Raw genomic sequence first — 288,358 nt, forward strand, 5'->3', positions numbered from 1 at the left:
GGTAGAGAAGAGTGACAATTACAAGGGTTTTCACTACTGTTTCTATAACCCTAAGATTCATCATCGTAAGCAAGAAAAATCAAAACAGAAGGAGCATGAAGATTATTTTTTGAACATCTGACTAGGTTATGAGTGGGTAGCTATTTTATTTTGAATATGCACATACTAAGTTTACTTTCTGCCAAGAAGCACTTTTAACTCCTATCTGAAGTTCAAGGAAATCAAAATTCACACACACATAGACACACACACAACCATCTCAGCATACTTTCAGCAAAGATAATGAACAGAGCAGACAAATCAATCTGACAGGTAATTTACCACTGCAGTTTGATTTCATCAGTCTAGCCACAGTGCATTATGAACCAGGAAAATTAGACGAGTCAAGAGAATGATACGATCAGTGTTTAATGTTTATTTTCCATTACCTGGCAGCACAATTATTCTCAATAAAATATATCCATTCTCTTAGAGAAAAGCTTTAAGCAGTGGAGCTAATAAAAATAGTACTATTAAAGTTTAAAGCAGACTCAGCAACTTGGAGAAAGCGACCGTGTGTCTTTTATTGATGATTGCTGTGACAACCAGAACTCTCGGCAGATTTTTCACGAGATTCATGTGAATTGAAGGGAAACAGGCATTCTCTGGACAAACAACTTCTATATTCACTAAATGAAAGATGTTTTTCTCCTTCCCTTGAGAATGTCATGCAAAGTATAGTCATTTTAAACTGAGTTGACAGTTCTGTATTGGTGATTCCAACCCAAAACAACGTAGGACACAGTCACTAAAAATCTCATGTCAATACGGGATGTGTCAATCAATGTTACACATAAGCTGATGCCCGAAACCCAGGTATATGTTCATCCAAAGGTGACTGGGACAAGAGTTTTAATAGATCCTATTGCCTGTTGAACTTTTCAGAAATGGAGTTTTTGAACATAGGCAAGTTGTTTGAGATAGGTCTCAAATACAAATATTTATTTCATATGGGGAAAATTTCTTCTCAATGATCTGTTCTAGAAGAATAGGGCAATACAACCCTGAAAAAAATGTTAGATTTCTTATTCTTCAAATGTGATTTAAATGTTTCTACTTTTACCACTGTCTCCCCTGTAACCAGCTACCAAAGAAATCAGCTTCATGGTTTTGGGGGATGGGGAGTGAAGGTTTCTTAGTCTGTTTGTTTGTTTTGTTTTGTTTTTGAGACAGCGTCTTGCTCTGTCGCCCAGGCTGGAGTGTGGTGGTGCAATCTCGGCTCACTGCAGCCTCGAACTCCTGGGCTCCCGAATAGCTGGGACTCCAGGTGTGTGACACCACACCTAGCTTATTTTTTATTTTTTATAGAGACAGGGTCATGCTGTATCACCCAGGATGGCCTTGAACTCCTGGGCTCAAGAGATCCTCACGCATCTGCTTCCCAAAGTGCTGGGATTACAGGTGTGAACCACTGAGTCCAGTTGCTTCAGTTTTATGATGGTGTTTCCTTAGAAGCGAAAAGATAATAATTAAAACAACATCAATGCCAGAAGTGGCTCAAATGCATTTTCTAAGGCCTTATAAGTTTAATCCTAGCTCATTCCACCACAGAGAAAAATCAATAATAATAATAGGAGTATCAATAATAATAAAGCTGTAGTGAGGGATACAGTCTACAGAAAACAAAGCACTTGCTGAATTTTTCTATCTTTTCATTCTGTACTACTGTCAATAACACTCACTAAACAACATTTCATTTCTCATCACACTCAGAGTCAGGGAAACAATTTAGCTGAACCTAACACCTAACTATTCCAAGTTCCCAAAAAGTATAACTATGCATTTATATATCATATTCATCCCTGGGGCATCTCAGAGACAAAGTATCTCTCAGATCTGAGAGCAGCTGTCTGATGGTCAGACCATCAGTCAAGTCAGAGAACATGGAACCGTGTCAAGAAGTAGCTTCCCTGGGGACTAGAAGAGGAGGGCGGGAAGAAGGAGGGGCGGGAAGAAGGAGGAGCGAAAAGGTGGTAAAACTATCAAGTACCATGCTCACTACCTGAGTGATGGGATCATCCATACCCCAAACCTGAGCATTACACAATATACCCAGCTAACAAACCTGCACGTGTACACCCTGAATCTAAAATAAAAGTTGAAATTGATAAGTAGTTCCATTGCTGTGAATTCAGGCTTGTGGAATTTTTACATTTAGTTGCATTGAGTTCAGATAATAATCAATGCTGTATTCCACTCATTTGACCCTCTGCTGCCGAATATAAACAAATCAAACACAAGCAGATTGTTCACTGTCCTGCGTCTCATAGCACTTGGGCAGGAGCCAACAGGGCATGTCCCCATATATGCCACAGCTTCCTGTAGCCCTGAGCATAAATAACAAGCCTTATTTATTGGTTGTATTGCCAGCAGCAAAGCCTGGGCTAAGGCACCAATGACCCTGGATGAGAACAAAACCTGTAGGATAAACTGATCTGTAGGAGATCCAAAATTCACATGAAAAAATGAGCAAATAAATCAAGAAAGTTATTAAAAGGATAAGTAATGGAGGAGGGAGAAAGACAAGTTCTACAAGCTAGTAAAATATTCCATGAAGTCTCAATAAATGGTATAACATGAGCATACGAATTATAGACCAATAGTATAAACAGGAAGTTCTAAGATGAACCAACATATGGAAATTCAATATGTGATAAAGGTGTCATCACAAGCCGGTGGGGTAAAGATGACTTTTAAGTTGGGATAACTGGGTAGGACAGATATTTTATATATTTAGAAACATAGAAAGTGAAAAATGGAATCATAAGAAAACACAGGTAAATTCCTTTTTATCCATGGAGTAAGGGAAGATCTAACCACAGATCAAGATCCAGACACTTTTTTTAAAGAAAAGAATAATAAATTCAACTATATAAAAATAAAAAATGACTGTATGACAAAAAGAAAAAGTTGAGAGACAAATGACAAACTGGCAAAAAAAAATCAACAACTTACATCATGGACCAATAGTACTCAAACTTTTGGGTCTCAGGAACACTTTGCACTCTTAAAAATTATTAAGGGTTTCAAAAGTTGTGTTTATGCAGATTTTATCTATTGCTATTTACCATATTAGAAATTAAAATGGAAAAACTTTAAAAATATGTATTAATTAAAAATAAGCCTATTTCACACTAATATAAATATTTTATGAAAACTAGCTTTTTTAAAACAAAATATAGCTATTATTTTGTGCACTTTGTGAATTTCTTTAATATCTGCATTAATAGAAGACACAAGATTCTCGTAGCTGTTTCCACATTCAAGCTGTTGCTTTGATTGAAGAATACAGGGGAAAATCCAGCTTCACACATATATGTAACTGGAAAAGGGAGGAGTATTTTAATAACCTTTTTAGATAATTATAGATATTTTTCATAACAATAAAATGTGACAAGTGGAATCTGAAACCATATCAATGAACTTTTCATGCTGTATTAAATTATAACCCACTCTTCTATCTTGCAATTTGAATGGCTTTTTTATCCTCATGTTTTTACAATATCACACACGCATTGCTCTCCTTTAATATGAATTGGTTCACTGCATTGTGTTGACATATCTCATTATACAACATTTTAAAAATCAGATTTGTTAATATTTCCACTAATCTCATCCCAACCAGCCTTGAATACTGAGAAGCTGTTCAGCTCATTGTGGTGAATACAAGTTTTTAAAATTCTAGTTTTCTCTTGAAAACCTGAATTTTGCCAGTAACAACAAATACTCCTGGTCCTTTCCCTTAAGGTGAGAGGATCACTTCATTTGTTTTTGGGAAAGCATCTGCCAAATATCGGAGTCTGAGTAACCAGAGATCGTCAGTAATTCTTTCAAATAAAAAATGATCCTCCATGAAAAAGTAGCTAGTTCAGTTTGTGACTCAAAAAGTGACTTCTGGCCGGGTACAGTGGCTCACACCTGTAATCCCAGCACTTTGGGAGGCCGAGGCGGGAGCGATGGCTTGAGCTTAGGAGTTCGACACCTGTCTGAGCAACATGGCCAAGCCCCGTCTCTACAAAAAATACAAAAATTAGCTGAGCATGGTGGCACACTCCTGTAGTCCCAGCTATTCAGGAGGCTGAGGCAGGAGGATCGTGTGAGCCAGGGAGACAGAGGCTGCAGTGAGCCGAGATCACACCACTGCATTCCAGCCTGGGTGACAGAGCAAGATTCCCTCTCAAAAAAAAGTAACTTCTTTGAGATAATCATCATACTACGGTAAAAATGTTTTATGTGGCCAGGCATGGTGGCTCATGCCTGTAATCCCAGCACTTTGGGAGGCTAAGGTGGGTGGATCACGAGGTCAGGAGTTCGAGACCAGCCTGACCAATATCGTGAAACCCCTTGTCTACTAAAAACACAAAAATCAGCCAGGCATGGTGGCACGCACCTGTAATTCCAGCTACTCGGGAGGCTGAGGCAGGAAAATCGCTTGAACCTGGGAAGCAAAGGTTATGGTGAGCCGAGATTGTGCCACTGCACTCCATCCAGTCTGGGCGACAGAGCAAGACTCTGTCTCAAAAAAAAAAAAGAAAAGAAAAGAAAAGAAATGTTTTATGTGCACTTCATATTTCAACACACAAGTAAAAATTTGAGAAAACTAAAAATGTATTGCTTCATTATTGACATTTTTAAATGAAATTGCCTTTCTTTTTCTTCAAGTACGTGAAGAATACAATGGTATTAGTTTGATGCCATTTCCTTGATTCATGAGGTTAACATCACTAATAAGGAAAAATCTCACATCATATGCCTTCTGATGTGCTAGGCTGAGAAGATACGACCTGCATTTCACCTGAATCTTATCAGATAGGCCTAAGTTGGGTTGCGGGATATTCTGCAAAAGAAATGATCTGAACTCTTCAAGAAAGTCAAGTCATGAAAGACCAAAAAGTGGGAAGAAAAAAGACTAAAGAAACTGTACATATTCAAAGAGACTGAAAAGACATGAAAATGCAATGCATGATCCTGAATTGGAGCCTTAAAAAAATTAAATTAGTAAAAGGGAAATTTTGGAAACATTTGGTTTGAATTAAGACTCTACATAGTAGTATTGTAGTGTATCAAGTTAAATTTTCTGATTTTGATCATTGTCTGCAGATAAGCAACTAAGTATGTTTTTGAAAGAAATACATTCTGAAACAAAACATGTAGCACATATAAGAGAGAAATGAGAGAATGACAAAGTAGTCACCTGGTACAGGGTGAAAGATATATGGGAGTTCTTTGCACTATTCTTGAAATTTTTCTATAAGTTTGAAATCAATTCAAAATAAAATTTTTTAAAGAAAAGAGGGGAATAAAATACCAGTTTGCTTATATTTGTATAAATACTGAAGTGATAACAAGAATAAAATGGTGACCTGGAGTGGGACATGGAGTGAATGAGGACAGGGTGGGAGTGAAATTTCTCATGTATTATATATCTTTTAATATCATTTTGACTTTTAAACCTAGTATAACTAAATTTCTTTTTCTTTTTTTTTTTTTTTTGAGACAGGGTCTCACTGTGTCATCCAGGCTGGAGTGCAGTGTTGCAATCACTGCAGCTGTGAGTTCCCGGGCTCAAACCATCCTTAAACCTCAACCTTAACCTCAGCCTCTTGTGTAGGTGGGACTGTCACAGGCACGGACCACTGCAATAGGGATCTTAATGTGTTGCCCAGGCTGGTCTTCAACTCCAGGTCTCAAGTGATTCTTCCACCTTGGCCTCCCAAAGAGCTAGGAATACAGGCATGAGCCACCACGTCCAGTCTAAACGAAATCTTAAAAGTTCATTATTATTATTTTTTAGAGACAGGGTCTCGCTCTGTCACCCAGGCTGGAGTCCCATGGTGTGATCATAGCTCACTGCAGTCTTGAACTCCTGGGCTCAAGCGATCCTCCCACCTCAGACTCTGGAATAGCTGGGATTACAGGCATGCACCACCACACCTGGCTAATTTTTGTATTTTCTGTAGAGATGGGGTCTCACTGTGTTGCCCATGCTTGTCTCAAGCTCCTGTCCTCAAGCGATCCTCCTGCCTCAACCTCCCAAAATGCCGGGATTACAGCCAATGAGCCACCCTAAAAGTTAAAAGTTTAATTTTTGAATAGATTCAAAAGTTTAATTTTTGAATATGTGTTTTTGCCCACTAGAATTGGCTCTGAATGTGTATCCACTTTTCCAGAAACCATTAAAACAATATGCCATCTAGCTACACAACTTTGGTTAATTTTGCTAGCGATAAGAAAGTGAACATTAAATAACCCCAAGAGGCAATTTTCAAGCCTGTTTATATAATTCCATCACAGATTTTGTTAAATAATAATAAGGAAGCACTAAAATATTTACATTTTGCATTGACCCAGACAAGTTGGCTAACAGTTTATCACTTCTATTTCGTTAATTTTTTCCTTGAAAGAGCCAGCTCTCCAGTCAACTTATTAGTTAGACCATTTTTCTGTGTTCTAATTAAGTTCAAATTTATGTTTACAAATTATTTTATTTTACTTGCCTTGGATTTATTTTTAATGTCCTTTTAGTATATTCTTAAGTTAGGTCATGTATTTATTAATAAATAAGGCTATACCTTTTCTTCTGAGCACCCATAAGTTCTGATAGAGTTTTCTTATCTTTTTTTTATATATTCAGTAATGTCAGCCAAGTTTTTCTTTTTTTTCTTTCTTTCTTTTTTTTTTTGAGAGAAGTTCTTGCTCTGTCACCCAGGCTGCAGTACAATGGTGTGATCATAGCTCACTGCAGCCTCAAATTCTTGGGCTCAAGTGATCCTCCTGCTTCAGCCTCTGGAGTAACTGGGACTACTGTAGTGCATGCCACCACTTCTCGCTAATTTTTAAATTTCTTGCAGAGATGAGGTCTCACCATGTTGCCCAGGCTGATCTTGAACTCCTGGGCTCTAGTGGTCCTCTCTCCTCACCTCCCAAAGTGCTAGGATTACAGGTGTGAGCCACTGTGCCTGACCAAATTTTCCTTTTTGACTCAAGAGTCGAGTTGAGAGGTTTTTAACATCGAAGCAGTAGAATTTTTGTTCCTGATCTGGTTTCTGCTTTGTACTTTAGTGTACTGTGATCAGAGAATGTCTATATTCACCACCATTGAGAATTCACTGAAGACTCCTTTGAGGCCTTATGGAAAAATTGTGTGAATATTTCATTGCCACTTAAAAAAGAATGAGTTGTTGTGTTCAGACATACACACACATATTTCTACCTTATCAATTACGATATTTAGGTATCTTTTTAGTCTTACTTAATTTTGGTCCTCTTGATGTTTAATGAACTAAAACACATGAATTAAATAATTAAGATGCCTTGTTTTCTATATTTTTTCTTGTTTCCCCTATAGCTCTTCTCTGTGAATGCTGATGCTCTGTTATCTGGTGCACAGTTATTCATAACTTTTTTTTTTTTGAGACAGACTCTCGCTGGAGGCACCCAGGCTGGAGTGCAGTGGCACAATCTCGGCTCACTGCAACCTCAGCCTCCCAGGTTCAAGCGATTCTCATACCTCAGCCTCTCTCTATATAGATAGTTATGTATCTATTCTATTATCAAGGTTTACAACTCCAACATCCAATTTTCAAATCATAATCCCTATATTAGTCTTGGCCTCCTATAGGTAATTTGATTCAATGCTTACTGCCATTTTTTATGTTTTTCTCATTAATCTCCTGGTTATCTGAGTTTATCTTCTAACAGTATTCAGAAGTAATCACTATGCTAACTTTTGACACTGCTCTTGATTGCTGTTTTTGAAATTTTGAAATGGAATGTATAACCTCTGCCTTGGGTCTTTTATTCAACATTGTTTGTGAGATTCATATAGGTAATACGTGTCAGTAGTTAACTGGTTTTCATTACTGAAAATCAGTAATATGTTTAGATAATTAGTAATATGTTTAGATGTTTCTCTAGTCTTTATTCTGTTCAATTGTTCTATCTATATCTTTATATTAATATTAAATTACTGTAGCTGTACAGCAGGGTGTCCAATCTTTTGGCTTCCCTGGGCTACATTGAAAGAACAATTGTCTTGGGCCACACATAAAATACACTAACACTAACAATAGCTGATGAGCTAAAAAATAATAATAATAAAAATCACAACAAAAAACCTCATAATGTTTTAAGAAAGTTTGCAAATTTCTGTTGGGCTGCATTCAAAGCCATCCTGGGCCACATGGAGCTGGTGGACTGTGGGTTGGACAAGCATTCTTTAGAGTAAGTTTTGATATCTGGTAATATAAGTTTTCAAACTTTGCTCTCCTTCAACATACTTTTGACTATTCTAAGTTCTTTTTGATGCCATATACATTTTAGGATCAGCCTTGACCATTTCCAGAAACGAATCTGCCAGGGTTTTTTTTGTTTTGTTTTGAGACAGAGTCTTGCTCTGTCACCTAGGCAGTGCAGTGGCGCTATCTCAGCTCACTTTAAGCTGCGCCTCCCAGGTTCACATCATTCTCCTGCCTCAACCTCCCGAGTAGCTGGGACTACAGGCCCCCGCCACCTTGCCCGACTAATTTTTTGTATTTTTAGTAGAGACGGGCTTTCACCGTGTTAGCCAAGATGGTGTCCATCCCCTGACCTCGTGATACCGCCCGCGTCGGCCTCCCAAAGTGCTGGGATTACAGGCGTGAGCCACCGTGCCCGGCCTCTACCAGGGTTTTAATTGGGATTGCATTGAATTTATAAATCAATGTTGTGGAGAACGGAGACTTCTAATATATGAGCAAGGTATACCTTTCCATTTCTTTAGGTTTTCTTTAACTTCTCCCTAGAATGTTTTGTAGTTTGCTGTGTAAGGCCTTGCACATCTTCGTTATATTTACTTCTACATATGTGATGTTTTTTGATGCTACAGTTAATAGATCACTTTTAAGTCTTATTTTCTAACAGTTTATTGCTGACATAAAAAGCACAATTGATTTTTATATTGCTTTTGTACTCACTTGACCTTACTAAATTCATTAATTCTATTAGTTTATTATTTTTTTTTTGTAAAAAAAAAATGACAGTTTCATATCTTGGTTTTGGATCATTACACCTTTAATTTTATTCTTGCATGTTGCACTGTCTAGGACTTTTGGTAAAGTGTTGAGTTGTCATGGTGACTGACAGACATCCTTGTCTCATTCTCAATCTTAGGAGCAGCTTTCAACATTTAAACATTAAGTATGATGTTTCCTGTAAATTTTTTAAATATTCTATATCAGATTAGGAAGTTCCATTCTGTTAGGCTGCTAAGAGTTTTTATTATGTATAGTGTTTAATTATATTAACTGTTATTTTTGTATCTACTAAGATGATCTTATGATTTTTCTCTTTAGTTATGTTAATGTGGTAAGTTACATTGATTGGTTTTCAACTATTAAACCAAAACATATTTCTGAAATAAGTCTAGCTTGGTAATGGTGCACTGTGCTTCTTATAAATAATAAGATTTGATTTGCTAATATTTTGTTTAGAATTGCACCAATGTTTATGAGAGAGATTAGACTATAATTTTCCTTTCTTGTCATGTTCTTGTTAGGTATGAGGTTTTGCTGGCCTCAAAAAATGAGCAAGGGCTGTCCCTTCTTTTTTAATTCTCTGCAAAAATATGTATATAATTGTTACTTCTTCTCTAAATGTTTGGAAAAATTCACCAGTGAAGCCACCTGGGTCTGGACTTTTCTTTGCAGAAAGTTGTTTAATTATGAAGCTGATTTTTGTGATAGATATCATTCAGATTTTCTATTTCCTTTGTCAATCTTAGTATTTTTTCCTGGAATTTTTTCATTTTATTTAAATTTTCATATTTATTGGCATAACTATTTCCATAAAGTCCTCTTAGTATCTTTTAGATGTCTCTAGAGTTTGTAATGATGTTCACTCCTGTTTTTTATTCTTAATATTTGTTATTTGTTATCTCTGTCTCCATCTCTCTCTGGCCATGGATTTATCAATTTTTTTTTAAAATAATTATCTTTTGTCTGTAGCCATCCTTTATATTGTATATCTATTTTCTATTCAGTTGTTTTTCTTTTAACTTCATTATTTTCCTCCTACTTCTTTGTTTAATTTGCTGTTCTTCACTTATTTTCAGGAGGTAAACTGTCATATATTCAATATAAATCAGTTAAAGTATTTGCTAATTTCCATCACTATTTATTCTTAGACCCATGGGTTATTTAAAAGTATGTTGCCTAATTTCCAAGCCCATGTGACTTGTATAGTTATCTTTTTGATACCGATTTCTTGCTTAATTTCACCGTAGTCAGACAGCATACCACATTCACGGAAATGTGTTGAAACTTCATTATCCAACACACAATCAGTTTGGGTAAATGTCTCATATGCACTTTAAGTGAAGGTGCATTCTAATATTGTTGCATGCAGTGTTCTACACATCAATTAGGGCATACTAATTACTGGTGCTTTCAAATTTTTTATATCTTTGCTGATTTTTTTTGTCAGTGTGTTCTATCATTTATTGAGAATGATGTGTTAAAATTTCCTACCGTGATTGTGGATTTGTCTATTTTTTTTTTAGTTTTGTCAGTTTTAGCTTTCCATATTTTGAGGCTATGTAACTAGGTGCATACAAGTTAGAACTTTTGTATCTTCCTGGAAGACTGGCCCTTTTATCAATATAAAATGTCTCTCTTTATCTCTAGGGATGCTTTTTGCCTTGAAGCAACAGATTCCTTTTGTTAAAGTTTACATGACAGGCCGGGTGCGGCGGCTGATGCCTGTAATCCCAGCGCTTTGGGAGGCCAAAGTGATGGATCACCTGAGGTTAGGAGTTCGAGACCAGCCTGGCCAACATGATGTAACCTCGTCTCTACTAAAAATACAAAAATTAGCCAGGTGTGTTGGCACGTGCCTGTAGTCCCAGCTACTTGGGAGGCTGAGGCAGGGGAATCACCTGAACCTGGGAGGTGGAGTTTGCAGTGAGCTGAGATTGTGTCACTGCACTCCAGCCTGGGTGACACAGCAAGACTCCATCTAAAAACAAAACAAAAAAATCAAAAAACAAAAACAAAAAAAAAGTTTACATGATATTTCTTTTCCATTAAACCTTTCTGTATTTTAATATTTAGGGCATGACTCTTATAAGCAGTATATATGTAAGTTTTGTGTTCTGGCCAGTATCATAAACTTTTAAGTAAAGCATTTAGCTTATTTAAATTTCATGTACATATTTTTATGTTTGAACTTAGCATCTTACTATTTATTTTCCATTTTTCCTGCCTATCCTACATTATTCTTTCTCTCCCCCCTATTTATTTCATCTTCTTTCAAACTTGTGGCTTTTCAACGTTTCACTTTCCTTTACTATAGTTTCTTGGCTTTTATAATTACCCTAGAAATTACATGACTCTTGACTTAGTAAATCTAATATAAACTAGTATTTTCATTTTTTTCTTTTTTAAACTTTTAGATTCAGGGGTACCTGTGCAGGTTTGTTACACAGGTAAACTCCTGTCATGGGGGTTTGTTGTACAGATTATTTTTTTACCCAGGTACTAAGCCTAGCCCAGTAGTTATCGTTTCTGATCCTCTACCTCTTCCCACCCTCTACCCTCAGGCCCCAGTGTGTGTTGTTCCCCTCTTTTTGTCCATGAGTTCTCATCATTTAGCTCCCACTTGTAAGTAAGAACATGTGGTATTTGGTTTTCTGTTCCTGTGTTAGTTTGCTAAGGATAATGGCCCCCAGCTCCATCCATGTTCCTGCAAAAGAAATGATCTCATTCTTTTTATGGCTGCATAGTATTCCATGGTGTATATATACCACATTTTCTTTAGCCAATCTGTCATTGATGGGCATTTAGGTTAATTCCATATAAACATGACTTCCTAAACAATGCCAATACCCCAGAACATTTTGATTCTATTTACTTGTCTTTCATCACTTGTATTTTTGTAATGTATCATAGCCATATGAGAGTACACACACACACACACAAATGCCCCACAATTCATATATTGACCCTTTCATACTTTTCATTTTCTTCCCTTAATCTCCATGCTTCCACCTGGGATCATGTTTCTTTTGCCTAGGGAACTACATTTACTCTTTCATTTATCAAGAAACTTCTAACTGGCATTTAAATTGTATGCCAGGGAAAAAATTGCTAGTGGCAAATTCTCTCCATTTTTATTCTTCTGAAAATTATCTTTTTTATTCTTCCTCTGTGAAGGATATTACTGTTGAGTATAGATTCTAGATTGGCAGTTTAATTTCAGCATTCTATAGTTTGTTTAAAAGTCAGCTGTCAATCTTATTGTTGCTCATTTAAAAGTAATATGTCCTTTTTTCTTTTGGCTATATTTTCGGGGGGTTTCCCTATGATGTGCCTAAGATGTGGTTTTGTCTTTATCCTGCTTTGGTTTGTAGAACTTCCTCAATCTATGCTTAATAATTTTTAAATCTATTTTGGAAAATTCTCAGCCATTATCTCTTCAAATAGTGCTTTTCTCATATTCTCTCCCACCTTTCCTGGAACTACCACTGTATGTATGTTAATTTTTTTTTTTTTTTTTTGCCATGTCGCATATAACCCTTACGGTCATTTCTTTCTTTTTTTTTTTTTTTCTTAATCCTTTTTTCTCTTTGAGCTTCAGTCTGGCTATTTCTTTGACATATCTTCTGGTTTGCCTCTTTAGTTTTGTCTAATCTATCTGCAAACTCATCTATTAAATTCTTAATTTCAGTTACTCTATTTTTCAGTCTCAGAATTTCCATTTAAATCTTATTGTAATGTTTAGTTTCCTGCTGATATTCTTAATATTTTCATATAATTTCTTGAACATATTAATCATAGCTTTGGATTAAGTCCAATATTTGGATCTCATGTATAACTGTTTCTATTGTCTGCTTTTCCTCTTGATTTTGGTCAATTATTGCTTTATTGTATGCCTGCTCTTATTATTGAATGCCAAACACTGCATATGAAACATTGTCAGTTAGTTTAGGTATTCTGGATGATGTTATAGTCTTCCAGAGAAGGTAACTTTTTAAAATTTTCAATATATTTTCCCTTGTTTTAATTGTGGCCTAATTTTCATGCTGATAAACACACAGATCTGAAGTGTATAATTTGATGAGCTTCAACAAATGCATATCCCATATCCCTATCAAAATATGACACATCTTACCATTCTTGTGCCTCATTCCCAGTAAGTTTTCTCCCCTGACAACATAAATACCAATAGATGAATGTATACATAAATTGTAGTGTAGGCACACAATGTAATGCTACCAGCAGTAAAAAGGAAAAGATGTGATACACATGAATACCTGGATGAATCACAAAATGTTATCCTGAGTCAAAGAAGCTGAACAGAAGCAGTGTAAGCTGGCCTGGGAGCGGTGGCTCACGTCTGTAACCCCAACACTTTGGGAGGCTGAGCTGGGCGGATCGCTTGAGGCAAGGAGTTCGAGACCAGCCTGGGCAACATGGGGAAAACCCATCTCTACTAAAAATACAAAAATTAGCTGGGCGTGGTGGTGTGTGCCTGTCATCCCAGCTACCTGGGAGGCTGAGGCAGAAGAATCACTTGAACCCAGGAGGTGGAGGCTGCAGTGAGCCGAGATCATGCCATTGCACTCCAGCCTGGGTGACAGAGCAAGACTCTGTCTCTAAATAAACTAAAAATAAATAAATAAATAAATAAAATGTTATCAGCTTTTCTAGTTCTCAGTTGGAGGAATCACCTGATATCAGTTAATCCACCACTGTAAGAGCATAAGTCTATTAATATAATTTTGCATATTGATTGTGAGCCATATTGCTTAATCGTCCCAGTTCTGTCATCTGCAGATTTTTATGCTTTAAGTCATTAATAAAGTTTTAATACCATGGTATTAAGAAAAAGTCTTGGGCCACTCAATTATTCATGTAGTATACCACCAAGCCACTTATCAACACTCTCAATAGTTATTTGACACTGCTATATTTCTTTAAAAGTACCAGAAGCTGAAGTTTTTATCTCCTTATCCATAGGATGTTATGTGCAATTTTGCCACAGGCTTTGCTGAATCTAAGATTGTATATGTAGCATACTTTCCATTGAGCAAACCTTTTTTCTATACTGGAAAAAAAGTATTCACCTTGATGCTTCTGAATATTTCCTCTATTATTTACCAAACATCATTGACACATGCTCTGGGATTCCATCTGCAAGTTCTTCAAGAAGCAGAAACATACTAAAATGTAGTTGGCCTAGCCCTGGAGATAGATTCATTGAAAACTTTTCATTTCTTTCCATAGCTGTTCTTAGCTTTTTTATCCCATCTCTACATTATTTATTTTATCCTTCCCTGTTTTAAGATAATTCTGGCTGGGGACAGTGGCTCATGCCTGTAATCCCAGCACTTTGGGAGGCCAAGGTGGGTGAATAATTTGAGGCCAGGAGTTCGAGACCAGACTGGGCAACATGGTGAAACCTCGTCTCTACTAAAAATAGAAAATTTAGCCGGGTGTGATGGCTGGCTCCTATAATCCCAGCTACTTGGGAGGCTGAGGCAGGAGAATCACTTGAACCCGGGAGGCAGAGGTTGCAGTGAGCCAAGATCATGCCACTGCACTCCAGCCTGGGCAACAGAGGGAGACTCAGTCTTAAAAAATAAAATAAAATAAAATAAAATAATAAAATAAAATTCTGCTCATTGGAGATGTAGCATTTCTCATACTTCTGGATCTGAATATAATTTAATGGCATTCTTTGTTGACTAGCATTTTCTGAAAGTTCACTAGGAATTTTAACCTTCCTAATATTTTTATAAACTTGTACTCTTTTATGATCAGTTTATGTGCTCCACACAGTCAACTTTAGTTCATCCTTTGGAATCTGTGTTCACCAGAGGTCTTCCTATGCAAGCATACCAGTTATTTTAGTTTCTGTCTCTTCCCACTTGGTCTTTCATTATTTGTATACAGTTGTCCCTCAATATTTGTCAGAGCTTGGTTCCAGGACCCAATCTGCAGATGCCCAAATCCCTTATATAAAATAATGTATCTGCATATAACCTAGTCACATCCTCCATACATCTGTATGTTAAATCATCTCTAGATCACTTATAATACTTAATACAAGTAAATGTTATATAAATAGTTGTTATAGCATATTCTTATTTGTGTCATTTTTATGGTTGTATGGTTATTTTTGTTATTTAAAAAAATATTTCCATCCTTGGTTGGTTGAAACTGCCGATGTGTAATCTAAGGAGGGTCATCTGTACTTGAAATCTCACTTTTTCCAGAGAATTCATTTTAACCTCTTGAGCCATAAGAACTTTCACTGAGTTTGCTGCAATCAGACTCCATGCATGGTTGACTAAATCCAGTATTTCATTTCCTTGCCATTATGAACTGCAAGATACAGGAATCACTGTATCCCAGGCATCCTGTCGTTCCTAGACCACCAACTAGTTCTTTATTTATTAAAATAATGCACACAGCTACTCCCCCTCTGAAAACATAAACAAGGTGGGACTCAATTCCAGGACTCAACTTTTAGCAGATGTCCCTAAAGATGGTTGAAGGCCCTTAACCCTACAGGTCATTTCTGTGTATGTTGTTGCTATAATATAATCCGTACTAAGCAAACATCACCCAAATCTTTCCAAATAGGTGAGTGGTATCATATAATTATCCTAAGCGTCACGTATTTCCTTTTAGCAACACATACATGCTCATCATTCTCCCAATCCGTAGATTTATAGCTGTCTTTATAGATGAATGTCTTATTTAGGTATCACACAACTTGTCTTTCCCATTCAATCTATTTCATTTGGGCCTAATGGATCGATGGCCATTTTATGGTTATGAATTCTGCATGTTCGTTTTGTAACCTCTGCTGTGTCTATGGGATATTTAGTTTCTGACAAGACATGATGTTCATTCTATTTTTTCAGTGCTCTGCCTTTCATAGATACCTGGAAGTAAAATAGTGGGCCCAAACAGCCTTTATTGTAAAGATGACTTCTGTGTATTGCATAGTGCTTCTGTTACATAAGTCCTTTCAATTCAGTGATGGCCTTTCTTGGCATATATAATTTAACTCATCTTAAAATTTAAGTCATCTTGATCAGTTTACTTTCCTGCCAAACATTTGGTCTTTAGGAACATCATCCCTTCACAGGGACCAGCATCGTGTTATTGCCATACTAATAATAAAAACAACTAACATTTATTACACACCATGTTTCCAGGGGTGAGCTGGTAAATGTTTAACAACTGGCACAAAATCCACACACATACGTAAGTGTATAATAAATTTAACCAATATAAATAAAATAGATAATACTCCTTATTGCTGATTCCACATAACCAATTTATTCACAAAGAATCTTTTTATTTTTCCCAAATTCTTCTATCTCTAGCCATCCTGTGATTGCAATTGATTCACAAGTGTAATCTGGCATGAATGTTGGTTGATATTTTTATTTACATTAATAAATAAGACAAAAGAGAACAATCAACACATGTCAGAACTTCACTCATTTGTCCATGATATATCTGGCTTCTTTGCTGAATCAGATCATAGTTTTTGAACACTGGAAGAATATTTCCTCAATTTCTTGTGTTATTCACCATGTAAGAGCTACAGACACATTTTAAATTTTAATCTGCATTAACATTTTCCCCATCACCTTTTTAAGTCTAGACAAATTGACCAAACAGTAAACCATCTCTGATTTGGTCTAAAAACTACCACCATCAAACTGCCAATTTCAAACCACCTTGACGTCACTAACGTAGAACTGGGAAAAGGTGTAAAGTACACCATTGTATAGTATTTCCACCACACAGGTACCTTAATATCTGTGAAATAAACTTAAAAGCAGAGATAATAGTAAAATGGGATAAAATAATAAAGAATTAAGTTTTGACTATTTCATTGGTTTTAAATGATGCCCAAGTCTCAACTGAAATAAAATAATAGGCAAGTTTATGGAGCTCCTCTCCAATCCTTTCTTTTCCTTACAGTGTTATTTGTTGAAAAAGCCAGACCCTTTGACAAGTTGTTTCTCAGTCTGAGTCTTCTTGATTTCATAGGCAGGATGTAGCTCTCCATCCTTTATATTTTCCAGAAGCTAGATTCAAAGCCTGATTGAGATTTAAGGTTCAATTCCTTTGACAAGACGATAAGAGGTCTTGTTTTCTTCCATCAGGAAGCATGTAGTATCTAGTTATTTCTCTTTTGATGATGCTAGCAGCCATTGATGCTTAATACAGAGATTTATTCAATCAATGGGAAGTATAAAGTGAATGATAATCATTTCAATTATTAGCTGGAAACAATTTTTTTTTTTTTTGAGACGGAGTCTCGCTCTGTCGCCCAGACTGGAGTGCAGTGGCGCGATCTCGGCTCACTGCAAGCTCCGGCCTCCTGGGTTCACGCCATTCTCCTGCCTCAGCCTCCCGAGTAGCTGGGACTACAGGCGCCCACCACCAGGCCCAGCTAATTTTTTGTATTTTTAGTAGAGACAGGGTTTCACCGTGTTAGCCAAGATGGTCTCGATCTCCTGACCTTGTGATCCGACCGCCTCGGCCTCCCAAAGTGCTGGGATTACAGGCGTGAGCCACCGTGCCCGGCCGGAAACTTTCATATAGAGGTACTTTCCCTCATCTGCCATCTGGATACTTAGTGGTCAAGTGCATACAGGATAGGCCAAATAAATGTTTGATTCTTTCTCTTTATCATCAGTTTTCAAGAAGATATGAATTTATTCCCTCTCATCCTCCTAAAGTGATGAATTCTCTTTTGATATTATTAATTCATGGGTTTAAACATACCAGTGAGTTTCAATTCATTGCCAACTATTATTATTGAAGCTCCAACTGTTCCATTTTTGGCCAGTGGGATCTTCAAGTCGCCTCTAGAATTCTTTCGACAAGATCCTGCTAACATTTCACCACTTCCTTGCTATGACAAGTTCTTTCAGGATCATCTTGCATGTTTCCCGTTCCACACCTGGAATCAGCCATATCTCCAAAATGCCTTGGTTTCTTTTAATGAGAAATTCTATTTCAAGGTCAAAATCCAGGTGCTAAGGATGCTCCCCCAGTTGGTCATTCTTGTTACAACTTTTCAGTGATCAGTCACATACATGAACACATAGACACATAGATTAAATATCTCATGACATCATATTGATACTCCCATTTCAAATTAAAGACTACAAAGTTTTTACTTTAACTTACCACCTTGTTCCATTCTTAGAAACCTGATTGCCAAGGACTCGAGACGATAGAATTAAAATATCCAATATGTACTCATTTGTTTAATCATATGCTACATACACACCAGGCAGAATACCACCAATATGACTGTTGAAAACATTAAATTTTTGCCTGCGTTTTCCTCATTATTCCATTGTAAACGGTACTAAATCTTCATTTGTCAGTTTATAATCATTAAGGACTCTATTTTCTCCTTGCTGGCCCTCACTTCATCTTATTTCTGTAAGCAATTAAATATTTAATGCATAACATCAAGTCTCATGTTGCCATCTCTAAGACATTTTGGTAGTCTGAAACTCATTCTGCAGTAGATTCTTAAAGAAGGGCTCTCTTCCCAACCTCTTATTCAGTGGGAGATATTTCAGTACTACCCATTATTTAAAACAGCAATCTCACATTGTGTGATACTGCTTTCGTGGAACCTAATGCCAACTGAATATGCTACAGGCATTGGCAAGAGTGATAAGATCGACATGGAGGTCCAGTCACTGTTACTGGCAATGTTCAGGCAATCAATTTGGCTAATATTAACAGGTCAGGAGACAAAGGCATGACCAGAGAGAGCAGTCATTACATGTAGCTAGATGTCAGAAATGTCACATCAGATCTGGTTCCCTAACAAACAGGTTGAATTCAGGGTACCCCTGCAGTCAGAACTATGTCATCCAAGGATATTGGGGTTTCCCTTATGACAGAAAAGGTTGAGTTTCCTTTTCAACACAGTGGTGCTGTCTTCCCTAGAAGCCTTTGATTCCTCTTTAAGTCCATCTTCTCCAAGGAAACTGAACACTCTGGACACAGGGGCCTCAATAAGGCCTAGCACAGCTTCTGTGAGTAGCTGCTCAACTGATTGTCTAAGACACAGTTGCTGAGATGGTGGCTGAGAGAAAGGAAAGGAAGAAGAAAGGATACATAGAGAAGCATTTTCTGTTTCAACGTGCTTAATGAGAAGATGGGAGGAGTGTTTGGTGAGTCAGGTTTACTAGAGGGCAAAGCTTCTACACCCTACGATTTGCCTAAGTCTGAACTAAGTCATTCTGTCAATGGGTTGGATCAGTATGGGTAACTAACAACTTATTATACCCCCTACCTAGAAATTTTAAGGTGCTTATTAATAGAAGGCCTTTTATAACAGGATTGAAAATATATCAGTAGCAGCTTCTTCAACTAGAGCATTGTTCAACTAGAGCCAACTATGCATGAGTACCAGCTCTGGAAGAATGTGGCCTGGGACCCTTGAAATAAATCTGATAGTTATTTAAATAAAAACAAAAAATGCTGATTATCATCCATTCTATGAGACCTACATACCCAGCCATCTTCCATACTTTAGAATACCTCTGGCGAAATCACGTGCAGACCTACTGAGTTGCTTTGAGGCTACCAATAATTTCCTTGTATCCATGGTTAGATATCAGCTTCCATTTAAAAAGTTGTGTTATGTATGTTTTTCAAGTTTTTCACTACTTCATACAGGGTATTATTAAAAATCAGAAGTAAATATAATGTGAAGTAGCTTGGATCCCAAGGGAAAGTTCCAATTAGAACCATTTCTTTGTTTAGATAGTTTCTAAAATAAAATTTTAGAAAATCTTTCCCACCAATGTAAAAATTTCTAAAATTTAAATGTAAGACTATTGTGACACAAACTTCTGAAACATTAATTATCTCACAGTACAGCATTCCTAGATTTTCCAAAGAGAACAATGTCAACTGAGGCTTCTATTAAGCCATGGTCTCAGACCGCTTTTGCCCAAATTGCAATCATTTTGATGGTGTTGTATTGGAAGTTAAATCACATTTACCTCCCTTCCAGCCCCAATATGAGAGCATATAATGGGACAAATATTCAAGTTTAGCACACCTATAATAAAAATATATTTCTCTCCTTAATTTTAAACTTTCCTAGTGTCATGGACTTAAGAGACAAGCATGAGGGAGATGGATAAAATATTACATATTTTAATTTTTTTAATAATTTTGCAGAATGTGCATTTTGCAATTGCTTATTCCCCACCTCCCAACCTTCTAGAATAGCACCATCCAGTAGAAATTTCTTTTGAGGATGAAATTGTTCTATTTGCACTGTTCAGGATGGCAGCCATTAACTCCAACTCCCCACTGACCATTTGAAATGTAGCTATTGTGACAGAGTAACTAAATTTTTTTTTTTGAGACAGGAGTCTTGCTCTGTTGCCCAGGCTGGCGTGCAGTGGCGCCATCTTGGCTCACTGCAAGCTCCGCCTCCAGGGTTCACACCATTCTCCTGCCTCAGCCTCCCAAGTAGCTGGGACTACAGGCATCTGCCACCACGCCCGGCTAATTTTTTTTTGTATTTTTTTAGTAGAGACAGGGTTTCACCATGTTAGCGAGGATGGTCTCGATCTCCTGACCTCGTGATCCGCCCACCTCAGCCTCCCAAAGAGTAACTAAATTTTAAAGTACTATATAATTGTAAGTAAATTTAAACTCTCTTGGGTGTGTACCCAGAAGTGGAATGGCTGCATCGTGTGGTAAGTCTATTTTTAATTTTTTGAGGAATTGCCATACTGTTTTCCACAGTGGCTGTACCATTTTACATTCCCACCCATCAACAGAGGAAAAGGATTCCAATTTCTCAACATCCTTGCCAACACTTGTTTTCTGGTTTCTTGATAGCAGCCATCCTGCTGGGTGTAAGGTGATATCTCAGTTTTGATATGCATTTCTCTAATAATTAGTGATGCTGGGCATCTTTTCATGTCCTTGTGTATCTTCTTTGGAGAAATGTCTATTCAAGTCCTTTGCCCATTTTTGAATCAGGTTTCTCATTGTTGTTGAGTTTTAGGAGTTCTCTCTATATCAAGGATATCAATCCTTCATCATATATACAATTTGCAAGTATTTTCTCCTATTCTGCAGGTTGCCTGTTTATTATCAATAGGATAACGTTATCATCGATAGGATAATGTCTGTAGATGTACCAATTTTTAAAATTTTTATAAAGTCCAGTTTGTCTTTTTCTTGAGTTGCCTTGCCTTTAGTGTCATATCCAAAAAATTACTGCCAAATCCAGTGTGTCTCTAAGATATCTATACATCCATGTTCATAGCAGAATTATTCACAGTAGCTCAAACATGGAAGCAACACTGTCCATTGACAAATGAATGGATAAGCAAAATGTGGTGTATACACACAGTGGAATATTATTAAGCCTTAAAAATGAAATCCTGCAGTATGCTACTACATAAACGAATATTGACGACATTATGCTAAGTGCAATAAGCCAGTCACAAAAAGGCAAATACTGCATGATTCCACTTACATGAGGTAGTTAAAATCACAGACAGAGTAGAATGGTGGTTTTCTCAGGGGCTGGGGGAATGGGGATTGATTGTTTAGTGGATATAGAGTTTCAGTTTTGCAAGATGAAAAAAGTTCTAGAGATGGATGGTGATGATGATCGCACAATATAAATGTACTTCATACAACTGAACTGTACACTTAAAAATGGTTTCTACGGTAAATTGTATGTTATGCATATTTTGCCATAATTTTTTAAAATGCCACATATGGCTGGTGGCTACAGTAATTGGATAGCACCATTCTAGAACATTAAGTGAAAACAGAAATCCATATTAAAGAGATTAATACACACAATGGCCTATCCAGGAATGTCAGTGGGGAGAAATAGAATCGCTGAATTCTGATTATTTGCCAGGCAACAGAGAGGGATGCTAGTTTACTTCCTATGCAACCAGAACCAGAAGAGACCAGTAAAAGCAGTACCTACCCCCTGCCACTTCTATATTCATAACAGATGTACATAATAGAAGGAAAATACGTTTCAATATGCCACATAAATAACAACTAGCTTAGCGTGAAACAGAAAGCAAGTTACTTGTTTGTTCCTCAAATATTATTGAACATGCCAGAATATGCTTTAAATTGATCACAAACTTTAAATAGAAATAACATAGCTAATCAAAATATTACTTCTCTTCAGCCTTAGGCTTATCATACTGTCACTAAGCATATGACTTTAGGCATTCACATCAATCTGGGCCTCAGTTATTTCATCTATAAAACAATAAACAGTGAATGTGAGGGTTCCTACAGGTCCTTTCTTGCTTTATCAATCATTGAGAGTATTACTTTGGCATCCAAGATTCCCATTTTTCTTGCCTAAATACAGTCATGTACTGCATAATGATGTTCTAGTCAATGACATACTGCTTTATACAATGGTCATCCCATAAGATTATAGTACTGTATTTTTACTCTAACTTTTCTGTTTAGATATGTTTAGATACACAAATACTTACCAATGTGTTCCAATCACCTACAGTATACAGTAGTCACCTGCTGTACAAGTTTGCAGCCTAGGGGCAATAGTCTACACCATATAGCCTAAGTGTAGCATCTGGTATACATCTAGGTTTGTGTAAGTATAATCTATGATGTTTGCATATACCAATACATTTCTCAGAACATATCCTCATCACTAACAGTCACGTGACTGTATAAACAATTTCTCAAAATGACGAGGAGGAAAATGTGGCCTTGAAGTCTGTGCTGAATTTTCACTGGTTACTCCATCATGACTTGACAGTGGTTTTGATTTCTACCTCTGCAAATGTTCTGTTTATAAAGACCTCTACAGCATCATTTGTCACTCTCAAGTCACTAAGGATTTCATCAATATAAATTTATGACAGTATTACAAGTTTCTAAGCTACTTGCAGTATGAGCCACAACTATCAGAAGTACTTGAAAGATCTGGCTACCAGCATTAATAATTAAAAATCTTTACCAAAGACCGCTTTTCTGAAAACCTTAAGAGAGGAAATAAAATAAAGGGAGAAGAGGGTCGATGAGAAAAAACATGTATTGTAAATACGTATTGTAGTAATTTGTTAAACAGTTACCTTGTTGTACAAGTGCTCTGTTTATGAGAGCACTATAAAAGTGCTTTCTTTCTTTCATTTTTTCCACCCCCGTGGGAGAAGGGAAGCAATGAAGGAAATGAAAGAGTTCATTTAAGTGCTATATTCACATAAGGCTAATTTGTAAAAGCTCAATCCAGCTGAATATACTTGCAGCCACCACTGCACCACAAAACTTCAGTTGAGCAGACTAATTGAGATTCTTCAGGAGAACTCCCTTGTCTTTGGTAGTTACAGATGTCTCATTAGGCATTCTGTACCTCCCCCTTCTCTAGAATACTAAGTCTGACTCTGCCCGGCCTGAGGACACAGCCTGTGAATTCCCAACAGATTCTAATACACCATCATTGTAAGACAGTTGATTTTGTTTTGCACTCATTTGATTTTTGTTTTTGTTTGTCTCAAACTAAAGTTGCAATTAATAGTACTATGTTAGCTGCACTGGAATACTGTTTAAAAAAATAACAACAAAAACTATGCTCTGCCTCCAAGACTGTAACACGCAGGCTAAAGGCCCTATTAAACACTTTCTGTAGTCTTACACCAGAGAAGTGCTTTCTATAAAAGAAGATCATTAGAGCTCATGGCTGGAGTTCAGGGAGAATAGTAAACTCCATAAAATCTTATTTTCTACCCATTTTCAATTCTCTATAGAGATGCAATATTTGAACATTTGACTTTTATTAGACTAGTGAGAGCGTGGCGCCCACTTGACTATTTTTATTTTCTTCTTTACTAAAAAGATGTGTTGTGGACTCCTCTGTGTATTTCTTTAAAAATGCCTAAAGATCTTTGAGGAATTTGAGTCATGGGAAACTACATGTTTAAGTATTTAATTAGAAGGCTCTCCCATGAGCTGGAAAAAATCTCTTGGCACAATTATGGAATAACTATTTTCCCTTCACTGCTATCTTTTTTTGTTGTTGTTGAGACGGAGTCTCACAGTTGCCCAGGCTGCAGTGCAGTGGTGCGATCTCGGCTGACTGCAACCTCCGCCTCCTGGGTTCAAGTGATTCTCCTGCCTCAGCCTCCCAGTAGCTGGGATTATAGGCACCTGCCACCATGCTCAGCTAATTTTTTTTGAATTTTTAGTAAAGACAGGGTTTCACCATGTTGGCCAGGCTGGTCTCGAATCCCTGACCTCAAATGATTCGCCTGCCTTGGCCTCCCAAAGTGCTGGGATTACAGGCGTGAGCCACTGCGCCCGGCCCACTGCTATCTTAATGTTCAATATTGTGGGCTTGCAAAGAAGCGTAGAATGAAACTGAAATAGTAAAAAGGTCTCCATGTATCTGCATTAGTGGTGAGTTTTCACTTGTATGTAAGCAATGGCGTGCACACACACGTAGCACACACACACACATTTGTGTGTATATGTTATAAACACACATACAACCCATCTACCACTAAGTCCAAAGTTTCACGAAATTATTTCATTTGTGCTTTTCACATAAGGAAAAAAACAATTTATAGATTTGTCTCTATCTAAAATATAAACATCATTTTTTGGAGATTATTTAATAATTAACTTACTTTCTCCAGAGTAAAGGGTAAAATTTCTTATTTCTATAAAATTTAAATAAGTGTTTTTCTTCTAATTGGAATGTGACAATGTATTTAAATATACTTTCTTTTCTAAATCTGCAACTACCTTTTTCAATGACATTATGAAGGAAGACTTACTAACAAATAAAATTCCACTGATAATTTATTTCAGCTTTTAATATATTTTCTACTATAAAACCAAGCTATCAAGACAGGAAAATATTACTAGCTTTGTTATTACAAAAACAAGTGAGAATTTTTAATTCACAAAGGATGAAAACATAAGACATTTATCTCACTGTACACACAATATTACAATAAACTGATTAGCAGTAGACTAATAAAACATTTAAGACTACACACACACACACACACACACACACACACACACACACACACGTACGTACCTTGAAACAAGAAACACAGGACAATTTTAATCTTTGATATATGTTCATGAACACCAAGAGCAAGAACATCACTGATTTGAGTCTAATTGTTTTCCTGGTATACAATCACTATATAAGCAAGATCTAAAGCATATTGTGTTATTAAGGACATCTTTAGGCAAATATAAACATTCTGATTTAGGGCTTTTTCTCCCCACCCAAAACAATCTGCTTTAGCTATCAAGTAGTTTGGTTTGTTATCAATTTAACACGCTCACAACAACAAATACAGAATTTCTACCACAAAATTCAGGTGAGAGGTTTTTAGACAGCTCATACAAAAAAATACTTGTTCCCAAGGAAGGCAATCTGTAAATTATAAATGCAACCCTAAGAAAAAAAAATCCTGGTCACAAATCACTCGCTTTCAAATATTGATGGAGAAATAAAAAGTGTACGTTGTGGGTGGAGAAATGTTGGCATGGAAGAGAGGAGAAAAGGTATGAAATGAGGAAAGTGTTATTTGCCACAGGAAATATTGGATTCAGTTGATTTTTAAAAATGAGGTATAAGAGTATGCCAGTAAATGAAAAAACAAAAAAATTAGAAACCAAAATGCACATTTCCAATGGAAAAATCTCTAAACCTCTTATAGTTTTATTAGACATTTCATGTACAGAAGTTAATCTAGAAAAATACATTTTAAAAATCTTCAACAGACCATGCTCCCTGTAACAAAACCTTCCAAACCCTGTGTTTTATTATACAAAGCAATCTACATTAGTAGGTAAAAAGAAATTCTCCAATTTAGCAATGTCATTTTCCATCCAACATCCATCTAATTTACAGATGGGTTTCCACTATTCATACTGGAACTAGAATTCTGTAATAAATTTTTTCTACTGTTTTCTGTACATATTAAATAACCTAAAAGGTTCCTCTTGTAGTGCATATGCCATTTAGCAAGTCTATTCAGTATTTTTCCAGTACCATTCTCATTACAGTGATTTGCCTGTAAATGTAGTTAATATCTAAAAGTGCACACAGTTAACTTTCCCAAATAACGGACTATTTCTGGAGGAAACCTAATATTCACAGAAAAGATTACCAATAATATGATTAGAAATGTAGGGTTAGAATGTACTCTGAGACTATACAACACAATTATATACACAAGCTAAAGGACATTAAGTCTTTAGCCTATATTTACATAAAATAATGTGTGTTTCCACAGGGTCATACCAGTAACTCAGTATGGTACTAGATAGGATTGTTAGCTACAATTCAGTATAGCAAGACAGCCCTAAAATGCCCTGAACTGACTTAAGCTAACTAAAACTCCAGTATATCACAGTGTTTTAAGTAATATTAGTGTGCTGCCCAAATAAGCAACTAAGATATCCAGTAAGGATGCTGTGTAACACAGTAAAAGACAGCAAGCCTTCGTCAAGGGGTTATTTTGGGGTTATAATGAATTTTGGCACTTAAGACTGCCACTGCATGCAGAAACCCCGAAAAAGAAATATACAGGTTTCAAAATGGATATACTTCATTTTGTTTAAAATGCCCAAGAGCCTTTTCAACATAACTGATAGTAAGTATTGTTGTATCGGGTCATGAATCTTGAGAAGAAAGTACATTATCCAATTTCAGGGAAAAAAAATACAGTTTTCTTACCAAATTATCCAGTGTATATGACTGGTTAGAATCTTAAGTTTTGATTTTTACTGAAATTCAGAGTATGAAATGCAAACATTCAGGATAAAATGAATTCGTAATTACACGCAGTTATATCAACTTGCAACAAAGCAGCAAATATGAGGGCCTAACACACATCTTGACTCTCCCCTTCCCTTCTGATCCCTCAAAAAAAAAGTGCAAAATCAAAGAGTCACTGCTTGGTCCAAAAAATAAAATACATTGTGTATAAACATTTGAAATCTGATGGAATCCAGCTTCTATTCCACAGGTTGTCTTCAGTAAGAATCAACGTCCGAAGATGGAACTCAGTTCCAGAAGAATTAATTCTACAATCTGATTCTGGTACACAGTATGAACTGCTATATTACCAGTCTCTTTTTCTGGTTTTAATAGAGTGGGACCAAAAACAATTGCTATACTCTGATAGGTCATTCGATTTTTCTCTCCATTTTCTATAACTCTGAAGGGAAAAAAAGAAGTTGTTAAAAGAGAAAATAAGAGAGAGGGAAAATTCTTCAAATGGTATTATAAACCTAACAGTTTGCATTTTAAAAAGAGATGTAATACTTATTTTCCTAAGGTGATGCATAAACTATTTAACCAAGTAGAATTCTGTCTAAATGCCATGTGAAGCTTTCTTTTTGACAAACACAGCTGAAAGGTACAATTAAGCATACTCTAACAAACTTAAAATGTGTGATATTTTAGCTTAGTTTTTAAAATAGAACATTTAAGTATGAGTTACAATTCAGGTAACAATGACTGCTCCATTAAGTTGATGGGAAAAAAATCTCATTAGGGTGTGGAGATTAAACTTTCCATTTTACTCATTTTATGTTATTTCTTCAAAAAAAAACTCTCTCTAGCTGGGATTTTTTGTTTTAGTATTCTAGTGTACTTTCTATCAGATGAAAGAACTCGGTTATTAAAGTGGCTATGTAGTAACCTAGAACCATGACAGTAACTTAATACACTTCGATTAATATCCAATCTCATCTTCATATTAACCTTAGCAACAATTTCTGAACACCTACTATGTGCTAAGCATTACATAAATACTTCACATATAATACCTACTTTATTGTATTCTTCATAGCAAATCATTTACCCATGACAGACTGATACTAAAAGGAGCTGAGTAACTTTTTCAAGTTACAAAGACAGCAAATAGCATAGCTGGGATCCAAACTGGGTCTGAGTGACCCTGGCCCCACAGGCCTTCCTGCTTCCCCTTGTGCTATACCACATCCCATGACTGGGCAGTCCTCCTACCTTCTGAGATGTCGGAAAAGAATCTGCATTGTATCTTGGTTTGGCTTTGGCAACTGTCTGATTAGGTCCTTAACAGCAGCGACTCGCTGTCTTGGTTCTTGCTCTGAAAAAAGATAATAACCAGATATTTTACAGCAAATTCTTATGAAACTGAAAGCAATGTCACAGTTTGGAAGCTGATATTTGGTAATACACAGTGACATCTGGTGGTCACATTTAAAATGTTTGGAGTAAAACAATCTGTTGAAAATACTTGCTTAAAGTAAGATAAAAAAATTGGGTGGCTTAATCTGTGCAAAGAATTTTCAATATCTAGAAAAAACTGAGTAGAATTACATACTTACTAATTGCATTAACAAAATCATTAAAATGATTAAATGTAAAAAGAGGTTCTGGTAATTCTCGAAAAAACATTTTGAGGGCTCCAGTAATGACATGAATATCTTCCCATTTACTGTCATTCAAGTCCAATTTCTCATCTGAAAAACAGCAGGAATTGGACATTTTAAAAAATTACTTTAAGCCAGTTCAAAAAGTTATGAGTGATGCATCTGAATAACAACAGTAAATATAAGCTTACCGTGATTGACTGCAAACCTTAGTTTCTGGATCACTGCGAGGTTGCCACTTACTCTGTATATCCCATCAACGTCCAAACCTAAGAGACAATAATAATTTGTGTGTGTGTGTTTAAAGTACTTGTTTGCCTCTTCTGAACACGTTTGCATGTGTCAGAATTCTCACTCATTAGCATTAGCCTAAAATCAAATGGGCAAATATTCTTTTTCTCTAAATGGCTTCTGGTAGATGTTTGGCAGGGGAGAGAGATGGAGATTTGCTCTGAATTCTGTTTAATAAACAGCAGTAATTCTACTCTGCTCATCATATAGACTGTGAATCAGCTCAAGGAAATAGTTTCATTAATCTTAAAACACTAACAATTTCAAATTTCTGAAAACATCTGGGGATAATTCAAAATTAAAGGAAGTCAGCAGGTAAAATCAGCCCATGCATATTTTGCACATCATTTTATAATGTAAATGCACATATTGTAAAAACTTTATTGAAAGCATCTGTCATATTAAGTGTTTGTAATAAGTAAACTTAATATAACCACTAAATTAATGGTTCTATAAAAACAATACATAATTTGCTATAATTTATTATTTTCTTTTATATGTGAAACAGAATCATCTGAAATTCATACAATTAAGCCCCGAAATTTCAGGTATTCATTAAATGATAATAGTGTACAAATTTACTAAAGCACATTATCGAATGTACTATTCATTTAGCTTCAAATTAAGACAATAGTGTAGTATCCCTATTGCCATGTTGACAAGAAGAGTCAATGGGACAAGAGATCTGTAATTGGCAGAAATTACAAATTGAATTATGTGTTTTAATTGTACAAATTTTTTTTTCATGATATACAGAGATAAGTTAATGTGATTACAATATACTAATGTATATAAAACTAGTATAAATATTATAGCTATGTTTAAATTAACCACAATAGAAATTAGTTTGTCCTATTTTACAGAAAATGACATAAAAATTTTTATCTCATGAGACATTTGCGGTTGACTTAACCATTTAAAATGTCATCTGATTTTTAGAACAGAAGAAACTTAGTAAGTAAACAATCTCCTCAGATCTTATACACTGTCAAATTATTTCTTAAAAACAAGCTCAATTTCACAATCACTACCTTCTTCATTTTAAGCAAATGCTTAAATGAAATGGCTTCAAAGAATAGCATATACTTAATTAACTGTGAGTACCAAACATTCAGTAGATGCCTGGAGAGGTCTTAATTTGAAACAGGTGTAAACATGTAAGTGTTTTGTAAACAAAATTATTTTCTTAACATCTTAGGACTATAAGGAACTTTTGGTTGCATCACTCAAAATCATCAAAATTCTAGGAATTTTGATGGCAAAACAAGAAGCTGGTTTGCTTAATGTTAAAAAAAAAAAATCAAAATCCTTCTCTTACCATGTTCTTCAACATGTTCAATACATAACTTCACAAACTTTGGTACTGTGCCATTCTCTCTCTGACACAGATTAGCGAGATTGGATCCAAATACCTGATCTGAAAAAGATTTATTTTTAAAAAGTCAATCACCTTGCTGAAATTCAGTTCATGAAATGGCTAACCATTCAGAGTGCAACAGAAACATCCAATGTAACCAAATATTGTTTAACATGGCCCTATGCCTTATGCAATAGGCATCTTGCCTACTTCTTCATTTTCACTTCAAACAATTCGTTTCCAAACTCATACACACCCTTACTCACTCTTGCCTGAAAATTCTTTGTACTTTCTACTGCTTTTGCAGAAAGCAATTTTCCACCCAATTTGGCTCCTTCTTATCACTCCTGGTCTCAGCTAAAATGTCACCTACTTTAATAACCCCTCTGACCATCCTTACCTAAGAGAACCCAGTTCTAGACACATTCTATTTTATTACTGTGTTAGATTCACAGCATTTGTTACTATTTCACATTATCTTGTCTACTTCCCACTTGAGTATATGTTTCATGAGGGCGAGGACAAAGGACCATGTAGTTCCTGAACACCAACAGGTATTCATAGCACCTATGCTTGTGCCTAGCACTTAGTAAATACTTGATTATTTTTAAAACTATTAAAATAAGCATATGCCCGCCCATCACGTACCAACATTTGACTTCACAAAATACATTTCAAATACTCTTCGATTAATCTTTCAACCCAACAGTTTTGAAATTCCATATTAGTGGTAAACATTCAGGAAAACAAACAATTTGAAGTGATGAATAAGGACATAAAGTGACAACAGTTTATATTTCTCAGGGAAAAGGCCTGGTGAACAAATTAGCAACAGTTTCTATTCACTTATTTGCCAGGCTTTTTTTTTTTTTTAAGTTTTTAAAGACTCTAAACTCATCATACAAATTCATATGCTTTATTGGAGAGTACCTGTTATCCACAACTCTTAAAGTTGCTAATTTGAATTACTTAATTAGCTAGTCTCTTCCTAGAAGTCTTAAATACCTTTTTTTTTTCTTTTCTTCTTCTCAAGACAGTCTTTCTCTGTCACCCAGGCTGGAGGACAGTGGTGCAATCATAGCTGCACTGCAGCCTCTAATTCCTGTGTTCAAGCTATCCTCCCACTCAGCCTCCTAAGTAGCTAGGACTACAGGTGTGTGCCACCACACCCAACTAATTCTTTGTAGAGAGAGGGTCTCTCTATGTTACCCAATCTGGTCTTGAGGTCCTGGACTCAAGCAATCCTCCTGCCTCCCAAAGTGGGGGGTTTATAGATGTGAGCCACTGCACCTGGCCTTAAATACCTTCTTAATAAAATTTGCTTGCGTGTTTTAATGCAGATGCTTCACAAATAGACGGTCTCTGTTAGAAACTTCATAATAATCAGAGACAGAGATATACATTATAGACTATATTATCTTTACTTTTACTATTATTTACGAATAAATGCCATTGTTTTAAGTCAGGTATTAGAAAATTTTACCTTTGGAATTAAACACGCTCGTAAGAACTACATACACAAGTAATGTGATTTTTTTAAAGAATATTTTCCTATAAAAAAAGATTCTGTTAGTCCATTATAGTGCTTATAAATGAAATAACAAGCAAATAGTTAGAAAAAAACACCTTATGCTAATTTTTCAATTACTTTAAATGACAGCCAAAGGTAAAAACTATTTGTTCATTTTTCTTTCTTTCTATTGTTAGTGATATTCAAAATTTCTTATTTATTGTGATCTTTGCATCTCAAAACTAAACTTTTCATTGTCACAATTTCTAAAAGTCTGCCACCCATCACATCCATGTAGTTCCTCTGAAACAGGCTTTCTAAAAGTTTAGTTTGTTATTTATGTCTGTCCACTGCTTTAGTTAAAATAAACTTAAAAAAAAACTATTTTAATTACTTAATGTCTTTTAATCACTGTACTTGAATAAAGAATAATATTCTTACTGTTTGAAAATGTTTGTTTTTAATTTGAAACATTTTATTTATGATGTAGGCCAACATTCATTATTATCAACAATACTTCTCCTACCAACCTTTAATATAACCTTTTTCACGAACAGCTTGCAAAGTGGGGCGTCGTGTAAGAAACTTCTTTAAGTTTTTCTTGGTTTTTTTCTGTTCTGAAGAATCTATGCTAGATACTTTAAAGGCTTAAGACAAAAAGACAGGTAATAAGCATTTGTAAAAATGAAGTTTTTTTGATACAAGTTTTTCCAGCTAGCATGCAAAACATATTAACCTCATATCTCAAGATCACAGTACAATTCAGTTATTTTAACTTTAATGTGGTTTAAGGACAAGATGTGAAGAATTACATTAACACAGACCCCATTTCAAAGTTATAAACCAAACAAAACATTTCATTTTTATCACTAAAAACAGATGACAACTGTACCTTCTATGGTATATCTGCCAAGACATCCCTAATTTACTCTAACATATTCATTATTTCATAAATGATTAACTACTTATCTTTATTGATTCTCCATCAGTTTTAGAAGGTAAAATGACCACCAAAAAGTAAAAATAAATAAAATACACAACAAACAAAACAATCCCTATCTTCACTGAACAAGAAAACTGGAGATACACACAGATATATAGAGATATAAATATAGACATATAACCATCATAACTATTATACTTGTATTTTAAGCTAACTTTCATCATAATTATTTGTACTCTGAGCTACAAATGGGACTACAGGGAAAATGTCCTCCATTGCCTTTAGTCTTGATTTTTCTGTTATAGTAACAAAAATTCAAAAGGTATATTTCTTGAAAATAATTCTATTTGGGGAAAGTTGAGAGCACGAAGAATCTATAATATAGAATAAAAAATACTCACATTTTTATGTTAAATTGCTACCTGTTGACAATGTCATTAATAGGCCTAAAAGTTCATTAGAAATACAGAAAAGTAGTACTGATTTTCTAATCATTCAGTTAATATGAAGGCCAAAAAGTTCTCAGTTAAACATGTGGATTTGTTAAAATAGACTGAACAAAGTACCAAGTCACAAAGCTAACGGCCTATTTAAGCAATGTAATTCACAAGGGGCCAACATTAGAAAATGCTTTTCTTAAAGCTGCTGGCTTTTGCTATGCTCCTTTCTGTAGTAAGATCTGGAGATAGGAATGCATGCATTTGTTTACATGCACAGACACATCCTAGTCCAGAGACGGATGCCTGGTGTCCAGTAGGAAATTATGGTACATATTCCATGACTTTTGACTTCTTAAAAAGTATAAGATTCTATGTAGAATCTTAAACAGTAAGTACATATTTTTAAATCAATAAAGTTCAGCTTCCTAGAGGCCTCAACAGAAATGCACTATACCTCTTCTCTGAAAGTAGCGCAATACCTTAAAATTAATGTGATGCCATAGGATGCATACTACGAGGCTGAAAAACGACAATAATGAGTTAACAAGAAGAAAGAGCGCTGACACACTGAGACTGCACTTGGTTAACTGCACAGCCTTTTTGTAACATTGGACATTCCATTCAGCTTTTATATATGTATTTAAAACCTTCAAAAAGCTAAGAGAACAAGCACAAATCCTTAGCAAAATATGGAAAAGACAACTTACAACGAAGCTTTTTGGGATCCTTTTGTTCCTTTTCTTTATCATGCTTTTCTATTCCTGGTGAATCCGGTATCTCCTCTTCAATTCCTTCATCAGTTTCTACTGCCTATTGGTTAGATATTTCCCAAACACGTATTACACTTCTAGTATTACTATAGTTGGAATGGCATAATTCTCACAATGACTATGGTAAATGACTCTTCCAAACAATTTTAGGAAACCAATTAGTATACAGTATCTATGACTTAGATATTTGATACTTTTTTTCTCCCTAGATGGCATCAATTTTGATTTTTTTAAAAAAGAAATTATTGCTGAAAATTCACAGGATAATGGGTAAGTTTACACTGATGATGAGGCTATCTTGCCTCATTTTAATCAACTGTATATTAGTGACACTAACAGTTAAAAGGTTAAGGCTATAATCTATGGTGAAAAACACAATAGAGCTACATTCTCTGACAACAGTATAAGACTTCTACACATGGACCTGACAAGAGTATTACCTTGTAACAACAGGACAAGACTCATACTTCAGATTCATGGTTGTCAACTGAAAGAAATCCTAGAGCAGCCAGGGGTGGTGGCTCACACCTGTAATCCCAGCAAAGACTTTGGGAGGCCGAGGCAGGCGAATCACCTGAGGTTATGAGATTGAGACCAGCCTGGCCAACATCATGAAACCCCCCGCCTCTACTAAAAATACAAAAATTAGCCGGGCATGGTGGCACACGCCTGTAGTCCCAGCTACTTGGGAGGCTGAGGCAGGAGAATCGCGTGAACCTGGGAGGCAGAAGTTGCAGTGAGCCAAGACCACGCCATTGCAGTCTAGCCTGGGTAAGAGAGTTGAGACTCTGTCTCAAAAAAAAAAAAAAAAAGAAAGAAAGAAAAAAAAGAAAAGAAATCGTAGACCTCATCTATAACTAAGGTCGCTTGTACAGATTAAAGAATGACTGAGTTCTCAAAGCTAAAAACCTCTGCTCTGCCTTCACATGGAGATCTTTACTCCACCTGGAATTTATTTTTGTGGATGGTTTAAGGAAGGGTTTCAGTTTTTTCTTGGATTCCCAGCTGCACCGGCACCATCTGCTTCCTCTACAGTGCTCTATCTGGCATAGAGTGTCCACAGGTACGTGAGTCTGTTTCTAGGTTCTTTATTCTGTTTCACAGGTATGTATGCCTATCCCTGCACGGATACCACACTTTATTAATGAATATGGCTTTTTAAAGACTTGACATATGATAGTGCAAGTCTTTTTACTTTCTTCTTCAAGAGTGTCTTAGGTATTCTTAGCTTTTTGCATTTCTATATAAATTTTAGAATAAGCTTGTCAAGTTCTACCAGAAAAACTACTGGGATTTTAAATGAGATTCAAAAATCTCAAATCTATAAATCATTTGGAAGAAAATTATATCTTTACATTATTGAATCTTTAAACACATGAACAGAATATACTTCTCACTTAATTAGGTTTTCTTCAGTGTCTCTCAATAAAGAGTTGTAATTTTCCCTGCGAAGTTCTTGCACCTCTTGCTACATTTAGTCCTTGGTATCTTCTGACACTTTGGAAACAGTATGTATTTTAAAATTTCTTAATCAAAAATATAGGCCAGGTGCAGTGTCTCCACACCTGTAATCCCAGCACTTTGTGAGGCCAAGGCCGGCAGATCACTTGAGGTCAGGAATTCGAGACCAGCCGGGACAACATGGTGAAACCTCATCTCTACTAAAAATACAAAAACTTAGGCAGGTGTAGTGGTGGGTGCCTGTTATCCCAGCTACTTGGGAGGCTGAAACAGGAGAATCACTTGAACCCAGGAGACGGAGGTTGCTGTGAGCTGAGATCACGCCATTGCACTCCAGCCTGGGTGACAGAGCAAGACTGTCTCAAAAAAAGAAAGAAAGAAACGTGTGTGTGTGTAAATATATATATATATATATATATATATATATATATATATATATATATATATATATAAAAAACATCATCTCTCTTCACTTGGCTTATTCCCTGAGCCTGTAGGTCTCAATTAAAAAACAAAACAAAACAAAAATCCACTTTTTCTGCAAGGCCTTCCCTAACTAATACACTAGGTTTGCCCCTACTTAATCGGTGTTTTTATAGAATGCTGTACACCCCTACCATCATAACACTCATCACACTTCATTTTATTAACTGTTATCTGTCTTGAATAATCATCTGTCTGTGGCTATAATCTCAGCCTAGGAAAGTGCAGTATCTGACTGTGTGCTGCTATGTCCCCAGTGCATAAGGCATTCACATATTTGGTAAATGAATGCACGCATACTTGCCTTCAAGAGACAGTGAACAGACTACTGTGACTAGAGCTGAAAGTCCATATTGGGTAAAATAGAAAGTGCATTTTGAAAAGATAGATTGGGCCTACACCGTTGAATTTTAATGAATCACAGAAAGTTTCTGAGCAGTAGGGATTAGAAAATTGACATGAGGAAGTTTCATATGGCAATGGCATTAAGGATGAATCAGCGATAGGTGAGATTAAATAAGGAAAAAACTGTTTAGGAGGTTACTCTTATTTTGGTATTAAGATATAAAGGCCTGCCCTCATGGTTTCAGGAATAAACGGAAAAGAAAGGACAAGATTCAGAAACATCATGCAATATTACAAACTACAAACGAAGAATTTATATATAGCTTCATAACTAATTTGCTAGAAGAGGTGAAGTTCTCTTTTACTTTCCATCAGTAGTATCTTTCATTTCTGTCATTAATATAATATGATCCTCAATGAAGAGCCATGTCCCCATATGGTGAAAGGTGAAAAGGAGAATACAGAGTAAAAAAAGTACAAGCCAGGCACGGTGGTGCACACTCGTAGTCCCAGCTACTTGGCAGGCTGAATGGGAGGATCGCTGGAGCCCAGGAGTTCAAGGCTGCAGTGAGCTATGACTGTGCCACTACTCCAGCCTGGGTGATGGCGAGACCCTGTTTCAAAAAAAAAAAGTACAGCTCCCAGCTGCTTACTAACGTTCTTACTAACATACCTGCAGAATATGAACCCAGGATTCTTTTTGGTTGTTGTATATAAAGAAGAAGAAATATACTAGGAACACAAGGGTACTGAACAGCTTGGAGGGGGGTGGAAAAACTAGATTACTGTCACTAGAAAAGAAAAAGTGCTAATAAAGAGACTGCAGCTTCTTTCATTTCATAAGCTCGCCTCAGACTTCTTCCATCAAATAGTATTATTTCCAACTCATTCAGTTATTGAATAATACTATGTAGTAAGCACCATTTACCCCTTCTTTTTGAACTATTTCTTTTCAGCCAATGCCTGATGTGAACATTATTTCAAATCCACTGGTAGCAAACATCACATAAGTGAGAATGTTAAATCATTCACCAGCCCTGGGGAGCTGCTAAATTGACCATTGTTTTTTCCATCTCTGTCAAACATATAAAGTACCTTTTCACATATAGATTGCAATCTGGATATCGAATAAGCAATTAAAAAAAAAAGAAAAACAGCTCTGAAGTAAAAATTTTACCTAAGTCAAAGACATACCTGATTATTGATTGTACTACTAAGAACTTTAAACCAATCATTAATAACAGTGTCATTGTCAGACTGAATTAGCAGTTCTGTTCCTTGACGAGTTTTCAGCTTTAGAGAAAAGCAGGGAGAAAAAAAAAAAGTATGGTTGGTTTGTGCTTTCAGCAAAATACATGAATACCTTTAATTCAAAGTTAACAAAACCACCAAGAGTAGCTGCCATATATTATGTAAACGACGCAAGGTTAAAGTACTACACACCTATAGAATACCTTTTTGGTTTACAATAATATCAATTGAATAAAAAAACATAAAGTTGTTTCTCATAATAAATTTTCATAAAAATCTAATAATTTAGGATCCCAAACACCATCACACAAATGCCATAAAACCTGCTGAAACTAGTAGGTTTATCACTTAAAAATCCGTTCAAAGTGGTGCATTCTAAATTAGAATAAAGAAATAAAATCTATGACATTTTTACACAACCTGAGAAATTTTTTTCTCTCTGGCTAGAAAATACAGAAGAAAGAATACATAAAGACTTTCAATATTTCCTACTTTGCAGGTAAATATAATGGCTTAGTACAAAGAGCAGGCATAAATGTCACACCCCTTTTGGGCGGAAGTATTACTAAATTCAGTGTCAGATCATGAGCTGAAGCAAGAATACTATGTTTATTCTATATGAAGGCAATAACTAATTTATGTACAATCTCTGTTTTGCAAAGTTTCTTACACTTAAGTGAGGAAGAATTTTGATACGTTTGTGGAAAGCACTCCTCCCATTTTCCGATTAAAAACTGATTTTTTTTCCTGGAGGAAGATATGGCAATGCTTCCCAAACAACTTTCTGAAAGACATATTCCTCAAACATAGTTTCACAAATAATGTTTTAAAAAGGTACCCTCAAAAAATAAATTTTTGAAAAGGGTATATAATATTAACTTGGAAAATACTGGATTGAAGAAAACCTAACTAGATTCTCTCCTTCAAGATGTCGCAGGCTTTTGATATTCTAGAGTGCACTGTGATTTTCTAAGATAGAAATAAAATATACACTGCTTCCCAAAATTATTTGACCATGAAACCATTTTTATTCTTGATTTACCTTTTGAAGCTACAAGGCTAATTCAGGAAGTAGTGACTTCTTTCATGTACTTTTCTAGTGTTGGTCAAGCCAGTTTACCAATATTGAATGTGTACTGCACATAAGATACTCTGCTCTGTTATAGGTTCTTATTTAAAGGAAAAACACAGTCTCTCTACTTAAGGGAAAAAGAAAAAAAACTGTAATTATCTAATGAGAGAAATAATTGACAAATGATAACCCAAGTACACTAAAATAAATATTATTTTTAAATATTTATTTTTAAATAAATATTATTTTTAAATATTTATTTTTAAATAAATATTTATTGTTATAAATGAAGTAGCGTCATTGTTATGGTGATGCTTGTCATGAGTCTTGGAAGAAAGGGAGCATTTGGCACAGTGAGACTGGCATGGTTGGTGCTCGAGGCAGAACAATAAAGAGTAAAAATCAGACAAACCGGAAAACCTGGGCTCCACTTGGAAAACAGCAATTAAACCAATCTGTCTACACAACAAAACAGGAAAGGCCTGAGACATGAGACTACAAAAAGAGGCTGGGATCTGGAAGGCTGTCCACAAAATCAGTCTTGGATCTCTGTAACCACACCCTTCTGGAATGGGACAGATACTGTTGCTCTTCTGTCAATAGGCTGCCTCTCTTCCCACAACTCTGAATACTTGGCTAGCCCCCTGAACAGTCTTAACCAATGAATACTCTGAAAGTAATGTGTGACTTCCAAATCTAGGCCCTGAGAAGCCCTGCAGGTTCCACCCTCACCCTCTTGGAACCCTGAGGCCGTCACTTGATGCAGCCTGGGGTAGCTCCCTTGAGAATGAGAGATCTTGCAGACAAGGAGGCCTAGCCAACAGCTGGCACCAATACTAGCCATGAGGTCACTTTAGACCATCCAGTTCCAATCAAGCCACTAAACGACTGAAGCCTCATGAATAGTCCTAAGTGAGATTAGAAGAAAAACCACCCAGCTCAGCCCAGGCCAGGCTGAGCAAACAAAATGGTTCTTTTGTTAAACCACTAAGTTTTGAGGTGGTCTCTTATGCAGCAATAAGTAACTAATACAGATCATATATTACTGGGGAGGGTTTTAAAAGGTAAAATGGAAAGATTAAAAAAAAAAAAAAAGACTTTATTTTTCGGACCAGTTTTTGGTTCCAGCAAAATTGAGAAGATATAGAGATATCCCATACACCCCCTGCCCACCCCCACACACAGCCTCCCCATTATCAACATTCCCCTTAATTTACTTTTTAATATTAGATTTGGTAAGTAAAGGGAACCACATCCTTTTTATTATCGCTGGGAAAAGATAGGATTTGTGAAACAAAGGCTTGTAATATACAGTCTGAGTTCAAACAACTTATGCAAATAAAGCCGGTTTTTACACCAGTTTTTTCTTAAATTACAATACCATCTAACTTAATCACCAACTTTGCCTTAACTAGTCACAATGAAAGACTATTTCCCAAAATAGCTCAAAAAACAGAACTTCCAATTACTACAGTTTAGAATGTGTTATACTTAGAAAAAAATGTATTACCTCAAATACATTCTTTTTGCTGGATTTATCCTTTGAAGCCATCTCAATTGTTGCCCCCTTGAGGTCCACTGTGAACTCTGGTTTGGACTGATTACTGCCGAACTTCATTTTTGAAAAAGAAAAAAAACCTTCATGTGATACTCACATACATGTGTATTCAAAAATAATTAAGAACAATTTTATATTAACAATAAATCAAATAGATTTTCTCAAATTCTTCTTTTTCTCTATTATAAAGTAACAATTTCTACTTTAAAATTGAAAAATATCTAGAATATATGAATACACAATTCATAGAAAACAAAATAAAATGACTCAACTTCCATCATAATATAAAATATATATATATATAAAAAGCCAAACAAATATTTTTTTACCCATCAGAGTGGGAAAAATTTTTTTCAAAACTATGTTGGTGAGGCTATAGACTAAAAAGGCCTCACATGCAAGTGGGATATAAATTGGAACTACTCCTAGAAAAGAAAAACTGGTAATGCTATGTTTGCAAATTTACAAATGCATGTATACTTTGGCTTGGCAGTTCTGTATCTTGGAATTTATCCTACACTACACACGACTATGTAAAATGCTATGTACACAAAGGCAATACTCTTATATATGTAATAAACAGTATCAGGTAGATAACAAGTGCATTTTCCACCTAATAAACATTCTCTAAACCTGATTTTGTGCTTTCAAAAGTATTTCCTTATTGAGTAGTTACGCTGTTAACAACAACTTGTGGAAACAGAAAACACTAAGTCCCATGTTCTTTTATCTTTGTCAGAAACTAACTAGAGACAGATGCTATAAAGCTTCAGCAATTTAATGAAAGAATGGGAAGACAGTTATTACGGGTGGGTTCAGAAGTGCTTAGCTAGCTATTATATTTTGTTAACTAGATAAGGAAAAGATTAGCAAAAGTAGTAGAAAATTTATGTTAAATATACACTTACTCTGTACCTTGACATCTTTAAATTTGTTTAGTCTGTTAACTAAGAATAAAAAGTAACATTCCTATGGTATTGAAAAGTTTAAAGGTTTTAAAACCTCTAAAGTCTACTGAATTATAATCTAAAGATCATAAAAATCTGTTATAAATATTTCCTACAGAGAATTTCATTTGCTAAAATATTTTCAGCTCAAATTAACTTGTCATTAGAAATTATCTTACCCAACTTTGTGATAACTTATTCACTATTTGTAATCTCAGTAACTCTATTCGGGAGCTTCACATTTAAAATAGTTTGCCTCAACCTGTTCCCTTTTACATTTTTTTAGCTATCAGTGTGAACTTAAACAAAATTTAGGATTACATAAAATTTATTAGTGGAGTCAATGAAAATTTTGAGATATTACATGGAATTTATTTGTGGAATCATAATAAAAATCACAATAGAAATTGTAACTGTATTCTACAAAGTCTTTGCCTGAAGTACCATTGTCAATCAAAAGACAAATTAAACATAAAGCTATATGTTGGGCCTAACTTTCTGAGCAGAAATGATGTATTGCAAATGTTATCAAACTTGAACATACATTTAACAAAATGACAAAAATCAATTATTTAATTTATTGTCATTATACACGCTGTAGATGCGTAGCTCTAAGCTAAGATACAAATAAGCAACCAAATAAGATATAGCAATTAAATATAAATACAATGACATGACATGGAATGCTAAAAAAAAAAAACCAAAAAAAAGCAATCAGTACAGCTGGCAACATTTTGTTAGTTATTATTTTCCAAAATCTAGTCCCACTTTTCTCTACTGTAATCAACTTCCCCACCAATGTATTCATGGCAAAGAAAACAATTATTGTGGCAAAGGGCATGCAACAGGAACACATACAGTGACAGCTGAAACAGGATCAGACTTTACATATGCAACAGCAGGCCGACGACGGACAGAGTTTTTCCAAGAAGAAAGCAGCGAAAGCAAGAGCTCAGAGACTGAGCCTTGTTGGCAGAAGAACTTGATGGAAAAGGGAAGAAAATGATGATGTCATAACAATGCACAACAGCAAAATGACACACAAGAAAAAAGCATAATGGAACCAGACAAGACAAAGATACAATTCTATATGCAGACATACAACATAAGCAAAGCTCAACTTCCAAATAACTTTGCAAAGGTCCTAGAATTTATCCTGATGATTATTATATAAATTTATGTTTCATTTTTAAGATGAATGCTTTATAGAATTTATCTTAAACAGACTTGTGTTAGCCATTGGGAGGAATCATGTCAGGCCCTTCACGATCTTGATTAGACCCTGTCCAAAATCCCCTAGCTTCCTCCTCGTTACCTGTCGAGTAGTATCTTCTGGTGTCCCTTTCCAAGTCATCTGTTGGGAGTAGCCCTACCATCTAGCCTGCCTTTCCCTTCCTCTAGGACACTGATACTTCCTCTAGGAGACAGGGAATTTTGTCCTCTGGGGGACATCTGGTAACGTTTGGAAATATTTTTAGTTGTCACAACTAGAGGCGGGGTGCCAGTCATCTGCTAAACACCCTACCATGCACAGGACAGCCCCCACCGACAACAAATAATTATCTGGCCCAAAAGAGTGACTATTTTTAGAAATATGAAAGCATGTACAAACGAATGTTTGAATAACTACCAATATTTATGGGTTGATTTTTTAAATGCTCAAGGAATATGATGAATAATAACTGAAAAGAAGCACAACATATGTCATGTCACACTGAACCTGTTCACTTGTCAGTCTTCCCCACTACTACGTAAGCTTTGAAGCCAGGGACCATGTTATTTCTTTCTAAACCCAAAGCTTAACAATGCCCAGAACACAGCAGGCTTTTAGGTCTGTTGAACAAACAAACAAACATACAGACATACATTTCTGAGGTGAAATGAGGTGAGAAAAAAACAAATACAAGTTTATGTTACTGATATAGCAATCCAGTGGATAACTGTTTTCCAGAAAACCAGTGGAAGGTATCTGTCCTAGAGGAGAAGAAAAGGCTCACTAGATTTTTGGATGAGACAGCACCAATGTAAAATATTTCTTATAAAGTGGAATTGCATGAAGCCTACGTGCATTTCATTTACTCAATTTTAACCATCCACTCTCTGCCAAAAAAAAAAAAATCAATACGAACCATGAATAATTTTTTAAAAATAGAACTTTGAATAGCGTGGGTGACTGTGCTCAGCGTTCCATCAATGAGTACATGCCCTGGAGTGAGTACAAGATTTGAACCTGCTATTTCCTCAAGCGGCTCTCAAGTTTTTGTACTAAGTGTGAATCTAATTTTTAAAGAACTATATAGATTTCTCCTATAATGTGGCCCCTTAATATAAGCCATTCAAACTCAACTGAAGGAAAAGCTATTCCTTCTAACACCAAAGGAAATACGGGCTCTGCTAGAGATCAGCTTCTGTATAGCATCTTCCTAACGAATATTCAAGGAAAGTTTTCACTTGAGGTGACTGTTGGTTTTTTGGCTTACATTTTAGCCTTAGAATCTTATCCTCAGGTAAGATGTGATTCTGCTGTATAAAGAGAATATATTTTACCTATAACAGATCTAGTTGGTGATTCAACTAGAATTCAACAAAGCTAGAATTCTTTAACATTCCTTTCAATAATCTCAATTCCAGAGTTAAAGAGCATCTTGTATGTTTCTCTAAATTTTGATATTTATGATTATTGGGTCATAATACATTATACACACTTACATGATTTTTAAATAATCTTACTTCCTTTCACTTAGCCATTCAAATTAGTTCTCGTTCCCTTAAATATGTAGCAATGGGGAAAACAAAACAGTCTGAGGTTTTAAAATTAGCCATAAAATACAAATTAAGAATTGACTGTACAACCAAGCATTTTACTACATCTTTAATCGTTTAGTCTTTACTGAGACTATAAAATGGTGTGGTTATGTTTTTTAAAATTATACCTATCTGAAATGATTATATTAATACTATATCAATAGTAATAAGATGTCATTTGAAAGGTAAAAACTAAAATAGTGATACCCTGTAATTAAAAATTCATTGAGAATTCTAAAATTTCAAATTGGCTAGCTCAGTAAATTTTAAACTATGTTTCGGCTATTGCCACATGGTAACAAAGTAATACAACCTTGGCTGATAAACAGAAATACCTCACCTCCTTTGTCAGTATTAGTTTTAATCATGAGTACTGAATCGTGTAAGATCTTCTACAGTGAAAACTTTAAATAAAAAAAAAAAATGTAACCATCCTGTACTAATGATTATGTACTGGAAGGTACTCATTTAACATCTTTAAATTCAAAATAAGTTTTCATTTCATCTAAATCACATACAAACCTGCCGACCTACAGGATGCTCTGTCTACTGGCTTCATCTGTTCCTGCTACAACCTTCAATCTTTAAGTATCAGTAATTATCAAATAAGTGAACACTATCCAGCTTTCTTCAGATTCTTTTAAAAATGACTTATTAATCTCTTATTGCTTCTCCATTCCTTTTCTTTCATCCATTTTCTTCACTCAATTTGAAATAAAAGTTGAGCCGTAAATAGGAAGAAAGAAACAATTACACAGTCCTCTAGAAATGCATTAACATAAAAGAGCCCCACACGTTTCACCTTGAGCAAAAGGAGAAAGACGTAATTATCCATTTACTTTAAGATATATCAAACCAAAATTTCAACCCTTTCACAGGTCATTTCCACTGGAATGGCTAAACAGGGAGCCAATTAAAAGATAAGTAAAACAAAACAGAAGAAACGATCTAGAATGTTCACATCTGTGCTCAATTCATGTGGATTTTTAGGTTTTCTCATCAGAGAAGCTGAGGACTAATGTGTTCTGTGCCATTTGGGGTTCAGAACCATGTTGCATGGCTGCATTATAAATGTGGATGACTAAAATTTGCTTAAATTTTATAAATGGACTTTTCTTTCATCAAACATAAGATCCATAGGTTTTGTATTAATTTTAAAGAAACCCATTAATTGTAATAAAACATTGGTTACGGTAGAATATGAGGTAGACCAAATACATTTACAATAATTTCATTTTAAATTTTACTTGAGCATTAGCACTTCAAACTCAATTACCAAAAACTTTTAGAAATAGCCAGAGCATGGATTCTAGAGCCAAAAAGCCAAAGTTCTAAACCCATATCTGCCACTTGGTAGCTGTAAGACCTTGAACGAATTATTATATTTAACTGTTTTATACCTCATTTTCTCATCTATGATGGGGGAAGGGCGAAATCAGAGCAATAGCTATCCCAGCGTTAAGGAGACAATATATACACAATCCTCTGCACTGATAACATATGTGGGATACATAATGAGCATTCAAAAAATGTAGCTATTGTATGTCACAAATTATAATTTTTAATGTTTGCATTACAAATAACTGAAGAGTAGAGTAATGATAGTAAGCACTCAAATATATAAAAAGCTTCAAAATCCCACAAGTAATGGTGACATTTCTTTTTCTTTTGAAAGCTGGCTGACAATCCTGACACTGACACCTGAATCACTGATTTGTAACCAATGGTCAGATCACAATTCAAGATACAGCCTGCCATATTACTGCTTATTTTCTGACTAAATATCTGAAATAGCAGAGTCACAAACACAGCAAAGCTTTAACATCCTGAAAATGAATCAAGAAATGTATTTGCTCTATAATGCCCAAGTAATAAGCCCACTTTTCAGTTGAATGGATAAAACAGAATCTGTTGATTTTAATAACACCACTAATTAGACTGTCCTACTTAGTCCCCTTTTTCTCTCATAAGTTAAAATGAATCTTTAAGAAGATTTTATTTATTTTTATTTGCACACTAGCTGTAAATAAAAGGACTCTGGAAATTACCTCCTGAAATTCAGGTACAATACTATTCACATAATTTAAATGTATAAAATCTCCAAAGAGAAGAAATACTTACCCAACTTGTGCTACTTCCTTGAGTTTTGGTAAAAAGTAAAGATGAACCCTGCAACACCGCCCAAGAAGACAACCAGTTCTTTCTGTAATTATAAAGATGACCGATTAAAGCTCCAATCTCGAGTTCTTTCAGCCAAATTCAAAAAATTAAGACCTACTTAGCTCTTATCAATGTTATCTATGATTTACAGCCCTTGTTGACATTTTAATTGTTTTTATTGGGGATAGATAGATACTAATGAAATTTACAGTCATTTTATGGTTCAAACCTGATCATGAAGGCCCCAAAACAAATGAAGTTAATCAGAGAAGTTATCAGAAATAACTATGAATGAATGACGCATGTAATTATGTTCACGTGAAATTAATACAGCACTTTGTGATCAAAGACACTAATTTATTTTAAAGTCACACAAATGGAATATTGTATTTGTCAAGAATTCTTACTCACAAGTAAAAATTAGACAAAAATGCTTCCCTCACTCACCTAATTCTTTATACAGACTGTGTTACATTTCTTGGTGATCTGCCTTCCCCTAATTGGGCTGGAGTACTCAGGTAGTAGGTACTAGGTGCATTACAGGCATACAATGAATTGTACACTGATAGACCACATGACATTTAAAAACAAAATGTTTCCTACATTACAAAAGTAACACGTATACGGTACGCAAAAACTCTGAATACAAAAATGTGTAAAGGAAAGGGAATCCCATTTCTTCTTTAATCCATACTCTAGAGGTAACCAATGTTAAGACTTTGGTATAATATGGGGCTTTTAAAGAAACTGTCCACTTATCTACTATCCTATCTCCAGATACGGAGGTATGCCTCACATAGCATATGTATTATCAGTTCACCCATTTAGAACTTTAAAGCTTTTGAATATTACACCCCAGCCAGATTCCCCTCAACTTCTCCCTTATCATATTAGAGATTTTTATGTAAATGTTTCTCTCTCATAGGAATTGTAAATTATTTGAAAAAAGAAAACAGTTTTTATTTTTTTTTAAATCTACCTCAGGCCTAGCATAGTACTTTTCAAACAGCAGATATGAATCAGTGTTTACAAGTAGGAAAATAAATTAAAATTACCCTATATAAGGACATAGTTGCTAGGAAGATAAATGAATGTCAAATCTGTCTATTGCAGGGATTTATTAAAGCTATCCTTACAGCCAAACATATGGCCAATTTTATAAAAACCTCTAGGCCGGGTGTGGTGGCTCATGCCTGTAATCCCAGCACTTTGGGAGGCCGAGACGGGTGGATCATGAGGTCAGGAGATCGAGACCATCCTGGCTAACGTGGTGAAACCCCGTCTCTACTAAAAATACAAAAAATTAGCCAGGCGTGGTGGCAGGCACCTGCAGTCCCAGCTACTTGGGAGGCTGAGGCAAGAGAATGGCATGAACCCAGGAGGCGGAGCTTGCAGTGAGCCGAGATCGCGCCACTGCACTCCAGCCTGGGTGACAGAGTGAGACTCCGTCTCCCAGAAAAAAAAAAAAAAACCCTAAAGGAGGTTTATTTTCTGTTTTCAGAATGTAGAATTTAATATCTATCAATAAGACTTACCTTTTTTTAAATTACTTTTTATGTTTACTTGAACTTTATGGATTAAGAGAAGTGAAATAAAGTTAATTACTACTAGTGAAATAAAGTTAATTACTGCTAAGTTTCTATGTTTCCATTTATTTGCTGTATTTTTTTGGTTATGTTTGTTAATGCTACTTTATTTGGTAAATGTTGATTCCTAATAATTACATCTTCACTGTGGACTTCTCCACATGCTTTACCATTTTAAATACTACCTTCGTAATGCTTTATGCTCTCCCCCTAGGATGAACTTTGCTACTGATATCCCTAGTCTTGCTTTACTTTCTATACCTCTGACACAACTTATTGCTTTTTTTTTTTTCAACTTTTCTGAATCATCTTTAGGTGTTTCTTTTACATATAAAATTTAGTTAAGTTTTGCTTTTTTATGCTTCAGTCTGAGCACCTTTTTCTTTCAATAGATGAGTAGTCCATTTACATTTACTGACATTGATATTACAGATGGTGCTTTTTCTGTCATCATTATTTCATTTTCCGGATCTGAAGATATTTTGGAAGTATTTTAATTTTTTGTAAATTCATTTTATATTCTCAGTCTTCTATTTCTTTAGATATCATCTACTGACTCCCTACTATGAAAAATACTTAAATTAGCCTATTTCCACTTTAAGTAAGCTTTTTAAGTTCAATTTTCAAAATGAGAAAAACTGTAGAACTAGTAAATATATATCTGAGAACAAATATTGAATATATAAATAGTGAAATAATGATTATTGCCTCAAGGACTAAGCACTTGCGTGACTTAGTTGCAAGGTGAATTAGTCACATTTTTTTTTCCTGGAACCCCATTTTTTCTCCTGAAAGAACAACTGATGTACATACTATAGTTATTCAGATCTGGATATGTGGCAGGCAAACATTATCTTAAAAATAAATGAAGTTTTCAAAGAAAACAAATAATATTATTTATAGACAACAAAAAATTAAAACTTTCAACATGAGGCTGGGCACGGTAGCTCACGCCTGCAATCCTAGCACTCTGGGAGGCCGAGACGGGTGGATCACCTAAGGTCAGGAGTTCAAGACCAGCCTGGTCAAAATGGTGAAACCCCATCTCTACTAAAAATACAAAAATTAGCCGGACGTAGTGGCACATGCCTGTAATCCCAGCTACTTGGGAGGCTGAAGCAGGAGAATTGCTTGAACCTGGGAGGCGGAGGTTGCAGTGACCCAAGATCGCACCACTGCACTCCAGCCTGGGCGACAGAGCAAGACTCTGTCTCAAAAACAACAACAACAAAACTTTCAACATGAATGAACCTCAAGGACATCATGCCAAGCAAAATAAACCAGTCACAAAAATCATACATGTAACATATCATTCCACCAATACAAAATATCTAAGGTAGTCAAAATCACAGAAACAGCAGAAAGGTTACCAAGGGCTGGGGGATGGAGGAAGAGGGAATTAGTAGGTATAGAGTTTCAGCGTTATGAGATGAAAAAGTTTTAGAGATCTGTTGCACAACAATGTGAATATACTTAACACCACTGAGGTGTACACTTAAAAATGGTTAAGATAGCAAACTTACGTATTTTTTTTACCACCATAAAAAAAATTGAAGCTTTAAAACAGAAAGTAGAATTTTGGAACACCTGGCATCTGCTACAATGGATTTGACAACTTCCCAATACTTTTCTGACAGTACTGATGTGTGATTCTTTGATATTATAAAATAAAATGTGTAAACATTTGAGAAATGAGCAAAGTTAGTGAACTAGTATTTTACAAATGACCTACAAGATATTATAAAATTAAGCACGGGCAAAGATTCACTCAGGTGCAACAAAGACCAACGGCTTTTAATGTAAATCTGAGTATGAACCGTTCACTGGCAGTTTTTCAGAGTCTTCACTACAACTAACCCTCAACAAACTACCATTTGTAGAGTTTCGGAGCAGCAGGAAAATACACAATTATCTGAACATATCTTAAAACATTCCTCCATTTTCCACCTTCAGCTGTGAAAAGGATTTTTTTCACATACTTCAAACAAAATAATATGTCACAACAGACTGCAAGCAGAGATGAAAATTCATCTGTTTTCCACTAAGCCAAATACTAAAGATTTACAAAAAATGTAAAACAATGCCTCTCTTCTCATGGAAGTTTTTTGTCTTAGAAAACATAGTTTTTCTTCAAAAAAAATTTGTGTCAATTTGTAATAGGTATTTTAAAAAAAAATTATCCTTAAAATTTGTTTTAATTTCTCACAGTATCTGTAGATATAACCTATAAGGTTATAGATATAGACCAAGGCTCTTTAGAATATTCAGTAATTTTTAAGCATTTAAAGGAGTCTTCAGACCAAAAAGTTTAAGAACCACTAATACATAGGAAATTAAAGATTTTGCTCAACTCTATGTAAATAAATTTGAGGATGATGGAATAGATGACTTCCTTAGGCAAATATAAATTGAAAAAAGTATTCCAAAAGCAGAAAACCTAAAAGGCTACTATCATAGGAAAAACAACAAAAGCAAAGAAAGTAGCCCAAGAGCTATCTGCACTACATATTCCCAAAATGGAGAAAGAAAAATAAAGACTCAATTCACAACTGAATTCTACCAAAGAACAGTTTAAGGGATACATAATTGTAGTATTTATAAAGCTATTTCAGAGCACTTAAAAAAAAATCTAACTGCCAAAGTCTGACAAAAAATAGTTCCATGAAAGCAAACCCAAAAAACTCAATTACATGTAAATTTAAAACTCTTTAAATGCAACTTATACTGCACAGAGTTAATTTCCTTAAATCACTAGGAGGTACTACACATTAACCAAAAAATCCAACAATCCAATAGAAAAACAGACAAAGGGTATAAAGAGACAATTCAACAAAAAGGAAATACCAACAGTTTATGATACTGTAACCTATTAAAAGGGAATGCAAATAAAAATATCATTTTCTCTCTTCTCTCTCCTGGCAAAAAATCAAAGAATTTAACAACATACTAAACTGGCGAAAGGTATTCAGGAATGCACGGCTACTGGAGGCAGAAACGGATTCAATATCTTACAGTGCAATTTGGAAAACTGTCAAAATGACTTTGCAAGTGGCCCAGCAATTCCACTTTTTGTAAAATTTATTTTATGGGCAGATTTGCATACTTGCAAAATGAGTCATGCAAGATGCTAAATGTAATATTACATGTACTAGCAAAAATGATAAACTGACATGTCTACCAATAGACAAGTGTAGTTTAAAACTTGCAAATAAATAATGGGTAAATAAACTATACAGTACAGCCAAACAATATACAACGATGCAGTAGATTAAAAACAATGTGGCAGCTCTACAAGCAAGAAGTAAAACCATCTCCAAGATAAACTGTGAAAAGATTATGTTTAGAAAATTAATTTCTATACATACAAACATATACATATATATCCTATCTCTGGAGGAAAGCACTAGAATTCAGGAGACTTAACAATGGTTGCCTCTGGGGAGGGGAAGTAATGCTGGCTGGGGGATTGACTTTTCACTCAATACTTAGTCTACCTTTGTTTTTTTACCATGTGCATTTATTGCTTACTGAAAAAAAAATATTAAAGCAAATGAATCCTCAGAACCCTCTGCCTCATTACCTCTTAACTTAGTATTACTTAGGAAATATGTCAAGACAAAGGAACATTTTCATAAATCTCATGACAATCTTACATATATGATTACATAGAAAACAAATGGTGAGAGATTCTTCAGAACGTATTGTTTATACTAAAATAATTATATTGAGAATTTTTAATTTATTTCAATCAGATGAATCACGTAAGAACATTAATGACTTGTGTACTTACCGAACCTTTTTCCCATTTTCAGCAATTTTTGTTACATTTAATAATCCATATTTCTCTTGATCCTATGGAACAGAGTAATACTGTTTATACATCACTTACATAGATAATGAGGTCCAAGTTCTTACATATGACTGAACCAACATGGTCTCATTCTCTAAAAATTAGCTTAAAAGAAAAGATTAGTCAATGTGTAACATGCGTAGTTCTAGAATACATTAAGAATATAACTTTCCTAATACTTTTGTAGTTTTTTTCTTAATTTTATAATTAAACACTTCCTTTTCTCCTTAAGTCACAGCAGCTATTAGATACTTTGCTATCAAATTAGATTTCCATATGAACAAAGCAGCACTGAAAAATAATTTATGTCTTTCTATTCAAAGAAAGGAATACAATGCTATAAGGATAAATTCTACAAAAAAAGGAATGATTTACTTTGCTGTTATTTTACAACTATATAATCTGAAAATTATTCAATATACTAACTCACTTTGTCAAAATGTAAAAATAGGGAGACCAAATACAGTGTCTGTAACTGGTATCATGTATAGAACTTGCCTTAATGTAGCATAAAAAATTCAGCACGTGCTTCATTAAGCATATTATCAGATTGTGAGTTCCTCTCTAGAAAAACTAGATTTATTAGCCAGCTGATGTCAAAAACAGTGACACAAGCTTTATCATCGAACCCTATGAAGGCAAAAGCCATTGTACTAAAGTTAATGTTATCTTAAAATTCTTCCAGATGGAAATCAAGAAGCCCTTTCTCACTGCTTTAGTTTCCTAGAAGCAAATGAATTTAATTAAAATGAGCTGAGTCCATAGTAATCATTCAACATTACTAAGCATTATCTGTACATGAGACAATAGTCAATTTTAATTCACCTAAAGCACTCATACACACGCACTCTCTCTCTCACAAGGAAGAAATATCCCCAATTATATTTAACTGATTACTCTGCTATATTTTCTCAATGTACTTTAATCAGAAAATATACATTTTTCTGCATGAGAGATAAACATAATACTGAGTATTTTTTTTTACCAATGTCTGAAAGTTTCATCTGGTCTGGTAAAAACTGACATCTGTAGACAAAACTGACAAACTGTTATGTCAATTTACATTTCTGGTACACTGGAGACTTGGGAAAGAGCCCATATGAAGTTTTATTGTAATTTTTTCATAAAGCATAGCTTAAAGCTCCTTAGATACGCAAGTTTGATATTTTTCGTAAGAACTATGTTGCTCCTCAACAAAAACATTAATAACACAATTGTGAGTATGTGAGATTGTTTTTTTTTTCTTTTTCTCATAAACCCTCATGTTGAGAGCTGACTTTCAACAGATCACAGCAAGGCAGCTGCATAAGATGTTAAATAAGAACATTTTTAATTTGCTGCCTGCACCCCTCAAAAGCAAGGAGAAAACAAATTTTTCAATCATATGGGAACTAAGTAACAACATTAATCTGAGTGGATGGGCACTGATTACTTAAGCTAAGGAACTCAGCAATTGGAAAGGCAGAGAGGTGGGAATTAAGCCCATTTAAAAAATGCCACAGCTGAATTTGTGTTATTAAAAAAAAAAAAAAAAAAAAGCAGAGGCAGGAAGGAAACACAGGCATCAAAACAGGAAGAAAAATGGATGGCATAGCAGTAGTGACAGACAGCCTAAGCCTAAGGATGAGAGGGAGAGTCTAGATCAGGGATTCTCACCCAAATCAATGGATGGACTGAGCATGTATATATGCATCGCTCAAAGAAAAGGTCCAGTCCAGAACTTTCACCAAATGGTCACAGGGATCAAGACCCAAGTACTAATGCTCTAAGTATTAATCACTCTAACTTGAACATAAAGAACAAAATTTGCTACACCCAAAACGTACAAATACAAAGAACAATTCCCATACAATGTGATACGTGCTATGAGAAAGCTATGCCTAACTCAACCTGGGAGAGAAAGAAATCAGACAGCATCCTGGGGAACTTGACACTTGAACTAAGGAACAGGAGTCAGCTAGACTGAAAGAGCAGGAGCTAAAAACAACCAACAGTGAAAGGCACAGGGGCTAAAGACAGCATTTCATATTTGAAGGGCTTTAAATTCCCCCAAAGTATTGGGCGAGGTGGAGAAGTGGCAAGAAATGAGGTAGCAGAAAGAATGCACTAAGAAAGGGTAGCATGACCAGGAACCAACTAGAATACTATTTTAATCATTACTTTAAGAGAAGATAAAGACCTGAATGTGGTGGCAATGACAGAGAAGAGGGGCCCAATTTGACAGATTCAGAAGACAAAATTGACAGGGATTTTTGCTAGGGTGAGAGCAAAGATCTTGGGGAAACTGTGAAGCTTGAACAACTGGGTAGCTGGTAATATCTCCACTTCAATGTTACTTTAGGGCTTTTCCTGACCACTTTTAAGTCAACTTCCCACTATTTATGACTGCCTCAGTTTGTTTGCCTCATTGTACTTACTACAGACTAAATGTTTGTGTCCCCCAAAATTTGTATGTTGAAATCTAATCTCAAATGTAATGATACCTGGAGGTGGGGCCTTTGGGAGATGATCAGGTAATGAAGGCGAAGCCCACATGAATGTAATTAGTGCCCTTATAAAAGGGAACTCTTGTTATTTCTGCCATGTGAGGACACAGCAAAAAGGAACCATCTATGAATCAGGAAGGTGCCCTCACCAGACAGTGAATTTATCAATGCCTTGATCTTGGACTCCTCAGCCACCAGAACTGTGAGAAATAAATTTCTGTTGTTTATAAGCCACTCAGTTTATATTTTTGCTATACTTAGCCCCAATGGACTAAGACACCCTTAATGCAAAGTACAATTGTGTATTTTTTATTACTTTTATTACTTCATTATCCACTCCATTAGGCCGTAAGTTGGAACCACATCTGTTATGTTCATCAATAACCAGTGCCTAGTACTGTATCAAGCATGTAGTTGGTATTCAATACATATATGATGAAGTAATTTACCAATAAATTAACAGTACTATAACAAGAAAGAAATATGAGTGTCAATAACAGAGAAAATAAAGCTTTAACTTTTAAATATCTAAGTTTTTGAATTTTACATAAAAATAAATAGGCAGATGGGTAATATAGGTTTGGATACACAGGTAAGAGTTAAGAAAAACATTTAAGGCAGGGCACGGTGGCTCACACCTGTAATCTCAGCACTTTGGGAGGCCAACGCAGGTGGATCACGAGGTCAGGAGTTCAAGACTAGTCTGGCTAAGATGGTAAAACCCCATCTCTACTAAAAATACAAAAATTAGCTGGGCATGGTGGCAGATGCCTGTAATCCCAGCTACTTGGGAGGCTGAGACACAGAATTGCTTGAATGTGGGAGGCGGAGGTTGCAGTGAGCCGAGATAGCGCCACTGCACTCCAGCCTGGGCGACAGAGAGAGACTCCATCTCAAAAAAAAAAAAAAAAAGAAAAAAAAAAATTTAAACAGATTTTTATTTCATACTATTTAGTATACTTTCTCTACATAATATGTGTCAAAATCAACCAATGTTTTTGTGTTGCTAACTAAGAAAGCTTCATAAAATATATCTTAAGTCCCATAAAATATATACAAACTTATACATGAATATTTGTTGGTCTAAGTATTTGATACTCTAAAAGAAACTTTATATTAAAAATAAGCAGGAATGCTTTAATAAGGACTAGCAAATTATGGTTAAATTGAGTAACAATATTATGCTATCCTAATAGGCAAGAAAACAATAAACTTCAAATTCTACTAGGTAATCTGGGAAAAATTTCACAGGTTCATAATTACCTTGCGGGCTCCACAATTTCTAATCGATGTTGCATTCTTTTAGTAAAGTAGGTACTTCTCAATTTAGGCTAACAAGTGTGATATACCAAAATCAATACACCTGATCAAAATCCTTATCTTCAGTTAACTGTGTAATAATGAGATTTTTAAAATATAGAATAAGTAAACTTGCACAACTGTACCTACAGCATTGAAAAAACACCACTGTAATGAAACATCCAGAATGGGTAAATCCATACATAGAAACAGAATGCAGGCTAGTGGTTATCAAGGGCAGGGGACTGGGGAGGGTGAAATGGGGAGTGACTTTTAATCGGTATGGGTTTTATTTTGGGGTGATGAAATGTCCTATAACAGAGGTGATAGCTACACAGATTGTAAATATATTAAATGCTACTGAATTGTACCCTTTAAAATGGTTACTGGTTAATTTTATGTTACATAAGTTTTATCTCAATAAAAATAAATTTTAAAAGAGTCAATGGTTATAAAAAGAATTAAACATTCATGTTTTTTAAAAAGGCCTTAGAATAGTAATATTCAATGAAAAAAAAAGCAACTTGTCCATTAATACTCCAAATCATTAAATTTTAAAATGTCTTTTTCTCTAAACTGATTAATGCATATTAATACCATAAGTGGACATACAACATCAAAGCTCAAGTTTCTGAAATGCATATTCTAAAACTTTACTCAGTATTCAGTAATTGGGAATTTTAAAATGCATATTCTCATAGGTACATTGGGACATAAAATGAATAGCTTCTAAGATCAGCCCACAAAAACCTATTTAATCCATATTATAGTCAAATTGTAGAAAAATATATTATTAACTTTTAAAAAATGTATATACTGCCTATTTCAAGCAGATTTAAAGGGACTACAAAAAGTAACAATCATTTAAAAATTAGAAAAGAAGAAAAAGTTAACATGTTTAAAATTTATATTAAGGGATGAAATTTTAAATCTGGTTTGATTAAAGGAGATAGATGAGCAATCTGCAGGGATTTTTAAGGTGACATTAAGGAACTAAAAATGATGATGGTATCATTTCTACTTCTAAATTTGTAGCTTCCTTCTCTCTTATCACTAAGCCTTTATACCAATCAGATTTTAACTCGCAAAGAAAGAGGGAAATAGCTCCCTGTAGTAACTGGGTAAGAGTGAGAAAGAAAGGCAACACTACCAGAAGCCATGCAAGCACAGAGGAGGAACCAGAGGGCAGAGGGAGTGAAGAGATGTCACAGAGGGCAGAAACCTCCATGGGAGGGCACGACAGCATGGACAGAGCATTCAGGAAAAAAGGAATGCCACCTGGTGATGGAAAAACAGAACCACCTCTGGTAGAATTAACACGGCGGTTTGTTTTTTTCACCTAAAGGTAAAAAAAGATTGAAACAGAAGAAACATTGGTGAGGCAGTTCCCTGTGATGGCCATCAGAGGGTACTGTGAGTCTGGCATGGTCTAGCTGCTGTCAAACTTCAGAAAATGGATAAACGGGTGGTGAAATAATTTGAAAACAGTCCCTGTAACTGCATGTGGAACATTTAAAAATTCTTGTTTCTAGGATTACTTAGGAATTCTCTTTTAACAAAATGAAAATAATGTATAAAAGATCTTTGTGGGAACTGTGCATTACCTACATTTAAAATAGTTTTAAAGGGTATCCTACTTTTCTAGATGGACAGATTAAGAGTACTGTAGTAACAGTGCCTTAGATTCATATGGCAATTCTTGCCAAAACCACCAAAATCATGTTCACTTTTATCGTTATGTAATGTTTATGTACCCAGTACTGTGCAAATAATGCAAAAGATAAGTAGATGCATGTAGTCTCTATCTGTCCTGTATTTAAACTTCTTTTAGGAATTTAAAACCTGGTAGGGAGACTAGAGGTACATATAATAACTTGCACTTATTCAATGCAATTAGTGACTTGAGAGTTCAGACAAAGAAGAGAACATTATTCTGCTACGTTAGTCTGATAAAGCTTTCTGGAAGGGTCCATCTTGATGGAGGTATAGGATTTAACTATGTATAGAAAAAGCAAGGCCCACTCTAGGCAGGGGTACTGCCTAAGCCAACATCAGAACGAAATGTGTACAACCCCTGATTAGTGCCAAAAAGACCAGATTGCACTAGGGAATGGAGAGTTAGAAAAATGAAACAGTATCTGTGAAAATCTTTATCTCTAAGAAATCTGAAGTATCCTAATAAATAACAGTGTATCATAATTTCATAAACCAGAGAAGCCATAATAAAATTTTGTCTTTTAAAAAGCTTTAAGGTTTCATTTATTTATTCAACAAATATTTACTGAGCAGCTATTATATGGCACTGTGGAAGGTACTGGGGTAACTCTGTTCCTGCTCTAATGAAGATTTACCCTGTCTGGTAGGGAAGACAGACATTAATAGAGAGTTGGAGGTTCCTATAAGAAATAAATAATGACAAGTTATTTTATGTAATCGAATAATATATAGTCAAATACTATGAAGAGTATTATAGGAAAACTGCCTAACCTAGAGAATTAGAATAAAATTCTCTGAGGAAATAAAGTTCAAACTAAGCCCTGATGAATGAATAGAAGCTAACCAGGCAAAGATGTCGGGGAGAATGTTTCAGCATGCAGAGGAAATGACACACGCAAGGACCCTGAGCTGAAAGGCAGGCTCCTTTGAGGAACTGAGAGAAGGGTGGTGTGGTAGGACAACAAGCAAGAAGGGAAAAGGAAATATAAGATGAGGTGGTGGAGGCACTCAGGAGCCAGAGCATGCACAGCCTTGTCACGCTCATTAAGAATTTTAGGGCTTCATTCTACAAGAAAACAGGCTGGGTGTGGTAGCTCACATCTGTAATCCCAGCACTTTTGGAGGCCAAGGCAGGCCTATCACTTGAGGCCAGGAGTTCGAGACCAGCCTGGGCAACAAAGCAAGATCCCTTATCTCCATAAAAATTTTTAAAAAATTAGCCAAGCAGGCCAGGCACAGTGGCTCATGCCTGTAATCCCAGCACTTTGGGAGGCCGAGGTTGGTGGATCACTTGAGGGCAGGAGTTCGAGACCAGCCTGGTCAACATAGTGAAACCCTGTCTCTACTAAAAATACAAAAAATTAGCCAGATGTTGTGGCACATGCCTGTGATCCCAGCTACTCGGCAGGCTGAGACAGAAGAATCACTTGAACCCGGGAGGTGGAGGCTGCAGTGAGCCGAGATCATGCCATTGCACTCCAGCCTGGGCAACAGAATGAGGCTCCATCTCAAAAAAAAAAAAAATTGTAGCAGAGCATGCTGGTGCATGCCTGTGGTCCCAGCTACTAGGGAGGCTGAGACTGGAGAATTACCTAAGCCTGGTGGGGGAGGGGCAGGCGGTTGAGGCTGCAGTGAGCTATGATGGTTCTACTACACTCCAGGCTGGACAACAGAGCGCAACCATGTCTCTATTTAAAAAACAACGATAACAAAAAAAAAAACCCAGAAGCCATTGAAGGGGAATAGCATGATCAGCAACAGATAGAAAAGACTGGGAGTGAGTATAAATACAGAAATTAAGTAAAATTTCATCAGAGTTAAGACAGGTATCTTAACAGAAGTCACATGGAGGTTTTCCAGTTTAGGAGAACTTACAGTTAAGCTATATTATTTCCAATATTCATCTGGCACAGACTTGGCAATATATTTTACAGCATAGAAAATGAAGGTGTCTATGCCTATTAAGAAGGAGAGGATTGCTTCTTACCTTTGGACTGCTGGCCTGAGGGAAAAAAGAGTAAAGTATAATGTCATAGTATTGTCTGGGAATTTTATATTTATTTTTAAAAACAAATATAAGTTCATCACTTAAAAATATGGTATATAATTTAATCATGTAAGATACCATATTTTAAACAAAAGGGGGACTTTTAAATCAATAAAATCTGATTGTTAAACTTATTTTGATTGTGATTTTTTAGAAAAACCAATGAAATTTTAATAGAAGCCCATTTAAACATTACATTAAGAGTAAATTAACTTGCTAAAATTGATTGAAATAACTGGACTACATTATAAGATATGCTTCTATCATACTAACTGTATCTTGGTGCTTTGGTGAGGAGGGAGAAGACTCATTTTCAGGAAAGCAGGGTTTTGAGGCAGTTGGAGATTCCTACAAGAAATAAGTAATGAAAAAAGTTACTCTATTTTATATAATTATATTTCTGCCTCTACTCACAGCGGGAGAGCTTAGTAAGAGAGAATAACAAATTTTTTCCTCGTTATTTTCGTTCTATATTCAGCTCCAAGCTAATAAGGTAATGATTTTAAAACTACAAACGTTATTAAAAGTTTATAAAATATGGCGCTTTTTATAGCAATTATAGTTAAATTTAAATAATGCATATGGAATTACTCAAAAGAAATGACACATGCTGCCTTAAAATCATGATGTTATGTCAGTTTGAATTAACTATATTTAAAATAAGTAAAACCTAAACACTTCTGGATAAATATGTTATAATCATGATACTAACTTGCTCTTGGTATGGTAAGTATAAACACCCAGGATTAGGCAAGGTCACAGAAATAACTTGGCAAATGCCAGAATGAGAATTTAATTTTAGTCAAAAGCTACATAAGACATTAAATTGCTATTAGTATTCAAGGTAATTTATAGAAAACTTTCCAAAAATTAGAAATAAGATATTTTAAATTCAAGAAAGAAACCTAAGATTTAAATATTAATAACTCCCCAGAAAAAAAAAGTTTTAATGTCTAAGCCTACAAGAGTATCATAAGAGCAAACCAATAACGTGTTTTTTTTTAAGCAGTCTGCTTTGTCAATATTAAAACACAGAATATGATTTCTATTACAGATGTTGATAGGACTATTCATGGAGGGTAAGACTGAAAAACTTTTTTTTGGTAGCAATAGCCCACCTCCACTAAAATTTTCTCCATTTCCTTAGATGTTTTGAGTAATTTCAGAAAAAGAGAATTTTTTAAATCATACACCATTACCTATTATTAATTTTTTCTATCAAACCAAAAATTTCCTTTGAACATTAATCTCCACGTAGGTATCATTCTAGTTTTCTATGTCTATAAAGCTGGAGAAGGTGCTGTCAACCAACCTGGGAATTTGTTTTAAGTAACACTTGCAAAAAACCATTAACTCAACATTTATTCATTTGGAAAAATGTCTTTGGGTTTACATCCCACACAATTTGTAAATACAGAAACTAGTAGCAGTGAAAGTTTACATGGAAGCCCTTGAAGACACAAGTTTATAAATCAAACAAGGCACTATTAATGGAGAAAATATTAAAATCACATTGAATAAAAAACTTCAAAAAAATTTAACTTAAGATCAAAATCTCACTTATTTTTTTCTGACAACTTCAGATCAATTTTTGATTCCTAAGACTGTCTGATAGTAAAACAGTATGAGAAAGATGGAAGATCTGATGATCCATAAAGTAGAAAACAAGTAACTGAATAAAATGATAATTATATTTTTCATAGCACATTCAGTCCCACAGAAATAAAAACCACAAATAGAGTAATAATGTATGTACAATTATAACTATTATAAATAAGAAATAATTTTACATGTATACATTTATCTACACTTAGATATATGCATATAAATATACATCTTATGTATCTATGAATAGTTTTAGTAAAAATAGAATAAAAAGGCAGAAACAGATGCATTCACACATACACACACACACAGACATACATACACCTACCCTTCCAAGGTTATCTGTAAACTGAATTAGGACCTGTCATCACAACAACATTTGCTATACAATAATAGATGGTCCTTGACTTATGATTGTCCAACTTTAAGGTGATGGGAAAGTGATAGGCATTCACTAGAAAACATACTTGAAATTTTGATCTTTTCCTGGGCTAACAATATTCAATATGACACTCTCTCATGATGCTGCACAGAGGCATCTAGCCCCAGCTTCCAGTCAGCCACCTGATTACCAGGGTAAACAGATTACAAAGGTAAATAATTGATATTCTACAGTGTACCATGTTACTGAATGATTTTGCCCAACTGTAGGTTAATGTAAATGCTCAGAGCACATTTAAGGTAGGCTAGGCTAAGCCATGATGTACAGTGGGTTAGGTGTATTACATGCATTTCACCTTGTAGTATTTTCAACTTACGTGGGTTTACTGGGACATAACCTTACCCTAAGTTGCAGAGCATCTGTATTAGGTTGCTGTGATTACAATTCAGGTTATACACACTTCATCCCTTATCACATATTAGCTAGTTTGTTCTGGTAGTCAGTCTCTTTTTCAAAACCTAAAAAACTGCCTTATGTTAAGAGACTTATGCATCTGTTTGCAAAGGGTAAGGTAGGGGGTAAAAAAGACATTTCTACCAAAAATAAGTAAATCTCTAATCGCAAAAAAAATCATATTCTTGCAACTCTGGGACAATGAGATGAAAGCATGCAAGTTGTTTAAAGCAATAGATTGAAAATTAATTTTAAAAAACGAATTGAGAGATTAAAAAGAAGATTGACATTTTATGATGTCAAAAAAAGGAAAAAGGAGTAAGATATTTTAAGCATAAATTATCAAAATAATCATCCTATTTGTTCCAGTATGAAGAGGCGGTAGAGTTGGTTCAACAATGGTTCGCCTTAGAACAGTATATATGGTATTTGGGAGATTCCTATTTATGCTGAATTGTAATCTGGTTCTCGGTTGAGTGAATTTTTCCTATTAGAAATCTCTACGTATTTTTCTTACCTAGATTAATCTCAACACTAATATATTTCCACACATATCTTCAATAGCACAGACTCCAGAATGTCTTTCCTTTAATGTGGTCTCTATATTCAACACAAGATCCTTACAAAATAGAAACTAGAAACTGGTCTGTTACTTTCATTGTTTTCTATTAGTCCATCTTATACACATATATGAAGGCTGTTTCTAACACTCCACCTTTAAATTCAACAAAGACCAATTTTATAGTAACTTGTAGTACCAGAATATTATGCTTGTTTTGACCGATCAATTGAGATTATTTATAAAGGAATTTAGGACTGAAAGAATCCAAACATAATGAAATATGCCATAGGGATAGTTAATTCTGTTTTCACGAACACATCTAAAAATTACAGAAAAACTGTTAATCATGCTACAAGAAGCCTGATGATTTAAAAAACCTTTACATTTCAAAATCAATATACCTAATATTCTGCAAATTCATACTAAGTTCCCAACTTATCCCCAAAATGAGGCCACACTGTGAATAAGTAACCTCTAAAGAAGTGTTTAAAACATCCATTCTAATGTTTGCATTAAAATTCACCTGTTTTTGAAACAGAGAACATTACTTCTCAGATTGATAAAAAAAGTGCTTTCTGCAGAGAGCATTTAGAGAAACAAAGGGAACAGAGTTCCAATATTACCTGGGATGAGGAAAATTAATTAAATGTCTTCCCTATGAAACCTCCTAGAGACTGAAGACAAAGGATAATAGAATGTGACTTTAAAATAAGGTAAACAAGAAAAATCTGTCACCTACTAGGATCAAATGTATCAAGGTACACACATCAGTAAGCCACAGATAAGTCAGTCTATTGTGCAAAAACCAAAACCCTCAAAACCAAAACCTACTTCATGACAAACTGATGCTAAATACATAAAAATGTAGTCACTAAAGTATGCAATTTGGTAAAAGAAACAATAATGTAGTAACATTTCAACATACATGAAGATCAAAAGCTTAAATTAGTTCAAAAGAAATCAAATGTTTTAGCAAAGAATATTTACTAAATACATAAAATATTAGTACAAATAGTTACAATTCACTGTACAATATAATGCAAAGAACTTGCCAAAAATCTCAACAGTCCTACCTTATCATTAGTGTCCAATACAATGGTGCTGTGTCTCCACTTTGTTAATACTATTGGTTCTTGCAGCCGCCTGTCCAGGCTCCTACTTTTAATTATTTCTCTTTGCTGCTGGGATGAAGCATTATACTAAAACAAAACAAAGCAAAAAACACAAAAAAACACTTCATAAACAATAGAAACGAAAGTGGAATCTAAACATCTTGGCTCCAAATGACAAAGACTGTTAGGCAAAGTTCATTATATGACATCTCCATAAATTTTCTAGCCTCAGTTTTCTCATCTTTAACCAGAACTGTGGCACAATTAAGATCACAGACTCTGGTGTTACACAGACCAAGGTAGTGTTATCTTTGGTAAAATATTTAATCTCCCTCAGTCTAAGTTTTGTCAATTGTAAAGTGGATATAACAGAAATATCTCATTCACGGAGTTGCTATAAAGATCAAAGTATTAAAGAAGAAAGTATTAAAAGAGTAGTACATTATCAATAAATATTAACTATCATAATTTATAAAATAAAATCAGACAAATTAATTTTTCTACTTCTATCTCTTCTACTAAAATAAAAAATAAGCATTATTTTAAAAACCTAAACCAAAAATTAAATTCAAAATGAACTAGTAAGTTCTTTACATATTCTGGATTCTAAACCTTTCTAGGCTATGTGAGTTGAAGATATCTTTTCCTAGTTTGTAGCCCATCTTCTCCCCTTTGATTACATCTTCTACAAAGAGAAGGTGTTCTGTTTAATTTTAATGTAGTCACATCTGTCAATCTTTCCTTTTATAGTAGGCTTCTGAGTCTTGTTCAAGAAATCTTTCCTACCCTGCAGACAAAGATATTCTTTGATATATCTTTCCATAGTCCTTAAAGTTTTACTTGTTATATGTATATCTTTAATCTAACTGAAATTAATCATTGAGCATGAAGTGAGGTCAAGATCTACACTTATTTTCATTTTTATCATGTGAAAACCAATAATCTTAGTAACATTCTTACTTAGTCCATGCTTACCCCATTGATTTGTTTTCTTTTTAGTTGCTGTTACAGCATCTCAGATGACACAAACCAATGTCTGTTTGTTTGTGGAGACAGGGTCCCTCTCTGTCACCCAGGTTGGAGTGCAATGGCATGATCAGAGCTCACTGCAACCTTGAACTCTTGGGCTCAAGAGATGTTCCTGCTCCAGCCATTTGAGTAGCTGGGACTACAAGCACATGCCAGTACACTTGGCTTTTTTTTTTTTTTTTTTTGGTAGAGCCAAAGCCTCCCTAACCCCATTGATTTGTAATGCCACATTTGAGTTTTATACATGTGCCCTTACTATCCCAACTTAATTACCATAGCAGGAACTCTATCTCTCCTGTCCCCTACCCACCAACTACTCCCTATTCAGGAATATTTTGACTCTTTATGGATATCTGTTTGCAAATATAAATTTTAGGTTCCATTCCCAAAAAAAGTGAGGGAAGGGATATTAAATGGAAATGCATTGGACTTGTAGATTAATTTGGACACTGTTATAAAATTCAGCCTCCCAATCCAAGATCATGATAGTATGCTACACCATTTATTTGGGTCTTCCTTTATTCTGCTCTGGAATTTTCTTTATTAAAATCTTACAGACCTTTAATAAACATGTTCTTAGTTACAACTCTTGTTGCTACTGCTGCTAATGTAAATAGTATCTTCACTGCAATCACATTTTCAAACTCACTTTTTACTAGACAAATGGGTAGTGTCATGTTAATTTCATATCCAGCAACTTTGCTGAACTCTCATCAGTTTTAAGTTTATAGGTTCTCTTGGGATTTTCTAATAATAATAATAATTTAAAAAAAACAATTGCATCTCTTCCTTTTTAATTCCATTATTTCTTTCCTTTTCTTAATTGTTGAATAGAAGCGTGATAGAAATGTTCTAGTCTAGTCCCTAACTCTAATGGGAAAGCTTCTGTAATCTCACCGTGAAGTATGAGATTTACTGCAGATTATTTAATAGATAACCTTTAGCATAATGTGTCATTGTAAGAAAGTGATTTTCATCTGGGCTTGGTGGCTCACGCCTGTAATCCCAACACTTTGGGAGGCTGAGATGGGTGGATCACCTGAGGTCAGGAATTTGAGACCAGCCTGGCCAACATGGTAAAAGCCTGTCTCTACTAAAAATACAAAAATTAGCCAGGTTTGGTGGTGCATGCCTATAGGCCTAGCTACTCAAGAGGCTGAGGCACAAGAATAGCTTGAATCTGGGAGGCGGAAGCTGCAGCGAACCGAGAGTTCACCACTGCACTCCAGCTTGGGCAACAGAGTGATAGTCTGTCTCAAAAAAATAAAGAAAGAAAGAATAGTGATTTCCTTATAGAAGCATACTCTTGGATCACAGTGGTTTAATATCCATTTTGCAAATCTTTTAACAGGTGTGTTTAGAGCATTTACATTTAATGTGATTATTTATAATGTTAGGATTTAAGTCTGGCATTTTATCATTAATTGTCTGTTTCTCCTCTCCTACCTTCCTGTGGGCTACTTGAGCAATTTTTACTATTATATTTTAATATATCTACAGTTTCTTGAGCCTCTCGTTATACTTTTTTAGTGCTTGCTCTAAGGATTACAATATACATAATTTATCAGTCTACACTAGTATCAACAATTTACTACTTCAAGTGGAATACAGAAACCCTACCAAAAATTACATCCCTTTACTCACTCACTCTTTACGAAACAGTTGTCTTAAATATCACTACTGTATATCAGGACTACTTCAGAAATGTTATAATTTTTGTTTCAAATGTCAACGACAATTTTAAACACCCAGGACAAAAGTCTCCTCAGATATTCACCCTTTCTGTTGTTCTTTATTCATTCCTGATATTACAAGTTTTCTTATCACTTCCCTTTTGTTTGAAAGACTTCCTACAGCAACTCTTAGAAAGCAAGACTGCTGGGGATAAATCTCTTAGTTTAGTTTCATTCTGAAAATGTCCTTATATTACTTTCATTCCTGAAGGATATTTTTGCTGGGTGAAGAAGGGTTCACGGTTCTTTTCTTCTAGCATTTGAAAAATGTTATGCCACTTCTTTCTGGTTTCCATGGCTTTTGATAAGGCACTCACTTCATTCAAATTATTATCCTAAAGGTAAAGTGTTGTTTCACTGAAGGGCTTTCAAGACTTTGTCAGGGGGAGGGAGGGTCTTTAGTTTTCAGAAATTTTGATTACAATGAGCCTGGATATGGATTTCTTCGGGTTTACCTTATCTGGTGTTTATTCAGCTTCTTGAATCTGTTGGTTTGTCTTTTACCAAATTGGGGGCATTTTCAAACACTACTTCTTCAAAGTATCTTTCTGCCTCACACTCTTTCCTTTCTCCTTCTGGAACTTCAATGAAAGGAAGGTTAGCTCTTTTGTATTTTCCCACAGGTCTCTGAGGCACTGTTCATTTTTTTTTTTTTTTTTTTTTTTTTTTTTGGAAATCTATTGTCTCTCCATTGTTCAGACTAAATAATTTCTACTAACCTATCTTCAATTTCAAGATCATGGATTCTCTTCTCTTTTACCTCCATTCCATTATTAAGTCATCCAGTACTTGATTTTTGGCTCTAGGATTTCCCTTTGGTTTTTCTGTATATCTTCTATTTCTTTGCTGAGACTTCCAACCTCTTCACTTATCTCAAGTGTGTTTATAATTGCTTGCTGTAACACTTTTGACAGCTGACTTAAAATCCTATGGGATAATTCATTCATCCCTGTCATCTTGGTGTGTCACCAACCTACTGATTGTCTTTTCTCATTAAGTTCAGATTTTCCTGGTTCTTGCTATGACAAGTAATTCTAGGTTATATTTGGATGTTTTGAGTACTATAAGACTTTGGTTTCTATTTAAACATATTTTAGCAGGTTGTGAACCCCGGCCTGCTTTTATGGCCCGTAGTTCAAATGTCAATTTCATTTTAAAAATCTTTTCATTGCTGTTCTGATCTGCCCTGTTTGTGTGCTACCCAGAGGCCAGTCTGAAACCTGGGCAGTACTCCCCACCATGTTTCAGTTCTCAAAGATTTTGCTATGTTAATTCTGGTTGTTTTCATGCGTAGGCCACTGGGAGTAGTGTCTAGGACCTTATACACGGTTTAGAAATCCCTTTCTCTGGTTCCTCTCCATAATCCTCTTCCCACACTCTGCTTGGGATAGGGTGGGGTGCTGCCTTGTTGCCGTTGTCCATTTAGTGCATAGGGAGGATGACTCACAGGGTTCCTTGCATGCACTGTGGGTCTAGTCAACAGGGCTCCACCCCACAGTCTCCACAGTGCCCAGGCAGGGAGGGGGAGAGTGCTCTTTCAATAGTGCTGGTTAGGGATGGCTGACTGGGCTTCATAACACGTTCTGCACAGCACATCATGCAGAAGGATAGGCTTTTGTGGTGTTCACCTGGAACAGAGTAGGTATAATAAACAAAGACAGTGTGCTTTACTTGGCTTAAAATGTTGATCATGTATTACCACAGATTTCTGGGTTGGCTAAAAGCTGTCTGATCTAGAGGGGCTCATCTGTACCAGTCTGTCTCTTATCCCCCTCCTGAGACTGGGAGGCTAGCCTGGGCACATTCTTCTCGTGGCAATGGCAGAGGTGCAAGAGCAAGCCCTGACTACAAGCCCATTTCAATACTCTCCTTGTTCACATCCCAGTGAAAGCAAGCCACACAGCTGAACTCAGTTAATGACAGGACAATTCGGGAGGCCACCACAAAGGTACACAACAAAGAACCTAATACTAGAGTAAGAATGGATCCAGTGGTGCCATCTATTGCAGTAGGTGATCTGTCCTTTCCCCCTGTGACGGCTTTTAAGATTGTCTCCTGGGTTCTGCAGACCCAGCAAAATTTGTTGACGTGTTGATTTATTTTTATTTATCCTTGACAGTATTCAAAGCATATTTTCTAAAGACTCATGTCTTCCTTCAATTTTAGAAAATTCCTAGAAATTATATTTTCAAATATTGTTTCCACACCATTCCTCCATTCTCTTCTTTTGGAATTCCTGATATACGAATATAGAAAACTTTCAACTCATCTTCCATTTTTCTTAACTATGCTTTCATATTTGTTAGCTTTCTGTCCCTGTCTAAAGTTTATGCTACTGACTGCATTTTTTATTTGAATAACTATGTTTTTTCATCTTGAAGATTTCTAATTTATTCATCATATTTACCTATTCATGTATGTTTTTATTTTTCCTAATTTCTTGTTCTTTTTAAATGAAAGCCTTCATTTAATTCTGATCATCCACAGCATAATTTTAAGCCTTTATTAAATTATTAAGAACATTACTTTCGGCTGGGCGTGGTGGCTCACGCCTGTAATCCTAGCCCTCTGGGAGGCTGAGGTGGGCAGATTACAAGGTCAGGAGTTCGAGACTAGTCTGACCAACACGATGAAACCCCATCTCTACTAAAAATACAAAAATTAGCCAGGTATGGTGGTGCACGCCTATAATCCCAGGTACGCAGGAGAATCGCTTGAACCTGGGAGGCGGAGGTTGCAGTGAGCTGAGATCGCGCCACTGCACTCCAGCCTGGGCGACAGAGCGAGACTCCGTCTTTAAAAAAAAAAAAAAAAAAAGAACATTACTTTCATCTGGAGTGAATACCATGTTTTGATTCTTCTTATGTCTATGATAATAGCATTGGATTTCTTCACACATTTTATTTGAAATACTGAACAGCAAACTTCATTTTGAGTGGGGAATGTTTTGTTTTCTCTCTCTTCATTTACTCTCCTTTATTTCTTTCTCTTAATCCTCCTTCCTGTCTAATAGTTTTCTGGTTCCCTTCTCCTATGCCTAACCCAGAGTGTTTGTATTTATGTATACATTCTTTTTTACTCAGCTGTCATATGAACATGTTTCTTCTTTCCAAACTTACAACAAAAATTTTTAGGGTAAAGACCATATCCTATGTATCTGCATTTATCACAACATATTACATAATACTGAACACCAAAGATGTGTTCAGAAAATAGTAATTAAACTAAATTTTAATATCTGCATGGGGGGTTACAAGCTTGACAGATTTATCTCAGACTTACTAGTAAGTATTAAGTTGCTTAGAGTGCAGAATGTAACCTGAAGTTGTCTTTATCATGCAGTAACAATCTATGAAATAGTGACTCTACAGCATTTTTCCTTATATCCTCATTTCCACTGTATTTAATCAAAACCTCTTCTCCATATCCAATTTAATTGAGAGTTAAAGAAACTGTGAAGACCTTCTGACACTTTATGCTAAGCAGCAAATGGCAGCAGAAAATGAAATAGTATCACAAAACTGAGGATTCAACGCTGGTCACAATCAGTACCCATTTCCACTGCTGTAAAATACCCTTTGAGGTCTTGATATTATTCAGTCTCTTGCCTCTCCTCTTTTTTTCATTAAAGGCATCTCTGAAAGTAAATAGGTTTCCTAACGCAGCCTATGGTTCTTCTGACCAAGGAAATTATAGAATTGAGTTATAAAGAAACCCAATAGGAATATTTAGCTACCAGTTAAGGCTCCAAATTGTTCCTGATATTAGGCCATCCTGGGACTTTCTCCCTTCAAAGGACCCTGACCTGGGACAAATCACTCAAAAGCAGCCTTGTGACTGATGTCATTACTCCAGGGAATCAGAAACCACTATGAAGAAAGATACAGCAGATGATTCCTCCAAAAACTCAACTGGTATTTGAGGTACTGTTAAGAGCTACAATTCAAATCTGTCAAGTGGAACAAAAAAGTTAATATGTTTATTTAATTATTATATTAATAAAATACTAGTCTTCTATAACCTAAATCGTTTTCAGTGAACTAAACTTTGAGCAGATTTTTCTTCTCGTTCCTTCAAGTGGAAATCAGAGCTTGTATTTTATAAGCATAACCCTTATTAGAACAGCCTAACAGAACCAATCCCTGTTATATATAGTTTTCAATACTGAGTAATTACATCCCTCAAAACAATACTCTTTCCCCAACATGTAAGTTATTACATATTTTGGCCATCATGATCCATAAAATTATTCTTTCTAAATTAATCAGTAAATTTTTTTTATAAATGGTACCAATTTTGAAGAGTAGTATCTGAGGTATTCTATTACTTCTTCCCAGCACATTAGTAAAATAAATTGCTTATCTTATTATGTTTATCTCCTTTCCCCTAAAAGTTGGTAACAGTTGTACTAAGCTTGAGGTATCATTTTCCCACTTAAAAGTTTTATTGGAAGACAATGACATATTTGGAAAATAAAATGGTGGGTTATTTAACTTTTATAAAACTTAACTTTAAAAAACTGTTGCTAGAGTATCACAACTGCTAAGCTATGGTTCTTCAGAGTTCTGAGTGCTTGGCACAACTTCAAAGTTTCAAGGATAAATAAGGTTTTATCTTCAGAATCACATTCTAAAAGTATAAATTAATAATAATGAAAATGAAAAATATCCACAAATGTTTTATTGAATTGTGTTTCATAATTTTAAAGAGTAATGAGATAAAACATTCAACCCTGAAATATGTGATTTGTGGCACTTTTCAATAGACTTTTTATTTGGATCTTTTTCATTCATGGTATTTTATGACTGATGAAGTAAAAACACAATGTGATAATAGTAGTATCTTCTTAACTCTTTTTATACGGGAGCTCTTATAATTAAAATATAAAAATTATCTCCACTAATACTAATATGTTAAGCTGAAAATAGTATTTTTAAAAACAATCCTATTGTATAAATGTAAATTTTAATATGCCTCCTAATTTAGAAAGTGTAATTAAACAATAAAGTGGTTTAAAATATGGAATAGTTTTTCCTGCTGAGCTGAGCAAACAGAAAGTACCTATGTAAAACGTGCGATAAAGGATCAAAAAATGCTTTTCTGAAGATGTGACAAGTTTTTTAAACTACAAGAAAATTCTGAGGCTATACTTCATCAACAAATTAATCAAGGGTACCAGTATTTCCTTTATCTATCTCCTCATCCCCCACACCCATGAACTTTTCCATTATGGCCACCTACACACTGTTCCATGAGATTACAAAATTGTAAAAGCTGTCAGTTACAATGGAGCTCTCTTCTGCTACTTGGTCAACTCAGACTCACAAAGGTATTCTTAAAAATCAATTACAGGATATGTATTTCATTTTCATCCTACCCATATCAAGCCTTAGAATTTCATAAAATAATTAAAGGCCAGATAGCATTCACATAAAGAAGAAAGCGCTATTAACATTAGTTTACTAGATTAGCGTTTCCCAACTTGTAGTCAATGTAGTAACATGTAGTGATTTTTTCTATATCCATGTTTCATTTATACTATTAATATTCTTCTTTAAATTGACTTACTTTGGGGAAAAGACAAATTTTAAAAACTAAAGTATATGTAACAACTGACACCATATATTTGTCTGCTAATTACAGCTGTTTTCTAGAACATTAAAATAATGCACCAATTAAAATTCAAATGTTTGCTCATATATCACTTAAAATTATCTCAAGCACCAATAGTGATGTGCATATGACCACTTTGAAACCTACCACCTTAGATAAACTCAGCCCTGGTACACCTGTCTGGAAATGAGATGTCCAGCTAAATCCTAGGACATCTTGTCACTTGTTGCCTATATCTCAGCCAATGAGTGGCTCAATCATACACACCATTTACATAAGAGGATAAACTTGAATACTGAGTTATTTTTCTTTCTCTCAAAAAATGATTAAATATAAGACCAACTTTATGTAGAAAAATCAATATACGCAACACAACTAGATATAAGATGGCATTATTGGTATTGAAGAGAATTCTTATTTCCAAGAATAAGGAAAGGCCAATTTCAAGTTAACCCAAAAGATATTCTGAATAGCAACAATCAGTATCACATAGTGAAGACACCTGTACATCTTAGAAAACTTACACTACTCACAGTATTCACAGTGAATTCTGAAAAAATTATTCTACTTTGTAGAAGTAGCATAAAGATCTTAAATCTGCTGAAACCATCTCCAGATATTACTTCATCTACTATTTTTAAATAGAAATTCGGTGTCAAGGTTTATTACCTTTGGCAATTCCCATTCTGACCGAGATCCGTCTGCACTGTAGTAATATTGTCTACCTTGATCATCAACATGCTTGAGCCACTATAAAAACAGAACAGGCGTTTTTTATTAAATTTAAATAAAAGTGAGTTTAAGCTACTACTATCAGAGATACTAGATTTAATTCTTATGAATTTTATTCTACTTGATCAAGAACATTGCAACAAAAAATTCTTTTTTTTTTTGAGAGCCCAGGCTGGAGTGCAATGGCGCCATCTCGGCTCACCACAACCTCCACCTCCCAGGTTCAAGCAGTTCAAGCAATTCTCCCGCATCAGCCTCCCGAGTAGCTGGGATTACAGGCATGTGCCACCATGCCTGGCTAATTTTGTGTTTTTAGTAGAGATGGGGTTTCTCCATGTTGGTCAGGCTGGTATCGAAATCCTGACCTCAGGTGATCCGCCTGCCTCGGCCTCCCAAAGTGCTGGGATTATAGGCGTGAGCCACCATGCCCGGCCTGCAACAAAAATTTCTAACTAATTATACTAAAAGCCTTGCATTTTAAGTTTGGTAAGAATAAATATACTCATTATTAAACATGGCTTTATTTGCTCTCTCTGTCCTCCAATGTCTGGCTAGCTGCTCAAGCACCACTTAACAACAAGCAACGTATAACATAAAGACACATAGATGTACATATGCACTGGAACACAGGTACACTCACATTCTCAAAACAGGTTTGAGAAATTGACAAAAGAGAAATGTTTTTCAATTAAATGTACAACTAAACTATTTAAAGCCTCATTTCATGCAAACCTTTAGGAATTATTTCCTATGGCCAAACACAATAAAATTTAAATAACAGCAACAACAGAACATCATGCAATAAAACACAAGGAATATGAGGGAAAAAAAGACTACACATTGCTAATACAAACACATGATCTTGAGTATGAAATAAATGAAAAAACTGCTTCCGTATGTTCTAATGTCAAATAATTGAGGCAGGAAAGAGGGATAAAAGCCTAGCCCCACTTATTCCCAAGCATATCTTCTCTGAACATGTACAACCCACAGTTGCTTTCTCAAATGATACCAGATGCAATACACACACAAAATGTCAATATTCATTTCCAAACTAATAAAATACTAGATTGATGGTTTTTGTTTTACATAAATTTGATTGTAATAGAAAAAGGAGAATAGGCAGTGAGGCGATGTATGATAATGGCACAGAGAGAAAACCATTTCCAAAAAACTATTCCCTCAGAAAAATATAAAGAAATATGCCTATTGAAGAAATCTAAACAAATGACATTCAACAGGTGTACTCTTAAAAAGTCTTCCATGAGTATCAAGAGCATAAAAATTACTATCATCCTTAGCAGTTTAAAACAATCAGTAGTTACACTGAGTTTTCATATTGTCAACTGGCATGATTATAAAGTTACAATGAAGAATATTTTCATGAGTTTTTTTTTTTAAATACTAAAACTGCAGTACACAACCATTTTATGAGAGAATTCTGCCAAAAAAACACTAGATGAGAAAAAAATAATGTACCTTTTCATTAGTATAATCACTGGTATATAAGGTATGCCCACGTTCATCCAGCTCTTCTGACCAACCCCTTGGAGGAGAACCACACTGACTATCTGACTGGCTGTAAGAAGTGCTGTAGTAGTTTTCTTCGGATGAAAGAAGCTACAAATAGTCAGAAACATAAGGATTTTTCTTTTTTGAATATAAATATAAATTGGTTGAAAATCTAATAAATCAATTTTACTTGACTATAAGTACAAAGATATCTTAAATATATCTGAATATTTGATTTTGAATATAAATTGATAAGCCTTTAAATGGTACATTGTAAGAGGTGAGGTAAAATTAATAGTGGTTATTTTATCACATTAGTGCAGCCCTAGAAAAATTCACCACAATAAAACTGAAAACAATGTTTTCAGACTAAGGAGAGCTCGAATGTTACTTAATGCTGCTTTCATGCTGAAATCAAGTTTAAAAATGAGAGGAGTAGGTGTGTGTACACATATCTGTGTGTAAACAAGGGAGATGAGGGAACTTCATTAGGCTGAGCTCCTTCTCATGTACCACAAGCATATAGCCACATGCAAGGCAAACAACCCTGCTCAATAAATATATCTCGAACTATTTTTCTATAATTTGTGTTATAATTTATTGATAAATTTTCCTAACTCATTCAATCAAATGCTTGTTAAAGACTACTGGAAACTAAACTTCAAAACAAGAAAAAATAACATTGGGCAAATTCAAACACAATACAGAAAGACAAATAAAAAATTCTGTATGAAAATAATATAGGGGCCAGGAACGGTGGCTCACGTCTGTAATCCCAGCACTTTGGGAGGCCAAGACCAGAGGATCATTTGAGTACAGGAGTTCAAAACCAGCTTAGGCAACATAGTGAGACCTCATCTTCATTTTTATTCAAAAGAAGAAGAAGGAGGAGGAGGAGGAGGAAGAAGAGGAGGAGGAGGATGGGGAGGGGGAGAGGATAGAAGAGGGAAAGGCGAAGGGGGAGGAAGGGAGGGGGAGGAAAGGAGGGGGCGAAAAGGAGGGGAAGGGAGGGGGAGGAAGGGAGGGAGAGGAGGGGAGGGGAAGGGGAGGGGGAAGAGAAAATAAGGTAATACAGGCACACATGATATGATAAACTGCAGACACATGAGAGAAGCGAATTAGAAGACCGGGAAAATTTAGAAACTTTCGATGCCTACTGACAAGAGGCACCATAATATGACTAAATGGCAATTTGCTTTCTGCACTTAAAAGTCATTCATTTAAAAATCATTTATTAGGTTAGCACTCATGTGCAAATGACTCTTCCTATCACCTCTAGGTAAAATACTTTCGGCAAGTAAAACTTACTCATTCAGACTATATTTTCTATCAACATAATTTGGTCTGAAACACTAAGATAGGTAGATTCTCAAGATTGTAGTTAAAGGCACTAAGAGCCTAATATTTATATGTTCACAAAAACATAGCTTTACAGAAGCACTGCATAAAGTGAATTATATATGTTTTACAACAGAAACATTTTTTAAACATTGAAAACCTAATTCAAAAATCAGGAGTTTATTTTTATTTAATTGAGGCAACTTAAAATGCAAGCTCATAGACAAGAAGAGTGCGGTAAAATTTTTAGAAACAGAAAAAGGGAAACTGAATTAGTAAAATTAATTTAAGAAACAAAATCACAGAATCAATTTTTCAAAGATATGACTTTCTAGCTAACAAAATTCTCATCATAATTTTCCAAATTTTGCACAGTAAATATGATGTTCTCTTCTACCATGAAAAGTAACCTCCAATATCTTCATGTGTTTTATACTATACCTTCCACTGGAAAATAGTTGTTTAATGGCAGATAAGTAAAAGTTAAGATTATTTTTAGCAAGCATTCTATAGATGTTAACTATTCTATACCTAATAACTCCATTCAAAGGTGTAACGAATTCAGTAACTTTGGGATGATTCTGCAGCAAATGTATCCTAGTACAAACATGAGGGGGCTATGGTAGATGTTCCATTCATAGAAGAATGGCAGGTAGGTATCCCAATTCATCATCTGAACAGAAACAGTTGAAAATGTTACATAAATCTTTTTTTAAATAATCTATGAACAAAAGGTTAATTAAGAAATACTCAGAGGTCAAAAGCTAAGTGGAAACAAGAATCAAGAGAGTCAAGCAGAAGAAAAAAGACCAGCTTTCTTCTTGAAGACATTTGCCAGACCCCAAACTAAAATGTTAGTTTTCAAGACCACGCAGGAGTGTTAGAGAACTGAACTCAGGATTACCAAAAGCAGGAAGTCTAAAAGGCTATCCCACAATACAGAGCTGGGAACGCCAAAGAATTATACCCACAAATTATGGGTGAACCATTAACAAATTTTGCTCCTTTATTCCACACTAGGAACATCATAGAAATTTACCCCAATAATTGGGGAAAATAAGGGGACTTTCCAGCCACAAGAGTCTTCATGAAATCCAAATTACTATTAATACTACCTGGCTGGCTTGTAAAAACTAAAGCTAAAGATGTACTTTTAAATATTCATAGTTTCTCTAGGCAACCATCAGAAGAGACTCACCTCTGAAGGAACCCACCTTCAACCCCAGCATTAAAGACTTCCTACTTATGAATTTCCAAGAACTATAACCTCACATTAAAACAGATACACTCTCAAAACACCCTGAGTAAGAGTCAGCAGAAAAACAGTATAATCAGACTCTCTAAAACGTTATACATAGAAACTAACAAAAAATAGAAAACAAGACTAGAGATACAACAAATAAATGCAACATATAATCTTCACTGGATCCTTCATTGCAGGAAAAAAAACTATAAAGAATATTACTTGACAACTGAAAAACAATGAATATTAGCCATGTATGAAATAACATACTAATATTATATGTCTTGGGTATGATAAATGTATTGTGGTTTTGCCAGAACATGTCCTTATACTTAGGGAATAAAACATATTATCTGCTTCAAATCACTCATACGCACATGTGTGTATGTGTTTGGGCAGGTGAAGGGAGAGAAAGAAATAAAGCAAACGTGGCAAAATTTTAACCACTGGTAAATCTAGAGGAATGGTACATGGCATATAATGTTCACTGTACTGTTCTTTTAAATTTTTGAAGGTTTAAAACTTTTCAAAGTAGTGATATCGGGAAACTCCCCTAAACAAATAAAAAAAATACTTTTTTACAATTCAAGGACTGACTTAACATCAAATGAAGGTATACACAGAGAAAAATACCAAATAGAAGCTGGATCTTGAAATACTGAAAATGAGGCAGAGAGAGACATGGATGAACAGTGTGAGATTAAACATTCATCTAATCAAGGTTCTAGAATAAGAAGAAAGAGAATATGGGGGCGAGCCTATATTCAGATATAGCTAAGAATTTTCCAGAATTGATCAAAGACAGGACTCCTCAAATTCAGAAATCCCAATAAAGCCCTCGCAGAAAATAAAAATACCTTTACCCAGCTACATCACAGTAAAAATATAGACACATGATCTTTAAAGCTGCCAACAAAAAGAGACAAACTACGCTTGAAGAAAAGACAATCAGATTGACATCTGAATTTTCAGCATCAACAATGGAAGCTGGAAAATATGAGAATAAAATCTTCAATGAACAAGGAAAAAACAAACAAGTAAACAGTCAGCTTAGAACTATATACCCATGTTCTTCAAAGGTAAAAGTAAAAGTAAAATAAATTTTCAGACAAAAACTAAGATTCTATTACTAACAGACCCTCACGAAGGAATTTAAAAGCATGTACTTATGGCTGGGCACAGTGGCTCATGCCTGTAATCCCAGCACTTCAGGAGGCCAAGGTGGGAGGATCATTTGAGCCCAGGAGTTCAAGACCAGCCTGGTCAACACAGTGATACCCCATAGCTACAAAAAATTAAAAAATTAGCCAGGCATGGTGGTTCACGCTTGTAGTCCCAGCTACCTGGGAGTCTGAGGCAGGAGGATGGCTGAGTGCAGGAGTTTGAGACTACAGTGAGAGCTATGACCACAGCACTGTACTCCAGCCTCGACAACAGAGCAAAACCCTGTCTCCTGCCAAAAAAGGCTCATATTTATGACAGAAGAAGAAAATGTGAGAAAAGAAGGTGGTAAAAATCAGGATTAATTTTAAGAGTCATGTACAACAACAACAAAGGGGCTAAAAATTGAAATACAACATACGACAGCAACAGCACAACAGCACACATAGATCCTATATGGCTTCAAGGAACAAGATAGTGATTAACTTTAGACTATGCATAGACTAACTACGCATGCTAAAGCTGGGCATGGTGGCCCATACTTGTAGTACCAGCTACCGGGGAAGTTGAGGCAAAAGGGCTGCTTGAGCCCAGGAGTTTGAGCGTTGAGTCTATCCTGGGCAACATAACAAGATCCTGCCTCGGCGGCATCTCTGGCCTCTACCCACTAGAGGTCAGTAGCACGTCCCCCATTGTGACAACCAAAACAAGTCTTCGGACTTTACCAAATGTCCCTGAAAGGCGAAATCAGCCCTACTATGAATGATTGTTCTAGGGTAACAACTAAAATAATAAGCTTCTGTGTTAAGACAGAAGAGCCAACAGTTGCTCCCTCTCAAACCCCACTAAAATCACAACAGCGAAATGTGCTTAAAATGATGTAAATCCACAACAACAGGGAGAACAACAGTCAAGCAGATGAACAAAAAACCTGAATTACCTACACAGAAGAAAGTAGAATCTAAACCAGTATGGTGCAGACAAAGGAGAGTAGCGGAAAATAAACCCGACAAGCTTACGGAACAGAATCTGCAACTGGCTCAGCAACTGACAGTTATCAGGTACCTGTGAAACTGGGGAGTGAAAGCAGTGGTACTAAAATAAGGATTAAAAATGCCAGAATCTCCTTCTACATACCTGGCTGCTAGGTGTGCAGCCCATCCCTACCCCAGCAGACATATGGAGAGTTATTCCCTCTGAGAAGAGAAAAATACTAAGATTCTGAGTTGGGTGACAATAGACACAATAGGAACATGGGTACCAAGAGAAAGAAGGGAGACTAAGGGACCACGTGCAAAATGAATGCCAACACCAAGACACAGACAGCCCTTACTGTGTATAGGCAGGAGACCTAAAGACATCTGTGGACATTCTAATTAGGCCAAAAGGAAAGACCTAATGGGTCTAACACTGGAGAGTCCCCAAAGAGGGACTGACCCAGATACCCATTAAAGTTCAAATGCCTCACAATTGTGAGAGAAAATAATTTCCATCCTAGAATTCTATACCCAGGAATACTATCAATTAAATATGAGAGGAGAAGACAGATATTTTCATACACACATAGTTTCCATTTTACCTCCCATACACAACTTTTCTCAAGAAGTCACCGGAAGATGTGCTCCAGCCACTTTGGAAATATTAACCTTCATACAATCTGTATAGAGACCAGTAATGTAAATTGAGACCCTGTATACAAGTCACTCCCATCTATTTACTAAAATAGCTAAGAAACATGTTAAAAGTTCCTATGTATACTTTAAATTCTTTTAGTCTATAATTTAGTCTTTTTCCTAATTCTCCAAAATTGGAAAATTTTACTTTATTATTGATACACTGGATAGCTTATTTTCAAATCTTTCTAATGTACAATTCAAATAAAATTTTCCTTTTTTTTTTTTTTTTGAGATGGAATCTCACTCTGTTGCCCAGACTGGAGTGCAGTGGCGCAATCTCGGTTCACTGCAGTCTCTGCCTCCCAGGTTCAAGCGATTCTCCTGCCTCAGCCTTCCAAGTAGCTGGGATTACAGGTGCCCGACATCACGCCCGGCTAATTTAGAGACAGGGTTTCACCATGTTGTCCAGGCTGGTTTCGAACCCCTGACCTCAAGTGATCCGCCTCCCAAAGTGCTAGAATTACAGGCATGAGCCACCGTGCCCAGCCAAATTTTCCTTTCTTGTTATAGTTAAACACGAACAATTTTTCTATTTTTGCTCTCACTTGAACACTAAAAACACAAATTATTACCAAACTAAAGCTATAAATAAACCAACTGAAAAATGGGACAAGAAGGGAGTTATTAACTACAAAAAGCTTTTGGGAGTCTGCTAAATACAAGATGTGTTCCCTGATTTTTCTAGCTCCTATCTACCTGAAGCTTGCTTTTATTTGTATGAGCTAGCTGCTTTCTATAAGAGCAGGATGTCCTATGCAGGTGGAGGGACTCCAACCTACCAAATGGCAGGATTTCACTCTATTCTATCAGTCCTACCAAGTTACTCCTGTACGTTTAAATAATCCCAAGGCCTCTTGCCAGAATACTGAGATAAGTGTTTCTAAAACACAGCTGGCCAATTTACTGCACCATCCTGCAAGAGGTATGGAGGAAGGTGAAACCAGAAGGAGAAAAAGAGTACAGACACTTGTTAGAGAAAATAATGATTTTAAAGTGAGTTGTTAGACTTAACAGAATGATTCAATTGTAGCAAAGGAATTATAATTATTTCCCTCATATATAAGTAAAACAATGGTCTTGTACCGCTGACTGACAAAGAGAAAAAATGGGAAGTAGTCTGGTAGCCATACTAAGCCAATAGAGAAATACATTATTTCTATTTATTTTGCTGGGTCACATCACATATTTTCTATTTTTTTCTAAAAAAATGTCACTGGACAGCCAGGTGCAGTAGCTCACGCCTGTAATCCTAGCACTTTGGAAGGCTGAGACAGGGGGACTACTTGAAGTCAGGCGGCAAGACCCCATCTCTACAAAAAAAAATTTTTTAAATCAGCCAGTGGCATGTGCCTGCACTCCCAGCTACCAGTGAGGCTAAAGTGGGAGGATCGCTTAAGCCCAAGAGTTTGAGGCTACAGTGAGATATCATTGCACCAGTGCTCTCCAGCCTGGGCAACAGAGCTAGACTCCACCTCTTAAAAAACTGAATTAAATTTAACTTAAAATATCATTGGCTTGTGCAGTAACAACTGAAATAGTATCTTCTAAGACATAAGGGAGTGCACTGGCACTAGACAACTTAAACCCAGTTCTGGAACTAGGACGCACACTGTCAGGTTAGCAGCTGTGCATTAGTCAGAGATTAGAAAGTAGCTAGCATTAATATTAGTAAAGCTTGGAAAGAATTTTTAATGATCTTAGAGATTCACATGTTTTAACATGCTGACAGTAAGAAACAAAACTATTTACTTCTTTGCTTTCTGAATAATGAAAAGAGAAAATCTGGTAACTTGCAGTTGATTCCTTAATTACTCATACCTCTTGATCCCCTGGATTTTGGAAATCTCCTTTGCTGATGCTTGCATCCCTAGTCCAACGAGGAGGTTTCCAAGTTCTTTCCTGTGTTCCTCTGTTATAGTAATAGCAACGCCCTGAGCTGTCTTTATGAGTTTCCCATTCTCCATTAATCTGAATTGCCGGGCTCCCAGGAAGTGGGGGAAGAGCAGACTGGGATATTTTCAGTTCTTGAAGATTAGCATAGACAGGAGAATCTGGCCTTCCTTGATTTGGAGGTGTGGTTGCCTGTGAAATAAACATTTTTAAATTTCATGTTTAAACTGGTATAACATTTAAGTCAAAATTAAATGAAACAGGAGATTTATAAACATAATACTCTCATTTTAAAACATATATACAGGTGAATATATTCTAAGGAAATAATAACTTAACAGTTTTAAGATTCATAGTTTCATTGAAAAATAAATAAAAGCTTCAAACCGAATCCGAAGTATGCATAACACTTTCCTTTACCTGAAACAACGTGATGAACAGCCAAGAGCTGTGGGTTCTAATTCAAGATCTGGCACTAACAAGTTGTATGATATTGGGTAAGATCACTTTACTTCTCTGAAAGTGAAATTTTTTTTTTTATCTCAAGAAATGAGGGAATTGCACTAAACCACCAACGTTTTCTTTGGCTCTCAAATTCTATGATTTTAGGCAGTATTTTAAAATATAAAAAGTTTTACATATGAGTAGCACAGCTTTTATTATGAAAATTATCAAAAGAAAGATTTCATATTCTAAGCTCTAACATTAAATCAGGAACATAAGTGAAACATAAAAGAGGAATAATACTTAAGCTAAGAATTTACTACATTCTATTCCTTCTCAGGTATAATTTCTCAGAGGCTATAAACAAATCATTTAATCTCTTCCTAGCTTCCTTATTTGTGAATTTCCTAACAGTAGAAAAGTAAGAATTAGTAGTAACTCTGATTTACATGTTTAATGTTTAGCTACAGCTTTATTTTTTATTTTTAAATATCTCACTAGATGTCAGTCACGAGCAAGCTACTTCATACCCTTTGTATAAGGGCACTGTAAATTGCATTAGGTTACACAGAACTTCAGTTGCTGAAGAAAAAAAAAACACATCTGAGAACACCTGCTTATATTAGTATTTGTATTTCTCTATATATCTTCCTTTTACAGCAGAATTTCTTAACCCTAGCACCAGTGACATTTTGAGACACAAAGTTATTTGTTGTGAGGGCTATCCTCTGCACTGTGGGATGTTTATCAGCTTCCCTGACCTCTACCCACCAGATGACAGTGGCGCATGCACACACACAACACACACACACGCACACACACACAGACACACACTGACACACACACACACACGCCTCCGATGTGACAACTGAAAAGCCTCCAGACACTGATGAATGTCCCTTGGGGGCAAAACTGGCCCTAGTTGAGGAATCACTGCTTTTCCCTATAAATCCTAGAATTATATTCAGATGTTCAATTACTTCTGAAATGTAACTAGAGTTTCATGAATGCTTTAAAATACTGAATTTGAAAAGAAGAATGTGAATGGAAACACTGAATTAGTTTTATTGAAATTAAAGTGCTTTAACTTCTAAAAATATTTGTCTATAATGTTTGTGAGTTTAAATTACAGAATAAGCTCTAACTGTGAAAACAGTAAAAATAACCCAAACACAAATACATGTTTGTGAAATAGTCACTTTTGGTCTTCTTACACATGGTAGTTATACATGTACTATATTCAATGATGCAAATTCGACTATTTTCCTTAAAATGTTAGCTTCAAATTTATCACTAAACAACATCTTTCTATGAAGAAAATCTATCCATGGAGACAGATATCATTTCTCCTTCAGATTAATTCCATATCCTAGTGAATGTGTTTTCTCTGATGAAAATATATTGTTAATATAAAAATTCTATATGTTAAATCATGTGTCAGAAGGTAGAATATCTAGAGAATATTTATTCAACCAATATTAAAGAAGTTCTTACTTTGCTCCTGATACTTGACTAGAACTTGGGGAAATAAAGATGCTAAGAAACAGCCATTTTCTAAATGATGTTTATGAACAAACTCTACTAAATCTTCAACAAACAATTAATTCCTGTTGTTTAAACAGTTTAAATTTTTAAAGTTCTTCCAGCTAGAAAAACCGGAACTGGCCTTCGGCACAATCTATAAGGCTAGCATAATTCTGAAACAAGAGCAGAGAAGAATTAAATAGAAGAACACTGTAACATATCTCACTTATAAATATGGAAGAAAATATCCTAAATAAAACATTAGAAATCTAGCACTACATTAAATGAAACAAGCACAGATATTAAGAAAGTCTGTCTTTAGGAAATCTCATATTGTAATTCTTTAGATTCATAGATAAACACCATCATCTCTACAGACACCAAGAAAGCATCTGATAAAATTCAACACAGATTCAGGATATAACTCTTAGCAAGATAGGAACAGGTGACACTTCCTTAATTTGACTTTTAAAAATTATTAGTATTTAAAGTAAACATCACAATCGACAAGACAATAAGTTCTTTCATTAAAGATTAAAATTGAAGTATGTTATGGTCTATAAGGTTAACATAATTTTGAAAGAACAGGGAAGAATTAAGTAGAAGAACACTGTAAACATATCTCACTTATAACTAAGTGCCAAGTATAATTGCTCTACTCAACACTGTACTGGATTTGTGCTAAGATACAAAAAATGAATTAAACTCATAAAATACGTAAAAGAAAAAAGAAACTGTCATTTGTCACTGAAATAACCAACAGTTGAAAACCCAAATCCACAAAAACTACTAAAAGAGTTTCATGAATTGGCCAGATTTTTGATCATCTAGTCAGTTTCCCATACATAAGCAATGACAAATTAGAAAATATAACAACAAAAAAATCTCATTCATAATAGGAAAAAAACTAACACTTACAAATAAGCCTTAAAAGAAATGTACAAAATCAAGTAAGAATATTTGTAAAACCTTCCTCAGGTACCTAAAATTAAACTTCAATAGATAAACCCTTGTTCCTAAATGGAAAATAAAACCAACTTCATAAACATGCTAATTCTCCAAAAATTAACCTATAGATTCCATAAATACAATGCAATATTTGGCATGCAATATTCAGTACACTGCCCAGTACACAGGAGCACTTAATGTAATTTGTTGAATGAATAAACAAACTAATGACAAACAAGAACAAATGTAGGCAAACACATATCTCCTCCAAAAAAGGAAAATTAGGGACTTGGAACCAGTGAGATGTGATAAAGAGAGGAAACTAAGAAAACATCCATGCTTCTAGTTTTGAAAAAATGATGGACAGTTGTGTCCCTTTTTAAGATACAAACTATTGACAAATGAATTGAGCATCATGTACTCAAGCTAGGTGATTAGGCTACAAATTATGAATTTAAAATTTCCTTGCCTTCCAGAACCTCGTAACATGGTAAAGGAAAGTGAAACATGATAATAATAGACACAATGCTAGAGCTACACATGGGACACTGTGGGAGCAAAAAGGAAGAGACCTGGAAACAAGTGACTAAGCCTTAGAAATAAATAAACAGGAGTTAGCCCGGTAAAAGCTGGGGAAACAGCAGGGAGCAAGAACAAAAGCTAGGAAAAACAGCATGGTACTTTCAGGGAATGATGCTGACATACAGAGTATGTAAAAGGAGCAGCAAGTGAAAGGCCTAAGGAAAAGCAAGTGACAGCACAGAGAGTTTGAAGGTCATGTTGCAAAGCAAACATCCAGAAGCATTTAGGAAACTACTGAAGATTAAGCCAGGAAGTGCATTCTGATTTAAATTTTTAAAATACTACGGATTTTAGAGAGATGCAACTAGGAGGTTGGTACAGTAGTACAGACAGAAGGTGAAAAGAGCTGCAATAGGACAAGACAGTAGGAATGCAGAAGCAGGGACAGATTCAAGAAACAATCAAAAGGTTAAATTAACATACAGGTTGTATGTTTGCTTATGTGAAGTACAGTTTGTTTTACCGTGTGTGTAGTTTTACTACAGTTAATGTCAAGATGAAGAAAAGAATGGAAAGAGAAGGGCAAACAGGAGTTACATTTACATTGCATTAGGTTGATAAGTCTTTTGAAAACCCAAGTGGAAATGGTAACAGATTGTTGGTTATATAAATTGGGAATTCAGTTCCCAATTTACAAAAATCAGGGCTGGTCGGGCGCGGTGGCTCACGCCTGTAATCCCAGCAATTTGGGAGGCCGAGGCCGGTGGATCACGAGGTCAGGAGATCGAGACCATCCTGGCTAACATGGCGAAACCCCATCTCTACTAAAAATACAAAAAAAATTAGCCAGGTGTGGTGGTGGGCACCTGTAGTCCCAGCTACTCGGGAGGCTGAGGCAGGAGAATGGCGTGAACCCAGGAGGCGGAGCTTGCAGTGAGCCAAGATCGTGACGCTGCACTCCAGCTTGGGCAACTGAGCAAGACTCCGTCTCAAAAAAAAAAAAAAAATCAGGGCTAAAAATACAAAAGTCATTAATATACAGGTGGGGTCAATAACATATAAAAGCATACAGAGTGAGTGTGGGATGAAAAGAGAACCCTGGAAAATACTAAGCTGTTGCTTTATGAATTAAAATGAGAACATAAGTTTAAAGTCAGCACATGATCTCGCATAGTGACTTCTATTGTTATTATAATAATTATTATTGCAATGAACATAACTAAAGAACCAGACTAAGTGAAGGAGGCAGAAAGGAAAGTTAGAAGTAGAAGGTCTACCAGGAAAGAGTAGCATTTGAAAGTCAAGAAGGAAAATTTCAAAAGAAGAGAAACTCGACAGTATCAAATTCAAAGATTTCAATACAGGGACTCTGAAAGAATCACTCAATTCAGCAATTAAGAAGTTTTTAAAGACTTCAGCTACCAGCCATGAGGAGGATCTGAAACTACTTTCCTGCCATAAACTAGAAAGCGAGTAAAATACAGAAAACAAGTATTGTGAGGCATTGTACAACAAGCAGCTGCAGACTGTAATCTTTGAGAGAAACAAACAAGGTGAATCCTACCACTCCCAAGCTTTGTGCCGGAAGTGGTTTGCAGGAATCAGCCCAGCAAGTGGAAATCCAGAGTCTAGCAATCTCGGTGAATGAACAGGACAAACACTGGGAATAATACAAGAAATGGAAATAATTATAAACATGATACAATGAGAAGAGAAAAAGTTGAAGGAAATGTTAATTTTTTTTTTTTTGGTCTCAAGACTTTCGCTCTTGTTGCCCAGGCTGGAGTGCAATGGCACAGTCTCGGATCACCACAACCTCTGCCTCCCTGGTTCAAGCGATTCTCCTGCCTCAGCCTCCTGAGTAGCTGGGATTATAGGCGTGAGCCACCATGCCTGGCTAATTTTATATTTTTTTAGTAGAGACAGGATTTCTCCACGTTGGTCAGGCTGGTCTCAAACTCCTGACCTCAGGTGATCCACCCGCCTCGGCCTCCCAAAATGCTGGGATTACAGGCGTGAGCCACCGTGCCCAGCCCCTAATTTTTAAAAATCGGGGAATCTAAAGTTGGATGGCATTCTTCAAAACTGATAAACCAAGAAACAGGTGGAATTATGTTTGAAATCTAGAGATTTAACAGTAATTCTAAGTAGAAGCACAGATAATTAGGTTTATTGACAATGAAAGGTAAAAAGTTAGTTTCTAGTAGAATTAAGAACCTTGTTTTCTTTTTTTTGTTGTTTTTTTTTTTGAGATGGAGTCTTGCCCTGTCACCCAGGTTGGAGTGCAATGGTGCGATCTCAGCTCACTGCAGCCTCCACCTCCCGAAGAACCTTGTTTTCTTAATGAATTAGTTCCATACTTAAAATCAGCTTAAATCTTCAATTTTCAAAGTGTATGAGAAAAGAATAGACGAGGACTCCGTATTTGTGAAATACTCTGATCTCTGGCAAAAAGAGAGTGCACATGTTTATTATTGCCTAAACCACTGAAAAATTCAAGGGAATTAACACTGATTGATTACCAACAATTTTCCTCAAGCTTGAAAATATAGGTTCTTGGCATAAAAAATACTTAGCATAAAATACCAAACTAATTTTTACATATGCACAAAATATATATTTAACTACAACAAGGGATGGTTAAGTAATAATGCATTGTCTTTTCCAGCGAACCAAAAATATGTTTTTTTAACAAATACACTCAATGCTGGTGAAGGTGGGATGTAACAACTCTAGTTTACTGCTGGTAACTTTAATCAGCAGAACCTTTTCGGAAAAGTTTGGCAGTATGTTTCAAGAGTTTTAAAAAAATATTTTTAGACCCTTGAACAAAGGGAAGAAAATTCCTAAAGACAGAAAAAACGCCTTCCTAACAAAGAAGTTCATTCCAGTGTTACTTATAAGAAATAAATCAGAAACAACCTTAAACATTTAACAACAGAAAAATGGTTAAGCAAATCATGACTCAACAGATGAGGCAATATTAATACTAGCAGTGAAAATGCTATGAATGATTTCTGATTTAAAAAAAAAAAAATCTGGCCAGGCACAGTGGCTCACACCTGTAATCCCAGCACTTTGGGAGGCCAAGGAGGGCAGATCATCTGAGGTCAGGAGTTCAAGACCAGCCTGGCCAACATGGCGAAACCCCATCTCTACTAAAAATACAAAAATTAGCTGGGTGTGGTGGTGCGCACGTAATCCCAGCTATTTAGGAGGCTGAGACAGGAGAATCACTCGAACCCTGGAGGTGGAGGTTGCAGTAAGCCAAGATGGCGCCAGTGCACTCCAGCCTGGGTGACAGAGCAAGACTCCATCTAAAAAAAAAAAAATCTGCATGATCTGCCATCAGCAGGTCCAGGAAAAAAAAATGTATAAGGGCAACTAAGAAAAGCAGAAGATAAAACAATACAATGAAATTCCAATTAAATTTTAAAGCATAAAGAAAAACTAAAACATTATCAGTTTTCTCTGGATATTAGTATTATATATGTTTTTTTCTATGTGATTTATTTCCCAATTTTATTATAATGAGAATGATCACCTTTAGGGTTTGAGGGGACAAGGATGTGGGGCAGGATAGGCCCTTGCCTAGTCCACCAGACTTACGAAAGTGACAACAATAATATTGACCCTATAGAAACTAGTGTTTCTTCACAGGAAGTCAATGGGTCATCAGAATCACCTGAGGTTGCTTATTAAAATTCTTGGGCCACATTCCAGAGTTACTGGGGGTGGCAAGTGGTGATAGTGGCCGGGGGTTAGTCAATAATTTATATTTTGGGGCCAGGTGTGGTGATTTACACCTCTAATCTCAGCACCTTGGGAGGTTGAGGCGGGAAGATCACTTGAGCCCAGTAGTTCAAGACCAGCCTGGGCAACACAGAGACCCTGTCTCTACAAAAAATAAAAAATAATTAGCCAGGCACGGTAGCACACGCCTGTGGTCCCTGCTACTTGGGAGGCTGAGGTGAGAGGATGACTTGAGTCCAGGAGGTCAAGGCTGCAGTGAGCCACTGCACTCTAGCCTAGGTTTCAGAGTCAGACCCTGTCTCAAAAAATACATATTTTTAAGTACTCTATGTGATATTTATGTTCATTATTATTCAAAAGTCAATGTTCCTGAGTGGGCTTAGGGCAAACTAACCTCTTCAGCCCAATACATTTTTATTATAAAAACATAAATACTGAAAGACAATTCTTAAGTCCATACCACCATTTGCTGTTACTCTGCAGATAAATCAGAGTTAAAATGAATAAGCAGTAAGATATAAGTACTTCCAATATATGAGTCAAATAAAAATTAGCTTTCTAACATTTATAAGAACCTTGTTCATGAATTGTCACCAACAAAAATAAATGGAATTTTCATACTTTAAAAAAAAAAAAAACAGGCCAGGCACCGTGGCTCATGCCTGTAATGCCAACACTTCAGGAGGCTGAGGCAGGCAGATCACCTGAGGTCAGAAATTCAAGACTAGCCTGGCCAACATGGTGAAACCCTGTCTCTACTAAAAATACAAATATTAGCCAGGCGTGGTGGTGGGCACCTGTAATCCCAGTTACTTGGGAGGCTGAGGCAGGAGAATTTCGTGAACCTGGGAGGTGGAGATTGCAGTGAGCCAAGACTACACCACTGCACTCCAGCCTGGGTGACAGAGCGAGACTCTGTCTCAAAAACAAAAAAACAAATACCACCCCCTTCCCCCAAAAAAAACAAAGTTAATTTTATGGGTTATATCTGTCATTAATTAACAACTGAATTGGGACCAGTACCTCTGCACATGACCTAATTTCATATTTAAAAAAAGACTTGGCCTGTTCTACTTTATCTATAGATAGACTAAAATAATCCTCCCATTATCCACTGGAAAGAAAAATTGGGGAACCATATATATAAGAAGGTAACTTTAAACTCAGATTCCTTCTGCATTGTTACTTTTTTTAATACCAAAAAATACTGAGATTTGTCCTCTTTTTACTTTTGACATTAGTTCAGAATTGCTTCTATAATAAACTTCTGAGAATGGCAGAATCCATACTAAGGAGCTACACCTCTTGCTTCTTAATCAGCACATGCTACTTAGTATTAATACCTAGGTATCTACCTTACTACAAGTACAGAATTATATTTATATTACTGAATAGTATAAATCCCTACAGCCTATAATCATACCTTTGATTTAGACTTATGGAAAAAAACATTTACCATAAATGTTTGGTAGCCTGATAGTATCAGGCTCTAAAGCTGAACTTATTTTTTTAATCCTATTTTAAACCATATACAGAAAAAGACATTTATGTATTTTTGTAATTTAGCTGCTTAAACAAAGTTTCCTTTACCATAATTTCTTTCTTTTTTTTTTTTTTTTTTTTTTTGAGATAGAATCTCGCTCTCATTGCCCAGGCTGGAGTGCAATGGTGCCATTTCAGCTCACTGCAACCTCCGCCTCCTGCGTTCAAGCGAATTCTCCTGCCTCAGCCTCCTGAGTAGCTGGGATTACAGGCATGCGCCACCCCACCCAGCTAATTTTGTATTTTTAGTAGAGACTGGGTTTCTCCATGTTGGCCAGGCTGCTCTCGAACTCCCAACCTCAGATGATTCACCCGCCTCAGCCTCCCAAAGTGCTGGGATTCCAGGCTGAGCCACGGCACCCAGCCATAATTTTTATATAATAAATTGTGTAGTTATATAAATTATAACATTGGGCCAGTTAACAGAGTACAAAAAGCAAAAATTTGTCAATGGGACAATGCTCAGCCAAAACAGGACTAAAATTGGTTTTAGTTCACAAACAAATTTTGTTTAGTTTCACAACTAAAAATTACATGATCAATATTACCTGAAAAATATAACTTTCTAAAAGAAAGTCATTTAAAGCCAAATTTTAGGGGAAAAAACATACACTACCCTTTGTTTAATAATTTTGAAAACAAAAACTTACAAATTCTAATGTTTCTGTCTAAAGCATGACTGCATTGAGATTTCAAGCTCTATAGAGTACACTGATATTTTCATGGTTTACTTACTTAACTAACATTTAAGTACTAATTATGAGCTGGGCAGTAGATGAAAATAGGACAGTCCCTGTCCTCGAGGAGCCAATAGCCTAGTAAAGAAGACAAAACTACTCTAATGACACAGCTAACTGCTGCAGAGAGAAGTGTACAGGATGCTCTAGAAGCACAGAAAAACCCAGTGCTAAACAGGGATAGGAGGTGAGACACAGCATGCAGAAAAAGGTTCACAACAGATGTTTAACATGATCTTTAAAGTAAAATAGAAGCAAGTCAAGAGAGTGGTGAAGGGCACTTCAAGCACATGCAACACTTTATTGTTCTTCGGATATAACACAGAAATACGGAAAACAACCTTTGAATAAGGAAACACACCTGGTAACTAAGTGAATTCGTTATCATGGTATCTTTAATAGACATCAGTTTTGATGGCAAACACATGATTTTCCTTACTGATTTTTTTTTTTCAGGTGATTTTCTAGTTATTGCAACTCAAGGGTGCTCTATTACTACAGGGTTGGTTACCTTACCTTGTGTTCATATGCTAAGACTTAGCTGTCACCTTACGGCTTGCTTCTGTCCTCCCCTTCTCCTTTTATCACCTTGGCCAACAGCCTGAACAGTCTCTTTACCCTGTCACAGATCTGCCACCATTTCTCCCACCTCCCCTGACAAAGATAATAATAAAGCAGGTACCAGGTAGAAAAGCTGTGATGTCTGACAAATGCTTGTTTCTAAAAAGCCATACACAAACATACTGATGAAGTCTTCTCTCTGCTACCAACCCTCAATAACAGCTGCAAGCAGATTATTGCAGCAATCGTGCCATGCTATAAACTAAAACCACTGGTAAAGACTATCTGTATCTAGAGGGTTGACAGAGAAGAGGTGACAGACACCACAGTGAAAAGGAATGAAGGAACTAATAGGAACCAGCACATAGAGAGTCATGGGAGTGCACAATTAGGAAGTTTATTACAGGCAAAAGATTTGCCAAAAAGGGAACAAATGACAAATTTCCCCTTCAAGATCGAGCCCATATCTCTCTAGTCTCCTTTTCTTTCATGCCCTCACACTCATCCTTTCCTCAGCCTTACTTCTCTACAGCTCATCATAGTACTTACGACACTAAACTCTAATCCCAGATTTACTTGTCTGCCTTTCCTTCTAGAACTTCATTCTCTTTAAGGCAGAAACATTTGTTTTGTTTGTCTCTTCATCTTCAGAACCTAGTATAGCACTTGCACAAATTGGCACTCAATAAGTTCCTGAGTGAAAATTATTTTTATATAACTAAATAATCTATCATGAAATCCACACACTAAAATTAACTCCCTACTTCTGTTTTTATAGTCTCCTGGGAAATCTATTACCTAAATTCTATTGCTTCAATAAAACCAAAATCTCTCCCTCAAACACCCTCCTCTCCCCAAGCTACCGACATGTATTCTGAAAGACCTACCAGCATGAATATTCCACATGTACCTCAAACTCACTACATCCTCTGCCTCAACCTTCTTCCATAACATACTACCCTACAGGAGTCACTAATTCAAATAATAGTATCATAAACTCCTCAAGCAGCTATCTCTCAAAGTCATCTGTATCTCCTCTCTTTACCCCAACAAAGTACTACTAATTCTCTATCCTAATATATCTTGAATTTCTTCCTCTCTTATCCCAAGATAAACTGCCTTAGTCCATCTTTTGCTGAATAACTAAAATCACCTATGGGGTCTACTGCCCCCATTTCTTTGCCTCATCCAGTTGATCCTCCATGGTACCACTAGTTTCTCTAAAAGCACATATCTGATATTGTTACTCATCTGCTTAAAAACATCAATGAAAATTTCATTAACTATAAAATAAGTCCAAAGACCTTGAAAGAGAACTGTGGCTCTTAAGTACTCTAGTCTCAATCTTTTCTGCCTCATTTATTGCCATTCTCCCTATATTCTTTGTTCCAAAATTCCCATACTACTCATAATTCTATTATTAATGCATACCATTTTCCTCCCAGACCTTCAAATCTTTACTTTATCCTTCTGAGATAACCCGTTCCCAATCACCAAACCACACTCAAAACCATAAAGAACTGATTCAAACTCTTTGAAATGTTCCCCTATTCCCCAAAGGCAGAATTCATAGGCTTCCTGTGCATCTAGAGCATCACTATCTAATAGAAATATAACATGAACCAGGTATGTAATTTTTTCTACTAGCTACATTAAAAGGGTTAAAAAAAGAGAGATAAAATGAATTACAATAATATATTTAACACAATGTATCCAAAATATTATTACTTCACCATATAATCAGCACACAAATTACTGAGATATTTTATATTTTTGGACTATCTTCAAAATCCAGTGTGTATTTTACAGTACATCTCAATTCAGGTCCTAAATTTTCATCAGAAACACTTTATCTATATTTTGATTTCTTAAAATGTACAGTTGAAAAAGTAGATTTATATATCCAAATTATTCCAAACATTCTCCAAAGTTCCCCAATAAATGAATCCAGCATCAGTTTTCATATTTAACTTATAATAAATAATTAAAATTAAAACTTGAGTTATTCAGTCTCACTAGCCACATCCAAGTGCTCAATAACCACCCGTGGCCAGTGGCTACTATCGGCCAGCACCAATCTGCAGCATTGTCAATTTTCTGTCTCTCCCACTAAGTTGTAAGCCCCTTAAGAGTTAAGACATGACCATGTCTTATCATTACACATTCTCAAAATCTAGAAACAAATGAAGAAACCAAAGACCCCTTTCTCAAGCCCTAACACAGACTCTGATGATTCTCCTGTTCTCAGTAACTGCTTTCCCAATCCATAGAATATTTCAAGAAATAGAAAGGTAAATGTGATAGCTGCTAGAAACTTATTGATGAAACCTCATTATTAATTTATGTTAAAAGTATTCATCCAGATATGTTTGTCCTTGTTGGTCAGTAAAGCAAAGAAAATTCAATGGGACATTATGCTGAGAGAGTAAGACTTAGTTACTATTTTATGCTGATAAGGCAACATGCAATGACCTGGTATACTGCCATTATTATAAATCTCCCTCCCTGGGGACTTGAATGGTAACTCCACCATCAGCATTCAGAGAATGACTAAAGAATACTCTGTCACTGAAATTTCTAGAGATTAAAAAGTTAATGGTACAACTGCAAATGAAAAAACTGTATCTGTGATCACTTGTTGAAAGCATACATTACATGAATAAATCTAAACTTAGAAGGTGAGACTTCTGGTGGTAGCAAAACAAATTATGAATTTCAAAAAGATAAAAAATTGATCCATAGTTTTAAGGTATACATTTAAATGCCCAACATACCATCTTTTCTGTCTCTCATCTTCTGATAACTGAATATTCTTTTTTTGTTTAATTTCAGAAGACAAAAAATTTTGAAAAACACCACCTAAGGAAAAGGTAGTGGAAAAGGTTGTGTTCACTTCAAATGAACACAACTACATAAATGGGTTTCTAACTTACTATCTGTACCAATTCATTAACAAGTATGCATGAGAAAGTCATAGCACAGCTGCTTGGGTAATCTATTTTATTAAGTCCAAACTGAGTGTGTAATTACAAGTTTTAAAGCATTATTTCCTTAAAGCTGTCTTGAAAACAGAAAGAAAATTAAAAGTAGATGATTTTCCATCATTTTAATGGTCATTTTACACCAAGGCAAGAAATACCTAAGCCCTGAATTTATTAAGAGATATTTAAAATAGGTAGTTAGACACACATAATGGACTCTATAAGTATAAAAAAATACATTCAGTCCAGGTGCAGTGGCTCACGCCTGTAATCCTAGCACTTTGGGCAGCCGAGGCGTGCGGATCACCTGAGGTCAAAAGTTCGAGACCAGCCTGGCCAACATGGTGAACCCTCATCTCTACTAAAAATACAGAAATTAGCCGGGCGTGGTGGCCAGCACCTGTAATCTCAGCTACTCGGAAGGCTGAGGCAAGAGAATCTCTTGAACCCGGGAGGCAGAGGTTGCAGTGAGCCAAGATGGCGCCACTGCACTCCAGACTGGGTGGCAACGCAAGAAAAAAAAAAAAAAAAAAAAATTTCACACACATACTCATGTGTCTGCCAGAAAAATTACAGAAGACCATATGTAAGTTTCTGTCACTTATTTCTGAGTCATGGAATTACTGCTGGGTTTGTTTGTCTGCTTATCTGTACTTTCTAATTTATTCTAGAAGGAGTTCATCTATTTTTGAAATGAGATTAAAAAGGAAAAAAAAATGCTTATGGGAGAAAAAGGGCCATTAATTTTAAAGTCATGTAACAATTCTGGAATGATCTTTAAGAAATTCTCTAGCTAAGCTCTAAAAGCACAGAACACTTATGATACCCATGGAGGTCAATACTCAAAACTTAAAGTTTACCCAGGAAAAATAGAGTAGGTAAGGAGGAAGGGTTCATTCAAGATCACAGATATTTTGGGTTCAGTCTAAGCAGAAATGTAGTCACTAAGCTTAGAATTATAATCCTCATAAAACGTCACAACGAGAATACAGTTCCCACAAGCAAGTTCTCCAAATTGCTAATGAAAAAGACAAAGGATTGGGTAGGATAAGGAAGGATGGGTAAGGTGGAATAGGATTGTTCTATAATGACAGTGATCAAAAGTTCACCATGTCTTTAAATGAGCAATTCATCCTAAAGTTCCACAGAACTGAGGCCTGTCTAGACACTATTCATTCCCAGCACTTTTCTCTTTTCATTAAATAACTGTGATAAAATATACGTAACATAAAATGTACCACTTTAACCATTCTCATGTGTACAGGTTGGTCACACTAAGTACTTTCGCACTACGGTGCAACCATCACCACCATCGGTCTCCAGAACTACTTTCATCTTGCAAAACTGAAACTCCATACTCACTAAACATTAACTCCCCATCCTCCCCCTCCCCAATCCCTGGCAACCACCATTCTACTTTCTGTCTCTATGAATTCAAGCACCTCATATAAGTGGAATTATATAGTATTTGTCCTTTTGTGACTTATTTCACTTAGCATGTGTCAGAATTTCCTTTCTTTTCAAGGCTGAATAATATTCCATTGTGTGTGTCTGGGTATTTATTAATAATGTATTCATCCATCAACAGACACAGTTGCTTCCACCTTTTCGCTATAGTGAACAGTTCTGCTATGAACATGGTGTACAAACACCTTTTTGAGTCCCTGGCTTACAGTTCTTTGTGGTAGGTACCCAGAGCCCTTCTCTTTTGAAACTCCTCAAATAAAACTTACCTACTGCTCTAAAGGTCATCATTAAAAAAATAACACCAGGCCGAGCACGGTGGCTCACACCTGTAATCCCAGCACTCTGGGAGGCCAAAGCAGGTGAATCACCTGAGGTCAGGAGGTAGAGACCAGCCTGGCCAACATGGCAAAACCCCACCTCTACTAAAATACACAAAAATTAGCTGGGTGTGGTGGCACGCACCTGAAATCCCAGCTATTGAGGCTGGAGAATTGCTTGAACCCGGGAGGCAGAGGTTCCAGTGAGCCAAAACGGCGCCACTGCACTCCAGCCTGACAACAGAGCAAGACTCCATCTCAAAAAAAAAAACAAACAAACAAAAAACAAAAAACCATCACAAAAAAAAAAACCCACTACCACTTTACATGTTTTCTACTCCACAACATCTTATATATGCACTGAAGACCATTAATCCAAAAGCGGAGGAAAAAATATCAGTCAGCAGCTAAATTTAAAGCAATTTAGTTGACCTTCCTTAAGTTCATGTAACCCCATCCCCAGGAAGAGAAATATAAAACATTCTTCTCATATTTCAAAGTGCAGGAAACAAAAATTCACCTAGTAGGTATATTCCAGTGCTACAAAGAGTTAGTGCTAGTTAAAACTGCAGTTTGTTTTCCAAGGTCTTGAGTATCCTTTAAGAGCAGTTACAACCCCTACTCCCAAACTAGCTCTCAGTTCAGAATTTTTAGAAAAGTTCTAAAATACAAAAGACAAGTTTTTCCAGTTTCTCCATAAGTCAAATTAACTCCTAATCCTCATCTAAAGACTCGATATCCTGTTCCAAGATCACTTGAGACATGTGTCAGCTCCTTTTGGTCCCAAATGCTTGTTCTTTTTCATCAGGCATCTCAACATCCCAAGGAGAAATCAAACAGGCAAATGAGAAAAATCTGTGGCAGATCTAAAGTCAGTTAAGATTTACTAACTTCTTGCTCAGCATTTCCTTTTGGGACGCTGTTGCACGTTAGAATGAGATATACTGAAAATAGTATAAAGACGCCTGGTTCCTTTTAATAGAACAAAGTGCTACCACAGGAAGAAACAAGTCTGGTTATCCCAGCTTTCAGCCTTCATATTCTGTTTTAGCAAATACACTAACATAAAAACTACCTATGTATCAATAAAAATATATCAGAATAACTATACTATTATAAAGTATCCATACCATTTTTCTAATTACCTATAGTTTCTAGAGGAAGACTGACATTTATCAATTCCCATTTTAAGTCACTAAATCTGAAGTTGGAAAGTCAAAAAGATCACACTCCTTCTCACTTGATTGTGTATAAAGAACAGCTGGCTAGTAAGCTATTGTACCCGACAAACAGATTATTTTTCTCCACAAAACACATTTAAATTACATTAACAAAACTGCCAATGAAGAAAAAATTACTTTAACTAAAAAGTGAAATAGTTTTCTACAAAACAAGTTTTGATCCCATTGCATGCGTTACAATTACTTGAGTGTTTTCGCAATACCATCCACATGACATGGTGCTTAATGAGGCTTTTCAAAATAAGCATAAAATAATGAAAGAAAATCTGACACACTTAAGGAAAATATTTAGCAGATAATTAATGAAATTTTAAAACCAGCTGGGTGAGATGGTGCATGCCTATAATCCCAGTACTTTGGGAAGTCAAGGCGGGCACATAGCTTGAGCCCAGCAGTTTGAGACCAGCCTGGGCAACGTGGAGAAACCCTGTCTCTACAAAAAATTAACTGGGTGTGGTGACACATGCCTGTATTTCCAACTACTTGGGAGGCTGAGGTAGGCAGATCACCTGAGCCTGGGAAGTGGAGGCTGCAGTAAGCTCCAGCCTAGGTGACAGAGGAGACCCTGTCTCACAAAAATAAAAAATAAAACATTTTCCTGACTAGAAAAGTGATGATTAAGCTACATAAAATGTTATACATAATCTTCTTTAAATTATGAAACACAGATACAAAAGGTAAAAGTACCCTTCTTTTAAAAAGAAGTTGGAAAACAGAGAATAAGTTGAAAAAGAAAGCAGAAATCCACCACCCAATTTTAACTTTTGTTGATATCCTGAATGAGGTTGTAATCATAATACAATCATAATAAGGACAGGCCGTGACCCTTTACACAGATTTTCAACTTTCAAACATCTTGGACTTCCATAATTTCATACTAAAACTCCTAAACCTACTTCAATAAATAAAATCAGAACTTCCTTACACTAACTGATCAGCTTTTTGAGAAATCACATAACAGACACTTCCATTTCAGAAGCCTCAGGTATTATCTGTAGAGCAGTGCTTGTGCAATTTTGTATTTGAATGTCTTATTGTATTTTACATTTATTAAAATGAGGCAAAAAGTGTAAAAAAATTAAAAAATGCAGCAGTTCCCTATATTCCTTTATAGTATAGGGATAAGCAAACTATGGTCCAAATCCAGCCTGCTGCCTTCTTTTGTAAATAAAGTTTTGTTGAAACAAAGCCATGCTCCTTTGTTTCCATATTGGCTATGCACTTAGGCTCTCACGCTACAATGGCAGAGTTGGACACTTGCAACAGAGACCACATGGCTCACAAAACCTAAAATGTTTGTTACTGGGCTCTTCACAGAAAATGTTTGCCAAGCCCTGTGAAAATACTCTCCCAATTTTTAAGCTAGATTCTGTTAAAACCACGTACACAAAAATCAGATGTATATTGTTCTTCATTTTTCCAAAGTAATTCCTTCAAATCATTACAAATTTCCATCCCTTTAACATTAAGAGTCCCCTTCTATAACATCAGAAAGAACAGAAAATGAAATCTTCTTCAACTATTTCAGCTATGCAAAAATAGAACACAGGTCAAAGTGTCACTTTATCATTAACAGTGTATTTCAACAGTGTTAATTTACATGTAAGTTTTAATATCTATTTAGAAAGACAAGAATAAGGCCAAGTGCAGTGGCTCATACCTGTAATCCCAGCAGTTTGGGAGGCCTAGGCAGGCAGATTGCTTGAGCTCAGGAGTTCAAGACCAGCCTGGGCAACATGATGAAACCCCATCTTAACAAAAAAATACAAAAATTAGCCAGGCATGGTGGCACACCCCTGTGTTCCCAGCTACTTGGGAAGCTGAGGCTGGAGGATCGCTTGTGCCTGGAAGGCAGAGGTCTCCAGCCTGGGCAACAGAGTGAGACCCTCTCTCAAAACAGTAACAACAATAACAAAAAGTTAAGAATATTTCTCTTGTTTAACTATGGATATAATTATCACAAAGAACTCGAGTGGTCTTCTTTAAAAATAAAAAAATTTTGAAAATATAATTTTATTAGTAGTTGACTCAAGTCAAAGAGACAAAATACAGAATTTCTACTTTTCAAAATTGTTTAACTTATTTAATTTAATCTTCCCCAAATATTTCTCCTCTGACCTCAAATCTTATCCTATTCATTGCCTCATCCTACTAATTACCTGCATTACCTACAAATCACCTAATATGGCTCACACTTGGCTCTAGCATTTTTTAAAAAAGACAATACTATATAGTCTATCAGGCTGACACTAAGCTGGCAATTTTTAAATCAGATAAATTCCATAACTAATACCATCAGTGCTACACTAGTAGAATCCTATTGGGATATCCCATGCATTCCAAGTTCTTAATGGTTATAGTGATGGTGCCTACATGCTTCTACAAGGTTTCTGGCCATTCTCTGCAGATACCTTTAACAATGCCCAGAGGTCAGGGAACATCCAGTTAAATTAAATTTTTTTCTTATGGGAAATAATAGGGAAGCAACAGAAATAATATACTATTCTACCTAAGTGTCAGGTATTTATTCATAAGCATGGTTCTGTTAAAAGATATGCTCTCTGCTCATCATCATATTCTTCGAACTGTGCACAATACAAGGTACATAGCTGGTGCTCAATAAATATTAAATGAGTACATGAATAATTCATTATTCAAGTAAATTAGATGTCACAGTTTTCGCTTTATTTTGTTCTTTTCCATCAGTGGTTTCTCTTCCTTTGCAAATAAAAAAATGATTAAAATATTCAACAAAATATGAATGAAAAATGTAATGGTGCTCTTAAAGTCCCTAGTTCAAGTTGGGTATTCAAAAATCTTTCATTTTGCCCAGGTGCAATGTCTCATGCCTATAATCCCAACACTTTCGGAGGCCAGGGCAGGAGGACTGCTTGAGCCCAGGAGTTTGAGACCAGGCTAGACAACACAGTGAAATCCCATCTCTATAGAAAAGCAAACAAACAACAACAACAACAACAAAAATCACTTTTGTTTAATTTAGTGGGTTCAAACATTTCTCAAACAAAAAGAATACAGATTCTACTTTTGAATGCCCTATCTTGTTATGGTCTCAGAAAAATGTTTACCTAGAAAACACAGCCTAATATCACTTCATGTAATATAACTAAATGTACATAAGTTATCTGTATCAAACTATCCCCAGCAATTATTAATAAGTTCCACCTTTAATACTTCAATCAGGTCAACAATTGTATTTCTATAAATTTTATATTCATATATTCACTTAAGTAAATTATACTTCTTAAATATTAAAACAAGTTCTGGCCGGGAGTGGTGGCTCATGCCTGTAGTCCCAGCACTTTGGGAGGCTGAGACAGGCCGATTGCTTGAGCTCTGGGAGTTCAAGGCCAGCCTGGGAAATGTGGCAAAGCTTTGACTCTACAAAGAAAAAAACAACAAAAATTAGCCAGGTGTGGTGGCACATACCTGTAGTCCCAGCTACTCAGGAGGCTGAGGTGGAAGGATTACTTGAGCTCAAGAGGTCAAGGCTGCAGTGAACCAAGTTGCAGTGACCTCAATTCCCCCCACCTTCCCCTCCTCCATCTCTATCCCCACTCAGACTCAGGTGATTCTCCTACCTCAGCCTCCTGAGTGTCTGAGACTACAACAAGGATGTGCCCATGCTGTATGAGTTCCTTAAAAAAAAAAAAAGAAGAAAAGAAAAGAAAAAAAACCATACCACATCAGTTTTCCATCAGAATATTAAAAGTGACAAAGGACTAACCATCAAATATAGTATACATGTAATGGGCAGTATCATGTTAAAAAAAAATAAAAACTTGCCTAAAGCAGTAACATTATACCCATAGGCTGAAAAACAGGAATAAATGTCCTGGGCCCACAGACACATAAGAGGCCAACACAGAACACACAAAAAAACATAAAATATCAATTCTAAAGCAATATGCAAAGTATACATTTATTTTAAGACTTTTTGCTTGCTGCCTTAAAAGTCTGAAAATATCTTTTGAGGGGTCTCAAATAGAAGTCCACAAAGTTTTGAACATTTTATTGCAGTGAAATTTCCTTTAGCAACAACAGAAACAATAAACTGTTAAGATTTATTAAGCATTTACTCTGAGCACTTGACTGACTTATCTTGCCAATCATCTCAATACCCTAGAGTTTAACTATTCCTCTCCATGAGGAAGTTGTTAACTAAGATTCAAAACCAGGAAGGTCTATTTGATTCCAAAGTCCAGACTATTACTCACTATCCATATTGTCCCTACCAAATACTACAAGTATTAGTAATCATTTCTTAGAGCTGTGTTTAAAAAATACTTTTGTTACCACAGTGTAAAATATATTCATAACTAGCATATTAAGAATACTATAAGTGTTCACAGAATAGGAGAAATAAGTGTTTCAAATTTAAAAAAAACAGGAAAAACAAAATTTTTGTTTAGATGTTTTTAAATCAGATGAAAATAAACTAAAAATAAACATCTACGTTTAAAATATTTTAGTAGCCAGAGCCTACCTAACCAAATTGCTACCTGGGATTTTCCAATATTTCCATTTTAGTGGAGTTTGGCAACTGATATCTGATGACATAATTACTTTTTTTTCCCAAAAGTAATGTTTATGACCTGGAGACATTCCACACTAACAAATATAATAAGGAGAACTAAGTAAAAAATCATGAATGAAAAAGTCAAATTTTTCAAAGGGCCAATAAACTTTTATGTTACTTTGCTAATGCTGGAGAGTGGAACAAAATGCACAAAACTATGAGCTCTTTAAGAGTAGAAACCAGGCTGGGTGCAGAGGCTCACACCTGTAATCCCAGCACTTTGGGAGGCTGAGGCAGGCAAATCATGAGGTCAGGAGTTCGAGACCAGCCTAGCCAACATGGTGAAACTCTGTCTCTACTAAAAATACAAAAATGATGTGGGCGTGGTGGCACGTGCCTATAATTCCAGCTACTTGGGAGGCTGAGGCAGGAGAATTGTGTGAACTTGGGAGGTGGAAGCTACAGTGAGCTGAGATCACACCACTGCACTCTAGCCTGGGAAACAGAGCAAGACTCTGTCTCTTAAAAAGAAAAGAAAACAGAAACTAGGCAAGACTTTGCATTTTATCTAGCACATTGAAAGCTTCTAGTAAGTGGCAAATGAAAAACAGATACTGGATATCCCTGTCTTACTAAGGAAAATTCAATGGGGCAAAAAACTCTGTCCCCCAAGAAAACGGATTAAGGTTTCTCTGCATTAAGAAATATCTACTCTTGGGCTGGGCATGGTGGCTCGCACCTGTAATCCCAGCATTTTGGGAGGCCGAGGCAGGCGGATTATCTGAGGTCGGGAGTTTGAGACCAGCCTGATCAACATGGAGAAACCCCATCTCTACTAAAAATACAAAATTAGCCAGGCGTGGTGGCACATGCCTGTAATCCCAGCTACTCCAGAGGCTGAGGCAGGAGAATCACTTGAACCTGGGAGGCGGAGGTTGCGGTGAGTTGAGATTGCGCCATTGCACTCCAGCCTGGGCAACAAGAGCAAAACTCCATTTCAAAAAAAAAAAAGAAATATCTACTCTCTTAAGACTTACATTAATTATCCCCTTGCCTAAATTTGCTTCAAATTTTAGTTCAACTAACTAAATAGATAAAAGGTGAGAAATGGTGTCAATTCATCTTAAAGTATTGAAAACAGTTCTCACTAGGGTATCTCTCACACTGCATAACATGCTTGAAGAAGAACCAACATAGTAGAGATATTTTTAAGCTTTCCATTTTCCAACTTCAGCACAAAAATATTTAAAACAGTCTGACCAGAAACTACAGGAAATCTTTCCTTCCTCTTTCCATCCTTACTGGAGATGTAAGTCTCACTTCTTGTCATTCCTATTTTTGCACATTCAAGGTTTTCACATCTTGAAACTGAGTATTTTCATACTGTGCTTTCCTTTCAGGAATGTGACCTTATGTAAAATACTTTTTTTTTTTTTTTTTTTTTGAGACAATGTATTGCTCTGTCACCCAGGCTGGAGTTCAGTGGCATGATCTCAGCTCACTGCAACCTCTGCCTCCTGGGCTGAAGTGATCCTCCCAGCTCAGCTTCCCAGGTAGCTGGAACTACAAGCATAAGCCCCAACGCCCAGCTAATTTTTTTTGTATTTTTTGTAGAGAAAAGGTTTTGCCATGTTGCCCAGGTTGGTGTTGAACTCCTGAGCTCAAGTAATCCACCCACGTCAGCTTCCCAAAGTGCTGGGGCTACAGGCATGAGCCACTACGCCTGGCCTAAACTTTTTGTAAGCCAAAAAAAAGTTCCAATAAGTGAATATTAGCATAGTTTATAACATGGCATTATATGTTTACACCTAAAAAAACAACAAAAAGAATTTAATTCTATGTATGGTTAAAAGACCACTTCTTTCCAAACTGACACAAATTTTCACAAAGAATTCATCTGTGTGAGTTCATATCTATTGATATTTAGTATTAGAAATCAAAACTAAAAAATTTTTAAGTTATGTATTAGTTCATTTAAAAATAAGCCTGTTACATATTAACATATGTTTTTATGAAAAAGTGATTAATCTCCCCTCCAAAAAACAAAAACAGTAAAAAAACAGGCACAGTTTTACATTTTTACAAATCTCTTTATTGCCTGGATTCTCACATCTGCTTCTACATTCAATATTTTGCAATATGTTTTTTTGGTTGAAGTACATAAACAATGGCCTTATAGATATGTCGGACAAGGAAGAAATACTTTAACAGCCTTTTCATACTATTGTGAACATTCTTCTCAGACACTCCACCAAAACTTGGCAAGTGGCAGTTTTTTAAAGATGAGTTGCAATGTGGAATCTAAAAATCATAACAATTAACTCTTTGTACTTTCTCACATTAAAACCCACTTGTCTATCTTGCACTGTGAATGGCTCTCTTACCCACTGTACGCTGGTTACATGAGGAACATTCATTCATTGAGTTACGTTTATCTTCCAAATGTTGAAACATTTCATCACACAACATTAAGAACAAACAACAAAACAAAAACTTTAATATCACCACTGCTTTCATCAAGAGTCTTGAGATTGAGAAGCTGTAAGCTCATGACAACAAATCTAAGTTTTCAAAATTCTAATCTCCAGTTGAGCTCAAAAAATGCACCATGTCATTTCTTGATAAATTTTTAAAAAGCTTGAATTTTATCATATGCAATAAAAATCAATTATTTTCTTTTTTTTTTTAATTTTGGGGGTACATGGTAGGTATGTATATTTATAGAGTACATGAGATGTTTTGATACAGGTGTGCAATGTAAAATAAGCACATCCTGGAGAGCAGAGTGTCCATTCCCTCAAGCAAAAATTGATAATTTTCTTTAAAGTGATAGGCTTACTTTGTTCATTTTTGAGAAAATGTCTAATGTCCTAGTATGAATAATCAGTCTGTCATTCTTTCAAGTAAAATTTACCAATCAAACAAGAGCAACAAAATTTTAATGTAATCATTTTTAGTAGTTTTTAAAAGGTATAACTACTTCCTTGACTTCTTAACCTGGGAACAGGAAACTATTTCTTCAATGTAAAAATAAAGTATCTCTTTACCTTAGAAAGCAGCTGTGAAGCAATCACACATGTTAAGTATCTATCCAGTGCTGGACACACTGAAGATACCCTCCTCCCTCCATCAGTCAGAATAGCCTCTGGCTTTTTATTTTTCTGTCACCTCATTAAAAACCAAGAGTCCTTCCTGCTTTGCCTACTTTCCAACAACTTTTAAGTTACCGAATTCCACTGTTATGCTATATAAAAACAGACAAATGGCCAGGCATGGTGGCTCACACCTGTAATTCCAGCACTTTGGGAGGCTGAGGCGGGTGGATCACTTGAGGCCTGGAGTTCAAGACCAGCCTGGCCAACATGGCAAAATCCCATCTCTACTAAAAATACAAAAATCAGCTGGGCATGGTGGTGCATGCCTATAAGCCCTGCTACTCAGGAGGCTGAGGCACGAGAATCACTTGAACCTGGGAGGCGGAGGTTGCAGTGAGCCAAGATCCCACTACTGCACTCCAACCTGGGTGACAGAGTGAGACACCATCTCAAAAAAAAAAAAAAAAAAGTTTAATTAAAAAAAAAACAACAGACAAATAAGCAGTTATTCAACCATAGCTTAAAAAAAGAGGTCCTCAAAAGTCAAGAATCTTTTGTAGATTCTGTGACACCAATTTTTCTGATTTAGAAGCCTATTCCTATACCTCTTTAATGTACACCAACCTACATTCATGGTTTTCTAAAATTCTGATCTTGACTGTTATAACAGACTTCAAACTAATTGTTGTGATAAAATTATTAGAATAGTCATTCCGAGTTTAAACCATCTGCTTGGCATTTACTGAAGCAACTGCTAAAGATATTCTATGCATAGAGATGAGATTTTTCTCAACAAAAATGCAAAAAATTTTCCACATCTGTTGTTTTTGTTGATATGTCACCTAGATTAGCAAATTCTTCTCTAGAAAGAAAACAGGGTGAAAACACAGAACATTTTTAATGTACACATTTTTTTAATGACTCTATCAGGATTATGCCAGCTTCTCAACCATATTTTCCACAGCTACTCTCCTACAATTATACTACAATTATCTATGTGTTTGTGTGTATATATACACATGTACACAGAGAAAGCAATTTCTGATACCCAAGCCAAATGACACGGTGACTTTGGCCTTTAAATATAACATCTAAGATTTTTTTTAATCATAGATTTATGCACATGAATATTCCAGTATCAGAATCCATGTACAGATGTGATGGAAATCTATATGCAACTGACTTTATACAGTAGCCAAGAATTCTGAAATATAAAAAGTATACTGACATCATATTCCAAAAGATAGATATACTCCAATGTACAGTAAATAACTGTGCTATATGAACATTTATTGGTTTCGACAGCCCTTTTTTGGGGTACTAGCACCACCATCATTACATTCTTTGGTTATCTGCTCTCTCCCTCAAATGATGTGATTCTGATGAAACTGTCAATCATACTACCCTGCACACCTCACAAAAGGACTGACACAAAATGCAGCTCTGATAAATCAGAGTGCTTAACCTAGCTACCAGAATAACTGGCCCAGACAAGAACACAAGAACTAAGCTAGGCTGAGAAGTTTTTGCAAAGAATTTTGCACACGATCTTCAGGCCTTTCTCTTACAATATCTAATTGTGATAATAAAAATGCAGAGCAGTCAGTAGCTATACCCTGTGTATTAGTCAAGAGTTCTCCAGTGAAACAGATCCAGCAGGATCCACAGGATGTGTGTGTATACATACAGGGAGACAGAGGCAGAAACAGATTTATTTTAAGATGTATTTATTTTAAGGCATTACCTCATGTACTTGTGGAGGCTTGGCAAATCTAAAATCTGCAGGGTAGAGGGGCAGGATGAAGATCCAGGGAAGTGTTGCAGTTTGAGTCCAAAGGTGGTCTGCTGGCTGAATTTCTTCTTGCTCAGGGAAGGTTTGTCTTTGTTCTACCAAGGTATTCAACAAATTGGATGAGGCCCACCCACATTACAGAGGGTAATCTGCTTTACTCAAAGCCCACTAAATTACAAGTTAATCTCATATAAAAAGCACCTTCATAAAAACACCCAGAATAATGTTTGACCAAGTATCTGGGCATTGTGGCTCAGCCAAGTTGACACATAAAAAGAACCATCACAAGTTCACCCCTTGCCAAACTAGACATACGAAATCGGTATTCCCTTCACTATACAATAGGTTATTTACTACATTATCTGTTGTCAAAGGGTTGTTTGGCAAAGATCAATAGGACACAATCTTTGGCATTAAGGACTTTACAGTCTGGAGAGACAAAGACATGCACAAACTCTCATTCAAAGGGAATATCATTTTGCCCTTTTTTTTTTTTTTTTTTTTTTTTTGAGATGGAGTCTCGCTTTGTCGCCCAGGCTGGAGTGCAGTGGCGTAATCTCGGCTCACTGCAAGCTCCGCCTCCCGGGTTCACGCCATTCTCCTGCCTCAGCCTCCCAAGTAGCTGGGACTACAGGTGCCCACTACCACGCCCGGCTAATTTTTTGTATTTTTAGTAGAGACAGGGTTTCACCATGTTAGCCAGGATGGTCTCGATCTTCTGACCTCATGATCCACCCGCCTCAGCCTCCCAAAGTGCTAGGATTACAGGCGTGAGTCACCGTGCCTGGCCTGCCCTTCCTATTTTATAGTACATAGAATTTCTGTCTACTCACAAAGTCTGGATCTTCAAAACTTCCAGTGGTGAACTATAATAAGTTTGGATGCTCTATTCCTTGCCAGCTCCCTCCCTGGTCTTCACAGCAGCTGGTGTCAATGACTGGCCTGGTACAGAATACATATAACGTGGAAAGACCTAGAGACCCACAATCAGAAAAAGAGGATATGACAGACAACTGCTATTTTGTCTGCCTGGCACCTCTCCCTTATTCTGGGAACAACAACATGTCTCCCTTATTTGGGGACAAACTACTACCTCTTTGGGGGAACTGCTTCTCCTCAAATTCTACCTAGGCAGTTTGGATGGGGTCCAATCATGCTCCTGGCCATAAGTCTAAACATGTCCCAAGGCAAGCCAAGCCAGACTCTTTCTCCGAGATTTTCTCAATTAGAACTAAGGAAAGAAAAAATAGATACTCTAATTTTAAAAACTAAGAATGTGATCCTGGCAGGCGCCAGAACTTGTCTACAGCCATGTGGATGAAATATCTTTGGAAGAATAACAGAACCATGGAGAGAAAATCAGAGATGAGAGATTGAAGAGGTAAAAAGAATCCTGACAGTGAACAAGGCCCTAGAGTTCCAATCATTCCTAATGCCCAAATGAATAATCCCCTCCTGGACTTTGGTCTCATGGGCCTAAACATTCCCCTTTGTCTAAGCTAGTCACAGCTGGGTTTCCAGCACTTACAATTAAGAGTTCTAATACAAAAGGATGAAAGCAGAAAAAAAAGGGTAAATATAAAATATAAGATAAACTGCATCTAGGAATCATGAGGTAGAAGCACACAGAGTTTAGGAAAAAAAGATTAAGAAAAAGAGAGATTAATTTGCTTTAGAAAAGAAAAGGGTCAAAACAGAAATTCTGGGGCTGATTTGGAGAAAAGATGGATGGGAGGTGAACATAAGAGGACTTTTTTTTTTTTTTGGAGACAGAGTCTTGCTCTGTTGCCCAGGCTGGAGTGCAATGGTGCAATCTTGGCTCACTGCAACCTCTGCCTCCCAGGTTCAAATGATTCTCCTGCCTCAGCCTCCCTAGTAGCTGGGATTACAGGTACCCACCACCATGTCTGGCTAATTATTTTGTATCTTTAGTAGAGAAGGGGTTTTGCCATTTTGGCCAGGCTGGTCTCGAACTCCTGACCTCGAGTGATCCACCCACCTTGGCCTCCCAAAGTGCAGGGATTACAGACGTGAGCCACCACACCCGGCTTAAGAATCAAGTACTATTAATACTAGGTTATACATTCTAGGCAAAGGGATTTAGAAAACCCAGAACCTGGCAGTATTAGCTAGCTAGCCTTCTAAGGCAAAGCCACTGAATTCATCTGTCAATTGCTTTAAGTAATGCTCTGCCAGTCACATAATCATCTAAGTGACCTTACTTCAGTGTCTGTGCAAAAAAGTACAACACAAAACAAATTTTACCAATAATTGCTATAAAGAATAATACAGTTCACCTTTGCACTCAAATAAATGAAGGTATTACTTTCTACTTTCTAAAAATGTGTTTAATAACTTTGAAAGTGTAAAAATCCAGTAACCACTTAAAAATTTTATCTTCTGTGATTAATGAATCTAAGGATTTTGATTTCTTTTCTTTTCTTAATTTTTCTTTTCTTTTTTTTTTTTTTGAGACAGGATCTCGCTCTGTCACCCATGCTGGAGTGCAGTGGCATGATCTCAACTCACTGCAACCTCTGCCTCCTGGGTTCAAGCGATTCTCCCACCTCAGCCTCACGAGTAGCTGGGACTACAGGAATGCCCTTCACCACACTGACCAGGCTGGTCTTGAACTCCTGGCCTCAAGTGATCTGCCCACCTCAGCCTCCCAAAGTGGTGAGATTACAGGCATGAGCCACCATGCCTGGCCAGATTTTTGTATATTTTAATATATATAAACTAAAACAAGCAGAAAAAACCATGGGATCTTGAAGGGCCATGAAATTCTCAAACATACTTGTGCTTAGTCATTCTAATCTCCAACACTGCCTGTATATACATTACTGTGCAGTGAATAGAACTAATATTGTACCAAGTACCTCTTTTTGTGTCTGGGTACATAAGTCATTTCACAACAGAATTTCATTTAAACCTAATGACAATTCTGAGCTCCATTTCTAGAGGGGAGAAAACTGAGGCTCAGAGATTAAATGGTTCACCCAAGGATCAGCAAAGCAGAGGCAGATCCAAAATCTGAAAAGCTAAATCAGTTTCAACCCAAGTTCAGTCCCCACATTGTCCTAAGTTTTAAAAAAGTAACATAAGCAACAATTATACTAGTGCTCAAAGAGACAAATAATTCCAGCCTACAAATAGGTTGCTTTCTAAGAGGATTGGAACTTCATGCATATTTTACCAAAAAATATTATGTTATAAATACTGAGGATTAGGTTTTCTAATTCACCAAAACTTATTTAAGCCATTATATAGCAGAAATCATAGGTACTAAAAGAAGACTGAGCCCCTAAATCGCCTAAGAGTCCTAACTTTAGACATGCTCTAAGCAATAATTAAGTAGGAAGTCTACGGTTAAGACTGGGCTGGTGACAAAGCAGCATTTCAGAAAATTTTAAGAAAGCTAAATAATGACTCCATGGTTCCAGGAGTGTGGCAAGAGAGGACTTATCAAAAAGATTTATCAGCAGCAAGCTAGGATTTGGATGAAAGGGGACACTAACTGGCTATTCAAAGCCAGTTTACACTTGTTTTTAGATTCAGTGCCATCTCTGTAGAAATAGATTTAGGAAAATCTCTAACAAACATTAAAACAAAAAGGACTTTATACCTAATCCTGAATTAACCAGAAAATCCAATTAGCCTAAAAAAAAAAGAAAATCCCATTCCTCAAGCACTCTTCTTAACTGAAATTCCATTTGTATAATACTTTTTAAAATATTCCCTATAGTGAAACTGCACAAACAGCATGATTCCTACTTTGTAAATATATGTATATATATTTAACACTTGTAGTTTTTAAATACAATAAACACCTTTATTAGCAGCTGACACAATTTAGAAAAAAAGACTAAAAGGAAATATTTAAATGGTTTTCAATTAGAACTAAAGCTGAAATCTATAACAAATTCGGGAACTGGTTTTGTGAACCCATTATACTATGATAATAGCACCTTGAAATGTTGGTTGATGTGTTGTTCTATATATAAAATTTTCCAAATTAATGTAAGATTAGGCTTCAAATGCCAGAAATGTGTTAGTTTATCATCGTCAATGAATAAACTCTTTCTATGAATGTATATGCCAACATAAAAAGCTAGTATATCTCTCAGCATTTGTCTGTAAAGGATTTTATTTCTCCTTCACTTATGAAGCTTAGTTTGGCTGGATATGAAATTCTGGGTTGAAACTTCTTTTCTTTAACAAGGTTGAATATTGGCCCCCACTCTCTTCTGGCTTGTAGAGTTTCTGCCAAGAGATCCGCTGTTAGTCTGATGGGCTTCCCTTTGTGGGTAACCCGACCTTTCTCTCTGGCTGCCCTTAACATTTTTTCCTTCATTTCAACTTTAATGAATCTGACAATTATGTATCTTGGAGTTGCTCTTCTTGAGGAGTATCTTTGTAGCATTGTCTGTATTTCCTGAATTTGAATGTTGGCCTGCCTTGCTAGCTTGGGGAAGTTCTCCTGGATAATATTCTGCAGTGTTTTCCAACTTCGTTCCATTCTCCCCGTCACTTTCACATACACCAATCAGATGTAGATTTGGTCTTTTCACATAGTCCCATATCTTGGAGGCTTTGTTCGTTTGTTTTTATTCTTTTTTCTCTAAACTTCTCTTCTCACTTCATTTCATTCATTTGATCTTCCATCACTGATACCCTTTCTTCCAGCTGATCAAATTGGCTACTGAAGCTTGTACATTTGTCACATACTTCTCATGCCATGGTTTTCAGCTTCATCAGGTCATTTAAGGCCTTCTCCACATTGGTTATTCTAGTTAGCCATTCGTCTAATCTTTTTTCAAGATTTTTAATTTCTTTGCTATGGGTTCGAACTTCTTCCTTTAACTCAGAGAATTTTGATCATCTGAGAGATTTTGTCATCACCAGGCCTGCCCTAAAAGAGCTCCTGAAGGAAGCACTAAACATGGAAAGGAACAACCGGTACCAGCCACTGAAAAAACATGCCAAAGTGTAAAGACCATCGAGGCTAGGAAGAAACTGCATCAACTAACGAGCAAAATAACCAGCTAACATCATAATGACAGGATCAAATTCACACATAACAATATTAACCTTAAATGTAAATGGGCTAAATGCTCCAATTAAAAGACACAGACTGGCAAACTGGATAAAGAGTTAAGACCCATCAGTGTGCTGTATTCAGGAGACGCAACTCACGTGCAGAGACACACATAGGCTCAAAATAAAGGGATGAAGGAAGATCTACCAAGCAAATGGAAAACAAAAAAAGGCAGTCCTAGTCTCTGATAAAACAGACTTTAAACCAACAAAGATCAAAAGAGACAAAGAAGGCCATTACATAATGGTAAAGGGATCAATTCAACAAGAAGAGCTAACTATCCTAAATATATATGCATCCAATATAGGAGCACCCAGATTCATAAAGCAAGTCCTTAGAGACCCACAAAGAGACTTAGACTCACACACAATAATGATGGGAGACTTCAACACCCCACTGTCAACATTAGACAGATCCATGAGACAGAAACTTAACAAGCATATCCAGGAATTGAACTTGGTTCGGCACCAAGCGGATCTAATAGACATCTACAGAACTCTCCACCCCAAATCAACAGAATATACATTCTTCTCAGCATCACATCGTACTTCTTCCAAAATTGACCACATAGTTGGAAGTAAAGCACTCCTCAGCAAATGTAAAATAACAGAAATTATAACTGTCTCTCAGACCACAGTGCAATCAAACTAGAACTCAGGATTAAGAAACTCACTGAAAACCGCTCAACTACATGGAAAATGAACAACCTGCTCCTGAATGACTACTGGGTACATAACAAAATGAAGGCAGAAATAAAGATGTTCTTTGAAACCAACAAGAACAAAGACACAACATACCAGAATCTCTGGGACACATTTAAAGCAGTGTGTAGAGGGAAATTTATAGCACTAAATGCCCACAACAGAAAGCAGGAAAGATCTAAAATTAACACCCTAACATCACAATTAAAAGAACTAGAGAAGCAAGAGCAAACACATTCAAAAGCTAGCAGAAGGCAAGAAATAACTAAGATCACAGCAGAACTGAAGGAGATAGAGACACAGAAAACCCTTCAAAAATCAATGAATCCAGGAGCTGGCTTTTTGAAAAAATCAACAAAATTGATAGACCACTAGCAAGACTAATGAAGAAGAAAAGAGAGAAGAATCAAATAGATGCAATAAAAAATGATAAAGGGGATATCACCACCGATCCCACAGAAATACAAACTACCATCAGAGAATATTATAAACACCTCTGTGCAAATAAACTAGAAAATCTAGAAGAAATGGATAAATTCCTCGACACATACACCCTCCCAAGACTAAACCAGGAAGAAGTTGAATCTCTGAATAGACCAATAACAGGCTCTGAAATTGAGGCAATAATTAAGAGCTTACCAACCAATAAAAGTCCAGGACCAGATGAAGTCACAGCCGAAGAGGTACAAGGAGGAGCTGGTACCATTCCTTCTGAAACTATTCCAATCAATACAAAAAGAGGGAATCCTCCCTAACTCACTTTATGAGGCCAGCATCATACTGATACCAAAGCCTGGCAGAGACACAGCAAAAAAAGAGAATTTAAGAGCAATATCCCTGATGAACATCAATGCAAAAATCCTCAATAAAATACTGGCAAACCGAATCCAGCAGCACATCAAAAAGCTTATCTACCACGATCAAGTGGGCTTCATCCCTGGGATGCAAGGTTGGTTCAACATATGCAAATCAGTAAACGTAATCCAGCATATAAACAGAATCAAAGACAAAAACCACATGATTATCTCAATAGACGCAGAAAAGGCCTTTGACAAAGTTTAACAGCTCTTCATGCTAAAAACTCTCAATAAACTAGGTATTGATGGGACGTATCTCAAAATAATAAGAGCTATTTATGACAAACCCACAGCCAATATCATACTGAATGGGCAAAAACTGGAAGCATTCCCTTTGAAAACTGGCACAAGACAGGGATGCCCTCTCTCATCACTCCTATTCAACATAGTGTTGGAAGTTCTGGCCAGGGCAATCAGGCAGGAGAAAGAAATAAAGGGTATTCAATTAGGAAAAGAGGAAGTCAAACTGTTCCTGTTTTCAGATGACATGATTGTATATCTAGAAAACCCCATTGTCTCAGCCCAAAATCTCCTTAAGCTGAGAAGCAACTTTAGCAAAGTCTCAGCATACAAAATCAATGTGCAAAAATCACAAGCATTCTTATACACCAATAACAGACAAACAGAGAGCCAAATCATGAGTGAACTCCCATTCACAATTGCTTCAAAGAGAATAAAATATCTAGGAATCTAACTTACAAGGGATGTGAAGGACCTCTTCAAGGAGAACTACAAACCACTGCTCAATGAAATAAAAGAGGATACAAACAAACGGAAAAACATTCCATGCTCATGGATAGGAAGAATCAATATCGTGAAAATGGCCATACTGCCCAAGGTAAATTACAGATTCAATGCCATCCCCAACAAGCTACCAATGACTTTCTTCACAGAATTGGAAAAAAACTACTTTAAAGTTCATATGGAACCAAAAAAGAGCCCGCATTGCCAAGACAATCCTAAGCCAAAAGAATTCGAAGCTAGAGGCATCACACTACCTGACTTCAAACTATACTACAAGTCTACAGTAACCAAAACAGCATGGTACTGGTACCAAAACAGAGATACAGACCAATGGAACAGAACAGAGCCCTCAGAAATAATACCACACATCTACAACTATCTGATCTTTGACAAACCTGAGAAAAACAAGAAAAGGGGAAAGGATTCCCTATTTAATAAATGGTGCTGGGAAAACTGGCTAGCCATATGTAGAAAGCTGAAACTGGATCCCTTCCTTATACACCTTACACAAAAATTAATTCAAGATGGATTACAGACTTAAATGTTAGACCTAAAACCATAAAAACCCTAGAAGAAAACATAGGCAATACCATTCAGGACACAGGCATGGGCAAGGACTTCATGTCTAAAACACCAAAAGCAATGGCAACAAAAGCCAAAATTGACAAATGGGATCTAATTAAACTAAAGAGCTTCTGCACAGCAAAAGAAACTACCATCAGAGTGAACAGGCAACCTACAGAATGGGAGAAAATTTTTGCAATCTACTCATCTGACAAAGGGCTAATATCCAGAATCTACAAAGAACTTAAACAAATTTACAAGAAAAAAACAACCCCATCAACAAGCGGGCAAAGGATATAAACAGACACTTCTCAAAAGAAGACATTAATGCAGCCAACAGACACATGAAAAAATGCTCATCATCACTGGCCATCAGAGAAATGCAAATCAAAACCACAATGAGATACCATCTCACACCAGTTAGAATGGCAATCATTAAAAAGTCAGGAAACAACAAGTGCTGGAGAGGATGTGGAGAAATAGGAACACTTTTACATTGGTGGGACTGTAAACTAGTTCAACCATTGTGGAAGGCAGTGTGGCAATTCCTCAAGGATCTAGAACTAGAAATACCATTTGACCCAGCCAACCCATTACTGGGTATATACCCCAAGAATTATAAATCATGCTGCTATAAAGACACATGCACACGTATGTTTATTGCGGCATTATTCACAATAGCAAAGACTTGGAACCAACCCAAATGTCCAACAATGATAGACTGGATTAAGAAAATGTGGCACATATACACCATGGAATACTATGCAGCCATAAAAAATGATGAGTTCATGTCCTTTGTAGGGGCATGGATGAAGCTGGAAACCATCATTCTCAGCAAACTATCGCAAGCACAAAAAACCAAACACCGCATGTTCTCACTCACAGATGGGAAATGAACAATGAGAACACTTGGACACAGGAAGGGGAACATCACACACCAGGGCCTGTTGTGGGGTGGGGGGAGTGGGGAGGGATAGCATTAGGAGATATACCTAATGTAAATGATGAGTTAATGGGTGCAGCACACCAACATGGCCCATGTATACATATGTAACAAACCTGCACATTGTGCAGATGTACCCAAGAACTTAAAGTATAATAAAAATATATATATAAATAAAATAAAATAATGGATGTGATCCAGGACATCATTAAACTTTTTTTGCTTTGCAAAAAAAAAAAAAAAAAGCTAGTATATAACAAATGTAAACATTTCTAGATTTATGGTCATCATCATAAAAACTCATTATTGCATTTTAAAAATAATATGATTCTAAGCTTTATAGATTTCTGGCCTTCTTCCTAAATGTCAGGTTGTCAGTTATCACTTTTCCTTCTGGCATCGTGTCAGCCTCATAGAGAAAAGTCCTATCATTTCTACTCCCCAGTTTCAGATCATACTTTCTAATGATAGGGACCTGGGAAACTTGATACTTAAGATTGGTAAGACACACATATTAAAGGAACATCAATGTGATTATGAGGGGGAAAAAAGGGCTTCAGCAAAGTGTATGGTTCTTAATAAACCATATAAAAACATCTCATAAAATCAGTGAGTGAGTTAGGCAAGGTGGCAAGATACAAGATGAACATGAAAATCAACTGTAGAACTTCCTATTTTAGCTCAGACATGTAACAAGCTGGGAAGTCATCATTCTCATCCTAACATCAAGATAAAAGCTGAACAAACTGAAAATAATTATTTCTAGGACCCATTACAGAACCAAAGTCACGTGTCAAACCACTACCCCAAAATTTGGAGAGCAAGGCAAATTCAGAGTCACACAGATCTATTTCCCTGGAACAGAAACCCTAGAGCCATAAACTGGAAGGAACATTTAAATGGTCATTTCAATGAATTGCTGGAGGCTAAGTGTGGACTAGGATGAGAATGACTAACTTCTAGGAGTGGCAGTCTTGAAAGAAAGACCTTATACTTTTGCAGGGTTTACTTCCAAAAACAACACCAGCTTCCTACAGTAAAGAGCCAAGAAGATACTCCCATAGCTCTGACAAGGGGAGGGAAAAAATAACTAGTATGAAATAAGCCCAAGGCATTCATCATAACAAAGACTTACTTCCTAGACTTACAAAGACTTAAAAGGGTTTACCAGAGCCTTATCTGACCTGAGGAAAGGGCACTTCCCAGACTCCACATCCTTGGTCTTGCCTAAGAGAAAGGGTAAACTAAGAGACACTTGTGAAATTCACAGCTCATGACACATACACACTAAAAGGCTAAGATTTAATCCTAACAGAACACTATCCCCTTCCTCACACTTTACCACCACTCCAACAGGCCTCCAGCACATTAACAGTGAACTGAGGTACACAGGGTGGGAGTTGGGTGGGGAGGGGGGCCTACCTTAAGTAGATACTAAAGAAAATCTCTTAGAGACTAAAACACTGATGTCTGAAGAATTTAAAGCCTCTGGTACCTACAACTACAGCGAACATTAAAGGCAATCCAGTTTCTACTCAGATTAACCCAATACCCCCACTTCAGTTCCTATCACCTGATATATGTCTGGCTTTCAACCAAAAATTGCAAGGCATGCCAAAAGGCAAGAAAAAAACAGCATGAAGAAACAAAGCAAGCATCAGAATCAAACTCAGCTGTGGCAGAGATGGAACTATTAGACGGGAAACTGAAAATATCTACTATTTAGGCTGGGCGCAGTGGCTCACTCCTGTAATCCCAGCACTTTGGGAGGCCAAGGCAGGCAGATCGCTTGCGCCCAGGAGTTTGAGGCCAGCGTGGGCAACAAGGTAAAATCCCATCTCTACAAAAAATACAAAAACTAGCCAGGCTTGTTTTTGAGCCTGCTGTCCCAGCTACTTGGGAGGCTGAGGTGGGAAAATCGCTTGAACCCAGGAGGTCAAGGCTGCAGTAAGCCATGATCGCACCACTGCACTCCATCCTGGGCAAGAGAGCAAAACCTTGTCTCAACAACTACAGAATGGGAGATGGGAGAAAATATTTGCAAATCATACATTTGGTAAGTGACCTCTACCTAAACTATATAACGAATTCTTACAACTCAATAATAAGGCAACACAACTTAAAAATGTGCCAAGAATTTGAATAAACATGTCTCCAAGGAAAATATATAAATAGCAAATGAACATATGAAAAGATGCTCAACGTCATTAATCATGAGGCAAATGCAAATTAAAACCACAATCAGACACTTCCGACTCACTAGAATAACCATAAGCAAAAAGCCAGATAATAAAAAGTATTGACAAGGATGTGGAAAAATTGGAACCCTAATGCATTGCTGGTGGGATGTCCTGATCTCTTGACCTTGTGATCTGCCCACCTCGGTCTCCCAAAGTGCTGGGATTACAGGCGTGAGCACCGCACATGGCCCAATTGCATTTTTATATGCAGTCATATGCTGAATAACAACGTTTCAGTAATGGTGGACCACATACACAAACGTGGTCCCATAAGATTATAATACTGTATTTTTGCTGTACCTTTTCTATGTTTAGATACACAAATACTTAGCACTGTGTTATAATTGCCTACAGTATTCAAGACAGTCACATGCCGTATAGGTTTGTAGCCTAGGAACAATGGGCTACACCATCTAGCCTGGGTGTGGAGGAGGACAGACCATCTAGATTTGTGTAAGTACACTTTGTGATGTTCTCACAACAATAAAAGTGTGTAACGACAACAAACAAAAAAAACACGTCCACAGACGTTTATAGCAGAATTATTCATACTAGCCAAAAAAGGTGGCAACAATCAAAATGCTCCAAAAGTCGCAGATGGATAAACAATAGAATATTATTCCACCACGAAAAGGAATGCAGTACTGATACATGCTACATACAACATGGCTGAACGTTGAAAACATTTAGTCAAGTGCAAGAAAGCAGTCACAAAAGACCACATAAATATGATTCCACTAAAATAAAAGGTCCAGAATCGGAAAATCTATGGAGATAGAGAATAGATTAATGGTTGCTTGGTGCTGAGGACCATAGACGACAGCGGGGTGATAGCTAAAGGGTACAGAAAACTACAAAACTCTAATGAACGTTATCAAAAACAGTCTAAATAAATGAAGACATAGTCCTTGTCTATGGATTACAAGACTATAGTGTTAAGATGTCAATTCTTTCCAGTTTGATCTGTAGATTCAACCCAATTCCAATTAAAATTCCAACAAACTATTTTGTAGATATGGACAAAGCGAAATTTAAACCTTACATGGAAAAGCAAAAGGCTTAGAACAGCCAACACAATACTGAAGTACAACCAAGTAGGAAGACACATATTAGTTACTTTCAACACTTACTATATTAAAACTACATTAATCCAGACAGCATGGTATTAGCAAAAGAATGACACAGAGATCAATGGAACAGAATAAAAAGTTCAGAAACATACCCACAAAAATATAGCCACTTGATCTTTGACAAAGGAACAAAGTCAATTCCATGGAGAAAGAAAAGTCTTTTTCAACAAACGGTGGTGAAACAATTAGATGGATATATGCAAAGAAAATGAACCTAAAGACCTTACACCTTTCACAAAAATTAACTAAAAATGGATCACAGGCCTATATTTAAGGTGAGAAACTATAAAAATTCTAGAAGTGAAACAGAAAATCTAGGTGACTTTTGGTTTGGCAATGAGTTTTTAGATACAACAGTAAAAATATGATCCATGAGAAAAATAATTGTTTAGTTTTGTACTTTATTAAAATTGAAAACTTTTGCTCTACAAAAGTCACTGTCAAGAGAATGAAAAGACAAGCTACAGACTGGAAGTATTTGTAAAACATATATCTGATTAAGGAATTTACATTCAAAATATACAAGGAACTCTTAAAACTCATCAATAAGAAAACAACCCAATTAAAAACTGACAAAAGACCTGAATAGGCACTTCACCAAAGAATACATAAAGATGGCAAATAATAAGCATATGAAAAGATGCTCAACATTATTTGCAATTAGGAAATACAAACTAAAACAATGAGATACTTTACATGTATTAGAATGGGTGAAATCCAAAAAACTAATAATACCAAATGCTGGTGAATATGTGGTACAACTCTCATCCATTGCTGATGGGAATACAAAATAGAAAAACCACTTAGAAAGACAGTTTGACAGTTTCTTACAAAGCTAAACAGAGTCATACCACACTAAACAGAGTTAAACATACCATACATCATGTTCTTAAGGATTTACCCATCTGATTTGAATCTGCTCATGAATGTTCATCGCAGTTTTATTAATAACCAACAAAAACTGGGAGCAACCAAGACATCACTCAATAGATAAATGGATAAACTGTGATAGATCCACACAATTAGATTATACAGCAATAAAAAGAAATGAGCTATCAGGCCATGAGATGGCATGGATGAATCTTAAATACACACTCCTAAGTGAAAGAAGCCAACCTGAAAAGGCTACCTACTGTGTAATTCCAATTAAAAGACATTCTAGAATAGACAAAACTACAATGAGGGTCAATAGATGACTGGTTGCCAGAAGTGTGAGGGAAGGAAGGTGAAACACAGAGGATGTTAAGGTGGTAATTACATCCTGTATGGTGCTGTAATTGTGGATACCCAATATTGTGCATTTGTTAAAACCCATTTAAGTTTACCACACAAAGAATGAACCCAAATGTATGCAAATTTTTTTTTTAATGTAGGCATTTGAGGTGGGTCGGGAATTCCAGGACAGAATGCAGACTATGACAAAACAACCTAACTTTATTAAAAATGTATGAAACTGGGCCAGGCTCAGCAGCTCAAGCCTGTAATCCCAGCACTTTGAGAGGCTGAGGCGGGCTGATCACCTGAGGTCAGGAGATCGACACTGGCCTTGGCCAGCATGGCAAAACCCCGTCTCTACTAAAAATACAAAAAATTAGCTGGGCATGGTGGTGCGCCTGTAATCCCAGCTACTGAGGAGGCTAAGGCGGGAGAATCGCTTGAACCTGGGAGGCAGAGACTACAGTGAGCCAAGATTGCACCACTGCACTCCAGCCTGGGTGACAGCAAGAATCCGTCTCAAAAAAAAAAAAAAAAAAAAGAAAAGAAAAAGAAACTGGTTGGACTCAGTGGTTCATGCCTGTAATCCCAGCACTTCGGGAGACAGAGGCGGGAGGATCACTTGAGGTCAGGAATTTGAGACCAGCCTGGCCAACATGGTGAAACCCCATCTCTACTAAAAATACAAAAAAATTAGCTGGGAATGGTGGTGGATGCCTGGTCCCAGCTACTCGGGAAGCTGAGGCAGGAGGATCACCTGAGCCTGGGAGGTGGAAGGTTGCAGTGAGGCGAGATCACATCACTGTACTCCAGGCTTGGGTGACAGAGCAAAAACCTGGTCTCAAAAAAAAAAAAAAAGTTTGAAACTACCTCCTTAAACCAGGATGAAGGAAAAGGTGCTAATCTCAAAACCTCTGAAAATGTGCAGAATCTGTAAAACTAAAGTTACTATATTCTACTACTATAAATACTTTATTCTAGTTGATAAAGTCATAGTCCACAGAGGTACAAGTTATCAATTCTGATGCTCTTGTATGTGCATACCAGAGGCTCTAGGGAAGAATTCCCTCTTTCCTTCTTCCAGCTTCTTGTGGCTGCTGGCGCATTCCTTGGCTTGTGGTCACGTCACTCCTATCTTGAAGGCCAGCATCTTCAAATCTGTTTCTTCTTCACGTAGCCTTCTCTGTGTGCAGTGCCCTCTACCTCTCTCATAAAGACATCTGTGATTACATGGAGGGTTTAGGATAATCTCGTCAAGATCCTTAACTTAATCACAACTGCAAAAACCTCTTTCCCAAATAAGGTAACATTCCCAGGTTCCAGGAATTAGGACCTATTATCTTTGGTAAGTATTATTTAGCCTACCACAATAGCTAAAACAATTCTGAAAAAGAAGAATAAAGTGAGAGGAATCAGTTTATCTGATTTCGAGACTTACTGTATAGCTATGGTAAATAAGACTGCATGGTATTAAAGAAAGGACATATATGAATGAAACAGAATAGAGGACCCAGAAATAGACGCACACAAAGGGGCCCAAATTATTTTTAAACAAGGTAGAAGACAATTTATTGGAGGAAAGACAGCCTTTTCAACAAATGGTACTATAACAATTAGATATCCATAGGCAAAAAAAAAAAAAAGAATCTTGATCTAAGGCTCACACCTTATATAAAATAATACTAAACTCATGGCCAGGCGCAGTGACTCATGCCTATAATCCCAACACACTGGGAGGCTGAGGCATGAGTATCACTTGAGGCCAGGGGTTCAAGACTAGCCTGGGCAACACAGTGAAACTCTATCTCTACAAAAAAATTATAACTAGCTGGGCATGGTGGCACATGCCTGTAGTCGCAACTACTCATGAGGCTGAGAAGATCACTTGAGCTCAGTGGTTCAAGGTTGTAATGAGCTATAATCGTGCCACTGCACTCCAGCCTAGGTGACAGACTAAGACCCCATCTCAAAAAAAAAAAAAAAATTAAACTCAAAATGGATCACAAATTCAAACATAAAATGTGAAACTATAAACTTAAAAAAAAATAAAGCATTCAGGATCTAAGGCTTCTGTGATGGTTAACTGTATGTGTCAAATGGGCTGGGCCACAGTACCCAGATATTTCCATTATTCTGAAAGTTTCTGTGACAGTGTTTTTTTTGGATGAAACTAACACTTTTAAATGTGGACTGAGAGTAAAGTAGATTGCCCCCCAGAATGTGAGTGGGCCTCATCCAATCAAATGAAGGCCTGAATAGAACAACAGACTGACCTACCTCAAGCAAAGAGAAATTCTGCCACCAGACAGCCTATCAATTTGAAGTGCAACATCAGCTCTTCCCTGAGTCTCTAGCCTGTCAGTCCACCCTGCAAATTCTGGACTTCATGCATCACTTAACGACGGGGATATTTTCTGAGAAATGTAACAGTCAATTTCATCTTTGACTTTCACAGAGTGTTCTTACACAAAACGAGATGGTATAGCCTACTACACACCTAAGTTAGATGGTATAGCCTATTGCTCCTAGGCTACAAGCTTTTACAATATATTATTGCACTGAATACTGTAGGCAACTGGAACAAAATGGTAAGTATTTGTGTATCTCAACATAGAAATGAACGGTAAGAATACAGCATTATTATCTTCTGGTACCGTCGTCATACATGCAGTCCATCATTGACTGAAATGTCATTATGCGGCGCATGACTGTATACACACACACATACACAACCTTATCAGTTCTATTTCTCTGGAGAAGCCTAATATAGCTAGAGTTCTTATACTTGATATAAAAGCATGATCTATAAAAGGGAAAACGGATAAACTGGACTTCAACAAAGTTAAAACTAATTCTTGGACTTAACACAAAACCATGATTCCACACAAGGAAAAACCAGTAAACAAGACTTCATCAAAGTTAAAAACTTGTGCTCTGCAAAGACACTATCAAGAGGAAGAAAAGGCAAGCTACATGCTGGGAGAAAATATCTGCAAACCATGTATTTGGCAAATGGCTAGTATCTAAACTATGTAAAAAAAAAAAACTCTCAAAATTCAACAGTAAAAAAACCAAAACAATCCAATTCGAAAATGGGCAAAAAACATGCAGAAACATTTCAATGAAGAGGATATATCAATGGCAAATAAACACATGAAAACATATTCAACATCAGTACCCATTAGAGAAATGCACATCAAAATCAAAATGAGATATCATTACCCACCTATCAGAAAGGCTAAAATAAAAAAATAGTGACAACACCAAATGCTGGTGAGCACGCAGAGGAACTGGATTACTCATATGTTGCTGGTGGGAATTTAAAATGATACAGTCACTCTGTAAAAACACTTGGGACTATTTTCTAAAAACTAACCATGCAACTACTTTATGAACAGCAATTATACTTGTAGGCATTTATCCCAAAGAAATGAAAAGTTATATTCACATAAAAACCTGTACAGAAATGTTCATAGCAGCTTTGTTTGCAACAGCCAAAAACTGGAAACAACCTAGATATTCTTTTATGGATAAATGGTTAAATAAACTATGGTACATCCATACCATAGAATACCACTCAGCAACAAAAAGAACTAACTATTGATAACACACAGCAGCCTGGATCAATCTACAGAGCTATACTGAATGAAAGGCCAATCCCCAAAGGTATGATTCCATTTATATAAAATTCTTCAAATGACAAAAGTACAGCAATGGAAAACAGATGAGTGGTGATCGGGGTTAAGGAGGGTTAAGGTGGGAGGGAATTAGTTATGGCTGTAAAAGGGCAACATACAGGATTCCTGTGGTGATGGAAATGCTCAGCATATTAACTGTACCAATATGAAACCCCCGATCGTGATATTACAGTATAGTTTTGCAGGATGCTATCACTAAAGGTAACTGGATAGAGGGTACAAGAGACCTGTCCAAATTATTATTTTGAGACAGGGTCTCACTCTGTTGCCCAAGCTGGAGTGCAATGGTGCAATCTCGGGTCATTGCAACCTCTGCCTCCTGGGCTCAAATGATCCTCCCACCTCAGCCTCCCAAGTAGCTGGGACTACAGTCACATGCCACTACACCCAACTGATTTTTGTATTTTTTGTGGAGACAGAGTTTTGCCATGTTTCTCAATTTAGTCTCGAACTCCTGGGCCCAGGTGATCCTCCCACCTCAGCCTCTCAAAAGTGCTGGGATTACAAGCATGTGCCACCACACCTGGCCTCCAAATTATTTCTTACAACTGCTTATGAATCTACAATTCTCTCAAAATGAAAAGTTTAGTTAAAGAAGACTGATCAGTAGTGATATAAGTCAGGAAAATGAAAACCTCCTAAGAAAGACATACGAGCTGAGGGTGTGATATTGACAAGGAAGGGGCTCAAGACTGGTTACAGAATGTATACCTAAGTAAAAATTCATCAAGCCATACACTGGAAATTAGTAATATTTACACCCTTGCTATGCCTGAAAAAAAAATTATTTAAATTTGGCATCTGATTATTAATCTTGTTGGCTGTGATAATTGTATAAATAATGTATAAAATTTTGTGGGGTTTTTTGGTTCTTGTTTTTTAGAGACGAGGTCTCACTATGTCACTCAGGCTGGTCTCAAACTCCTGGCCTCAAGTGATCCTCCCACCGCAGCCTCCTGCATAGCTGGGACTACAAGAGCACACTAAAATTCTTTTAACTGCCTTGTAAATGTATCAACAATGAAACTATGAGTATATTTAGCAGAAACAGTTTGGGTGGTGTGGTGAAGCCAGAAACCACACTGGAGAAGTTATCAAGTGAGTGGAAATGAGCAAGTGCAGAAAAGCAAATACATATCCGTCTTTCCAGGGGTCGCCGATAAAGGTAAAGGAAGATAAAAGATGCTCAGACGGGAAGGCGGAGTTGAAGAAGAGCTTTACTAAGATGAGAAAAACATGAGCAAATGTAAATGCTGAAAACACTTGACAAACAACAAGTCTAAAGCCACACGAGCACAATACTATAATCTTTGGCATAAGGTATGTGAAATGTGGGAAGAGTGAATATGAAGAGAATGCTCTTTGATTGCACAGGAAACACTTGCATTGTACTGGGGGAAAAGAGGACTGTTGATACAGGTATATTTATAGATCTGATGGTAGAAATAATAACAGAAATAACAACAATAATAACAATGGCAGCTATATTTTATGGCATACTTATTGTTATAGCCAGTCCCCAAGGAGGCTCCTCAATGATCCTCAAATCCTGATATGCACACCCCTGTGTAGTCTCCTCCCACACAGAACAGGGCTGAACTGCACAATCAATAGGATATGACAGTGGGCAATTTCAAAGATGAGGACTAAAGGACAATGCAATATCTACCACATTCTCTCTGCTCCATCTGAAGAAAACTGGAAACAACACACAAGCAGCCATGAAGAGGCCCAACTAGCCCCACGTGAGTGAACCATCTTCAGAAGCAGCCCCTCCAGCCCCAGCCTTCATTAAGACTGCAACCTCAGGAGACACCCCTAGCCTTCGGAATCACCCAACTAAGCTGCTTCTGATTCAGTGACTCACAGGAACCAAGTGGTAATGTTTACTATTTTAAGCCACTCGAATTGGGGGTAGTTTATTAAACATCAATAGATACATAATGCATTTATTATGTGCCTCAAGAACCCTGTGACTCCAATTTTTAAATGAAGAAACTAAAACACACAGAGGTTCAGTAATTTTCCCCAATTATCACACAGATGGCAAGTGATACAGAACCAGATTCCAATCTAAAGCCAGTACTATTAACCATGTGCTCCCCAAAGCTGAAGTCGTTTCCATCCCATGGCTTTCATATTTGCTGTGAAGTGGAAGGAAGGCAAGGTTATCTTCTCATGAGAGCAGGGGAAAATAAGTGAATCAGAGAACTGAGGAAAATGGAGAAGGTCTGAAACAGCTGCCATGGAGAGTTAGGAACAGGGCTGGCTGGAGAAATCTAATAGGATTTCCAAACAGTGTTAAGGCCCCAGGAGAAGTTAGGAGCCATGGAACTCCAGGGAAGTGAACTTAAGATGACTGTAATGAAAAAAACATACGATTGCGTGCATACATAAATATAAAATGTAATTTGAAGTGTGAAATTGTGGTGATGGCTGGATGGAATCCTGTGTCTTTCCTAAGGCCCATTAGTTCCCTGAGGAGCTAAATATAGAAAAATTCCAGGAAAGACTATATATTCTATGTCAGATGATCACATAAAGACTGAACAAAAACTAAGACACACGATGATAAACTGACAGAGGTACTTCACGTAGCTTCCTTGATCTCAAACACTAGAAGTTTTTCTAAAGTCTTCCCTTTTTCCTATTTCCATTCCAAAATGTCACAAGAAAAATTACAACCTACAGAAAGAATATACTTCCATGACAATCAGACCACACCTAAGGGCACACCTCACAATTATTCACAGACTTGATGAATAATCTTACAACTGAGCTTCAAGCCAAAAACTCATTAACTTTTTAATTCACTTAAAGTTAGACTTTTCAAAATATATTCAAGTTTTAATTTCATGTATGTACTTTTAAAATGTCTTCACTTGAGAAATAAAATGGCATAGATCTAATCTCAAAAGAAAGGTTTAAAAAGAAAACAAAAAAAGCCAGGTACAGTGACACACACCTGTAATCCCAGCTCTCTGGGAGGCCAAGGCAGAAGGATCACTTGAGCCCAGGAAGTGACCAGCCTGGGCAACATAGTGAGATCCTGTCTCTAAAAAAAAAAAAAAAAATTTTTTTTAATTAGCTGGGTGTGGTGGCACACACACCTGTAGTACCAGCTACTGGGGAAGCTGAGATGAGAAGATCACTTGAGCCCAGGAGGTGAAGGCTGCAGTGAGCCATGACTGTTCCACTGTATTACAGCCTGGGCAACAGAGCAAGACCTTGTCTTAAAAAAAAAAAAAAAAAAAAAAAAAAAAAAAAGAACCAGGAACACAGAAAAATTTTTCCAAGCTAATACTCAGTGAAATCAAGTGTGGATACTTAGACACTTAAGACAAAAGTTAGCAGTTAATATTCCAATGATATCTTTCCTCAAATAACCACTATTACTTGAAGACTTCTTGGAAACAAGTCAAAATGGGTACAGGTAAAAAAGAGTAAAAATTTTTTCTATTAGAAGAAATATCATCACTGAGTAAATTAAGTAAATCCCCTCTGCCTTATACATAATCAATAGAGAAAAGGGAAAAAAAGTTTCCTCACTTAAAGTAGATCTAGTCCTGTCATGGTGTAAGAATAATTATGGAAACCAAAAAGTGACCCTTTATGAACTCCGCAAGTTATTTCACATATTTTCTAGATCTCTAAATCAGGATAGAACCCATGTACTCTGAAAATACAAAGCAAAACAAGTCTTAACTCTTACAAATATTTCAATTAAAACTATAACTAATATTTACACTAGGGTGGTACAGTGTTTTCTCATTCTATTTTTAATCTTACCCTTATCTGTTCAGTGGAGCTGCTGCTAAGTTCATCACCAGATTCAGAATCTTGATGTATTCTTTCAGAGCCTTCTCCTGCGGAATCACAAGACTGTTCCTGGGAGAAGCTAGTTTTCTCTACATCCAAGAACTCTGGACCAGGAAAATGACCAAATGAGCGTGTCCTATTCTGGCTGGAAACTTTAGGAGAATGTGAGTCATTGTTAAACTTTCCGTTATTATGGGTCAGGTCCAGGCTTAGGTTGACAGTCTGACCTGGATTATAACTCGGTCCAAAATTCTGATTGGCATCACGAATAAGACCTGTTCCTTGAACAGATGATGATGGCTTTCCGAAACTTGAAAGCTCAGGCAATTTGTTCACATTTTCTGTTGATCTCTGAAGATGCAAACTCTGCATTATTTTCGTGGAGTTATTTGGCAGACCAGCTACCTGCTTAACAGGTGGCATTAGAGCTTTGCGCGTGACCTCCTTCACATACTGGGCTGGCACATAAAACGCTTTGGAGTTTTCATCTGGCTTGACTTGCCACCAGTCATCATTGGTCTTTTTCACCAAGATGTACCGCTCCCCTTGTTTTATCACAATCTTTCTGTCCTTTGCTTCATATTCATAATCATATTCCACCTCAATATACACTTGTCCTGGAATAATCTTCCCACTTCTGTCAGCCATTTTCATTGAATAATATTCACCTCTCAAAAAGGATGTTATACCACATTATGGCTTTATGGCTTGTTAGATGAATATAGCTGTTTTATTTAAATGGAGAAAGAGAATGAAGAAAAAAGTTAATGCAATCTGGATTTCGTATTTACTCACAAGCATCATACAGTATAGGCCATTTAAAGAACATTACTTCAAATCTCAAACCCCAAAAAGCAAACATGTATCTACTATCATATGCACTGCCACATTAAAAACACTTTCATTCTAATTGTAATCTACATTTTTCAGTCACTTATGACCAAAACAAAAGCCAATAACTGGAACAGTAAATATACACTAACCAGGTAGACACAAGAGTTGAGAAGAACTTTCCTTCCTTTCATTACTCCCTCAAACCTCCTTCACCTTCTTAGAAAGGCTCACTAATAACTAATATGCATTTACTTTCATTTCTATACCAATTCCAAAATATTTTAGTACCTCCTAGAACACGGCATTACGGGTTTAAATGATCACCGCATCCTCACATCACTACAGCATGAGCCAGTTCCCACCTGTTTGGGGATGAATTGTGTTCCCCCAAAAGATAGTTCAAGTCCTAACCCCAGGATCTGTGAATGTGACTTTATTTGTAAAGAGGGTCATTGCAGATGTAATCAAGTTAAGACAAGGTCATATTTGATTAGGGTGGGCCCCAAAATCCAATGACTGGTGCCTTTATAAGGAGAGGGAGATTAAGGACACAGTGGCTTACACACCTATAATCCCACTTTGGGAGGCTGGGGCAGGTGGATTGCTTGAGCCCAGGAATTTGAGAGCAGCCTGACCAACATGGCAAAACCCTGCCTCTACAAGAATTACAAAAATTAGCTGAGTGTGGTGGCATGCACCTGTAGTCCCAGCTACTTGGGAAGCTGAGGTGGAAGGATCTCTTGAGCCCAGGAGTCTGAAGTTGTGGTGGACCAAGATCACGCCACTGCACTCCAACCTGGGTGACAGACTGAGACTTTGTCTCAAAATAAAAAGAAAAAAAGGAGAAGGAGATTTACAGAGAGGAAAGCTACAGAGGGAGAAGACCATCTGAAGAGAGAGGCAGAAACTGGAGTGGAGTGAAGCAGCTAAAAGCCAAGGAACACCAAGGACTGCTGGCAACCACCAGAAGCCAGGCAGGGGTGAGGAAGGAAGGATTCTCCCCGGAGCCTTCCGAGGGAGCACGGCCCTGCCAAAACTGATTTTGGACTTCTAGCCTCCAGACCAGTAAGAGAATAAAAATAACTGTCTGCTGTTTAAGCACTCCAGTTTGTAGTATTTGTTACAGCAGCCCTAGGAAACTAATACATTCAAACCAATGCTCAAGGATCCTAAGGCAAACTGAGATTTACCAAAAATGTGTAAACCCAAGGTTCCATAACAACCTACTAATTTTCTATAGCAAACAAGTACTGAGCATATTATTGTACACTACAGGTGTAGTAACCATCATTCTCCTGAGGATAACAATCTTCTCTATGACAGATAACGCCTATAAGGCCAGGTGGTAAGTCAATTAGTCACTGATACAATTTTAGTAACTGAAATTTACTTTCTAGACAAATTACTTGACTAACAAATACAATACATTTTCAAAAAATAAAAAATTACCTTAGAACAAGGAGATCTACACCAGTATCACATTTAAACCTGTAAAAAAATAAATAAGTTCATTAACTCAAACCAAGATCGCTGAAGACTAAGAATATAATGTTGCTTACATTTTTAAAAGCAAAACTTTTTTTATAATAGCTATAAGGAATCAGGAAAGTTTTACATCAAGATTGTGGTCAGCACCGCCCTCTGAACACATGCAAACACAACCACCAACAGCCACTGAGGCTGGCTTTACCACTGCCCTCTCCCACTGCACTTCCACACTGTCTCAAACTTCATTTTATCCCTTATTTTTAATTCTGACAAGCATCTTTCTAAACTTCCGATTACACAAGAAACAACTCTTCTATTATAAAACTGTGAGGATGAAATAACTGTTTTTCAAGTTTATGTATTGAATAGGTAAAGAGAATAAAAACGTGTTAAAAGTTATTAGGTGTCCTAACACATTTGTCCCTTGATTACTTCCTAATTATTTTATTTTTTTTATCTTATTTATTTATTTTTTGAGACAGAGTCTCTGTTGCCCAGGCTGGAGTACAGTGGCACAATCTTGGCTCACTGCAGGCTCTGCCTCCCAGGTTGAAGCAATTCTCCTGCCTCAGCCTCCCAAGTAGCTGGGATTACAGGCATGAGCCACCATGCCCAGCTAATTTTTGCATTTTTATTAGAGATGGGGTTTTGCCATGTTGGCCAGGCTGGTCTCGAACTCCTGACCTCAGGTGATCCGCCTGCCTGAGCCTCCCAAAGTGAGGGGATTATAGGCATGAGCCACGGCACCTGGCTATTTATTTTCGAGACACAGTCTCACTCTGTCACGGAGGCTGGAGTGCAGCTGTACAATTTGGGTCACTGCAACCTCCACCTCCTGGGCTCAAGCAATTTTCCCACCTCAGCCTCCCGAGTAGCGGGAACTGCAGTTGCACACCACCACACCCTGCTAATTTTGTATTTTTTTAGAGATGAGGCTCCACCATGTTGCCCAGGTTGGTCTTAAACTCCCGGGCTCATGTGATCCACCCACTTCTGCCTCTCAAAGTGCTGGGATTGCAGGCGCGACCACACCCAGCCTACTTACTAATCTTAAATAGGATAAAATACCTTAACAATGGAGAGATGTGGTGGCATAAGCTTAACCAAATGATCAAACTTAAGAGCACTAATGCGACCTGACAAGATATGCCTCCTATGTGATGCAATAAAACATACACAATATCACCTACGTTATATTCTTGTCAAAAGCATGTTTCACCTTAAGCAATTATTAGAAAACAATCAAACAAATCCAGAATGTGAGACATTCTATTAGACAACAGACCTGAACTCTTCGAAAAAGTACTGTCAAGGGAGAGGGATTCTTCCAGATTAAAAAATACTATTAATACATAATAACCAAATCTACTTGGTGGTCCAATAAATACCTCAAACTTATCATATCCAAAATGTATTCCCATCTCTACTCTACCCGAGCTCTGCCAAATATGCTCACCCCATGGTCTCTTCCATCACAGTAAACAGGAATTCTGACCTTTCAGACGCTCAGTCGTTACTTTCATGCATTACCAGAACATTACTCACTATGTGCTTTGATCATTTACCTATACACATTTTTCACAACTTTTCAAAATTTTACCCTGAAATGTTTATCCTTAGGTGATTTTTTTTCCGGGAAAGTAATAAAATAACTTAAGAAATATCTTTGAAGATACAGAGATGAGCGAGGGAATATGCAGCTACTTTTCAAAAGGTTACAGCAGCTCAGACATACTATACTTAGTTAGGCATTTATCCCTAAGAATGGAGAAAAGAAGGATGAAGAATATCAAGTGAGCTGTATGGCTTCACACTAGTGGGAGAGGAATTGTGGGGCTGGGGACAACAATGAGTTAAAGGTCAGTCCACGTTCAATCTCTTTCACTGCCAGGCTTTATGACTACACCTTCCCCAGTGACTACAAAGGTAAGTATGAAGGAGGAGTTAGGGAGAAAGATAAGGAAGTCAGTTTCACTATGTTCAACATGAGACATCCAATCTAGAGTTTTAGTTAAAGGCAATGAGAAGTAGCAGGGCAAAGGAGATGGATAAGTGGTCAAAAGGTATCTCTATAGAAAAGGTGGTTAGATACCAAGGCAGGTAAAATGAGCAAGAGTGGAGACAACGGGATAAAAAGTAAGAACTGAGATAGATTTCTAGTCAATACCGGGGTGAAGGGTGGGGAAACAGGTTGGAAAGCTCCAAGAGAAACTATTAAAATTATAAACATGCAGAAAGCCACACAGCAGGAACTACATGTTACAATCCAAGGTCTAGGAAGAGCCACATAAAAATGAAAGAAAAAAACTTATTATAAATTATTGATTCAGAAACAATGAAAATATTAACCCCCTGTTAGATGTATAGTTTACAAATATTTTCTCCCATTATATAGGTCGTCTCTTCATTCTGTTGACTGTTTCTCTTGCCACGCAGAAGCATCTCAGTTTGATATAATGTCATGTGTCGGCCGTACACTGAGCTCCACAGAAACAACACCAGGGCAAGTGTGAGCCAGAAAGGCACTGAACAACTCTATGCCTTGCTGAGGAAAAATAACTGAACATGGGCAAAGATCCAAAGAAGTCAAGAGGCAAAAATGTCATCATACACATTATTTGTACAAACTTGCCAGGAGGAGCACAAGAAGAAGCACCCAGATGCTTCAGTCAGCTTCTAAGGGTCTTTCTAAGAAGCGCTCAAAGAGGTGGAAAACCACGTTGCTAAAGAGAAGGGAAAATGTGAAGACAGGCAAAGACAACCCTGGCCCATTATCAAAGAGAAATGAAAACCTACACCCCTCCTAAAGGGAAAACAAAATAGAAGTTCAAGGATCCCCATACACCCAAGGGGCCTCCTTTGTTTGGCCTTTTTCTTGTTCTGTTCGGAGTATGGGCTAAAAATCAAAGGTAAACATCCTGGCCTATCCACTGGATATACTGCAAAGAAACTGGGAGAGCTGCAGATGACAAGCAACCTTATGGAAAGATGGCTGTGAAGCTGAAGGAAAAACACAAAAAGGATATTGCTGCATACCAAGCTAAAGGAAAGCCTGATGCTGCAAAAAAAAAAAAAAACAAAAAAAAAAACCAGGAGTCATCAAGGCTGAAAAAAAAAGCAAGAAAAAGAAGAAAGATGAGGAAGATGAGGAAAATGAAGAGAATGAGGAAGAGGAGGAAAATAAAGATAAACATGAAGATGATGACAAATCAGTTGGTTCTAGCAGGATTTTTTTTTTTAAAGAAAGAATTTAAATGTAAGGCTGTATAAAATTTGTTTTCAAACTGTACAGTGTCTTTTTTTGTACAGTTAATACACTACCAAACATGTCTTTAGATAGCCCGGTCCTGGTGGTATTTTCAATAGCCACTAACCTTGGTATAGCCGGGGGTTGTAAAATGGCATGGAAATTTAAAGGTACTTGGTGCACAGCACAAGTCAGTTACTTATGGAGATGGTAGTTTCATCATCTTCAGTTGTTGTCTCTATGCAGTTTACATGAAATAATTGTTCCGTTAACTAAACTAAATTGCACTCTGTAATTGTAAAAACAAAAGCTGCAGTTGTCTGTTAAAATTCTGAATGCTTCTAATACAATTTTTTATTAAGAAAATAATAATAATGCCATTTGCTATTTTTGCTTTCATTGCCTGTGTTTTAGAGGTCATATCTAAAAGTCCTTGCCCAGACTAATGTCATGAAGCATTTCCCCTATGTTTTCTTTCTATAGTAGTTTCATAGTTTCAGGTTTTATATTTAATTCTCTAATTAAATATAAAATGACTGTTTTATATGGTGAGAGATCATCTAGCTTCATTCCTCTGCATGTCGCTATACATCTGACAAGGGGCTAACATCCAAAAAGGATAAGGAATCAAATAACTCAATAGCAAAAAAAAACAAATAATCCAATTCAACAATGGGCAAAAGCCCCAAATAAATGTTCTTCAAAAGAAGACACACAAACAGCCAATAGGTGTAAGAAAAAATTGCTCAACATCACTAATCAGGGAAATGCAAATCAAACCCACAATGAGAAAGCACCTCACCCCAGTTAGAATGGCTATTATCAAAAAGGCAAAATATAAACTGGTGAGAATGTGGAGAAAGGGTAACCTTTATATACTGTTGGTGTTAATGAAAATTAGTATAGCCATAATGGAAAACAATATGGAAGTTCCTCAAAACATTAAAAATGGAATTACTATATGATCCACCAATTCCACTACTGGGCATATATTCTAAGGAAATGAAATCAGTATGTGAAGAGATATCTGCACTCCCATGTTTACTGCAGCAGTATTCGAAATAGGCAAGATATAGAATTAATCTAACTGTCCATTAAAGGATAAATGTGTATATACATACACACATACACACAACAGGATACTACTTAGCCATAAAAAAGAAGGTAATCCTGCCATTCGCAACAACATGAATGAACCCAGTGGACATTATGTTAAATGAAATAAGCTAGGCACAGAAAGACAAACACCACATGGTCTCACTCATATGTGGAATCTAAAAATATTGATCTCATAGAAGCTGAGGCCGGGTGCAGTGGCTCATGCCTATAACCCCAGCACTTTGGAAGACCGGGGTGGGCGGATCACCTGAGATCGGGAGTTCGAGACCAGCCTGACCAACATGGAGAAACTCCGTCTCTACTAAAAATACAAAATTAGCCAGGCGTGGTGGCGCATGCCTGTAATCTCAGCTACTTGGGAGGCTGAGGCAGGAGAATTGCTTGAACCCGGGAGGCGGAGGTCGTGGTGGGCCAAGATAGCATCATTGCACTCCAGCCTGGGCAACAACAGTGAAACTCCGTCTCAAAAAAAAAAAGAAGTTGAGAGTAAAATGGTGGTAACCAGAGGCTAAGGGCCTAGGGGAGAAATGCTGAGATGTTGGTCAAAGGACATACAATTATAGTCAAACAGGAGGAATAAATTTCAAGAGATCTATTGTACAGCAAGGTGACTACAGTAAATGACAATATACTGTATTCTTGAAAACTGTAAAGGGAGTGGATGTGTGCTCTCACCACTAAAATGATAACTATGTGAGGTAATGCATTTGTAAATTAGCTAAATTTAGCCATTCCACTACGTATATATACTTCAAAACATCATATTGTACATAATAAAAGACATACAGTGTTATCAATTTTTTAAAAATGTGCTGAGAATGTGGAAATGGAATCATGAAATAATTTACGTTTAAAAAAATGAAACAAACTTCACAGAAAGGACAAAAATCAGGTAAATTCTCTGAAAAAAATAATTTAAATGATTATGTGGTAGCACTAAAACTTTAGATCTAGGTAAAAGTATCTACAAATGTGTGAATAATTTATGCTATTTTTACTTAAAAACATAAGCTGTATTAAAACAAAGGTTTACAGTTTTAATTTTGGGTTGTTTCTTCCTCTGTTCCCCAGACCTGTAGATTCTGTTCTTAAGAGAAAGTTGAACGCTGTTTATCCTGTTACTATAAAGTATTTTGGTTAAAAGTTTGCTCAATCAAATACAACGCTGTCCAAGCACAACACTCCTGGAACTGAAATGTATTCTATACTATACCCATCACCACACGCCTCCATCTTCATCCCACACACTTAACAACTACTAAGTACTCAACTCCCAGTATATACAAGGTCTGCATATCTACTGCCTGCTACAACCCGATGCTCTCTTAGCAGTCACAAAAATGCCCATACAAGCTTTTCATGCCTCTTACCAGTCTTCTTCCTCCTCCCTTTTCCCACGTTTCAACAACCACCCCCCCACACACACGCCTGCTTATATATTTTACTTCTCTGCCCCCAAGTCAGATTCAAATTTCCTATTACGTTATTTTTTAATCTAAAAGCCTCCTCCTTTCTATCTGCCAATTTTTAAAATTTTCTTCCCATTTAAACTACCAAGAAGCCTACCAAAACTTAAACAGTTCAGCAAATGTTGTCTTTCTCCCCCAGGACATCCGTTTTAACCAACCAATCTGTTTAAGAGGTATATCAAAAAAAAGTAAACAGGTAAACAAAACGTTAAAGAAACAATGTATCTTTTTTTTTGGAGATGGAGTCTCTGTCGCTCAGGCTGGAATGCAGTGGTGCCATCTCAGCTGACTGTAATCTCCGCCTCCCGGGTTCAAGCGATTCTCCTACCTCAGCCTCCCAAGCAGCTGGGACTACAGGTGCCCGCCACCACACCTAGCTAATTTTTGTAGTTTTAGTACAGACGGGGTCTCACCATGTTGGCCAGGCTGGTCTGGAATTCCTGACCTTGTGATCCGCCCATCTCGGCCTCCCAAAGTGCTGGGATTACAGGTGTGAGCCACCACGCCCAGCCGAAACATAATGTGTCTTAATTAATGAGCTTACAATTTAAGTCCAATCCAGATATGTATAACCTATTTAGCAATGCTAATATTGTGAACTATAAAATGTTAATATAGCTTCAAACATATAAAATATTGAGAAACGTTTTACCAGTTTAAGCACTGAACTTCACATCAAATCCTCCGAGTATTTTTTAAAGTACTTGTTTAAAATTAATAATCCCAGGCTGGGCACGGTGGCTCACACCTGTAATCCTAGCATTTTGGGAGGCTGAGGCGGGCAGATCATGAGATCAGGAGATAGAGACCATGCTGGCTAACACGGTGCAACCCCGTCTCTACTAAAAATACAAAAATTTAGCCAGGCATGGTGTCGGGAGCCTGTAGTCCCAGCTACTCGGGAGGCTGAGGCAGGAGAATGGCATGAATCTGGGAGACGGAGCTTGCAGTGAGCCGAGGTCACGCCACTGCACTCCAGCCTGGGTGACAGAGCGAGACTCCGTCTCAAAAACAAAAAAAATTAATAATCCCTAACCAGGCCCCTACTATAGGAATCAATTAATCTTAATGAGCACAACAAAAAAGTAAAGAATAATTCCAGTATTAAGTTCCAGCAGAAGAAATCATTCCATCAAATACTTCTGTTAGTTGTACGCTTAACAAAAATCACAGGCCATTATTAGGCACTTCAGGTTTTTTTCTTAATAAATGATCCCTGCTTTCTTTAAAAACAAAAACAAAAAAAACAAAAAACAGACTCGGCACACAGGCTCACGCCTTTGGGAGGCTAATGTGGGAGGATCCTTTGAGGCCAGGAGTTTGAGACCAGCCTGGGCAACATAGTAAGACCATGTCTCTACAAAAAATGTTTAAAATAAGAAAAAACAGATGCAGAATATAAGACATTTCTCATCTGGATTTAGGTAGGCTATCAAAGAAGAGAAGGAAAGTATAACGATTTACATTATAAACCATTCTGGCCATAAAGAAATAGCAAAAACAGAAACAGCAAAAAGGATATAGGAAATATTCGGGCTGGGTGTGGTGGCTCACACCTGTAATCTCAACACTTTGGGAGGTCGAGGCAGGTGGATCAGTTGAGGCCAGGAGTCCAAGACCAGCCTGGCCAACATAGTGAAACCCTGTCTCTACTAAAAATACAATAAAAAAAAAAAAATAGCTGGGCATGGTGGCACAGGCTTGTAATCCCAGCTACTCGGGAGGCTGAGGCATGAGAATCCCTTGAACCTGGGTGGCGCAGGTTGCAATGAGCCAACATCGAGCCACTGCACTCCAGCCTAGGCAAGAGAGCGATAGAGCGAGACTCTGTCTCAAAAAAAAAAAAAAAAAAAAAAAGGAAATAATCGGATAACTGGAAAGCAGGCATGGAAAGCAGGCAGAAATACAATCAAGTGCAAACTGGTAAAGTAAATTCAAAACCAAAATTTAAATCTGAAACAAAAATTAGGAAACAACACCGGAAGCATCTGAGGAAGCAAGCAAGTTTTAACTAAAATGACATCTGCATTGGGTATTTTTAAAAGATTTTTGCCATGAAGTCTTAGAAATAGGGTGGACTTAATGATTTTTTCTTGATTGTTATAAAAATATAGAGAATGTTATAAGAATTATAAAATGATTTTTATAAGAATGTAGAAAATATTCCATTACAGGCCAGGCATGGTGGCTCACACCTATAATCCCAGCACTTTGGGAGGCCAAAGCAAGAGGACTGCTTGAGGACAGGAGTTTAAGACTAGCCTGGGAAACACAGGAACATACTTCCTCTACTTAAAATTTAAAAAAAAAGAAAAAACAAAACAAAACAAAAAACTCCCGTATCATTACCCAAAATCTACTCAATATTAAAAAAATTTTTTTTAAATATAAAAAAAGAAAGAAAATATTCCAATTCAAAAAGGAAGAAATATGACCTTTGGTTTGGAATGAGTTTTTCGATACTCCAAATTCATGATCCTTCAAAGAAAAAATTAAGCTAGTATTCTATTAAAGTTAACAACTTGACCTCTGTGAAAGACACTGTTAAAAGAATGAAAACACAAAGAGAAATTATTTGCAAAATACAAGTCTGATTACAGACTTGTATGCAAACTATACAAATAATTCTAAAAACTCAATAACAACAACTACGTTTTTAAAATGAGCTACAGATCTGAACAGATACCTCACCAAAAAAAACTATATATATACACACACACACAGATGGCAAATAAGCACTTTAAAAAACTGCTCAACATCATATCGTTATGGAACTGCAAATTAAAACTACAATGAGATACCACTGCACACCTATTAGAATGGCTGAAATCCAAAAACTAACAATACCAAATACTGGCGAGGATGTAAAACAGGAATTCTCCTTCTTTGCTTGTGGTAATGCAAAATGATACAGCCATCTTGGAAGACAGTTTGGCAGTTTCTTACAAAGTTAAACATGCCCTTACCATAGGATCTAGCTATCACATTCCTAGGTATTTACCCAAATGAGAGGAAATTTTATGTCCACAAAAAGTCCCGCATGTAAATGTGTATAGTAGCTTTATTCATAATTGCCCCAAACAGGAAACAACCAAGATGTCCTTCAACAGGAGAAAGGATAAACGAACCGTGAGACATCCATGCAATGGACTATCATTCAGTGATAAAAGAAAATGAGGGCTGGGTGCAGTGGCTCATGCCTGTAATTCCAGTACTTGGGGGCCCAAGGCAGGTGGCTCACTTGAGTCCAGGAGTTCAAGACCTGCCTGGACAAAAAAGAAAGACCCCATATCTACAAAAAAAGAGTAGAAAAAATACTAGCCAGGAACAGTGGCACACACCTATAGCCCAGCTACTTGGGAGGCGGAGGTGGGAGGATGACTTGATCCCCAGAGGTCGAGGCTGTAGTGAGTCATAATCATATCACCACACTCTAGCCTGGACAACAGAGCAAGACCCTGTATTTAAAAAAAAAAAAAAAGAAAACAAAAAAAGAAATGAGTTATCAAACTATGAAAATATATATTTTAAATATATGTTGCTAATGAAAGAAAGCCAGTATGAAAAAGCCACATACAGAATGATTTCAATTTATGGCATTCTGGAAGTCAAAACCATAGACAGTGATTGCCTGGAGTAGGAGAAGGGGACACAGAATTCCACAGATGAAGCACAGACGATGCTTTTAAGTCAAACCTATTTTGTATACAGTAATACTATAATGGTAGATATATGACATTATGTGTTTGTCAAAACCCATTGGTCTTTGCAATGAAAAGCGTGAACTTCAAAGTATGCAAATTTAAAAATATCATTGAGCAGGGGCAAGATCCCAGGATGGAAAGCAGATGTGACAATCTAACAGTATTTGTAATCTAACAGTATTACAAATACATGGAATGACCTCACCGAACACAGTAGGGGGAAAATGCTGACATAAGTTACTTGGGAAATCAGTGAAGTCTCTAAGAATACAAGCAGAAGGGGCTGGGAGTTGTTACACCCATAATCCCAGCACTTTGGGAGGCCAAGGCAGGAGGATCACTTAAGACCAGGAGTTTGAGACCAGCCTGGGCAACACAGTAAGGCTGTGTCTCTACCAAAAATTTAAAGATAAATAATTTTTTTTTATTTGCAAAAGGAAAAATAGGCAAAAGGAACTGCACAAAAGTTGATAAAGTTCTTTCCCTAGGGGTTCAAGTTAAGTATCTTGATACTGCTATACATTTATACTGGAATAAAACAAGTAACTGAATGGTGGATAGCAGGTATCAGGTTTCTCAATGTTGGAGTGAAAATTTACAGATAAGCAAGAGAAGGAGACTAGAATGATCCAATGGATTAGACTTGGAGACATCAGTAGGAACTCATTTTTAGTTTACCACAGATATATGTGGTCATATATAGAAATATTACAGATGTGTATATACACTGCTTGATATTATACACACACACACATTTCCTGGCTGTCAATAAAAATGACAAGCTAGCAGCAACACACACACCTAGCACTCAGCTGTGGCTTCTTGCATCATTCCCCCAATAAAAGGACCAGGTCTTCGGAGAAATGGCTGACTCCAGGAAAGGGGCAAGAAATATGCAAGATGGGCAGGTACAAGGCATCTTGCAGTGCCATAATGACTTTCCCACAAACTAGATTTTAAGTACTTGATTTAAATGCTTATTACTAGGCAATTGTGTTCTGAACCTAAAACTCAAGTTAAAATTAATGCCATGCATATCTAGCTCATATTCATAATAGCATCTTACATTATGCCATCCCATGTTTAAATAATTTAAACTTACAAATATACTTCTTTCGTTCTTTACCTTTAAACACTGTGTTTACAGCAAATCACAGTGCCTGTTTTTCTCATCAAAACATAAATTACAATTATTTAAAAAGTACTAGGGTTCTCCATTATTGAATGGTTGTTACATCTTCAAATATTCAAGTTTTTTTTTTTTTTTTTTTTTGGAGAGGCAGGATCCCACTTTGTCAATAAGGCCGAAGCACAGTGGTGCCATCATAGCTCAACATAGCCTCGACCTCCTTGCCTCAGGCAATCCTCCAGCTCAGCCTCCTAAGTAGCTAGGACCACAAGTGCATGCCACCACGCCCAGCTAAATTTCTAATTTTTTTGGAGAGACAGGGTGTCAGTATTTTGCCAAGGCTGGTCTGGAACTCCTGGCCTCAAGCAATGCTCCCACCTCAGCCTCCCAGCTGGAACTACAGGCATGAGCCACTGCGCCCAGCCTCAAACTTATTTTTAAATGATCTCTTATACATGGAGGTGTAAATGCTGACTCAGATACACAGCAAAGCAGAAAGTAAGGAACCTGATGTATTTTTTTTTTTTTAAATTCACCAGCATGGGCAACATAGTGAGACCCTATCTTTACAAAAAAATTTAACAAAAAATTAGCTGGACGTGGTGGTGCATGCTTGTAGTCCCAGCTACTCAGGAGACTGAGGTGGGAGGATCACTCAAGCCAGGAGTTCGATAGAGGCTGCAGTGAGCTGTTCATGCACTCCAGCCCAGATGACATAATAAGACCCTGTCTCAAAAAAAAAAATCACAAACTCAATACGTTATATTAAACAGCCCTGAACAAGCCCTTTCTGATCAAAAAACACCAAAGATTAAGCTGTGTTTTCATCCCTTCACATCTACTTGCACACACTTAGAGAGTGTTAATATAACAATGAAAGATACCAAGAAGACAGCCTATACAATAAAAAACCCATAATTAGTTTAAAAAAAAAAAATCTAGGGAACAAAAAAAAAAATTTTCTTGAGCCAACAGGTTAACAGCCTTTTCCCTTCAGATTCTATTATTTCATCAAAAGCACCCTATGTCCAAAATAGTTCCACATTATAAGCCTTTAAAACTATCCTTCTAGCCGGGCATGGTGGCTCACACCTGTAATCACAGCACTTTGGGAGGGTGAGGCAGGTGGATCACCTGAGGTCACGAGTTCGAGACCAGCCTGGCCAACATGGTGAAACCCCGTCTCAACTAAAAATACAAATATTAGCCGGGCGTGGTGGTACATGCCTGTAATCCTAGCTACTTGGGAGGCTGAGGCAGGAGGATCATTTGAACCTGGGTGATGGAGGTTGCAGCAAGCCAAGATTGTGCCACTGCAGCGTGGGCAACAAGAACGAAACTCCAGCTCAAAAAAAAAAAACAAAAAACTATCCTTCTATGACAATCATTCTATGTCTACATTTTTAAGCTTTCTCTTTACTCCCTTCTAACTGCACTACCATCAATGGCTTCTTCCTTCTGCACCCCTCAACACCAGAAAGTCCTGTATTTTAATTTCTTAATAAGAATTTTCTGTAATAATCCATTTTTAAAAGAAGAAGAAATAAATTAACCTTCTTTTTTTTTTTCTTTCTTTTTTTTTTTTTTTTTTTTGAGACAGAGTCTTGCTCTGTTGCCCAGGCTAGAGCGCAATGGCATGATCTCGGCTCACTGCAACCTCCACCTCCTGGGTTCAATCTCCTGCCTCAGCCTCCTGAGTACCTGGGATTACAGGCGTCCACCACAGTGCCAGGCTAATTATTGTATTTTTAGTAGAGACGCGGTTTCACCATGTTGGCCAGGCCGGTCTTGAACTCCTGACCTTGTGATCCACCCACCTTGGCCTCCGAAAGTGCTGGGATCACAGGCGTGAGCCACCACGCCCAGCCAAAAATTAACGTTTTTATAGTTCACATAATTTTTATCTTGCCTCTGGGACATCTCGTCTACTTGATCGTGTAGTAACACCACCTCGATTTTCCTTGGGGAAGGCATGCACACCCACAGTCTTAGTCCATGTAGTTACATAAGTTACATAATAAGAAGAAATCAGGCAGGGTGCGGTGGCTCACACCTGTAATCCCAGCACTTTGGGAGGCTAAGGCTGGTGGATCACCTGAGGTCAGGAGTTTGAGACCAGTCTGGCCAACACAGTGAAACCTCGTCTCTACTAAAAATATAAAAATTAGCCAGGCGTGGTAGCACGCGCCTGTAATCCCAGCTACTCGGGAGACTGAGGCAGGAGAATAGCTTGAACAGGAGGCAAAGGTTGCAGTGAGCCGAGATCGCACCACTGCACTCCAGCACTCCAGTCTGGTCAACAGAGCAAGACTCAGTCTCAAAACAATAAAAAAGAAAAGAAATCATTACCCTAGTCTTTATAAAAGTTCAATGAAACTTTCGATCTCCTAACAACTTATTCTAGAAGAAAAACATTCACCTCACAACACTACTGGCTACCCAGGTATCTTCTCCTCCCCAACCCATTCAGGTATTCTCAAACTATACACATTACTCTCTTAAAGAAAATCTTCTAAATATCACTTACATTCAATTACTTGCGTGTGTTTACCAATCCCCCATGTTTTAAAAAGATATAATCCACAAAACAAAGGCAAATACATCTGTTAGTGCAGCAATTATTTAAGTCTGGCCACTGCAAAGTTCTAGTGTCAGACATCAGTAACTCACCCAAAAAAAAGGAGAAAACACTCTATAATGTTTAAATTATGCCAGTTCACTTCAAATAAACATTGGGATATCAAGAGTCATGGGGGGCAAAGAACCTGATAGACATTTTTCAAAAGAAGATACAGACGGTCCCCAACTTGCAACGGTTCCAGTTACAATTTCCTGACTTTATGGTGGGTTTATTGGAATATCAAATACCTTTTTTTTTCTTTTGAGAGATGGGGGTCTCATTCTGTCACTTAGGCTGGAGTGCAGTGGTGCCATCATAGGTCACTGCAGCCTCAAACTCCTGGGTTCAAGAAATCTTCCTGTCTCAGCCTCCTGAGTAGCTAGGACTACAGGTACGTACCACCACACCTAGCTAATTTTTAATCTTTTTAGAGATGAGGGTCTTGCTATGTTGCTCAGGCTAATTTAAATGCATTTTTGACTCACAACATTTTTGACTTATGATCAGTTTATCAGAACATAATACCATCATAAATTAAGGAGCATCTGTATATAAGTGGCCAGTAAGAATCTGCAAAGACGCTGAATATTACTAATCATTAGGGAAATCACACACACACACACACACAATGAGATACCACTTCACACCCAATAGGATGGCTATCTTTTTTTTAAATTAAAAAATAGACCAGGTACAGTGGCTCATACCTGTAATCCCAGTAATTTGGGAGGCCGAGGCAGGAGGATCACTTGAGCCCTGGAGTTCAAGACCAGCCTCAGTAACATAACGAGGCCCCGTCTCTACAAAAAAAAAAAATTTAAAAATAGCCAGGGATTGGTGGCACATGCCTGTAGTCCCAGCTACGCAGTAGGCTGAAGTCAAAGAATCGCTCAAGCCTGGAAGTTGAGGCTGCAGTGGGCTGTGACTGTGCCACTGCACTCCAACCTGAGCAACAGAGTGAGACCCTGTCTCAAATAAATAAATATAACTAAATAAATAACAAATGTTTGTGAGGATGTGGAGAAACTAAAACTCTTGTGCACTGCTGGGGGAAATGTAAAGTGGTACAGCCACTGGGGAAAATGGTATGGTAGTTCCTCAAGGAAACTGAAAATACAATTACCAATTATCCAGCAATTCCACTTCTGGGTATACACCCACAAGAATTGAAAGCAGGAAGTCAAACAGATATTTGTATATCCATGTTCACAGCAGCATTAATCACAATAGCCAACAAGTGGAAGCAAACTAAACATCCATCAATGGATGAATAAACAAAATGTGATACATACATAAAATATTATTCAGCCTTAAAAAGGAAGGAAATTCTGACACTTAGTACAATGCGAATGAACTCTGAAGACTACTTATGCTTAGGGAAATCGCCAGTCACAAAAGGGCAAACATTGTATGATTTCATGTATACAAGGTACCTAGAAGGTACCTAGAGTAGTCAAATTCATAAAGACAGAAAGCAGAATGGTGGTTACCAAGGGATGGAGAAAGACAGCAACAGGAAGTTACTGCTTAATGGTATGGAGTTTCAGTTTAGAAAGATGAAAAAGTTCTGGAGATGAAGGGTGGTGATGGCTGGACAACAAAGTTAATTTATTTGATGCCACAGAACTGTGCACTCAAAAATGGTTAAAACAGTAAATTTCATGTTATATATATTTCACTAAAGACACTGCAGTATACAATTTAAATCACCTTATACCCATCTACTCAAAAGCCACAAGTAATTAAAATCCCCATGAAGCTCTCACCAATTCTCTTTAAAAGTAAATATAGGGCCGGGCACGGTGGCTCACGCCTGTAATCCCAGCACTTTGGGAGGCTGAGGTGGGCAGATCACAAGGTCAGGAGATGGAGACCATCTGGCTCGCACGGTGAAACCGTCTCTACTAAAAATGCAAAAAAATTAGCTGGGCATGGTGGTGGGTACCTGTAGTCCCAGCTACTCAGGAGGCTGAGGCAGGAGAATGGTGTGAACCAGGGAGGCGGAGCTTGCAGTGAGGCAAGATTGCACCACTGTACCTCCAGCCCGGGCAACACAGCGAGACTCCATCTCAAAAACAAAACAAAACAAAACAAAAAACAAAAAACAAGTAAATATTGGCCGGGCGCGGTGGCTCATGCCAGTCATCCCAGCACTTTGGGAGGCTGAGGTGGGCGGATCACGAGGTAGGAGTTCAAGAACAGCCTGACCAACATGGTGAAACCCCATCTCTACTAAAAATACAAAAATTAGCTGGCCAGGGTGGCATGCACCTGTAATCCCAGCTACTCAAGGCAGGAGAATCGCTTGAACCTGGGAGGTGGAGGTTGCAGTGAGCCGAGATCGCACAATTGCACTCCAGCCTGGGTGACAGAGCAAGACTCTGTCTCAAAAAAAAATAAATAAATAAATAAATAAATAAATATTAAAAAGCAAACAAACATTCAAACTCTTAGAAAACTGAAAATTAGCTGGGCACAGTGGCTCACGCCTGTAATCCCAGCACTCTGGGAGGCAGAGGTGGGCGGATCACGAGGTCAACAGTTCCAGACCAGCCTGACCAACATGGTGAAACCTCACTCTACTAAAAATACAGAAATTAGCCAGGCGTGGTGGTGGATGCCTGTAATCCCAGCTACTCGGGAGGCTGAGGCAGGAGAATTGCTTGAACCCAGGAGGCAGAGGTTGCAGTGAGCCAAGACTGCACCACTGCACTCCAGCCTAGGCGACAGAGTGAGACTCCGTCTCAAAAAAAAAAAAAAAAAAAAAGAAAACCGAAAAGTAGCACTTATGCAGCATACAAATGACGAACTATTACCAATCCCTCAGTACATTTTGTCATCTACTAGAAAAAAAAAAAAAACACTCCATGATTTGTAAGTTTTATTCAAATTGATTTTAACAAGAATAAAAATCAATAATGTAAACTAAAGCCCAAATTAGGTATCACTACACATCAACTACAATAAAGTTGGTTTTTTTGTTGTTGTTTTTTTTAAAAGACAATACCAGTGCTGGCAAGTATTCCAGAAACTAGAGCATTTACATAGTGTTAGTGAGAGTGCTAAATAGCACAGCCAGTTTAGTAGTTTCTTACAAACCTAAGTTCCTGTATACCACATTCTCGACCATGGAACAAGCCTCAATAAACTGAAAAGAACAGAAATTATGCAAAGTATGTTCTCCAATCACAATAAAATTAAATTAGAAACTCTTAAAAAGTATCTTAAAAACCCCAAAATTGTTTTTGGAATCTAAGCAACACACTCCTAAATGAGTCAGGAGTCAAAGGCAACATCAGGCTGGACAAGGTGGCTCACGCGTGTAATCCCAGCTCTTTGGGAGTCGGAGGTGGGAGGATCACTTGAGGCCAAGAGTTCAAGACCAGCCTGGTGAGTTTTGAACTCCTGGTGAGACCCTGTCTCTACAAAAACTAAACAAACTAGCCAGATATGGTGATATGCACCTGTAGTCCCAGCTACTAAGGGAGGCTGAGGTAAGAGGATTACAGGAGCCCAGGAAGTCAAGGCTGCAGTTTGTGACGCTGCACTCCAGCCTTGGTGAGAGTGAAACAATGTCTCAAAAAAGAAAAAAGAAACCAAACAGAAAATGTGTACTGAATGAAAATGAAAACATGTAATTGCAAAATTTGTGGGATACAGCTGAAGTAGTGCTCAGACAAAATTTACAGCACTAAATGCCAGAAAAAACACAAAAAGTCTCACATCAATGACATAAGCTTCCACTCTAAGAAGATAAAGAAGAGCAAATTAAATCCAAAGTTTGTAGAGGTCGGGCGCGGTAGCTCATGCCTGTAATCCCAGCACTTTGGGAGGCAGAGTCGGGCAGATCATGAGGTCAGGAGTTTGATACCAGCCTGACCAACATGGTGAAACCCTGTCTCTACTAAAAATACAAAAATAAGCTGGGCATGGTGGTGCATGCCTGTAATCCCAGCTACTGGGGAGGCTGAGGCAGAATGGCTTGAACCCCAGGGGCAGAAGTTGCAGTGAGCCGAGATTGTGCCACTGCATTCCAGCCTGGGTGACAGAGCAAGGCTCCATCTCAACAAAAAAAAAAAAGAAAGTTTGTAGAAGAAAAGATACGAAAAAGATGAGAGCAGAAAGCAATAAAAAGAAAACAGAAAAATGTCACAGAAAAATCAATGAAACCAGAGGCTGGTTCTTTAAGAGCAGTAAAACTGTCCAGGTGCAATGGCTCACACCTATAATCCCAGCACTTTGGGAAGCCAAGGCAGGCGGATCATCTGAGCTTAGAAGTTCAAGGCCACCCTGGGCAACGTGGTGAAACCCCGTATCTACCAAAAATACAAAAAATTAGCCGGGTGTGGTTGGCATGTGCCTGTGGTCCCAGCTACTCAGGAGGCTGAGGCTTGTGTCCAGGAGGCAAAGGCTGCAGTGAGCTGAGATCATGCCACTGCACTCCAGCCTGGGAGACAGAGCAAGACCCTGTCTAAAAAAAAAAAAAAAAAAAAAAAAATGCACAGATCAGTAACACTGACAATCCTCTAGCCAAACTAATGAGAACAAAGAGAAAAGAAACAAATTATCAAAAAGGTAACCAGAGACATAACTACAGATCCTGAAGACATCAAAAGGAAAATAGAAAATATTATGAACAACTTTATGCCAACAAACTCAACAATCCACATGAAGTAGACAAATTTCTTTTTTTTTTTTTTTTTAAGAGACAGGGTCTTGCTCTGTTGCCCAGGCTGGAGTGCAGCAGCATAATCATAGCTCACTGCAGCCTCTAATTCCTGGGCTCAAGCAATCCTCCTAGCCTCAGCCTCCTGAATAGCTGGGACTACAGGTGCATGCTACCATGCCCTTCTAACAAATTTCTTGAAAGATACAAATAACCAAAGCTTGCTAAAGAATAAACAGATAACCTGAATACTCCTATATCTATTAAATAAACAGAATTTGTCTTTAAAAGCTTCCCACAAAGAAAACTGGCCCAGGCGGCTTCACTGGTGAATTTTACCAAAAACGTAAAGAAGTTACTACCAATTCTACATAAATCTCTCAAAAAAAAATTGAAGCAGAGAGAAAACATCCCAACTCCATTCCACCAAAACCAAAGACATTATAAAAAAGAAAAAATCATAGGTTAGGCAAGGTAGCTCACACCTGTAATTCCAGTGTTTTAGGAAGTCGAGACAAGAGGATCACTTGAGGTCAGGAGTTCAAAACCAACCCGGACAACATAGCAACATAGCATGAACCCGTCTCTACAAAAAAATTTACAAAATTAGCTGGGCATGGTGCCGCACACCTGTAGTCACAGCTACTTGGGAGGCTAAAGTGGGAAGCCTGTCTGAGCCTGGGAGTTCGAGACTGCAGTGAACTGTGAACACGCCACTATACTGCAGCCTGGGGTGACAGAGCAAGACCCTGTCTAACAGGAAAAAAAAACAAAACAGGCAAAATATTTAAACAGACTTATCCAAAGATCTATAGATGGTAAATAGGCTAAAATATGCCCAACATCTTTGGCCATCAGGAAAATGCAAATTAAAACCAAAAAGAAAGAAATGTCACCACACATCTCACAGAATGGCTAAGTCAGGTCACACCAGTGTTTTTGAGAATGCAGAGCCACTGGAACTCACACACAAAGCTGGTGAGGATGTAAAACTGAACCAGCATTTGAAATAAGTTTGGCAGATGCTTAAAATGTTAAATATGCATCTACCACATGATTCAGGGATTTTACTCTTAGGTATTTACCAACAATAATTAAAGCATATGTCCACACAAAGACAGTAGTTTCATCTGTAACAAAGAGAAACTCGCAAGTCAATCAACAATTGAATAAACTAATTGTGGTATATCCACACAATGGAATATCACTCAGCAATAAAAAGGAACAAACTGTGATACATGCAGCAAACTGGGTGAATCTCAAAATAATTTTCTGGAGTGAAGAAAAATTCAGACCAGAATCTATAGTACATGAGTCCATCTGCATAAAATTCTAGAAAATTGATTTCCTAAAATCAAACTAATTGATAGTGACAGAAAGCAGAGCAATAGTTGCCAAGGGACATGAGGAATGAATCACATAGGAGCTCAAGGAAATTTCTGATGAGTGAAAGAGATGTTCATTATCTTGAAAATGGTAGTATATACATATGTCAAAACTCATCAAATTGTGCACTTAAAAAATATGTGCGGCTTGTTATACAGCAATTATACCGCAAAACTGTATTTTTTTAAAAAAACTGTTAAAATCCTAATGATGCAAATTAAAACAACCAGATATCACTACCCACCTACCAGATAGCTTTCAAAAACACAGAATGTTTTGTATGGTAAAGACACCAGCAACTGGAATTCTCTTCATTGCTGGTGGAAATGCAAAATGGTACAACCACTTTGGAAAATAATTTGGTAATTTCTAATAAAGTTAAACATATGCTTACCATATGATCCAGCAATCCGTCTTCTAGGTATTTACCCAAGAGAAATGAAAACGTAAGTCCACACAAAGGCCTTACATGAACATTCATAATGGCCAGAAATTGAAAACTCAAAGGCCTATGAACTTGTGAATACAAATTGTGGTACAATCCATCTCTAAAATAGGAAACAGTACAAACCTCAAAAGATCCTTGTAAGAACGGAAAGAGAAAACGCGAAAAAAAGCACTTAGATATAAAGCATGATAGATGGTATCACATTAATCACTGCTAATTCAAGGAAGCAAAAGCTGTGATAATAGAGAAATACAAAACATATAGTATATAGCCTTCTGTGTCTGACATGTTTCACTTAGATTAATGCTTTTGAGATTCATTCATGTTGTCTCCATAGATCATTCTTTTTTATTGTTGAATGTTAGTGTATTTTATGTATGTATATTACACTTTAATAAAACTGAAATTTAAAAATATATATTACGTAGCAAAATATAGGAAATTTTCAGCCAACTTTAAAAGATGTCACTCTAACCTCATAACATATTCTGAATTCTGCTGTGGTGAAGGAAAAGAGCACAGAACTTGGAGTCCGAGGTCTAAATTTTAAATCTAGGCTTTGCCATTTATCGGCTCTCAGGACCCTAGGCACCTTAACTTGCCTGTAAAACAAAGCAAACAATACAAACCTCAAAAGATGTTTGTGAGAAGAAAGAAAAAAAACTTTGTAACTTTCAGACATCACAGAGTATCTATATTAATCAGTGCTTACTCAAGGAAGCAAAAGTTGTGAGAGTAGAAAAATAGTCACAAATGCACTGATAATTTATAAAACATCCTGTCTCTGTCTCTCGCTGTGTGACTCTGAACAAGTCATTTAACCTCTCTGGGCTTCAGTTTTTTCCATCTGCAAAGTGGAGCTTATTAATAGTACATACTGCATATTGGCAGAATTAAGTAAATGTGTGCAAGGCACTTGAAATAGTGCATGGCGCATGGCAAGTGCTTTAAAAGTTTTAGGTCTTATTACAAAAAAACTATTATCATCATCCTACCAGACCCAATACTGGCCACCATCCTGCCCAACCAAGCTGTAGCAGCACAAGTGATTAATGATCTAGATCACTGGATTCTCAAACTTTTAGTGAGCAATGGAATAATCTGAAGAACTTTTTTAAAAATAAACTTCTTATTTTAAAAGAGTTTTAGATTTACATAATTACTGCAAAGATAGTCCAGACAGTTCCCATGTACTCTGGACCCAGTTATCCCTATTAACAACTTATGTTAGTGTGGTATATTTGTCATATTCAATCAACCAACACTGACACACAACAATTTCCACACTTTATTCAGATTTCCTTAGTATTCTCCTAATGTCCTTTTCCTGTTCCAGGGTCCCATCCAGAATACCACATATACATTTTGTAGCCATATCCCAGAGAGTTTTCAAACCACAGATTACAGGCCCTAGCCCTAGATATTCTAACTACAACCGGTATGAAGTGGGGCCCTAAAATTTACATTCTCAAGGATTGCTGATGGGGCCAATCTGAAAATACACAGAGTAACATTGGTCTACACTTTTAGACTCCAAAACTGTTGTTCGATACAGTAGTCACTAGTCAAATGTGCCTAATGCAAACTGAGAAATGCTCTAAGTGTAAAACACACTTGATATTTCAAAAAATCTGGTCCAACGTAAAGAACATAAAATATCTCATTAATAATTTTCATATTACATGTTAAAATGATATTGTGAATATACTGAGTAAAACATATTCATTTATTTCACTTTTTTTCCACGTGCTTACTTTTTATAATGTGAATACTAGAAACTTTAAGCACAAGTAATTTATATAGGCATTACATTTCTATTGGACAGCAGTGGTCTGTGGTCTGGAAGAACAGCATCCACATGACCAAGTGGATATTAGAAGTGCAGGTGATTCCTATGCACGTTAAAATTTGAGAAGCACTAGATTATCAACAGGGGAAGGAGGCTTAGAGAATACACCATTTGGCAGTTCAGTTCAATTAAAAAGCTAATCAATTACAAAATGAAACTGCAGAATATTCATTAAGTCCATGAAGTCAATGAAAGTAATAGGGAAATGGCTGAATCACAGCAAAGCCATATACCAATGAGCCGGGGCCAGTTAACTGAAGAAAAAAAAAAAAACCACAAGGATAGTGGCCCAATAGGTTCCTCAAAAGAGGTAATCTGAAAAGCCCGATTTGAGGTACAGTGATGCTATGTCGTACTACGACACCTTTCACATCTGATTCATACTACAAAATAGTGCATATTTGCAATTCTAGCCAAAATTGTTAAATACAGGACAAAAGTTTAATTTCACTTTTCTCTCCCATGACTTATTGTAAAACTGTGATGCCCATTTTCTCAGGTAAGTAAAATATTAGTACTACTGTTTAATGGTTAAACAGATCACCACTATTCAGTTTTTACTCCATTTAAAAATTTTAATTACCCTTATTATTTTCAGTAATGTCACTTACATAGAGTACTTAAAAATTTGTAAAGCTCACTTTCTATCAGCCTACTAAAAAACCACTGAGTAGATTCTAATTAAAGAAAAGTCAAATGATTAACTACAAGTAACATGCTGTTTTTCTACAGCACTTAATCTATTTTCATTTGCACCTCGAAACAACTGGTATTAGCAAATATAAAACCGAAAGAGATGCTATGTATTGATAATTATATATCAACAACTAATATATATATAACTAACTATACAGACGGCATTATCTTAACAATCAATGAGTCATCAATCTTCTCCAGCTTGATGAAGTACGAACAGAAATCTATCAACAAATACTGGCGCATAACTATACATACACACATTATATTACACTTTTGGGGGTTCTTTTTCCCCCACAGAGAAACACTTTTCTAGAAGAGTGGAGCCGCATGCAATCAGGGGTCGCACATATGTGCCCAGACGGTCTGGCTCGTCAGGTGGCATGGGTCGGGGTCACGCTTTCACTGCCTGTTTTGGGCTCTCAAAACCCAGCTCTGAAACGTTTCCAAGGCAATTTTAAAACAAAGAAAAAAAAACACTGTGCCAGGAGCCAAACTGCCTATTCAGACCAGAGGAGGTAGAGGAAGATGACCGATTCTGTAAAACACCCTCCTATAGATAAGGTAAAGAAAAGGCGATATGGGCAAATACACACACATCTAGGCCACCGTTCCCGACTTCTAAGTACGAAAGAGGCGTGGCTAGGGGTTATTTTTAACACTTCCATTGAAACACCTGGAGTCTCCCAAGGTCTAACCTCTAGAAGTCGGGTGGCAGAACCTGAACCAGAACCCGAGTGAGCCTTCCTTCCTCCACGACCTCTCTTTAGGAACGCATGCCTAAATAGTCGATAAAATCTACTTCTCTATGTCATGATTAACCCAAAAGCCAGCCACAACCAATCGTGTTATTAGAGTGCTAAAAGCCTCTATCCACAACAAACACTCCAATTGGGATGACATCAGAACTTTCGATACAGGTGTACTTTCAACGTCGTGCTTTACCCTTTGAAAACACATTTACAAAACTGCAGCTGCAGTCAAAAGGAAAACATCACACGCCTCGAAAGCTGAAGGGCGTGCCTTTTTCTCTAACGAAGACCGTGTGGCCATTTCTTCTCAAAGGGTCTGCAGTCACTTAAGGTAGCAACACGTAAAGGACAGCCATTCTGAGAAGACAACCAGCTCCCCTGAGATGGGAGGCGGGCTGCACGCTGGTAAAGAGGATTTTTCAATTCAAGGACTTTGAGGAGATTCCGCCCAGAGAAGCTGAAGGGGAGCGAATGCACGTCCATCCAGCAGGGGCAGGGCATCGGGAAAGACCGCAAAGAAGAAAGTGTCCGGTTTAACGTCAATAGTCCTGGAGGGACGCCCCAGGTGGGCTCCCCGGGTGGGTGGAGGCCTGCGAGCCCCACCGCGGCTAGGGAGTGGGCCCACGGCGCGGGAGGGGCCGGGCCGGCCTTTTGCGCGCACACACGCGCACACACACACACACACACACACACCCGCCTTTTGCAGACACACGCGCGCGCACACACCCGCCTTTTGCACATAGACACGCACACACCCGCCTTGTGCACACACGCGCGCACTCTCCCGCACTCACACACACACCCGCGCACCCTCACACTCTCCTCCCTGGGGGCGGGGCGGGCGGGCGCTGCCCTCACACAGGAAGTCAGGAAACCCAGGGGGCAGAGGAGCCACAACTTCGGGCCATTTAAACCGTCTCGCCCACGTCAGCCAATAGGCTGCGCCGGCCCCGTACCCCCCCGGCGCCTACCCCCGCGCCCAGAGCCCCTCGCTGCGCGCCCGACCTCCCTTCGCGCGCACCTCGGCGGCGCCGCCGCCGCCGCGCCTCCCGCACACGCCTCCCCCCGACTCCACCGCCCTCGGCGGGCAAAGCCCGGCCCCGGCGCGCCTTTGTGCAGCGCCTCGCCAACCTGCCCTCCGTCCGCCAGGACCCGCGCCCTGCACCTCACCGGGAGCCCGGCGGCCTCGCAGCGTGCGGCTCCCTCCTTAGTCCGCCCCGCGGCTGCGGGTCGGCGACGCGAGCCCGAAGAGCGTTCACACGGCGACGGCCGCGGCCGGCCCGTCCCCGCAGGCTGGCCTCTGAGAGAGGGTAAGTTACAGGGCACGTCGGAGCGCGCCGGCGCGGGGGCGGGGCTCACGTGACGCGCGGGGGCGGGGCGGACGGCTCACGTGACGGCCCGGGCGCGCGGGGCGGGCGCGGGTCCCCGGGACGGTCTGGGGTGGCGCGGGGTGCGGCGCCCGGCGGGGAGCCGGATAGGGGGCAGCCAGGGTACGGTGTGGGAACTCGGGCCGGCGCGGGAGCCTGCGGTCAAGGGGGCTCAGCACTTTGTAAACAAGGAGTGGGAAGCGTTAAAAAAACGCTCGTAGGGAAAACCAGGGAAGGGCGGACGTGGCGCCAGGGTGGCAGGAATGGAGCCCGGGCAAAGACGGCCCTGCCGTGGGCCCTATCGCTCCCTTCTTCGGCCCCTGGAGCTGCGGCCGGGCGTGGGTCAGTCGTTCACGGGCCCGGAAATTCCACTGGGACACCCGAAAAAGTGCTGCACGCCGCCTGAGGGAGACGGAAAGGGACCCGGGGCACTGAGTCCATTGCCGGGGTCGCCAGGGTACATGGCAGGACCCGCTGTGCACACTCGGGACTGAGGAGCCCCTGGGACGCGGAGAGCCGCTCCAGGGCAGAACCAGTCCGTCAGCATTTAGCCTTCCACGGGCCTGAGGGTGCGAGCCTTGCGGGTGCCACAGGGTCATTGTCCACAGTCATCCCCGTTTGCCCTGTGGCAGCACCGAACCCGGAAGTAACAGCTTTGGAAGGTCTTTGATGGTGATCCAGTGGCAGGAGGAGCTCAGCTGGAATGGGAATCAGGAAAGAGACCTGGCTTCTGCCATTTATTGGCACTTCACCCTTCTGAACCTCACCTTTCAAATGAGAGCTGGCTTCTAGCTCTAGAATTCAATGAGTGTAAGAAAAATAACTGAGAGGCGTTGGGACTTCAGTAACTACTCATTCCTTAACCAGTTGTTGACTGTGCCTGTTGTGCCAGGATGAAAAATTTATTAATAATAGAGACCAGAAAAGGGAGGGGGGAAAAACCAAGCATATGTATGATTCAAGCGTTCAAGAGCTACTCTCCGGAGTTGGCTCTTTCCTGTGCTTCGCTTCGTACTTGAAGAAGACACAATGCCTGGCTTCCTTATCAACCAGCTGAACTCCGAATTGTACCTTACAGGATGCGAAGAATCCGGTAGGGCAGTGGCAAGACTTTAACAGCTGTGGTTTACAACCTTGTTATTAAATTAAGTCTAATGCGAGCTAAAGTGTTAAGATATTCTCCATTTAGAAAGGAAAGAGGCTTACAATGAGAATTTTTGAAAAATAAGGCTGAGACTGTGCTGTCTCTATCGTTGCATTTGCTTTTCACAGTCCTTGGCACCACCTGCCTTTTTTGTCTCCCTCGGTTTTTAACCCGTTCTGTTTTCTTGCATTTGTTCAGTATAAAGACTATTTCCTGTATGCTTCGGCAACTATTTTCCATAGACTCTGCTTGTGTTCTCCTTATAAAACCAAAACAAGAGCAGTGCAAAAAAGAAAACGACCCTGATAGGAGTGCGCTGATAACCTTACTTTCCCTACTCTCCAAACCTGAATTGGGCACCCTTGGTTTTAGCAAGAGCTAGAACTCAACAGTTTGCATACACTTGCAGATCTGCCTGTAACTCCACTTCCTATTTCACAACCTAATCTCGGATGATACCACAATGCCCACAGTATGCTGATCACCACCAACAGCAGATGGAGTCGGATAAAAAGAGCTTTCTCGCTAGTGTGTTGTTTTAAAAGAACCTGATGGAGAGCTATGATCATATGCAACATTGCCTCTAGTTAGTTTTTAAATAACACTTGTAGCATATGTCTGGCGCCTGTGCTCAGGATTTCAACAGATCATTTTCAGGATTTTGACATTTAACTGGCTTCTTATGAAGTAGCAGGGAGTTCCAAAATGTAGAATTGAAATATATGCTCCACACACAGGCAGAGATTTGAGTCTGATTTGTTTGTGTGTATATCCTAAGTGCCTAAAAGCACTTGGCATACGGTAGATGCACAATAGATTCCTGTTAAATGTATTTTTAGGTGAAAATGTAGTCTGTACTTTGCATAAACTTGTCCTACTTTCTTCCTAGTTCTTTAATAAGTAACCTACTTTTCATTATATATTTTTAAATGAAAAAACAAAATTATATCTGGCATCACTACTTTGGCTGGGCTATACAGAAACAGGAATTTGGCAGTATGTATTAAAATTACAAATGCATATATACTCGGAGCCTTGAATTTCATTTCTAGGGATTTATGCCACAGATGTTTCCACACATAAGAAATAACAAGGTGTTTCTTATTGTTGAGAATAGCAAAAGATTGGAAACAAGCTAAGTATCCATCAACAGGATACTAGTTAAATTATGATAAAGCCGTATGTTTGAACATTGTGCAGCTGTTAATCAAAAAAAATCAGAAAGTTATTTGTTTTAACATTAAGATCTCCAAGATTTTTTTGTTAAGTGCAAAACACAGAAATATGGTACAGAATATTGTATTAAATTGTATATGCATTAAACTAGGACAAAGTAACTTGAGGTATGAGAACACAGATGGAAAGCATAAGAAATAGACTTCATTGTATTCATATTTAAACTTTTTGATATTCAAAATTTCAGAATGTTTTATCTATTCAAATAGTGAAAATGTTTAAAATTTTTCTGGCATCTTTTTGTTGTTGTTGTTATTAAAACATTCGGGCTTCATCTGTTTTATAAAAGTTTACCTGAGTAAAGTAAACATATCAAGGAGGCTGGGTGCAGTGGCTCATGCCTGTAATCCCAGCACTTTGGGAGGCTGAGGCAGGCAGATTGCTTGAGCTCAGGAATTCACGACCAACCTGGGCAACATGGCAAGACCCCGTCTCTACTGAAAACACACACAAAAAAAGTAGCCGGGCGTGGTGGTGTGCACCTGTGGTCTCAGCTACTCCAGAGGCTGAAGTAGGAGGATCACTTTAACCCGGGAGGTGGAGGTTGCAGTTAGCCAAGATTGTGACACTGCACTCCAGCCTGAGTAACAGAGTGAGACCATGTCTCAAATAAATAAATAAATAAAATCAGGTAAACTAGTACTCATATGCAAACTTTTGAAAACCTCAGAGTTTTTGTTCAGATTGAATATGTCTGTTTCTTACCGTAATAATTTAAAATGCAGGTACATTTATTTTGAGGCTTAGTATACATTTTATCAAATGTATATAAATTTTCAGAAGTACTCTATTTTTCTTCAAGTTTAGTAGAGCCTTCCTTGAACAAGTTTTAACAAATTGGATCCTCCATTTTAAACAATAAAATCAGAATTTCATGGATCATTTGTCTGCTAATTAAGGTCAACAAAATATATTTTGGGAAAAACGCTAAAGGCATATGTTTCTCTGTGTATCTGTTCACTCACCCACTTTGTAATATCAACTGCTTCTTGTTTCCATGGGTTGCACAGATGCCCTGTAAATGATTTTGTCTGATAATGTTTCAGTATTTGATTATATTTGTTTGTGGGCTTAATTTCCAGAAATCTCGAAGAGAATAATGAGTACAATAGCAGTCAGATTTGCATAACACATCTTTAAGGGTTTTAGGAGATTTATTAATATTTTCTTGTGAAATCTCACTGCTTTCACTATATAAATTCATATGATCAGTTTTAACTATTATTAAAGACAAATATTAGTACTTGTGGTCAGGTGTGGTGACTCACACCTGCAATCCCAGCACTTTGGGAGGCTTAGGCAAGTGGGTCACCTGAGGTCAGGAGTTCAAGACCAGTCTGGCCAACATGGTGAAACCCCATCTCTACTAAAAATACAAAAAATTAGCTGGACATAGTGGTGCACGCCTGTAGTCCCAGCTACTCGGGAGGCTGAGGCAAGAGGATTGCTTGAACCCGAGAGGTGGAGGTTGCAGTGAGTCAAGATAGTGCCATTGCACTCCAGCCTGGGTGACAGAGCGAGACCCTGTTTCAAAAAATAATAATAATAATTAGTACTTGTAATAGTTGATTATACAAATTAGGACATTCTTGTCATACCCAACTAACTCAGAGTTCAGGATTGGGGGAAAAAATCACTCAGGGCACATAGCACCAGCTCCAAAAATTAAATTTTCTGCAAGCCCAGCTGCTAAAACAGCCTGCTGTAACCATAAGAATAGTTTTACCTAGTAGCTGCTGAAATGACCTACTGTGACTCATAGACTAGTGTTACCTACTGCTGACTTCAGCAATCAGTTTGCCAGCTCCCCAAAGCTTCTCCAGTAGCAGTGAGCTTTCTTTTAAAACAATACATAACATTTCTCCTTCTAATAAACTACCAACCTTCTTTTTGTTCTTTGAGCATACCAAAGACCACTCGTATGTGCATATATATATATATATATTTATACCCCAAATTCCAATTCTGTGATTCCCAAATAAAATGTTTAGAGATTCATCTCTATATTTTATTTTGATTTCTACGTACTTGAAGTCAGAAGTGGGATCCAAAGCAGGCTCACCTTGGAGAATTAGCCCCTGGAATGTGGCGTGAAGTACCCACATTCAGGCCTCTTGAGCCCCCAAACTTCTACGAGCCACCTCTTTTCCCCATGGTGAGTCTGTGTTGGCTTGAACTCGTATTTTTTCTTTTGGTTTAGTTCAGTTTTATTTGGGAATTGGTTGGGAGGCATCCTTCCCCACTACCGGTTATGAAATCTTCTGTTTAGGGGAACTTTCTCCCTCCTTGCTATAGACTTGGTTAAGATGAATACGTTTTTCTTCCTGGTTATGAGGACTCCTGTTTAAAAGAGATTTTTTTCTCTCTTTTGTTAAAGAAGGCTTATTATCCCTTTTGGGGAGTACATACTTTATTTTCTGATTCATTTGCACACTTGGATTTTAAGTTGGTTTTTGTGGCCAGGCGCCATGGCTCACGCCCGTAATCCCAGCACTTTTAGGAGGCTGAGGCAGGCCAATCATTTGAGCCCAGGAGTTAAAGACCAGCCTGGCAGCATAGTGAGACCCCATCTCGTATATTTTATATATATATATATATATATATATATAAGTTTTTGTGTATTTGGCATTAAACCAAGTCAGCTACATTTATTTACAAATGGGCTCTCAAAGTTCAAAGGCATGCCAAAATAATTCCCCTTTCTGAGACTCCAGCTGACGTGTTCAAACATTATAGGGATCATTAAAAAAGTCCATTTTTCTTAAAACTAAAGCGAAGGGCCACATCTATGAAATCATACAGTCCAAATAGGACAGATATCTCAATTGGTATCTTGAGGCTCAAAGACTCACATTCAAGACTCAAAGATTGCCTCACTGCAAAGTACTGTCACAAAGCTACCTGGGACTCATTCTTCCCCAAAACCTTTCCATCCCCTTTCTCCTCCTCCTCCCCTTTATCCTTCTCTATGCTAAACTCTCTTTTTCCAAAACTCCTCAACTATTCTGGCATACTGATTAATAAGAATCTATTCTTGGCCAGGCACAGTGGCTCAAGCCTGTAATCCCAGCACTTTGGGAGGCCAAGGCAGGCAGATCACAAAGTCAGGAGTTCGAGAACAGCCTAGCCAGCATAGTGAAACCCGTCTCTACTAAAAATACAAAAAGTTAGCCAGGTGTGGTGGTGGGTGCCTGTAATCCTAGCTATTTGGGAGGCTGAGGCAGGAGAATCGCTTGAACCTGGGAGGCGGAGGTTGCAGCGCGAGCCGAGATCACGCCACTGCACACCAGCCAGGGCAACAGTGTGAGACTCCGTCTCAAGAAAAATTTTAAAAAAGAATCTATTCTTAATAGTTACTATTAAAACTATAGGTTTTTTTGAGATGGAGTAGTCTGTCTCCATCGTGTAAGCTGAAATGCAGTGGTGCAATTCGGCCCACTGCAACCTCTACCTCCCAGATTCAAGCAATTCTTGTGTCTCAGCCTCTCAAGTAGTTGGGATTACAGGCATGCACCACCACACCTGGCTAATTTTTGTATTTTTAGTAGACACAGGGTTTCTCTGTGTTGGCCAGGCTGGTCTTGAACTTCTGGCCTCAGATGATCCACCTGCCTCAAACTCAAAGTGCTGAGATTACAGGCATGAGCCACTGCACCCAGCCAAAACTTTAGTTTTCATAGTATTTCTATAGTTATTCTGGCCTTAATGCTGTTTCTTAAAAGCAAAAGATGAAATTTCCATGTAAAAGACACCTTCCCTATACTAGAAGGAAAGGCAGCACTCTTAGTCTCAAGAATGAGTAATAGAAACCAAGAAAATATTGTATAAATCTTGTTAGAATAGCTCTTGCAGGGTGCGGTGACTCATACCTGTAATCCCAGCACTTTGGGAGTCTGAGGTGGGAAGATTGCTGGAGCTCAGGAGTTTGAAACCAACCTGGACAACATCGTGAGACTTTATCTCTACTACTTAAAAAACAAAACAAAACAAAACAAAAAATCCCAGCTACTTGGGAGGCTGAGGCAAGAGAATCGCTTGAACCCAGGAGGTGGAGGTTGCAGTGAGCTGAGATCACACCACTGCACTCCAGCCTGGGCAACAGAGCTAGACTCCGTCTCAAAAAAAAAAAAAAAAAAAAAAAGCTGGGCATGGTAGCACGGGCCTGTAATCCTGGCTACTCGAGAGGCTGAGGTGCTGAGGTAGGAGGATCGCTTGAGCCCAGAAGGTCAAGGCTGCTGTGAGCAGTGATCACACCATTGCTCTCCAGTCCTGGCAACAGATTTTTTTCTGTTGCAAGACACTGTCTCAAAAATAAATATAAAAATAATAACTCTTATCTTCTGGGGCTCCTCACATAATTGTCATATTTCTCACAGTTAGCCATTTTTTGTCCAATCCAGTATATTGGTAATGACTCAAACTGCTTTACCCAAAATTTATTTCCCAGCCTTTTTAAGATTACTTATTAAAGAAACAAAGGCCAGGCACAGTGGCTCATGCTTGTAATCCTAGCACTTTGGGAAGCCGAGGCAGGTGGATCGCTTGAGGTCAGAAGTTCAAGAGCAGCCTGGGGCAACATGGCCCTGTCTCTACAAAAAAAAAAAAAAAAAATTGCCAAGCTTGGTGGCAGGTACCTGTAGTCCCAGCTACCTAGGGGCCTGAGGCGGGAGGATAGTTTGAGCCCAGCAGGCAGAGGTTGCAGTGAGCTGAGATCATGCTACTGCACTCCAGCCTGGGCGACAGAGTGAGATTCTGTCTCAAAAAAAAAAAAAAAAAAGACACTTAAAGTTTAGCCCTATGTTGTCAGAAATATGGTTTGAATCCAATTGTCTTCTTATAAACCAGCAAATTTAGGTTACTATGCTTTACTCAAGAATAAACTTTTAATAAAAACTATGTGCCAGCCTGGGCAACACAGTGAGATCTCGTCTCTACAAAAAAAAAAAAAAAAGATAGCTGGGTGTGGTGGTCCCAGCTACATGGGAGACTAAGGCAATAGGATCATTTGAGGCCAGAATGTCAAGGCTAGAGTGAACTATGTTTGTACCACTGCACTGCAGCCTGGGCGATAGAGCAAGACCCAGTCTCAAAAACAAAACAAACCCAAACAAAAAACTATATGGTCTTTGTTTTTGTTTGTATATTTTATGGGTTTTTTATTTCTATATGCATATGATCATTTTCTACCAAAATATATAAAAGAGCTCTAATTATTTGACTTAAGATTATTTTCTACCAAAATATATTAAAGAACCCTAATTATTTGACTTAAAAGGAAAAATTAAGTGCTCAAATCTAATATTTTATAAAAAAAAAATAACTAAATTTTTTTTAGTTCACAGGACTTAAGTAAATCTTTGATAATAAGTTAATTTTAAATTTGTTGATAAAATAAAAATGTCTTCAAAATTGTTAGCACACATTTGGGGGTACAGAGTGGCTTGATTTGCTGGCCAGACAAGATTATATTTGTCCTTGCTAGCTGCTTTAAGATCATAAAAGTATGAGTTTCACCTAAAAATAAATGTGCAGATGAGAGTACAATGCAGTGTCCATTGTTCCCTGTATACCAAGCACAACAATTTAACTTTTAAGGGTTTTTCTTTAACAGAAAAAGTAAGATAATGACCAGCTCTGTGTAATATCTCAGTGGCTTTCTTTCTCAACCTTTTTGCCAATTTCCGTAGCTTTTTTTTTTTTTTTTCAATTCTGACTGTGCTGTTGTGTCTTGGTACATGTTTGTCTTAAAGGCCTGAGAGAACAATGCTTCCTCTGGTATAACTTGATTCTGTACTCCTGGCTTTTCTTGGTGTGTCAAAGTTGTTCCGTGTAACCAGGCAAATTTACAGTCATACATCCTCCTGCTCAAGGTACAGGTTTCTTGTTTACATTACTCTTCTATAACGTGGTGTATATTCATAACCTTAGTCACATACTCTTCCAGTGTTTAATTAAATGCTAGTACCTTTTCATGAAGTTTGACTTCCAGGTAATTCAAACAGGCATCTTATAAAGAGAAACAGTCATACTACAAGAGGTTTTTCTTTTTATTTATTTATTTTGAGACAGAGTGTTTTGTTTTGTTTTGTTTTGTTCTGTTTTTGAGACAGTGTCACGTTCTGTTGCCCAGGTTGGAGTGAACTGGTGCGATTTCGGCTCACTGCAACCTCTGCCTTCTGGGTTCAAGCAATTCTCGTGCTTCAGGCTCCCAAGTAGCTGGAATTACAGGCACTAGCCACCACACCCGGCTAGTAGAGACGGGGTTTCACTATGTTGGCCAGGCTGGTCTCAAACTCCTGGCCTCAAGTGACCTGCCTGCCTTGGCCTCTCAAAGTGCTAGGATTTCAGGCCAGATTCACCACACCCAGCCACAAGAGGTTTCTCTTTACCTTTTGAATAATCAGCCTAAAAAAACAGATAAGTTATATTTTAAGGTAGTTTCTTGTGCTTTTCCTGTTTTTATTAGGTTTTTGACTACTTGGAAAAAGTTATCTCATTACAGAGCCAAGTTTTTTTTTTCTCTCTGTCTCAACGGAGTTTTGATTTTGGATTTTTTTGGTTGGTTTTTTTTTTAATTTTAATTTTATTTATTTATTTTTTTTTGAGACAGACTCTCGCTCTGTCACCCAGGCTGCAGTGCATGGCATGATCTCGGCTCACTGCAAGCTCCACCTCCCGGGTTCTCTCCATTCTCCTGCCTCAGACTACAGGCACCTGCCACCATGCCCGGCTAATTTTTTGTATTTTTAGTAGAGACGGGGTTTCACCATGTTAGCCAGCATGGTCTGGATCTCCTGACCTCGCAATCCACCCGCCTCGCCTCCCAAAGTGCTGGGATTACAGGTGTGAGCCACCGCGCCCGGCCAATTTTTTTATTTTTTTGAGACAGAGTCTTGCTCTGTTGCCCAGGCTGGAGTTTAGTGGCATGATCTTGGCTCACTGCAGCCTCCACTTCCTGGGTTCAAGCAGTTCTCCTGCCTCAGCCTCCGAAGTAGCAGAGATTACAGGCACGCACCACCCAGCTAATTTTTGTATCTTTAGTAGAGACAGGGTTTCACCATGTTGGCCAGGCTAGTCTCAAACTCCTGATTTCAGGTGATCCACCCACCTCAGCCTCCCAAAGTGCTGGGATTACAGGCGTGAGTCACCACACCTGGCCAGTTTTATTTATTTTTGAGGCAGGGTCTTCTTCTGTTGCCCAGGCTAAAGTGCAGCAGGGTGATCTCGGTTCATAGCAGCCTCAACTTCCCAGGCTCAAGCAGTCTCCACCTCAGCCTCCCAAGTAGCTGGGAACTACAGGTACATGCCACCACACTCGGCTGAGTTTTATATTTTTTGTAGAGATGAGGTTTCGCCATGTTGCAAAGGCTGGTCTCAAACTCCTGAGCTCAAGCGATCTGCCTACCTCGGCCTCCCAAAGTGCTGGGATTACAGGCATGACCCACCATGCCTGGCCTATGTTACTTCTTGTATTTGCTTTTGAAGTCTTTCATTTATCACGCTGATTAAATAAATGGCTATTATTTCTCAATGGCATGCAAATTCTACTTTAATTAAATATTTTAAGCCTTTAACATCTTTGTCACTTTCCCAAAACCAAATTCTAATTTAAAAGTATTTTTAACCTAAAATTGACTTTGGGATTGTCCTTTGGGCCTCTGGAAAACCTCTGTGATCTGTGTGTATGCTCTGAATTACAATTCTGTGATTCCCAAATAAAATGCCTAGAGATTCATCTCTATTTTCTTTTGACTTCAACATAGTAAAGGGCTAAGAGACAGATTGCCGCCTAGAGCTTTTTTCCAAAATTATGTAGCCCTGGCTGCCTAATAGAAGAAAATTTAGTAATTGGCCTTCAAATTTAAAAATGTGTAATCACACAATCAATAATTCAGATATATTTTAATTGATAATTTGTTCTGCTGTTATCCTCTAAATTAAATATACACTCATTTTAGTTTCACTCAGATATAGGCACTAAGAAAATGACCCTAAAATTAATAAAAATCAGCAATAAATAATTTATTATTTGAGATCATTTAGACTACATGAAAAACATTTACTATTTGTCACATTTGGGCACACAATGTTTCTATATGAAACACAGCTGAGATATAAATAATATTTCTTGATTCAAAAATAAAAGTGCTTCCCTAATATTGGGAACAAGGCAAAAATTCCTGCTTTTGCCACTCCTAGTCAACATTGCACTGGAAATTCTAGCAAGTATCAAACAATAAGTACATCGGTGAAGAAAACTTTATGTAAATTTGTATAATCTGGTACAGTAGATAAAAACATCCAAACAAATTATAGTATTAAAATCCATAGGATTGGTATATTGAGGTGGGTGGGAGGATAAAAGGAGATAATATATATCAGCACATTCCTATCAAGGCACGGTTTCCCTTTTGCAATATGCCCTTGTTCTCGTTTTAGAAAGAGATCACAAGGGGATTTCATGGAAAATAGTTTCAAGAGCAAAACCTGTCATATGGCATATCATAACAATAAACAATAAAGATAGTTCCTGCTCCCTCCAGGTTCTGCAATGCTCCCCGATTCACCGTCTCTTACAAGTTCCCTTAACCTACCCTCACCTTTGTGAATAGCCTATCTTTAAGTCTGTTTCCACTAAATTCATTTGAGTGGACTTCTCTCTGACAAGACCCTGACTAATACACTTGATTAGCTGCTTTCCTAAACAGGAACAGTTTGGGAACACAACAGCTCTTTGATAAACGTTTGTGCAACTAAAATTAGAAGGATTCCAGGAACATCTCAGCAAAAAAGTAATAGCCAACATCCTAAGAGAAAGTGAAATGGAAAGAGGAGAACACTGTATCAGAAAGCAGCAAGGAAGGCTCAAGAGTTGCCCAGTTTCAAAACATTCAGTGAAGACATTTCAATAAGCATCAAGGTCATCGAACATTTTGTGGTGTTTGTTATGACATCTGCAAGTGACCTTCAGTACTTGACGGTCTAAGGTAGTGCTCCTAAAAGATATTGCAACCTCCCAACAGTGAGATTGTTTAAAATAAAAATACAGGTTTGCGAGAAACTTCTTCCCTCGCCTCTACTCACTGATGTCTCAAATCATTAGAATGGAAGAGGGAGAGGGACAGAACATCCTCTTACCTAGGCAGGTTCTTACATATGGTAATTTGCATAATCACTGGCACATGTAATACCAGCCCCCTCTATCACAGGATGCCAGCTAATGCTTAAAAAATTCAGATTTGTGTCCTTAAATACAAGCTTCCATAACTTTAAAAAATTGTGAGAACTTTCCATTTGTATTCCAACTTTGATATTATTCATTCTACCGTCTAAAAATACAATAACATCATATGTCAATTACCATTCACTCAAAAGAATATATCTTATGGAAAGAGATGAGTTGTATCTTAATATGGCAACCTATCTAATTAAGAAAAAAAAGGATTTTTACTAATTCCTTAGATTTGCATAGTTATTGAAGAACTTTGATTATGTAAATTATTGAGGTTTTGGAAGGGAAGATAAGTCAGCATTCAGGGAACACTGATACTATAGCTGTTGATATTATCATGACAGCATTTAGGGAGCTGTCATGGCAACCATAATTTAATGCTCCATGAGTGTCTTGGAACACCCAGGCACCCCAGGAAATGAGGAGGGTGATTCAGCGGGCGGCACACTCCTGTCCTTATGAGTCAGGAAAATACCAGTGCTCTCACTCACATTGCTGGAGGCACCATTCTATGAGATATCAAATGCAACCACTATGTGATCTGTGACAGTTGCACAAGAGCAAAATGTTGGCTTCATTCAATATTCCTGCCAAGTCTATTTTGATTGATTTTGAGACAAATGTTCACTTCATGACTAATGTGGAGCCTTGATCTCTCATCTTTTTGTCTTTTAGGCAAATCATAGCGTAGTCTTCACTTTGATCTTTGGGATGTAAGGTCAGTGGGAAGGTTTAAAGCTTTGAACGTTTTTTTCACCACCTTACTGGTTTTGTTTGAAGGTTAGTGAGAGAAAAGGTTAAAATTAATGGCTAAAATGAGATAGTTTTAGCTTTCATTTCCTGGTATAACATCACAGATTCTACAATTGTCAGGACTACCAAGTTTAAATCTAGAGGTGCGGTAAAGCCTCTGTGCTTTGCATATTCTATAAAATCTGTGAAATCAAAGTGAACTGTTCTCTGACTCTGAAACATCTATTCACTATCCACGGTGTGCTAAGTCCAAAAGATTTATTTTAACAAAAGGAAGAGAAACAGGCAAATAACATGGCTACTTAGAAAAAGCACTGGAGCCAGGCTCACACCTGTAATCCGTGCACTTTGGGAGGCTGAGGTGGGCAGATTACCTGAGGTTGCGAGTTTGAGACCAGCCTGACCAATATGGAAAAACCCCACCTCTACTAAAAATACAAAATTAGCCGGGCATGGTAGCACATGCCTGTAATCCCAGCTACTCGAGAGGCTGAGGCAGGAGAATCGCTTGAACCCGGGAGGTGAAGGTTGAGGTGAGCAGAGATCGTGCCATTGCACTCCAGCCTGGGCAACAAGAGCGAAACTCTGTCTCAAAAAAAAAAAAAAGAAGAAGAAGAAGAAAAGAAAAGAAAAAAAAGGCCTAGAATAGCCAGGCACAGTGGCTAATGCCTGTAATCCTAGCACTTTGAGAGGCCAAGGCAGGTGAATCATTTGAGGACAGGAGTTCGAGACCAGCCTAGCCAACATGGTGAAACTCCATCTCTACTAAAAAAAAATTGCCAGATGTGTTGGCACCTGCCTGTAATCCCAGCTACTAGGGAGGCTGAGGGACGAGAATCACTTGAACCCAGGAGACAGAGGTTGCAGTGAGCCAGCGTTGTGCCACTGCACTCTGCCCTAGGCAAAAGAAGAAGATCCTGTCTCAAAACAAAAAACAAAAAAACAAACAAACAAAAAAAACAAAAGTCCTTGCCATGTAGAACTTTCTGACCATTTTTTTCTGTTTGATTAACTTTCTGTTTTGTGTGCGTGTGTGTGTGCGTGTGTGTGTGTGTGTAGAATAAGAGAGAATTTAACTAAATATATATGAAATCCTATTTCATATGGGGGAAAATATATGAAAGAAAGCAAAGTTGTAAAATAGTTAAAGAAATTGAGGGAAAAAGGTAAAACAAAAACCATCTCCCTTGAGTTTGACAGACAAATTGTGTTGGCTCTCCATCCGAGCCTGTGGCTTCTCTAGCACTACTTTTAATTATGTTTTTCAGCTCTTAACCAGTGGAAAGTATCTACTAATACAGTTTCCAGCCAGGTACAATAGCTCATGCCTGTAATCCCAGCATTTTGGGAAGCCAAGGCAATGAGGGATCTCTTGAGGCCAGGAGTTCAAGATCAGCCTGGGCAACATAGTGAGACCCCATCTCTACACAAATAAAAATAAAAAATAGTTTCCCATAGCTTCACACAAATAAACCAAGTTGCTGCCTGCTTTCCCAGTCTTGTATGAATAAGATTCTTCAAAGTGTTGATGTTGAATTTCCTTGTTGCAAATCCACATTATTTCTGTAAAGTTTCCCATGCCTTCACTTCAATGGTTAATTGAAAACAGGAGTAGATTCCCCTTTGTGATGTGCTTCTCTTAAATCACAAAGCTTCCGGAGCCCTCCTTCTTAGTGGCTAACAAATTTATTTATTCTCATATTAATCAGTCTGTTGAAACAAGATTGCCTATTCTCTGTCAAACCGGTTCCACTTCATCTCGCTGACCTTCGTTCTCCTGTATGTTTGCAGTACCCCACTGGCTGACACAGAACGGGACTGCATTGCAAGTATGACTCAAAAGCGGCTTCAGTTTGATTAAAATCTGCTCTTTGATATTTATTTTTTAAACTTTTAGACATATTATGTTTTTAGTTTACACAAATTCACATTCTGTTGTCAGAAAACTTTATTTTACCCTATTTACAATGGTAGTTATTTTCACGATAGGTATGAAATAAAAGAGGAGTTCTGAAAACAGTTTTTTTGTTTTGTTTTTTTTTTTTTTTTTGAGATGAAGTTTGGCTCTTGTTGCCGAGGCTGGAGTGTAGTGGCATGATCTTGGCTCACTGCAACCTCCACCTCCCAGGTTCAAGTGATTGTTCTGCCTCAGCCTCCCGAGTAGCTGGGATTACAGGCATCTGTCACCATGCCTGGTTAATTTTTTGTATTTTTGTAGTAGAGACAAAGGTTTCACCATGTTGGCCAGGCTGGTCTCAAACTCCTGACCTCAAGTGATCCACCCGCCTTGGCCTCCCAAAGTGCTGGGATTACAGGCGTTAGCCAAAAACAGTTTCTATTAAAGATGATAAGGAAACAATATGGAATTCCTTACTTGATTGCACTTAGTAATAACATTCTACTCACTGGTTGGGGAGAAGAAGCAGTAGAAAGATTTCTTGAGGGGATTTCTTTATGGAACTACCCAATTAGCATTCTAGCTCTGTCATTAGTTAGCAGCACCATCTTGGACAAGTCTTAGCTTGGATATTACCTCCTATGACCTCAGTTTCTCTTCTGTCAAATGAGAGGATTGGTTTGGCTGATTCTCAGATCCTATTCAGTTGTAATAGGCCTTGATTCTTTTTATGGCCTTAAGATATTTGACAAAATAAGTCATCTTTGGTTCTTATATTTTAAAATAACATTCATTATAATATAGTAATACTTAACACTCTTGTTTTCATCCTCAAAATATTTTTCTCTTATAATGTTTAAAATGTATCTTGGATAGGAAGAAGAACTATTACTATCCCCACTTTTCAGATAAGGAAATTTAGGAAGGTTCCATAATTGACCAAGTGGAACAAAGGCAGCCTTAGACTAATTTACTGATCTTTTTTTTTTTTTAACTGTCACTGCATTGGCCAGGCTGGTCTCACACTCTTGGTCTCAAGTGTCCTCTCACCTCAGCCTCTCCAAGTGCTGGGATTATAGGCATGAGCCACTGCTCCTGGCCTTATTTACTGGCTTGAAGCCCTGCAATTGCCAATGGCAGGCATGTCACTGAAGCCTGGGACGGGACACTGCAGTACAGAGTGTGAGAACAGTTCAGCTGAACTACCTTCACTTCAAAGCCAGGAGCCTGTATTTATTTATTTGTTACTTTTTTCAATAGATACAGGGTCTTACTATGCTACCCAGGCTGGCCTCGAACTCCTGACCTCAAGGGATCCTCCTGCCTCAGCCTCCCAAAGTGCTGGGATTACAGGTGTGAGCCACTGCACCCAGTCAGGAGCCTGTATTTATATCCCCTCCTTGTACTTGCTCTAATTGTATTCAGAAGAAAAGCTGTACATGGAAGTGCCAACCTTTCAGGAAGTGGCTACAGAATAAAGTATGACACTCCATCAAGTTAAATTAAATTAAAATCACATCTGATTAAATCATTTTAAAAGATGAGCCTGGCATGGCAACACTTTGTGTAACCACCATAGCTTTGCAGTGAGTCATGGTGAGATGTACTCCCGGTGTTATATAATATACAATGAATTCTTTGAAAAGTGATCAAAATTTCCAATACACAGTATTAAAATGAGTACTGGATTAGGTAAAGGAACAGAGCCATTTTGCTGCAGTAAGATGAACCTTTTTTCATTTGAATAGCACAGAAAAATATATTGCTGATCTTTTTGCTCTTCCTGGCTTCCCCTTCACATTGCTGTTTGAATGCTTAGTCTGGAATAACTTAAAAGAGGAAGAATTCCATGGTGTCACATACAGAAGGCCTTTCTCTGGGCAGTGCTTGTCAGTTCTCTATGTAAATAGGGATAACAAAGACCCCAAGAGATGAACAGACAAAGGACAAAGTAGACAATTCACAAAAGAGGAAATTCAGTTGTTTAACAAACAGTGAGAAAAGGTTCCATCTCACTAGTAATCAAAGATATGCAAATTAAAACACTACTGAGAGACCCAAAGTGTTTGGTTGGTTGTTTTTTTATGACAATACAGTAATGGCATCAGTGTGAAAGCTGCTTTCTTGCATATTGCTAGGAGCAGTGTAAATGGACTCAGCTCTGTTAAAAAAAAAAAAATTGGCGATGATACAAATAAAAGTCAAAGCATTAAAAATGTTTATGCTTTTTGAACTACTAATTTCACTCTTAGGGATCCATCCTAAATAAGCCTAAATATGGAAAATATTTTGTATACACTAGAGCATGCATCACAGTGCTACTATTTGTAATAGCAAAAGGAAAAACTAAATAAATGTGTGATATGTTAAAGTATGGCTCACCATACTGAAACATGTGAAGCAATTAAAATTGTTTTATGAAGTGTTTCTAATCACCTAGGAAAAGACTTATGTTATCATGTAATATGAGAAATGAGGTCATGAACACTATGAAACACCCATGAAAATAAACAGTTTTTTTAAAGATGAAGAAAACAATTATTTTTTTAAAAAGTAACTATGAAAGAAAATACACTAAAAATGTTAATTTTTTTGTTTTTTTTTTTTTAAGATGGAGTTTCGCTCTTGTTGCCCAGGCTGGAGTGCAATGGCGCAATCTCGGCTCACCACAACCTTCGCCTCCCGGGTTCAAGTGATTCTCCTGCCTCAGCCTCCCGAGTAGCTGGGATTACTGGCACATGCCACCATGGCCTGCTACTTTTTTTGTGTTTTTAGTAGAGACGGGGTTTCTCCATGTTTGTCAGGCTGGTCTCAAACTCCCAACCTCAAGTGATCCACCCGCCTCAGCCTCCCAAAGTGTTGGGATTACAGGCGTGAGCCACTGCACCCAGCCAAAAATGTTAATATTAGTTGTCTTTAGACTGATGTCTTTTTACTTTTCCATATTTTCAAGAGTTTTATATTGATTCTTTAGGACATTTACAGTGAACATAAAAATGTTAGAGACAGAGAAGAGCTTAACATTTTTCATTAGAGCACCCTTAAAAAATATATTTTCTAAGGAAATCTGAATTGCCTAGATCTCATCTCTTTTTTTTGTTTGTTTTATGTACATCTTTGCCTATATTAGATAGATCATTGATGTACTTACCAAAACAAAAGGAAATGGTCCTGTTTCCTATGAAATTGTGTAAGCATGTGCCCTAATAACCACCTTTGTTTTAGATTCTTTCCAGTCTATTTAAAATTCTGGTCTTTATCTGAAAAGCTGGAACTTCTTTTTTTTTTTTTTTTTTGAGACGGAGTTTCGCTCTTGTTGTCCAGGCTAGAGTGCAATGGCACGATCTCAGCTCACCGCAACCTGCAGGTTCAAGCGATTCTCCTGCCTCAGTCTCCTGAGTAGCTGGGATTACAGGTATGCGCCACCACGCCCAGTTAATTATGTATTTTTAGTAGAGATGGGGTTTCTCCATGTAATTTTTATTTTTTCCTTTCCTTTTTTTTTTTTTTTTTTTGAGACAAGGTCTAGGGTCTCAGCCTGTTGCCCAGGCTGGAGTGAAATGGCAGGATCTTGGCTCACTGCAAACCCTGCCCCCTGGGCTCAAGCGATCCTCTTGCCTCGGCCTCCAAGTAGCTGGGACTACAGGCATGTGCCGCCATGCCTGGATAATTTTGTAATTTTTGTAGAGCTGGGGTTTCACCGTGTTGCCCAAGCTGGTCTCAAACTCCTGAGCTCAGGTGATCCGTCCCCTTCAGCCTCCCAAAGTGCTGGGACTGTAAGCATGAGCCACCACGCCAGGCCCATATTGTTATTTTTCAAAAAGAAAGAAAGGAAAATGGTAAAAATAATGATAAATATTGGTATTATTTAGTCTCCAAAAAGAATAGCATGGCCTTTATCAGAGGTATGTCTAGTTCTCAGAAAAAGAACCCAGAGCAAGAGAAAATGACAGATATTTAATAGGGGGCGAAAGTCTTTTTACATAAAACCTGTCAAAAAAGAAAATCATGTCGTAATTTGGGACTGTAGCCCACTGTCAGTTATTTACAGGAGTCTGAATAGCATTGGGTTGGATTGTATTATGCCACCTAAAATCCAAACCAAATAGGTATACCCAGTTAAACAGACTTGGGAAGAGAAGTGTGAAGTGTCAGCAGGATTCTTGAAGTCATGGTGGAGGGGAAGAGAAGTGGCCTGCAGATTTCATCAGCAGTTCTTCCGGTTCCCTCCTTTTTCCTAAAATAATCTCTCTGAATCTATCACTTCTGTTAGGAACATACAATATGTTTTTGGTACAGATTCTACTTAAATATCAACAATTTTTCCACTATGTCAGCTGTTCTATAATATGTGATTCTGAAAACAAACCAAAAAAAAATAACAAATACTGGAACGCTTTTTGCTTTTAAAGTTTGCTCTTAAATGATGTGACCCCTTTTATGATGGATGTTGTTAGCTCCAAGGGTGCCAGATTTAGCAATCCATTATTTATCCTCTTCTCCTGGGACTCATCATTTTTCCTACATTACCACATTTCACGTTCACAGCCCTTTTAATGCTCACACCCTGCACTGTTTTGTGTACATTCCATTCATCCTGCTCAGCCATTATGGGTTATTGCCATCTGGTGGAAAAACAGGGTTGACTACCAGATGGTAGTTTTGAAATTCCGGAAGTGAAATGAAGTTGTTTTCATCGGGGAAAAACGCATTTATGTCTCTCATGCATATTCTGGTGTTCTAAAACAACAAGCGTTTTTCTGTTCCATTTCACATGGGGAAGTATACAACGATTTCAGCTGCTGAACACATTAAAAAATTGACTTTCTATATACACTACACAAAAATCGTGCTTGTAAAAAAGTTAGGCCCCCTTTTTATTTCTTTTTTCTTTTCACTCTGTCAACCCAGGCTGGAGTATGGTGGCAAGATCACAGCTCACTGCAGCCTCAATCTCCCAGGCTGGAGTGATCATCCCACCTCAGCCTCCTGAGTAGCTGAGACTACAGGCTCACACCACCACAACTGGCTAATTTTTAAAAATTTTTTGTAGAGACGGGGTCTCACTACATTGTCCAGGCTGGTCTCAAACTCCTGGGTTCAAGTGATCCTCCCTCCTTGTCCTCCCAAAATGCTGGGATTATAGGCGTGAGCCACCGTGCCCAGCTGTCCACCTTTTTAAGTAATCCTGTGATCATAAAACAAAAATGACAAAACAAAATAGAGCTAAAATGTCTCAACTGCTTATCCCTTCACTAGGAAAAAATGCAGTATTAGATGTTTTCTACTTTTAAGTTCTATTATATAATAGCACACTTGAGTCATTAAGCAATTTTAGGGTATTAGTTCTTAAAATGAGATTTATTCATATTCAAAATTTATCATAGTCTTCAAAGTGACAGGATGAATATTAGTCCAAAATGATTTAGGAGTTTTTCTCAAATTGTCATAAAATTTACTAACACTGTCACAATCCTTTAACATCTAAATTAGGCCAGGTACAATGGCTCATGCCTGTAATGCCAACAATTTTAGAGGCCAAGGCGAAGAGATTGCTTGAGCCCAGGAGTCCAAGACCAGCCTGAGCAACATAGCAAGATCCTGTCTCTACAAAACAATTTTTTTTTTAATTTTTAAAGAAAAATAAAAATCTAAATAAAATGAGATAGTAGGCCTGAGCTCCTCAAAACTATCAATATTATAAAAGACAAAAAAGGCAGGGGGGGTGTGGTCAGGGACAGTGGCTCACACCTGTAATCCCAGCACTTTGGGAGGCCGAGGCAGGCAGATCACTTGAGGTCAGGAGTTCAAGACCAGGCTGGCCCACATGGTGAAACCCTGTCTCTACTAAAAATACAAAAATTAGCTGTGTGTGGTGGCGCGTACCTGTAATCCCAGCTACTCGGTAGGCTGAGGCAGGAGAATGGCTTGAACCCGGGAGGCAAAGGTTGCAGTGAGCTAAGATTACACCACTGCATTCCAGCATGGGTGACAGAGCAAGTAAGACTCTGTCTCAAAAAAAAAAAAAAAAAAGGCAGGGGGATTTTCACAGTCTGTTCAGGCTTTTATAACAAAATACCATAAACTAGGTGGCTTACCAACAAGAGAAATTTATTTATCACAGTTCTGGAGTCTGAGAAGTCCAAGATCAAGTTCCCAGCAGATAGCAGGGAATGGTGGCCCATGCTTGTAGTCCCAACTACTTAGGAGGCTGAGGCGGAAAGATTGCTTAAGCCCGGGAGTTTGAGGCTGCAGTGACCTATGAGCACGTTACTTCACTCTAGCCTGGATGACAAAGCAAGACAAAGCGATACCCCGTCTCTAAAAATAAAAATGAAATTACAAATGTTTTAAAGAAGGTGCCAGCAGATTCAGTGTCTGTTAAGAACCCACTTTCCGATTCATAGATGGCGCCTTCAGTTGGGTCCTCACATGGTGGAAAGGGCCAATGAGCTCCCATGGGCATATATTATAAGGTCTCTAATTTGATATATGAGGGTTCACCTTGGGGTTTAGGATTTCAACATATGAATTTTGAGGGATGATAAACATTTCTACCATCACAAGGACTGTTGTGGTTAAAAAGATATTAATGAGACGTAATTATCAACCATATTCTTTTTTTTTTTTTTTTTTTTTTTGAGACAGAGTCTCGCTTTGTTGCCTAGGCTGGAATGGAGTGGCGCCATCTCGGCTCACTGCAAGCTCTGCCTCCCGGGTCAACGCCATTCTCCTGCCTCAGCTTCCCGAGTAGCTGGGACTACAGGCGCCCGCCACCACGCCCCCTGGCTACTTTTTTTTTTTGTATTTTTTAGTAGAGACGGGGTTTCACCGTGTTAGCCAGGATGGTCTCAATCTCCTGACCTCGTGATCCACCCGCCTCAGCCTCCCAAAGTGCTGGGATTACAGGCGTGAGCCACCGCGCCCGGCCTTATCAACCATACTCTTGATTGGATTGTGAATCTAGAAAAAGAAAAGCTTTAAGGGTAATTGGAGAAATTTGAATATGGGCTGTATATTACTGTTATTACGTCAATTACATTTCTTAGGTAGAACAATGCTGTTGTGGTTATATAAGAGAATTTCCTCTTCTTGGGAGATGCAGGATGAATATTTAGGTGTGGAACTTACTTTTTTTTTTTTTGAGACAGAGTTTTGCTCTTGTTGCCCAGGCTGGAGTGCAACGGCACAATCTCCACTCACTGCAACCTCCACTTCCCGGGTTCAAGTGCTTCTTCTGCCTCAGCCTCCCGAGTAGCTGGGATTACAGGCATATGCCACCATGCCCAGCTAATTTTTTGTATTGTTACTAGAGACGAGGTTTCGCCATGTTGGTTCAGGCTGGTCTCCAACTCCCGACGTCAGGTGATCAGCCCACCTCGGCCTCCCAAAGTGCTGGGATTATAGGTGTGAGCCACCGCACTCGGCCAGAACTTACTTTTAATTGGTTGAAAAATATAAAAAGAGAAATAAAGCATCCATGGCAAAATATTAACAATTGATTAATCTAGATGAAAGGCTTATGTATGTTCATTGTTCAGTTTTCTCAAATTTTAGTTAAGCTTCACATTTTTTAAAATAAAACTTGGGAGAAAAACACAATTGAAGAGAATGGTCCATTAAAAACCTTCAAGAGAGAAGAAATCCTTTGTCAGCACATAAAACAAGATGCCACTGACACACAATGGCTAATCCACTGAGTGCATTACTTTAATTATAGGCCAGTTTACCTTATTACTAGACATCAGACTATATGGAAGGTCATTCAGTAGGATCAAAAAACATAAGTAGTTTCTACTTCCGGCCACGATGGAACAACAAGAATTGGATTTACCTTCCTACCTTAACCAGGAAACTGGATAAAAATACATGAAACACCGGTTTCCAGACATTGAACAACAGGAAGCTCAGGACAGTATTTCCTAGGAGAAGGAAAACAAGTGAGATGAGCCCTATCTTTGTCCCAGCTTACTGTCTAGAGAGTGTCTACGCTGTAGCTCATGGAGGGGAAAATGCAAACAGTAAAATAAGTAGAAGAAAAGTCTGTCAATAGAAGTAAACCTTGAAATGACACATATGATAAAGTTAATAAAGACATTAAAACAGTTAAAGAACCATGACAAAGAAATACACAGAAGATAATAACCTATGTTGAACTTCTAAATATGACAAATACAGAAATCTACACTAGATGATATTAACAGCAAACTGGAAACCACAGGAAAAAAAAATAGTGGATTTGAACACACAGCAATAAAAACTATCTAAAATGAAACACAGAAGAAAGATTGGAAATTAAAATGAACAGAGTTTAATGGCTATAGGGCAACAAAAAGTGATATAATATACTTGTAAATAGAGTCCCAGAAGGAGAGAAATATGAGGTGGGAGGGTGGAAGCAGAAGGACTATTTAAAAATAATGACCAAAAATGTTTATATTTGATGAAAATTATATACCCACAAGAGCCAAATACTTCAGTGAGCCAGAAGAACATAAAACATGATTAAATTTACCAAGACATTAACCAAATTGCTTAAAACTAGTGATAAAAAAGAAAAATCTTAAAAGCAGGCAGGAAAAAAAGACACATTAAGTATATAGACTTTTTATTGCAAATAATGCAAATCAGAAAAGAGTAAATCAATATCTTTAAAGTAATGAAAGTAAAATACAGCCAACGTAGAAATCTATATCTAGTGAGAACGTCTTTCACAAAGGAAGGTCAAATAAAAACCTTTTGAGACATATAAAAGTAGAAAGAATAAACAGCAGCGATACCCAGGTAGTATTGTTACCGGTGGCGAATCCGTATGGGTCTGCAGCAACCTCAGTTCTCCTCAGAAGAAAGAATTCAGCTGAGGTGCTGAAGGCAGGAGACACTGAGGCAAGTTTTAGAGCAGGATTGAAAGTTTATTAAGAAGCTTTAGAGCAGGAACAAAAGGAAGGAAAGTATACTTGGAAAAGGGCCAAGCAGACGACTTGAAAGATAAGTGTGCAGTTTGACCTTTTGACTTGGGGTTTTATATGTTAGCGGACTTCTGGGATCTTGTGTTCCTCTTCCCCTGATTATTCTCTTAGGGTGGGCTGTTCACATGTGCAGTGTATTTACTGGAGTTGCACACATGCTTACTTGAGGTATTCTTCCCTTGCCAGTGGGATGTCCCTGGAAGGTCATGTACCAGTTAAACTCCGCCATTTTGCCTCTTAATGTGCATGCTTGAGCCCACTCACCCAGCTCCTGAGATCTTATAGGGAGGCTGCTGATCACGTTTCAGGTGTTTCTGTCTATTTGGAGACTGCCTTTTTCTGGCACCAGCTACAATCAATTATTAACTTAGAGAGACAGTGTGACAACTGCCTGACCATCACCTGATAGTCGCCTGAAATTCCTGTTGTCGGGGGAGCCCTTTCCTGCTCTGCTCATGCCTGACTAGCTAACTGCTGTAATATTTCCCCCCTCTGGAGTCCAAGACCCCACTTCTTTGGGGGAAATGGATGAAGGGCAGTCTTCTGTAACTACTTCCTGCTGACAGAGGGGTGGTGGTGGTTCTGTGGGTCTTAGCCTCTTGCTAGTTGTCACAGCAGGGTGGCTCTGTGGGTTGGTGAAAGTGGTATCCAGCCAAGTCCCAAGGGAGACAGGGCAGAATTTCACCTCTGTCGTGTCTCACTGATGGGCAGTCTAGGGGTCCCCTGTAGAAGGGTGACTCTTGAATATTGAGAGCAGGGTATCCCTCACTGAAGATCATCTGTAGCTTGATGGCCTGAAAGCAAGGAGACAAATCAAGTTATTAGATTTAAAAGAATGTTAACATGAAATAAAGGAGTGAGGACGGGTCCAAAAATTCTCGAAGCTGTCGAAATGCTCAAGTAGCTGGTGGCTATAGTCATGCCTACTCTAAGACTTGGATGCATGTGGTTGCCACCCAATTCTAATATGTGCCCAAAATTAGAATATTGAACCAGATTTTTATATTACTCATCCTCCTTGCTTCTTCTGAGCTGCAGCAAGATGAATGCTTGGTTCAAAGGAATAAGCAGGGTTAGTCTAAATTGCAGACAAAAACACAAAAACAACTGATGAAACTAGAATCTAATAATAGCTATACCATAGTTCTTGAAACAATTTTTCTCTCTCTAGTCCTCAATTTGATTAAAAACAAATCATGATAGGACTGACTCATTTGCAAAATATGCTTTAGTCTCATTATACTTAACCTGAGTATTTGTATAAGGCACAGCAAGAGTAATTATTTGCCATATAGGCTCCTTTTAAAATTAGCTTTGATGGAACTTTATTCCATAAGGAATCTCAGGTAACACTCTTTTTAAAGCCTTAAGCCAAGCCATTCATTGGTGCCATCAAATACCTGTATGAGCTGGGTATATTTTTCTTCTCTTGAGGTCCCAAGATAAACTGGTTTCCTGGGCCTGTTAGAAAGTGACATTCTCTACTTACCACAGGTCAGGAACCTTGAACAGGGACTGTGTAGACAAGGTATGGGGCCCGTTTTTCCCAAGGGGCTTTTATGGGCTCTATAAATCAAGTTTGATTTCTTAAAGGAAAGCATGCCATTCTAGTCAAAGCCTTGGTAAAATAACCAGTTTCTCCAATTGTGTCCTGTTGCAAAAGAAAACAGATTCTTATTGCACTTATGCAAATGACTATATTCCCATAAGTTAAGAATACTCACAAATAGTTTCCAAATTCTGAAGAAATCAGATGCAGAGAAACAACTATTTTCCAAATATTGTTTACAGGTTGATATGGTTTGGCTCTGTGTTCCCACCCAAATCTCATCTTGAATTGTAATTCCTATGTGTTGGGGGAGGAGCCTGGTAGGAGGTGATTGAATCATGGAGGTGGACTTCCTCTTGTTTTTCTTGTGATAGTGAGTTCTCATGAGATCTGGTTGTTTATTAAGTGTGTGGCATTTCTCCCTTCATGCTCTCTCTCTCCTGCCACCATGTGAAGAAAGTCCTTCCTTCCCCTTTGCCTTCTGCCATGGTTTCCCGAGGTTCCCAGTCTTGCTTCCTGTTAAGCTTGTGGAACTGTGAGTCAATGAAACCTCTTTTTTTCATAAATTACCCAGTCTCAGGTAGTTCTTTATAGCAGTGTGAAAATGGATACAGAAAATTGGTAGCAGGAGTGCTATATTGCTATAAAGATACCTGAAAATGTGGAAGTCACCTTGGAACTAGGTAGCAGGCAGAAGTTGGAGGGGTTCAGAGGGCTCAGAAGAAGACAGGAAGATGAGGGAAAGTTTGGAACTCCCTAGAGACTTATTGAATGGTTGTGATCAGAATGCTGATGGTGATGTGGACAGTGAAGTCTAGGTTGAGGCAGTCTCAGATGGCAATGGGAACTTACTGGGAACTGGAGCAAAGGTCACTCTTCTTATGCTTTAGCAAAGAGACTGGTGGCGTTGTGATCCTGCACTAGGAATCTGTGGAACTTTGAACTTGAGAGAGATGATTTAGGGTATCTGGTGGAAGAAATTTCTAAACAGTAAAGGATTCAAGATTGGCCTGGCTGCTCCTAACAGCATAGAGTCATATGCATTCACAAAGAGATGGTTTGAAATTGGAACTTATGTTTAGAAGGGAAGCACAGGATAAAAGTTTGGAAAATTCACAGCCTGACCATGTGGTAGAAAAGAAAAAACATTTTCTGGGGAGAAATTCAAGCTGGCTGCATTGCATAAGTAAAGAGGAGCCAAATATTAATAGCCAAGACAATGGGGAAAATATCTCAAGGGCATGTCAGAGACCTTCTCAGCAACCCCTCCCATCACAGGCCTGGAGGCCTAGGAGGGGAAAAAGGTTTTGTTGGCCAGACCCAGGGCCCTGCTTCTCTGTGCAGTCTCAGGACATGGCACCCTGCATCCTAGCTGCTCCAGCTCCAGCTGTGGCTAAAAGTGACCAAGGTACAGCTCAGGCCATTGCTTCAGAGAGTGCAGGTCCCAAGCCTTGGCAGCTTTTACGTGGTGTTGGACCTGCAGGTACACAGAAGGCAAGAGTTGAGGTTTGGGAACCTCCACCTAGATTTCAAAGGATATACGGAAATGCCTGGATGTGCAGGCAGAACTCTACTGCAGGAGCAGAGCCCTCATGCAGAACGTCTGCTAGGGCAGTTGGAGAAGAAATGGGTTGGAGCCCCCACACAGAGTCCCCATGGGCCACTGCCTTGTGGAGCTGTGAGAAGAGGGCCACCCTCCTCCAGACACCAGAATGGTAGATCCACTGACAGCTTGCACCATGTACCTGGAAAAGCTGCAGGCACTCAATGCCAACCTTTGGAAGCAGCCACTGGGACTGTACCCTGCAGAGCCTCAGGGATGGAGCTGCCCAAGACCTTGGGAGCCTACCCCTTCCATCAGCATGCCCTGGATGTGAGACATGGAATCAAAGGAGATTATATTGGAGCTTTAAGATTTAATGTCTGTCCTGCTGGGTTTTGGACTTGCAAGGGGCCTGTAGCCCTTTTATTTTGGCCAATTTCTCCCTTTTGGAAGGGGAGCATTTACCCAATGCCTGTACCTCCTTTGTATCTTGAAAGTGACTAACTTGTTTTTTATTTTTTATTTTATAGGCTTATAGGTGGAAGGGACTTGCCTTGTCTCAGATGAGACTTTGGACTTGGACTTTTGAGTTAATGCTGGAATGAGTTAAGACTTTGGGGAACTGTTGGGAAGGCATGATTGTTTGTTTTTGTTTTTTTTTAGACAGAGTCTTGGTCTGTCACCGAGCTGCAGTGCAGTGGTGCAGTCTCGGCTCACTGCAACCCCTGCCTCCTGGGTTCAAGCAATTCTCCTGTCTCATCCACCCAGGTAGCTAGGATTACAGCTACCCAACTCCATGCCCGGCTAATTTTTGTATTTTTAGTAGAGATGGGGTTTCACCCTGTTGGCCACATGATTGGTTTTGAAGTGTAAGAAGGACATGAGATTTAAGAGGGGCCAGGGGTAAAATGATATGGTATGGCTCTGTGTCCCCACTCAAATCTCTCATCTGGAATTGTAATTACCAGTGTTGGGGGAGGGGTCTGGTAGGAGGTGATTGAATCACGAGGGTGGACTTCATCTTGCTCTTTTCATGTTAGTGAGTTCTCATGAGATCTGGTTGTTCGAAAGTGTGTGGCATTTCCCCCTTCGCTCTCTCTGTCTTCTGCCACCACGTGAAGGAGGTCTTTGCTTCCCCTTCACCTTCCACCATGATTTTAAGTTTCCTGAGGCCTCCCAGTCATGTTTCCTGTTGAGCCCGTGGAACTATGAGTCATTTAAATCTCTTTTTTTTTTCATAAATTACCCAGTCTCAGGTAGTTCTTTATAGCAGAATGAAAGCAAACTAGTACACAGGTATATGCTTTACTCAGTTGTTAAAAGCTGTACATAGCTCAAAGAAAAGTTTTCTTGACTTTGACAAAGGATTAGCAATGTGTTAAGCCAAAAGTCATGAGGATTATTTCAGTCTTCTACTAGTTTAGTCCATGCAATTAACTCATTCTGCTTGATATTCATGAACAGTTTAGCTCTCCAGGAGAGTCCTGAAAGTTTTTTCCTTTATTCTAATGTCACAATCTCCAAAGTTATCAGAAACCTGCATTTAAGAGCACTTGTTAGAGTCCTAGATCTGATTACAAAATCACCTTTTAAAGAGGTTTAAAACAAGACAACAATTGTCTGTGGATGACAAAAAGTTTTAGGGTAGCCACAGACAAAGACAAAATTGACAAGGACATTTGTTACCTCTGTGGCACACAAGAATTTAACATAACAATAGTTATTACAGATAATGTATACTAAATTATTTTATTTTTATTTATTTGTTTTTTTGAGTCAGAATTTTGACCTTGTTGCCCAGGTTGGAGTGCAATGGTGCAATCTCAGCTCACTGCAACCTCTGCCTCCTGGGTTCAAGTGATTCTTCTGTCTCAGCCTCCCGAGTAGCTGGGATTACAGGCACATGCCACCATGCCCGGCTGATTTTTATATTTTTAGTAGAGATGGCGTTTCATCATATTGGTCAGCCTGGTCTCGAACTCCTGATCTCAGGTGATCCACCTGCCTTGGCCTCCCAAAGTGCTGGGATTACAGGCGTGAGACACCACGCCCACCCTAATGTATACTACGTTATATTAGAATTATAGGAGTTTTGCATAATTTTGGAACACATACCAATAACACATTTACACAAATACAATCCAAAGAAAGCCAGTTGTTACCTTAGCATTAGTGCACTATTGATGTCAAACCCAACTCTTAACCTTACAGACAAATCTATTCAATTTTTTTTTCTTTTTTGAGATGGAGTCTCGCTCTGTTGCCCAGGCTGGAGTGCAGTGCGGCGATCTTGGCTCACTGCAACCTCTGCCTCCCGGGTTCAAGCGATTCTTCTGCCTCATCCTCCCAAGTAGCTGGGACTACAGGCTCATGCCACCATGCCTGGATAATTTTTGTATTTTTAGTAGAGATGGGGTGTCACCGTATTGGTTAGGCTGGTCTCGAACTCCTGACTTCGTGATCTGCTGGTCTTGGCCTCCCAAAGTGCTGGGATTACAGATGTGAGCCACCGCGCCCAGCCTTTTTTTTCTGTTTTTGTTTTTTTTTTGAGACCAAGTCTCGCTCTGTCACCCAGGCTGGTGTGATCTTGGCTCAGCGCAACCTCCGCCTCCTGGGTTCAAGTGGGAATAGATAGGATAAAGCTAAAAGCATGAGCAAGTTGTGCTCAACCTCCACCTCCTGGGTTCAAGTGATTCTCCTGCTTCAGCCTCCTGAGTAGCTGGGATTACAGGCACATGCCACCATGCCCAGCTAATTTTTTGTATTTTTATTAGAGACGGGGTTCGACTATGTTAGCCAGGATGGTCTCGATCTCTTGACCTTGTGATCCACCCACCTTGGCCTCCCAATCTATTCAGTCCTAATCAGTTTAACTGTAAGGTAAAATTTTTGTTGTTGTTGTTTGTTTGGTTGGTTTTTGAGACAGAGTCTCACTCTGTGGCCCAGGCTGCAGTGAAGTGGTGTGATCTTGGCTCACTGCAACTTCCGCCTCCCGGGTTCAAGCAATTCTCCTGCCTCAGCCTCCTGAGTAGTTGGGACTACAGGTGCGTGCCACCACACCCAGCTGATTTTTGTATTTTTGGTAGAGATGGGATTTCACCATGTTGGACAGGCTGGTCTCAAACTCCCAACCTCAGGTGATCCACCTGCTTCGGCCTCCCAAAGTGCTGGGGTTACAGGCATGAGCCACTGTGCCAAACCAAGGTAAAAATTTTTGTAAACTTTTTATAACCCTTTAGAATGTTCTGTTAAAGAGCAGAATAATACTCTAAGAAAACTGTGTTGTGTCTTTATTCCAGTGTTCAATTTATGAATACATTGAATAATGCCCCTTTAATTTTAGCTAATGTATTCACACACAGATCTTCTTTTACAAGATTAATCTTTCACAAACCTTCCACAACTTGCTCAAACCTTTAGCTTTATCCTATCTAACTTAAAACAATTTTTTGTATTTTTAGTAGAGACGGGGTTTCACCATGTTGGCCAGGCTGGCCTCGAACTCCTGCCTCAGGTGATCCATCTGCCTCAGCCTCTCAAAGTGCTGAGATTACAGGTGTGAGCCACCATACCTGGCCGACATCCTTCTTTTTAAACAACTAGTTATTTTACTTTAGGACAAGAATTTACCACATAAGATCCTTTCTCAGATAAAATCTCTTCTTTTTAACATTCCTTACCAGAAATACCTTTTTACCTTTATAACTTTTGTATTAGACAAGTAATTTTCCATCTTTTAGGAAACTATGATTTGTACTGCATGTTGCTATGAGTCCTGTGAAGGGGGAGCAAATACAGAGGTTATCTACATACTGTAGAAGTTATTCTTTCTCAAGAGATTGCTCAGTTAGATTTCTTCCTAGGGCGTGTCCAAAGAAGTGTGGGCTATTTCTAAACCCCTGAGGTAGGACTGTCCAGGTTGAAGTTATTGGTTAAAGCTTTAGTTAGCTTTACCAGAAGAAATAGAGCTATTAGAGAAAGGTGAATTCAGAGGTCAGGTAAATATTAAGCAAGCACCATCTTGGAAAGTATATTTTTGCCCCAGTGAGGTGTGGGGTAGGAAACATTAGACATTACCAGGGACTGGTGGGAGAATGGTAATTGGTTCTTTAAGTAATATGAAGGGTATGAATCTTTTCTTTTGGAGGGAGGAGGTGCCATTTGTCCCCATTACCCAACAGGATTTGGAGGAGAGTTGCTCAGAGAAGGAGATTAGCACAGAATAGGCAGCTCTTGAACCCAAAAGGGAAATTTATAATTGTACTTGCCATGTCCAGAGTTGCCCTTGGCTTTGTTCTGTTGATGACTATGTCTGATTTGGAAGCCAGCCAGAGGAAAGAGTCCCTTCAGCTCAAGGCCATCAAGGTTTGGGATCCTGTCCCAAGGCCCTTTGGCCTTCAGGGCAGTCCCATTACACTGGCTGAGCATGTGGCAGAGGGGGCATGCCATGTGCAGCTTTTTCCCATTTGTCCCATTGGGCAGTTTGCCTTCCAGTGGCCTGGCTTCCTGCGATGATGGTAGCAACCTGGAGGGAGCTGGAAGAGCTTGTAAAGCAACCAATAGTTGAGCCTGCCTCTGATCCCTGCATTTCTCCCTTGCCTTAGCCCTCTTCTCCTTATTCTGCTCTCAGTTATAAAAGACTGAGAAGGCTAATCTGAGGACCTTCTGCACAAGGTCACTAGTTCCAAGGCTAACTTTTGTAATTTCCTCCCAGTTCATTTTTAGACCCTCCTGCACAGGGTCACTTGTTCCAAGGCTGACTTTTGTAATTTCCTCCCAGTTCCTTTTTGGGCCAAACTATTACAAAGGAAAACTAGTTTTTTATGTCAAGGTTGGTGGGAATCAAACTTTTCCCAATTTGGGGGATGCATCCAAGGGGTGTGTCTTGTGGTATGGAGACGCAGTTACCCATTTGTGAAGAGAGAACAGAGGAGAAAAAAAGGGAAAAAGGAAAAAGAAGCCTTTTCCTCTACTTTCCTATTATCCTGAATGAGGCATCCCCCACGGTCCTTAGGGTTCCAGAATGAACCGGTCCTACCAAGTAGCCTTGGTTCCATCTTGTCACAATTACCTACTTGAGAAGAGAGGAGATACTAGAGTGAACCATGGGCCCCCTGTTCATCCTTGGGGTTCTGGAATAACCGATCTTGCCATGTAACCCTAACCTTGCTTTCATCTCTGTTCTAACAGTAATCTGTTAGCCTGGGACCAACCTTCATCTCTGTCCTATGGGGCTCTTGCCCCTGCAGCCTTTGGCTCGCCTATGTCCTTGTCTCCATGACCTTAGAGTGACTCGCATTTGGAGCATTCTAGCAAAAAATGTGATTATCTCTTTTCTCAGATTCCCATTTCCCATGTTCTTCCTTCCCGACTCCCTTTTAAATATGACCTTGAAGCATGTTGAGAAGGGTATAGAAGTAATTAGAGAAATGGAAGCTACAGGAGGAGGTGAGAGGAATACTCATGGAAAGCCTTCGTATGCTTGCAAAAATATCAGCCCTAACATTTATTTGCCCTCTTGTTTTGTTTTTTGTTTTGTTTTGTTTTGTTTTTGAGACAGAGTCTTGCTCTGTCGCCCAGACTGGAGTGCAGTGGTGCGATCTTGGCTCACTGCAACCTCTGCCTCCCGGGTTCAAGCAGTTCTTCTGCCTCAGCCTCCCAAGTAGCTGGAATTACAGGTGTGCACCACTATACATGGCTAATTTTTGTATTTTTAGTAGAGACAGGGTTTCACCATGTTGGCCATGCTGGTCCCGAACTCCTGACCTCGTGATCTGCCCGCCTCAGCCTCCCAAAGTGCTGAGATTACAGATGTGAGCCACCGCTCCTGGCCCCATTTATTTGCCCTCGATGTAAAGTAGTAACTTCCGGAAGACTTGGGGCTTGGGGTAAGAACTTGCAAATGGCAAAGGAAGAATATCCCTTCCTCTCAGTGGAGTGCTAACTCAAAAAAGCCAATAGGTGGGATCCTTAAAGCGTCAGAGTGAGGCCCTATGCAGGTGGACAAACTACTTCAAAACCCACCAGAAAACTTGGCCCTGGGACATAACAGGAACAAAAAGCATGTGGTAAGTCAAGGAGCTGGCAGAGCTGGAGTTCCGATTACTGTCTGTCCTGGCCATGTGCCAGCAGACAGGGGAAGGGTTAGAGTCGTGGAAGCTGGTAGGGTAAGAACAAGTATAAATCTCCGGGGATATCTGCAAGGGAGCTCGTGTCTTTGCTGCCATGCAAACGCAGTAAAAGCCACGGACACGCAAATAACAGGAATTGTGTGTTTAAGAAATTGTGTGGCATGTGAAGTGAAAGCAGAGAGGCAGACTTGCCCCCAAGGCAGATGGTCCAGCAGGTGCACAAGGCCATCTCAAAACACACACACACATTAGAAAAAAGAAGAATAGGCAGTGTGGGTTCTTGGTAAATTTTAGCTGAAAAAGAAGAAGAAACTCGACATTGCACAGTTTTAGGCTTTAGCCCTACCACTCTTGTGAGCCCCCTGTTCGGGAAAGCCATTAGTGCCTCAGCGTGAACCTCAAGGTACTTCCCACCCCTGCGAGCCACCAATCAGGGTGAGCTGAGCGATCAGCCCAGGGGAACAGAGTCACATATGGCCAAGAGGAATTGTTCTGGGGTTTGGTTAGTAAGCAGGAGAGAAAAAGGAAGAAGAAAATTGTGTACGGTGGTTGAATGCCTTCAGGCAGAGAAGGCAGGGCATAGTAGATGTCTTACCACAAGGGAACATGTCTGAGTCATGCAGCACCAAAGTATGTGAGCAGTGGAAGTTATCAGAATCAATTGGTACCAAAATATGTTAGTAGCAGAATGTATCCCAGTCATGGCACCAAATTGTGTTACTGCGGCAAATCCTTATGGGTCTCCAGCAGCCTCAGTTCTTGCCTCCTCAGAAGAAAGAATTATAATTTTTTTTTTTAGATAGAGTTTTGCTCTGTCACCCAGGCTGTAGTGCAGTGGCATGATCTTGGCTCCCTGCAACCTCTGCCTCCTGGGTTCAAGCGATTCTCCTGCCTCAGCCTCCCAAGTAGCTGGGATTACAGGCACCCATCACCATGCCTAGCTAATTTTTGTATTTTTAATAGAGACGGGCTTTCACCATGTTGGCCAGGCTGGTCTCGAACTCCTGACCTCCGGTGATCCACCTGCCTTGGCCTCCCAAAGTGCTGGGATTACAGGTGTGAGCCACCACACGTGGCCAAAAGAATTTGACTGAGGGGCAGAAGGCAGAAGGAGAGACTGGGGCAAGTTTTAGAGCAGGAGTGAAAGTTTATGAAAAAGCTTTAGAGCAGGAACAAAAGGAAGGAAATACACTTGAAAGAGGGCCAAGCAGGCAACTTGAAAGACAAGTGCACAGTTTGACCTTTTGACTTGGGGTTTTATACATTGGAGTACTTTTAGGGTCTTATGTCCCTTTTCCCCTTATTCTTCCCTTGGGGTGGGCTGTCCACATGTGCAGTGGCCTGCAAGCACTTGGGAAATGAGCGTGTGCAGTGTGTAGTGGAGTTGTACACATGCTCACTTGAGACATTCTTCCCTTACTAGTGGAATGTCCCTGGAAAGTCATATACCAGTTGATCTTTGATATTTTGCCTCTTAATATGCATGCTTGAGCCCACCCACCGAACTTCTGAGATCTTATTGGGAAGCTGCTGATCACCAGTTTCAAGTGTTTCTATCTATTGGGAGACTGCCTTTCCCTGGCGCTCACTGTGACCAATTACTATTTTAGAGAGACAGTGTGACAACTGCCTCCCAACACCTGATAGTCACCTGATATTCCTATCAGGGGAGTGCCCTCTCCTGCTCTGCTCATGCCTCACTAGCTATGTACTGTAACAGTATGTCAGGGGACTTTGGTGGGACTCTGAGACTTGCTAGCTTCAGGTGAAGCTCAGCACATTCCTAGCTATGATGGCTATGAGGTGAGACTCCTTCTGCTTTAGAGAAGCAGAGGGGAAAGTAAAGAGGACTTTGTCTTGCACCTTAGGTACCAGGTTGCCGCAGGGGGATAGAGCAACAAGCAGGCTCTTGGAGTCCCTGATTCCAGAACTTGCCTCTTGGACAGCATTTCTGGACCTGCCTGGGGCCAGACAGGAGTTCACTGGTCTGAAGGGTGAGTCCCAGGCCAGGCAGCATTCACCATATGCTGATTGAAGAGCCCTTGGACCATAAGGGAACATCAGCAGTAGTCTGGCAGTACTCCTTGTGGGCCTGTGGTGGCACTGGCCATGGGGTGAGGCTTCTCTCCTATTGGAAAGGGGAGGGAAGAGTGGGAAGGACTGCATCTTGTGGTTTGAGTGTCAGTTCAGTTGCAATACAGTAGAACACCAGGTAGACTTCTGAGGTTTTTGACTCTAGTCCTTAGCTCCTGGATGGCATCTGGACCTGCCTGGGGACTGGGGGAACTTGCCACTCTGATGGGAAAGACACAGGCCTGGCTGGCTTTCCCACATGCTGATTGTGGAGCCCCAGGCTGTGAGTGAACATAGGCCATAGCTACGGAGTGGTTACAGCAGGCCTTAGGAAAGACTCAGTGCTGTGCTGGCTTCAGCTCTGACCCAGCACAGTTATACCTGATGGCCACAGAGGTGCTTATATTACTCCACCCCAAGCTTCAGATGGCTCAGAATAGAGAGACACTCTGCTTGTTTGGGAGAAAGTAAAGGGAGAGAACAAGAGTCTCTGCCTGGTAAATCTTATCAAAGAACATCAGGTAGTAACTCTACAACTCTGCAAGAATCATAGTGTTACTGAACTTATATTGTCCCTAAAGCAGATACAGCTTAGATCACAGCACCCAAGTTCTTTCAATTATCTGGAAATCCTTCCCAAGAAGCACGGGTACAAACAAGCTCAGACAGTGAAGACTGCAATAAATACCTAATTCTGCAATGCCCAGACACAAACAAACATCTAAAAGTATTAAGACAATCCAGGAAAATAGGACCTCACCAAGTGAATGAAATAAGACACCAGGGGCCAATCCTGGAGAAACAGATATATGACCTTCCAGACAAAGAATTCAAAAAGCTGTTTTGAGGAAACTCAAAGAAATTCAAGGTAACCCAGAGAAGGGATTCAGAATTCTATCAGATTAATTTAACAAAGAGATTGAGATAATTTAAAAGAATCAAGCAGAAATTCTGGAGCTGGGCCACGTGTGGTGGCTCATGCCTATAATCCCAGCACTTTGGGAGGCCAAGGTGGGCAGATCGCTTTAGCCCAGGAGTTTGAGACCAGTTTGGGCAACAGGGTGAAACCCCGTCTCTACTAAAAATACAAAAATTAGCCAGATACGGTGGCGGGTGCCTGTAATCCTGGATACTCAGAAGGCTGAGGCGGGAAATTGCTTGAACCTGGTAGGCCGAGGTTGCAGTGAGCCGAGATTGCGCCACTGCACCCCAGCCTGGGCGACAGAGTAAATCCAGGATTTACTCTTCAAGCAGAGAGTACATGTCATCTATGTAAGTACTCGTTATTCCTGTTGTTGACTTGATTTACATAGAAAAAAAAAATCGTACCTGAAAAATACATTTAAGATGAATTTGTAACTTGAGGAATAATATTGAGAATTTATTAAAGCTTTTAGCCCAATGTCTGTGTTTTTGATCTAGCTATTGTTTTACAATCGTATAATGTTATGCACACAGACTCTGGTGCCAGACTGTGGGTCTTATCTAAATTTTGCCACTTATTAGCTGAATGTCCTCGAGCAAGTTATGCAACCTCTCTGGCCTCAGCTCCTCATCTTTAAAATAGAAATAATAAAATTACCTATCTTATAGGGTTGTTTGAGGATTAAATAATTTGTTTTGAACAGTACCTGGCAGAGAGTAAATGCTATCTATGTAAGTAATCATTATTCCTGTTGACTTGATTTACATAGAAAAAAAAATCGTACCTGAAAAATAAATTTAAAATTGATTTTTAACTTGAGGAAAAATATTGAGAATTTATTAAAGTCACTGTTGTTCTTTTCTCAAGAATTCTTGGGCTGGGCAAGATGGTACACACCTATAATCCCAACACTTCGGGAGGCCAAGATAGGAGGATAGCTTGAGACTAGGAGTTCAAGATCCCCCTGGGCAACATAGTGAGACCCCATCTCTGCAAAAAACATTTTTTTTAATTAGTTGTGCATGATAGCATGTGCTTGTAGTCCTAGCTACTCAGCAGGCTGAGGTAGGAGGGCCACTTGGGCCCAGGAGTTTGAGGCTGCAGTGAGCTAGGATTGCACCAATGTTCTCCAGCCTGGGTGACAGAGTGAGACTTTCTCTCTAAAAATTAAAATTAAAAATTAAAAACATTTTAAAAAGAATTCTTGGCCAGGCACGGTGGCTCACGCCTGTAATCCCAGCACTTTGGGAGGCTGAGGCGGGCGGATCACGAGGTCAGGAGATCGAGACCATCCTGGCTAACGCGATGAAACCCCGTCTCTACTAAAAATACAAAAATTAGCCAGGCATGGTGGCAGGCACCTGTAGTCCCAGCTACTCGGGAGGCTGAGGCAGGAGAATGGCGTGAACCTGGGAGACGGAGCTTGCAGTGAGCAGAGATCACACCACTGCACTCCAGCATGGGTGACAGAGCGAGACTCCATCTCGGAAAAAAAAAAAAAAAAAAAAAATTCTTTATTTTTCTATTCATAGTTATAAAGAAGAGTATTAGCATTAATAAAATAGTGAGACAGCTGTGTCTCCTCAATTATATTTTATATAGGCTTATCTTGAAATTTGCTTACTTTGCTTAGTATAATTCAGTGGAATTAATTAGCCAAAAACGATGTATGGCAAGGAAGAAGAAGAATGGATTATCTCATGTGAAAAACTGGTTGCAAATTGGTAAATGTGAATAACAACTGTCAGCCGGGTGTGGTGGTGCAACCCTGTAGTCCCACCACTCGGGAGACTGAGGATCACTTGAGCCCAGGATTTCAAGTCCAGCCTGAGCAACATAGTGAGACCCCTGTCTCTAAATAAATAAATAACTATCGTTAGCATTCATTGGGTGTTTTCTGAGTGTGAGTTGCTGTTCTAAGCACTTTACTTGTGGTAATTCTTTCTAATCTGACAACACATCTAGGAGTACATATTCATATTATCTCCATTTTGCAGATGAAGAAATGGAGGCCCTAATAGATAAAGCACTTGCCCAAGATCATAAAACTCATCATCAGCAGAGCCAGAAGAGTCCCTATGCTGATTATTGAGAATTAATGCTGCATGGTTAAGAAAATAAGAAAATAAGAATTAATTTTTAAGGAATCTTAATTTGAAGGAATTTAAATGTAATCTATTTTAATCACTAGGATATTGGTGCCAATTTGATTTCAGTGGTGTTTTTCTTAAAATTGAAGTAGATAAATAACAGGCTGAATAAAATGAATGGAAGACCATTCCAAAGGGGGTGTTTTTTACATAGTATTAGTGGTTCTTTTTTTCCAGAAATCAGTTAATATCAAGATAACCAGCCATTTTTCTGCAAACTGCATTTTCTGCACATTCCTACTTATTTTTTATTTTTTTATTTTTTTACAGTCTTGCTTTGTCACCCATGCTAGAGTGCAGCAGTCCAATCATAGCTCATTGCAGCCTCATGTTCATGGGTTTAAGCAATCCTCTTGCCTCAGCCTCCCGAGTAGCTGAGACTACCAGCATGCACCACCACACCTGGATAATTTTTATATTTTTTGTAGAGACGGGGTTTCACCATGTTGCCCAGACTGGTCTCAAACTCCTGCACTCAAGTGATCCACCCATCTCAGCCTCTCAAAGTGCTAGGATTACAGGCGTGAGCCACCACGCCCAGCCAGTATTCCTTCTTCTTAAAGCAATCTCTCCTTTGAATTGATGTGTTACTAGTAATCTATCATTTGAATGACAGGTCTTTTTAAAGAATTCTTGTAATTGTTTCTTAAGAGTTTTGACTTCGTGTGTGTGTGTGTGTGTGTGTGTGTGTGTGTGTGTGTATTTCTCAACTAGGAGCAATCCTATTCACCCCGCTTCCACCCAGGGGATATTTGGCAATGTCTGCAAACTTTTATTTTGAGACAAGGTCTCACTCCATCACCCAGGCTGGAGTGCAGTGGCACAATCATGGCTTACTGCAGCCTCAGTCTCCTGGGCTCAAGTGGTCCCCCGACCTCAGCCTCCCGAGTAACTGGGATTACAGGCACACACCATCACGCCCAGCTAATTTTTGTATTTTTTGATAGAGACAGGGTTTCACCATGTCACCCAGGATGATTTCGAACTCCTGGGCTCCAGTGATCCTCCTGCCTTGGGCTCCCAAAATGCTGGGATTACACACGTGAGCCACTGTACCTGGCCTGGAAATCTTTTTGATCATCACAGTTTGGAGAAGAGAAGTGCTAGTGGAATTGTCCCACACAACAGAGAATGTTACTAGTGGTAAGGTTGAGAAACCCTGGTGTGTGTGTTTGGGGGGTGCATATGGATGTTTGTATATCAATGTCATTTCTAAAACATAATGGTAAAAAATTAATGTTTAGATGATACTTTGTTTTTTGAATACAGATATTGATTATTATTCAATTATAGTTAATCGCTTCCAAACATATTGTCACTTGATAAAGGCCTATAAATATGTATTGCACGCCTGTTCTTTTTGCAAGGTACTGTGCTAGACACTAGAGGTAGACATCATTCCTGCCACCATGGAACTTACTATATCGTTCTAAAGAGATCTGAACATTAATATTTTGCCAGCCTCAGCCAGGCATGGTGGCTCATGCCTGCCTGTAATCCCAGCACTTTGAGAGGCCAAGGTGGGTGGATCACTTGAGGTCAGGAGTTCGAGACCAGGCTGATCAACATGGTGAAACCCCGTCTACCAAAAAATACAAAAATTAGCCAGGCATGGTGGCATGCACCTGTAGTCCCAGCTACTCAGGAGGCTGGGATGGGAGGATTGTTTGGGCCCAGGAGGTGGAGGTTGCAGTGAGCCAAGATTGTGCCACTGTACTCCAGCCTAGACAACAGAGTGAGACACTGTCTCAAATATATTTAGATAGATAGATAGATAGATAGATAGATAGATAGATAGATTTTATATATATGTGTTTCTGCCAGCCTAGATTGGACTATTTCAAAGTATGATATTTTCAGTTAACAAGAGGAAAGAAATTGGTTGTCAACTGTCTTAACACAAGATCAAAATATAAAATGAAATTAGATAAATTGATCTTCAGTAGGTTGTTGGAATATGTTCAAGGTATCAAATCATGGGTTTTTTCTCATTTTGGGAGTAAAGCTTCCCAGGTCTCATTGCTGTTGCTAAAAATAGCTGTCTTTTAGGATATATTGAAACATTACATTTGGAATTTTTAAATGGTCTCCTGTAGTCCTACTTTTCCTGTTTAGTGATATTGTTATTGTTATTCACAATATGGCAGAGCTAAACTTATGCATGAATGATACAAATATAGCACTTAGAAGCACTTAAAATATGCATCTCACTATGCCTAAAATTCCAGCACTTGACAGTAATTCATTTTTCTTAGGCATTATGTCTTCAATAGTTCTCTATAAAAAGCTGATACTCTAGAATGAGAGAGAGAGGGAATGTAATAAAAAGTAATGTTTATGAACGATTTCATTTTACATGTTACTGCTTTGGGAAATTAGAAAAGATATTAGTTGACTCAGAAAGATATGATGAGGGAAAGCAGATTACAAAAAGTAGCAGGTACAATATGGTATAGAATATGAATTCATGAATCATATTCATGAATTCATATTCTATACCATTTTGTACCTGCTACATACATATGTGTGTGTGTATGTGTGTATATGTAGCAGGAAAGATACACACCGAAAGGCTATAATGACACTCTGAGTGGTTTAATTGCAAGTGATATTTATTCATTTACTCGTGTGTGTGCACACACACACACGCACAGTGTTTTTTCTATAATTAACATGCCCTATTTACCTATTTATGTCAGGTTTTTATACAGGTTAAAAAAAAGAAAGCATTGAGGCCTCAAGCAGGTTTAAGTACAAAAAAAAAAAAAAAACCATGAAGTCACACTGAAATCTGTAGCACCACATCATATCACACATAGGTTTAATAACCTGCTCAGGAAAAACAGATGTCAAACTTTTAGGCTGGGTGTGGTGGCTCACACCTGTAATCCCAGCACTTTGGGAGGCTGAGGCGGGACACAAAGTGTCCCAGCGGTGTGGTGAGAGGGGAGACATTTTAGCATAAGAGCATGTATAGTCCACAAAGGACCCATGTTCCTAGAAAATTTAATGTAAAAGTTGATTTTATTTTATTTTTTGAAGCGGGGTTGTCACCGTTGAGCAGCAACTATCTGAGCTGGTGGTGTGGGTGTTAAGAAAAATTTATTTACCAAGACAGTTGTAGGTAAAGAAAGGCAAATTTATTAGAGAAAGTATGAAAATACACAGCAAGAGAGCAATAGGCAGGCCAGCACAAAGGAGCCGACGACTTCCAAGAGACAAAGGCATGCTGGGGATAGTATAGCATAGTGCATGTGCTGTATGCTGAGGAAGGCTTTATGCAGTAGTGATAACACCAAGGTTACGGTGAGCTAACTTGCAGGTTTCTGATAGTTGGGTGCAGGGAGATTGTGAGTTATTTGCACAGGAGGGCTACATGTCCTAGACCATGAAGAAAGGCAGACTGATAGCTTATCTACTTCTTTTTTTTGCTTTCCCCTGGTCCTGCCAGCTTGATTCCTTTTCCCTAATTAGGACTCCACAGAGGTCTTGCTTTGTCACCCAGGCTAGAGTTCAGTGGTGTGATCATGGCTCACCGCAGCTTCAAACTACTGGGCTTAAGCAATCCTTCCGCCTTAGACTCCTGAGCAGCAGGGACTACAGGCATGTACCTCCATGCCTGGCTAATTTTTGTATTTTGTTTTAGAGACGGGGTCTTCACTTTGTTGTCCAGGCTGGTGTGGAACTCCTGGCTTCAAGAAATCCTCCTGCCTTGGACTCCCAAATTGCTGGGATTACAGGTGTGAGCCACCATACCCAGCCTCAGAGTTTGACATCTGTTTCCCCTGAACAGTTTATTAAACCTACATGTGATATAATGCCATGCTGGAGATTACAGTGTGACTTTGTATTTTTTTATTTTGGGGATTTTTTTTTTTTTTTCGTGAGACAGAGTCTCACTCTGTCACCCAGGCTGGAGTGCACTGGTGCAATCTCAAACCACTGCAACCTCCACCTCCTGGGTTCAAGTGATTCTTGTGCCTCAGCCTCCTGAGTAGTTGGGATTACAGACGTCTGCCACCATACCTGGCTACTGAGTCAAGGAAGGGTTTCACTACATGAGGTTGTTTGCTTGGCACTTTACAGTTGCATTCTTCACAGCATGAGTTGTAAATATTTGAAAAGGTTTCATGCTTCTCATAAGTAACCAAACCAAACTACATAGAAATATGCCCCAACAATCCAGAACCCTTCTAAAGGGAAGGCTACCAACATACATACTTCTAACACAACCACTTTGTTGAGAATCGCCTCAGAAAATTTTGCTAAATGACATACTTGATTCAAAGAAATGCAATATCAGAACTTGAGAATACAGAAGTATTTAAGTTCCAGCCCATTTTTGCAGATAACGGTTTATAAAATACTCTGGAATAAACAGTGAAGATTATTCTCTGTTTCAGGGTAATTATATAGAGTGTTTCACTTGATTTTGTTTTGTTTTGTTTCAGACTGGGTCTCACTCTGTTGCCCAGGCTGGAGTGCAGTGGCACAATCATAGCTCACTGCAGCCTCAAACTCCTGGGCTCAAGTGATTCTCCTGCCTTGGCCTCCCAAAGCACTGGGATTACAGGTGTGAGCTACAGTGCCCAACCCAATGTTTCACTTTAAATAGTCCACTGAAATACAAGAAACAATTCATTTCAACAAGGATATGATAGGTAGCTACTGTTTTAGTTGCTAGGTTCAGAAATCAAAGATGAATAAACCTCAAAAGCTAAAAGGAGGATGTCAAATGTTCCCAGTATAAAAAAAATGATAGGGACCAGGCGCGGTGGCTCACACCTGTAATCCCAGCACTTTGGGAGGCCGAGGCAGGTGGATCACCTGAGGTCAGAGTTCAAGACCAGCATGGCCAACATGGTGAAACCCTGTCTCTACTCAAAATACAAAAGGTTAGCTGGATGTGGTGGCAGGCGCCTGTAATCCCAGCTACTCGGGAGGCTGAGGCAGGAGAATCGCTTGAACCTGGGAGGCAGAGGTTGCAGTAAGCTGGATCGTGCCACTGCACCAAAGCCTGGGTGACAAGGGCAAAACTCTGTCTAAAAAAAAGATAGGCTAGGCACATTGGCTCACGCCTGTAATCCCACTTTGGGAGGCCAGTGAGGGAGGATGGCTTGAGTCCAGGAGTTTGAGACCAGCCTAGGCAATATAGGGAGACCCTGTCTCTACACACACACATACACACACACACACACACACACTCACACACATTAGCCAGCATGGTGGCACATGCCTGTAGTCCCGGCTACTCTGGGGGCTACGGTGGGAGGATCGCTTGAGCCCAGGAGGTCGCGGCTGCAGTGAGTCATGATCACATCACTGTAGTCCGGCCTGGGCGACAGAGCAAGACTCTGTCTGAAAACAACAAACAAAACAAAACCACTGAAGAAATGCTAAATGTTTGAGATGATGGATATGCTAATTACCCTTATCTGGTTGCCATACATTGTATGTATGAAACGTCACTATGTAGCCCATAAAAATGTACATCATTATTTTTCAATTTTAAAAATGATAAATAAGCTATGATCTTTGCACACAGGCCTTAGAGTTCAGTGAGGGGAACCAAGCTCCACACTGTGGGTATGATGCCAGGGAGCATGGAGGGGGGATGCTGACGTGGAATGAGTGCTGGGCAGGTTTGGGAGGAGATGATGCTTGAACTGAGTCTTGCCAGGCAGACAGGGTAGAAGGGAAAAACATGTCAAACTGACATAAAAGTGCAGAGACATGCAAGAGCCCAGAGTTTAAATAACTGCAAATAGTTCCTACAGACAATTGGACTTCCACTTCTGGCCAAGGTGGAGTGACAGGGACTGGATTCAGCCTCCCATCTGAAAGAATGGAAAAAACAGACAAAATACATAAAACAACAGATTTCAGACACTGCACACCAGGCAGCAGAGAACAATGATTCTTGAGAGAGGGAAAACAAATGAGGTGAGGCCTGTGATTACTCGAGCTCATTGCATGGAGAGAGCTTCCAGAGAGCAACTTAGAGAGGGAAGACCTGGGCGGAGCCTGGGGGCCCAGGCAGGCCATGGCATCTTGATTTCACAGGGCAGATTTCCAGAGGGGAGATTGCGACACAGAGAGAGAGCTCCAGAGATAGGGGCCCTCAGGTTTTCAGCTGAGTACTAATCCACGCATGAGTGTGCAGAAACTACTCAAGACTCAAGAAAGAACCATGAGATCAGAGCAGAGGGAATAATCCTTGAATGAAAAACCTTGTAATTCACAGGGCATCAGGTAGAGTACTCTAAAGAGCATTTCCTCTGTAGTCTAGAATAAAGGCTGCTTTCATCTTGCCCAGCAAAGCATAGGAGAAGCTTCAAAAAGATTAAACTGTTTCCAAACAATTTAACTGCTTCCTAGAATAAAGCTCAAGAAAATGTTTACAGGAATAGAAGACTAACACTTAAGGATGTGAAATTCACAATGTCTAGCATCCAATAAAAAATTTCTAGGCATGCAAACGAGGAAAATACAATCAATAATGAGAAAAATCAATGTATAGAAACAACCCAGAAATGACACGCACATTAGTCAAAGAATTAATAGACAAAGTCATTAAAAACAGTTGTTATAACTATATTCCATATGTTTAAAGTCTACAGAAAAGATTGAGCAAATTGAACATCTAGATATGAAAAATGCAATATCTACAGTGAAAAATATACTGGGACCAGGCATCATAACTGTAATCCCAGCAAATTGGGAGGCCAAGGCTGGAGAATCACTTGAGGCCAGGAGTTCAAGGCCAACCTGGGCAACATAGTGAGATGCTGTTTTCACAAAAAATACGAGGAACTAGCCAGGTGTGGTGTCACCCACCTGTAGTCCCAGCTAGTCAGACAGCTGAAGCAGGAGGATTGCTTGAGCTCAGAAGTTTGAGGCTGCAGTAAGCTATGAAAGTACCAGTGCACCCTAGCCTGGGCCACAGAGTGAGACCTTATCTCTAAAAAAAGAAAAAAAAAGAGAAAAATACACTGGATGGGACTGAGATTGACAGGAGTTTAGACAATGCAGAAGAAATGAGTAGTATAGTTGAATATGTAGCAATAAAAACTATCTAAAATGAAACAGTGAAAAAAGGTTGAAGGCAAAATGAATAGTGCATCAGTGAGCTATGAAGCAACTTCAAGTTGCATACACTGTATCTGAGGCCAAAGTTGATTGATCCATGGGTGGACACCTTGTCCATGGCTGGACGCCTTGAACATGGCTGGTCCAGTGAGTTTTAGGACCCAGAGAGAATCAAACTAGTCTCGCTCTGGGTGACTAAAGCAGAAACATGGAGATCTTTGTGTTTTCCACCACATAGGCTGAGCAGCAGAAATCATCAATCTGCAACAAGGGGAGAAAGAAACAGACATACAGAGGAAAGTTGATGTATAATTTGGAGAAATGGGCCCAGCATGGCAGTGCACACTGGTAATCCCAGCACCTTGGGAGTTCAAGGTGGGCGGGTGACTTGTGGTCAGGAGTTTGAGACCAGCCTGGCCAACACGGCAAAACCCCTTTTCTACTAAAAATACAAAAATTAGCCAGGCATAGGGGTGCCTTCCTGTAGTCCCAGCTACTCAGGAGGCTGAGGCACGAGAATTCCTTGAACCCAGGAGGTGGAGGTTGCAAGAGCCAAGATCGTGCCACTGCACTCCAGTCTGGATGACAGAGTGACTCTGTCTCAAAAAAAAAAAAAAAAAGAGAGAGAGAGAAATAAATCATTGCAATTTCCAGGTCTTGGTTCCAGTTGTTTCTGAATCTAGCTCTATCCCTGTGCTATTTGGCTTCTCCTTAGAGCCCATGAAATAAGGGTTTTTTGTCACATAAAATGAAGAAGTCCTTAGCTTATATAAAGATGATGCCTTTGATTTGGGACATGTTAAGATTGGAGTGTCTGGGATATCAGTGTGAAAATCTACACTAGGCAGATGAATGGACTTACCTAAAGCTCAAATTCCCATTTTTATTCTATTAATCTATGTTTACCTAAATCCATAGGAATGTATGAAATTGACAGTGGAGAACCTATAGAGGGAGACAAGATAAAACCAAGGATGGAACCTGGAAAAAAACCACATTAAAGAGACAGGAAGAAGAGCTTCCAGGAAAGGAGTCTGAGCAGGAACATCTACCAAGCTAGGTTGAGAGCACAGCATTGAGGGAATCGAAGGAGGAGAGAATTTAAAGAAAAGGGAAATGGAGAACAGTGTCAGATTCTTAAAGGACATGACCCTAAAACGTTCCTGACCCTTGACTGACAACCACGAACTTCCTGTATTTCTAACCTTACTTCCTTTTCTCTGCCCATATTTACCACACTTCCGTCCATATTTCCCTGTTTCTGACCTCAGCATGCTATCTTAACCATAGTGATTAGTCTCTTTTAGGGTAGTTAGATTTTGGCAATCTTAACCCTGCATTCTTCTACAATATCTCACCCAATTTAGACCCAATTAAAGACACAATCAAAGCAGATCAACAGGGAAGGGCTGTGAGCCCTACTCCCCCAAAAGATAATTGCATGCCAGTATGACTGCCAGAGTTAAGGAAGGAGCTGGAGGAGAACGTATGGTTTCAATGAGAGGAAATTGGCCTCATCCATCTATTAAAGCTCTTTTAGGAGGCACATATGCATAGGGACAAAAGCTCATGAATGGCATCTATTTAGATTTGCAAAAAGCCTTTCACAAAGCTCCACACAAAAGACTGTTTTAAAAATTGAGTCATCATGGTATGATGGAGACTGGTGCAATGCATGAGGAAGCTGCTTAGAGACAAGAAACAATGGTTTAGGAAAAGGCACTTCTTGGAGGAAGGAGTGTAAACATTGGCATTCCCCTATGAGTATCCTTGTTTACTATTTTTATGAATTACTGAAGGTGGTTAGGTACAGTGACATTAAGTTCTTCTGATTATGAAAATCCCCACTATATGAGAATAACCTAAAGTTAGTGTGAGGCTATGTGAATATGCAGAAAATATTGCACACATCAGCAAAAAGAAGATATTGAATTTAGGGAAAAATCATCTAAATTATACTTAGAAGATCCATAGGCCAGGCGGGGTGGCTCACACCAGTAGTCCCAGCACTTTGGGAGGCTGAGGTGAGAGGATCGTTTAAGCCTAGGAGTTCAAGACCAGCCTGGGCAACACGGCAAAACCCCATCTCAGCAAAAATACAAAAATTAGCTGGGCATGGTAGAATGTGCCTGTTGCCTTAGCTACTTGGGAGGCTAAGGTGGGAAGATTGCCTGAGCCCTGGAAGGTCAAGGCTGCAGTGAACCAAAATTGCACCACTGCACTTCAGCCTGGGCTACAGACTGAGACCCTATCTTTAAAAAAAAAAAATTCCTTTGTTGAGAATCCACTATGTGACCAGATACTGTGTGACATGTTGAGAAGCATTATAATACTTAAGGCATTTCTCTTTGCTCTTGGGGAACTTAAATGGAACAAGAAAGTATTTTCTGTAGTAGTTCACACAATAGGGTGTGAGTTTTCTAAGTGTTAAACTAATAAGGCTGAAAAATATGAATGTACTCAACATATTTAAATACTTTATAAAGGCATTGTTATGATGGCTTTATTAAGGGAAGCTAGAATATTTGGGGCTAGATTCATGACATCTGGATATATTAGTCAGGACCACTTTTGTTCCAAATGACAAAAATTAAAACTAACTTAAAAGGTTGGGTGTGGTAGCTCACACCTGTAATCCCAGGACTTTGGGAAGCAGAGGCAAGAGTCTCACTTGAGACCAGGAGTTTGAGGCCATCATAGGCAACACAGTGAGTAGAGACAGGGTCTCTACAAACAAAACAAAACAAACAAACAAAAACCCAGCCAGGTATGGTAATGCAGACCTGTAGTCCCAGCTACTTTGGTGGGAGACTGAGTGGGAGGATCACTTGAGCCTGGGCGGTTGAGGCTGCAGTGAGTTGTGACCACACCACTGCACTCTAGAGCCTAGGCAACAGAGCAAGACCTTGAGATAGGTAGATAGATAGATAGATAGATAGATAGATAGATAGATAGATAGATAGATAGGACAGGCAGACAGATAGAGACTAGATAGACGATAGAGAGATAGATGATAGATAGGTAGATAGATAGATTGATAGATCTGTAGATAAAAGTTTAAAAATACCAGTTACCAGTTGTGGTAGGCAGCCTCTAAGATGACCCCTTAGGATCCCTGGCTCCTTGTATTAACACCTTTGTATAATCCCCTCCTTTTTTTAACTTTTATTTTAGGTTTGGGGGTAGATACACAGGTTTGTTACATAGGTAAAAACATGTCACAGGGGTTTGTTGTGTATGTTATTTCATCACCAGGTATTAAGCCCAGTACCCAATAGTTATCTTTCCTGCTCCTCCCTCCTCAAGTAGACCCCAGTATCTGTTGTTTCCTTCTTTGTCTTCATAACTCTTACCATTTAGCTCCTACTTATAAGTGAGAACATGCAGTATTTGGTTTTCTGTTCCTGAGTTAGTTTACTGATGATAATAGCCTCCAGTTCCATCCATGTTCCTGCAAATGACATGATCTCCTTTTTTATGGCTGCATAGTATTCCACGTTGTATATGTAGCACATTTTCTTTATCCAATTTGTCATTGTTGGGCCTTTAGATTGATTCTGTGTGTTTGCTGCAGTGAATATTCACAATCACAAGCATGTGTCTTTATGGTAGAATGATTTATATTTGTCTAGGTATATAACCAGTAATGGGATTGCTGTGCAATCCCCTTTTTCTATGTGGGTTGAAATGACTGACTTCTAAAGACAAGACTATGGCAGAAGTGATGGTTTGTCACTTTTGAGATGAGGTTACAAAATACTGCAGGTTCCGTTTTAGATGCAGTGACTTTTTCTGGCCTTCTCTGGAATCATTCACTCTGGGGAGAGCCAGCCACCTTGTGAGTCAGTCCTGTGGAGAGGCCCACGTAAGTGAGCTTGGAAGTGTATTTACTGAGACTGAAAATAACCAGGTATGTGAGCTTAGGAGTGGACCCTCCCCCAGTGTAGTCTTCAGATAAGACTGCAGACCTGGCTGACAACTTCATTGCAGGCTCATGAGAGACCTAGAGCCTGAGACACCTGAGAAAGCTGTTCCCAGAGTCCTGACCCAAAAACTAAGAGATCATATACATTTTTAAAAATAAGAGACAGGGTCTTGCTCTGTCACGCAGACTGAAGGGCAGTAGCCCAATCATAGCTCACTGCAGCCTTGAGCTCCTGGGCTCGAGCGATCCTCCTGCCTCAGCCTCCTGAGTAGATGGGACAACAGGTGTGTGCCACCACACTGAGCTAATTTTAAAATTTTCTGTAGAGACAGGGTCTCACTACTTTTTGCCCAGGCTGGTCTCAAACTCCTGGCCTCAAGCCATCCTCCTGCCTCAGCCTTCCGAAGTGCTGGGATTACAGGTGTAAGACACCACGCCTGGCCTCTAATTGTTTAAAGATCTGAAATGTATCAACACGAAGTAAAGGTTCATATAAGGACCATGTGACTTGTCTCTGAGCTCTGTTTATGCCTTCATGTGTGTGGGCTACCTAAGTACCTTTCTTGATGAAAAGGAAAATATCTCCAAGGGAAAAACAAAGTGGACTACATCCAATGTGAAAAAAAAAATTGTTGCCGGGCGCGGCGACTCACGCCTGTAATCCCAGCACTTTGGGAGGCCGAGGCAGGTGGATCACGAAGTCAGGAGATCAACACCATCCTGGCTAACATGGTGAAACCCCGTCTCTACTAAAAATACAAAAAATTAGCCGGGCGTGGTGTTGGGTGCCTGTGGTCCCAGCTACTCGGGAGACTGAGGCAGGAGAATGGCGTGAACCCAGGAGGCAGAGCTTGCAGTGAGCCGAGATCGCGCCACTGCACTCCAGCCTGGGCGAGGGAGCGAGACTCCGTCTCAAAAATAAAAAAAAAAAAGTTTATTAAAGCAAATTTTATTTAAAACCTGTTTTCTCCTTGACAGCAGCTTTACAATAAAATGAGACGTTTTTAAATTTATAAATCACATAATCTGGGTATAAATACCAGACTGATGTTGCACCATGAAAAATATAAAATTTTAACCTCTAGAAACCCAGTAGGTAATAGAAATGTTGATTAACTTCAGCTGAAGTGCTCATACCTGCTGCTATTTTCAGGAATTAATAGCTACCCTGGGGCATTTTTAACTTACATACAACATTGAGTGGGATTTTCCTATGATGATTACCCTAATGTTTCAGAAGGTTCTAATTAGCAACTAATTACCATTCCACCTTGTCATCGCACACCCTCATGCTGCTGTTGTAACTTTATGTCTTCTTCTAATATGACAGAGGGAGGCTGCAATAAGTTCTGAAGGTGCTTTTGATAACTATGTAGCACAGGAAACAATATTACATTCACTGTTACTTCTGTAAGATTTAACTGTATCCAGACCATTCCTGAGCTCCATGTAGAATCAAAATAAAGGCCTTTAAAAATGCCATCCTTGGCCGGGTGCGGTGGCTTACGCCTGTAATCCCAGCACTTTGGGAGGCCGAGGCGGGCGGATCACGAGATCAGGAGATCGAGACCATCCTGGCTAACACGGTGAAACCCCGTCTCTACTAAAAATACAAAAAATTAGGCGGGTGTAGTGGCGGGCGCCTGTAGTCCCAGCTACTCGGGAGGCTGAGGCAGGAGAATGGCGTGAACCCGGGAGGCGGGGCTTGCAGTGAGCCGAGATCACGCCACTGCACTCCAGCCTGGGCGACAGAGCGAGACTCTGTCTCAAAAAAAAAAAAAAGAATGCCGTCCTCCCTTTTGTAGGCTCCATGTTTTCTCACAAGTGACTGAAAGCAGGACCCTTTACTTGGAATTCATTAGAATTCAATAAATACTTAGAATTCATTACTACTCATTAACAGTTAACTCGTTTGCATGTTGTAAATTCCTTCATCTTCACTAATTCTCGCTCATATACATAGAAAATTCTGGTTTTTGACCTATAATGACATTTGGTTTAGTTTGTTAATGTTCTTTTCCATCCTTATCTAATTTTCTACTACTGTAGGAGACTGTTTTGAAGCTATTTAGTTTTTGTTGTCCAGTCCTTTGAAGCCTTATGAGGAATATTGTATGAATGAATATACACATGTTAATATAGCACAAACATATATCCCTATTACTTGTAGGTTTAGATAAAACCCAGCGTTTTACCCCCAAGGGTCTGCAGTAGTATTTGTGGTGGATGCTTTGCAGGGAGTATAGCACCAGCCTGTAGGACCTGGAGAAGAAATGGAACTGCTTCTCCCATATCCTCACCCAGAGTCAAGCACGTTGGCACCCCAGGCCTGGGCGGTTGAGATCCCCTTGGAGCAGTGGCAAAGCTCATTTGGTGCTTTTATGTGAAAATGGAGTCCTGTGCACTGCCACCTTGATTTTACATTGGAAAGCCACGGCTTGTATTCCAACTCCAGGGAATTCCACAGAGAAATGGTTACTATGTGGGGTTATTAGTCAATTTAAGGTAGAAAAGCCTTCTATGTACAATAGCAAAGAAGCCATAAAGGAGCAACTGATAGATTTTACTACCAGAAAAGGTAAAACATCTGCAAGTTAAAACAAAACACCATAAATAGAATTAAAAAGCAAACAAAAATAATGGAAGATATTTGCAAAATATATAAAAAAGGATTATGGTTAATGTTTTTAATTAGAGCTCTTTCCAATCTCTATAAATATAATTAATTTTCTGATTCTTTTTTCCTTTTCTAAAAGCACTCAAAATGGTCCAGCATTTGATATGCCCTTGTAGGCTATCCTACGATATAGCTGCCAATAAGACTAGGGTAGGCCATGTGAGGTGGCTCACACCTGTAATCCCAGCACTTTGGGAGGCCGAGTTAGGAAGATCACTTGAGCCCAAGAATTCAAGACCAGGCTGAGCAACATAGTGAGACCTCGTCTCTACAAAAAATCAAAAAATTAGCTGGATGTGGTGGCATCACCTGAAGTCTCAGCTACTTGAGAGGTGGAGGTGGGAGGATCACTTGAGCCTGGAAGGTAGATGCAGTTAAGCCGAGATTGTGCCACTGCACTCCAGTCTGGGCCACAGAGCAAGAACCTGTCTCAAACAAAACAAAACAAAAACAAAAAAGACCAGGCTGGCCTGAGCCTCTGGTAATGGAATTGTTTAGCTTTATACCATGAGGAGTGAGATAGCACCAAAATCTGGGTATGGGATGTGCTCAGGCCGACCAGGAGAGGTTTATGCCATGAGACCTAAAATTCTTAGCATGTTGTCTAAAACAAAGAAAAGCATGTTAGCAGGGCCTGTGGTGCTTCAATGTGCACTAAATATATCTGTGACAAGATCAGTGTGCTTTTCTTAGTGAGGAGCAGAAAATCACATGAAAGTGTTGAAGGCTTGAGCAGAGTCACAGAGCTACATTTTTTTTTTGAGAGAGAGTCTTGCTCTGTTGCTCAGGCTGGAGTGCAGTGGCACGATCTTGGCTTACTGTAATCTCTGCCTCCCAGATTCAAGCATTCTCCTGCCTCAGCCTCCCGAGTAGCTGGGATTACAGGCGTGTGCCACCATACCCGGCTAATTTTTTGTATTTTTAGTAGAGATGGGGTTTCACCATGTTAGCCAGAATGGTCTTGATCTCCTGAACTCATGATCCGCCCACTTCTGCCTCTCAAAGTGCTGAGATTACAGGTGTGAGCCACCACGCCCGGCCCACAAAGCTAAATTTTAAATCGAAGCTTTTTTGAATAATTAAATCAAAAGGCTTATAAAACAATTATGTTTCTGCCATTACATTATAGGGAAATGGATGGGCATATTTTCACCAAATGTAGATATATATTGGGGTGATCTGACTTGAAATATAGATTATGTGTTGTACAAAGGGTACATTTTGGCCAGATGCAGCAGCTCATCGCTGTAATCTCAGCACTTTGGGAGGCCAAGGGGAAAGGATCACTTGAGCCCAGTAATTTGAGACCAACCTGGGCAACATAGTGAGACTCCATCTCTACAAAAAATTTTAAAAATTAAAAATTGAAAATAAATTCATTTTGGGGGATTATAGGGGAATCAAGGGAGATGGGCAATCCTCCTTTGGAGCAGCTGAACCTGAGGGTCAAAGTGAGGCCCTCAGGGTGCCCATTGGGCCAGAGGGGACTGCGCACATGGTATGAATACTAGCTAAGGCCTCGGAGTGCTGTGAAGACTAATGACATTATCTGTGTAAAGTGCTGACCTCAATGACCAGCACACTCACTTATTCAATTATTTATCAAATTTTTATTGAGTGGCTACTGTATACCAGATACTCTGCCAGGTGCCGGGGATACTGTAGTGAACAAAACAGACAGCAATCTCAAACCTCTCAGGGTTTACATTCTCCTAACACACAGTAAACCATCATAAAAGGTAGCCAGCATTATACTATAATACAACATATGGGAAAACTAAAAACCATGATAGCTTTTTTCACCAGCTAGAGGCAAAGATTCTCTGATGAAGATAATCCCTAGCAGGTATGGGCCAAGAGTATAGGCACTTTTTTTTTTTTTTTTTTGGAATTTTTGTTTGAGACAGGGTCTTGCTTTGTCACCCAGGCTGAGTGCAGTGGCGTGATCATGGCTCACTGTAGACTTGACGTCCCAGGCTCAAGCAATCCCCCCACCTCCTCCTCCCAAGTAGCTGGGACTACAGGTGCATACCACCATGCCCTGCTCATTTTTTAGTTTTTGTAGAAAAGGGTTTTTGCCATATTGCCCAGGCTAATCTCAAACTTTCTGGGCTCAAGCGATCCTCCAGCTTCACCCTCCTAAAGTGCTGGGATTATAGACATGAGCCACCTTGCCCAGGCAAAAATAGGTACTTTACTCTATTTCTGGGGGCAGTGTAAATTGGTGCAAACTTACTGGAGGGCATGTTGACAGCATGTATTAAATGCTTTTACTCCCTCAATTCCACTTCTGACTTATTGTAAGGAAATATTCATGGATTACTCAATAATATCTACTTGGGAAGGAAGTTAAGATGCTCAGAGCCTGAGCTCCCCAGTCAGACAAGTCTGAGTTCACACTAAAGCCGGTTCTGCCGTCTACTTGCAGTGTGACCCTCAGGTGAATTAGGGGCATCAGCACTGCGTGATCTTAGGCGAATTATTCCCAGCCTCCATGCAGCACGCTCCTCATCTGTAACATGGACATGATAATAGCATTTACCTTACAGGGCTATTGTGAGAAGTAAATGAGATAATGCAGAAAACACTTTAGCATGGTGCCTGATGCATGGTAAGACTTCAATATACTTAAGCAAAAGAAAAAAAAAAGTATAGGTTCATCCCAGCAGTATTTACAGTGATAAAAAGTAAAATAAAAAGTACCTAAGTTATTTAAAATAAATACAGAGAAAAAATTCCGTACCACCACTAAAAATCATGTTGCAGATGAATAGTTAATGATATGGAAAATGATCACAATATATTGTTAGGTGAAAAAAAATTGATTATAGCCTGGGCACAGTGGCTCATGCCTGTATTCCAGCACTTTGGGAGGCCAAGGTGGGAGGATTGCTTGAATCCATGAGTTTTAAGACCAGCCTGGGCAACATAGGGGGACCCCCTATCTCTACAAAAAAAATTGTTTTTTAATTAGCCAGGCATGGTGGCACATGCCCATAGTCCCAGCTACTCTGAAGCAGAGGATTGCTTGAGCTGGGGAGGTAGAGGGTGCAGTGAGCCGTGATCACACCACTACACTCCAGCCTGGGCAACAGAGCAAGACTCCATCTCAAAAAAAATAAAATAACATTTTAAAAGGTGGTTATGAAGAATATGTACAAAACAAGGAAAGTGAAGAACCTCTTCCAGGAGAACTACAAACCACTGCTCAAGGAAACAAACAAATGGAAAAACATTCCATGCTCATGGATAAGAAGAATCAATATGGTGAAAATGGCCATACTGCCCAAAGTAATCTATAGGCTCAATGCTATTCCCATCAAACTACCATTAATATTCTTCACAGAATTAGAAAAAAAGACTTTAAATTTCATATGAAACCAAAAAAGAGCCTGTATAGCCAAGACAATCCTAAGCAAAAAGAACAAAGGTGGAGGCATCATGCTACCTGACTTCAAACTATACTACAAGGCTACTGTAACCAAAACAGCATGGTACTGGTACAAAAACAGACACATAGACCAATGGAACAGAATCTACAACCATCTGATCTTCAACCAACCTGACAAAAACAAGCAGTGAGGAAAGGATTCCCTATTTAATAAATGGTGCTGGGAAAACTGGCTAGCCATATGCAGAAAATTGACACTGGACCCCTTTCCTACACCTTATACACAAATGAACTCAAGATGGATTAAAGACTTATATATAAAACCCAAAACTATAAAAACCCTAAAAGAAAATCTAGGCAATACCATTCAGGACATAGGCACAGGCAAAGATTCATGACAAAAACATCAAAAGCAATTGAAACAAAAGCAAAAATTGACAAATGGGATCTAATTAAACTAGCAGGCTTCTGCACAGCAAAAGAAACTACCATCATAGTGAATAAACATCCTAAGGAATGGGAGAAAAATTTTGCAATCTGTCCAACTGACAAAGGTCTAATATCCAGAATCTATAAGGAACTTAAATAAATGTAAAAGTAAAAACCAAACCAAACGACCCCATTAAAAAGTGGTCAAAGGACGTGAACAGACACTTCTCAAAAGAAGACATTTATGTGGCCAACAAACATATGAAAAAAAGCTCAATATCACTGATCATTAGAGAAATGCAAATCAAAACCACAATAAGATAGCATCTCACATCAGTCAGAATGGTCATTATTAAAAAGTCAAGAAACAACAGATGCTTGTGAGGCTGTGGAGAAATAGGAATGCTTTTACATTGTTGGTGGGAATGTAAATTAGTTCAACCATTTTGGAAGACTGTGGCAATTCCTCAAAGACCTACAACCAAAAATACTATCTGACCCAACAATCCCATTACTGGGCATATACCTAAAGGAATATAAATTATTCTATTATAAAGATACATGTACACATATGTACATTGCAGCACTATTCACAATAGCAAAGACATAGGATCAACCCAAATATCCATCAATGATAGACTGGATAAAGAAAATGTGGTACATATACACCATGGAATACTATACAGCCATGAAAAGGAATGAGATCATGTCCTTTGCAGGGACATGGATGAAACTGGAAGCCATTATCCTCAGCAAACTAACACAGCAACAGAAAACCAAACACCACATGTTCTCACTTATAAGTGGGAGCTGAACAATGAGAACACATGGACACAGGGGAAACAACAGACACTGGGGCCTGTTGGCAGGGTGAGGAGGGAGAGCATCAGGATAAATAGCTAATGATGCATGTGGGGCTTAATATCTAGGTGATGGGTTGATAGGTGCAGCAAACCACCATGGCACATGTTCACCTATGTAACAAACCTGCATGCCCTGCACATGTATCCCAGAACTTTAAATTTAAAAAAAAAGAATATGGCCAAGCACGGTGGCTCACGCCTGTAATCCCAAAACTTTGGGAGGCCAAGGTGGGTGGATCACCTGAGGTTAGGAGTTCGAGACCAGCCTGGCCAACATGGTGAAACCCCATCTCTACTAAAAATAGAAAAATTAGCTGGGTGTGGTGGCGGGCACCTGTAATCCCAGCTACTCAGGAGGCTGAGGTAAGAGAATCGCTTTACCCTGGGAGGCGGAGGTTGCAGTGAGCCGAGATAGCACCACTGCACTCCAGCGTGGGCAACAGAATAACACCCTGTCTCAAAAAAAAAAAAAGAATATGTACAATATCCCAATTTTAGAAAAAAATATAGGAAGGCTATACTATGTATTTTCCACAATAAGCATGCATTATTTTGTGATTTATACAAAGCATGCATGTTATTTGTAGCAGACATATATTAGGTTTTGCACGTCCAGCATCAGCCCACTTCCTTCTAACATCCTGGTTTTCTTATGTGGAATAATCCCTTCCCCTCTGCCAGAAAGGCGATTTTTGGCTCCCACATCTCATATCCACCTCTCACTTACGGAAGCCACAAGCTTTTGATCCCAGAGGCTGTGCTACAAGAATGGTGGATATTTTGGAGGGCATTGTTAGCGTCCTGGCAGCACTGTGGGTGGGGAGTGGGTGGGGTTGGTAATGTGACTCTGCTGACAGTGTCTCATCCTCTGGGACTTCCTTGGTCCTTGCCCTTTCCCAAGCCTGGTCATTCTCCTCCCACTGTGTTCATGAGCCCTCTTAGCCTGTCAATAAATCCTTTTCTGCTTAAGTTAGCCAGAATCTCTTTCTGTTGCTCACAACCAAAAACTTTTACTAACAAGTTACTTTTAAAAACTGGAAAATGAATAAAGCAAGCTGTAGCAGCTATGGAGCCATTCTTTGCAGGAATAGTCTAAACCCAGGTGAGCCTGAGATGGCTCAGAGGAAATGCTAAATGACCGGGCTGCAAAACATCTGGTTGAAAACTAGAAAAATGCATTACATAACTTAAAAACTAATCGATGAAATTAATTCACTTAAATTGACCATTTTAGATGTTCCTAGATATCCAGTTGTTCAACATGATGTGACAGCTGATGACTGGGTTTTTTTGTTGTTGTTTTTTTGAGATGGAGTCTCACTCAGTTGCCCAGGCTGGAGTGCAGTGGCGTGATCTCAGCTCACTGCGACCTCCACCTCCCTGGTTCAAACGCTTCTCCTGCCTCATCCTCCCGAGTAGCTGGGACTACAGACACGCGCCACCATACTTGACTAATTGTTTTGTATTTTTAGTAGAGATGGGGTTTCACCACGTTGGCCGGGCTAGTCTCAAACTCCTGACCTCAAGTGATCCACCCGCCTCGGCCTCCCAAAGTGCTAGGATTACAGGCGTGAACCACCACATCCAGCCATGATGATTGTTATTCTTTGATCTTTGTGATTTGAACTTATTTAGAATTTAGAATACAATGAGGGAAATGCTAAACTGAAATGGACAAAGACCTTCAGTATAGGCTAATGAACCACACACATACTAACTAGTGGGTACCAACGCTACCCTATATATTGCAATATGAGACAGTGGACTTTTAGCTATTTACTGTTAAAGCATGACCTCAGGAAAGCAATATGAATTGTAGCTTTGTCGTTATGCCTAACGATAGCAGACACCTGCACATATTCATCTACCCTTAACTTGGGTAGCATGACATAATTTGTTTTCAAAATATTTTTTTGTGCCATCTGTTATTAAAATGATGATTGCTTTTGATACAAGGTTTGCTAGATACTAGTCACCCACCCTCAGTCCTCATCTTTATATTTCAGGAGTGTCAGCTTTGGAAATCTTGTAGCTTGCCTCCTCAATTACTTTGCCCATTTTCTTCTGACTCTCATGGAGACGATACTCTCCAAATGTGAGTCTGACCCAAGATTTGGACCAGTCTTGACACCTGGAGAACACAGCGCATTTAACAGGCAGTTATAATGCAGCTTTCTGGAAACAATTACCTTAAATATGATTTTCACTCATTATGCAGCCTTTCATAATTTGCCATCAATGTTGTTAAGAGCTATAGGAAAATTAAATTTTACACAATTTTACTTTAAATCAGTGCTGGCCAGGGGCAAGTGGCTCATATCTGTAATCTCAGTACTTTCAGAGGCCAAGGCAAGAGGATCATTTGAGGCCAGGAGTTGCTCAGCCTGGGCAACATAGTGAGACCCCATCTCTACAAAAAAATACAGAAAAAAAAAATTAGCCAGCCATGGTGGCACATGCCTGTAGTCCCAGCTACTTGGGAGGCTGAGGCAGGAGGATCCTTTGAGCCCAGGAGTTCAAGGTTACAGTGAGTTCAAGATTACAGTGATTTCACTGCACTGCAGCCTGGGCAACAGAGCAAGATTCTTTCTCTAAAAAATAAATGAATAAAATCAACACTTCTCACATTTTTATGTGCAGGTGAGTCACTGAGGATCTTGATGAAATGCAAATCATGATAGAGTAGGTGTTCTGGATGTCTGTTGCTATATAGCAGATATTCCCAAACAAGTGCCTTAAAATAGCCATTCAAGGATTAATCATTTATTTTGCTCACGAATCTGGAATTTGGGCAGGGTTTGGTGGGGTTGTCTTGTCCCCATACATGGTTAAATGGGAAAGTTTGATTCAGAAGGTGACTTGATGGCCAGGAACTGAAATCATCTGGAGGCTCATGTACTGTCATTGTGGTTGATGCTGGTTGTTGACTGAGACCCCAGGTGGGGCTCTTGACCACAAAACCCACAGGTATCCTCCCCATGGGGATGCTTGGCTCCTTTACAACGTGGTGCCAGGTTCCACCAAGTATCCCAACAGGGCAAGGTGGCAGTTGCATGGCATTTTTATGACCTTGCCTCAGAAGTCACATAACATCATTTGTGCCATACCCTATTGGGCAAGGCAGTCATAAAGGTCTGCCTGCCTAGGTTTAAGGGGAAGGGGTGTTGACCTCATCATTTAACAGGGGATTGTCAACTTCACAGTGAAAGAAGAGCATGTGAGGAGGAACATATTGTGGCGGCCATATTTAGAAAGTGTCATCTGCCACCGTAGGTCTGGTGGAGCCTGAGATGCCTGAGACTCTTCATTCACTTCTGACTTCCAGGTGACACCAGTGCTGCTCAGAGCCCTTTGAGCAGCAAGGGTCTAGATCACATAATGAAGTCAAATTCTATTAATTACAAAGATTATTTTGGATTGTTTTGGAAGTGGTTAGAATACACATGCATGTATACATGAATATTATGGATCTTCCTGAAAGATGCCATGTAAATTTTTCTCATTTTTTGTTTTCATCTTTTTAAAACTTACATTCTTTTAGTCTAATCTCATTTACTCTTCTTTCTCCATAATACTGTAGCCATTTTTTTTTTTTTTGAAGCAGTCTTGCTATGTTGTCCAAGCTGGAGAGCAGTGCCTATTCACAGGCACAATCCCACTACTGATCAGCACAGGAGTTTTGATCTGCTCCATTTCAGACCTGAGCCAATTCACCCCTCCTGTGGCAACCTGGTGGTCCCCCACTGCCAGAAGGTCACTATATTGGCACTGAACTTAGTGCAGATACCTGATTGGCACAGCTCTCTACAGTCCAGAACTCCTGGGCTCAGGTGATCCTCTGGCCTCAGCCTCCCAAGTATCTGGGAGTACAGGCACATCATTGCACCCAGCAATACTGTACCCTTAAAGAAAGAGAACTGCTTCATAAATCTTTGGTTAGATAAACTTGTTTCCAACATATAGCATTTTATACTGCAGATTTCATAAAATGTATTGACATTGGATTATTGTAATATTGTATTGAATGATTACTGAAATAAATATTGGTCATTGAAAATCACAATCTGTTTCTGAAGGGCAAAATTTGATGATTTTATAGCCAGTTAGTGTTAAGTGAATTTATCCACATGACATTGATTTTTAAAACCTGGGGAAATTGGTTGATGTAGTATCAACATCACATAGAACCATTAACCACCTCCATGAAATAACAGATGACTTCACAGGACACCCCTTGGAGAATCACAGAAGTTCATTCATTGAACTCATGATTATTGAGTACCCTCAATGAGCTAGATCTTATGATAAGTGCAAGGGTTACCAAATAAACACAATTCTTGCTCCTTCTATAAGCTTACTTCTAGAGGGTAGAGTTGGAAGAAGCCAACTATGAACAAGTAAACCAATCAGTCATCATTTGTCAAAGTATGGTCCATGGACCTTTGGAGGTTGTTAGACCCTTTCAGGGGGATCTGCAAGATCAATATTATTCATGGGTAAAAGATTCAATGAGAGTACAAATGAACAATGGAATTTAATATAAGGGAATACATAGAGTTCATTGATTTGGTTTCAGATTCTACATTGCAACTAGCCTTTCAGAAAGTACTACTGTCAAGTTTTGGTGTAATATCAAAGAAGAATATCCAGTTATTTGAAAAAGCTATGTTTCTCATTTCCAACCACACATTGGTATAAGGCTAACTTATTCGGATACTTAAACCAAAACAAGATACTGCAACAGACAATACCAAAGCAGATGAGAATTGAGCTTTCTGTTAAACCAGATATTAAAGAGATTTGCCAAACTATAAAACAATACTATTCTTTTTGCTTAATTTTGTTTTGGAAAAATATATTTTATTTTATATAAAATATGTCACTTATGTTAGCAAATAATGACTTATTATTTAAAAATCAATTAATACTTTTAAATTTTCCCAGCTTTAATTTTGAATACGATAAACATGGACAGATGTAAACCACATCAAGAAAAGCTTTTTAAAGCTGGGCCTAGTGGCATTCAGCTAGTTACTCAGGAGGCCAAGGTGGAAGTGACATAGGAGTTAAGAAGAAATCACTTAGGCAGATAGTAAGGGTATGGGAGTCCTCGGTAAGGCTTTTCTTTTTAATGAAAAGCAGCCCCAAATCATTTTGTAACAAAAAGCAACCTCTAAGGTTGAGCTGCAGGCAGAGACAAGCAAGCTGGGAGCTTGCACAGGTGAATGCCAGCAGGAACTAGGGGACCAGACAAGTTCAAGATGGCGGCTCCATCTTCCCTCCTCTGCCCATGAGTTCTAGTCCAGCCTGGGCAACGTAGTGAGACCCCCCATGTCTTAAAAAAAAAAAAAAAAAAGAAAAGGAATCTTTTTTAAGATCTCAATAATTTTGAAAAGCAAAAATTTCCCATGGAGTGTTAGTCATTCAAGCTCCTGAGTTGCATCACCTCTACTCTTGGGTAGATGTTTAGGATGTCAGATCCCATGCCCAGCTGTGTGGTTTTATCCAAGTCCAAAAGTATGAGGAGTAGGTAGAAACTCTGGGCATCTGGTTGGCCTGGCTTTGTAGTCGTAGCAAGAGGTGACAGTTTTGCTCTCCCAGAGCAACTGGGTCAAGTGGTAGAACTATGTGTTAAGCAGGAACAAGAGGCTGAGGGTCTAGGAGGTGGAGGTGCTAAGCAGACGGAGAAGGAATATATCCTTATGTCTGATACAAGTATATCGTGGTCACCTTTCCATGGCAGCACATTAAACAGAAGTATGGCTTTACATTATAAGGCTTTATATTATTACTCTGGCTTTGTATTAAGGATGAACTATAATTTTATATTTCATTTTATGTTATAACTATGGCTTTGTATAAGGGTGAACTATAAATTTTAAAGACTAACCTCTAGTATTCTGCCTTTGGGCTATTTCCAACTGTTTTGCTTTATAAACACTGCTGAAATGACCAGCCAGTGCAGCAAATATTAGGAAAATGAACAAGATAATTGCAGTAGTGATTATGCGCTGAAGACCATCACTGGAATGTAAGCCGCATAGAAGTATGGATTTTAGCCTGCTTTGTTCACTGCTGTATCCCCAGCACCTAGCATAGGGCCTGTCATAGAATGTGTGCTCAAAAAAATATTTGTCAAATGTTGAAACCGAGGTGATGTGATAGTGATTGGAGGGGGAGTGTTCAGGAAGTCCCTGCATTGAAGCTGAGAATTGAGGAAGGGAAAGTGTCTGGGAAGCTGCAGATGGAGGTTTCCAGGCAGAGGGAAGAGGATGTGCAAAGGCTGTGAGATGGAAGCCCGTTGCTGTGTTCAAAAAACAGAAAGGTTAGTGTGCTGGAGGACAGTGAGCAAAGGAGAGAATAAGGGATGAGGGTGGAGAGGAGGGCAGGGTCAGAACAATAGGGCCTTGCCAGTCCTAATCATCATGAACTTCAATTTTACAAGGCGGCTAAAAGCCGTGATAGAATTCTACCAGGAAAATGACATTATCAACTTACGCTTACTCTAACCACCTCACACCTATTAGGATGGCTGCTATCAAAAAAACAAAAAGTGTTAGCAAGGATGTGGAGAAATTGGAACCCTTATCCCCTGCCAGCAAGAATGTGAAATGATGCAGTCTCTGTGGAAAACAGTATGGCAGTTGCTCAAAAAAGCAAAAATAGAACTACCATATGATCCTGCAATTCCACATCTGTGTCTATACCCAAAAGAATGGAAAGCGAGGACTCGAATAGATATTTGCACTCATAGCAGCATTATTCACAATAGCCAGAAGGTGTAAACAACCCAATGTCCATTGACAGATGAATACATAAACAAAATGTGGTCTCTTCACACAGTGGAATATTACTGAGCCTTAAGAATAAGAGAATAATTCTGATATGTGCTACAACATATATGAAATTGGAGGACACTATGCTAACTGAAATAAGGCAGTCACAAAAAGACAAATACCGTATGATTCCACTTACATGAGGTACTTTGAGTAGTCAGACTCACAGAGACAGAAAGTAGAACTTTGTGCCAAACTCATAGAGACCGGGGCTGGAAGGGGCTGTGGAGTTATTGTTTAGTAGGTATAGAGTTTCAGTTTTGCAAAATGGAAACATTCTTGGATGGATGGTGGTGATGGTAGCACAACGATGAAATGCACTTAATGCCACCGAACTGTGCATTAAAAATGGCTAGGAAGGCTTGGCGCACTGGCTCACACCTGTAATCCCAGCACTTTGGGAGGCCGAGGTGGGCGGATCACCTGAGGTCAGGAGTTCGAGACCAGCCTGGCCAACATGGTGAAACCCTGTCTCTACTAAAAATACAAAAATTAGCTGGGCATGGTGGCAGGCGCCTGTAGTCCCAGCTACTTGGAAGGCTGAGGTAAGAGAATTGCTTGAACCCAGGAGGCGGAGGTTGCAGTGAGCTGAGATTATGCCACTGCACTCCAGCCTAGGTGACAGAGCAAGACTGTCTCAAAACAAACAAACAGAAGGTTAGGAAAGTAAATTATATGTTAGGTGTATTTTGTCACAGTGAAAATTTAAAAACAAAAAAGCTTACTCTGAGTATGTTCTAGAGAAAAGTTTGGAAAGGGGCATGGCTGGTTATCGGTCAATATCTTCCCTTCTTCCTAACAGTATCCATTTCCTCCTCTTTCCCTCCTAGCATAGTGGGAAGTTCAAGCATCCACCCCTTCCCCAGATGGCCTTGTGGCCTTGTGCTTCAGGAAAGGATGATTCCAACCTCTTCTTCACAGGAGGTCTCACTGGCCTAGAGCAGTAGTACTTAAAATGTGGCTGAGGGCCAAGCACAGTGGCTCACGCCTGTAATCCCAACACCTGAAGAGGCTGAGAGGGGAGGATCTGTTGAGCTCAGGAGCTTGAGACCAGCCTGGGCAACATAGTGAGACCCTCTCTCTACAAAAAATACAAAAATTAGCTGGGCATAGTGGCACATGGCTGTAGTCCCAGCTACTTGGGAGGCTGAGGCAGGAGGATCGCTTGAGCCCAGGAGGTCAAGGCTGCAGTGAGCCGTGATTGTGCCACTGCACTCCAGCCTGAATGACACAGTGAGACTCTGTCTCAGGGGAAAAAAAAAAAAAAAAAAAAACCTTGGCTGAACATTCCTGGGGTCTCTGAGATTCATTTCAGGGCTCTGTGAGTTTCTGTTTTGCAATTACATATCCTAATGAGGCTGGGTTTTTAAAATATATATATACTTCTACTAACAGATTGCAGCAGATTAAATGCCAAAGCAGATACGAGAATCCAGCTGTCTTACATTAAGCCCAATATTAAAGTGATTTGTAAAAGGTAAAGCAATGCTACTCTTCTTCTTAAATGTTTTAATTTTGGAGTATGTTACTATTTTTCAAGAAAATTTTACTTATATGAATATGTAACAGATTCCCCTCCCCTCCCCTCCCCTTCTCTTTTCTCTTTTCTTTTCTTTCTGAGACAGAGTCTCGCACTGTCGCCCGGGCTGAAGTGCAGTGGTGTGATCTTGGCTCACTGTAACCTCCGCCTCCTGGGTTCAAGCGATTCTCCTGCCTCAGCCTCCCGAGTAGCTGGGATTACAGGCGCCTGCCATCACGCCCAGCTAATATTTTGTATTTTTAGTAGAGACGGGGTTTCACCATGTTGGCCAGGATGGTCTCAAACTACTGACGTTGTGATTCGCCCATGTCAGCCTCCCAAAGTGCTAGGATTACAGGTGTGAGCCAGTGCGCCTGGCCCAGATTTCTTATTTTCATATAAATAAATATTTCAAAATTTTAGTGATAGATATAACTCATAAAAGCAAAGATTTTTGGGGATCCTCAATATTATTATTTTTTTTTAGGGTCTTGCTGTCACCCAGGCTGGAGCGTAGTAGGTAATCATAGCTCACTGCAGCCTTGACCTCCTGGCATCAAACAATCCTCCTGTCTTGGCCTCCCAAAGTTTTGGAATTATAGGCATGAGCCACTACACCTGGCCCTAATTTTTGAGTCCAAATGAGTCCTCAGTTAAAAATATTTGAGGACCACTAGCCTAGAATAATCCCATCCCCTTGTCAGGCATTGGTTTGGGAATTTTCTTGTGGTTCAGTTCTGTCTACTGAGACAGGAAAGGGAATCTGATGGGAAGCTTCTGGGAAAAGTTTTTCCACTCGTAAGACAGAGCCACAGAACGAGAGACACTCTCTCTCCATCCTCTGGTTACCGATGCATCTGAATGTGATGCGGCCATCTTCCCGCTGGCCTGAGGAAAAACACAGCACAAGCGCTGGCAGTGTTGTTTTCAGATTTCATTATTAGAGTGATTCAGTGAACATCTTTCCACGCAATTGAGCTCTGCACATCTGTGTAGTTTTGGTAGAATAAATTCTTACAATTGGAAGTGTTGGATAATGGGATATACACATTAAAAATTTTAATAAATATTGGCCAGGTGCAGTGGCTCAAGCCTGTAATCCCAGCATTTTGGGAGGCCGAGGCAGGCAGATCACCTGAGGCTGTGAGTTCGAGACCAGCCTGATGAACATGGAGAAACCCCATCTCTACTAAAAATACAAAAATTAGCCGGTCGTGGTGGTGCATGCCTGTAATCCCAGCTATTTGGGAGGCCAAGGCAGGAGAAGCACTTGAACCCGGGAGGCGGAGGTTGCAGTGAGCCAAGATCACGCCATTGCACTCCAGCCTGGACAACAAGAGCAAAACTCCGTCTCAAAAAAAAAAAAAAAATTTAATAGATATTGATAAGTTGTCCTCCCAAAAGTTTGTACCACTACAAACTTCCGCCAAGTTATTTAACAAGCACTTATATAAAGCTTACTATGTGCTTACTAGACAACTGTTCTAAGCTTTTTACAAACATTTACTAAAATAGTGTGAGTGCCTATTTCTCCATACTTTTGCCAACTTATTTTTTATCCCTGCTCATCTGATAAGCAGAAAATACCTTACTATTTCGAGTTGCCTTTTTTTTTTTTTCAATAAGTTAAGATTGAACATTTAAAACATATTTTCTTTAAATGGTCTATTCATGTCCTTGGTCCATTCTCCTGTGGGGTTTTCATCTTTTTATTCTTTATTTCTAAGAGCCCTGTGTGTATTAAGGATATTAGCCCTTTAATATCATACATGTGACAAGTAAAGTTTAATAGTCACTTTTTCACAATTCCAGTATCTAAAAAGCTCTGAGAAATTTTTTTTGTAAATGTGGTACAAACTCACTTGATAACATGACCTCAATTGACATTAGGCCGTTTGTATTCTTTGTAAATTCCACTTCATATAAAGAGTTGGAAGAAAAAACCTTTGCTGAATGAAAACTTGTGTTTGATATAAATACATAAATAACTGGCAGTGTTATATACTGTGTATTACCTTTTCTAAATTCTGAAAATTTACAATTTCATAAAACATTTGTCCAAGGTTTTAGGTAAGAGATTGTGAATTTTATTTACCCACACCTGTGTCTTTGTTGGTTCACTTTTGGATATGTTGAGTTGTAGATGCCTGTGGAGGCCTCACCTGGATATGGCCTGCATGCAGTTGGATATATGAGTTAGAAATTTATGAGGGAAATTGGGGTTGGAGAAGCAGATTTTAGGTTTATATTTATCAGCATATAGATGAGAGTTAAATTAAAATCACATGGGTGTATGTCAGAAAGCATGTGTTGCCAAAAGAGTGGTGAGAACATCAGCGTTTAAGGGGTGGTCTATGATGAGGTAGGAAGTGAGGAAAGCTAATTGTGGAGCAGAAAGGATGAATCAGACAGAGCAGAGGGGTGATCGATCATTCTGGACTGTGAACAATGGCTACAGCTGAAGACAACACAGTAGAGGTTTGCTGGCTGTGAATTGTCCATGGAGCTACTGTCAGGTATTAGAGTGAACTTAGCCTTGTGGGGTGTTGGGGAGGGGCAGGGAAGGGAGATGGAAGGGGATTTGAAGGTTGCCTCTGTGCCCAGGCTCAGGGATCTGGACCTCAACATTCCTTAATAACTAGTCATCAGCCCTCTTAAGAATGGTCTCCAGGATTTTCTCCTGTAAAAGTTCTGTTGAAGGGTCTTGGACAGTTTCCCAACCCCATAGATAGATCTCTGTAGGTCCAATCCTCTAGCAAGTGGTCCAGACCTTGAAAGGAACCAGCTACTATAGTGAATGTGAGAAGCAGTTGGTCCTTTGTGCAGATACTGGGCCAGAGGAGACAGGAAAGTGGTTTTGACTTCTTTCTGTTTCTCTCTTCTGATGGGCCATGTGAGGACCCTTGATGGGAGCATTCAGGAACCATTAGTACTTGCCAATAGCCAGCCACTTTCAAAGGAGACAACTCTGGGACCTCAGGTCTGCCTTAGCCTGCCTGCTGCAAAACATTTACGTTTGCTCTCCTGTCTAATAGAAGAAAAATCCATTTTTCATTTTCAGTTGAATGTTCTCAGCCTTAAAATGTGGGCCTTTGTTCATTCTAATTCGCCTACATCTGCATAAAACAAAAGTTCATTTTCAGAGCAATGTGGAGGGGGACCATGCACAATTCCAGTTATTGTATAGAAAAGCGATGTGCCTTTTATTCAGAGAGCAAATAATATATCCAAGATGTTGTTGTGGGTGTTCCTCTGTCACTCATACTGGTGATGTCTTGTCTATCTCTCAAGAAACAATGGGCATTTATTTGGGATTGCTTAGATTTAGTAACATTCCTTTATTTTTTCATTTCCAATGGCTCTTAACTGAAGTGGGGGGGAAAATGAGTTAATTTATTGAATATTTTAAATAGTTGTAATAGGTTCTAATTTTACCTACAGTGGAAACAATTGAAAGTTTTTATGTTAACATTATTCTGGCAAGTTAATATGAATTAAAGAACATTAAACAAATATTTCATTGCAGAGCATGAAACAAATACAGCAAAAGATACTAGCACTTCCAGTTCTGAACTGATTTCCATGTACATTTCCTTTTAAAAAATTGCTTCTTTTCCAACACTACTGAACTGTACCCTGAAAAGTGGTCAAGGCCGGGCACGGTGGCTCACACCTGTAATCCCAGCACTTTGGGAGGCTGAGGCGGGTGGATTGCCTGAGCTCAGGAGTTTGAAACCACCCTGGACAACATGGTGAAACTCTGTCTTTACTAAAATAAAAAATTAGCCAGGCGTGGTGGCCTGCGCCTGTAATTCCAGCTACTCAGGAGGCTGAGGCAGGAGAATCGCTTGGGCCCAGGAGGCAGAGGTTGCAGTGAGCAGAGATTGCGCTGCTGCACTCCAGCTTGGGCAACAGAGTGAGACTCTGAAAAAAAAAAAAAAGAAGTGGTCACGATGGTAAATTTTATGTTACGTGTAAGACAGGGTCTTGTTCTGTCACCCAGGCTGGAGTGCAGTGGCACGATCATAGCTCACTGCAGCCTCGACCTCCCAGGCTCAAGTGATTCTCCTGCCTTGGCCTCCCAAAGTGCTGGGATTACAGGTGTGAGCCACTGCACCCGGCCTTTCCCTCCTGGAATATTTTCATCTGTGGTTGGTTGAATCCACAGATGTGGAACTCATGGATATGGCGGGCTGACTGTACTTCCCAGGGAGCTTGATGGCAAAATACAATCTGAGGCCCAAAAAGTCAAAACAAGCTCTAGAAAACATCCTTGAAAAACCAGCAGTTCCTTTTCCCACTTCACATTCTTTGCACTTCCCAGAAGCAACCACTTTCTCTGTTCTCATCTCCAGATCTCCAGTACTTCCGAATTATTCATGTTTAAGCATTATCAGTTGTCTCATCACTAAGGGAGATGAGGACTAACTGTTTCACTACCATCAACACACATACACACCCCTCAACTCCTCCTCTTCCCAATAATGGCATATCATGAATTTCGTTAATAATCCTTGTTTACATTATTATGACAATGACATGCCAATCACAACTGAGCCACGTAATTAGACTGTGACTTTCCCTTTCTTGCTTATATGATTCTTTTATGAATAGTAATTTTTTCTTAGTGTTCTGTGTACCAATCATTTATTCCACCCTAAACTCTCCAGTTTTATAAATCTCCTCTCAAAATGTTCAAATATATCACTCTCCATTTTGTCTTGGAAGCGTCTCTGACTGGCTCTTGTCTGGACTGGTTGCTGTGTATGCTGTCACCGTGGGGGTTCCGTTCTTTTGTATGCCCTGCATCTTTCTTAGTTTAGTCCCTTATTGTGGTTGAGGAACAGCTTCCCGATAAAAGGTACATAAGAAGTGACATTTTTGCTGGCCAGCACGGTGGCTCATACCTGTAATCCCAGCACTTTGGGAGGCCGAGGCGGGTGGATCACTTGAGGACAGGAGTTTGAGACCAGCTTGGCCAACATGGTGAAACCCCCATCTCTACCAAAAATAAAAAAACTAGCCGGGCATAGTGGTGCATGCCTGTAGTCCTAGCTACTTGGGAGGCTGAGGCATGAGGATCGCTTGCACCTGGGAGGCGGAAGTTGCAGTGAGCTGGGATCGCACCACTGCACCACCGTAACCTGTCTTAAAAAATAAAAATAAAGAAGTAACATTTTTGGGAACTGGTGTGCCTGGAAACCTTTTTATTCCACCTACCCTTACACTAATTGAGGCTGGAGATAACATTCCCTTGGAATTTTAAAGATATTGATCTACTTTCTTCTAATATCTGATGTCATTTGAGGCATTCAGATTCTCAGTCCTCTGTATGAAACTTTTAAAATTTTTTCTAGTTCAGGTATTCTTTGTAGTGAAATTCACAATGGCATACCCTAGTGCGGGTCTGTTTTTATATATTGTGCTGGGCACTGGAAAGCCGTGGCTTTCAGTTTCACTAATGATTTCCTCTGCTGTTTCTTCTGTTCTCTTTATGGCATGCTTATTATTCAGATCTGAGGCCTTTTGTTCTGGTCTTTTCTTTCCTACTTTCAAGCTGTTCTTTTTGTACTACTTTGTGGGAGATTTCCTCAACTTCATCTTCTCACCCTTCTATTGAGTTTTCAATTTCTATTTTCAGGACTTGTTTTCTGAATATTCTTTTTTTCTTAGATGGAGAAAAACCTTACAATTTCAAAACCTGAGTATATTAGTGGCAGTTCCTTAAAAATGTTTTCTTCTCCCTTCACAGTCCCACTTTTCTCCATTTTGGGTTGTGGGTTTTGATTCTACCTTTCACCCTAGAGGCATTCCTCAAATGGCTGGTGATCATTGCCTGTCTGCACATATTGAACAGGGGGACAATAAGCTGACTGGAAGCAACTGGCTCACAGGAGTAGGATTTGTTGACTGTGGCATTCCTGAAACTGCTGCTTCCCTGGAGACCCCCAATATCAGCTGCCAAATTTTGCACAGAATCTTCTCATCTCCTGGCTGGAAGCATAAGCCTGGCTACCAGCATTCAGACAGCCAAGTAGGGGAAAGGGCTAAGTATTAAATATTCTGAATACAGGCTGGGCGCAGTGGCTCACACCTGGAATCCCAGCACTTTGGGAGGCCGAGGCGGGTGGATCACCTGTGGTCAGGAGTTCAAGACTAGCCTGGCCAACATGGCGAAACCCCGTCGCTACTAAAAATATAAAAAAATTAGCCGGGCGTGGAGGCACGCGCCTGTAGTCCCAGCTACTCAGGAGGTTGAGGCAGGAGAATTGCTTGAATCCGGGAGGTGGTGCATGCCTGTAGTCCTAGCTACTTGGGAGGCTGAGGCATGAGAATCGCTTGCCCCTGGGAGGCGGAAGTTGCAGTGAGCTGGGATCACACCACTGCACCACTGCAACCTGTCTTAAAAAATAAAAATAAAGAAGTAACATTTTTGGGAACTGGTGTGCCTGGAAACCTTTTTATTCCACCTACGCTTACACTAATTGAGGCTGGAGATAATATTCCCTTGGAATTTTAAAGATATTGATCTACTTTCTTCTAATATCTGATGTTATTTGAGGCATTCAGATTCTCAGTCCTTTGTATGAAACTTAAAATTTTTTCTAGTTCAGGTATTCCTTGTAGTGAAATTCACAATGGCATACCCTAGTGTGGGTCTGTTTTTATATATTGTGCTGGGCACTGGAAAGCCGTGGCTTTCGGTTTCATTAGTGATTTCCTCTGCTGTTTCTTCTGTTCTCTTTATGGCATGCTTATTATTCAGATCTGAGGCCTTTTGTTCTGGTCTTTTCTTTCCTACTTTCTGCAGTGAGTCAAGATTGTGCCACTGCACTCCAGCGTGGCAACAGAGCGAGACTCCGTCTTAAAAAAAAAAAAAAAAAAAAAAAAAAAAATTAGCTGGGCGTGGTGACAAGCGCCTGCAATCCCAGCTACTTAGGAGGCTGAGGCGGGAGAATCGCTTGAACCTGGGAGGTGGAAGTTGCAGTGAGCTGAGATCATGCCATTGCACTCCAGCCTGGGCGACAAGAGCGAAACTGTCTCAGTAAATAAATAATAAATAAATAAGATTCTGAGTATAAACTTACATATCACCCTTTGTATCAGTCAAGGTCCAAGGGGATTGCCTTACAAATGGATACAGAAACTTTATAGGACACCCTAGGGTTAAGGGAAAGTACCCAAGGAAGGAGCAAACTCTTGGATAGGGATGTCCCTCCGCAAGTTTGGGTTTCAGATCTTGCGGAGGTGTGGCTGCAGCCCACTGTATGGCAGGGACATTTGCTGGATTGCCCTGGTGACAGCTGAGTCAGTCACCAGGGAACTTTCAGGTGCATTCAGGCTGCCACTGGCAAGCAGGGAATCATGGCCAGGACAGGCAAGAAGGAAACACACCATTGGGGTACACATGGGCTGAGGCTGGCACACTCCTCCGGAGTACAAGAGGACAGAAAACTGCAGCCGCAAGCAGGGAGTGCCTCTCCAGGCTATGTGTGAGCTGAGGCTGAAGGACAGGCTCAGAGGGAGCCACCTGCCAGCTAGCGAGGTAGTCACAGGGCCAAGGCCAGAGCTGCAAGCTGGCTAAGTGACTGCATACTCGGGTCACAGCTGGGGCTGAGCCATGCCTGACAACAGGATGGTAATAAGCAGCCAGGGGAAGCATGCCAGACCTGAGAAAAGTAGCCCCTTTCTCTTGTACTGACAAAGCTCAACTGTACAAAGCTTATGCTGACCATGCTAAGGAGAAATGCTTAGAGGGTCCTGCTGAATTATCAGAGCAGGCTATTGTGTTAGTTTGCTAGGGCTGCTGTTAAATACCACAGACTGGGTGGCTTAAACAACAGAAATGTATTGTCTTATGGTTCTGGAGGCTACAAGTCCAAAATTAAGGTGTTGGCAGAATGGATTCCTTCTAAGGTCTGTGAGGGAAGGAGCTATTCAAGGCCTCTTTCCTTAGCCTGTAGATCCCATCTCTGCCCATCATCTCCCCTCTATGCATTCCCTTTTAAGTTATATTGGAAAATGACTGCATTTTAACCTGATTACCTGTGCAGTCATGAGGTTCAGTCCCCAGGAGGAAAGACCTTGCAACAACCCAGTACCGACTACAATTCCCCAGTCCTGCCCTCAAAAGAATGATGGCCATTTATTCAGGTTACTGGACAATGGATAAAAGGGAACACCCGAATATTTTGAAGGCTGTTGGATACAGGGTCTAAGCTGACGTTGTACCTAGAAACCTAAAGCATCATCATAGGGGCTGCACATGGAGGTATGGTTCTATTTAGGTAACATATAGTGCTCACATTAAAGCAGCACATGCTCTGTGGATCCCTCTGCTGGTCATTTCCATGTCTCTGATGTGTAACTAGAACTGACACACTTAGTAACTGGCATGATCCCTACATTACATCTTTGGCCTGTTGGATACAGGTTATCCTGTATAGTGACAAAGGCCAAACAGAAGTCGCAAGCTGCTGTGCCTGCCCTTCCCATAGACATAGACAGGGGTATGAGCAAAGGATGTGAGGATCTTGTGTGACATGTTAATACCTACCAGACAGTATCTACTAGGGAAGAGGAATTTAACCAATGGTTGACATCAGCCAGTCTGTCATCCATCGCTGCAGTGCTGGTATCGTGAGCACAGGAATGGTGTGGCCAGTGGGAGATGAAAGCTATGCATGTCCAGTAGCAAAGGCTCCCACTTACAAAGGCTGATCCAATTACTGCTGCTGCCGCCTGTCCTACCAGCAATATTGAGTTCAATTGTCCCTTGAAGAAACCAACTAGCAACTTGGTGGCAAGTTGAGTACATTGAGTCTCCTATCCCAGGAGGGCCTGCAATTTGTTCTAACAGAAAAATGTGAGTTTGCCTTTCTTGACAACAGAGCCTCAAGCAGCCACTGAGAGTTTTGTATGATCCACCAGCATGGGATCCCAAGTAGACTGACTGCACTACTGCACTCCAGCCTGGGTGACAGAGCAAGACCCCATCTTTTAAAAAAGCTAACCAGGCACAGGGGCTCACACCTGTAATGCCAGCACTTTGAGAGGCAGAAGGGAGTGGATCACTTGAGCTCAGGAGTTTGAGACCAGGCTGGGCAACATGGTGAAACTGTCTCTACAAAAATTAGCCAGGCATGGTGGCACATGCCTGTAGTCCCAGCTACTAGGGAACCTGAGGCAGGAGGACAGCTTGAGCCTGGGGGACAGAGGTAGCAGTGAGACAAGATCACACCACTGTACTCCAGCCTGGGCAACGGAGCCAGACCCTCTCTCAAGAAAAATTTTAAAAGCATCGGGCCAGGCGCGGTGGCTCACGCCTGTAATCCCAGCACTTCAGGAGGCCGAGGCAGGTGGATCACCTGAAGTCGGGAATTCAAAACCTGCCTGACCAACATGGAGAAACCCCGTCTCTACTAAAAAATACAAAATCAGCTGCGCGTGGTGGTGCATGCCTAGAATACCAGCTACTCGGGAGACTGAGGGGAGAATCGCTTGAACCCAGGAGGCAGAGGTTGCGCCGAGCCAAGATTGCGCCATTGCACTCCAGCCTGGGCAGCAAGAGGGAAACTACATCTCCCAAAAAAAAAAAAAAAACATTGGAGGCCGGGCGCAGTGGCTCACGCCTATAATCGCAGCATTTTGGGAGGTCAAGGTGAGTGAATCACCTGAGCTCAGGAGTTCAAAACTAGCTTCGGCAACATGGCAAAACCCCATTTCTACCAAAAATACAAAAAAAAAAATTAGCCAGACGTAGTGGCGCATGCCTGTGATCCCAGCTACTCGGGAAGCTGAGGTAGGAGAATCACTTGGGCTGGAAAGACAGAGATTGCAGTGCACTGAGATGGCACCACTGCACCACTGCACCACTGCACTCCAGCCTGGGTGACAGCAAGACCCTGTCTCAAAAAAAGAGAAAAAAGAAGAGAGACCCCGTCTCAATTAAAAAAAAAAAAAAAAAATTCAACTTCTCCGGCCATCAGTTATGATACTGTATTAATTATCCATCCCCTATCCTAGTTTGCCTGCATGAGTGTATAAATTTTCTCACTAGTTTCTATCACTCCTATATTCCCTTTTGCATCCTATTCCTTAGATGTGCTGCGATTTTTTTTTAATTTGGAAAAAAAACTGTTTTCAAATTTCTCCAGGAAAGGAAAAAGAATTAATACAAAGGCTCATAGAGCACAACTAAAAGATAATAAAATAATAAAAAACCAAAAAGGAAAAAATACAAAACTAGTCACTACTGGAAGACAGTAGTGAAGCAGCTCATTTTGAAACTTACAAATAAAGGGAAAGAAGCATTTACCTTGTCTTTCCTACACAGACTATACACACACACCCACTAGATAACTATACAAACTATACACACACACCCATTAGATAACCAAGTAAGAGACTAAGTTTCTCTACTGCAGCAAACAAATGAAAAAATACTGTAATTCTGTATCCCCTATTTAGATGGATCTAGGCACTGATCATCAATAGTGACTAATAGCTCAAGAAGAGACAAGTACACATTATGTGCCACCTGATGGAATACCACCACCTATAAATACTGTCCCCATCCAACCAAACAACTATCTGAATCTGATTACATCTGTGGATCTGAAACAAATTTATAGGAAACATAAAGGCCACAGAAATTCGTTAAATGATATGAAAGGGATGCAACTGCAGTATCTGGGAAACGACAGGGCAAAAAAGTTATTTTCTTCATACATTGCAATGAAAAAATATAAGAGTCGGACTCTTCATTAATATATGAACTTCCATTGGATCTTGACTCAAACTGTTTACAAAAACTAAATATTTGAATATCAGGAAATTATAAATGTTTTGATGTGATAATGGTATTTGTTGGGTATGTTTTAAGGAGTCCTTATCTTTTAAAAATACATACTGAAATACTTTTAGCCCGGTGGCTCACACCTGTAATCCCAGCACTTTGGGGGGCCAAGGCGGGCGGATCTCGAGGTCAGAAGATCGAGACCATCCTGGCTAACACGATGAAACCCCATCTCTACTAAAAAAAAAAAAAAAAAAAAATTAGCCGGGCATGGTGCGGATGCCTGTAGTCCCATCTACTCGGGAGGCTGAGGCAGGAGAATGGCAGTGAACCCGGGAGGCGGAGCTTGCAGTGAGCTGAGATCGCGCCACTGCACTCCAGCCTGGGCGACAGAGCGAGACTCCGTCTCAAAAAAAAAAAAAAAAAAAAAAGCTTATGTTTTCTAGGATTGCTTCAAAATAATACGGGGTGGGGGGGGGGTTGTTGGGGGAAGATGAGTAGATTACGGATGAAACAAGATTAGCTGTAAGTTGATAATTGTTGAGACTGAGTAACTGGTACTTGGGGTTTCATTATTATTGTCTGATTTCATATCTGATTAAAATTTTCCACAACAGCGTAAAAACATATAAAGCCCAATGCCCCCCAAAACAAGAAAAAACAAATACCCACTTGAATTTAGGAACAGTCTTTTTAAAGTTATTCTTCAGCTAGATCTGAATGATCATTGAGGAAGTTATCTAAAACACAAACGTTAACAGGTATCCTGGTTAATAAAACAACCAGACTCAGATGAACAATGGGGACTATACAAAATAAAATACAGGTGACACCGGCTGGGCACAGTGGCTCGTGCCTGTAATCCCAGCACTTTTGGAGGCCGAGGCAGGAGGATCACATGAGGTCAGGAGTTCGAGACCAGCCTGGCCAACATGATGAAACCCCATCTCTACTACAAATATAAAAATTAGCTGGGCATGATGGCATATGCCTGTAATCCCAATTACTTGGGAGGCTAAGGCAGGAGAATCACTAGAATCCAGGCGAAAAGAGTTGCAGTGAGCCAAGATTACACCACTGCACTCCAGCCTGGGCAACAGAGCAAGACTGTACCTCAAAAAAAAAAAAAAAAAAAGTTTTATATGTGAGACTGGTCATTCATTTCTAGCTCTTTAGCCTACACATTTAATATCTGCTGTCCAAAAGGCTGCAAGACATTAGGAAACAAAATATACATAAATATAATGACATATCAGTCACTATTCTGTCAAGACAGAAGGCCTGAACTCAGTCATGTAAAATCAACCTAACACTTAAGTTTTAAGAAAGTCATTACATTTCAAAAAATTTTCCTCTTTATTTAAACATAAAACACATTTACAGCATGCAAGTTAACTTAAAATTAAACGGTGTCTTCCCAAACCAAGTATTTGTGAATGTATCTTCAAGCACTGAAAATAAACTAACATATTCCACAGGTAGACTCAGACTCTCTTCTGTCACCTCATGTCAAATGGAGTTAAGCACAAACTGAGAGTTATGCACAGTAGTTTTCTTAAGTTAGGCAAATAACTTAATTAATCGCCATGAATAAATATTCTCTTTATTTCATTGAGTTTCTCTTCTGAACCATCTATCAATGCCATTCAGAGGAACGTTAATATATCCAGTCAAAAAGACACTGCAAATTGAAATGTGTCAATATCCTAGATGATCAGAAATTTTCAATTTTTAAGAGTAAGTGCTGTGTTTAATGACCTACCATAGCAAAAAGTAGTTCACTGAAAACAAATTTATGAAATTCTTGGTACACTTTATGAAAGTCTGAAATTATAAATAGAAAAGAACCATCAAGATACTTTTTAAAAACCTAACAATGTATATTCTGAACCACATGCTAATTAAAATTCGTTGTTCGTTACACAGCACCAATACCCATGATACATCTTACAAGAACAAAACTAACATATTCGGAAACAAGAGAAAAAAAAATTCTGCTTCATTTACGAATGTTGCCAAAGGAGGCAAGTTTTCAACTGAAAACAAAACATAAAGGTCTATGTGAACGCAGCCAAATGTTTCTCCATTTAGAAAATGATCCATAAAGAGGTGGCAGCACTTTTTTTGCATGTTAACTATATTACTTATATCTGGCTGCACCAACATTTCATCTCAATTTTTGGAGTGTTTCTTCTGATCAATCCTAAAAGCAACACAATCATTTTAGAGGTTGCAGACTACAACAGCAAAGATTTTTGACTATTAAAAAAATAAATAAATAAATTTATATTTTAAATCAAAATTATTACAAAAGTGGAAATTACAATAGTTAAGGAAATAGAAAAATAAGCCAATTATGATCTGAGTCTTCTGACTATGGCTCCAAATTTAATACAAATATCTGTGTATAAAACTTTTGCAAAAAGTTAATTCTGCCAGCAAGATCCTAACACAGAACTTTCCAAGTTTCTCTGCTAACCTTAAACCCCCATTCGCTGTGAATTTCTGCTAACACAGGTGCAGTCACCGCCCCCCTACCACTGATGAAGCAAATAGTGAAATCTCTTTCCCTATTACTTTTATAGTTTCCTAAAATAAGCTGTTGACTTAATCATCTGAGGAAAAAGTGGCAAAAATACGTATACACTTAGTACTGATTACAAAATTATCGGCTATGGCCAAGAAAATAATTTATCTAATGATTATTAGTGACTTGCAAACAATTTACTATTTCTAGACTAAACAAGAAATAAATTAGTGTACAAATTAGTGTAGCAGGTTAAAAACACCTCAGGGATTTCAGACCAAAATTGACCTATATGTATTTTTAATTCATCATATATCTGTCCTGTTTCTTCATTTTTCTCAATTTCCACATGCTATAAATTTAGGTCAGCCAATAAAGTACTAACCATATAAAATTATGTTTAATCCTATAATATCTTAATTCATTTTACTAATATTAAAGATGACAAATTATTACCTGTCCAATACTTAACATTAGCTAGCAGGCTCACCAGAACAAAGCAGAGTATTTTCATTCCATCAAGACTTGTTGAGTACAGAATCAGGAAAAAGAGAAATATAATTCCTTTTCCAAACTCTCTTAAACTAAGATCTGCTTTTGATACTTTAAAATATTTCTATTCAAAATAACTCGGCAACAGGCATTTCATGAGATAACAAGTAGCCTTGCTCAGTCTCAAATGCCTAGTTAGGCATTTGTAAGGTTTCAGTGCTCAAACAGTAGTTTTCAGGAGCAAACTTCAGAAACAATACAAGTAATTTTAACCCTGATAATATCATTTCAAGGGATTTTAAAATACAGTACTGACTGGATATATTTTATGGGCATGTAGTGTTGTTAAGTGGTAAAATTTAAAGACATTTAACCTAAATGTTCCATTTTATCTTAAGAAAAAAAAAAAAGGAAGACGTTTTAATAGGAAAAGAAAAACAAGAAGCAGTAGCAGCTAGGTAATTTAAACTGAGATTAAAAAATAAACATACACAAAAAATACAAAAAGTACAGTCCTATAAGGTACAGTTAGCTTGGCACAGTAAAGGCTAAATTTAAGACACGATAGACAAACTGTGTAATAAATAGGGCCACAGTTGTAAACTGTCCTTTTTCCCTCCTAAGATGCCAAAATTGCACTCTAGTTGTGTTGGGAAGCAGCAGAGTTTACAAGAAGAGTAGGTAGGAAACAGCTGTACAGGCCAGGTATAATTTATACATTTTTTAAAAAGTTATAATTCTACAATCCCAAGGGAGTAGAGGTTATAGTCATTGAATGACTGCTTGATACCATGTCCTCTTCATACTTCTATTACTTTTTAACACCTAAAAATGGGAGAAAGCATAGAGTAAATATGTTTAGTTTTACAAAATTGGTGTTTGAGATAATCATGAAGAATAAAACAAGAAAATGAAATATGCCAACAGTTTATAAACATTTTAGCCAACATTCTGTGGCTACTTTCCCCAAAATTAGAAGGATGGCAATATTAAATGATTTGGTTTCCTTTTATATACCGCCTAAGTAGAACTGTTTAGAAGCAGTAATGTTTAAAGGGAGGTCACCCCTCCCTTTGTTTTTATTCTCCCAAATAAGGCTATGGGTAAGCTGATTTATGAATTATATTTGTTTAAAAAAGAAAAAGACGGCTCATCTTTTAACCAGCAGACAGTGGTCAGTGACATTCTTAAACCAAGGAACACTAACCAGCAACTACTAGTTATATACATAGAAGCTTTAAAAAAAAAAGAAGGGGAGAGGAATAGGGATAAACAAGAGGTATATACAGTGGGAAAAGTAACAGTGAAATAAATAATTCTAGTAGTATTAAACATCTTTGTATTAAACTGCCTACTTACCTATGCATTTAGAAAAACAACCTATTTAAAGTACTATGCAAGGCAGAAGACTAGCCATGTAAAACTGGGAACTAAAAGTATCAGTATTATAAATGTCATCCTTTCCAAAAATAAACACAGTGACTTGAAATGTTTTTCTTAACATTAAAAAAATTTCTCGCCGGGCACAGTGGCTCACGCCTGTGATCTGAGCACTTTGGGAGGCTGAGGGGGGCAGATCACCTGAGGTCAGGAGTTCAATACCAACCTGGCCAACATGGCAAAACTCCGTCTCTAGTAAAAAATACAAAAAACTTAGGCGGGCATGGCAGTGGGCGCCTGTAATCCCAGCTACTCGGGAGGGTGAGGCAGGGAGAACTGCTGGAACCCGGGAAGCAAAGGTTGCAGTGAGCCGAGATCCTGCCACTGCACTCCAGTGCAAATTATTTAACATTTAAACAATTTATCACTTAAGTGAATCATATACTCCCCAATCATGGTTAAAGATAGATTACAAGAGTTTGAAAACTAAGAACCACTATCTTTGGACCAGCATCGAAACAAACCTGTAAATAATTAGATTTTTACATCATAACTTTCAAGTCTTGAAAACCTAGTTTGGATGGGTTAGCTATCTCCCTTATGTGCTAACCTGGTGTCACTATACTGCGATCAGCAATAGTTAACAAAAGTATGGTCTGTCCTCTCTCTATAATGAGGTAAGTTTAAAGTTGACATATGAATTTTAATGTGAGGACAATATCCAAAAAAGGATAACCTTTCTATCTATGCTTTGAAAATCCCCTTGCCCAGCTCCCACTTCCAGAAAGGTAGGAAAAGGCTTCCATCTACTGAATACTGTGTGCCCGGTAACATCTTAACTCATGTAACTTTTTATTTTTTATTTATTTATTTATTTATTTATTTATTTAATTTTTTGAGACAGAGTTTTGCTCTTATTGCCCAGGCTGGAGTGCAATGCCACGATCTTGGATCGTCGCAAACTCCGCCTCCCGGGTTCAAGCAATTCTCCTGCCGCAGCCTCCCAAGTAGCTGGGATTACAGGCATGAGCCACCACGCCCTGCTACTTTTGTATTTTTAGTAGAGGCAGGGTTTCTCCGTGTTGGTCAGGCTTGTCTCGAACTCCTGACCTCAGGTGACCCACCCACCTCGGCCTCCCAAGTGCTGGGATTACAGGTGTGAGCCACCGCTCCCAGCCAACTCATGTAATTCTTAAGAATGACTTCCATTTTACTAATAAAACAGTTATTAGTCCAAAGGGGAAAAACACAGGAGTTATCTCTAATTATCAGGAAAACCAGCTATTGTATGTCTACTGATATTAAATACATATTACCTATGACATAACTTTGTCAAAAATGTTTATGCTGAGTCTAATCAATGCTTTTGCATAGAAATAGAGGGAGAGAGAACAAGGTGACTGCACATAAAAACAATCAGACATAACACACAGGTGTTATACCCTCAAGATAACTGGGCCTACTCAGTAAGTCAATATCACTAAAGAGGGTGCTCATTCAAGATCAGAAGAGATTTAAGGGATAAAACTAAATGCAAACAGCAGTTCTGAATTGTACTCTGGTTCAGACAAATCAGCTGTACAGGATAGTAAAAAAAAAAAAATTGGAAAAATCTGAATATGGAATGGTATTAAATAATATTAAAAATATAATCTTACTGGGGGTGATAATATTGTGGCTATGTAGAAAAATGTTTTAGAGATTCATTAAATAGTTAAGCAATAAATCCGTAATTTTTATGAAGTACTGTAAAAGAAGTCAGAATGAGAAAGAAACTATTAAAAAGTATATCTGCTCAAGTTCATAAAAGTAGTCAGGATTCCAACTTGGATGGAACTCTATAGTCCATGTTCTTTTCACTCTACCACTGTTTTAAATCCTACGTTGTGTGAACAAAATGTTTAAAATTGCTAGAAATGTGAATCCTTCAGAATATTTCTTAATTCTCTACTCAATTTAGAGCCAGTATTATGCAAAATGTCAAAGTATAAACAAGCAACATTAAAATAAACTAGCTTTAGTATTTGTCAGAAACAGCTAGTCATTTCATAATTATCTAGTATTTTTTATTTCCAAAGCATATACACACATCAGGGACTTCCTGAAGAGTTAGTTACAATCAGAGTTGCTGCTATATGATGAATTATTAGGCAACCACTAACCAATCACGTTGTAGAAGAAAGTGTTCCAAATATATTGCTAAGTTTAAAAAGCAGGCTACAAAATACAAAATTAGCCGGGTGTGGTGGCGCACGCCTGTAATCCCAGCTACTTGGGAGGCTGAGGCAAGAGAATCGCTTGAACCCGGGAAGCGGAGGTTGCGGTGAGCCAAGATCACACCATTGCACGTCAGCCTGGGCAACAAGAACGAGGCTCCGTCTCGGAGTGGGGCAGGGGGGTGTGGGGTTTGTGGGGGCGGGGGGCTGGAAAAAAAAGCAGGCTCCAAAGCAGCATATGTAGTAGAATAAGTGGAGTCTATTAGAATAGTTATCAACAGTTTAAACTTTTAAATTTAAAAACTAATACAGAAAGCTCCAGAAAGAGAGATATAGTATATTGTGTAGTATCTCTAGATTTCTTTTTCTAATTTGTGACTGTTTTATGCCCTACAAAGAACCGATATTACTTATATAATTATAAATAAAACTCAGAAATCTGTTAGTAAGCTGGGCTCATATGCAATTTGGTGCAGTCTTTCTAGAAACCAATATGTTAATATGTAGCAAGAGCCTTAAAAATGTTCATATTTCCTTGTAATTGCATTTCTGGGAACCTTCTGGAAATAATCTCTAACAGATTAGGGAATACAAGATGTTTCAGGCTGGGCGCGGTGGCTCACGCCTGTAATTCCAGCACTTTGGGAGGCCAAGGCGGGCAGATCACCTGAAGTCAGTTTGAGACCAGCCTGGCCAACATGTAAAACCCCTCGTCTCTACTAAAAACACAAAAATTAGCCAGGCATGGTGGCGGGCGCCTGTAATCCCAGCTATTTGGGCACCTGTAATCCCAGCTATTTGGGAGGCTGAGGCAGGGGGATCGCTTGAACCCAGGAGCCAGAGGTTGCAGTGAGCTGAGATCACACCATTGCACTCCAGGCTAGGCGACAAGAGTGAGATTCCATCTCAAAAAGAAAAAGAAAAAAAAAAAAGATGTTTCAAATTTCATATATAAAAATTTTGGTTTTTGAAAATTTCAATTATGGAAAAAATTAATATAATTACATGTCTAGCAAAAAGGAAAGGAATGTTTATAAACCATGGTACATCCATTAGACAGAGTATCAAAAGCTATTACAAATGGTCCAATGCTAGATTTCAAAACAATTAAGACCACAAATTCGAATATATAGTATGATCTAAACTACACAAAAAGATCAAGCTAAATTACTTTTTTAAAATCAAAAAACCTATTTAACAACCAATTTTCCACAAACAGATATGAAAGCCAGATATAAATAACAAACCTGTGGGTATGTATAAACGATTACACTTGTTTGCCTCCTCCACCTCGCACTGCCACTGGCTGGCTGTTCTGAACAAATGCACCTCCTCCACGAATTGCACTTGGGTGAGTTGGAGAAGCTGCTGGATGTTGCCCGGGACGAATAGGTTTAGCTAATATGAAAAATAAAGACAGACTTTAGAATAAAGTTTAAGATATGACTGCAATGACTGTTAAGGTTTCTTCTCTTATTCACAACAAATTCCCAAATGTTTTGTTTTTCTTTGCCTTTTTGTTTCTCCATCACTTTTTCTTTTCTGTAGCATCCTTTTCTCTAGGACCTATACAATCTTAGCCTTTAAAAATCTTCCTGGCCAGGCGTAGTGGCTCATGCCTGTGTAATCCCAGCACTTTGAGAGCCTGAGGTGGATGGATCATTTGGGTCCAGGAATTCAAGACCAGACTGGGCAATAAGGCAAAACCCTGTCTCTACAGAATATAAAAAAATTAGCTGGGTGTGGTGGTGTGCACCTGTAGTACCGGCTACTTGGAAGGCTGAGGTGGGAGGATCACATGAACTTGGGAGGTTGGGGCTGCAGTGAGCCTAATTGCACCACTACAGTCTAGCATGGGTGACAAGCGAGACCCTGTGTCATAAAAAAAAAAAAAAAAAAGCAAAAAACGGCTGGGCGCAGTGGCTCACGCCTGTAATCCCAGCACTTTGGGAGGCCGAGGCAGGTGGATCATCTGAGGTCAGGAGTTCGAGACCAGCCTGACCAACAAGGAGAAACCCTGTCTCTACTGAAAATACAAAATTAGCTGGGCATGGTGGCTTGCACCTGCAATCCCAGCTACTAGGGAGGCTGAGGCAGAAGAATCGCTTGAACCCAGGAGGCAGAGGTTGCAGTGAGCCGAGATCACGCCATTGCACTCCAGCCTGTGCAACAAGAGTGAAACTCCGTCTCAAAAAACAAACAAAAAAAACAAAATAAAAAACAACAAAAAAACACTTCCTGCACCGTTTTGTTGTTGTTTTTTTTTTGAGATGGAATCTCGCTCGTCACCCAGGCCAGAGTGCAATGGTGCAATCTTGGCTCATTGCAATGTCCACTTCCCAGGTTCCAGCGATTCTCCTGCCTCAGCCTCCCAAGTTGCTGGGTTACAGGCGTTCACCACCATGCCTGGCTAATTTTTTTGTATTTAGTAGAGACAGGGTTTCACCATGTTAGGCTGGTCTCGAACTTCTGACCTCAGGTGATCCACCCGCCTCGACCTCCCAAAGTGTTGGGATTACAGGCGTGAGCCGCTGCGCCTGGCCACCAATGATTATTCTTAAACATTAAATCATTGCTGATGGCTTATTTTCTTGCAATTCTCTTAGCTTTAATAATATTGCTGTATATAGTTTCTCCATTCCATGACCATTCTTGCTTGCTTCTCTAGTTCTCATTTATCTTCTTGTTCTGCTAATGTGGTTATTCCTCTTTCCCAACAGTGCCACTCTGCTAAGTTAGAAAATAGACACAGAGGCACCATGACAACACAAAATTTGGACTATGTTTTCCACTAAATGAAAGCATTCAAACTGAGCAAGGTTTAAAGGTTTTAATGTGTTCTACTAACCAATCTGTGCAGAATGCCCTCTTCTGGCCATATTCTTTGACCTGACTGCTTCCTTTATGCGATCTACTTCTTGCTGATAGCGTTTGCGATCACGAGATGCATTTTCTTTAGCTTCTTTCAATGCTGATTCCAAAGCTTTCACTCTCTCAGCTGTAGCTCGAAGTCGCTTTTCCAACTTAGGAAGTTCACAGCGGAGATCTGCATTATCACGTACCAACTAAACGTACACAAAGAAAACAAGGATTCCAGATTTAACAGAATGATTTGAAAAAGTATGAGCATTTCATAATTGCTCTTTAGAAAAGTAAAACTGCATTTTATATTGTTTCCCATTTATCTAATTTAGGCAGAAACATGCAAGGAATACATCCATCTCTACATAGCATACACACATCTATTTATTCACAAAGGTATAGTTTCCTTTAATTTTTTAGGGGGAGAATTGTTCTTTCCCTCTACTAGGCAAAGACAATAAATTACAAGATAGTGCTATGTTTCTTCAGTAAGACAACTAATCTGGTTAAATGAAAACTGTGTCATTATGTTTGATACACTGGGTAAATATTAGGTATAAAAAGACCACTCTCCCCAAAAGACTTTGCAGTATTTTAACTGCAGTCTTGTGTAGTAGAGATTTCAAAATTACCATGAATAAATTATGAAAATGCAGTCTTAAAATCCTAAAGAGAAAATGAGAATACATGTTTTCACTGCCTCTTTTGATAATAAGGTTGTTAAAAATATTAACTCCTCTAAAAGTTACTTGTGGTTTCTTTATATAATTTCTGATAAAATGGCTCAGGGTATAAAAATTCCTGAGGACTCTGAAAGATTGAAATACTCACTTGCCAATCCTCAATTTTTGATTTTTGCTATCTTGCAGCTACCAGAAAATATACTCTTTAGTACCTGTTTGTGCACTTTAGTGAGCTGTTCAAGATTATTTTCAAGAAAGGAGATTTTTTGCTTCTGAGCAGCGCTGCCTCCCGTATCATCAGAATCAATCTCGGCACTCTGAGAAAAGAAGGTAAGTATTACAAAAAAATTAAACAAATAAGAAAAAACTAAGCTTAACTATACAAAAATTGACGTGACTATAAAGTTATTTCACTTTGAATACAAACAATTACCTAGAAGTAAGCACCATTTATGCAAACGCCCACCTCGGCAGTTACATTACCTTTTTAACTCTTGTAGCCAGGTCCTGAACAAAGAGTTTGCGCAGGTTGTGTAAAGTCTGAAGTTCTTTTGCCTTGGATTAAGAACAGCGATATTTTTGGAGCTCAGACTTTAAATTTAGAATAATCATGGTAGAAAAAACCCACAGAATATTCCCCAATCCTGTTTATTTTCATCTTTTTCTTACCACTGTCTCTTCCAAACCCTTCAAGTCTTGTCTTGCTTGTTCTCGTCTATCCTGCATAACCCTAACAGTAGAAGAACAAACATATTTTCAAATTTTATTCTGTAAAATTGTACTTAGCATGAGAGTTGAATAAAATATTTTGTATCTGAAAGGATAAATTCTTAAACTTAAATAAATACAAGGTGCCTATTTTAAACAATTTATCCATGCTGTCTTTCAAAAAAAAAATTTTTTTTTTTTTTTTTTGACACAGAGTTTCTGTCCCAAACACTGCTCACTGCAACCTCGACCTCCTGGGCTCAAGTGATCCTCCTCACCTCGTCTCCCAAATAGCTGGGACTACAGGCATGTACAATCAGGCCTGTCTAAAAAAATTTTTGTAGAGACGGGGTCTCACTATATTGCCTAGGCTGATTCTCAAACACTAGGCTCAACTGATTCTCCTGCCTTGGCCTCCCAAAGTGCTGAGATTATGGGTGTGAGCCACTGCAGCTTCGCAATTTCAAAAAATTTTCATATGCCTTCTAAAACAACAGTCTATTGTTATACATTCCATATACAGCAATGGAAGAGATGAAATAAAATGTGGCAGAATTCAAAGAATAAGGAATGGTTCTATAATTTATATTTTAAAATATGCCACATGTATTATACTGCTATTTATTCAAAATGATACTATAGATTATAAACTGTTTAAGACTAAAATATTTTACAAGTATTCTAAACAAAATTACAGCTGCAAGTTAGCAGAATCTTCATAAAATCCACTCTGAACTGGTCCTGATGTTCTAACTATCCTAACAATATCAGTTGATTTGCAAATTGTCTCACAAACTCAAGGTATGTGAAAAATTTTAAGCATGCATTTTCTACCTGCTAAGATTCTAGAAAACTGAGTTTTGAGAAAATGAGAAAAGGTAAACCATGGAAACCTCTGTTCAAAATGGCAAGGCTAAAAACCACAATGCTCTTTTATGCAACAGAAAATTTAACAAAAACTCAGTTTTTGTGTTAGATCTTAAAATCTTCCAAGTTACTTAATACATTGTTTTAGGTTCATTTTTATGCTGGATCCTGAAGTAATATGGAGATAAAGAAACAGCAAGCAGACTGATAAACAGAAATCTTAATCTTAACCACAATGAAATATAAGACCTGCTTTCACTAAAATACAAGTATATATTCCAAGTATTTAGATGTAAATCAAACCAACTCAGTGGATTTAAGAAAAAATCCTTTAGCCCATACAAAGTAAACTATGTATCCACTGGCTATATCCAAAGGTAATGCCTATAATCCTCTAATTTAGCTTTTATTTTTAAACCTTAATTAAAAACAATTACTCACGTAAGTTCATGTAGTTTTCTGCTCTTTTCCTGATCTGTGGCTTTCAACTTCTCATGTTCTACTCTTAGACGTTCCTGCTCTAACATCATTTTCTGGTTTTGGCTGACAAAAGAAAAAAAAAATTAACACAGTATCAATATCACAGTTTTCTCAATGTCATCATTAAAATTTCCAACCTTTTAAATTCTATAATCTCATCAAGGACTTTTCTGTTATCCTATCCCCCATGGAGGAAAAGAGGGAAGGGACCTGACTACTTGTGGACATATAAAATTTTTCGTATTTTGGTTTGAAATCATGATTTTATTCTCCTCTGTCTTTCATCTTCCTGAATCCTTATGCCTACTTCCATCAGGTATTCATAGTAAGACCTATGCCCCAAACCTCATCATTATTTTGTTGTGTTATTCTCTTCTTGGTTCCTACTCAAATTGTTGCAAACCCTGACTTCCATAAACTCTATGTATGTGCACATGGTTATGGAGGCACGGAAATTGCTTCTAGATAAACTAAGATGACAACTTAAAAAAAAAAAAAAACCTTTGAAAATCCACAGAATTTCCAGAAAAGTTTTTCCCAGTTAAGAATTTTGAGTCAGGGTCTCACTCTGTTGCCCAGGCTGTAGTACAATCACAGCTCACTTCAGCCTCAGACTCCAACACTCAAGCAATCCTCATGCCACAGCCTCCTGGGTCACTGGGACTACAGGCATGTGCTACCAAGCTCAGCTAATTTAAAACATTATTTTTTGTAGAGATGGAGTCTCACTATGTTGCCCAGGCTGGTCTTGAACTCCTGGCCTCTAGTGATCCTCCTGCCCCAGCCTCCCAAAGCACTGGGGTCACAGGCCATCAGCCCCTGCACCCAGCCAAGAATTTTTTTTAAAAAGGAAATTAAATAAAGGATTTGGAGGAGACTGTGGTATACAATAATGGACTTAGGTTGGGGATTTTTTTCTTTTACTGAATAATTTAGATCAAAAGACCTAAAAAAAGCCTCAAAAATTTCACCTGGAATTTACAAGTTTTACTCATAAATGAGAAAATTCTTTAATTTTCCAAGATAAAAATGTAATTTTGATGAAAACTACAGGTTTCTAGTAAGAATATATACCATGTCCATCAGTAACCAATTCTTTCCTCCTATCTAACTAGAGAAGTATAATACTTACTCTTGAAGATCAGTAATAAGTTTTTCTTTTGCTTCTACTTCATCTCTCAAACTACTGATCTGTTTTTGATGAGTTTCTCTGTGGCTTTGGATCTGCTGTTCAACAGCTTGCTAAAATTTTGAGGGGGAAAAGGATGTTAAAGTCAGACTAATCAAAATTAATACTGATGTATTAAAGCCGTTAGAAATGTGACATCAAACTTGCCTTAACTTCATTTGCAGTCTGAACCTTATTTAAGTGCTCCTTTTCCATTTCATGGACTTTCTCTGTTTGAATAGAGAGAAAATAGAAGAGTGAAATAAGCCTTTAAAGGTTCCTCATATAAACCAAGGAGCAAATGGATTTTACAATAAGCATTTTCCTTAACAATATTCAACTTCAAATTACTCAAATGTCACCTGCTCTCCAAGTTCAATGACATGTAGACTAGTACACAAGTTACATCCATTGTGTTGGTATTATGTATTCCTTTATGGTTTTTTTTTTTTTTTTGCCTAATCCAGAACAGATTAGTTAAGGGAATGGTAAAGAAATGAGATAACTCCTAAGTCCCCTATGTTAAGACACACACACCCACACCCCCTCCCCCCCACACACACACCCCACATACCCCCCTCCACTTCGTAACTGTGGGAAATCCCCAGATTGGCTATTTCCATATTCAAACAAAATCTTAAAAAAAAAAAACAATGTTTTGACAGGCACAGTGGCTCATGCCTGTAATCCCAGCACTTTGGGAGGCCAACGCGGGCAGATCACGAGGTCAGGAGATCGAGACCATCCTGGGTAACATGGTGAAGCCCCGTCTCTACAAAAAATGTAAAAAATTAGCCGGGCGTGGTGGCATGCGCCTGTGGTCCCAGCTACCAGGGAGGCTGCGGCAGGAAAATCACTGGAACCCAGGAGGTGGAGGTTGCAGTGAGTCAAGATAGTGCCACTGCACTCCAGCCTGGGCAACAGAGTGAAGACTCCGTCTCAAAACCAAAAAAATATCTTTCAAAGCAACATTAATATGTATGATTTGTTTACCATTCCAAGTCAGCCATATGCCTACTATTTCTTTCAGTGTGAATATTAAGTTTACTACAATTATACTAAAATAAGAACACAGATGTAACTCATAAACAGTTGGAAGCTATACCTTGTGCTCGAAGCTGGACTAGTTCTTCACTGAGGGAATCGACAGATTCCTCCAGCTGTCTTTTCTTTTGTTCCACATTTTGAAGGTATTCAGTCAATGACTTGATTTTGGCTTCATGCTTTTGGAAAAAATATACTGATATGAAGTGGAAAACATATCTCATGCATACACTTTAAGAATATTTGACAGTAAACATTTTATTATCGATATATGATAAATTTGGGAATATTTAAAACTAAAATGTTCAGGAGCCAATTTTGAAATGTTAAAGAATGTAATCAATTAATTCAATGGTGATCATAACTTGCAAACAAAGTCACTGAAGACTCAAATATGAAATACTAATTTTACAGATACCGCCATCTAACGTTACCATCTTCCCTCCTTGTGAAATTCCAATAGTGGTGAATGGCCCCATTCATTCAGCTGCCAAGCCAGGAAACTGGTTCCCTGCAGTTTTGCCCACCCTGGAATTCTGGAGTCTTTTAACAAGTTACCACCAGTCACATCTTTCTGGTAAATTTCTATACATAACCCATATTTATGTTAGGCAAATGTAACTCAGTTAAATCATTCAAATTTATTGCAGCTAGACTAGGAAAAAAACAACTAAATTTCACCTATAGACACATTTTTCTGAAAACTTGTATAATAAATAAAATTTCTATGTGGCTGTTTCAAAAAATGAATAAACTTTGTTCTATAACATACCTGAGAGATACGAAGCTGACATGCTGCTAACTCCTTTTCGTTTTCTTCCATTTTTTTGTTGCTCTCAGTTTGTGTGCTTTCTAACTGCTTGCAACGTTTCACCATGGTTTTTACTTCTGACTTCATTTTGCTAATGTAGAGTCTTGCAACAGTGAACTCTTCATCTATCATGCCAGTTCCCTCAGGCTGCTGTGAGGAAAAAGTAAAATAAAAAGTTAAAGCCAAAAATGTTCAATGTGTGTTTTCCCAATTAGGCTATAAAATCTTTTTATAAAATATATTTTAGTATTACTCAATATTCATACAAAGTCTGGATCTTATTTTTTTTCTTTTATTACTGTTTTCAACGAAAGGTAAATAAATACAGCTTACTTTTTGCCTTCCTTTTTTTAAAAACTGGAAATAATGTTAATACATGCCAACAAGAAAAATAAATAAATGTAAACCTAAAGAAAACACAAAAATACAACCAAACTAATAAATTCTGCCTCTTTCAATTTTTTCACTTCCTCTTTACAGGACCTCTTCAGTAAATTCATTGTTAATCATGTACACATTCAGCTTAAAATTTAACAAGAGGATGTTTAAGTGCCAGGGAAAGGATGAACTTTAAGCTCAACCAGAAGGAATTGTGGTCACTGTATATTCCTTAACTTTCAGGAAGAAATAAAACTGTGCAGATGACATGATTGATAAAGTTTACATGTAAAGTCAAAAGACCCTGAATAGCTAGCACAACACTAAGGACAAACAAAGACTTGACACTATGCAACTTACTGTAAAGCTATAATAATCGAAACTGTACAGTGCTGGCAAAGAACAGATAAATAGGTTAACAGAACAGAATAAAGAGCCCAGGAATAAAACCCCAAAATACAGTCAACTGGTTTCTGACAAAGGTGCAAAGTCAATTTGATGGAGAGAGGACAGTCTCTCCAACTGGACATCCAGATGTGAAACAATGAATCCTGGTACAGACCTTACCCCTTTCAGGAAAATTAACTCCAAATGGATCATAGATCTAAAGGTAAATGCAAAACTAAAAAAAAACTTTTAACATAGGAGAAAATCTAGGTGATATTGGGTTTGGTGATAAGTTTTTAAATACAATACCAAAAACACAATCTATTAATGAAAAACTTGGTAAGTTAGACCTCATTAAAATTAAAAATTTTTAGCCTCAAAAAATGACGTTAAGAGAGTAAAAAAAAACAAGCCAGAAACTGAGAAATAATGCAAAACACTATCTGATAAAAGACTTATATCCAAAACATATGAAGAACTCTTAAAACTCAACAATAGGAGGCCAGGTACGGTGGCTCATGCCCGTAATCCCAGCACTTTGGGAGGCTGACGCGGGCGGATCACCTGAAGTCAGGAGTTCAAGACCAGCCTGGCCAATATGGTGAAACCCCATCGCTACTAAAAATACAAAAAATTAGCCAGGTGTGGTAGTGGGAGCCTGTAGTCCCAGCTACTCAGGAGGCTGAGGCAGGAGAATCGCTTGAACCCAGGAAGAGGTTGCAGTGAGCCGAGATCATGCCACTGCACTCCAACCTAGGCGACAGAGTGAGACTCAGCCTCAAAACAAAACAAAAAACAAAACAAAACTCAACAATAGGGCCAGGCGCAGTGGCTCACACCTGTAGTCCCAGCACTTTGGGAGGCTGAGGCGGGCGGACCACCTGTAGTCAGGAGTTTGAAACCAGCCTGGACAATATGGTGAAATCCCATCTCTACTAAAAATACAAAAATTAGCCAGGCGTGGTGGTACGCGCCTGTAGTCCCAGCTATTTGGGAGGCTGAGGCAGAAGAATCACTTGAACCCAGGAGGCGGAGGTTGTGTTGGGCCGAAATCACACCACTGCACTCCAGCCTGGGTGACAGAGCGAGACTCCATCTCAAAAAAAAAAAAAAAGAAAACCTCAACAATAAGAAAAAACACAACTGCAAATTAAAATGACAATAAAATAACACCATACATTAGTAAAATCCCAAGAAACTGACAAGAGCAAACACTGGCAATGATGTGGAACAGCAGACTCTTATGTCTGATAGGAATGCAAAATGTTTCCACCACTTTGGAAGACCATTTGGGAGTTCCTTACAAAGCTAACATAGTCATAACATACAACCTAGCACTTCTAGGTATTTTTACTCAACTGAATTGAAAACTTATGTCTACAGAATAACTTACACATGAATTATTATTATTATTATTATTATTATTATTTTTTGGAGACAGAGTCTCACTCTGTCACCCAGGAAGGAGTGCAGTGGTACCATCTTGGCTCACTGCAATCTCCACTTCCTGGGCTCAAGTGATTTCTCGTGCCTTAGCCTCCCGAATAGCTGGGACTATAGGCATGCACTACTATGCCTGGCTAGTTTTTTTATTTTTTGTAGAGATGGGACTTCACCACGTTGGCCAGGCTGGTCTCAAACTCCTGGCCTCAAGTGATCTGCCCGCCTCGGCCTCCCGAAGTGCTGGGATTACAGGCATGAGCCACCATGCTCAGCCTACACATGAATGTTTATAGCAGCTTTATTCATTAATTGCCAAAACTTCAAAGTAACCACATAGGTGAATGGATAAACCGTGGTACATTCATATCATGGAATATAATTTAGTGATTTAAAAAAATGATCAAGCCATGAAAAGCCATGGAAGAATCTTAAATGCATACTGGTAAGTGAAAGAAGCTAGCTGAAAGGGCTACATATACATACTGTATGATTCCAACTATATAACATTTTGGAAACAGCAATACTATAGAGATAGTAAAACATCAGTGGTTGCCAGAAGTTCAAGAAGTAGAGGTGAATAGCAAAAACACTGGGAATTTGTTAGGGTGGCGTGGGAACTATTCTAAATACTGGACCTATAATATTATGCACTCCTTAAAATCCACAACTATAGAATACAGTGAGTAAAACAATCACTGTAAACTGTAACATAAAATTGTAAACTGTAACTTAATAACAACAACAGGCCAGGCGCAGTGGCTCATGCCTGTAATCCCAGCACTTTGGGAGGCCGAGGTGGGCAGATCAGGAGGTCAGGAGATCAAGACCATCCTGGCTAACAAGGTGAAACTCCATCTCTACTAAAAATACAAAAACAAAATTATCCAGGCATGGTGGCACACGCCTGTAATCCTAGCTACTCGGGAGGGAGGCTGAGGCGGGAGAATGGCGTGAACCCGGGAGGTGGAGCTTGCAGTGAGCCAAGATCGCACTATTGCACTCCAGCCTGGGAGACACAGCGAGATTCCATCTCAAAAAAAAAAAAAAAAAAAAAAAAAAAAAAAAAAAAAAAAAGTAGTGCTCTAACAGAGCTTATATGATGAGAGGAAAAGAATTACTTGTTAATGACAAAAATACTGAGGATCTTTTTTTTTATTTATTAGAATAGCTATTTGCAAAGATGACTTATTTTCAAAATGCTATGGTATAGTGGGGGAAAAAAATCTAGTAGTCATGGAACCTGGATTTCATCCCTCTGCCACTAAACATAAGCCATTTCCACTCTCTCTTTACACTTTTTAACTTAAATCATAATTATTTGAACATAAAATATAAGATTTTTCTAAAAAGTTGCAAATTTTGAACAACATCTCTCTGGTGTTCCGTGATATGAAATAAATGTACTTTTCCATCCTAGAGATTTCTCTACATCTCACATTACTTCACCATAAACACAATAGGGCAGAAATGTTCAGACTGATGGTGAAGGGAAAGCAAGTCAAGTGGCCCGATAGTGAGTCCACTGAAGAAATAACATACGAAGAGAAGAGTCATGAGAATCCTTGCCTCCATCAACAAACATTAACTTTTATTTTGTTGATTTTATCTTTTATTCTTTTCGTATTTTTAAAAAATATTTTCATTTTCTTCATTTTTAAACAGAAGCATCAGTTAACAGCAAACACCAACATTAAACAATACAACAGACGGAAATGTGTACTCCATATTGAAAACTTGTACGTCAGTTCCAACTCTGGTTAACAGACTGGGCTTTTTAGTAGGCTCTCAATATAAACCCAAGTGTATATGCTCTCTTTGTTATTGTAATTAGGCTTTAATCAAAAAGGTAAAGTCTGAACAGCTACTGCAACACACAAATCTTTCATGTTATATGCATGGTTTTACAGTTAAGAGTCTTAGTTTGGTTCTTTGGTCTTAGTTTTTAAATCTACCACCAAGTCACATGCCTAATGCTAACAACCAATATTAGTATCCTTAAAAAGACTACGACAAAGAGGTATAAAGAAAATATGGCCATATTTTGAAAACTGAAAACTCTAGAGTTCATTGTATTATTCTACTATTATATGTTTGAAATTTTTCACACTAAAATAAAAAAGAATTAAGAAAGCAGTGCTCATCTTTTAACTTTTCTTTAAATATTTAAAGCAACCACAAGCCCATTCATTATAAATTTATTCCCTGAGCTAATCGTTTTGTTTTTGTTTTTTTTTTTTTTTTTGAGATAGGGTCTCACTGTTGCTCAGGCTGGAGTGCCATGGCACAAACATGGTTCACGGCATCTTTAACCTCCTGCCTCAGTCTCTTAAAATAGCTGGGACTGCAAGCACGTATCACCATGCCTACATGCTAAGCTAATTTTTAAATTTTTTGTAGGGACGGGGTCTCGCCACGTTGCCCAGGCTGGTCTCGAACTTCTGGGCTCAAGTGATCCTCCTGCCTTGGCCTCCCAAAGTGCTGGGATTACAGGCTTGAGCCACTATGTCTGGTCCCTGAACTAATCTTAATTGTTGTTCCAATCATTTCACTTATGGAAATTTATTAACGTAATTTTTAAGCGCAAATTTCTTTTTCTGGAGACAGCGTCTTGATCTGTTGCACAGGCTGGAGTGCAGTTGCGCGATCGCAGCTCACTGCAGCCTTGACCTCCCAGGCTCAAGCAATCCTCCCACCCCAGTAGCTGGGACTACAGGCACACGCCACCATGCCAGGCTCATTTTTGTATTTTTTGTAGAGACAGGGTTTCGCCACATTGCCCAGGTTGGGGAAAATGTTATAGTAAAGAATCAAACATGAGGTCCAATAAATGCCGCCTACTGAATTTATCAATTTGGGTGCCCTTATTCTCTTGCTCTCTCCTGATCTATTTAAAATGCAGTTAATAACATCTACTACACATCACTGTTTGTGAGGATGAGATCATGAATACGAAAAGAACTTTACAAAGTATTAGTAGTAAACAAAAGTGCAAATGTATACAGATAATTGTCCTTAATACTTAGTTATTATATTTACCTTTACATCATTATTTCCCACAGCAATTCCTATTTCTGCAAGGTCTTTTAGTAAAGATGCCATCATCTCAGCTGCTCGTTTCTTCTGGTGGTTGGTCATTTCCTTAAGTTTCTGAAGCTCAGCATCTATACTCGCTAAAGTTGCCTAAGAGAACCCAAAACAAAAAGTATAGTTAAATCTACTACATGAAAATTCAAATCAAATACTCATTAGGTGTTTCAAGTTTTACACCAAGCCCTTACAAAACCATGTCTTTTCTGCTTTCATTTTTCTTGAACTATCTACCAGGTTCTGGGCTCCCAGCTCAAACTTAAAAAATATTTTAGACCTAATAGGCTATGGTAAAAGTAGCCACATTGTTTTCAATTCAGAGCAGGCAGTTTCTGTTATTTCACTAAATTCCTGAGATTGAATAATATTTTCTGTCTAAAAATGGGAAGCCTCAAATTTAACTAGATTTGATTACCATTTATTACTATATTATGTCTTATCTTTAGAAAGTGAGTCAGCAAATTAACGTTACAATGACACTGTTTTCTACATGGTTAGTATGCTTTCTTCATCTACTTTCTATATACTTACTCACTGGAAAGAATCCATGTGATAATACTATGATACAGGCAATTATCCAGGAGCTAGTGTTAAAGTAATATTATCTGAGTTTAATGACTGTCATTATAAATCTCAAATCATAGCTGGCTTAACAGCTACAAAATCACCAAATTTTGAAAAGTCCAACCCAGTTTGGTGCCCACTTTAAAATAACTCATATGGCAGATCAGATACAAGGTGAGCATCCCCACTCCAAAGTGCTCCAAAATCTGGGACTTTTTGAGTGCTTACATGATGCTCAAAAGAAAATGCTCACTGAAGCATTTTGGACTTGCCAATTAGAAATGCTCAACTGGTAAGTACAATGCAAACATTCCAAAATCTGAAATGCTTGGGGCTTCTGTATTTGTAATACCTGTACTATACTGTATTTGTAATGCCATTTATTGACTTTTCATCAGTATCTTTTAGTAAAGATGCCATCATTCCAACTGCTTATTTCTTATGGTAGTTGGTCATTTCCTTAAGTTTCTGAGTATCAGTAGAGTGTGTATCCACCCAGGTTAATCTACAATATGATACTCATTATCTTCAAGTCTCATAATATAGCATGCTTCTACCATAACTGTTTAAATTACCAGACACTTTCTCTAACTGAACAGCAACACTGTCTAAGCATATAAACAGATGCTAAACACTAGGAATTTCTAACTCCTATTATCAATGTAATGCTGATAGATTTCAGCTCCACAAGTGAAACATAACTGTCTTAAAGACTTAAAATCAGTGGCCAAGGACCACTTTCAGAGTCGTAAAAAACTCCTGTTATTCTTTCATACAACAATTAGCTTTGTTAATAATGCAACTCAGTAAGAGTTAGTTATAATGGTGTCTTAGATCTGTACAGTACTGAATGTTAACTTCAAGCTAACTGTAACTTTGTAGATTAAAAAGAGAAAAGGAACTCATAGGGGCAGGAAACCTTTTAAAAGCATTATTTTGTACTGTTGACTGCTTTCTTTTAGACAAGTTAATGTGAGCAGGGAAATAAGTGGTGGACACGGGTCCTGAGTGCAACTCTAGACGCTGATTTCTAAACAAGAAGCTAGCATTAACCACAACAAAACCACAAAATAGTTCCTCCATGATGACGTTGAAACATTCACAGCTATGTATTATTTCTGTCATCACTGTTGGAGGTTGGCGATGTCTGTCCTGTATCAGTTTTCAGCAAGTAAAAATCTCCATCTAGTCGCCAGGCACGGTGGCTCACGCCTGTAATCCCAGCACTTTGGGAGGCTGAGGCGGGTGGATCACCTGAGGTCAGGAGCTCGAGACCAGCCTGGCCAACCTGGTGAAACCCTGTTGCTACTAAAAATACAAAATGAGCCGGGCGTGGTGGCGGGCGCCTGTAATCCCAGCTACTCAGGAGACTGAGGCAGGAGAATCATTGAACCCAGGAGGCAGAGGATGCAGTGAGCCAAGATTGCGCCATTGTACTCCAGCCTGGGCAACCAGAGTGAAACTCTGTCTCAAAAAAAAAAAAAAAATCTCCATCTATTGGGGAACCACTACACTGTGCTAAGAAGGCACTGTTCCAGGTAGTGGAAATGTAACAGTAAGTAAAACATAAATTATATTAAGTTACATATCCTTACATCTATTCCAAATAATTCACATAGTTGATTAAATAGCATTTTAATTTGTACTGCATATTTAATTTATTGTTTGAACAATCATCTAATAGCTTTATTAGGCAACTAGGAGCTTTAAATTATTTTTCCTTTAACATTAGTAGTAACATTAGGTTCTACATGCTATATACTAAATTAAAAAAAATATAAAAAATTAGGAGTAGCAAACATCCTTTAAAACAGCATTTAAATTAGATATTAACAGACCTTTAGGAACTAAGATAACTGTCTTCCTCCACCTCTAAGGCTTCATATACAGAAAGAAATGAAGTTGAAACCCGAGTCCTTGAAAATTGATGTTATCGATATTTGACTTACATAGAAAAATAAGTTATTTAAGTAGTTTTTAGGTTTAGAATACTTGTACTAAAGCATTAAAAAAGAAAATAAAACTATATCCTACCGATTTCTGATTCAGCTCATCACTAAGCAATTCATATTCCTTAGTTTTGTCTTCAACTTCCTGAGACTTCTGATCATAATTGACAGCAAGTTCTTCTAGGGCCTGTAAAACTTCTTTCACTTCTTCTTTAGAGGCATCATTTTCTGCCTGAAGGCGATTCAGCTCAGCTTGCATATTGTCTTGATCCCTTCTGGTAGATGCCAAAAGCTACAGGACAGAAAATAATTTATTTTCCCCAAAAGTATACAGGTTTTAAAAAATACCCATGAAGCTTCACCATTTGTCCAGAACAAATGGAGTGAAATATGGATGGTATTCAGTGTGGCAACATTTATTCATTAAACAGATTTACTAAATGTCAACTATGTGCAGGCACTGTGCTGGATGCTGCAAGGCAGAAAGAAAATCAAAGACTGTGTGTTTAAGGAACACAGCAGAAGAGAAGATAGGCACATGAATAAGCGCAACACAAGATACCATAACAGAGGGACAGGACAGATAAAGTGCTTAGTAATACAGGAAAGGGTATTCATTCATGGAGAAGTTGGCTAGGAGAGATCGATTACAGTCACATGCAAATTAATGTAATAAAGGAAAATGGCATTCTACAAGAGTTCCTTAAAAATTTAGATTTGGGCCAGGCGGGGTGGCTCACGCCTGTAATCCCAGCATTTTGGGAGGCCGAGACAGGTGGATCACGAGGTCAGGAGTTTGAGACCAGCCTGACCAACATGGTGAAATCCCATCTCTACTAAAAATACAAAAAAATTAGCCGGGCGTGGTGGCGGGCACCTGTAATCCCAGCTACTCGGGAGGCTGAAGCAGGAGAATCACTTGAAACCAGAAGGCAGAGGTTGCAGTGAACCGTGATCGTGCCACAGCACTCCAGCCTGGGCAACAACAGTAAAACTCCATCTCAAAAAAAAAAAAATGTAGATTTGCTTTGGGCAACAAGTGATGACATTTGTGCTAAGCTGCAGAAAAACCTGGTATCAGCCAGGTACAGTGGCTCACACCTGTAATCACAGCATTCTGGGAGGCCGAGGCGGGTGGATCACCTGAGGTCAGGAGTTGGAGACCAGCCTGGCCAACATGGTGAAACCCCATCTCTACTAAAAATACCAAAATTAGCTGGGCATGGTGGCAGGCGCCTGTAATCCCAGCTACTCGGGAGGCTGAGGCAGGAGAATCGCTTGAACCTGGGAGGTGGAGGTTGCAGTGAGCCGAGATCACGCCGCTGCACTCCAGCCTGGGCAACAGGGCGAGACTCCGTCTCAAAAACAAAAACAAAACCTGGTATCAGCACCTAAAATCTGAACTGCAGGGATGCCAAGAGATTGGTTAGGAGAACACCACAATCATCCACATTAGTGGCTCTCCTGTAGGGATATCTGGAAATCTGTGGGAGAGTTAATAATAGGGTAGAATACTAATGGCATTTAGGAGTAGGGACCAGGAATGTTTAATGTCCTATAATGCAAAGGACAGAATAACATAAATTATCCAATGCAAAATGTCAACAGTGCCCCTTTGAGGAATAATGCTATAGTTGAAATATGAGATGCTATAGCTGAAAGATGATCTGACCAGGATTAAGCTCACTGATGGAGAGTATCTCTTTCTTACCGAAGCAGTCTTTGTCTTCACCCTGCCTACCACCCCTACAAAAAAATTTAAAGGACTCTGCTTTTCAATTATCCCCTGCTCTGCTGGGTGAGAAGATAAAATGAGGGTCCGAAGCAAGTGACAAGAAGAGAAACGTCAAGAACCAGGATGAAAAAAAGATGGCAGAAACGAACACCAGATTGTATGTGGGTAGATACGATGAATGAGTAAAAATTCATTTTATCCATGTGACATTCTTATTCCCACAAAGAGAGTCATACCCAAAATTACACAACTATTAAAGACAAAGTCAATGGGATTCAGAAACCAAAACTATAAAGCTTTTGTGGAAGCAATATAAAAGGTATTCAACTCACCTCCTCCTGATCCAACATTTGCGTCTTCAGCTTCTCTACCAGTTGACTTTGCTGGTTAATTTCTTCATCCTAGAATTGTGAAGTATCCAGTTAACCAGTAGCTAACAACCTGGTTCCTGTTTCCCAATACAGGTTATAAGATTACCACTCCTCTAGAAAAATTTCAAAACCATTTCTCCAAATTCAACATTGCTTATTTTAATCTCTTTTAAAAAAATGGCAAAACAAAAGGAATTTCTTTCAATTATCAATACTTATAATGGTCACGTACTTCGAACCTGCCATCTCTGCTTAAAATACATTAAAAATATCAACTTAAGAAAATATTTTCTTCTAATCTCTTTACTGCTCGTTCTTGCCTTCCATTCTATTACGTTCTTAGTTTGCTATTATTCATACTATTGACATTACTTCTATATGCAAAGCAGGAAGATATTATTTCCACTCTATTGTGTTTCCCTTAATCTCTTACATCATCTTTTATTGGAGTCGTCAGAGCCCTGATTCTAACAGTTGGTATCATTGAGGCTCCCAATGACCCAATGCCAAATTTTCATTAGAACAGGGGTCCCCAAGCCCCCAGGCCACAAAGCAGTACTGGAAGCCTGTTAAGAACCAAGAAGCACAGCAGGAGGTGAGCAGCAAGCATTACAACTTGAGCTCCGCCTTCTGTCAGATCAGCGGCATTAGAATATCATTAAGAACGCAAATTCTATTATGAACTGTGCATGCAAGAGATCTAGGTTAGAGGATCCTTATGAGAATCTAATGCCTGATAATCCAAGGTGGAAGTTTGATCCCAAAACCATCTCCCCCACTCTGATCCACGGAAAAATTGTCTTCCCTGAAACCAGTCCCTGGTGCCAAAAAGGTTGGGGACTGCTGCCTTATAAAGTTCTTTTAGCTTAAAAAGGGGGGTGGGAAGATACACCCTCATACACTTTCCACACAGAAATTGAAATTATGACTTTTTATTTTGTTAATACAATAATTTTTACAAGATTAACAGAAATCAAGGAAGATGTATAAAGATCCTAAGTGCGCCCACAGCACTGAAATCAGAAAAGTTAGAAAATAAAAACACCCATGTCAATAGTATCCTAATATAAAACAGACCTAAATCAAGCAATACCTACCTTGTCATCAAGCTGTTTGTATAATTTAGCAATTTCTTCTTCACACTTTCTTCTTTCAGCATCAGTAAAATTTCCCATAACTCCAATTGTGGTTGCTGGTTTATCATTGGTAATAGTAATATCTTTATCCACTGTGAAAGCTTCCAAGTTGGCTTTCTCTTTGTCAAACTGTTCATCAATAGGCACCGTCTCCCCTAAAATAAGACAATAAAGTGGTTAATAAAAAACAACATGTCTAAAGCTAATTTCAATTTCATTCCTTTAAAAAAAAATTTTTTTTTTTTTTTTTTTTTTTGAGACAGAGTCTCAATCTGTCACTCTGGCTGGAGTGCAGTGGTGCAATCTAGGCTCACTGCAACCTCTGCCTCCAGCGTTCAAGCAATTCTACTGCCTCAAGACTCCTGATTAGCTGGGATTACAGGCGCTCCGCACCATGCCAGGCTAATTTTGGTATTTTCAGTAGAGATGGGGTTTCAACATGTTGGCCAGGCTGGTCTCTAACTCCTGACCTCAAGTGATCTGCCCACCTCAGCCTCCCAAAGTGCTGGGATTACAGGCATGAGGCACTGCACCCAGCCTCATTCTTTTAAACTTTTTCTTCTCTGTGTTATTTTCAAATAATCTGTCTTCGAATTCAGATTCTTCTGCTTAATTAATTCTACTACTGATGGTCTCTTGCATTTTGCTCATTTTATTCTTCAGCTCCAGGATTTCTATTAATTTTTTAAAAATTATTTCGATGTCTATTAAATTTCTTGATCTAGTCACTTACTGATTTTGCTGAACTATTTCTACGTTTCTATGCTCTAAATCTGTATTTAACAAACTTAAGATGACAAATTCTTAAGTTATTACCATTACGCCATCTGTTGAGTTCATTTTCAAGCCACTGAATAGTGTTCCGCAGGATCTTATTTTTTTCTTTTTCTTTTTCATACTTCTTTTTCCACTGTTCTGCAGTTAACTCCACATTGACACAAACTGTGTTCTTAATTGTTTTGGCCCTAAGAGATGTAATTGGAGGAAAAAAAGGATGAGACTGAAATTATTTTTATCTATATGGAATATATGTATATATGGCTAAGAAACTTATTCTTGTCCAGTAATCTCTTAGACTAAATACTAAAAGCCACAACGTATGAGGTTATTTACAACCCAACTAAATTTGAGTCTGCTCCAAAATCTGTGAATAGCTTAAAAAAAAAAAATCAACAAACCACTAAAAATAAAAGACAAAGGCGTATATTTTTCCAATTTGTTTGCAAGGCTGAATTAAGAAATTACTGTTGAAAGTCAAAGACGGAATCATCATTACTGACTTTCCTAATCATCTCATATAGATTATATTAACCTGTCACGCATGTCTACAGGCCTAACAGAGGATTATGTTTGCCAGGCTTTGACCTAATTATCTGATTCAAATGCTTATTTTCTTTAATACCAAATTACAGCTTGTCACACAAATTTGACTAAAATTACATCTGACTTTAAATGTGTACTAAAACTTAAACCAAGCAGTCTAAAAAACAGACCCACCTTGTATTATCTGTCATCAATTCAAACTGAGTGTGTCTAGCACAAAACAATATGTACAGGTTGGAATAACAGCTCACATTTTCCTACATTTTATAAACAAAAGGTCTATTTAAATTTAGGTTTTGTACTTTCTTAACAACAAACCTTTGGCCAAATAAGAGCGTAGATTTTGTTTCAGACTCATTGTATGATGATGGAGAGCAGCAAATTACAATAGTGGTTCTACAGTTGCCACCTAATGAATCTTGAAGGATTCTTGTCATTTTACTATCTCGATATGGAACATATGTCTGCATACAAAAACAAAGCAAACAAGACCAGTGGGTTTCTGTATAATAAAATGTTATTACAAAATAAACTCCCAAAAGACAACTGACTTACACATACTGATTCAAACACACTGAATCTCAATCTCTCTCCCTCTCTCTCTCATACACACCCATGCACACATATACACCTATATTTAAATAATGCCCCATAAGGTAACAGGGAGATAGAAGACATGTATACTCACACTACCCTCAGCCAAAGCAGAAATAACATTTCCGAGAGCAGAAAGTGACTTGTTGATGTTTTTAGCTTCATCCAGCACAGCACCTTCAGCTCCAGTTTTACTAACCTATACATAAGATTTCAAAAGAATGAAACAAAATTACAAGTTTATAATTTTCTTTAAATTTTCTAAAATGTTCATATGTCATCAATAACCAGTAAAAAAGAAAAAAGAACATGAAAAGCTTCATGATCTTATTTGCCAAGCATTTACTCTTAGGTACCACCATTTCTTGAGTACTACTCTTAAGAGTGATTAGAGACATCAAATTTTATCTGCAGTTTGTAGGTAGTCTTGAAAATAACCAATTTAAATGTAAATTTGTAGTTCATTAATCTGTTAGTCCCCTTTGCTACATTAGAAAACAGGAACCTTCTAAAACTGGCTAATGCATAATGTTGATGTTGTAACTGTTAAAAAGCAGAGGCTGAGTTTAAACACATTATATAAGCAAACCTGCTTCTTTTAAAAAAAAACATAAAATATCTAAATATCTATGTTGTGGTTTTTGTTTTTTTTTTTTTTGGAGACTGAGTCTCACTCTGTCACCCAGGCTGGAGTGCAGTGGCTCGATCCCGGCTCACTGCAACCTCCACCTCCCGGGTTCAATCAATTCTCCTGCCTCAGCCTCCCCAGTAGCTGGTATTACGGGCGTGTGCCACCACACCCAGCTAGTATCTATGTTAAAGATAGGTCAGAACAATAAATTAGCAATGTTGGCTGAAGAAATAGCTTAGGAGATTTCTCAGATAATCTTTGAAAGATGTGTGTAAGACTTCAGAGTAGAACGCAATAGATACATCATTCTAAGCAGAAGAAACACAATTAGCACAACAGCAAAAATGGTCACAGAGGTCCCTATCATAACATTCAAACTTAATTTGATATAGACTAGAATCAGACTGTATAGAATTGTAATAATGAAGGAAAGAAATAAGTCCAACCAAACCAGAGAAGACTAATGGGTAGTTACCAGTTTTAATAGGGACCCCACTGCCAATATGGATAAAATACGTATCAAAAATTAGAAAAGGGATACCTAATAAAGTTTATAACAACATACGCTGAACAAGTTCTCACTATGAACATATCTTAAGTCATAGAAACCTCTTATGGGTTGAACTAGAGTATGGTCAAACAACAGTAACTTGGAACTGATTATTCAGCTGATGTCATCATAAAGCACTAGCATCAGCGGTTACAAATCTCAGGTTACCAAATCCAATTTGGTAAGTAAGATGCAACAACGAATCCTGCGTAACTCCCAACTCAAACTAAAGTTTACAAAGATGCTTAAATATTTGTCAAAATACATGAAGACTTTACCTTTTCACTACCAGCTAAATCAACCAGATAAAGTTTTCCACTCAGCTTTTGTTCCGTTTGTGTGTTCTCTTGTTTTACATTAATAAGAAATATACTGTGACTCCTAGAGCTATGTTCATTCATATCTGCAAGGAAATTACACAAACAAATATAAATAAACATAATTTCCCCTTAACAATTTCCCTGAAGCAATCTTATAATTAATCACCTGGATAAGGATATTTTAAGCTGGTTTTAAATCCTAACCAGTGTTATTTTCTACTTACTTGTAACTGCTACATGTCTGTTGGATTTTCCTTCATCTATGGTATCCATAACTTCATCTGGACTACATACAAAACGCTCTGTGCACCCCTGTGAAATAATTTTTAAAAATATGTTAATGTCTGGCCAACATGATGAAACCCTGTCTCTAATAAAAACACAAAAATTAGCCAGGCGTGGTGGTGGGTGCCTGTAATCCTAGCTACTTGGGAGGCTGAGGCAGGAGAATCACTTGAGCCTGGGAGGCAGAGGTTGCAGTGAGCCGAGACCATGCCATGCACTCCAGCCTGAGCAACAGAGCGAGACTCCATATATTAAATAAACTGGCTCACGCCTGTAATCCCAGCACTTTGGGAGGCAGAGGCGGGCAGATCACGAGGTCAGGAGTTCGAGACCAGCCTGGCCAACATGGTGAAACCTCATCTCTACTAAAAATACGAAAATTAGCTGGGCGTGGTGGTGCATGCCTGTAATCCCAGCTACTCAGGAGGATGAGGCAGGAGAACTGCTTGAACCCTGGAGGCAGAGGTTGCAGTAAGCCGAGATTGCACCACTGCACTCCAGCCTGGGAGACAGAGTGAGACTCTCTGTCTTAAAAAAAAAAAAAAAAAAGTATTACAGGGTTTTTCTAGACAACTGTACTATAAATACCTTTACATAGGGAACTCGGTTTTTGTCTTCATGAACTGAAAGGTTGGTCTTTGAAACTGAAAAAGAAAAACAAATGTTAGCAACATTCTCCTAAAACTCTTAACACTGGATATGAAATAACTGATAGGCTTTCCTGAGCAGCCTAACAGCAATGGTTGAACTCTAAAAAAATATTAAAACATTGCTCTAAAGCAGAACTTACAGACATAGCAGGAGATCTAAATAGAAACCAATGCAACAATACAGAATTTTAGGACCACTCCAACCTAACACCCACATTTTATAAACAAGAACATTAACCCTGAGTGATTCAATGATTTGCCTAAGGACAATGTATCTAACTGACAGTTGACAGAAGACTAGAACTCAGGGCTCAGATTATATAACTCCCAGTCCAATGCTCTAATTACTACTAAGAAGTACCCATAAACATCACTTTAAACTAGTTACTCTATTTAAAGGTATTCAACTAAAACTTTAGAAGAAAAAAATTTTTGTCTATTTCCAATAACTTAAGACAATTTCATATAGCTTACAAAGAAACAGTCTCTCATCTACTATTAAAAAGGAATTAACAGATGTTATTTAAAACTGATTAGCAAGAATTTAACTTACCATCTAACAGGTCCCTTATCTTATCCAAATATATTTCAAAATATGAAACCTAAAGGGCAAATTTAAAAAAACATCAATCAACTAAAATTATATTACTTATTCGCATATTAATATTGAGGTCTGAGTGCTAGGCATTGTTTAGACTAGAGAGACAGTTATCAACATACCAGCCATAGCTCACATTCTAATGGGAAGACATAAATTAGCCAAATTAGCTTAGTTATTTAAGCAGTCTTCCCATTGGACATAAATTACATTATCTTCATCTAAAATGAATTAGAATAGTTTTATGTAGTAGAAACCTTCGAGTTCTGCAGTAAAGCAACCTCCTTTATTTTATGGAGGAGGCTAAAGACTTAATCATTTACGTTAGTTAACATTCCTGTTCATCTAATGGCAGATGAACAAAAATCCAAGTTTACTAACCTGAATGATATTTCAACTATACCTTTCCATAAAAACTATTTTTAAAATTACTTTAAAGAAACTAACATTTACTATTTTTTTAGAACATTATTCTTGCTGTAAAATAAAATATAATCTTTCCTCAAGGAATTTACCTTAATATGAAATTCCAAATTTTCATCCATGGAGTAAATATAATTAAAAATATCTTGCACTATTCTTGGAATAATTCCCATGCCTTCTGGATCATGAAGTTTACCCTAAACAAAAAACAAAACTAGACTTCTTAAATAAATTATAAAATATGAAGTAAAAACAAAGAGTTTCAATCTACAACTTATAGTCAAGAAAGGACAGGAACTGTATTTTTGTGGAAACGGCTCTGTAAATACCTAAAAAATCAAATTCAACTATTACACATACACACAGTACTGTACACCAACCACATGGGTTACCAACAGATCTTAACCCTTCATTTAATCACTAGATTTAGATTATCCATGCTTGTAAAATGTTCATTGTAAAATGAACATAATTAAAAAGGTTTTAGTTTCTTTCCATATAATTCTACATTGTTCCTTCTACTTCAAGGCAAATTCATGCAAATACTAGGATGTCCTTGTTCTCTCTGACTTTATGAAAATCAGTAATATGAATCATACTAAAAGAAGCAGTCATTTACTTAATATAGTACACTCAAATAAATGATAAAAACAGATGCTCTTTAGCAGTGGCAGAAAATCACAGGCTGTTTTCTAGAAGCAAAGCTATAGTGGGTCCACACCTATTATTAACAGCAGCACTGATAATTATGGCAACATTCTTATCAGAGAAGAGTGACAGTTATTTTGAGGAAGAAGGAGCCAAAGAGAACAGGAAAAAGTTATTTATACTAAATAAAATCAACAACACATAAGCATTCAAAATTTCCCATATAACAGGGTGACAGAAAATTCTTGTCCAAAATGTTATTTTATGGTTATGCTAACTGATAAAACAATCTCAAATATAATCTCAAATACAGGTATCCCTTACTATTTAAACTCAGGAACTGATTAGATTCCAACAATGATGTTACATGTATATTATTTGTATGACAAAAGGCAATAAAAAGTAAATTAAAATGTTTATGCATGGTGAAATAATATCACAAATAATGAATGAATGCTGTATGTATTGCAAACTACATCTAAGTACAGATTATAAAATGTTACCTCCATTGTGTGTGTCTTCCCAGAGGATGTCTGTCCATATGCAAATATTGTTCCATTATATCCTTCAAGTACATCTGTGAGAAAATAAGAGATTTTATAATTCAGGGGATTTTTTCCTTAAGCAAGATTCCTAAGAAATTACTTAAACTACAGGATGATAGGGTAGAGAAAAGGTTGGAAAAAAAAAAAAAAGAAATTACTTAAATAATGTTACAGGAAAATGTCAGATGTTTATTCTTAATGAGGTATAAAACACCCTAGAAGACACACACACACATACACACACACACACACACACACACACACGTGCACACACACACCCTCTTCCTAACCCTTGCATACTAAATTCTGTATAATAAAATATTTGTGGGAGTGGCTGGGTGCAGTAGCTCACTCCTGTAATCCCAGCACTTTGGGAGGCCAAGGCAGGCGGATCACAAGGTCAGGAGTTCAAGCCTGGTCAGCATGGTGAAACCCTGTCTCTACTAAAAATACAAAAAATTAGCCGGGCGTGGTGGCGGGCGCCTGTAGTCCCAGCTACTCAGGAGGCTGACGCAGGAGAACTGCCTGAACCGGGCAGGCGGAGGTTGCAGTGAGCCGAGATCGCGCCACTGCACTCCAGTCTGGGCAACACAGTAAGACACCGTCTCAAAAAAAAAAAAAAAATTAGCTGGACGTGGTGGTACATGGCCTGTAATTTCAGCTACTCGAAAGACTAAGGCACAAGAATCGCTTGAGCCCAGGAGAAGGAGGTTGCAGTGAGCTGAGATCGAGCCACTGCACTCCAGCCTGGGTGGACAGAGTGAGACTCTGTCTCAAAAAAAAATACCAAAATTATTTGTGGAAAGAGTGGCAAGAAAGATTCAGATTTTCTTTATGCTAATATGAAAGACTCCATCAAAGTTTAGTACATAAAGGATTTATAAAGACATTAAAGGAAATATATAACAATAGTAATTTTCTTAGTGATGACCCATCTAAGCAATTTTCTCTGGACCCAGACTGCTTTCTGTGGTCAATTAAAAAACAAATTTTAAATTCCACTGTTTATAATAAAGAATCTTTTCTACCAATGTACATCTCAAATGTCATTACATCTACACTCCAAAGCTTTATGTGACCAAAAACAAAAAATCCTCTGCCAATTTACATACAGATGAGATTTTAGAAACAAGACTAATTGATGGTTAATTAGTAGCTAATCCTCACAAACCCCGACCTTCCTCTTTATCCTACCCACAAAGTGTAATACTCAGTCCTACCTCAAAATCAATTACCAAGAAGTTCCTATGAAAAAAAATGTTATGAGACAGGGTCTCCCCTCTGTTCAGAGTGCAATGGCACAATCATAGCTCACTGGTCACTGCAGCCTCAACCTCTTGGGTGTAGTAAGCCGCCTGCTTCAGCTTCAAGTAGCCAGGACTAAGAGGCACATGCCACCAGGCCTGGCTAATTCTAAAAAAAAATTTGTAGAGACAGGGTCTTGCTATGTTGCCCAGGCTGATCTCAAACTCCTGGGCTCAAACAACCCTCCTGCCTCAAGCCTCACAAAGCGCTGGGATTACAGGCCTAAGTAAGCCCCTGCACCTGACCCTCCTATGAAATTTTTTTCTAGCCTCTGACATTAACATTTAAATATATTCCTTTATTAGGTCAAAGAGGGAAAAAAGGCAATCCTTTGATTTCTGGCTTTCAAGGATTTTGTTTGTTGTTTGTTTTTGGTGACAAGAAAGGTACTATGAAATTACATTCTATTCTAGAGGAAGCCAAAATAAAAAGAGAAGGCTCTGTTGGAAACGGCATATAACAGTGAAAAGTAAACCAATAAGCAAGCCAATCCTTGTTTTTATTCATTATTTTAAAAAGAAAAAAATAACCCCAACACTGGGCACAACTAACTGGATAACAGATTTCCTACAGAAACATTTATTAATGAGAAAAAAAGACATCATTACGTACTTCCCTGGGAAGATTTTAAGAGACTCCAAACATTTGAAACTTTCCTTCAAAATCTTTTCATTTTTGAGAAGGAAAGCGAAATTATTTCATGTATCACATTTACCTCTTCCTCTAACCCAATTCCACAAGCCACCCCCAAAATATCTGGGTAAAAGTCTCATCCTATGTGTTCTTACAGTATCTGCATTTAATCATAATACTTACCAATTAGTATTCTGTCAATTTACTTGTCTGCTTTACTCACCAGCCTGTCAACTCGAAGTCAGGACTGTGTTTAACTCCTAACACAGTGCCTGAGACTCCAGAGGAACTCAAATGCTTGTTGAATATTTATTACCATCACCAATGTACAGCATCTTTCTAAAGCCTCCCTCACCCTTTTAAATATACTTTTGCCATTCCTATGAGAAACAGAGGTGGACAACTCTGAACAAGTATTACTTCTTTCATACTTTATCAACAGAAAAAACATATTTAGCTAGTGAGATAACAGCACATCACGTTTTAGAAAGTCGCTTTGTATCTCCCTGAACTTCAGCCTCCCCAGCAAAATGACTACTTAGGGAAAAGCTCTGAGAATTAGAAGTCATCATATAAAGTTACTATTAACATCTGAGAGCTTACAATGAGTCAGGTTCTAACCATTTTTTTATATATTATTGTATTTAATCATCACAAAACCCCGTGCACTGTACTATTTGTTTTTTGTTTTTGAGACAGAGTCTTGCTCTGTCACCCAGGCTGGAGTGCAGTGGCGCAACTTCGGCTCACTGCAACCTCCGCCTCCCAGGTTCAAGCAATTCTTGTGCCTCAGCCTCCCAAGTAGCTGGAATTACAGGCGTGTGCTACCATGCCTGGCTAATTTTTGTATTTTTAGTAGAGACGGGGTTTCACCATGTTGGCCAGGCTGGTCTTCAACTCCTGACCTCAGGAGATTTGCCCACTTCGGCCTCCCAAAGTGCTAGGATTACAGGCGTGAGCCACCACGCCCGGCCCGCACTGTACTATTATTAGTCCCATTTTACAGATGAGAAAACTGAGACACAGAGAGGTTAATAACTTGCCTGTAACTCCACAGCTAGTAAGATAAAGCTGAGATGCAAATGCAAATAGACTTGGCTCCAGAGACCTGCTCTTAACCACTGTACTATATACTCAAGGAGCAGAGGAACCAAAATAAATACAAGGCAGGCTACATCTGGAAAAACCAAAGGTGAATACAGCCGCAGACAGTTCAGGTCAAGAAGCCATGGTGGAAAAAACATGAAATCTACAAAGACCTGATGAGATGCTTATCATATAGTGGGCACTGAATAGCTACTTAACACAAGGGAAACAAATCACTCAGATTCAGAATTCAAGAGAATACAAGTGGATAAACCTTATTCAAAACAAACAATTGTATCTAACAAATCTACAAATAGGGAATGATAATAGCCCTACATAAAATCAAGTTATAAACTTGTCCAGATAATTATGAGCCAGTGCATTCTCAATGAACTTGTCAGGGACCCAGAGAGTACTATCTGCTTTCAGGTCATTACTGGCAACTTGCTCATCAAATCTCTATCTCAAAAGAAATCCCAGCTGGCCTATCATTCTGCTGATCTTTGCCTACCAACAATTTCTAACCATGGCTTCTCATCCAATCTGTTTAACAATGATTGTCCCAAGTACACCTTACCATGTATTTAATTGCTTTCCTGTCCTCACACCTCCCTAGGTACCCACCACCTACCCCTACGCCATCTCTCTCCTTAAATATGTGTATTTATTGGTAACTCTGCCACATTCATATCCTTGTCCAGGACAAGTCCCACCAGCTACTATATACAGTCTCCTCCAAAATGGTACAGAGCACTTGGGTAAAGAGAAAAGGAAATCATGGCCAGGTGATACTGACATAAATTACAAAGGTTACATAGAAGAAGAAAGAGATTATGATAGAAATCTTGTATTCTAACACTTGCTGAAAGTCTAATTTTGTACAGTAGAAATAGCTGAGACTATGAGTTTATCTCAAATACAAACACGACTGATTGAATTAATAACGTCCTCTAAGAAGACAGAGGACACATGCCGGGCGTGGTGGCTCACACCTGTGATCCCAGCACTTTGGGAGGCCAAGGTGGGCGGATCACCTGAGGTTGGCAGTTCAAGACCAGCCTGACCAACATGGAGAAACCCCGTCTCTACTAATAACACAAAAATTAGCAGGGCGTGGTGGCACATGCCTGTAATCCCAGCTACTCAGGAGGCTGAGGCGGGAGAATTGCTTCAACCTGGGAGGCGGAGGTAGGTTGCAGTGAGCCAAGATGGAGCCACTGCAGTCCAGCCTGGACAACAAGAGCGAAACTCCGTCTCAATTTTAAAAAAAAAATGAACACAACGACAGAGGACAAAATTAGCAGTTGATACCTGTATTGTGCTTAACAACTTCTAGTACCTATTTTGCACAAGAAGAAATGGAGACTTGGAAAGGTTAGGTAACTTGCCAAAAGTTAGGTAATTTGCCAAAAGTCACATAGCAAGAAAGTGGCAGAGCCTAGAATTCAATCTAGGACTGTCTGATTCCAAAGATTATACTCTTACCATATTACAGAGAAGGGAATTATTATCCTGAACGCAGTTCCAAACAGTAAGGCAGGATAAAGAAGGGACTGAAATTTTGAGAAAAGAAGAGAAATTTCAGGAAGCAAACGATTTCATCCTAGAACTGCAAATAGTAATAAAACAGAACAAAAGTAATAGATGCATGTATCCTAAACGTCAGGAAAACAGATTTCATCTTTTTCTTTTCCTTAAGTACCATTTAAAAAACAATAGATTTTGAAAAACTCTTGAGTATCAGCCTATTATTAAGAGACTATGTAACTAAGGATATACAAGAGAGAGACAGAACTCACGAGAAGAGCATGAGAAAGATAAAAGTCCAGGATAAGTAACTTTAAGACCAAAACAAAATAAAAACTAAGGCCCTAAAAAGAACTTTTAAAGTCATATTCAGAAAAAAAAAAATGAATGAATGAACCTGCATTGCTTAGGAAAGACCATAAAATATTAACTGATGATATCAAAACAGAGGTACTTCTGTTTACTACCATCTTCCACAAATATGATCCTCAAAACAGAACAACAGAATAAACATTGTTGAGAGAGACTTTAAAGTTCATGTGGATAGTATGATAGCAAAAGAATGGCTTCAAATGAGCCCAAGTTTCTAGTTACTAAGGAGGATTACATTCCAGGGATGAAATCTCACAGCTACTGTAGGTTAGTTTTAAAAGCCAAAGAGAACAAAAGTAATAGAAGATACTAATGTTATTTACATTTTCAAAATGGGAAAAGAGATAGATTATGGAAATAAGTATACCAAAATTTTATTAAGTAAAGACTATGGTTGAACTAACCTCGTTTCCTGTTTGGATATGGTTATTCAACTGGTACTTTGGGCAAATAATAGAGTCATGAACCATCACTTGATAAAAGGATTCAAGTTTTTCATCATTTTCTTCTGAGTATGTTGACAAACTAAGGACTAGCCAATTGTATAGGTAAGAGGCTCTGAAGTCGGCTGAATACCCAAACAGTGTGATTGAAATAACTGCCAACAATCTTATTCATTTTAGAAGATTAACCTAGGGACCATGACCCATTAAGCACTTTATAAATGATTTAGAATCGTATTTTTCAAACTTCAAAACCTTTGACACTTTAAAAGACTTATCAAATGTGCTGACAGCCAACTTACTAGATCCCCGGTAAGATAATTATAAAAATAAAACTCAAAATATGATTAAGAGCTAAAATGAACAAAACGGAATCTGCACTTTAAAGGTTTGCTCTCCAAAGTGCAAGTATGGAACGGGGCTTAAAGCTGGCGGCAAGAGATACAAAAAAGACCTGTATATTCAAATTGCCTATGAATTCATGAATCAGTAACTTTCTATTAGTTAGAAAGCTAACGTAATCTTAAACTGTACTGATGAGACAGAAGTATGTCTCAATCAAAGAATGTAATAAAATTGTGTTCTATGATAGATCCCTCTGGAAAACCACATGATGCTTACAACATGATGACCCTGTTCCTCTTTGTTGCAGTCATTTACACAATTACAAGTGTTAATTCTCCTTCATTTTATGAAGATTTCAGTACCCAGTTCACTCTCTCTCACCAATACCATTACTGCTGTAATAAAACAGTACTGGTGGTTTCAAAGTCTGTAGCAGATAATCCCACTAAAATACCCTGGCCTCTCAGCTCCTTGACCAAATTTTCTGCGATCTTATTCTTTCTTCATTTTTATTTTAAAAACAGAGATGGGGTCTCACTGTTGCCCAGGCTGGTCTCAAACTCCTGGCCTCAAGCAATCCTCCCACCTCAGCCTCCCAAAGTGCTGGAATTACAGGTGTGACCCACCATGTCTGGCCTTACCCTTTCTTTACTACCTCGGAAGTCAACTCCATGACAACACCTTTACCTTTTCATTACTAACTGCGTTGCTTCCATAATCTCAATTTCAAGTGGAGATACTACTCAGCTTACGATGGGGTTACTTCCTGATAAATGTTCTGTAAGTTGAAAATACCCTAAGCTGAAAATGCATCAAACACATCTAACCTACCAAACACCATGGCTTAGCCTAGCCTACTTTAAATGTGCTCAGAACACATACACTGACCTACAGTTCAGCAAAACCATCTAACACAAAGCCTATTTTATAATAAAGTGTTAAATATTTCATATAACTTATTGAATACTATACTGAAAGTGAAAAACGGAATGGCTGTACAGGTACTAGAAATATTTCTATTGAATATTTCTATTCAATGTGTATTGCTTTTGCACTATCGTAAAGTCGAACAATTTTAAGTTGTCCTAAGTCAGGGACTGTCTGTATTCACCTTCTATTACTCCGTCCAGTACCCTGATTCCAACAAATCTTTGACCCCACTGAGATCTACAACCCACTAATGTTACCACCTTTTTTCACTGCCCTTCAGCCTCCCTCATATCCTTCTTCCTGTAACTTAACCACCTTAGATCCCATGATCCACCATTATAATCACTCCTTTGACTATATCCTCAATTCTCTTGTCCCCCACTTCCCTCTTTTGTACTCACCTAGCAAAACTCCAAATGGGCAAAAATTCAACTCTTTCAGCAGCTAACCTCGAGTGGGCCCTTAATACTGCCTGGCAATACTCTCACACTGCCTGAATCCATCCATTTCATGCCTTTTCCTAGAACCTCTTCCCCCTTCCTCATCTCCATGATGACTTTGCTCCCTGTATTAGACAATATGGAATTGATATAATGAGTACATCCACATTTTCCCTCCCTTACCTCATCTATAAACCTTCCATAACTCCTTTATCTCCTGTTACTAGGATGAACATCTGTGCTCCTATGCTATCCTAATCCACCTACTTTTATACTGAATCCCAATTCCTTTAACGTGGTGAATGCCACAACACAGATTTTGCCTCAATCTAAGAAGCACCTTGTAACAACTACAGCTGTCAAAAAATGAAATAAATCATATCACAAAGTAACAGCCATTCCTTTGATTAAACAGATTTCTACAGTAACTGGAAGTAACTCCAGATAAACAATGAGCACTCTCTCAGCTTTAAAATTCAATGGTTTTAGAATATATAAAATTATAAACATTCTTGTGTAAGTTATAGTATTAACTGGAATGTACATACTTTTCTCACCTTTGGCAACTCTTGTTAAATTCCTCAAGAGATAGGTAAGTCTTTGGGGAAGGAATAACAGTGGAATGGAAGAATGATAGACTGCCATTTTCCACTACTTTTTAGAAATGTGCCTAGCCATTTTGTTTTCATTCTCATACGGTTCTCTTTCTAGAACTGCCATCTTGGAAACTCTCCTGGGAATATCTAATAGAAATGCATCTCTTAAGAATAAGTGTGTAACATAGTTCTCATAATACCCTTAATTAGGTACTGTATATAATTAGATCATGGAATTTGAGCAACAGAATATTTACTAATTGTGTTTGACCTTTTTATTATTTAAACAACTTTCTTCTGCAATTAACTTAGAAGAAAGGGGCATTAAAATGAAAAAAGAAAGCTGAGTAAGTAGAAAAGATCACAAACTTATTTACTTATTGCTGAGACAACTCAGCAGGTTAAATATATTTACCTTTAACAATCTTCTTTGCACAGTCATTATACACTTGCTCTTGAGATGTGCTTGACTGGAACACCCGATCAAATGCATAAGGCTTGGACTGAAAAACAAAAAAGTGTTTCAACTATACAAATTAAAGGTAAATGAACATTTCTAAACTTTACAGATGCCATCATATAATATATTTAATCCTCAAAATAGTATACCTAGTATGCATAATTTGATATCATTGAATCTTTGAAGTGGATGGGATCTTAGGGATCACCATGTACAAACCCATTAGAATAAACTCCAGGAAAACAAGAATGGTCTTTAGTCTTTGCTGCATTCCCAGGGCCCAGTAATTACAATTATAATTCCCAGTAATTATAATTAGCACTACTATGGCAGCCAAATATTGCTGAGTGATTTTTATTTTTTTAAATACCTATTTATTTATTTTTGAGACAGGGTCTCGGTTCTGTCACCCAGGCTGGAGTGCAGTGGCACAATCACTGCTTACTGCAGCCTCAACCTCCTGGGCTCAAGCAATCCTCCCACTTTAGCCTCCTGAGCAGCTGGGACTAGAGGCATGTGCCACCATGCTATGTTGCCCAGGCTGGTCTTGAACTTCTAGGCTCAGGAGATCCTCCTGCCTCAGCCTCCCCAAGTGCTGGGATTACAGGTGTGAACCACCGTGCCTGGCCTGCAACAGCTTTTCAACCATTCTTTCATTTAACAAATACTTTTGGAATGTGAGATGACATGCTAGAATGATAACCAAGGCAGATTCCCTCTCTGCTTTAGTGGAGCATAAATAATAGTGGGGCAGACATTAAACAATTAACTGACCAGAATTCTGACTCATGCAATTGAGTGCTATGAAAGTGCAATGAGAGAATATAGGAGGAGAACCTAAGTCTACAGGAAAGCAGAATATCAGGGAAACACCCTTGGAGAAAGAATATTTAAGAACTGAAGAAAAAGCAGCAACTAACTCATCATCACTCTCTCCAGTATTAGTCATGAAGGGTGAAAAAGGTTTCGTGTAGGAAAGTAGTCTAGGCAGTGGGAGGATGCTTAAAGATCCTAAGGCAGAAAGAACAGTGTAGCATTCAAGAAATCAATGGAAGTTGTTAAGTTGAAGTACAAGGAGCAAGGATCAAATGCAAATATCAAAATGGTTAAAAAGACATCATCTTATTCTGAAAACAGCTTTGATCTTCTGGACCCCAGAAATGATACTGGGGACTCCATGGACCACTCTCAGAGAACCACTAATATAGTCTGAGAAGGAGCCAGGGGTATTGAACAAAAAAAAAAACCAGTGGTGTCCATGCAAGTCAAAAAAAAATAATTTTCAAGGAAGGAGTGATTATGTCAAATACAGTTGTGAGGCCAAGACAAAACTAAAAAGTACTCAATGACAAAGGTCAGATTGGAATGGACTGAAAAAGAATGGGAGGTAACCAAGTGGTGCAGAAAATCTGCTGTATGTGTAAAAAAGTTATTTTTTTTTTAAGACTTGTAAGACCTGAGGAAGTTTAAATGCTTGCAGGAACAATTTAATAATCTAGGAGAAAGAGTAGGTATCCAAAAATAAGAGGCAAGGGGTTCTAGGTATTTGCAAGTATCTATCCAAAAATAAGAGGCAAGGGGTTCTAGGTATTTGCAAGTGTCTGCCTCTCTCTAGTTTCTTCTAAAGGAAAGGTAGGAAGCTGGGCCCTAAAACACAAAACAATCATGACCCCAGAAAAAGCCCTTAACATTAGAAAACACTTCCTAAGTCTTAGCTGAAAAAGACCTACTACCTTCCACATCCCCACCTCAAAGTCTGAAATAAAAGTAACAATGAACCAGACACTCCTAAAGCCATTCCCAGTTCCCCTTTCCCTTGCTACCTCCCAATAAATAGGCCGGAAAGCCAAATACCTGTTAGCCTAGTCTCCCTGCAACTAGTAGTCACATGACCAAGCTCTGAATAATATGAAGTGGCGGTCTGTTCGCGGTCTCTGAGAAGGGTGTTGTTATCCTGATAAAAAGGACCATCTCAGCTAAAACTGCCCTTTCTCCTTCCTGGAATGAATGCCTGGAGCTGTAGCATCCATCTTGCAAATATGACAAACAGGATGATGAAAAGCAACAGCTAAGGACGACAAAGTATAACAGAGTGAGGAACCGTGAAGAGCCTGTATCCAGGCTTTTTGTTATGTGAGAAAAACATCCTCTTATTTATTTAAGCCACTATTAGCTGTTGGTTTTCCCTCTAAAGCTGAAAGCATTACTGACAGATACAAGAAGCTGATCTCACTTTGGCATCAATTTAAAATAGGCATCGATGTCTGATTATTCTTTAGTTATGACGTATGTGAACATATCCTTTTCTCAGATGCTACTGAAACAATTAACATTCAATTCTACAGGTGTGGCTAAAAGAAATCTATTATTTTACTGCTGACACAAGATATATTCATGGTGAACAATTCTGAAAACAAATGTTAAGTACAATCAAAATAACAATCGCCACCCAAAAACGAACCATACTAATAGTTTTTCTATGCAAAAAGAAAGTAATTTTCCCTCATTTATCCAGCAGACATTCATTTAGTGACTATAAAGATATGAGATATTGTAGAAGAGTAACACAATTTTAGAAATAATTAGTACAGACTGTAGGGTTCAAAGAGTAATAGAGGATAAGGCCAGGTAAAAACCTGAATACTAAGTTAAGTTATATACTTGGATCTAACATAAGTGATCAAGTAATGTCAAGAGAATTTTATATATATCTACAAATATACTCCTGAGTAGCTGGGACCACAGGCATGTGCCACCACGCCTGGCTAATTTTTGTATTTTTAGTAGAGATGAGGTTTTGCCATGTTGGCCAGGCTGGTCTCAAACTCCTGACCTCCAGTGATCCACCTACCTCAGCCTCCCAAAGTGCTGGGATTACAGGCATGATCCACCATGCCTGGCCTCAATTTTTACATCAATAGAAAATAGTGCCCCTAAACCATTTACCAAGAGATATGCCAGAAATAATGTAAACAGCTTCATAATAGTAAACAGTTTTAATAGTAAAGCCTGTCTTCAGAAGTACTTTATGAAGCTGCTTACTCTAGTTATCAACTCAAAGCAAATATATAAACTACCACTACAACCTTACTAAAATAATATAAATGGCAACTATTAAAAGGTAACACACAAACATAAAAATAATTGAGACTGGAGTGATTATCTTTCTAGAAGTTATTGTTAAATAAAAATTAAGTGCTTAGCATTAAGTTGACAAAACAGTCGTCTTATCTTGACTGCAAAACCAAATTATGATTTTGTAATACTAAGTAAGGCAAATGTTTTAATTAAAGATCTAGTCATAAATTACTGACTGATGCTGGCTTCCTGAAATGAAAATCAAGACTTTGTGAAACATAAAAATTATTTCTAATGGTCTATAATTAAGGCATATCTCTATTTTTCAAATAAATTAAAGAAAAACTCATCTGGACATCTGTATTTTTCAAACCTGGTTTTTAGCCTCGAAATGTACACTACGCAGCTTTTAATCCCATGTATCTTCAAAGATCCTCCAAGTTTCAGATTTCAATTTTACTAATAACTCCAAGTCACAAGATGCATTCACATCTGACTGATGCTTTAAGGGGACAAATCAAAAAGGAGTAAGTTGATCTCAACTGCATACCTTAGGTTTCTTAAGTGATTCCTTTTTGAGTATGCACCGACCAGGCTGAAGACCAAATTTGGTTATGAAGGACACCCTCCTGGCAGGGATATGTCTTTCTCTGGAATTCTGAATAGCAGATCATTTCAGATCACTTGGGAGTGTATTATATTAGATTTTCCTTAGTTAGACACTATAGTGGGCTAACATTCCACAACTGTAAAGGTATGTGATGATGGTTCCCTCCTCTCCTTCATTTTTCCCTCTTAAGGTAATCAAGAAGATTCAAACACCAAATCATTCACTTGAAAAGGGAGAATGTTGTTTTGCTTAGGCAAGGAACTGGGCAAGATTATCTAATTAGTTTTAGTTTTATTCTCTTCTAATTTCTTGGAACTACCACAGCTTGTTTTTGGCAGCCTTTATGGTGTACCATATAAGGAATAATGATTTGTAAAGATACTTAATGATGCAAATAACCATATTCTACTTTCATGATTCATAAATAGATAGATGTAATTTTTTTATTGATTTTTCTTCCTGGTGTTTTTAGCAAGCTCCTAATTTTTTCTATTGATTTTTTTCTGGTGTTTTCAGCAAGCTCATTTCAAAGACATAAACTGTTTCCCTGTCCTCCTTGCTTTGCGGGTAACAAGTTCTCTAATTTAAAGCAAATAGTTTATATTTATATCACTTAAAGACTTTCATAAAATAATTCATTTCATTCAATGTTACATTTATAGCACTTCACCAAGCACTTTATTAAAAATAAATTCTGTATTAAAGGCTATATACAGCATACAGAGAAACACTATGAAAGATCTGCCTGCCATGGTGTCATATTAAAATCACTCATTACATGAGTAGCAGGAAAAAAGTTTAGACAAAGTATTAAAAACTCAAGTTAGAAGAAAATCAGAATCCTTAAAAATTACTTTCTCCATGAGCACTGATTATGCTTCTAACATCATAAACTAAAATATTCTTTCAATTTTGATCTAAATAGAAGATTGTATACAAAATGTTCTTAAATCATGTTTTTGAAAATTTAGTTTTAAATGCTGCATTGCAGCAATTCTCTCCTAAACTGTTCATTATGAATCAGGATTAAGAACCAGTAAAATGAAAAAACCAAACCGAGAAGACTTTACCCACAGATTTTCCAATTCCGCTCCTCCTGGCTGCTTTTATAACCTTTTACAAAATGAAATAATTCGTTTAAAAAATTGAACAAAAATATGAGACCTCAGTAATTAATGTCGTTACTATATGCAAGAAACCAGTTTCTGAAAACAATGAACCAAAACATGTTGCCTTTCATTTTCTCAGGCTATGTTATTCAGTTGGAATGTATTTTTGCTTACACGTAAAAAAAAAAAAAAAAAACAAAACTGGCCAGGTGTGGTGGCTCACGCCTGTGATCCCAGCACTTTGGGAGGCCAAGACAGGTGGATCACCTTAGGTCAGGAGTTCGGGACCGTCCTAGCCAACATGGTGAAACCCCATCTCTACTAAAAATACAAAAATTAGCTGGGCGTGGTGGCACATGCCTGTAATCCCAGCCACTGGGGCGGCTGAGGCAGGAGAATCGTTTGAACCCGGGAGGCGGAGGTTGCAGTGTGCCAAGATCACTCCACTGCACTCCAGCCTGGGCAACAAGAACAAAACTCAAAAATATCTCAAAAAAAAAAAAAAAAATCTCAAAAAAACAACCAACCAAAAAACAACTAAAATGCTTATCAGTTTACCTACAGGTTAACTGTTCATTACGGATTCACAAACCAACAACCTATCCATTATTCCTAATATTATCATTTATATAGAGTACTGAAATTTTGAAACAGAACTTATAAGCAACTTTTTCCCAATGGAAACCTAGAATAAATGTATGTTTCCTTTATTCATTTTCCTTTAGTTCTTTCTTCATAGTTTATGTCATATTTGGGCCTCATCAAAGTTTACCTTCTAATCTTAGTACATTTTATGAATCCTAAATTTTAGAATTCCAACAAAAAGAATCATAGTGATAACTACAGATCTGTGTAAACACAAAATCTGAAGAAATAAGACATTCTTAAAACAAGTGTAAAAGGAAAAATAGGTTTGATGTGCCAACCACTGCAGAAGCTGAGTACTGTAAATCACAAAAACTCTTAAGAAACAGCCTCAAGTTTGACAACTAATCCAGGCCTTGCAAGCCTCCTGACTATATGTAAAATATACCATCCCAAAGGAAAAGGATTACTGGGCTTAACTACTCCGCCTCTGCCGGGCTATGATGTCATTTACACAAGAGTTTTTCTAGTGGACTTGTTAACAAAGAACTCGCCTGACAGTCTTTACACAGTAATAGTTGGCAATTGTTAGTGGCCTAATGACTTGTTTGCCAAAGGCCTACCAAGGAGCTAAGACATTCATTTTTTGGAGCTGAACTTTGGAGAAACTTTCACATCAAAACCCTAAAGAACTTTAGTCTGTCTTCAGTGTCAATGCTTTCAATCATCCATGTCCCATCTCCTGTGGCCTCTGCCCTATTACCAAATTAAATAGCCCCAATACAGTATTAACTATAGAATGACATTAGAGGAAAAATTAACATATTAAAATTTCATACCATGGTAACAATGTAAAAAGTTAGTTCTACTACATAGCATTACCAACAAAGAGCAACATAATTTAGTCACAGTTCACTGTTTCATATGCCATACTTTACAATTAATTTTTAATCTCCTTCAACTAGGAGTGCTATTTTCTTAGACCTTTCAATGCCAGAGATCAGACCTTAAAAAACCCTCACATTCTGGTCTCACTGACAATGATCACTCAACTCTAGTTATGTTTTTCATTACAAAAAAACAGTATCTCACTATTCTTGGGATTACCAAACATCAATTTACTTCAGGACAGACCTTAACTGCAGAAGTATGAATCTAATACTGGTCAATTTTTATCTTTTTTATAAGCTTGTTTTTATAATACTTTGTCTGATATAAAAACAAAAAGTTAATACTTTTTCCTAGGCTGTTATCCCATAAAACCTAGGAAGAGTACGATTTGTCTTTCGGAGCACTTATCTGACCCAACCAAAGTCGGCTAGGTCTGCTAGATTAAACAAAATTGATCATCCCGATTCAAAAAAAAAAAAAAGCTCAACTATTTCTTTCCACAATCATCGATTTGCCATTTGTAATCGTTAACATGAAAAGGCTTTCATCATTCAAAAAGTGGTGGGTGAAAGTTTGAGGTATAGATAATATTTGTACCTCTTTGGTGCTTTTTCCTTCTCCTAGAGGGAAACAATACGGTTCAAGGACTGGTTATGTTTCTATAAAACCAAGCATCTCTACTAAAGTATACTACGGCTTATCTCAGAGCTCAATGTCCCCAGCTGAACTTTATATTAGCGTTACATATTTTCTGAATGGCAAATCTGCCGTTAATCCACAACACCAACAGTATCCGTAATTGCACACACACACACGCAGACAAACGTGCACTGAACTTGCTGCCCGGACGTTCCTCCCTTGCCCCAGGTGGGGGAGTGTCCAGGGCTGAGGCTGGGCGCCTCCCGTCTCCCGGCGCGGAAGACTGGGGTGGGGGCGATCCAGGAACGCACGCGAAGCTGCGCAGTCTCCCTCCACTGGGTTATCTGAACCGGCAAACCCCGCCGGGGAGGGCTGGGGACACCGCCGCTCCCTTTCAATTCTGCACCCTGCCACTTCCCTAAACTCCCCGCACAGGCCGGCGCGAAGAAGCGGGAGGAGGGGTGCCGGCGGGGGTCACTCACCGCGATCACGACCGTATCTTCTCCCTGAAACTTAGCGATGTACTTGTCGCCGCGGTTCACTTCAGACTCGTTGAGAGGTCTGAAGCGACACATCACTTTGATGTTGCACTCGGCCAGGTCCGCCATCTTTCTCGCAGCCGGGGCCGGCGGCCGGGAGCCACTCCCCGCCGCTCAGTCTTGCAGGGAACGCGCCGGAGCTGAGGGCTTGGGGTCGCGAGGGCCGTGAGAGGCAGCAGTCAGCTGCGCCGCGCTGCGCTTCCCCGGGTGGAGGCGGCCGGGGAGCCGGGACTCGAAGAGCCGGCGCTGGCAGCCGTTAACCCTAACGCTCACTTCCGATCCATCATGGCAGCTATGGCGGCGGCGGCACCGGGGAGAGCGTCCGCGGCTCCTCAGCGTCCCCCTCGACGGTCTGGGCGGACTAGGGGGGCTGGGGAGGTTCTGGGGACCGGGAGAGTGGCCACCTTCTTCCTCCTCGCAAAGAGCAGGCCGGGCCTACCCGTCCGCCAGCTCTGCTGTCCACTGGCCGGCTGGCCAGCTGCTGCCCGATCACTGCTGAGGCCGCCGTTGGGGGACTGGGCGGTGCGGGAGGAGGACTGCGCAGGCGCAGTGGGCCGGGCGGCCCGGCGACCAATCGGTGCGCGCGCTCGTACCCGGCCGCCGCGGCCGGGCTGCCGTTTCCACCACCACTCCTGGCCCGGGGTCGCAGATTCAAATTTTACTGCACTGCCCCTCTCGCAGAAGTTCCTGGGGACGCAGGGCGGCAGCTCCCACCCCCCATCCCAAACCGCCGAAGAATTCCCCAGAGCTAAGGCAGAGGCACTTAGCCTTCTTTTCTTTGAGGGAGAAGGGGTTTGCTTTAACTACTTAATGTCGTTTGTTTAAATAAATCACTAGGCTGGTCCGGGTGCGGTGGTGTTTGCAACTAATTGATCACAGCCAGAGATTTGTTTCTTCTTCACTCGCACTGTGTCACTTGACTAGCTTTAAAATTAAAAACATAAAGTACTATATTCCTAAAAGGAAGTGTTGCTTTCATTTTTGTCTGGGGGTGGGGGGAATCATTCCTGGCCTACCTTTTTAGAGCGCGTTGCCAGAAAAAAGTAAGATTTCAATGAAGGGTAGCTCTTTCCTGCGAGAGTGGGATGTGGGGAAACAGGAATAAGAAAGAAAAAGGAAAATTTTCCTAAGGAATGAAGGAGGTTGCTGAAGAAATGTGGAACAGTAGGGTGAGGAGGGGTGAGAGCCCTCAGCCCCCATCACACAGCATCTCTGTCACTCCAGCCGCCCAGTGCCTTGCATCCAGCCCGCACCCTCGCCGCCCCCACGAAGTTCAGCGAATTCCCGCCACTTCCCCGGCAATGAACATACCGAACTCATCAATCCCAATGCTGGAGGAATCACTGACCTGGAGCCTAAAGATGGTCTTTATAAAAGGCCTAGGTAAATTTGTTCATTACATATCCAAGGAAGACCACTCCATAGTTGACTTTGCCTTCTAGTTTTAGAAGATGAGTACCATAAAATTCCACGGGGAAGTGGCTCTGAGGAAGTGGCTCTGAGGTGCTGCAGAAGAACTGCAGCAACAACTCCTCCCCCGGTCCCCAATTTTTGTTTGTAAAATGAAGGACTTAACTATGAAAACCTCCAGGGCTACCTGTGCTCACCCAATCATCCTAATACCTCCAGAAACAAATTCAGAGTTCAACAGATTCAGGTTTATTAATCCACTGCCTTGAAGACGAGCTCACGCTCAAGGAACCTTGGAGCATCTCACCAAACAAAGGAAAAGATAGAATTAACCCACGGCTTTCTGGGAGGTGTGGAGTTCTGATAACATTTAAATGAAGCAGTGTTTTTGAGAGGCCCCAGGCAAAGCAGAGCTGCAAATAAAGGCATTAACATCAGGTCTGGACCACCGTGGACCCCAGGTTCTGTTTCCGCGAATGCTACAGTTAAGATAGATGGGAAGTGTTGTCTTCAGAAACCCCTTTTTCCAAAACTCTTCACCTGGCTTGGAAGTCAAGGCTGCTTCTCTGTGTCTTAGGTCCTCCAAGCAAGAGTGGAATGTTTTATTCTTACTGATACAATTTCAAGCAACAGTTTCTAATAGTCTATGATTTTTGTAGAATCGGTTTTCTCGGTAAGAAATCAGTAGGCCAGGCATGATGGCTCGTGCTTGTAATCCCAGAACTTTGGAAGGCCGAGGAAGGGGGATTGCTTGAGGCCAGGAGTTCGAAACCAGCCTGGGCAACATAGAGAGACCTTGTCTCTACAAAATAATAAAAAAATACAATTAGCCGGGCGTAGTGGTGTGTGCCTGCAGTCCTAGCTACTACAGAGGCTGAGGCAGGAGGATCGCTTGAGCCTAGGAGCCAAGGTTACACCGAGCTATGGTCGTGCCCCAACACTCCAGTCTGGGTAACAGAGCAAAACCCTGTCTCAAAAAAAGAAATCAGGTCACTCAAAGAAGGAGTTTGTGTGACACTTTATAAATGTAGTATGTCCTTGAGAGAAATACTTTTCTGCTTACCTTTCAGCTGGCTTTACTTCTGTCTGTTAGTCCAGTCTGATCAATGAAGGTAGAGTCTTACTTTCTCACTCTTTCAGTCCTATTATTCTTTACCTGGTTCCTTCATCATATTTATACCCTGTCATCCTTATCTTTAATTGCAGAAAAAGTCAGCACTCTCCCTCTCAAAAACTAATTTCTCAGTTGCATTCAAAATTCTTTCCAACTTCGTCCAATACCAATGGCCACCATCTTCTTCCATCTTTGATTTCTCCCTTTTCTTGGCTTCCCTGAAGAAAAAAGGGAAACAAATATGCTCAGCCAGCCCATCTTTAAAACAACAATGAAACCTAACACCTTCATTGGTTCCTGTTGACTAGTAGCCTTCTGTCAAAGATAAAACAAGCCAGACACTAAAGCGGTGTTGACAAATTTTAATGCATAACACACTATTGCAATGGGGAAAATAAGCCAGAGTCAACAGAACTCAACTTTGACTTGTACAGAGGTAACTGGACATTTTAAAGGGAGCACAAAGAAATACAAAGGGGGATGAGCTGGAGCTCAGTAGAGCCCGGGAAGTGAAAAATTGCAAAAAGCAAGAAGTGGGGGTTGGTCCACGTGGAACCCATCTGGGTTTGCTAACTGGTCCTTATGGAGGTTAGGCTCCTGCCCGCCCACAGAACCTAGGAGACAGGGACCCTATCTTCAGGTATTGGCTGGAACAAACAGTATCTTTTCTGTAGTCTTGAATTTTCTTAGGAAACCACTTTAAAGGAGGTAAGGGTCATCCCGGGAATGTGATCTTGAGCTGTTTAACTATGTTCATGTTTTGTTCAAGTCTTTATAGGCCATGGTTGAGGCCTATTCAAGAAAGGCTCAGAGGAGCCTGGCTAGAGTTTGGTCAAGGGGAGAATCTTTGCCACTTCTTGCTGCCATTTAGTGGGTGAAATTGATTAGAAGGGACTGTGGTTGCTCAGAGGCAGTTCCATCCGAAGACGGCAGTGGCTATGCAGCTTCTACCACGGGAGAATTGTGGGCCCAACACTACCAAGTTTTCCTTTTTCTAGAAAGACATGATCCAGATTTCCTTAAAACTCTCAATTTTTAAGTTAAATTGGCCATCAATTTAAAAATAATGTAAATAATGCATGAACTAAGTAAAACATCCCTGTGGGCTGGATGTGGCAGGTGGGCCTCCAGTTTGCAACCTTTGAGCAGGATGTTGTGAGGACTCTGTCCCCAGCCCTGGCTCTCTTATCTCTGGGCTCACTTCTTCAACAATTGCTGGAGTCTCTTATCTACAACCCCGACGTTTTCATCTGTGTTGACATTGCTATCTCTCCAGCTGCTTACAGGCCACCTTGTATAGAATGCTGTACCATAACCTCAAATTTAGCATTCCAGAAATGAAGCGAATTATCCCCCACTCCCTGCCAATACTTAATTCATGACTGGTATCAGCATTCTTCTGTACTTACAGGCTAAGAAAGTTCCAATCACCTGTAATTCTACTCTTACCTTTATCCCCTATACATGCAAAAGAGAAACATGGTAGTCTGTATTTGAAGCTCCTGAACTTCAACTCTACCATTCCCCTATGTTCCTCAACTCAGAAGACCTGAGGATTGATTGATCTAGAGCAGTGAGTTTCAAATTCTACTCCATAGAAACAGAGGTTCCAAAGAGGTGACTGAGGAGACGTCATGCGTATGGGCAGGGAAAGGAGGTAGAAGGAAGGGAGTGAAGCTCTGGAAACCTCTGCTACCAAAGGTACTGGTCAGCTTCTGTTGCCTTTCAACCCCTGCCTGTCCCTTCCTGCACAACAGATTCTGGAAGCTCAGTCTTCATAAAAATAAAAGCCAGAGGCTGGGTGCAGTGGCTCACGCCTGTAATCCCAGCACTTTGGGAGACCAAGGCAGGTGGATTGTCTGACCTCGGGATTTCGAGACCAGCCTGGGCAACACGGTGAAACCCCATCTCTACTAAAATACAAAAAAATTAGCTGGGCGTGGCGGCATGTGCCTGAAGTCCCACCTACTCGGGAGGTCAAGGCAGGAGAATTGCTTAAACCCAGGAGGCAGAGGTTGCAGTGAGCCAAGATTGCAACACTGCACTCTGGCCTAGGCAACAGAATGAGACTCCGTCTCATAAATAAATAAATAAAAGCCAGAAAGGGAAGTGTCTGCAAGAGCCTTCTGCTTTCAGACCTGACATACATACTTTTCCTGGGAAAGAGAGCACAAAAAGCCTGAATGTTATCACATAACCAGGAAGGAGAAAAATGCTATGGAAAAACAAAATTGTTCTTAAAATTGTCCTGTCACACTACTAAGAAATAATGGTATCAGGCGATAAGGGTTTAAGAAATATTTTCATGGGGAAACAAAAGATTGATTTTTTTAAAACCTGGTTAATCCTAGTAATTCTTCGGAATATAGAACAGACTGTCATTATTCAGCATTAGCAGTGAAACAGCAGGTTTCCTTGAGAGCACATTTCGAGACTTATTGGCATAACTTTTTCTTATGGAAATGCAAGTGGTGCTTTCACCTATACAGATTAAGAACATTAAACCTCCGCTGTGGGCTGGGCTCCGTGGTTCACGCCTGTAATCCCAGCACTTTGGGAAGCCAAGGCAGGCGGATCACTTGAGGTCAGGAGTTCGAGACCAGCCTGGCCAACATGGTGAAACCCTATCTCTACTAAAAATACAGAAATTAGCCGGGCATGGTGGCGGGTGCCTGTAATCCCAGCTACTCGGGAGGCTGAGTGAGGAGAATCGCTTGAACCCAGGAGGCAGAGGTTGCAGTGAGCTGAGATTCTGCCATTGCACTCCAGCCTGGCCAAGAAGAGTGAAATTCCATCTCAAAAAAAAAAAATCTCCACTATGGAAGTTAGTCTCTGATGAACTGTGCCTCCCTGGGTTCACAGATTTGTGCAGACTCTCTCCTTAAATCGTGCATGGTTGGCCCTATGACTCACTTGCAAGCAATATATGTGGCAGAAGTATGACACCGCATACTATCTGAGACTAGGTGAGAAGAAGCCTTGCAGCTTCCACCTTAGTTTCTTGGAATACTCTAGGAGCTCTGAACTGTCATCTAGGATGACCAACCACCCTGAGACTACCATGCTGGGGAGGCCGTATGTGGGCACTAAGCAATGGTCTCAGCTGATCCCAGCCTTCCATCCAGAGACCTGACTTGTGAGTGAAGCCATCTTGGACCATCCATGCCAGCACACCCACCAGTTGAATACCAGTGAGTAATTTGAATTAACACGCTTGGAGTAGAAGAATCACCCAGCTAAGGCCTGCCCTAATTCCTGACTCATAAAATCATGAGATATAATAAAATGGTTATTGTTTTCAGCTGCTACATTTTGAATCATTTGTTACATAGCAGTAGATCCCTGGAACAATAACCTAAAATTTGGAACTTAAAATGTTTCTCCTGGAAATAATCCTGTAAAAATGTAATAAATGTATTAGATTGGGCTATATTCTAAATTAATTACAAATTAAATGGTTGGAGGGAATCTAAGAACATCACCACTGTTTAAAAATAAACGTACTTACTTATTATAAGTACATTTATAAAAGTATGTTTATTTTTAACATTATTACTGTAAGAAAATTTGTTTACTATTTCCAGTTGAAATGACCAGAAATGGGCTTTTGGAATAGAAAATTATAGCATTTCTTTTTCAAATCTGTATAAGACACACCTGCTCTTTTCTAGCTCCAGGACCCCATCCTGGTCCAAGGCTTCACTACCTCAGGCCGAGGTTACTACCGGAGGTCTCAGCCTCTTTCCCATTCGAACATTCAGTCACTATAGGTTGAGTTCCCACTATGGGCCAGGTTCTGAGATAGACTGTAGGAATACAACAGTGAAAAAGACTGAACAATTCCTCCCATATCCACTGTTTTGCATGCAATTTTCAGATTAAGTCTCCAAAAGCATTACCTTTATTACATCATTTCATTACTCAAGAACCTACAACAACGCCCCTTTTTCCTACTCAAACTAATTCAAATTCCTCTGCTTGGATTCCAATGCCTTCTTCTAGCACTGACTCCCCATTACATAACTAGGGTTTTCCACTGCTCCACCACTTACATTCTTAACTCCTGGAAACTGGTCTTTTTTACTGTCCTTCACTATAATTTGCTAATTTCAAAGCCAATCTGATCTCACTGTGTATGTCTCTCTCCTTTGTGCTTGTCCAAATCCCATCCGTCTTTCCTCAGGTCCCGTCTTCTGCGAGTTGTTTGTACCACACAGAATTATTTCAGAGGTCAGAGAGAAAACTCCTACATGGTATTTAATACCATAATTTATTTATTTATTTATTTATTTTTAAATTTTTTTTGAGATGGAGTCTTGTTCTGTCGTCCAGGCCAGAGTGTTGTGGCGCTATCTCGGCTCACTGCAGCCTCCACTCCTAAGTTCAAGTGATTCTCCTGTCTCAGCCTCCCAAGTAGCTGGGACTACAGGCGGCTGCCACCACACCCAACTAATTTTTGTATTTTTAGCAGAGACAAGATTTCACCATGTTGGTCAGGCTGGTCTCAAACTCCTGACCTCAGGTGATCCACCCACCTCAGCCTCCCAAAATGCTGGGATTGCAGGCGTGAGCCACTGCGTCTGGCCTTATTTTTAATTTTTTGAGACGAGGTCTCTTTGTGTTGCCCAGACTGGTCTCAAATTCCTGGGCTCAAGCGATCCTCCTGTCTTAGCCTCCCAAGTAGATAGGATTACCGTCACAAACTATCACATCCAGCTTCATTTAATTCTTTAGAACCTATATATTTTTTCTGTTTTATCAAAGAAACACATTCATAGTTTAAAAAGTGAAAACTACACTACAACCCTGAAAAATAGAAGTTCTGGTTCCGTTCAATCTAGCCTCCATTTCTGTTCTCCAGGGCAACTACTTTAAATCTTTTAGCAATTTCTTCTAGTATTTATCTCCATGTTTCTAAATAACATGATTTTATTGCTGCTTCTTGACTTATGAATTATTATTATTAAATGAGGTTATAGCTCCTTTACACTAGCCTCCATCTGAATCAACATATTTTCTTCTCTGTATCTTCTCAATATATATTTCTATCACTATTTTTAGTTAAATTAATATACAGCATTTACATGCTACATAATTATTATTCCCAGCTTAGCCATATAGTGCACTATAATTACATTGCCTACCTTGTGCAACTTTTTGTTTTTTTCTGGATTTAAAAATTGCCTAACTTTTTCTACCAGTTTACTCTTAACACATTCCAAATAGCCACCAACAGTATAAAGCTACTCTTGATATTTTGAAGGTATTGCTCCTTTTGTTAAGTCTGATTCTGAGTCCTAATCATTTGTATGTGATCCGAATTTTTCTTCCAGGCAGCTTTTAGTCTCTTTTTGTCTATATTCCTCTTTTCTTTCCTATTTTCCATTTCTTTGTTTTCTTGTTCTCGTTTTTGAGATATTCTCTTAACTTTATTTTCAATTGTTTTCTACTGGTGATGTGTGTGTGTGTGTGTGTGTGTGTGTGTGTGTGTGTGTGTAATTAGGAGGATAATATCTCTTGGATGGACTGGACATGATAGCTCACAACTGTAATCCCACAACTTTGACAGGCCAAGGCAGGAGGATCACTTCAGCTCAGGAGTTCAAGACCAGCCTGGGCAACATAGCAAGACCCCATCTCTACAAAAAATACAAAAAAACTAGCTGGGCATGGTGGTATGCGCCTGTAGTCCTAGCTACTCAGAGGGCTGAGGTGGGAGAATCACCTGAGCCTGGGAAGGTTAAGACTACAGTGAGCTGTGATTGCGCGACTGCACTCCATCCTGGGCAACAGAGAAAGATCCTGTCTGAAACAAATAAAAAAAAGTCTTTGATGTGCTGATCCCACCCTATGCGGGGGGTGTGTGTGTGTGTGTGTGTGTGTGTGTGTGTGTGTGTAAAACTCTCTGGATTTTATTTCTCCAAATGGATGTTTTACATGAAATGTTTCTATTCACAGACCAATATCTTCTCTTATTATTCAGATAATATATATATCATTTTTGAGACGGAGTTTTGCTCTTGTTACCCAGGCTGGAGTGCAATGGTGCGATCTCAGCTCACCGCAACCGCTGCCTCCCAGGTTCAAGCAATTCTCTTGCCTCAGCCTCCCAAGTAGCTAGGATTACAGGCATGTGCCACCACGCTCAGCTAATTTTGTATTTTTAGTAGAGATGGGCTTTCTCCATGTTGGTCAGGCTGGTCTCAAACTCCCGACCACAGGCGATCCGCCCACCTCAGCCTACCAAAGTGCTGGGATTCCAGGCATCAGCCACTGCCCCTGGCATGTTTCATTTTTTATTTAGTTTTTGTTTCCCAAATTTTCTCTGGAATCTGTCACTCATGTCAGAGAATTTCCTCACATGAGTGGTAGGCGTTGGTATTCTAATAACTTGAGTGAGAAACTAAAACGTGTTGGAAAACCTTGTGCATGTTGGTAGAGTTTAGAGATCAATGGGTTTCATCAAGGTGTGATTGGGCAGGAACTAGCCATTTCATTAGGGAAATTCTAAATGTCTTTTTAATTTTATTTTTATTTTTATTTTGAGACAAAGTCTCACTCCATTACCGAGGCTGGAGTGCAGTGGAATGATCTTGGCTTACTGTAACCTCTGCCTCCCAGGTTCAAGTGATTCTCCTGCCTCAGCCTCCCAAGTAGCTGGGACTACAGGTGCCTGCCACCAGGCCCGGCTAATATTTGTTATGTTTAGTAGAAACAGGGTTTCGCCATGTTGGCTAGGCTGGTCTTGAACTCCTGACCTGAGGTGATCCACCCGCCTCAGCCTCTCAAAGAGCTGGGATTATGGGTGTGGGCCACCGTGCCCGGCCACTGTTAATTGTTTTCTTTGCTGTACAGAACTTTTTTAGTTTGACATAATCCCATTTATCTAAAAATAGTTTTGCTTTTGTTGCCTATGCTTTTGGGGCCATATCCAAAAAAAACATTGCCCATACCAATGTCATGGAGCTTTCCCTCTGTTTTCTTCTAGTAGTCTCATAGTTTTGGGTCTTACATTTAAATCTTTAATCCATTTTTAGTTGGTTTATGAATATAGTATGAGATAAGGGTCTAATTTCATTCTTTGGCACGTGGATACTCAGTTATCCCAATACCTTTTATTGAAGAGACTGTCTTTTCCCCATTGTGTGTTCTTGGCACTATTGTCGAAAATCAGTTGGCTATAAATGTGTGGATTTACTTCTGAGCTATTTATTCTGTTCCACCAGTCTATGTGTCTGCTTTTATGCCAGGACTATGCTGTTTTGGTTACTATAACTTCATAGTATATTTTGAAGTCAGGTAGTGTGATGCCTCCAGCTTGGTTCTCTTTGCTCAAGATTACTTTAAATTCTTTTGTGGTTCCATATGAATTTCTGGATTTTTAAAATTTCTATTAATATGAAGAATGTCATTGGTATTTTGATAGGGATTGCATTGAATCTATAGACCTTTTTGGGTAGTGTAGACCCAATGTGGTTTTATAACATTTCTTTTGAATTGGTTGGTTTCCCTAGAAAGGAGTTCTCTGATTTTTTGCCAGGTTTACATAAGTCTGGCTGCCAGTTTTCTCAGAAGTGATGGGGTTACGCAATCTTAACATTCAGTTTGTAGGTTTTATTTCCCTGTTTTCAGTAGGTGACTCACCCCATCTTTGTGTGTGTGGTGTCCCTGAGTCCACAGCCTCCCTGGTTCAACTTCTCTAGAGAGTGAGCTTCCTTCTTTCTGTTGTGTCTGTTTCTTCTGGCATTTTTGGTGGGGGGGAATTGCATTCCAACAGATCTTTATATACATTTTTAACTAAACCCTCCTATTTTCAGCTCTACCCTGCACCTCAGCCTCCTGGTGTCTACATTTCCCGAGGCTGTCTGGTGTTCTATACAGAGAATTAACTTACTTCTTGACATTCTGCCTGCAAGCTTAGGCTTCTAGCTTTCTCCAGGCTATTTAGGTAGTTACACATTTCCAACATTTTGTTGAAATCCTGTTTGCTGATGGTCTTCTTTCAAGTTTTCTTTATATCGTGGCTTTAGGCTTTGGTATTTTGTTTTTTTGGGGTTTTTTGGGTTTGTTTGTTTGTTTGTTTGTTTTTGGTTTTTTGAGACAG

The 288,358-nt window shown here is 38.6% G+C and overlaps 2 protein-coding genes across 15 annotated transcripts; both read right to left on the reverse strand.

The window, feature by feature from the left end:
• Positions 1-25,756: 25,756 nt before the first annotated feature.
• ARHGAP12 (Rho GTPase activating protein 12) lies at positions 25,757-154,103 on the reverse strand. 14 transcript variants are annotated; one of them, XM_002820635.6, is made up of 20 exons: positions 153,962-154,093; positions 129,668-129,706; positions 127,355-128,109; positions 80,843-81,106; positions 73,574-73,714; positions 72,032-72,112; positions 62,949-63,074; positions 59,147-59,221; positions 58,814-58,828; positions 51,266-51,327; positions 45,851-45,932; positions 39,930-40,031; positions 37,291-37,389; positions 33,745-33,847; positions 32,185-32,301; positions 30,106-30,204; positions 28,688-28,765; positions 28,452-28,586; positions 28,108-28,210; positions 25,757-27,295 (listed from the first exon to the last, which is right to left on the reverse strand). In XM_002820635.6, the coding sequence occupies exons 3-20, from the start codon at positions 128,036-128,038 to the stop codon at positions 27,121-27,123; spliced, it is 2,541 nt and encodes an 846-aa protein (XP_002820681.2). In that variant the 5' UTR covers positions 128,039-128,109; positions 129,668-129,706; positions 153,962-154,093; the 3' UTR covers positions 25,757-27,120. The 14 variants fall into 14 exon arrangements, with proteins under 14 accessions (XP_002820681.2, XP_054378111.1, XP_009243518.2 ...); XM_054522136.2 differs by having other exon boundaries at positions 153,957-154,041; XM_009245243.4 differs by lacking the exon at positions 73,574-73,714.
• Positions 154,104-230,624: 76,521 nt separating this feature from the next.
• KIF5B (kinesin family member 5B) lies at positions 230,625-278,247 on the reverse strand. Its single transcript, XM_024253559.3, has 26 exons — positions 277,674-278,247; positions 270,235-270,322; positions 262,101-262,174; positions 261,042-261,146; positions 260,482-260,530; positions 259,867-259,922; positions 259,218-259,305; positions 258,952-259,076; positions 257,587-257,691; positions 257,217-257,362; positions 256,392-256,540; positions 255,537-255,730; positions 254,401-254,469; positions 252,419-252,625; positions 249,770-249,913; positions 244,487-244,675; positions 243,776-243,893; positions 242,839-242,900; positions 242,635-242,744; positions 241,464-241,565; positions 240,117-240,177; positions 239,931-240,002; positions 239,660-239,764; positions 238,751-238,967; positions 237,150-237,300; positions 230,625-233,131 (listed from the first exon to the last, which is right to left on the reverse strand). Exons 1-25 carry the CDS (start codon positions 277,797-277,799, stop codon positions 237,170-237,172), a joined length of 2,892 nt encoding a protein of 963 aa, XP_024109327.1. The 5' UTR covers positions 277,800-278,247; the 3' UTR covers positions 230,625-233,131; positions 237,150-237,169.
• Positions 278,248-288,358: the final 10,111 nt, after the last annotated feature.

This window comes from Pongo abelii, chromosome 8 (assembly GCF_028885655.2).
Source record: "Pongo abelii isolate AG06213 chromosome 8, NHGRI_mPonAbe1-v2.0_pri, whole genome shotgun sequence".
Taxonomy (NCBI): Eukaryota; Metazoa; Chordata; class Mammalia; order Primates; family Hominidae; genus Pongo; species Pongo abelii.

What these genes read in the sequence shown, in the direction of transcription:
- KIF5B (XM_024253559.3), bottom strand. Translation starts at nt 277,799, where the DNA reads ATGGCGGACCTGGCCGAGTGCAACATCAAAGTGATGTGTCGCTTCAGA. An exon ending in ACAAACAGCTTGATGACAAG is followed by an intron (nt 254,470 to 255,536) that starts GTAGGTATTGCT and finishes TCACAATTCTAG; the next exon opens with GATGAAGAAATTAACCAGCA. An exon ending in GTCAGCTTCGTATCTCTCAG is followed by an intron (nt 243,894 to 244,486) that starts GTATGTTATAGA and finishes TTTTTCCAAAAG; the next exon opens with CATGAAGCCAAAATCAAGTC.
- ARHGAP12 (XM_002820635.6), bottom strand. Translation starts at nt 128,038, where the DNA reads ATGAAAATGGCTGACAGAAGTGGGAAGATTATTCCAGGACAAGTGTAT. An exon ending in TATTGGACACTAATGATAAG is followed by an intron (nt 59,222 to 62,948) that starts GTAGGACTGTTG and finishes TATTTCTTGTAG; the next exon opens with GAATCTCCAACTGCCTCAAA. An exon ending in TGAACATGTTGAAGAACATG is followed by an intron (nt 28,766 to 30,105) that starts GTAAGAGAAGGA and finishes ATTGTCTCTTAG; the next exon opens with GTTTGGACGTTGATGGGATA.